General features: G+C 40.1%; 1 protein-coding gene across 4 annotated transcripts; it reads right to left on the reverse strand.

Annotated features, from left to right (window-relative positions):
- Positions 1–4,698: 4,698 nt before the first annotated feature.
- FAM120A (family with sequence similarity 120 member A) lies at positions 4,699–193,778 on the reverse strand. 4 transcript variants are annotated; one of them, XM_064291051.1, is made up of 18 exons: positions 193,266–193,776; positions 153,443–153,689; positions 150,264–150,346; positions 113,657–113,785; positions 112,639–112,735; positions 86,466–86,563; positions 85,930–86,204; positions 66,795–66,882; positions 64,040–64,267; positions 60,587–60,761; positions 47,520–47,769; positions 26,347–26,461; positions 20,525–20,734; positions 19,161–19,344; positions 18,340–18,477; positions 15,985–16,126; positions 15,514–15,610; positions 4,699–6,199 (listed from the first exon to the last, which is right to left on the reverse strand). In XM_064291051.1, the coding sequence occupies exons 1-18, from the start codon at positions 193,737–193,739 to the stop codon at positions 5,888–5,890; spliced, it is 3,342 nt and encodes a 1,113-aa protein (XP_064147121.1). In that variant the 5' UTR covers positions 193,740–193,776; the 3' UTR covers positions 4,699–5,887. The 4 variants fall into 4 exon arrangements, 3 of the variants coding, with proteins under 3 accessions (XP_064147121.1, XP_010598939.3, XP_064147122.1); XM_010600637.3 differs by lacking the exon at positions 18,340–18,477 and having other exon boundaries at positions 193,266–193,777; XM_064291052.1 differs by lacking the exons at positions 4,699–6,199; positions 15,514–15,610; positions 15,985–16,126; ... (1 more) ...; positions 19,161–19,344; positions 20,525–20,734 and adding an exon at positions 20,766–23,774 and having other exon boundaries at positions 193,266–193,778.
- Between the last annotated feature and the right edge of the window lie 94,580 nt (positions 193,779–288,358).

Here is a 288,358-nt window from a genome sequence, read left to right on the forward strand (position 1 = left end):
TGAAAGATGAAGAAACTTGAGGGCAAATTAAGCACAGGAGGGAAAATGTTCACCCTCACTAGAAAACAAAATAATGCAGATTAAAATGAGAAACCCGTTTTTCTCTGTCAGACTAGCAAAGACAACCGTGGTGATTGTCCGTCCCCACGCTGGTGGGGTGCAGGGTGGCTCTCAGACAGCAAGGGTGTGGACATGTGAAAGGAGGCATATCTTCATCCTCCTCACCCAGGTCTCCGCCAGGAGCGCTTAATCCTTTACTCTCAGGAACTCCAGGGCGCACAGTCCTTTAGCTAGGGGAACTGGGGGGACCTCACAGCCCCTCTGCCTACGCCCACCCTGAAGCCTTCAGTGGGGACCATCATACGAGGATGCCCTGGCCTGGCTGTTTCTCCCACACTCCTAGGGCTTCTCCCCGCCTGCTCCCGGGAGCAGACTTTCCGCCCAGCCCCTCCATGTGGTCCCAGCCTGCTTTTCTGCACCTTCTCATTGCTGGGTCTAGGCCAGGATGCACCTCCTCCCAGAGCCCTCCCTGGCCACTGCCCCAGCCCAGTGTGCTCTCCCATCACCCTACTCATTCCCCTCATTTTCTTGTCTGAGATATTCTTATTTGTGTACATGCCTATTGTCTTTCTCCCTCATGAAAATGTCCACTGTCTGCTCTGTCATCTGCGGCCTGGTATGGGGGCTGACCCAGGTGAGACCTCATGGACATCCAACAACGGTGGTGCTACATGGATTGACGGTTCGGCACTCGAGTCCGTGTAGCTAGGGTAGAACATGTAACGGCAGGGAAAGATACGCATAAAATGTTGCTATGAGAAAAAAGGCGACACAATATGCATGTGCGGTATGATTGCATTCTAGAGAGGCACACACACACTGAGACACACACACACAGAGGCACATGCAGACACACACGGACACACACAACCACGCACACACACAGAGACCCAGAGACACACAAACTCATACACACGGACACATAGATACAGAGACACACAGACTCACACACAAACACACACAGACACACATAGATGCAGAGACACATACACAGAGACATATAGACACACACGGACACACAGTCACACACACACACACACACACAGTCACATGTATATTGCGTTGGAAAGGAAAGACAAAGACCCACTGCTGACACCAGGCATCTCAGGATAGGGTGACTAGTGACTTTTCTTTTTTGCTTATCTGTATTTTTTTAAACTTACCATAATAAACACATATTACTTTTGAAATAGGAAAAAAATCAATAAAAGCAATTTTTACAAAGGAAGGAAAAAAGCAGTCAGCCTGGGAGAGAGTAAATTGACCAAGGACACAGAGCTGCCAGGGGCAAGGCTGGCACCACAGTCCAGGCCCTGAGCCCAGCCACGTGTCCCTTCGTTTGTTTATTCCAGGAAGGGCACTCTGCCGTCCCTACCATTCCAGTGATGTGTCCCCAGCACAGCGTGGGTCCCCAGCTTCCTGTGTAGCCCCGCAGTCAGTGACCTGAAGCCGCCAGCCCCCTCCTGCCTTTCCTCTCTCCTCCCTAACCAGGCCTCGACTGCACAGGGCGCCAGGAGCTGCGTGGAAGGCAGGCCTTGGAGCTGGAAGGCCTGGGTTGCGGCCCAGGTCCTCACTGCTGAGCCGCCTTGACCACTCTGCTTGCCTCTGGCCTCAGGTGCCTCACCTGTAGCATTTTAAGCTGTCTGCGTGCAGTGTGAGCCCTGTGGAGGGAGCGCCTGCTTTTCGGGAGGACTGAAGGAGGCAGCCTAGATCCCTGGAGATTACTGTTTCACCCTGCTGGGGCTTTATCATGCAGAAATCTATTCCCTCTTCCCTCTCCAAGCCAAAAGGCTGCTCTGATTGGTTTGCTGGTTCTCAGGTAGGGGAGACTGCCCCAGGGGACAGAGTGGAAATGTGGGGTATTCTGGATTGGCGTGAATGGCATCTGGTAGGTAGAGGCCAGCAGTGCTAAAAACACAGCCTCCTGTAGGACACATGCCAGGTGTTTGGGTCTGCTCCTGAATTAAACCTGCTCCCCTCACAGAAAACATCAGCCTTTTGACCAGTCCTTCCAGGAATGTGGCCTTTCTAAGTTGTAAGCCGTCCCTGGCCTCCCACTGCCTTCCCATTACGTGGGCCAAGGGCTCAGCAGGTTCTCGAGATGCTGGGCAGTTCTCGATTGTGTGGACAGAGCATGTGCTGCAGGCTCTGGGCGCTGAGGTGGACCACGGGGACAGGAAGGAGCCTGTCTCACCCGCTCCCTTACACCACAAGAAACTGTTCACCTCCAGGTGCTAGGGAGGGCGGGCTCAGAGCCCGCATGAAAAATGGTTGGGGAAACCAAAGTGATTTACCAGAGATTTATCAGGGAGGGGAAGAAGAGGCATTAAAGCTGCTGTTTCCACACAGGGCGGTCTAGGGAGCTTCACCAGAGGGACACGGAGATGGCTCAGGGCAGGAGGCCTGGTCAGTGCCGGGTGCCAGACCCACCCTTCAGACCCCACCCCCAGGAACCTCAGGCCAGTCCACGCGCCAGCATGCTCCCCTGTAGCTTGGGCTCATCTTCCGGTTGGGTAAAAGGATTCAGAAATGGGATGTGGTGAAGTACGTATTCATTGCCTGGCACATTAGCCTGACACTGGTAATGATACAAATATATGAAGCCTGAAAGGTAACTGAAAGTGACGTCTCAATGCCACTGCAGCCTGCCTTTAAAGGAATGTATTACAGTAGGGAAGGTGAGGTCCCAAGTCTGCGTTAAGCCTAGGAATGAGACAAGGGGCCAAATGTGGCAGTACTTATCTATCCCACACTGAATATGGGTGACATGGGCATTCTGGTCACTCAAGGACGGGACTCCTGTGAAGGGGAATCAGGCCTGTGGGTTTTTCTTTCATGGTCTGGAGGAAATACCCTCTTTCAAGACTATCCATGTCCACCCCTGAGCAACCTGAAGGATTTCAGTGTGGCATCCTAACTAGGCCTCCAGCCCGATCCCCATGGCCCGGGCCAGGCAGGGCCGGCTGTCTCCAGGTCTCTGGTTTCCAGCTTTAGAGCTAACAGCACACTCCTCGCCTGTCCCCGGAGCACAGTCCAGGAGCCGTTGGGGATTCTAGGGGGATTTTGTTGTGCTTCTGGGCACTGGTTTTACGGTCAGCTAGGCAAGAGCACCTCTGCCAGCTCTGTGCTGGCGAGGGACACAGGAGAAGGGGGAGAGAAGTTGGAGGTGGGTGTGAGGAGCAAAGGAGAAAGCACAGGCTGCACTTGGCACAGCACACAGCCAGCCTGTGGTCGGATGCGTTAACCCCCGCCCTCCCGCCTCTCCGGGGCCCTGCTTGTTTTACCACCCAAGGTGATGGCTGACAACACATTCCCAAAGAAGCATCAAAGACAGCAGGCACCTACACTGCAACCCAGCGCCACCTTTCTGAGCAGGGAGCCTCTGGCTGCCTTCGGTGGCCCATCCCAGCTGCTAGGTGAAAGGCCGTTCTGGCAAGCCTGTTTTGGCAGATTCGTGGCCATTTCTGAGATTCTTTCCTTAATTATTGAGGTAACACAAATGCCCTTTGGCCTTTTACTCTTGGAGTTGCCCTAACCTTACTTCTCTACTCAAACCCCACTCCTTTATGGTTCCTTGTCCAACTCCATGCCAGGAAGCAGTGAAGGCATGGTGGCTCCACTCCTGCAAATTCTAGATGACTTTTGGGAAGATGAGCTCAGCACTGTTCCCCTGGGGAGGACCTTGTCCGCAAGGCCCGTTCAGAGTCATGCACACCCCTTTTATCTGCCACTGACAAGGGAGCCTACAAATCAAAGTAACAGAATCCAGTGGTGCTGTTTATGGAGTTTCTAGAATTGACAACACACGAAAAAAAGCTCTACTTCATACTAGTTGCAGAGAAGAGCTGTAGGCCAAAATCAACGGCATGAAAAACAGGCTACACATCTAACACTGGCTTTTAAAACATGGTTTAATCAGGATCAAATTTATTTCTCTCCCAGGGCTTTAAAAAAAAATTCTATTTCTACGCTAATTCTATTTATTTCATAAGAGAATGCCCTCTCTATCCCTTTGGTTGCATTAAAATTAACTATGAAACTGAAACGTAAGTGTCAGCATAATTTTCATATTAACGACGTATTAATGTTTCTGTAGTGCTAGAAGCCTGGAATTACTTTAAAGGGGCAAAATATTCCTAAATTTTGGTTGCCTGACCAAGGCTTTAAGCAGCTGTTTCAATGTGTATTAGACCTCAACAAAATGTACATTTTTATAAGCGAATTTAAAAGCCACACTATACTTTATACTAAAAGAATAAAGATTTTTATTAAGCATTGTAAGTTGCATTCAATAGCCTTCAAATACACCACACCACAATCCGTCTACAGTCAATCAAACCCAACAGCAGTTCATTCTTGCACAATCCATGAGTTAGGGCAGAACTCCCCTCAACTTACAGTAAGTTCCTATCAGCTCTGGCGGGCGGGGGCTGGGTCACACCTCAGTTCTGGTCACTAATGTGTGATGAAGAGCATCAGGAGAATTATATGAGAACGAATGAGAAGTGATTCTGATCTCAAAGTACATTGTTTGGAAACATTAACAGAAACATCAAAATGATATAAGAATACCTGCTTCTACTAAAATTCTTGATGGGAAAGTTCTCAAGAACAAGCAATTTGTTTCTTGCTACAGAAGGGGGGGGTAGTTTTTTTTTTTTTTTAAGATCAAAGGTTTTTTTTTCTTCACAGAATTTCATATTTTGCTAATATGAAGGCATAAAACAGCAACAAAGAACAATAATGCATACAGCAGTGAATACACCAGGGTAATGTTGATATTCAAAACGGCTAGATAATTTTTGGGGGGGTTTTAGAATAAATGCAACAGAGGTCAATAATCACAAAATTTTAAGGTTAGAGCAAGATCAGTCAATGACTAAACATAGTTAACATCTTTTATAGGACTATTACTGATTATTAGCTTTTTGTTTTGCAAATGGGCACATATTTGTAAGAATGGAAGAAAGGACAATAACATGCATAATATTAACTACACACTTTAAAAATTATGAACCATGCAGAAGTTTAGCTCAAGTAGCAGTACTAATGGTCTACGTCCGATTCAAAACCACATAGTTCATTGATCACAGATGCATGGTATTAGTCACAAGAAGTTTCAGAACACATCGTGTTGATTTTGAAAGGTCATTTGCATCTTCTATGATTTCAACTTTATCTCCATTTAACTTGCCTGTAAAGTATGTATGATGTACTGTATATTTAAAATCAGCAGAACGGCAATATTACTCTATAATTTTTTAGTTTTGATAGTTGCACTTTTTTTTTAAACACAAAAGAACCACATCAACAGTGATGAAATTTCATTAAGAAAGAAAAACTGTGGTTGTGCCTTATTTTTTTTTCCATAATCATAAAATCAAAGCCTTAAACAAAGCTTTATTGTGAAACAGTAATGCAAAATCAAATATAATGGCATACATATGGTGCCAAATGCTAAAAATTATAGTTTAAGCTATATATACTTAAAGACTGCCAAAATTTGTTTTCTTTATAGTTCAAGAAACACCACTATAGGCTTTTGTCATAACCAGTTTAAACTTTATGTGTACTTCATTTTAAGTGCGGGAGTCAAATGCTCTTCATTTTCTTTCTTTGTTTTGTTTTATTGTAGCATTTTGACTACAACTGGTTAAAACTAAAAATGTGTTGTTTAAATCTCTGATATCCAAGAGGGATCCGAATTTCCAAAGTCCTCATTTTTCTCTTACGGAAAGGAAAAAATGTACATAACTGTAGGCTTTCTTTCCAGATATTTCTAAATCCTTACCCTTCCAACATCCTTCACCCTCTATAAAAAATAAGTTTACTCTTCTTTATTTAAGACAGCTGCCTCAAGAGTGTCGTCTTTACGGCAAACGCTGTCTGTAGTTAGTGCATTTAAGTGAGGGTTTGTATTGCACATTTTAGAGTCATTATTCAAGGCACTTTCAGACTGGGTGCAAGCCCTGACACCTCCTGTGCCCCCGTTCATCTGGGACGCCGGCTTCTCCTCAGCCATCACTCCGTTTTCAGCCAGGGACCCATCTGAAGACACAGCAGAGGACTTTGACTCCCCTGATTTTGACTTAAGTTCTTTGGCCACTTCTTCTGCTGAAGCAGCATAAGGAGGTTTACCCTGTTTAAGATAAAAAAGAAACAAAGGATAAAGCAGCTTTTGTTGATGAGCAGGGGACAGAACACCAATTTGGCCCAACGATACCATTTACAGATTCAGGAGCAAATACAGGAGTTCATATAGGCACAGGGTTGTGTTTCTACTAACGCATACTATAATGCACGTTGTCTCTGCTTCTGGCTCATCTTCAATTGGTAGAAGCTTCTACTATTTCAGTTAATACCGTCCTATTGTTCCTTCCCTCAACTTAAATGTAAACGAAGTCCGAGGAGGCTCAAATTGACCTAGGGTCTATCTAATCTTTTTATGTAGTACTATTTAAAATAACAAATGCCTCTCAATAAGTATACTTTGAAATTTCAGCTTGTCCCCTTCCCCCAAAAGGCAACACTGTGTTTAACATCTGCTTGTGATACACAGCAGCACACACTCCCACATTCTACCGATGAATGGGAATTAAAGGAGAACAAAGTCATCTTTGGGTAACGTCAGTCAATAATCAAGTCCCTACTGATAATTGCTACTTATGATTGTGAAATCACTCTTCTGAATGGGCCCCTCCCCCACCCTCTTTAACAGACTTAAAAATGATTCTCCGGAAAAAGTGAATTTCAAGGCTGATTCAGCATACTTCCTGAACGACCAGGGTCTCTCTGTGAGGAATAGGGAAGACAGCTTGAGATCTTTCAGTTGCTTTTGTAACAGACCAGGTTTCTTCACCTTGGCACTACTGGGATCTTGGACCTGAGGATTCTCTGCCGTGGGGGCTGTTCTCTGAGCATGGTAGTCCATTTAGCAGCCTCCCTAGCCTCTATCCACTAGATGCCAGCAGCACACGCCCCCACCCGCCCCCAAGATGTAACAACGAACAATGTCTCCAAATACTGCCAAATGTCCCCTGTGGGCAGAATCTCCACGGTTGAGAACCACTGTCATACACTGACTCATTGCTGAAGAAAAACCTCAATGATTTTTGCCTTTGAACTGTCATTTTTCAGACGAGAACTCTGAAGCCCAGAAAGTAAAGCTGGTTATAGATCCTCCACCTCCTTGTCCCATTCTCTTTTCAATACAATATGGTGGTACCTTCTAGCATCTTCTAGCCCTTGAAAGTAAAGCTCATTCCATGCTCGACCCCGAGGGAGTGTACCTTGTTAGCCTCACCTTATGGGTGACCTCTTAAGTGTCAGGGGTTATCAAATATTTTTAGCTCTGTTCTCAATTTTCCCCCAATGTCTTCTCATTCTATTTTCCAACCCTAGAGTTCAGAAATACTAATGTACACTTCTCCAGAAATCAATGCTATGGAACCTTGGCAAAAATAATTAATATAAAAATACAGTGGGGAGAAAAATAATGTCAAATATTCCAACTACATCCTTTCAAACCTCAAAGCCCTCACTCTCAGGGAAATCAAATAGGGGGAAGTTCACTTGCAGGACTAAATAAATACCTATAGTAATATCCACTGCACGGAAGCTTGATGCAAGAATCACAAAACTGAGCCTGTTTATGAGGGAGAAGTAGTTGGAAGATGACTGAGGGGAGCCTTCCTCTGCAGTTACTTCCTGGGCAAGACAGGGAAGGAGACGGTTGGCCGACCAAACCATCCGCAGAAGGATGCAAGGAGAATGAGAAAGAATGCCAGCTTTAACTGCTGGAAACACATTCCCTCTCTACAGCCTGCTTCTCCCTTCTGCCTTAGCCACGGTGAGGCAGTTCTTGCCACACCCACCACGGCCCCTACCAGCACAGTATGCACTGCGCTTCTTCTACTCTATTAACTTGAACTGGATTTGAGGCACCCAGTCAATCACAGATTTCAGTCAGCATGTTACACACACCACGCAACGTGTGGTTTCAGTGATGGTGTTCGGGTGAGCTAGGGAAGATCAGTACATTGCCCGGAAGGCACCCCGGTGTGCAAAGCACGTAAGGGGCAAGAGGCTAGAGCTCTGGTACCAGAGACACAGGCAGAGCAAAAAGAATCAATTCTAGCACTGCTACTACTACGTATGTTTCCCTGGGTCAGTTACCTCACTGGGCCTCAATTTACCCATTTCTGATAATGGTAACGAGTCTGACTTCACTGGATTGTGCCAAAAATAAAAAAAAAAAATAGATGTAAGGAAGTTCCACAGTGAAGTCTGTTACATATCTGGTGGCATGTAAATGCTAAATCTTACTTCAAGAAAGTCTAGTCTCTAAGCGTCAGACTACTATTACTCATCCAGCAATAGTTTTTTTTTTTTTTAAGAAGGGGAGCCAAGTAATCTTACCTATAAATATTCTCCATATAGTTCAGGAGTTTAGGTTTTCTATGCTATGGCTCTTGATTGGGGAGGACAATGACACAAGATGAATTCAACTGGGCAGCCAGAAGAGAGGAGAAAAAAAGAAATAGAGGGCCACTGAAGTAATACGACATGAGCTGATGACTGCAACAGTGTGGGAGCCACAGCAATGGAGAGAAAAGGGTCAAAGTGAGAAACTCTGTAATGAAGTGGCAGGATGAGAGGACAACCCAGCAAAAGTAGAAAAGTCAACAAGGTGATTCTAAAATGTATATGGAAACACGAAGGATCTGGCACAGGAAAAGCAACACTGAAGAACAAAGTTGAAGGGCTTACACACGTCAGATGTCGGAACTTGCTGTAAAGCTTCAGTAATTAAAACAGCATAGTACTGGCACAAGGATGGGTAACTGGACCAGTGGAATTGAACGGAGTGTAGAAAACATATCTGAAGATATATAGCCACCTGACTTTACTGCAATTCAATGAGGAAAGGATAGTCTTTACAATAAATGAAGCTGAGTCAACTGGATATCCATATAATAAAAAGAACCTTGTCTCTATCTTAAATTGTGATGGATCACAGATCTAAGCAATCACATTTCTAAAAGAAAACAGAAGTGAATATCTTTGTGATTCTAAGATAGAAAATATTGCTTAAACAGGACACAAAAAGGATTAACCATAAAAGAAAAAAACTATAAATTGATCTTGATTAAAATTAAAAGAGTGAATGGCAAGCCACGGATTGTAAGAATATACATTTACAACACATGTAACTGACAAAGGACTCTCTTAAACTGCTCATGAAAACATAAACCGGTACAACCATTTTGGAAAAGATTTGACAGCACCTTCTGAAGCTAAATGCGTACATTCTCTACAACCCAGCCATCCCGCTTCTCGGTGCACACCAAACAGACACAGTGCTCATGTCCACAAAAGGCACGGACAACAATGTTCATTCCTTGTTTATTCAACATAACCAAAAATTGGGACCAACTCAAATGTCAATTTAGAGTAAAACTGATAAATAAATAGTAGAATATTAACACAAAGCACGCAAGATAATAAGACACGAAACAACAACATGGATCAAACTAAGAAGAACTAGGAAATGAGGCAGAAGAACTTAGGGAAGAATTCAAAATAAAAAGAATCACTTCAGAAATGGAGATTAAAATAGAAAGAACATAAGAATAAAATAAACACCTTAAATCCTGAAGAAGGTGAAAATGAAGAAAATTTTTAAAAATCAGAAAGAAATGAAGATAGGGAAACGCAAAGCAAAACCACAATGAGATATCACTTCACACCCACAAGGATAGCTATAATAAAAAAGACGGAAAATAACAAGTGTTGGCAAGGCTGTGGAGAAACTGGCACCCTCCCACGCTGCTGGTGGGTGGGACTGTAAAATGGTCAGCTGCTGCAGAAAATGGCTTGGCAGTTCCTCAGCAACTTCACTCCTAGATACGTACCCAAGAAAAACAAAAGCATATGCCACAAAAAACCTGTACATGAGTGTTCCTAGCAACACTATTCATTATTTTTAAAAGGCGAAAACAATTCAGATGTCCATCAATTGATGAATGAATCAGTAAAACATGGTATATACAAATAATGGAATACTATTCAGCCATAAAAAAGAATGACATGCTGATACATGCTACAACACGGAGGAACCTTGAAAACATTATGCCAAGTGAAAAAAGCCAGTCACAACAGACCACATTTTGTATGATTCCATTTGTACAAAATATACAGAACAGGTAAATCCACAGAGACAAAAAGGAGACTAGTGGTTGCCAGGAACTGGGGTGGAGTAGGGGTATGGGGAGTGACTACCAAACGGGTGTGGGATTTCTTTTGCGGGTGGTGAAACGTTCTGTAATTAGTGGTAATGGTCGTACGGCCTTGTTAATATACAAAAAACCACTGGATGATACACTTTATAGTATGTGACATATCTCAAAAGTAGAAATGAAGAGATAAAAAGGAATCAAGAGTGAGAAATAGTGAAGACAGGCACAGGAGAACTGACATGAGAATAACTTGAGCACCAGACGACCAGTACAAAGCAAAGCAAACCAACAAATACTAAAAACTATTAATTCAAGAAGTTTTTGAAATAAGACTTGAAATTACATTTGGAAAGAGCACACTGTGCTCCTGAATGTCTATCAATCCAGAACATCCAACGCCAGATCACAATCTAGTGAAACTACCAAACTTTTAAGGAAAAACAAAAACGTTCCGGCAAGTGACTTCAAAGAAAAAGAAAATTAGATTATCATCAATCTTTGACAGCAATACTTCATGCAAGAAAATGAAATAACATCATCTAAGACACTTGAAATAAGAAAATGGGGATGAATGCTTTCGATAAGGGAAACAAACTGTTTTCCATCGTCCTTTCTGAGGAGCGGAGGTGTAGACACAGTGTGCCATGTGAATGATGGGCATTAACATGGTTATTTTCAGAACTAAGGCTCGGTGAGGGGAAAGGGAAAACACAGAGTGCCATGGCTATATGCTCAGACAATGAAGACAGTAATTGCACCAAAAAACTCCACACCGTGTAGTCGATTCCAACTTATAGTGACTCTACAGGACAGCCCCATAGGGTGTCTACAGAGCGGCTGGTGGGCTCGAACTGGCGACCTCTTGGTTAGCAGCTGAACTCTTAATCACTACGCCACCAGGGCTCCAGTAATTGTACAAATAAAGTCAATTGTTGTTATTTGTGGTAGTTAGGGTCTATAAAGTCCCTGGAACACTGAATAAGCAAACACCAAACCAGTCTTGTTGGACCTCAGCTGGGAAGTGTCACTGCTCCCTTTGCGCACACGTCTTTGAACGACCACCAAAGCACAAGTCTTTTTACTAAACAGGCGAATTTGCAAATACAGAATCAGTGAATAATGAGTAATGACCACATTTTTAAAAAATGCAAGAATGGTGGGGGAGAACAGGGAGAGCACATACAAAAACTTTCTCTGAACTGTTCTCAGTAATTACATTGGTGATGATAGTATTAGTATTTATTCTGAGCTTATTATATATATTGTGTACATAATATAATTTAAAAAAATGATTACTTAGAGGATATTCTAATTTACTCATTCCCTGGGTCCTTAAGAACCATGTTAATGCCCATCATTCACGTGGCACACTGTGCCTACACCTCTGCTCCTCAGAAAGGATGATGGAAAACAGTTTGTTTCCCTTATTGAAAGCATTCATCCCCATTTTCTTATTTCAAGTGTCTTAGATGATGTTATTTCATTTGAATTGGAACCATCAATATGAACTCAGGAAGTAATGAATTAAAAAAAAGTATGTCTGTATATATGTTGAGTGTGTGTGTGCACATGCGCACACACACCTTTCTTTCTTAGCTCTGTTCATGCTCTGTGATTTGGAAAAACCTAGAAAACAGCGATTTGGTATGGAAGAAGAGATATACAGGTGTATGTATGTATGAAGATGTACACAGCCCTCAATTTGAATCTGAAGCATCAATAAGAACTCATGGATATGTTAATGTGTGTGTGTGAATATTTATGCAAGAAGAAACAGAACTCGGCCTGTACGTGTGTGTATATACTTTCCCCCCAGCTCTGTCCACAGAATAATAGAGACAGTGACCACTCCCATGGCAATAAGTATGTCTTGGTGTCCAGACTGTGGTCTTGAAATCCCATTTTCTACTAAAAGAAACCAGGGCTTTATGGGGAACGGCTAATTCCAGGTTTGGGTCAGGCAATGCACAAAATGAGCCCAGGCCACCCTGTCATACCAGATGGTAAGCTACCAAAGACTACTGGGGACTCAGGGGCCAATTTAAAGGGGCTCCCGCTTGCCAAAAGTGGGCTAATGTGAGCTTTAAGAATCAAGCGTTATCTTGCCTTTCGTATAGGAACTGTACCACTGAGTAACCTTACAGTAGGCAATGGGAAGCATGTCTTTATAAAAATACTTCAGTTAAGTGATGGAATTAGAATTTCTTCAGCTTACAATCCTCGATCAATGAATTAATGGATCTATCATTAAGGCATTAATAGGCACTAACACCATAAAAAGAGAAAACCAGAAACTGCGTACACAGCACTAACTACGGTCTCGCCAAATGGACTGAACCGTGTCCAGCACAGCACCTAGATGCAGCCTCCAATCTGCAAGAAGTACAGAGGACAGAGGAACACGCTGAACTGCACCACTGAGTGCGCATATGCAAAATCCAGACTGGGAAAGTCTGCAGGTGAACCCGCCTGGCTCCTTCAATAGGTAAACTGAAGGGAAAAGAAAGGGCTGGACGGAAACTCAAAGATTAAGAGAGACTTCAAAGAGATATCAAATTAAAAGAAAATTAAAACAAAACTCAACTGCAGTATCTAGAGATGCACACTTGGTGAGAGAACTATAAAGACATATAAGGAAGAGATGACTAAGAGATCATTATAAAATCCTGGGAAAGTGGCTATTTTGGGGGGATGGAGGAGGCTGATGCTGAGACAGGGCACATGGTAGGGCATTTGGTGAGGCTGCGACATTCTTTTCCATCATGTGTGGGATGGCTACCTGGGTGCTTGCCTTGTAACTTATTAAGCTACACATATGTTTTTTGTGGGCTTTGGCATCTATGTCTTATATTAAAATAAAAATTTGAAAGCAATGAGGATATATTCCCTAGAACCAGCTCAGGAAAGGCCCCCTTGTATCCACTAAGGATGACAATGAAGGCAACACCAGGGCCATCTCAATAGGGGATAGGGCTTTGGGTTGGAGAAACAATAAGATCAGAGTTCTCTTGATTTTCATAAACCTAACGTGAAACTGTGAATGCCTTCAGTTTAAAAGGAGGTCGTTATGTGTGAAGGGCTGAGGAAGGCCGGGGTGCAGCTCAGAGGAAAGCAAAAACTTACTGAATACCTACTTGTTAGACACTGTGCTACCAAGAGAATAAAACCTAGACCTTGCTTTCAAGGAAGGTGCTTAGTCTTCGTGCTTGATTTGACATATTTCATTGAAGTAAAAGATTACCAAGATGTTAAGATCACTTGGTAAAGGCTGAATTTTTATTTTCTCTTTGCCAATTAAATTTCCAAATGTGGGTTATTAATGATGAGCCGTAAGAATGTTCTCTTAATGTTTTATATGTACAGCATGGGAAAAAATACACACTTGGATGAAATACCATCACATTTAAAAAGTGAGACAGGAAAGATTATTCTCAAGGGGAAATTCATGAGGACCCAGGTCCTATTATGGTACACATGAAGCAGAAGAAAACTCATGCTCTTTAATTAAGACAGGTACAGGTAACCCCTGCTTTTCACAAGTCCGTTTTACGACACTTTGTTTTTACAAAAGACCTACATCAGTATCTGTTTTCGTTAACCAAAAGAAATCCGAAGAGGATTTTCGCTTTTACAAAAAAAAAGGCGAAAAGCAGAAATAGCATTCAGTGTTTGTTTCGCTGCGAGCTGTTCAAGAGGCAGCATGCGCCCTGAACAGCAAGAGTGGCACTGCCAAGCTCTTTCCCCAAGACCACGCTCAGCACCTCAGCGTCAAGCCACCATGGCTCCGAACTGTGTCGTGAGCATCTGTGCCTTAGCTCGATTTATTTATCATATCCCTCCTGCTTTTACTATATATATGTTACTGTTATTTTAGGTTTTATGTGTTATTCGATATGATTTGGTAAGTTATTTTTTGGGTCTGGGAACGCTCAAAATTTTTTCCCATATAAATTAATGATAATTTCTTCTCCACTTTACACCACTTTGTCTTAACAAAAGGTTTCACAGAACACTCTACTTTTGGATAGCAGGGGAAGCCTGTACGTGCCTTTGTTTCCTCGTGAGCTGATTCTTTCAGAGAAGCACTGATCATAATGGTACAAGAGAAGGAGAATAAAGATGTACTGCCCCAGAGTTTAAACCCACAATTTTGTTTTTAAACTTTAGATTCCATTTACTTCATTTAATATCTGATAATGTGAACATCATGAAAAGCCATCTGGGTTATTCTCAGCTACGCTTCTAGCTGCAGTATCTGAAAAGGAGACCATGCTCCCTCCATATATTATTTTTATTTTAAATAACATTTTATTGTGTGTTTGGTGAAGGTTTATACAGCAGTTTGGGCTCCCATTCAACAATTTCTACACAAATTGTTCAGTGACATTGGGTACGTTCTTCACAATGTGTGAACACTCCCATTATTTCCTTTTGGGTTGTTCTGTGTCCATTAATTGAATTTCCCCGTCACTTACATTTTCATCTTTTAAGGTAACTGTTGACCATTTGGTCTCACGTAAGTGATTTTTTAAAGGAGCACAGTGCTTATGGGTGGTATTATCTTTTGAACCAATTTGTTATTTAGCTGTAAGGTAACCTCAGGGGTTAGTTTTGGTTCAAACTTTGAGGAGTATCTCAGGTCAATAGTATTGAGGAGTCCTCCAGTCTCAACTGGTCCAGTAAGTCTGGTTTTCTTTTCCAGGAATTCAAGGTTCTGTTCCACATTTTCCTCCCATTCTATCAGGGTCTATCTATTGTGGCCCTGATTAGAATGGTCAGTACTGGTAGCCAGGCACCATCTAGTTTTCTTCCAAAACCAAAACCAAACGCAATGCCGCCGAGTCGATTCTGACTCATAGCGACCTTATAGGACAGAGCAGAACTACCCCACAGGGTTTCCAAGGAGCACCTGGTAGATTTGAACTGCTGACCTTTTTGGTTAGCAGCCATAGCACTTAACCACTATGCCACCAGGGTTTCCAAGTTTTCTTCAGTCTCCATACATTCTTAAGTAAAAATGACACTGGAATGATTTTGGTTTGAAGAAATTGACATCTGTTGAGCACCTATGTGCCAGTTACAGCGTTAGATGCTTGACGGCTATAGAAATGTACCAGTAACTGCTCTGTCTGAACATCAATTCTAGGAGTGTTAGCTCAGAAAAGTGAGATCATCTAAGAGGGAACCAACAACAAACAGTATGTTGTACTATTACCTGAATTGTTCCCTGGTTTTTGTAACCTCTCCCATAGTACCTTCCACCTCTTCCAAATGTTCTAATCACAGGGGTAGAAATAACTCCTCTAGGACGTCTAAATGAATGAAAAAGGACAAATGTAAATACGCATAACTCTTTTACAGACGTTTAATATTAAATATAAAAATGGTATTTGAAGCATCTTATTCCAAGGACTTGATTTGTCTGTTTTGTTTGTTCAAATCCAATGCATTCACTTCAAAAATAATGCAACTTAAAAACGCTAATTTCCCAAACATTAAAAAAGATCCCTGATTAAGGAAATAATAACACTGCTATAAAATGGAATCCCATGCAACTATCAAGAATGATGTCAAAGAAGAATGTATTTAATGATATAAAAATGTTCCTAATAAACTCATACATGAAAAAAGCAAGGAAGAAGCTTTTTAAAAAATACAAAATACCTTTGCATTGCTCAGAGCTTACCCTCTTGCTGGTCCTCCAACAGAAACTACCTGTAGGGGGAAAGGCCCTCGGCTTCCCCGGCCACGTCTGCTCCCAGCCCAGTGGCCAACCACAGTGCCAGCTATTTCTAATTTTCCTCCCTGAGAAGGTATAGGTTGGACTCCTGCATAAAAAAAAAAATACATGCAAAAAAAAAATCTTTACAACCACAGAATTAAGAATAGCAAAGAGAAGCAAGCAAGTACTTTCTTTTCAATTTTGGTTTATATTTTATAGAAAACCTCTTTACTATGTTTTCTGAAGACTTCATTTTTATTATGTGGAACGTCTCTTTGCATATTATTTGATTTTAAGCTATTGCCAAAAATATACTTGGAAGTAAAACATATTTGTCAGCTACTCAAAGAACCCATGACAACTGAATGAGGTTACAACTGCAAAATTTATTCAAGGCTATTTAGACAGAAATAGATGGAATAAAGCGTTGCCACTGGGTGCACATGACACATCTATCTATATTACCAAGACATAAATCTGCAAACTCAAGACTTTTTTTCCCTTTAAGTAAAATACTTTCAAGTTTACTACCTTAGCTAGGTAGTCTGTTATTTCTTCTTGTTTTGGTAAATTAGAATTTCCTTAAGTAGGGCTCCAAGTAGTCATTATATTTACTAACTTCTATTAATTACTGGTAGCCTGCATTCTATGGTTTTCTGACTTACCAAAAAAGAAAAAAAAACCCAAACAATTAACTGACAGTAATACTTCTAATAAAAACAAAGCAAAGCCCCAAACATCTTGTTTTTGGCCCGTGGAGTGGATTATTAATAAATGCCCCTTCTCTCAACACTGGCCATGGCAGCGACTGCGGCTGTGGCACCTGTGCCAGCCTATCCGACAGAAAGGCACAGCAGGCCTCGGAGTTTCCAGTAGCCGCGGGGGGGGGGGAGAAGAAAAAACGATGAAGTAAATTTTAGTAATACACCTTATCTGCCAAAATATTATTTCAACATAAGTATAAAAAATTATTCAGATATTTCACATTCTTTTTTTCTGCACTAAGTCTTTAAAATCTGATGCGTATTTGACACTTGTAACAGATCTCTATTTGATCAAGCCACATATTAAGTGCTCGATAGCCACATGTGGCTGGTGGCTACTAGGTTCAACAGCGTAAATCTGAGTTTCAAACAATTTTAGGAATGTTAGGAAGCAAGTTCCTTTTGTCATTTTAGTCTAAGAAATCACTTCTTTTCCCTAACTAGCCATACTAAAATGCCCCACACTCCCTCGATCTTTTATCCCAGCTACCACCTAGCTTTAGTTTTAAGGCAAAAAAGGAACTGAAGCAAATTAAGAAGCACGTAGTAAACACGACTGAGAGTTGCTCAATGAATAGTCAGAGGTCAAAAAAGCACCCCTGTAGTAGGCTGGATAGGAGGACAAATAGTAGGCAAGAAATGGACGTGCAATTGCAAACAGGAAACAAGAAATAATTTCTGCAGCCTACAGAGAGATGACTGCATTTGTCATTAAATATTTAAGAATCTTGTTTCTACAAAAGACATATCTTGCTAGCCTCATAACTAAGCTGGAAAAATACTCCTGGGTAAAGAGAGTAGGGCTTGCCTATCCTAAAAGTTACTCAAACATTTATCTGAATAACCCCTGTACTGTGGACTTGATGACCAGTTTTAGATTTGCAGTTCCAAAATGCTGGATTATGATCATAGGCTTCAATTGACAGCAAATTCACAAGACATTAATTTCAAAGTTAAATGTCAGACTTTTGTTTCCCTTTGTGAGCCTATTGCAAATGAGAACAGAAGTAGTGAGAATTTAAAATAAAGTCACTTATTTACATATCTAACATTAGGTCTTTCCTTAGAAGTGTTTCTATGAAACAAACTGTGACGAAAACAGACTTTTTGTGCCAGCAATCCTACTACGGCATTAAAATCTTCTATACAATCACAATCATCTTTACCAAAAGATGGCTATTAGAGAAAATAGTAGAAAAGAAACGTCACTGAGTATTATTCAGCAACTCATTCTATTAACATGAGCCAATGGTTGAGTTACCTAAGTCCACAGAAAGGCCCTTTTCTATGTGGATACTCATTGGTCTACACTGAAAGGCAGAGACTGGCCACAGCAAAGCTGCTGCAGAGACCTGAGGGCAGACAGAGTCTAGGAGAGGAGCAGTCAATGAATGTCAGAGCAGGGACCTAGAAGAAAGAATATTTTACTGGAGAACGTGGCTTGTAAGGACAGTTAAGGAAGAAAAGAAATGGGAAGTCAGTTGGGAGCCAGATTATGGAGTGAAAGAAGCTGTTGGCAGGCAGAAGCTCTAGGAAAAGGTTTGGGTATAATTACCGCCCTGTAACTTGCTAGTCCTGCTGTTGTCATTGCCCGAGAAGGCTCCGGAATGTCCTGCTGCTGCTGCCACCCGGAAGGCACGGTAAGCGCCTGTTGCTACAGTTTCCCCGTAAGGGCCTCCAAAGCCACAGACTCCTGTTAGACCCAGGGTAGAGAGAGACAGGGGAGAAGCCATGAGGGGACTGGGTACAGGGGGTTAATTTCTCCTGACGGGACAGTCACTGCTGAGCTTCACATCAGAGCGACCCCTTTCCTCTCAGTTGTTATTTTTATATAATAACAATACCAAGAAGAGGGGATTTACCAGCCCTTCTCATCACCAAGCTACACGGTCCTGCATCGATCATTTATGATGTCACCTCGCCCATCCATGGACGGGTCCTTTCTGCGAAAGGCCATTTGAATAGGGCACTAAAACTGTGTGGTCAATGACTGGCCCTGGAAGGTGGCTAATGGAAGAGGGCTTCTTTGACCTTAATGACTTTAGTTTCCCTCAAACATGAGAAAAACATCTTAATTCAAAAAAGCAAGCAGAGATTTTTATTTTTATTTTTTTTAGCTATATTGGCAAATTTTAAAATCCAGCCTCTGCAACAGCTTTTGTAGACCCATCTCTCTCTTTCCCACATTCTCTTCAGAGATCTCATCTGCTCCTTTCTAATTTGAGGAATTTGTTGTTACAAACTTCATAACCGAGATTAACCACTACAAGGTCTCAACATAGCAAGACATGGCTTAACTAGAAAGTACTACAAGCTATGTTTAAGCATTTATTTTTCCCACATGAACATGTCATTTCAATTACTGACACAACTTACCTGCAAAACCTCTGCCCCTGCCCTGAGATGGTGGGACTGGCCCAAAGTGCCGAGGATACATGGAAGCTGGGTAGAAGGGCAGAGCAGGAGGTGGTGGGAAAGGAAGTGGGTGGTTCTGCCGGGAGAAGTTTAGCCCCTCCAGAATGCTCTGACGCATCTTTTCAACCTTGGCAGCTTGCTCAGCCTACAAATCAAGGACCCGGTCTGTGAAAAACTTGATTCAGAATGTTTTATTCTAACGGAAACAAGCACTAAAGAAATAAGATATATCAACTGCTGAAACACATTGATGTATTTACCCATAAAATACTTGGTTTATAGAATGCAAAAATTACTGCAAAAGCAAACATCCAAGACAATTAATAGATACTTTATAATCTTAAAAGCAAATATGAACTTAAAATTTCTAATTTCTCAGGGTATCTTGGGGTAAGAACCATTTAATATAAAAGTTTATTACATGAAAATGTATTTGGTTCTGAAAACTAATGGCTAAATTCAAACAGAAAACTCTGTAGCCTTCGTTTCTGTTAGCATACCTTACATTAGGTAAATATTTTACTGTCAATGTACATGTCACATTTCAAGATTTGATTTTCCTACCAGTTCTAAGTGCTTAGGTCAGATAGCTAGTATTTCACAAACAGGAAAGCCGAGGGGAAGCCTGGAGATCTTCACGAGGAGACTGTGTGGCAGTCTGCCTGACCTTGCCTCTGTTGTGCTGCCTGTGAGGTGACTGAGCCTCAGCCCGCCACGCACTCATTACAGTGTGCAAAAAAATGTAAGTGCACAAGTGTGGACAACGAAATCTAAAACATTCAACTGCGTGTCCTTTGTTAATAAACACATGTACCAGAGACCAACTGCTCATCAGGGAACACTGGTTAGAATCTGACTCTCTGTTCACCTAGAACACATGTTCTCAGACCGGGCTATACTTTTAGGGCATGGGGGCACAGTGGGAAGAACACAGGTTTTGGAGTCAGAGCCTAAGGTTTAAAAAATCTGAGCAACTGTGAGTCCCATGATACAGCTGGGACAGTATCACCAAATTCACTTTATTTCTGAACTAAGATTTTTTAAATAGCATTTCCAGGGCCCAGCTCATCACAGCCACTCAACTGGTATTTAGCCACACATGGGGCAGGGCCCAACCTAAAACAGAATTCTTGTCACCTGGATTTCATTATAAATATGCCAATGAGCTTTATTTCTTCCAAGTAAGACAGCAGAGGCAGGGTGGCCACCTGCTCCTCCCCGTCCCACTAGCCCGCAGGGTGGCCACCTGCTCCTCCCCGTCCCACTCGCCCTAAATGACGACAGAGCCCTGGAGCTCACGTAGGTGCTGCGCGTCCAGAGCATACCTGACCATCACAGAGGTCAATGAGCGGGGTCTTCTCCCGGCTGGCTTTGAGGAGTTTGGACTGGAAGAGCTTGCCATCAAAGTACATCCAAGGACAGCAGTGTTCCCACGGGATTGGCTGCCCACACGCGTCATTTGCAAACAGGGCCATGTCCACTCCACTCATGAACAGAGCTGACAACTGAATTCCACGGGGATCTAGGTTCTCAATCTTTAAATTGAAAAGAGTAATTTCTATGGAATAAGAGTACTATAGTATTTAAGTCTTTCAAATTTTCATTACAACTCTCCAAGGTTAACAGAGACTATTCCTCAACAAAACACCACCACTAAGTAGAAGTCCTAGCATTACTTTAATCCAGCATTTGCCTTATTTGAACAGAAGTACTATTTATGTTATTTGACAAATTTAAATCCAAGAGAATGGATTATAAACATACTGGAATATTTCAGTTTGGAATTTGTAAAGCATTACACCAGTTAAAGTAATACTATATTTAAGGTTAACACATGACAAGGTAATAAATTATTAATAGTCTCCTTAGCAGTTAAGAATCTCACTATTCACTTATGAAATAAAATTTTACACTTCAGATTCTAAACACTGGTAACATATTAACACAAAGGTTGTAAAAAGGAACACTCTAAGATTCTGCATTTTTCAAGTAGTTATGTTAAAAGATTACATGGTACAGTTACATTCTAAAATAAAACTGTACTTTATAGTTATGTTATTTTATATTAATGTTTAAGACAGCAACTTATTAATGAGACTGCCAAAATGTTTTAGGAGAAATGGATAGCTTATAAATGAAAGAACGCAACAACAAAAATATCACAATGCACAATATTATAACCCAGCATAAATTTCTATTTCACGGTTCTTTTTCACTCAGGAACGAGTGCTAGGTGTCTGCCTTGCTTATAACCCCCTCTCCTAGCACACAATGAGCAGGATAATAAGCACTAACAGAAATACAGTCAACTCTTGATTGTGTGTACATGAAGGCCTAGTTTGTGGATTATCCGGGGCAAAGTTTTAACTCTATTCTGATTCTGGTCTTCCTACTTTCCATGCTTATATTCTAAGATGAAGGCTTCTCAAAAATGCTGTCTTTATGGGGTTTTATCTAAGCCATGCCTGGTCACAGCAGGCAAAGTGGCTTTTCACTAAAGAGAAACAAGATCATTCCAGGGCCAAACAGGAATGACTCTGTGACTGCCTGCTGTTCTGTGCTATCAGTGTCAGCGTTCCCCATTACCAGCTAACACCGTGGTGTCCAAAATTTTTGTTTTTAAAGTCAATGTAGTTAAGAACTTCCAAAACCTGGAGAAGAATGTTCACATATTTATAAACACCATCTATCTGTATCCCCAATCCCATTATGCAGTGCTGGCTGCTAGTTTTCGCATGTAGCTGTTGAAAAGTTAAAAAATTGTCAGTTAAGGGCAGGTGGGAGTTAAGGTGATGGTATAAGATGCATTTTTAAATTTATGAGCAGAAAGTGGAGAAAGAGAGGGTCAGACTGGATCAAAATTAAATAATAACAACCCCCCTTGATTTATTTAGATTCCAGAGTAGCCCTACCCTGTTACTGAGATGCCGAAGAAAGAAATGCTCTTCCTCATCTCTTATATAAAATCTCAAGGCAGGAAAAGGGAGTCTCCCTCTCTCTCAAAGCTGACCCTCCACCCTTTTCATAGCTGATTTTAAAGTAGGAAGACAAACGCTAGCTTGTGAGCTTGAGGGGAAGGGCAAGAAATAAATGCAGGCTGCCTCACAGGACCCTGCTCCCCTCATGCTGGGAAAATCAGTATCTGTGCTCTTCTCAGGGCCTTCTCTCTGCAGGAGTGGGAACAGTGGTTCCTCCCAGGCAGGTCACTTTCCTACTGACAAAGTCACTGCCTCCCAGCACCGTGAGCTGTGCCTCTCCTCCGGCTCACAGGTGAAGGCAAGCAGGCTAACAGGCCCAGTGCTCCTGCACATACAGAGGCTGACAGAGGCTGACAGAGGCAGGACCTGGGGCTGACCCAAGTCTCCCAGGCCTCAGCGCCCCCTCCACCCAGCACACTACCCCACAGAGAAAGGAGAATCTGGACCATGGATTAAGGAAAGGAAATGACTGAACTGATGTTGCTCTAGAGATGCTTGCTGTTCAAATGTTTTAACAAAAATGCTAAACATTTCCTTCCATGAAAACATGAAGCAGCATCTAGTTTCTTGTTGTTTGTTACATCCATAGTCAAACACTTATTTAATGAAGAAAACTCAAGCCATTTTCTGAGCAAAGAGCTACCTGTGCACTAAGTTTAAGAAACAACAGCAGATGCTTATGGACACGGAAGCGCCCTAGTTAGAACTATTATACAAATTTGCCGACAGGAGGAATGGAGAAGTCTGGATTTTTCACATATATATGCTTTTTAAATGACCTCAACATTAGCTGAGGATGTGAGCTTTTATGGGTTTTAAAAAATGATGTTTACAGTTTTAAAACAATTTGCCATTTTAGTATTAAAAACCATCATTATTTTAACAAAGAAAATTCCTCAAAATAAAAGCTGTTTTTAAGCAATGTGGATAAAATCTCAACTGGTGTGTAGATTTTGTCTCACTCTAGAATTAAAAAAAAAAAAAAGTTACACTACACAGTGTTTTGTAATTTTTTGAGTATTTCTTTCCCTAAGTGTTAATTATACAGATAATAATATCTAATATGTCTGGGGAAATTTCTAAATATGTATCAGACACTACTCTAAGCATTTTTACATGTACTATCTCATTTACTTCTGTCATTAACCTTATAAGTACTATTATTAATATTTCATCTTATAAAGAAACTGAGTCACAAAGAGCTCAAGGCCACAAAACTGGTACTCATATAGAATCAGAATCTGAATCCTTGATTGCAGAGATAGTTGCAATATTCACACTCTAACCTCATTCTCTTATAACAACTAAGATAAAATATTATCCAGGGTTCCTCAAGTAGAGAAACAAAGACAAAAATTCTGACTTTATAGGAAATACAAGTATGAAATTTAATCTCAGCCCAATTAGCTAAAGAAGCAATTTTCAGTGCAGTTAATTTGTTCAACTTCTAATTACTGGGCAACAGACTCTTAATTTGTCATATTTACCTATATGCAAAATAATTCTTACAGGTATCACAGACATGATGCACGTCCCTAATACTGTCTTTAAAGCTCTTCATTTTCCATCTTTTATATTCTGCACTTGGCATGTGAAACTGTTAAAAGAATTTAAGGCAATTATAGGACTGTCAAGAGCAAAGGAGAAAGAAACTGGACAAATATCATAATTGTACAAAAGTTCTTCTCCTCATTCCTTTATCCCCCCCCAAAACAAAGGGTCAGTGCTAATTTTACCTTAATATTTAATTTCATGCTGGTAACCTAGGAGAAGCTCTTAAAAAATATAACAGGAAAAAAATGAGGCCCATCAATCACCGTCACACGTATTCAAGGAACTACACAGCACACTCTCGATTATTCACGGAAATGGTTGATGGAGAAAGCATGGATGAAATGAAATCCTTAAAAATTCATTCTCTTTAATTGTTTCAACATCTTTTCCCACCATACTTCCTATCAGAAAAGCTAACAAGAGGCCAAACTATGAGAACTGGCCTTTTCTCTCTCTTCTCCGTTGATGGCAATGCTTACAAGGACAGAGTGGACAATAAACGGGAGAAAAAAAACAGTGTTTGAGCAATCCACAAACTGGACAATAGGACCCTTAAACAACAACAACAAAATCAAGAGTTGACTATATCATAAACACTGAAATGATGCACTACAGAAAAAGCACCATTGCTTTTACGTATAAAAAATTTTTTAAGTTTTAAACAAAAAAGCAATTTTGAAATTCATTTTTCTATCACTGAATTTTGGAACCCTCAGCTCTGCATAGAAATTTTTGTAAATAATCATTATTCCTACCAATGCTCAATCTGATAGCTGAGGGATCTTCAATCTTTTAAAAAAAAACCACCACCAAAACAAAAAAAACCTACCTCTTTTCCCTTCCCAAATGTTAGTTTTCAGGATTTATGATAATAATGAACACGAAGCACGTAAAGGTGCAGGCTGTCCTTATTAAAGGGAACTGCAGATCACCAGATAAGCAAGGCCCAGAGAACGATGAGTGAGACTGAAGTAAGCTATACATTAAATACATCTTTCTAAATACATCTCTAGAAATGTCTGGCATTAGATGAAGAACCAGGGGAAAACCATGAAAGTACTAAGATCTCAAAAGAACCAAAATGAAAGCTTAGAGTGCAATTCTCTTTCAAAAGTTATACCCTATGTGTCCATCCAAAAATGAAAGGAATATGGGATATAAGATGAACTTTGAGTCAAAGTAACTTGATGGTGAATAAGGCTTAGTGGGCATACCTGATACCTGGTGGTCTGATTCTCAGAACTGGGATGTCAATACTGATGTAAAAATCTATATAAGAGAAACAGGAAGTAGAGGTAGAGGGATGGCACCACACTATAATAAAAGTATTTACAACACCCCTGAAAGCACAATCTGGTAATGAAGACGGTGGTGGTGAATAATCTGGGTAAGAACACAAGGAATGAGAATCTGTACTTAGTCTTCGCCATTCTGTGTTGTAGGGAAAACCTGACCAAACATTTTAAAACAAACACAAATTTAAATTCAAATACATAAAAAAATTTTTTTTTAATTTCTATCTCACAAACTGGAAAGCTTGATGTATAGAGAATACAATTTGAGGTGAATTTACCGGGTTTTTTTTTTTTTTTTTAAACTTAGTTTGTCTCAAAGTTATCAGAAAGCCTAATGGTGACCACAAATGACTTGAGCTCCACACAGTTGAGGAGGTTCATACATAAATTACTAAATTTACCAAAACAGGGGAGCACCAACTTTAGAATACTGAAAATCTATAAAGCGAGCCTAAAACTCCTCTAATGGGAAAGAATGCCTTCATAAAGAATGGCAAAGAGATCTAAACGTGAAGGCAGTTTTATCAAAATAGATTACTTGATTACAAATCAAATTTTGTAAAAAATAAATAAGTAAATAACTGATGGCAAATACAAAAAGAAAAACCCCCAAATAAAAAGAAAAGGCAGAACCACTAATGCAGCTAACTTTGAAAAAGGCTTGAACTTTCTAAAGTTTAGTATAGAAATTAAAAAGCGATTGCAACTATGTGAACATAGCAACTAATAAAGCTGTACTGAAAAAGACAGGCACACTAAAAAATTAGGTAACAACTAGGAGAAAATCGTCAAAACAATGAAGGAACAAAAGGAATTATTACAAGGGAAAATTAAAAAGAACACGATGTTAAATGCTACCTACAGGGGCATCAGAATGACGGCATAACACTGTTCTTCAAGTGTTTTTTTAAAGGGTCTTAAAATACTAAAAGGGAAAAGAATATTTTTTAGAGAAAACTAAAGTTGTAATTAGGAACAATGGAATGAAATAAGAAAAAGAATCCTGGCTAGATGTCAGAAAACTCTTAATATCAAGCCCTCCCAGGGTTTGGGATCACCTCCCAAGATAAAGAAGGCATATTTATTTCCTGCTGTGAAAAACAAGAATAAACATCCATTGGTAAACAAGGAAAAATCTTGATCTCAAAAAGTGGAATTAATAATTTCCAATCTGGGGACGGCAGATGCATAACTAGAAAGGAATATTCCTTTTCCCCTAGCTTAGTACACTGAGCAGTACTGCTCAGTGAAGGTTAGCTGCGTTACACCGAAATCCAAAGCAAGACTTCCCAAGACAATACAATCAGGCTTATAAATTACCTTAAGCTCCTGGAGTTGATCAGGCTCGTAAAGTTTGGGGGATAGTGCCTGAGCCAGGAAGGCATCAAGCTCCTGTCGACGCAATATCCGCATTCCCGGCCACTGCACCATGTATCTAGAGTGAACAGAAGTGGACTTACTGTTATTACTTAGTGATCGCCACTTACATGGAAAAATCCATTGTTTAGGTTCTAAATAAATCTGGGGATGACTCACGCTAAGAAGGCCTATCACGATTTCTTGACCAGCTTTTCTATTTTTACTTGATGCTAATTACAAATGAAAACCTAATTATCATTTGGGCTGACCATAATTTTTATTTTACAGTAATTAAAACCACCACACTAAATGACTTATACTGAAAACTAGTTGGTCAGTGATTTTCGATACTTCGCTGTTGTGGTTTTTAAACACGGAAAGTACATTATATATACCAATTTACATGATTTATTGAAGTTAATTCAAGATAGGGATACCCAGGAGACAAATCTTAGGTCAAAATAAGAAAGTTCAATCTCATAATTAAGAGCAAGAAGAGTTGAGCAAACTCTCTTCAGCTCAAGGTGCCCCAGCAGCAACAGAACAGGTGGGGATGGAGCAGAAAAGGACAATAGGGTGAAAGACAGTGACCAGATGATTAAGAGGCAGCAGCCTTCAAAACGGATACATGTAACCCTCAGGATACACAAAGACTTACTGAGGCTTCCCTGGCTTGGACAGTTCAAAGAAAATCAATTTCCAAATCTTCAGTTTTCCTACAGTGGATCTGCCAGGCTTCTAGGTTGACTCTCCCGCTCCTTTTCTACTTTACAAAACAAAGACATCTATCGTACTCATCTCCCCATGCTGCACTGCCCTCGGTGAAAAAATCCTTGGGGGCTCTAACCAAACTTACAATTCCAAATATTTTGACATGAGAAAGCGAATGACTGACTAATCACTAATAATTTAGTAATAAATATTTTTGCAAGTCCAGTGGTTCCCAATTCATTATATTCAACAAAATTGAAGGAGGATCTCATCAAGCCAGCAGCTGATCATTAAACGTAACTTGTGGTGATAGAAACCTGTCCGATTTTCTGCGAACAACTCAAAAGGACTTCAAAGAACTGTGATGCATTTTAACAAAAGTCTTTCCATTCCCATCTGCTGAGTAAAATTCAAAGTGTATAAAATCTATGCTACCAAAAAAATGGTATTAGATGAGTCCTACTTCGCTTTTGTAATATTTAATATTCATCCATGGGAACATAAACTAATTGGGGAGAAAAGTTCCAGCTTATTAAATGATGTATTTTCAAAAAATTTTAAACAAAAAGTTTCAGTATTGAACAATATAACCAACAAGGGTATAAAACCCAATACATACATAAAACCTCTACAACTTAACAAAAAAACAAAACAAAAAACAACAAATAACCCAATCAAAAACCGGGTAAAGGGCATGAACAGACACCTCACCAAAAAGGATATTCAAATAGTCAACAGACAATTAAAAAGATGCTCAGTGTCATTACCCACCCACTAAAACTTACCCAGCACAGACAAATACCAATCAAAACTACAGTGAGATACCGTTTCACCCCCACTAGGATGGCTAGAGATTAAAAAAAAGAAAACAACGTTGGAGGGGATGTGGAGAAATTTAAACTGTCATCTATTGCTGGTGGGAAGCAAACTGGTATAGCCGTTGTAGAAAACAATCTGGTGGTTCCTCAAAAAACTAAAAGTAGAGCTGCCATCTGACCCAGTAATGCTACTCCTAGGTATATACCCTAGGGACCTAAAGGAAGTGACACAAACAGATGTATGTATGCCTATGTTCATTGCAGCACTATTCACAACAGCAAAAAGATGGTAACAATCCAAGTGCCCAGCAATGCATCAATAGAAAGTAAAATGTAGTACACACATACAACAGAATACTACTCATCAATAAAAAAAAAAATGAGTTCCTGAAATACCTTAAAACCTGGAGGACATTATGTTGCATGTAATAAGTCAGTCAGAAAAAGACAAATATTGTACGTTCTCATTTTTATGAGATGACATGAATAGGTAAATATATAGAGACCAATTTTCATTAGTGGTTACCAGTGATGGAAAGGGGAAAGAGGAAAAAGTACTCCCTAGGTAGTAGTCACTTTTTGTTTATAGTAAAAGGTGGCACTGAACATGAGTGATGTTTGCACAGTATGATGGATTAACTGATATCCATAAGCTGTACCTAGGAAAAAGGGACGAATGGGCATATGCTAGGTTGTGTACGGTTTTGCAACAGTAACAACAACCCAATGGGAGATGGGGCTACAAATGCTGATACTAATTAGACGTAACCAATCGCCCCATGGGATTGGTCCATGGTCTCCTGGGACAATCCAGTTAATATGCATAAGATACTTCTTAAACTTAAAGTTTAACCCTTACAAGTGGCCATCTACGACGCTACTACTGGTCTTTATTTGTCTGGGACAAAAGAAAGAAGGAAACCCAAGAATCAGAGAAGCAACTGGACTACAAGACTAATTCTATGAACCACTGCCTCTTCCTCCCTGAGACTAGAAGCACTAAATGGTACCCAGCTACCACTACTAAACATTATAATCAGAAACACAATAGAAGAATACTGATTAAAAGGAAGAAAAATGTGGAAGAAAACCTAAAATTATTAAAGAATCCAGACTTACTGGACCTACTGAGGCTGGAAGAGTTCCCAAGACTAATGGCCCTGAGTTGTTCTTCAAACCTGTGCATATTTTCACCAAAAAATAAAATGCAATATTAAAATTAAAAAAAAAAAATTAGGTGCCAGGTCTAAGCATTTAACCATATTAATTCATTTAATGGCCACTGGAACAATAAGACAGTAATGATTATTATTCCATTTTACAGATGGGGAAACTGAGGAACACAGACCATATATACTTTATACAAAAACTATATGGCCAAAGTAGAAAGGATATACAATTTCAAGGCAGATGAACAATGCATATTAAATCTATACGGTATTTAGATGTCATCAGATATATTTAAATGAGTGATCGTTTTAGGCTGGGTTCTCTACAGAAGCAAAACCAGTGGTGTGTGTGTGTGTATGTATACACATATACACACATATGTATATACACACACATACATATGCAGAGAGAGAGAGAGAGGGTTATATGAAGGAAATGGCTCACGCAGTTGTGGAGCTTTCAAAGTCCCAAGTCCATGGGTAGGACTGGAGGCTTCTCCTGACTAATGAAACCGCAGGGCTGAAGAGCACTGATAAAAAGTCCACATATATTAGACGCTCCCTCAAGGAAACTCCTTTTCAACTGAACTGACTGGATACAAATAGGAGATCTCAACATGGAGATGATTACATCATTACATAGCTGCCAAACTACATCATAACTGCCAAACCACTGGGATTCACAGCCCTTTACCATCACAGTCCACCCACTGTCAATGTGGCATCTGTACACATCTCCCTAAACCAAACAGAATCTCTAAAGAAAATTATAAAGTCATACTTGTGCCTACATGATAAAATATGTATAAAACTGAAAAAACACTAGCCCTGCTAACATCTCATACTTTATAAGTAAACAAAATATTGGATGCACACACGCAAGGAAGAAATAATAACAATTACAGTCCTTGTTTCTGCAACTGATCACATGGCTCATAGTTGGTATTTAGAACTACCTTCTTAAACCACCCAATATTCCCTCTGCCCTCAGTAAGCACCTCAGCTGGTCATCACAGGCCTTTGCCTGCTGGAATGACCCAAACCTTCATTACTAAAGGGTCTGGTTAATCAGCAGTCATGTCCAAATTGGGCTGCTATAGTTTTTCATTGACTTTAGTCATAGAACACAATAGTACTAAGAGATACCCTAAAGGATCTCCTGTATTCCAGATATATTTTATTTACCTCCATTATGTACTATAATCTGATTTCCTTTTGGTAATCACCACAGTCAATACACTAACTCCCCTCCTTGCCTGTTGAAACAGAGGCATGAGCAGCCCAAAGTGGCCAGGTGGCATTCTTAACTTGCAGTTCAACAGAATCAGTGTTTTATTTCCTGATGGGAAGCATTCCTTCCTCTAGACCTAGAGAGCATAGGGTTGCGAGGACAGGAGGCAAAAATTTTGTGAGCAGGTTGCTAGGAGTGATAGCAAGTGGTGCCACTCCCATTTCCACCCCTTGATTCCTGGACCCACGAATCCTGGTTATTGACGACAGCACTATATATTGGATGCTGGTTAAAGCACATACAGCCTTCTGGAAGACTCTGCCCCAACCTTGGAAGGCACTGCCACCCAGCTAGGGCCATAATTACATCTACAGAAGGCCATTCCGTCATTCTGTTGAGCCAGCTGAACTCCACAAGCATGAGTCCAATGCTGCACTTCATTGTGCTGTGATCCGATAAGATGCTGTGTGGGATACCATTACGGTGAGTAACGCATTTTGTAAGTCCATGGGTTATTCTGGAAGAAGCACTGCATGCAGGGAAGGCAAATTCATGTCCAGAGTGTCTATTCCAGTAAGAACAAAACGCTGCCCTTTACATGATGGAAGCAGTACAATGTAATCAACCTGATGGCTGATCACCTCAAAGGATGGTGCCCTATTGGGGACTCAGTGTTAGTCTCTACTGCTTGTAGTTTGGGCACACAGCAGTGGCTGCAGCCAAGTCAGCCTTGGTGAGTGGAAGTCCACGTTGCAGAGTCCATGCATAACCTCCACCTCTGCCGCCATGGCCACGTTGCTCACGAGCCCACTGAGCAGTGGCAGGAGTAGCTGGGGGAAAGAGGATGCCTGGTTCCCACAGAGGCTGCATCATCCTATCCACTTCACTGCTAAAATTCTCCTCTGCTGAAGTCGCCTTTTGTTGCACATTCACAAGAGACAAAAAAATTTTCATTTCTTTGTCCCATTCACAGAGGTCTATCCACATACCTCTTCCCCATACCTCCTTATCGCCAATTTTCCAATCATGCTCCTTCCAAGCCCCTGACCATCCAGCCAAATCACTGACCACAGCATATGAATCAGTATATAATCACACATGCCATTTCTCCTTCCAAGCAAAGTGAACAACCAGGTGCACTGCACAAAATTCTGCCCAACTGGAGGACTCTCCCTTCACCACGTCCTTCAGGGAGGTCCCAGCAAGAAGCTGTAGTGTTGCTGCTGTCCACTTTCGACTGGTGCCTGCGTATCGTGCAGAACCATTTGTAAACCAGGCACGAGTTTTCTTTTCCTCAGTAAACTGATCATAAGGAACTCCCCATGAGGCCACAGGTGCAGACTGGGTGATGGAAGGTAATGTCACAGGAGTGGGGACCATGGACATTTGGGCCACCTCCTCATGCAACTTACTTGGGCTTTCAGGTCCTGCTCAGGCTTGATCTCATATATAATGCTTCCGTTTAGCGACTGAGTGCTGCTGTGCACATCTGACTTTATGATTCTGTGGATCTGACAACACCCAGTTCATGATGGGTAGCTTATGCCGCATAGTGACTTGGTGGCCTGGTTAAGTGTTCAGTCTCTACTAAGGCCCAGTTAACAAGCCAAAAGCTGTTTCTCAAAAGGAGAGTAGTTATCTGCACAGGATGGCAGGGCTTTGCTCCAAAATTCTAAGGGTCTGTGCTGTGATTCACCAATAAGGGCCTGCCAGAGACTCCAAACAGCATTCCTATTTGCCACTGATACTGTAAGCACAATTGGATTAGCTGGATCATATGGCCCAAGCAGCAAAGCTGTTTGCACGGCAGCCTGAACCTATTGCGGAGCCTTATCTCGGTCTGGGATCTGCTCAAAACCAGTAGCTTTTCAAGTCACTCGATAAATAGGCCGCAGTAGCACACCAAAATGAGGGATGTGATGCCTCCAAAATCCAGAGAATCCCACAGGGTGTTGTGTCACCTTTTTAGATGTGGGAGGGGACAGGTACGATAATTTATCCTTCGCTTTAGAAGGAGTATCTTGATAGGCCCCAAAACTCCAGACCCCTAGAAACTTTACCGAGGTGCCTGAATTTCTGTAGGATTAATTTCCCACCATCTGGCATGCAAATGTTCTACAAGTAAGTCCAGAGTCATTGACACCTCTTCCTTACGAGGTCCAACAGCATGCCATCAATAACATGGACCACTGTGAAATCTTGTGGAAGGGAAAGGCGATCAAGGCCCCTGCGGACTAAATTATGACACAGGGCTAGAAAGTTGATATACCCGAGGTACATCAGTAACAGTGTATTGCTGGCCATGCCACCAGCTGAAGAAAAATTTCTTCTGGTGGTTCTTTGAAACAGGTAGGGAGAAAAACCACTAGCCTGCATACCAGGTACCAGGAGACATATTAATCTGCTCAAGCAACAAAACCACACCTTGAACAGCAGAAGCATTTGGAATCACCACCTGGTTAAATTTTCAATAATCCATTGTAATTCTCCAAGATTCATCTGTTTTTTTCTTTTTTGCAGAGACCAAAGAGGTGAGTTGAATGAACATGTATTTGGTTGGAATCACCACCCCTGCATCCTTCAAGTCCTTGATGGTGGCAGTAATCTCTGCAATCCCCCCAGGAATATTGTATTGCTTTTTTGGTTTACTATTTTCCTAGGTAGGGGCAGTTCTAATGGCTTCCACTTGGCTTTTCCTAGCATAATAACCCTTACTCCACTTGTCAGGGATCCAAAGTTGGTGTTCTGCCAGTTATTGAGCATATCTATTCCAATTGTGCATTCTGGAACTGGGGAAACCACTACAGGATGTGTCCTGGGACCCACTAGGTCCACTGTGGGATGGACCTTAGCTAAGACTCCATTAATAACCTGACCTCCGTACACCCTCACTCTAACTGTTGGGCCACAGTGACATTTTGGGTCTCCTGGAATTAGTGTCAGTTGAGAGTCAGTATCCAGTAATCTCTGAAAAGTCTGATTATTTCCTTTTCCCCAATGAACAGCCACTCTTGTAAAATGCTGTAGATCACTTTGGAGAAGGCTGGGACAAAGATCAACAGTATAAACTTTTGGCAGTGTAGCGCAGTCCTTCCTGACAGGTACCCGACCTCCCCTTCATTCAAGGGTTTCAGGGTCTGTAAACTGGTGCATGTCTGGGTATTGATTGAGGGGTCATGACTCTATGCTGGTGAATCGAGTTAGACTGCCACTGACTTAACCTAGGATTTTTCTTCTTGTACAGATCAAATAAACATTCAGTATATTTCCCATCTATTTCACTCCTAGGTATACCATAACTAAGTAGTCAGTGCCATATGTCCACATGAGTCAGACTATTCTGATCATTGCTTTGTGTCCACTGTCTGTTATGGTAACTACACCCACCTTGTCACTGTTGAGTGAGTGTTGCCACTTGGCCACTACTACCACGGGGTCCAATCAGTCCCATTGTAGTGAGATGTCTTAATTCAGTTAGGGCAGTTCCCACTGTCATATCTGACTTACATAAAATAGCAATCACGGCAGTCTTCAAGGATACTGGGGCTCACTTCGCAAATCTGTTCCTCACCATTGTGGTAAAAGGTGTGTCCTCTGGGTACTCTATGTGTAGATCCGTGGGTCTAACCTAGTATGTCTACTCTAACATGCCAATTTCCCTAAGTATTTGGATTCATTCTTTACAGTATAGCAAGGCAGGTGTGGTACTTCAACTTAATTTAGTGTAGGCCAGCCCATAACCCATGCTTCAGCAAGCCAACCAAGTAAACTATTAGATCCTTTCCTAACCTCTCAAGCTGAAACACTCAATGAAGAATCTGTGTTAGTGGGCCCACATCAATAAACTTAGACTGATCCAACTTTATGTTCCTTGCACTATTATTCCACACCATTAATATCCACTCCCACATATATTCCCTAGGTTTCTGCACAAATCTAAAAAGTCAAGCAATTCTTATGGAGTGTAGCTTTGTACTTTACCTTTTGGGGTTCGCTGGGACTTAAGTCTCTTTATAGGTCTAGAAGCCAATATGGGCGGTAGGGACATGTTCTGAAAACATTCGGTCTTATAAGGAATCTCCTTCAGGCAATACCCCAGACACGTCCCCAGGGGATGGCTCAAAGGCTCTTCAGGCACAGCTGGGTTAATCTCATCAGATGGGAATAGAGGGGTAATGGTTTACTGGGGAGGGTCACTAAGCAGACAAAGATGTCATCATCTCTTCAGATGGGAGTGATTCAATGCAATTTAGGGGCTTAGTGTTCCGAGCTTCCCGATTATCTGTCCGTATGTCCCCATCCCAAGTTTCAGGATCTCATTTCTTCCCAATCAATGCCCTCACTTTAACTTCAGACATTACATGACGCTGGGAATTCGAATGCTGTTGTAATTCAGCCACTCTTACCATAAGACTCTGGGTTTGATTTTCGGCAATATCAATTCTGTTACTACAAGAAATAAGACATTATTTCAAACTATAAGTGGCAACTTTGAAGTCATTTATGTGGAGCCTAAGCTGGGATTTTGAAGCCCTGAGCTCACCTCTTTCTTTCACCACCTTTTCTAGCGAAAGTAGGACCAAGCAGCCAGCTTCCTTGTACTTCTTATTCTGATAAAATTGTAGAAAAGTATCAAATATGCAATCACCTAGAGCCTCGCCTCTCATTAACACCTGATCTATTGGTGGCAATATTTTGTGTATTTCTATCGTCACCTCATGCCATAGATTAGCAGTGCCCTCTTTACTACTGGAAGCAGAGTCATCAACATCTTTAAGAGTAACAGGCTTGAGAGCCAATTTAGAAAACTCATTCTTTCAATTTTGTTTCTCTAGAACCAGTCTCAGTACCAAGTGTTTTAAACTTGGTTCTCTAGAGAAGCAAAACCAGTGAAGCGTGTGTGTGTGTGTGTGTGTGTGTGTGTGTGCGTGTGCGTGTGCATCCCCCTGTTAACAGTGAGTTGATTCCAACTTATAGCAACGCTATAGGACAGAGCAGAACTGCTCCACAGCGTTTCCAAGGAGTGTCTGGTGGATTTGACGGGTTTCCTATATGTAAATGTGTGTGTGTATATACATACATACATGCACATACAGAAAGAGAGAGGAATGATTTGTATCAAGGAAATTGCTTACATGGTTATAGAGGCTAAACAGTCACAAGTCTGTGGATCAGACTGTAGGCTTCTCCTGACTCACATAGCTGCAAGGCTGACGACCCCAAAATCGGCAGGAAAGACTGTAGGGCGCTGGTTCAGAGGCTGCAGAGGTTTATGAATCCCAAGATTGGCAGGTAAGCTACTAGCTTAAGTCCCAAGAACCAGAGGTCAGGTGGCCAGCCGGATGCAGGGTCCAGAATGAGCAAAGCCCCATGAGCTTTTTCAAAAAGTCTGCATATACTGGATGCAGGCCACACCCCCAAGGAAAATCCTTTTGAACTGATTGGCTGCAAATAGCAGATCTCATTGTGAAGGTGATTACATTATATCAGATCTCATTATGGAGGTGACTACATCATTACACAGCTGCCAAACTATATCATAACTGCTAAACCACTGAGAATCATGGCCCAGCCAAGTTAGCACAAACCTTAACCATGAAAATGATATAAAATGTTTATTTTATTACTGTCAATATTTACAACATGATAAAAACGACAATCTTTGTTAATTAACAAAAACTTTAAAAATTTCAGTGGAAATTTTTATATGTCAACTTAAATGTCCAAATGGTACATAACTTTTCAAAATTCTTTTGAGGGCTCACAAACAAAAAAGTTTGAGTGCTGTAAATCTGAAATATAATGATCCTATTTTCAATCAGGGTTTAATGCAAGAAGCAGCGAATATGAAGAAAGCCTCCCCTTTTAGCTAAAAAAAAAAAAAAATTACCGTTAACGAGATTGTGATAATATTATATACAACATTCTTTGCATTAAGTATCCATGGTACGAGTTACTTTTAAAAATTTGAATCAGAAAAAAATTACACTGGAGACAAGTTGGATTTTTCAAGATCTTTCCCGTTTTTTCCTAGAGGTTAAGACTCTCAGAACTCAGTTTAGCACGTAACAACAAAGAGCCTTGTTGGTTAGAGTATCTGCTATTTCCTTCACTTGGCTTTCTACTTATCGCTGAACAAAGTTAATATTTACCTTATTTTCACTGTTCTGTCCCCTGAAAGCTTTTCTGGGTGCAGAAAGGGTATAAAGTATGTTTATAAAGATAAAAAATTTTAAATACCATGAAACAGAGACAGCAATAATGGCATTATAGTTAAGAATAAAAGTAAGAATTACTCTTGATTATTTCCTTTATCCATGCTATTGTTACCTGTGCATTTAGAATGGTTTTCAGATCCCCTTTATATTACTAAATATACCTAAGGAATTTCTGGAAAACTTTTCTCTACGTATTCTTTTCAATGCAATTTAGCAGAGTATAAAAATGTTATCTGATGTACTAACCAGCTACAGAACCTTGAGAAAGTTGTTTAATCTTTCTAGGACTTAATTTTTGTTACCACAGAAATGTGAGGGTAATCTAGATAATTTCTAGAATCCTCCTAATGCTGTAGTTTGTGACCTTCATCACCTTTTTTTCATTGCCTCTTTAAGCATGAACCACCATCTATCAGTTTGTTTTACTGTGGTGGCTTGTGTGTTTGCAGTGATGCTACAAACTATGCCATCAGTATTCAAATACCAGCAGGGTCACCCATGGTGGACAAGTTTCAGTGGAATCTTTGAACTGAGAGACCAGGAAGAAAAGCCTGGTGGTCTACTTCTACACTGTCAGACTCACTTGTTTTAGACACATCATTGGGAGCATCAACAGCTAGAGGAGGACATTGAGTCTGGTGAAGCAAGAGGGCCAGCAAGGGAGACGAAGACACCTGGTGAGATGAATTGGCAACGTAGCTGAAACAATGAACTCAAACATGCTGGCAACTGTTGTACACAGGGGTGCCATGAGTTGGAGTAGACTCCACGGCAGCTGTCTATTTGAAGGGTGAAAGCCAGAGAAAGCTATAGCTGCGCCAGGAGCAAAGCAGGACCCGCTTGTTCCCATCTGCTAGGGCGCTGTGTCATTCTGGGACCAATGATGACTGTCTCCCATATAAAAGAAATTTTGACCAACTGGCACATCGTAGGGAGCTGGGCAGCTGATCTTTGTGGAAAAACAATTTGGTATTCTACGATGTTGTCAGATCAGACACATGAAATTTTTTTATTCTTGTTTTTGGGGTCTTATACTTTCAACCCTGTTTTTTTTATTATTATGTCAATCCCACCCCCACCCTGGTTTAGGTTCTTCCAGGAGTGAATACAATCTGAATATAACTGTATGTATTTTTCTGCTTTCTGTCCTCTCACAAGAATGTACATTCTTTTGGAAAAGGACCTTGTCTATTTTGTTCACATATGTATCCCTCATAAGGATCTTCCATTCTGTTCTGTACAACCTGCCTTCTCCCTCACTTTGACCTTTCTCTTATATACCAACCCTCCTTGTTTTTTACCAGAAATTCTAGGGATTTGACTGATATCTTCTTCCCCTATCCATCCCAATTACTGTCATAATCCAACATTTAAAATAAACATGTGTATGTAAATATACATACATATATATTCATACACACACAGCAAACACTACCGTAATCAACGGATCGACGTTATCACCATTAGTAAAAGCAAATGTGCTTATGAAGCACTGTGAAGACCAGCACATCACTGCTGTGGTGTTCCCGCAAGAATGCATACACCGAATCTAGTCCCGAGGAAAATGAGACAGATCTAAATTGAGAGATGTCTACAATAGGGATTGGCAATCTACAGCAGTGGGCTGGCCACCTGTTTCTGTAAACAAAGTTTTACTGCATAACAGTTACGTCCACTTGTTTACCGCCTTTATACTACAACAGCAGAGTTGAGTAGCTGTGACAGAGACTCAGTGGCTCACAAAGATGGAAGTATTTCCTATCTGCACCTTTAAGAGGAAGTCTGCAGATGCGTGGTCTACAAAATAACAAGTCTTTAAAACAAGTTTCAAAAATAAATAAATAAAACACAAAGAATGACTGAGAATCTGCTCCAGATTGAAGGAGACATGACAACTGAATGCAAAGCACGATCCAAGATTTTCTTTTGCTATAGAAGACATTGGGAAACCCTGGTGGCATAGTGGTTAAGTGCTACAGCTGCTAACCATAAGGGTCAGCAGTTCGAATCTGCCAGGTCCTCCTTGGAAACTCTATGGGGCAGTTCTACTCTGTCCTATAGGGTCGCTATGAGTCGGAATCGACTCCACGGCACTGGGTTTGGCTTTTTGGTTTTTATAAAAGACATTATTGGGACAAGCAGTGACATCCAAATAAGGCCTGGAGATGAGATGTATCAGTATTAATTTCTGACTAACAGAAGCACCCATGTTCTTAGGAAACACAAACCAAAGCGCTTAGGGGTAACGTCTGCAACCTACATTCACGTGATCCAGGCAAAACACACACACATACACACATGCTCAAAGAAGGGTTAAGTGACTGTAGTAAAATGTTAACATATGGGAAATCTGAGTAAAGGAGATGCAAGAATTCTTTGTACCAATCTTGCAAATTTTCTTTAAGTCAGGAATTATGCCAAAATAAAAAAGTTAAAGGGAAAAAACTATGCACATGACAGGCTAGTCTTGCAGGTTCTGATCTTTCTCCTCACTCTAAGGGTCATGCCTGGTTCTGTGTTCACATCCAACTGTGTCTCTAATGTCTCCTCCTCCAACCCCTGCCTTCTGCCCTCCCTGACTACCTCTCCACTCACCCTGCTCTCCAGTGTCTGAGACGCACAGTCCCGGGACCCCCATCTCTGTGGTGGCTCTCTGCACATCCTGGACCGAATCTAAGCTGTTACTGCACAAGACCGGCACTGTTAGTTGCCTGGCACCCTCGGTGACTACACTGGCCCATTACAACTGCAACCCTGGGGCAGTGCTAGGATGGGTCTCTCTGCTTCTGCACAGAAGCCTAGCGTGCTGCTAGAAAACAGCCACTGCTGCCACACGTTTGCCCACAGCCCCTGAGAGGCAAACATCAGTGAGTGGGGCCACCTGCTCAGCTCCCTCTTCCATTCCCCTCAACAACTCAGATCCCTTACTCGATCTGTCCACAACAGCCTTGGCAGTGCTTCCTACCACATCAGTAAGACAGAGACCATGAAGTATGTTCTCTTTCTCTTTCTTGTCCAAGTGTCCCAAAACACAGAAGGGAGGCAAATACTCCCTGAGTGGAAGAAGATGGGTGGTGCATGCGGGCTAACTCATTTACTTGTGTCCTGACTCCATGCTCTCCTTCCTTCTTGGGACCATGTCCTACTAGTCATTCTCACTTTCTCCCAAATCTCTTCCCATCACGTTGCCCTCAACAAGCTTCTCCTTTTCAGTTTCTAAAAACTGTGTCTAGCTTTCCAAACCAGAAAACTCACTCTTGATCCTATGTGTCTCTCCCCCACTATAAAACAACTCAATCTTTTCATAATGAAAAATGTAATCTGGCTTCTGCCCATTTATTCAGACAAAACTATTAACTACACTCATCGTTGGCTTCTTGACTGCCAAATCCCACAAGGTGCAACAGAAAAAAAGGCATGAAGGAACTCATTCAAACATGAACCCTTACTGGTTATGAGATGTCTCAGTCATCTAGGGCTGCTGAAACAGAAATACCGTAAGTGGATGGCTTTAACAGAGAAATTTATTCTCTCACAATCAAGGAGACTACAAATCCAAATTCAGGGTGCAAGTCCAGGGGAAGGCTTTCTCCCTCTGTTCGCTTTGGAGGAAGGTCCTTGCCATCAATCTTCCCCTGGTCTACCCACCCCGTGCCCTCTGACTCATAGCGACCCTGGTCTAGGAGCGTCTTAATGCAGGGACCCCAGATACAAAGGCTGCGCTCTGCTTCTGGCACTACTTTCTTGGTGGTATGAGGTACCCCGTCTCTCTGCTCACTTCTTTTACGTATCAAAAGAGACTGACTCAAGATACAACCTAATTTTGCAGATTGAGCCCTACCTCATTAACATAACTGCCTGTCATGGATTGAATTATGTCCCCGGAAAAATGTGTGTATCAACTTGGTTAGGCCATGGTTCCCAGTATTCTGTGCTTGTCCTCCATTTTGTGATTGTAATTTTATGTTGAGAGAATCAGGGTGGGATTGTAACACCACCCTTACCCAGGTCACCTCCCTGATCAAAAGTAAAGGGAGCTTCCCTGGGGTGTGGACTGTACCACCTTTTATCTCTCAGGAGGTAAAGGAAAGGGAAGCAAGCAGAGAGTGGGGGACCTCATACCACCAAGAAAGCAGCACCAGGAGCAGAGATTGTCCTTTGGACATGGGGTCCCTGCGCCTGAGAAGCTCCTCGACCAGGGGAAGCCTCCTCCCTCCAGAGCTGACAGAGAGAGAAAGGCTTCCCCTGAAGCTGATACCTTGAATTTGGACTTTTAGCCTACTTTACTGTGAGGAAATGAATTTCTCTTTGTTAAAGCCATCCACTTGTGGTATATTTCTGTTATGACAGCACTAGATGACTTAGACACTGCCTCTAATCCTGCCTCATTAACATCATAAAGGTAAGATTTTCAACACACAGGAAAATTACATCAGATGACAAAATGGTGGACAATCACACAATACTGGGAATCATGGCTAGTGAAGCTGACATACGCATTTGGGAGACACAATTCGATCCATAATATTCCGCCCCTTGCCCGCCCCCCCAACTCATGTCCTTGCCACTTGTAAAACACATTCACCCCATCATATCATAGCGAAAGTTTTAAATCAACTCTAAATCCGAAATCCAAAAATTTCTCTTCGTCTGTGAAATTCAGAATATAAGTTATCTGCTTCCAAAGTACAATGGTGGAACAGCCAGAAGCTATACATTTCCATTACAAATGGGAGAAACTGGAGGAAAAGAAGGGATAACAGGCAAGAAGCAAGTGAGCAGAACACATTACATTAGCCCTCAAGGCTTTGAAAATAATCCTCTGTTCTCTGAAACTATTTAGACAATGGCCCTGTCCTCCAGACTCTAGGTATTGGCCATACTCTCCTGGATTCGGAGAGGAGGTCCTTCAGCCGTGGGCTTCAGCTCTGTTTCTAGGCCCACCGGAACAGCAACTCTGTTCCCTCCAATTTAGGTGGTTCCACTCCCCTAGACTATCTGTGAGGCAACTCTACCCTTTAAGACCCCAGAGGTCATGGCCCTACCCTTTGAGAATGAGGGAGCTCTGTTTCCTCTGTTCCTTTGTCTCTTCAGCATCTGCTTCCTGGCTCCTTGGCCTCTCAAGTCTCATCACCTCCTCCGTCTCCCCTGCTGTGGCAAGCATTCCATAGCTCTTTAGCTCCACTGATAAGTGCCTGAGGCACCCTCACTCTGCCAGGAAGCCTCCTGCTAAAGGCAACTAGCTCTCTCGCTCCATGGGTCGGCTCCAGCGCTGTTTTGTGCTGGTCTCCTGGTTCTGCTGCTGCCATTTCTCCACTGCTGCCTCCCACTGTCTGCACCTACTCCAGTGTAACAGTTCCCCCCATTGCCTTATGAGTCCTCACCAGAATTGTCTTTGATGTTCATATTCTACCAACAGTCTCTTCAAGGTAATCTAGTATTAGGCACTTGAAAATTCTTCCAGCCTCTACCCATTCAAAGTTTCAAAACTACTTCCACATTTTAGGTATCTGTCAGAGCAGTACCCCACTCTCTCAGCACCAAATTCTGTCTTAGTTATCTAGTGCTGCTATAACAGGAATACCACAAGTGGATGGCTTTAACAAAGGGAAATTTATTCTCTCACAGTTTAGGAGGCTACGAGTCCAAATTCAGGGTGCCAGCTCTTTCACTCTTTGTTGGCTCTGGGGGAAGATCCCTGTCATCAATTATCCCCTGGTCTAGAAGCTTCTCAATGCAGGGACCCCAGGTCCAAAGGATGCACTCTGCTCCTGGCACTGATTTCTTGGTGGTATGAGGTCCCTCTGTCTCTCTGTTCACTTCTCTTTTATGTCTCAAGAGAGACTGGCTCAAGATACAACCTGCTCTTGTAGATTGAGTTCTGCCTCATTAACATAATTGCCTCTAATCCTGCCTCATTAACATCATAGAGGCAGGATTTACAACACATAGGAAAATCACATCAGATGACAAAATGGTGGACAATCACACAATACTTGGAATCATGACCTAGCTAGGTTGACACCCATTTTTTGGGGACACAAGTCAACCCATAACATGAGATTACAAGTAAAATTCATTAATCTTTATGCTTTTCAGTGTTTTACAAAAGTTCTATAATGAGAACTTTTAAAAATTAAAAAACAACAACAAATCGAAAATAAAGATTATCTTTAAAATGGGGCAAAAGGATAAATACTAAAATAAGGGAAAACACTGCGAAGGCCATCTGACAGTGCTTAAAAGATGACCTGAGGTATTGATGGGACAAGTGAGGAGGAAGGACTCTCACTCCAGGCCGACAGAACAATATGAGCCAAGACAAGCCAGCAGGAGAGGGGACAGAGGCCACACTGCCTTCTCTACTGACCACTGCACCCCCAGCATGCTGCAGTGGCTGCCACAGAACAGGTACTCTACATGGTCTTCACCAAATGAGTGGCTGAGTGGACAAACATGGGGAAAAGCAGTAAGACATGAAGATGAGACTAAATTACATCACCATGTTAAGGAGTATGATCTTTAACATGAGATTAAAAAAGAAACTACAAGAGGATTTTTATACTAAATAATGTGAAAAGATTCATGCTTCCTTAATACAACAGCAGCACATTTTATTAGTATCATGAGCCACTACTTTGTCCAAGAGGTGATCGTGCCAGCTGCAAAAGCCATGGATGGGCTCACATGGCATGCTTCTGCCCTTACTAGTGATCACAGAGTGTCATCTTTGGTCAGTTATGTCATTGAGTCAGATTTTCCATGTGATTAAAGGTCAACCATCATTTTAAATTTGGAAGGGAAAAATACTAAAAATGTAACCAAATTTAATACTATTAATTTGATCTTAGAGCACCCAAAGTCTTAATCTTAAATCTCTGGCTAATGAAAGGTCTTTATTGATAAAAACATGTTCTTAAATTGTGCAATGTGATTGATTACTTTTGTGTGGCCTTTCTAGCCATAGTCTTATAACTCCACCGAGGTGACTGGGCAAGACTGTGATATGTAATTGTGGCCCACCAAGGGGATTTGTCAGTTTTGCCTTAAAAGAGAGCCAATTCCACAGCAGAGATGAGGACCCTACCACCATCACGGAAAAACAGCCAGAAGTGGAGAGCATGTCCTTTGGACCGGAGATCCCTGAGCTGAGAAGCTCCTGGAAGCAGGAGACAGAGAGAGAGAGCTGTAACCCTGAAGATGGTGAGAAGCGGTAGCGGGAAGAACCAGTAGTGGGAGGGACCCGGCAGCAGGAGACAGCGTGGTAGGCTTCCCAGCCCATGGAATGAGAAAGTTGAGTGCCTTTGGGCAGAGGCCGAGGGCCAGGGAGACGAATGCCTGCAAGTACAGCTGAGGAGAGGCTGTCCTGATGGAAGAACTGTATCCTAAGCATTCCTGAGCCTGAATTGTAACTGTTATTCCCTAATAAGCTCCATAATTGTGAGTATGGTCTGTGAGTTCTACGTGACCACTGCAATGAATTATTGAACCCAGTAAAGTGTGCTGTGAGAGGGACAGTTGGTGTAAGAATTGGTAAAGAGGGCAGAGAGAGGAGGCTTGTCTGGCCTCCGCCTCACAGGAGTCAGCCTTGCACTGCTGATCTTGGTTCTCCTTTCCCCTTGTGAAGTTAGAGGAGGTTAGATACTGCCCAAAGCCGTTTTTACAAATTAATTATCCATTACTGAATACCTTCCAGAGTTCAGCAGAGGAAACCTGGAGATTTTAAAGCAAACAACAAAAACCTACTCTTACCCATCAGCTATTCAATGGAAATAAAATTAAAAAACTGATACATTGTGTTCTATTCATTCAACCTCAACATATTTAAGGAGAAGTTTTTCTAAGTTATTGGCCTTAAAATTTGTCATAAATTTAAGAAATCATGGAGGAAAAAAATTATAAGCAGAGTTTTGCCACTCCCTTCCTAAAGCAATTTAGGTGGGCTAGGGCCCAGCAGGAGGGGCAGCAGGGGTAGCTGTGGTGGCCCAAAGTGGGGGTGTCAGAGGTATCTGCACAGGAGGCCTGCCAAGCGTGGTGAGAAAGGGGTCTGCATGGGAAGAGGTAGCTTACCCTGGGATGACAGGGTCCAACTGAGGTGAGGAAGGTAGCCCAGCCCAGGCGGGGTGAGGAAGGCACTCAAAAGGGAGGGGAGGGAGGCAATGGGAGAATGGATTACACACAGGGAACTTAATAAGTAAGCACATTAAGCATCTATGATAATCGGACCCAAGTTTTTGAATGTCAAAGACAAACGCTCTGAAAATATGAAATACAGAAAGGGAGAAAACTAGAATAAAGGCTATGGTGTCAATTAGAGGTACCAGTGTGAACTTACTGTTCTTAATCAGGAACAGAAATACAAATGTATGTAAGTATACATCCACACTGAGACGGCCTGGGAGCAGCAATGCTCCAAAAGCAATGAGCCCACATAACCTTAAGATCATTGTTTCTAAATACCATCCTCCACTAAAAGGAACCAGGTATGCTTAGAGAAATGATGATTCCAGAGCTAAGGCAGGGAAAGTACAAGTTGAGGCTACATCTGCAGAGAAGTAAAGAAGAACTCAAAGAATGATGGGGTTATGTCAAAAGAATACAGAACCCAGCTTGACAAGGCTCCCACTGGCCAAACAGGTGACAATTTAAGCATCAAAATAAATGATGGTAGTAGTGGGCAATAAGCCACTGAATTAAATAGGACACTCTGAGTCCATATTGATATAAACGTATAAATGAATGCCCAAAAAATCTGAGGAGGAATAGAATGTTTACGTAGTCTTAAGGTACTTCCTTCACAAAATATTTATTACAAAGAGGAAAGAGCAACTTCACAGTGGAGAAGGTGGTAGACACCACCTCAACCAGGAGGTCATAGGAAGCACCCTCAGAAGTGGGACAGATGGACACTAAGTGTTACCAAGCAGGATGCAGTGAGAACCAGCCCCACTCCTAGGGAATTCCTGCCACAGACACACAGCTGAGTGTAGTCAGGAAGCAACAGCAAGAAGGTCAGCCTGAGAGACAGCCCACAGTGACTGTGCTCTCCAGAGTGTTATCATGAAAATCAAGTAGAAAGAGGAACCTTACCAGACTGAAGGAGATCAAAAGGATGTGGCACCTAAATGCAAAGAAAGATTCCGAAATGGATCCTTTTGCTTTGCTATAAAAGACAATCCTGGGACAACTGGTGAAACAGATTTTGTAAATAGTAATAAATTATCAATGTCAATTATTTTAACGGCTATATCATGGTTATATAGAAAAATATCCTTGTTTGGTGGAAAATCAAACTGAAATATTTAGGGATAATGGTGTGTCATGTCAGCAAACTCAAATGGTTCAGGTTAAAAAAAAAAACCCTCTTTGTACTGTACTTGCAATCTTTCTCTAAGTTTGATATTGTTTAAAAAACCCCAAAACTCTAATGCATCATTCACGTATGCATGACAATTCAAATTAACTTCAAAACTTAAGCAGTGTCTACGAATACATTTGTAGCTCTGTCTGCTGAGAGGGTCAAGAAGCAGTGACACCCTGGTAATAATGAGCACATCTACAACCCAGAGTGTGATTTCTAAATACTACTTTCCACTGAAGAGAACCAGGGCTCCTCAGAGAAGGGCTGATTCTAGGACTGGGGCAGGGAAAACATAAGGCGAGCCATGAGCATCTTATGGTGCCAGAAAGTAAAGAAATGCTGGGGGCTGGGCGGGGGCGGGGAGATGATGATGAACTTGTCAAAAGGACACTGGAGCCAACCTAAAAAAAGCTCCCAATGGTCAAAGCTGGAATTATTTGAGCAACAAAATAAACAACAGATTGGACTGCAACCCAGAGAATAAAACCGCCATGAGTCTATACTGATATGAATAAATGATTGAGTAGATAAATAAAAGAGAAGGGACAATTTCAATTAATAAATTTAAAGGGAAATAGAAAGTCACCATTAGAACACCACAGTAATAACTGCTTTAGGCAAGACCCCGCTGATGGATACTAAAATTAGTGGGTGAAAGTTTAAAGAGAGACCGGGTAACATGCTTCATCTCAAAGTTATCTCTCCAAAAATACTAATTACAAAGAGAAAAATAATAATTCAAAGTATAGAATAAATATACACAAGTCCATAATCAATATAAAATTATGCAGTTCCAAATAAATTGTGTAGCTACTCCCCCTTCCATGAAGTTGTATTTAATGCCCTACCCCTTGATTGTGGACTGGACGTAGTGACTGCTTCCAAAGAACAGAGTATGCTACAAACAAAAGGGAAAAATAGCAACTTCACTGAGCAGAAACCTGGCAGATCCATCATAACCAAATAAGCCAGGTGAGCACCACCAGTGATAAGTCATGTGGATATCACGTACCCCCCTGGAGCGATGGGATGGGAAGGGCACATCACCTCTGGCGTTTTCTTCCCCAATATGCACAACCATAATTTCATCATGAGGAAAAAAGACCACATGCTATACAGTATCTGACCAGTAAGCTTCAGAAGCGTCCAGATGACAAGAGACAAGGAAGGATAAAGAACTGTCACAGACCAGAGACTAAGGAGACAGGACAACTATGTGGGATCCTGGAGCAGAAAAGGGGTACTGGTAGGAGAAATTACAATATTTAAAGAATAAACTATGTTTAAAATATTATATAATATTTACATACCAAATATATTTATCAAATACGCCTATTATACACATACTATATAGTATAAATTAAAATATATATTATGTTTAAATGGCCTATATTTTAATGATATACATAAACATGGGATTAAGATAAATTTCCACAGACAACGTGACTCCACTGAGCCTAAACTTTGGATACTTTATACGGAACACATATTTGAGAAGGCAAACACAATGTCTGGAAGAACTCTCAATAAAGATGCCACCCAACCTACCCCAACTTACTCCAAGTGCATTGGTAGTTCTGGGGTGCCCGGTTCCACTCCCCACCCAAAGCGTGACCCAGCACGTACCGTAAGACACAGCAGAGCACCATGAGGTGAGTGGGCACATTTGCTGGGTTAAGCATGGCTGGTGTATCTGATCGCATGCAGGCCAGGAAGGCTCGCATCCTACGGTTCTTATCCTCGACTGCCTTCCCCAGCCAGAGTCTCTTCAGGTTGGGGCAGGTCCATTCCCTGAACGCAAGAGCTTCCACCAGTTCAGGGGTTTGAGGAGACTTTCCTTTGTAAGCTGCCCATTCTTTAATTATCACTGGTGAAACTACAGAAAGGAAAAATTGGAGAAAAAATCATTTATGCACCAGTCTTACCTACTTAAAGCCTTAACCAAAATAAATTACTCTAACAATTATAGTCTGAAGATTTCACCTCTCACATAATAATGCATTCTCCTGTTAGCACGCCACCAATCATAAAGCTCTACTCTTTAAACTATTTTGTTTGCCCCTCTATTCTTCGTGATTTAATGAATCATTTATATTTCCAGTTAGGCTACAAAAAGATTTCTTCTCAAGCAAATCGTGACTTGATTTCCCTATATAACTAATATGTACAACAAATTGAGATTGTCTGACAAAATCTGGTCAATATTTAAAATCCATTAAAAACAACTGGTCTAATTCGTAGATGTATGTAATGATCTGATTATTTTAACATGAAAAATCCAATTTAGATAGCTAATACCTTTTACTACGTAAATACTTTCACAAATTAGATTTGAGAAATAATTTGCATTTGGTAACTACTTAAGGGTATCCTACTTAAACATATCTGTTAAACTCCATTTTAAAAATTGGTAAGGACTAACCACACTGTAATGAGATTTAAAAAGCCCAGTGAGACCACAAGTAGAAGGAATATTCCAAGTTTTGAAATTCTAGATGATGCCAGCACACAGCAATTATATTCAGCAAAATTCAAGACAGTGTAAAATTTTCTAACATTTTACCTCAAAAAAACAAGAAGTTCTAAATTGGTATGTTACAAAAACAATGACCTTGTATCCACAATTACATTACCACTGCTAGAGTCAATAAATTCTTACAAACACATGAACATGTACATTTTCCCACATAAATTAAGGAAAAAACTCTGATGAGGAAATACAATGAAGACAATCCACACTGCACATCAATATGCTAAGATTTCTCATTAACTGCATTGATTTAACAATCTGATAAAACTTGGTTGCACATTTCGTAAGTAGCCAATAGCCCACTTTAGTTCAATAAACATCAGAACCAAAACAGGAACCTGAGGGGTCCCTTGCCCAGTTGGTTGCCAGACACAAGCCCAAAGCCCCCAGCTGGCTGCCCGCATCACCACACAGCCCCTTCCAGGGACAGCTGCTGGCACGGAGTTCTGATTGATCTTCAATACACTATTTCTATCCAAATAACATTTATCCACCTAAGGTAATGTCTATGGCAGCTGAGAGATTCTGAAGAATCTAAAATCTTGGCAAAGGTTGAATGAATGACTAGGTTCCACCCCTAGTCTTAGTTATGCAATACAATAATCTCTTAAAATGTTACGAAAACCACCAACAGTTAGATACTTGTATATAGTCTGTCACCAACAGGAAAAAAAAAAAAATGTCTACAACAGATTGTTTCAAGGATGAAGCACTGTTAACAGTGGCTACACACACAGGCATGCCACGTGTACACACCACTGGCCACAGCATCAGCGAAGGCACTGGTTTTGGAAAGTTAACTCTAAATGTTGCCAACTTCACACAAAGCACACTCTTTGAACAGGTGTATAAATACAGTTACTAAATATTTTCCTTTTTAAAAAAAGGTAGTTTCGTCATTAGGAAAATTCTTTTCATTTACATTTGACTATCTTTCATATTTAAAAATCTCAAGAAAAATTTTAAATACTTAAAATGCTTATTTTAAAATCCATCAAGTCAAAACACAGATATACATGTATAAATACATGTCTATTTGTCTTTATTCAATATTTTTCCATGCCAGATTAAAAACCAATAATGTGTGTCTATGTCATTAACTGGACCCTGTCCTTTGGACGTACAATCTAAGAGACTACCATTTTTTTTTTTCCTGAGCTACATCAAAGAACAGTTGCAAAGACATTTCACAGCAGCATGTGATATGTGAAGAACTGTCATCATTGTCATTGTTATCATCATCACCATACCACCACCACCACAGACATAGGTGCCCTTCCTGTGGGCAGGACACATCCTAGGCATCATCTCCTGGAATCCAATAACCTTATGGGACTGGCACTACTGTCAGACCCAACAAGAGAAAACCAGCTAAAGCAAATTATGTAACTAGCTATTAACCAATATGCTGTATTTCTATTAGATTACTCCGCAGAATTCATTTTAATGCCATAAAAAGCAAAAATGCATTATTTAATTTTTCTATGTGATAGCTTCATTTTGGTAGCAAAGGATTTAAGAGAACTGATTAGATTTTATTTTCGGTTGTAGAAATAGTTAACCTAGGTTGGCTCATGTTTGTCTCCAACATGTGGTTTAGAAACAGACACACACATGCGTACACAACACACACAGAGCATACACTTACTGCATTTTTACAAACACAGGCTATACATGTTAGAAGTCCTAACACATACAGGACGTAAATGGAATGCTACCAGTTAGTATTCATTTAGGCATTCTTATTAAATCTATCTTTACCTTAGCCCATTTATTTTCCTTCCATTTAGTCAGCTCTGCTCTTGTCTCTCTTTAAACAATTATTTTATTATATTTTGTTTTCATTCTAGAAATAAAATGTTGACAGATGATTTTCGTTCTCAAACTCTATAGATCTAATTTTTATCTGTATTTATTCCAGTTTTAGGGTTCTGTGAACCTACCTTGGTTTGCTTTCTCTATTAGGGCTCTGAGGGGCCAAGTATGCCTGAATTTACCTGGCATGCTGCTGTATGCTCAGATCCAACGAAACTCAGGTTATAGATGAACATATACCCCCTAGGAACTGCCACTTAGTTCTTCCTAACAGGCCCTGAGTCAATACTCCAGATGTCCTGAAGAAAGCAAAAGAATCAAACGGAATACTGTTGTTGTGTGCTGTCACATCAATTTCAACTCACAGAGACCCTACAGGACAGAGCAGAACTGCCCCATAGGGTTTCCTAGGCTGCAGTCTTTATGGGAGCAGTCTGTCAGAGGTGTTTTCTCCCATGGAGTGGCTGGTGGGTTCGAACCACTGACCGTTAGGTTAGCAGTCAAGCACTTAACCATTACACCACTAGGGTTCAAATGGGATAAAAATACTACCAGTTCATATTTATTCAGTGCCTACCATATGCATAAATGGTCCTTGAGTAGCACAAATGGTGTGTGCTTGGCTACTAACTGAAAGGTTGGTAGTTCTAACCCACCCAGAGGCTCTGCAGAAGGCCTGGCCATCTGCTTCTGTGAAGATTACAGTCAAGAAAACCCTATGAAGCACAGTTCTACTCCATAATACATGGGGCCGCCACAAGTCAGAATTCACTCAATGGCAGTGGGTTTGGGTTTCGGGCTTACCATGAGCATAGAACTGTGCACAGTAAGACTGTAGATATGAAGTAAATATTAGGTATTAGTTTTCTCTCTCACAGTTCTAAGCATTTTTGTTGTCTATCTCTAACATTCATGACAAAAAAGGAAACCAAACCCACTGCCATCAAGTTCATTCTGACTCATAGCGATCCCATAAAGTTTCCAAGGTTGTAAATCTCTATGGAAGAAGACTGTTACACCCTTCTCCTATGAAACTGCTGGTAGTTTCGAATTGCCCACCTTTCGGTTAGTAGTCAGTCACTTTAATCAAAATTCATGACAAGAACAGCTCAAATCTAATTTAGGAAATATATGTCTTTATCAGAGAAAATGGGAGTTAACACAAATCGTTGTTCAAAAAGCAAAACTGTTTTTAACTTGCTTCATTTTTTTTAAATGTGGTTTTTTTAACCCAATTTTTACAGGAGAGCTTCTGCGTGTATCACCACTTAAAAGTCAAGCAACCTTTAGTCATTCATTTAATAACTATTGTTGAGCACCGACTGCACCTACTGAACACCTTATACCATGCTGCAAAGTAAGTTACTATCTCCTTCCTTAATACCTGGTGCCAGGGCAACAGGGAGAGGCACGTGAGAGCCCAGGGCTCTGAATTGAAGGAGGAGTTCATCTCAGGCACAGCAAGCGAAGGTTAGCACCATGTTGATGATTAAATATAATAAGGCACCTAGCACCCCTCTATAGTTATGTGGTTAGATTGTGTGAGATCAATTATTTTATAGATTAATAAATTCCAAGGGACATTCAATTTTCAGGTTGACAAATAGCAGTCTCCAGCACATTACGAAACAAACAAACCAGACCTAGCTTTGTTTTACGACTTCCCTGAGCTGGGGAAGCTGGAGGGCAGCCATTTTAAGGAGATGAGATCACACACTACAATTTCTTCTCTCTTCTGGGCTCTAAGTTTCTTCATAAAATTAACTGTTGCCCAGGAGAGGATGGTTTCTCAGTTTACACCACATTATTCAGTTCACAGGAAATAAGCAAATACAAAGTACCCAGCCAATAGTACGTTTTTGTCATGTATTGCAAAGATTACTGGTTATCTATGGATTGTTCAGAATAGTGTCAAGGCAATGGGACTACCAGAACCAGAGTGGGACATTGGCTGGGATTTCGAAAAGAGCATCATGGCATAAAATTATCTCTGTAAGGGTATTACTTTAAGAAAGATTCGTTCATGTCGCCTTTTAAAAACAGGGCTTTGAACTGGTTCAGGTCAGAACCTCTGCTGAGAATTTGTATTTCCACCCAGCTATCCTGAATCATCATCTCATAGCGACACTATAGGACGGAGCAGAACTGCCCCATAGAGTTTCCAAAGAGCGCCTGGCGGATTTGAACTGCCGACCCTTTGGTTAGCAGCTGTAGCACTTAGCCACTAGGCTATGTCGCTGTGAGTCGGGATCGACTCAACGGCACTGGGTTTTGGTTTTTTATCCTGAATCAGGAAACCCTGGTGGCGTAGTGCTTAAAGGCTACGGCTGCTAACCATAAGGTCAGCAGTCTGAATCTACCAGGTGCTCCCTGGGAACTCTATGGGGCAGTTCTACTCTGTCCTATAGGGTCGCTGTGAGTCAGAATCTGACTTGATGGCAACGGGTTTATCCTGAATCAGATCTATAGTTTAACAAGATCCCTAGGTGATTCTTGTGTATAACTTCCTGGGAACTTGTTAGAAATAAACGCAAAATTCTCAGCAGGGGTTCTAACAGGAAGGAACTGGTTTGAAGCCCTGTTTTAGAACAGACTAAGAATATCCCAAAGGTCAACTAATGCAACTGCTGTGTGAGTAAATCTGTGTTTCACCACTACCGAATACTTATCTAGTTAGTCCTACTGACTGGAAAATTCATTTTTTCAAGAAGTAGCCTACTTCTAAAAGATGACACAAACATTATTATACTTAAGCTGTCAGTTTAAACAAAAAACCATTACTTTCAGTCAGAAGTTAATCTTGTTCTAGGATCATATTTAAACCTGTGACAACTACCCAGAAAATCTGTTGTGACGCTGACTTTGGGATCCATTCTAGGTCAGGAATAATAAACAGGTTTCATTCTGTATGCCAATCCTAACTGACTAGTAGTGGCTGCCTACTAGGCCACATTATCAGTACATCTCTAAGCTCAGTGCCAAAGAGTAGCATGATTAATTAGTAATGCCTGCTAAGGACTTAGGAAGGTAGAGTTGGAGCATGTACGCAACATGCTTACAGGTGAGGACAAAGATTGAGAGATAAATGACTTCGAAGACAACGGCCAACTAGACTTCTGATGTATACGTGTGCATGGATGTACATGTGCATGGCATATTTGGAGGAGCTGTTGTTTGACTTGCTGAGCTTTTCTTTTCTTTCAATAGGAAAACTATTCACTAACTTCTAAACAGCATCAGAGTGCAAGCGGTGGGTAGATTCCAGCTGGTTCAACACTTCCTAATGCTGACATGTCTGCGAGCACCCTCCACAATTCTCAAAAATAAAAAGGCTGTGATTTTTTTTCTTAAACCTATGATGCCTGAAGCCACCATCAACAAAATATATAATGTTTTGTAAGTCACGGAATACAAAGAAAAATGTGGTATTACTGGCACGTAAATAAACGCTATTCATATTTCTCATTTGTTTCACTTACATTGTCCCCAGCATATTAGAAACTTGGTAGTTCAAAGGCATAAGAAGTAAATACACTAAAACCTGCAAAAGCCAGAACCTGTGTAAGGCAAAAACCTGTCAGAGAAGAAAAACTCAAATATTTTCTACTAATAGAGAGCGACAGGAAAATGGTAAGACTGCACTCAAAGGCAGAAAACTTTCAAGGCCTGGAAAAACAAGTTAGTCCTGTCAAGTTTCGGCTCTCACAGGCTTTACTGTATTAATACAAAAGAGTACCATCAAAGATTGTCTGTCCTTAAATATTGCTTTCCTAACCAACCATTTCTTGTGCTAGGTCTACTCAAAGTTCTGAGGAAAAAGTTCATTAATGCTACTCCTAGAATAAAAACGTTCAGATAAACATGTAAACTGCCTCCATAAAACTCGTGCAAAAAAGATGTTTATAATAACCAATTTTTACACATATCAGCACGCTAATGCTGATCATCTTAAAGTATTCCATTTTATAATACAAACCACAGTGAACAAAGTTCATTTATTTTTTTTTAAAAAAACAGCCCCAAATATTTAGCACAAACAAAAATATTTCTAAGGCAAACTGGACCAAAAAAAATCAATTTTCCTTTTTGCCTTTCTTGATAGATTAAATATCATAATATAGAAAAATCCTTTATAAAAGTTGTCTTCACTGTATATAAACTTGCTTAATTCTATCAGTTTATCCCACGTGTCTATAATTTATGTCCATCTACTTCTTAAAAGCTTCTTTCGCTCATTTAATTTTGAGGTAATGGGGAAGATATTATAGGAAATAAAAGGCAAGAAAACAGGTCAATTTTATTCAGTAGATGATTTCATTTAAAAAGGTGCAATCACTGAGCTTTACTTCCTGAACTTCAAACTTTCCAATTATAGCCGAGGCTACTCATTACCTGTTGTAATCTTTTTTAAACATAGAGAATTTGAGCCCTATCTTACTTGTCTGTGAACCACTGCACCCTCTCCTATTTACCACATGGTAGAAAACTAAGGGGGCAAGACTACCAGGAGCTGGGTGTCAACCTGAGTATCCTATCTGTGAGTGGCTGAGGGCAGGGCAGGCAGGGAGGAAAGGCTCTGCGGTAGAAGAAAAGAGAGTTAGTGCCTGTCACTGCCCCCATTCAGGAGTGACTAGGGAAGTGAGTCTAAACACCTTGCCACTGTGTTTGTTTTCCCATAATGAAGACATCACAGCAAGGCAGGGTCCTGAGCCTAGAGTTCTGGGATTCAGACCCTGTGTCCTACACAGAACAGTCTCACCATTATTTCAGTTGCAAGAGAAACAGCTTTCTGGGGGAAACGGAGTCTACTCTCCCTCCTCCCTCAGCAACTGCTATGTCACCATCCATCCCATTTGGCTGAATCCTCTTGTGCTTGGAAGTAAACAGTTCTCTTCAGCTTGCCCCACTGATGAGGTTTAGATTTCCACAATATGGACTTTCAGTAGCATAATGCAGTAAGTATTCTGATGAATTTTTTTTTAAGCAATATTACAGAACCTAGGAATAGACATACAGGAATAGAAAATAAACTGCAAGCATTAATTCAATATGACTTTCAAAAGGCTGGAATTCTTCTGATTATAGATATTCTACTTCAATCATATAATGACCTCAAAAGAGAAACTGTGGTAAGTCACCTTAAATCATAAGCACTTTAGCATATGCCTTAATTAAGAGACTGAATTTCCAAATGAATAAATGTCTTAAATCTAGTAAGAGTTAAATACTCTTAAAATAACCCTTTAACTTCCATATGCCCTCTCTGGTAATAAAGCTGTCTTGGGAAATTCTTTTTTGGTTACAGTGACCATTAACGGAACATCTGCATACAGAAATGACCTAATTTCTAAAGCTATTTTAGATCAAAAACCTGAAGTTCAGAAATAGCTACATTATCGACTTGAGCAGACAGGCTCTTTCTGGAGCCCATGGAAAGAGGTTTTAGTTACCAGTCTACCGAATGCTGATCACAAAGCCAGTGGAGTATTTTAAGAACAATTCTACCAGAAAGACATTGACATCACAGAATACTTTCATGTATTTTATGACTTCTTGCCAATTATATGGTTTCATCTATATATCTTTTTACAGCCTAAGAGTGACCGCAGGTTAGTGACTCCTAAGATAGCGGATATAAACAAGATTTAAATACATACATTCATCTTTCAAATCCAAGAACCCTTGAACCCTTGAGAAACATTTACAGGTCCACTTTGGTTCAGCCTGATCAGACTTCTCTATTTTCCCATTTAAATCAATTGGAACAGTGATTCACTGTACTCATCTCGAGCCTCAAGAAGCTACAGTATTGTCTCCTTAAGAATACCAACATAAGTACCAATGAACAGGTATTTCAAGTAATGAAACTGGGATAGTTTGTTTCATGTGTCAACTTGGCTAGGCTACAGGGCCCAGTTTTTTTTTTTTTTTTGTCAAACACTAGTCTAGATGTTGCTCTAAGGGTATTTTTAGAGTAATATTTACAATCAGTTCAAGACTTTAATGGCAAAAACTCGATTTCTGAGAAGACAAGGATTCTGCCTCAAGACTAACAATGTCATTCTGCTGGAGTTTTCAGCCTGCCTGGCCTACAGATTTGGGACTTACCAGCCTCCCTCAATCACGTGAGCCAATTCCTTAAAATCGAAATCAATTGCACATGCACCCACGCACTCACTCACTCTCTTCCTGTTGGCTCTGTTTCTCTGGAGACCCCTAACTCAGAAACCTAAGTCAATGGCATGACCAGAGCCTGTATTTAGTCAGCTGAAATCTAATAAAGAGGTTATAAGGGAGTAATTTTAACATATGAACTGTCAGTGAGAACTATAAGACCACATCGTACAAATACTAATTTCTCACACAAGGTTTGTTTTAAGCAAGTCGAGAGTACTCAGGCTTAACGTTCACAAAAGATCTCAGGATAGCAATCTTCCTTGTGCAGAGGTGGTATTCCAATTAAGAGTGACAATTAATGGAGATGAATTAATGACTTATAAACTATTATTAGCTAAGGTCTTTCAACTTTTAAACTAAGAGATCAAATGTACACATCTTTTCCAACAGAGGTATATTTTTATTTGTAAAAGCCCATTAATAAAAAAAAAAATTAATAATACATTTGTTTAAATAAACATTTAAATTCCAGAGATTTAATTCAATTTTTCCTAAGTAATGGTCATCTAAATCCACCCTTTCTGTCTCATTTAAGAGTTTCCTCCTTTTCAGTTCGGTCCAGATGTCTTTATTTAACTCATCTCTCTAAACAGAAACAGCACTCTTAGCACAACTTCAATGGCTCCCCCTTGCCTACAAAAAAGTCGAAACTCGATTCATAAATAACCTGAGCAGAAAAGATCAAAATTGTTTTAGTACTGACCTTTCAAAAAAAAAGCCTTAATGTTTACTATGAGCACACTCATACAAATTAAATTTTCTAACACATCAAACTTCGAGTCTTTATATCCCATAAGCCATGTACCATGTATCTATATAAATTATTCACTTTTTAATACATGCTTGACTCTCACCTAAGAGAGTAATACATACAACAGACATAAATGCTTATGAAATTACTTTTAAAATCTTATTTACTTTTTAAAAAATTGTAAACTAAATTTGCCAACAATTGCAGCTGGAAAAAATACCTACATTCCATCGTCAGTTCATAAGCTCCAGCCATAGCTGCGACCTAAGCATTTCCTTATTTCAAGTTGGCTCCCTTTCCCAAACTAAACCCATAGTATCCTTACCCCTCAATTCTTCTTAATCTGCCTTCACCAAGAAAGGTGGTCCTAAAGCATGGACTCTGCTTTTCTCTTCCATCTTATCTAACTCTACTAATATCTTTATAAAATCTTCCTATTTTCACTAATAAATTCACCTCATCTCTTCCCATTCTTACCCATTTGTCAAAAGAATAACACAACAATAACCAAACTATTCAGTCACCAATCCCTAAAAAGGAGAGGTGGGAGGGAGGGAGAGAGGAGGAGGAATGGAGGGAAAGGAAGAAAAGAGAGGGAGGGGGAGGGGAGCAGGAGCGGGTGGGGGAAGAAAGGAGGGAGGGGGAGGGGGAGGGGAAAGGAAAGGAGATACTTCTACCACATTTTCTCTCTCAAGCTCTCCTACCAACCTCAGCAAATCTGAAAATACTTCCTGCTCCTTGGCCTCCACCCCTCTCGTATTCCCCTGCACCTCCTCTCCCCCCATTTTGCTTTTCACCTTCCTAGAATATAAGACTTCTGTCCCCACTACTAAGACAAGAGCTCTCCACTGCCTGACTGTTACCTACTCTCTCATTTCTCACTGCCCAGGCAACATCTTAACTCTACTTGACACTAACTCATTTTTCTGAAAAAAATCCTGCTCCTCTGAGCTTTATATTACAGTGAATGGCATCACCATCTGAAGTATGGCCTGTGTGAGTCATCTTAGACTTCATCAACCCTTCTCTTCTTCCATTCCCATGTCCTCCACCCCCAGCTAGAGGTGGTTCTAAATGGCAAACCTGACCCTATCATTTCTCTGCTTAAAACAATTCTAAGGACAGACTAAAAAAAAACCTCCTTGTGCTACGGCCCTTGCCTACCTTCCAGGCCCCCACTCCCCCATGCTGTGTACTTCAGCCCTTCAGAACCGTTTGTCTTTCTTCAAAGAAGTAATTCTCTCTTGCTTTATGCTCAGAAGATGCTGGCCCATTTAGCTGAATAGGTCCCAAACTTCTGCTTTCTCCTATGGTCTGTTAAGAGGACAGCCAGCCTCTCCCAGGCCTAGCATAATGCCTGGCAATGACTATGGATCAGACATGTTTCCGTATATTTTAATATGGAAGAGCAAAAGTAATGTTTTAAAACTGCAGAACAGTGGGAGGGCAGAAGAGATCCGGACTCTTACATTAATCAGCTTTATGATAGTGTCTGACACCTGCAGCATACCTATGATGAAGAACTTCCTGAAACTTGGGGGGGATCTCATCAGAATCCCAGGGACAATACACTACCTACTGCTTGTGGGAAGCATGGATACAGAGGCTCTAGAAACAAATTCAGCCATGTTTAATCTGTACTTTCACAGAGCTGTGAGCAATACAAAGGGAAGCGAGTCTTGAGTTCACTCAATGCTCTCCAGGTTATGATCACTACAAATTCCCTGAAGAGTTTTCTGCATAAAGGTAACTACGTTTTTGAAACACATTAGCAAACAAAGAACAGCCTTGCGCTGCAAGAGCCAAGGCAGTGCTATCACAACTTAGGACAGGAGGTGGACTTGGATGGCATCCTGCTAGGGAGCACATTGGTTCGGTATTCTAAGTCCACGGGAAACACGAGTGACACCAGGAAACTGGAAACAGAGAACCCCCTACCTAGGCAGAAGGCAGCCTGGGGGTGAGAGGCAGGCAGGCAGGAACTCAGAGTGGCGAGTGGCAGCTCTAGCGGCAGCGGTGCTGCGCTACACTGCAAGGGAAAGCTGGGCAGGTTGAGATTATGAGATGGCATTGTTTTTTAAGCAAATGAATCACACAATGTGAGAAAAGAATCAGGATATATATATTTAAGAATACACTGGATCTTTGAAAAGAATTCCAGTATTAGGCGCTTCAAATGTTATTTTCAGGCATCAAGGAGGCAGAAGGATCAATTCTATGAAGGCCTGTGGAATGAGCATTATCTTCTTTTCAGCTACAACCACATAAACAACTCAGCAATCACAGTACAACTATCTTCAAGAAACAGTAGCGAACGATGCTTAATTTTAAAATGTTACAGAATCACAATTTTGCTACAGTAAATGAGAAGTAATTGGAATACATAAAATGTAAGAATCTAGTGAACTTACTTTTTAGAACTGCTAGAATCTCTCTAGTTTCAAACTTCCAAAGCTAGGAAACCTTCACATACTTGGTCTCTGGCTGGAAACGGCGCCACTCATCTAAGAACACCCGCACTGCCACACCACACGGTCTGTGGGTCCTCTGCTGTAGAGTTGTAACACACTAAGTAGTCTTAGCTTGAAAAGGATTTGGTTCACAATTCCTACAATTCATAACGTTCCTATTTTAGACTAAATTCTGGGAAATGTCTCTGTATTTCCCACTAGACATACACCGACTTTTACATTCCTTACGTCTGTAGGTAAAATGACCTAGAACAGAGAAGCATTTTTTTCCCCAAAAATATTACACTGGCCCCTTAGAAGATGGAAAATGTGTTTGACCGCAACTTTTAACATTTCAAGGAACACTTTTCAGACTTTCCACCATCACCCTCCATCCCCAAGGTTAATCAGTTGGAACTGTCTGTTAAATTTACAAGGACTCTGAGGGGCATTAGTACACTTCTGTGATGACACACTAAAATCACACGGCAGTTGTTTACAGCTGCTGAGCTATGTACAGTGGCACTCCAACAGCACAGAAACAGTCCACCAGGGAATGAGTAAAACCTTCCTTGAGAACAGTGGACTTCCGGAGAGCAGATGTGCACCTCATAAAAATCAGAGTACAGACAGTGCACCCATACTTATTATGAAGATGTGCTAATTACAGGAAGTGATGGCAATTATCAAGACAGCTTCCAGATCAACAGTGCTTATCAACGTACTATTTTATTATCCAACTGAATAAACATCATTACTGGAATGCTAATGAGGAAAAACAAATCTGTGACTGTTCCTCCTTTTCTAAACACCTTGACTCTGGCCCTCTTGGCCATGATGAAAGTCCCAGCTTCTTTACACAGGAGGCATTCAGTGTTAAATCAGTAATGATTCTTCTAACGCTTTAGAAAATGCACAAGAGATTATGAGGTACTGAAGAAAACAAACAATGGATTTTTACAGTACATACATTCTGGAGGAAGTCTGTTCTTTCTAAAAGCAAGTCTCTCAGTTTTCTTTCTGCTTTCTGCCAAACTAAACAGGACTCCGTAAACATACTGACGAACTGGCCTATAGAGCAGGGCGGCAGGAGGCAGGTCTTTGTTGGCTTCATCTTCAATAGAAACAGCAATTTTGATTTCACCCTTTGCATGGAAGAAAGCAGAATAATATTGCACATTTTTCATGTTGAATTTACAATAAACTCACAGAAATATATTGTATTATTTCCACTTAATAACACTGTAATTCTAACCCAATTAATCACTTGGTAGGCTGGGCTCAAAACATATGCTCTAGCAGTAAAAATAAAACCTACATTATTTTAGTTTTAATCTGAAACCAAGAACAAAAGAAAACCACGTAGATGATCCTAGTCTTTGAAACAATCTAGACAGGCAACATCGGACTATAAATAGAATAGAAAAAGTAGAGAACCTGCAAATTTTATTTATAGATTCGAGATAGTTACATGTAATGAGACATAATTTTCAACGACCTATACAAAATCCAAGGAACTTGAGTATTCTGAAAATAAAATGGTCAGATTTTCTTCCATAAAAAAGTACCACATATTAAAAATGATCTGCCTAAGAGAACTCTTAAAAGTTATTTCTTTTCAAAGTTTTGCCATAGTATGGTAAAACCAAAACAGATCTGTTGCCATCGAGTTGATTCTGACTCACAGCAATCCTACAGGACAGAGTAGAACTGTCCCACAGGGTTTCCGAAGAGCAGCTGGTGGATTTGAACTACTGACCTTTCAGTTAGCAGCCGAACTCTTAACAACTGTGCCGCCAGGGCTCCCCACAGTATGGTAAACCAAAAAACAAAACCAGTGCCGCTGAGTCGATTCTGACTCATAGCGACCCTATAGGACAGAGTAGAAACGCCCCATAGAGTTTCCAAGGAGCGCCTGGCAGATTCGAACTGCCGAGCCTTTGGTTAGCAGCCATAGCACTTAGCCACTACACCACCGGGGTTTCCCGCAGTATCGCAGGTACTCATTAAATGCATTAAACTGAATGAGATGGTATGGACAGCTACTAGAGGCAGAAAGTGAATGGATGAAGCCCCAATCTATTTTATTCTGCCTCAAGAACACTGCTGCCAAGAGACAAATGACTGGCTATGACCTTCTGAAATGGAGACTGTTGCACAAATTCTGTGGTCACCTGTCTCGGATATTTTATGGTATCAAGGTTTGTTTCAAGATATTTTGTGAGAAATTTTATTTACATATATTCATAACATAAAAATACATTTATGGTCTTCAATGTCTCTTAAATTTATTGATATATATATCCCTTAATAATTATTTTAAAATATTTACCCTTTCTTTCACATAAATTTAATTTCAAAATTCATCTTTTCCCTCATCACTTAAGCTAAGAAATCACTGACAGCCCAAGTACTTTCATTTTCATTCACCTAGGGAGTATTTATGCTCTTAATATTCTGATGCTTTGATAATGCTCTACACTACCATGAGGTTTCATCTCACCACAAATGTCTTAACCTGGTCGATTTGAAAACAGCTATTCAGCTTATAGGAAACAGCATGCTTCAAAGCCTCAACTTTACTATTAAACCACAAATTTTAATAGTGGTTAGCTCTCATGAACAAGGGACAGAGGTAGTACTACACGACATTCAGAGTAAATTAACCTTATCTATAATGTTTTTTTGTTTGTTTGTTTTTGTTATAATGTTTAATAGGGTATTCGTGATTCAGTGGTAGAATTCTTGCCTTCTGTGTGAGAGACCTGGGTTCGATTCTTGGCCAATTCAGCTCATGTGCGGCCACCACCCACCTGTCAGTGCAGATTTGTGTGTTGCAATGATGCTGAACAGGTTTCAGTAGAGCTTCCAGACTAATGTGGAGTAGGAAGAAAGGTCTGGCAATCTACTTTTTAAAATCAGCCAATAAAAACCCTGATTCATATACTGGAAATTTTTCTTAAATGCTATTTTAAAATCTGAAGACAGTCAAGTTTGATTTTTACGACAGTCATTTTTATCAATATTAGCCTTTGAAATCAGTAAGCACTGAAGAAGAATAACAGCACATTTTTCTATCACCCATATTGATTTAATCAATTATCCATACAACAGAAAAATCCAGTGTGTACATGGTATAGGACTGATCACTCTGACACAAGTATGTGAGTCCAAGGAACCTTACAACCCCAATGAGGAAAATTTGCAATCTCTTTAGATGTCATTTTGAAAGATGTCTCCTCAAAACTCTTGTCTCTTTAAACTTAGCAAATACCTTTACCTGCAACAATAACTTCACTTACCCTTTATAATTTATGTTGAACCTGAAAAATAAAATGTTTACCTTACAATCATAATCTGAAAAGTGATACTGTACATGCATACCCATACCAAATAATATAGGAGAGTTTAAGGAAATCATAATTTAAAAAATAAATTGAAGGAGATGGGTAAATAGTACTGGTCTAACCACTCTTTATTTCCTTTAATTTATAAAAGTAAACAATGTTTAGTCAGTTAACACTCAAAGAAGTCACCTCCAGAGTACTGTGGAATAGAAGTGCCTACTGCATCTGACTCCATTTTACAAACCAAATATGAATTGCAGGAAATAGAAAAAAGCCTAATTATATATGATGACATAGATATTGATGAAAAAATATTAATAATACATGGTTCTAATAAACCAATTCTGCATGCGATATCTGGTAACGAATGTAATTTGTTAAACTGTGGGTCTACAATTATAAATACCAACATAAAGACTACAAATCATGGAGGAAATTTAAATAAACACAGATGTATTTGAGACCCAAGATTCAAAAACAATGCCACACTGTATGTATGTACTTAGACATACATTTGGTAAGACACTAATAAAGTGAAATTATGTAACTGTATAAAACACTAATTACATTTTTTGACTATGTACATGTTACAAAATTTGGTATTCCAATTTTTTGCTATTAAGTACTACAAAAACTGTACTCAGTGAGGTAGACAAACAAGTCAAAATACAGAAAGTACTATTAGCTACTCAAAAGGGGAGACATTATTTTCTAAGGACAAATGATAAAGAAATTAGATACTGTATCCAACATCAGAATTCAATCTAACGCCATAGCACAAATATGGTGTAAGAAAATTTGAAACTGGAAATAATTACAAGTCATAAAATAATTTGATGTATCATTATTTAATTAGAAGTTTCAAAAATATTTTATACTAAATTGACGGAAAGAGACAAGTTTTTTTTTTAACTGTGTTTACAGCTTAAAACTTTCAGATTTTGCTCAGTGTTTTGAAGGGGAAAATTTTGTTTCAAAGTTTAGAAGACAGAGAAATACTTCAAAAAGGAAAAACACGTAGAAACCACCCCTGTAAGCTAATGGACCATAATAATAAATGACCCCTTTAACAATACCTTTGTCAGGATATGAAAGATGTAGGGATACATTAGCCCCTTCTTGTGCCTGTGTTCTGCCACTCTCAATACTTCAGGTGCAACAGGGGGTAATGGAGGTGTGGTAATATCCATGTGGTTCCTGGTGGGCATGGACAGAAGGCAGGGAATTGGTTGTACGGTGCCAATTTGGCTCCCTTTTCCTTCAGCTATCTGGCTTCCTGAAGAGGCAGTGGAAGAACCTTCTGCCTACAGAACAACGGGTAACAGGGAGGGGGAAAAAAAGTTTATTTCATATTTCCATTCATTTTAACCTATAGTAGGTGCCTGTCCAGGCCAGATATGGAGAAAATAAAGATGAGTACCGTCTCCAGGAGATAAACAGAGCAGCAAGGTAGGTACTACTGGAGTGCCAGAAGAGGAGAGCAAGCAATAAATTATTCAAATTAACAGAATTTTACCACTGAGAGATGAGAGATCTCAGATTCAATCCCTCTCATTGTCATGCTTAGCTTAGGACCTCACATACAGAGACCACCATTTATCATCCATTATGCCACATAATATATAATCCTCTGCTGGCCCAGAGCCTGTTTATTCCAGACCTCCTCCTTGCCCTTTCCCTGCTATGCTCTGTGGTGGGGTCGGGGAGAAGCTAGCCCCTACAGGCTATCTCTGGGGTAGGCTCTGACCCTGGGAAGAACTGGTGGGAACTGGAGGGACTAGGTCTCTGGAAGCAGCTACATCTCTTCCACAACTCCAGCCCAAAGCTCCCCCACTACCCCACTAAGTTTCAGCTTCTACTGTGTAGCCCCTACTCACGGGCTCTGGTCATACCATTTCCTCCCTATGGCCTTCCGCTCTAGAGATGGAAGTGGTTTTCTGCCAAGCCCCACTATTCTGTTTGGATCTCAGCTCATCCAACACCTTTGGGACGAATTTTCGTTTTACATGCTTAGAATGGTATCTGCTTTCCTTGTTCGATTCTGTCTAATACCAAGTAGGTATCATTTTTCTCTACAAATGAGAAAACTAAAACTCAGAGAGGTTATGCAATGGTTCATGGTTATACAACCAGTAAGTTATAGAGCTGAGATTGGATTCTCAGTCTGACTTCAATCTTGCTCTTAGTCACTACGATTGCTATTTAAAGGATAAACCAAAAACTCTAAACTCAAGCATTCTCTTTAGTCATTATAAAGCCCCGAATTCATTATATGCAGAAATTGTTTACAAAAAATCAAAGCAAAAAACAAACCATCCCATTAAAAATGTTGGGGCAGATCTAAAAATACTGACATGATACACTGTTAGGTGGAAAATATCCATTCTTGTAACAAACCACCCACCAAATAGTGAATGTATGTACAGTATATAAACAGGAAAGAGTTTAGACACCAAGATACTATCTTAGTGATTGATTATTATTAGGATGTAGCTGGACTGAGGAAGGAGAAAGCAGAAAGAAGGGAACTGCTAACCAAGAGCAATTATTGTTTGCATAATAGACATTTTTCTTTCCGAGAAAAAACGTCGGGAATAACAATGTTTATTGCTTGACTTAGTGCTATCCTAAAGTCGTATACATTTTTCTGTTGTGAAACATAACATATTCTTTACAATGCTATGTAATTAAGTGCTTAATTTTATCTTTTAAAACACAAAGTGCCATCCTAGAGCCATGGAGGGTGGATAAACCCCTGAAACTATTGTCTTTAAACCTTAAACCAAAAATATCCCCTTCTGAAGTCTTCTTAAAACCCAACAGTAGTCTAGCTTAACTAGTAAAAAAAAAAAAAAAGTCTGCCTTGAACGTTATGCTCTTTTAAGAACTATCTGTATGGGATTAAATTGACAACAGCAACTTGAAAGATTAGATAGGTACCTGAGGGGGCAATGAATTTATGTTAATGGGGAGGAACAACTCAAAATGAGGGTGAGAATGCTTGTACGACTTGAACAATGTCATCAATGCCACTAAATGGTACATTTAGAAACTGCTTAACTGGATTGTTTTGCTGTGTATATTCTCAACAACAAAAACACACAAAGTGCCAAACTTAGTCTTAAGAAGAACAGTTCATGGACAATTCAGTGGTGTTTCCTATACTTTCCATTCCACCTGAACACAGACATAAAGTAACATGAAAATGCTTTGGAAGGTGCTTTGCAAATACTAAATATCCACAAAGCATTTTTGTTGTTTATGTACATGATATTTATTCAATGTTAAGACTATTTAAAAGCTTTAAAGAGAAGTCTGCTGTTCAGTCAACCTTGTATATAAATCTACCTTCTTCCAACAAGCCTGTAACGTGCTCCTTATTAGTGGTCAAGTGTGACAGACATGATTTTGCAATTTAAAAAAGGTATTTCTAGAGGTCTCTATTAACAAGCACAAGTAGAAAACAGGAGAGGAAGAGGTGGAATTTTCATTTTTAAAATGTACGTCCCAGATGCTTTCTCACTTAGCCTCACAAAAACCCTACAAGAAACACAGGCTCAGGAAGGTTTTAAGTTCTTTGTCCAAGGTTATACAGCAAACGACAGAGAAAGACCCTCAAGCCGGGTTTTCCCAAGGCAGGCAGCAGCAGCCCAATTCTAATGGACACAGAGGAAGAAAGCATCCCACCCTTATCTACCTTCTAAGTTTTCATATACTAATAACATGCTTAACAGAGACAATTTTTCTTTAAATCAATCATTAATACCACAGACTTTAAGAGCTAGAACTTAAAAAGTAAAATTAAAGACTAAAAGGCATAGACTTTGCTACCTTTGTTTGGTCTCCTGGGTCTCCACGTGCTTGAGGTTCTGAGTGGCTTCCTGTCTTCTCCCAGCCAATTTTGTTCCCACTGATATGGCTGAATATAAAATGAAGATGATTACTGTTTTGTTCCCCTCTTCCAAAGAAGCTTACAATAGTAAGAAATGCCCTGAATTCAGTCTACAGACTCATAGTAATACATCATGCTTTAGTAATTTCACCTCCCCTCAAAAACATCTCTAGAAATAGTTCTATTATAGGAATACTTTCTTCCTGTTTCAAATAGGTAGAATAACCACTTATTACAGAAAAGAAAATATCAAGCACCAAACCTACAAATTACCAAGCAACTTAAAGATTGTCTATGATGTGCTTAGCACCAGAGAGCAGAAAGAAGAAACAAATACAATTCTTACCCTGAAGAACTTTCAACCATAATAGAGAAACAAGATAAAGAATCGTGTCATTTATGAGGAGTAAACTTCCTGGCTCAAGGAGACACATGAGACCACAGTGGGCAGCTCCTGTCTGGAGGTGAGAGGAGAAGGCAGAGAGGGACAGGAGCTGGCTGAAGGGACACGGGGAATACAGGGTGGGGAGGGGGAGTGTGATGTCTCAGGGGGACAGCAGCTAGGAATACGGAGCAACGTGTATGTAAGTTTTTATGAGAGACTGACTTGATTTGCAAACTTTCGCTTAAAGCAAGCACAATAAAAAAAAATCATGTCATTTAATTGACAATTCTCAGGCAGTATATATTATAAGGTTAACTGCTATCTGGATCGAAGTTTATAAATAACTTATAAATAAACATAAGGTATTAAGTGCCAAATGACAATAAATGAAGGGCATTCCAGCCTATTTAGTGAAATGGGGCATTAAAGTTAAGTCTGACTCAAACAAAAATCTGAGGTGGGGAAAGTACATTCCAGACACAAGGAGATGGAATGACCTTGGTTAGCTCAGAGAACAGGGAGTTAACTGAAATCTATTCAAGGAATGGCTTTATTTGGTTAAGTGGTAAAAAACAGGATGGGAAAAGAGATGGAGAAGATTAGGAGCATCTTAAACGCCAGAATGAGGTATTTCTTTTTTTATTGAGCTTTAGATGAAGGTTTACAGAACAAACTAGTTTCTCATCAAACAGTACACACGTTGTTGTATCACACTGGTTAACAACCCCATGACACGTCAACACTCTTCCCTCCGAACCCTGGGTTCCCTATTACCAGCTGTCTTGTTCCCTCCTACCTTCCAGTCCCTGCCCCAGGGCTGGTGCACCCCTCTAGTCTTGTTTTGTTCCGTGGGACTGTCCAATCCCTGGCTGAAGCGTGAACCTCAGGAGTGGCCTCATTACTGATCTGAAAGGGTGTCCAGGGGCTATACTCTCAGGGTTTCTCCAGTCTCTGTCAGGCCAGAAAGTCTGGTCTCTCTTTTCGAGTTGGAATCTTGTTCTACATTTTTCTCCAGTTTTGTCTGGGACCCTCTATTGTGATCCCTGTGAGAGCAGTCAGTGGTGGTAGCTGGGCACCATCTAGTTGTACTGGACTCAGTCTGGTGGAGGCTGTGGTAGATATGGTCCATTAGTTCAAGGATAAGGTATTTCAATCAGCATTTTTAAAAAAACTGTCAGTTGTGACCCATTAGGAGGTTGAGAAAACAACTTGGTAGATTTTAACTAGCGTTTTTAAGAAGTGAAATGGAATAGACCAGAATGCACCAAATGTAGCATGAATAAGCGTTTGATGAATTTTGTTTCAGTTGTGTGTTATGGGTCATATGGAAAATGAATAGTTTACTATGCACCCCAGGCAAAATTTTTGGAAAGGAGGATGAGGACAAAGGCCCCAAAACAAGTCCATGGTAGCAGGCCGTGAGACAACTCTGCTGTGGAAAGAGCACGAGCGTACAAGAGGGAAAGGATCGCTGGGGTAACTCTCGGCACTCAGGCTCTTCACTTGCCCCATAGCTCTTGTGGTCTCAACCCTGCCCTCCTCTGCAATGCTCTCTGCTCCAGAAGTATCTCCTAAAGGGTCAGTGGGGACCCCCGGGCATGCCAGTGTAGGTGGCCCTTAATTGGCTTGCCTTTATAGCTGACCTCCGTGACAGATGGAGAGATGTTAAGACCAGCTAATCCTCCTATCTTTCGATCTACTTCATTTTAGTTCTTGTTTAGTACAACGTACAAAAAGAAGAGGAGAGATGAGAAAACTATCCCATTCTGTTGACGTACTATTCCCCCTCTTAATGGTGTACTAAAATTTTTTAACGAGACAACTCATCTTTTAGGTCTTGGATCCAATGTCAATTCAGTGTGGCCCCCTTCCTCACGTTTCCCACTATTTGTAATTCAACATACTTTTAAATTTGTTGTCTGTTTTTACCACCAAATTATAAATTCTGTGAAGCTAAGACCTTAGAGTCATCATCACTGTACACCCAACATCAATCAGAGAGTCTGGCATGGAAACAGGTACCCAATTATTGAATGAATAAATAAATAACTTAATTGTGGCCTAATATATATGACGGTATAAATCTAGATTTTTTATGTGACAAAATACAACAAAGATTCATGCATAATTATGAACCATAAAGTACATTAGAATTGTTTATTAAATATGCAGATTCCCAAGGACTTCATCCCCAGTGATTCTGATGCAGCGTCCCCGGGCTAGGGCCCAGGAAGCTGAGTCTCAGTCCTTAAATGCGCACACTAGTACACTGGAACAAAGGAAGGCCACACTTGGAAGGAAAGCTTCAACAAAGGATGGCGCTTATGTCTACATTAAAAGGGAGAAGCTGAAGCACCATGACTTGTCCAATTTAAGATGACACAGAAAGCAATAAAGGAGAAGCTGTATTTATAAACTTAAGTTTTGTTCTATACAGATTATGAAACCAAAAATAAAATACTGTCAAAATCTGTATGCTCATTCATATGACCTTCTAACAATTACACTATAAAATGTAAAATCTTGCCTGAAAAACATCTTGACCAGCCAATTTTTAAAAAATCCAGTATTTTTCAATAGGATAAATTATATGAATTTACACCTAAAGAAAGGAAAATATCTGAATATGACACATGCTTTGTTTTGAACAGATGGGTTACTCTGAAATTTCAGCATATTTCTATATACAATTGTTTTATTTTACACAATTGATTATACATTAAAATTCTACTTAAAACAATCTATGCAGATTAGACATTTCATTGATTTATATGACACTGAGATATGCCACAATATGTAGAGGGGCACAGGGGAAGGGGAGGGACGGTGGGCCAGGCACTGTGCAGATAGTTTACAGGTGCTAGCTTGTTTAGCACCTACACATGGTATAAATCTTTTTAGAGATGATAAAATTTAGGCTCAGAGAGAAGGAATCTACTCAAAGTCACAAAAAAGTAATTAAGATTCAAACCCAGACCCATTATTTCAAACTATTACCACATATTGTTACCAAAAAAATCTAGCCTCAAAATGAGTTTTACATATACACTTAAGAATGCAACAAGCAATCAACAGAAAAAAAAGTATACTCATAAATTAGAACAGTGACATGGAGTGATAAGTCCACACTACCTACTAAAGTCCATACCGCCAGAGGTGCTACAAGCTCAACTTCACTGTACAACACTAGGGGCTTTCTCCGTATTAAGCTTGTCCAAGACAGCAAACAATTCTCATTAGTGAATTATGTTTCCTACACATTTTCTAGTCAGCAGGTTGGTGATGCTAGCATCGAAATGTAATGATGCTTATTTACCCCGAGTATAAAAGTCTGCTGACTCACCACAGTAACTTGTCACTCATTTTCCTACCTACCATAGGTGTGTGGTTGTTCTTTATGGAGCAGAGGAGGACGATAACACTGACTAAAGAATGGCTTCTCAACAGGAAAGTAAGAGCAAAGGCAGTCAAAATGGAAGAAACAAAACACAAAAGATGAAGGTAAGAGATCAGTCAACAGTGGAAACACTGTGTGAGTGCACGCGAGTGCTCATGTGTGTCTCACAGATACGGTTAAAAAAGGGAAGCTGTTTCTCAACAAGTGTATAGAAATTTTTTCATCTCTGTTCCACAGGGTTGAGAACAGACACAAATTGGTAGATTTCTAAATCAGGGTAAGAAATAAGGGTATGAACTATAGTGGGGCACTGGAATGGAAAGGAAAGACTTAATATAAGGCAAAGTCTCATTCAACAGGTATCACTAGGTCTGACCAAGGGACGAGCACTGGATCAGGTACTCTAATATTACTGAAACATGATTAATCAAGTCAATGTCACACATTCAGGTTCTGTCATATAGCGGGTAGGCATTAAAATTTGGCACAAGAGTTCCTTATGTAACAGTGAAAATAACAGACTAAAATTCATGTCCCAGGACTTTCTTTCATATGTTCTTCAAGACTTCGCACTTCTGCTGAAGGAGGATATGTTGCAGCAGATAACGACACAGAATAGACTGGTCACGGCGCTGTGCATTTGTGGACCACAAGTGAGGGGTGAGAGACACCTAACTGTGAATCACATATTGCTGTGACAATATAAAAATGTCTATATAGGTCAATGGTTGTGTGTGTGTGTGTATATATATATATGTAGAACACACACACAGAGGCATGCACCACATAATATCCATTAGGGCAACATCCAACCACATATATGTCCTTGGTCCCATAAGATTATAATAGAGATCAGAAGTCCTGACTGGAGGACAGGACACAACAGAAGTACTTAAATCCTGTGTCTCTCACCACCTCTCAGGTCCTGCATCCACCCTGGCCCTGGGGCGGCAGGAGGAGGGGGTCCCCACGCTGTCCCACAGTAACGGGGCAGACTCCACCATAGCCACCAAGGGAGATGCCCTGTGAGGCCACTGTCCCACTCAGCCAGGGCGCCCTGCACCTCATGCCAGGGCCAAAGGCTCCAGCTCCTCTGGAAGTGAGGTGGTGTGTCAGCCACTGGACCCATGGTAGTGGGAGGAGGAGCAGGAAAGGCAGCTGCGGAAGTAGGTGGAGGCAGGGGAGAAGGCAGGGCTTGAAGAGTTTAAAGCCCACTGGAGCTGGGGTGGGGAAGGAAGCAGAGAGGAAGGAAGGGAAGGGAGCTGGCGGTGTGGCTGGAGAGCGAGTGAACTCTGCGGCAGGGCTCTCGGGGACCAGGCTGCAATCAAGCAGGATCAGGGATGGCAGAGCCAAGTTTTCAACCAATGCTTCTGCGTGGTGGTGGCGGCGGTGCAGTCCCAGGCTCACCCAGTGACTGTCCTGTTTGCCTCTCTCCTACATATAATATGCTGTTCACACAACGTCCAAATCACATAACATCCTATTTCACAGAACTCATCACGGGAGTTAAGTGACACATACCTCTATACGTGCAGACATACACACATGCCTCTATATGTACACTATCTTGGTAATGGTAAATATGATTAATTTTTGCCCAAACATAAAATTCAGAGTTTTTATTTAAAAAAATTAGAAATTTTGCCATTTGTTAAAAAGTCAAAATATAAAGTAGCCATTTGTCTGACACAATAGTACTTCGGCTATTCACTTAGCTTCTAGCCTTTGTACAACTAGATAGCCTAGAGCGGGTTAATAAGTAACTCTCTTTTGTGAACCACATATTTCTTTGGAAATGAAGTCTGAGAAATTCAAAGAAAACATCAACAACACTATAAAGGAAACTAAAAGAAGCATAAGGAGCTTATTTCCTGGGATACCAAATCAAGAGGAGCTAAATGAAATTCTTCAACTGTTTTACATTAAAAGTCAAATCAATGTTTTGGTTTTTCATTGCACCAACAGTTAATTTTCTTTTTTTATTGTGCTTTAAGTGAAAATTCACAAATCAAGTCAGTCTTTCATAAAAAATTTTATATACACCTTGCTATATACTCCTAGCTGCTCTCCCCCTAATGAGACAGCACACTCCTCTCCACCTTGTATTCCCCGTATCCATTCAGCCAGTTTCTGTCCCACTTGGCCTTCTCATCTCTGCTCCAGACAGGAGCTGCTCACATAGTCTCATGTGTCTATGTGAGCTAAGAAGCTCACTCCTCACTGGTATCATTTTCTATCTTATGGTCCAGTCCAATCCCTGACTGAAGAGTTGGATTGGGAATGGTTCCTGTCTTGGGCTAACGGAAGGTCTGGGGACCATGACCTCCAGAGTCCTTCTAGTCTCAGTCAGACCATTAAGTCTAGTCTTTTTAAGAGAATTTGAGGTCTGCATCCCACTGCTCTCCTACTCCATCAGGGGTTCTCTGTTGTGTTCCCTGTCAAGGCAGTCATCTGTTGTAGCCAGGCACCATGTAGTTCTTCTGGTCATAGGCTGATGTAGTCTCTGACTTATGTGGCCCTTTCTGTCTCTTGGAAACCCTGGTGGCGTAGTGGTTAAGTGCTGCGGCTGCTAACCAAGAGGTCAGCAGTTCGAATCTACCAGGCACTCCTTGGAAACTCTATGGGGCGGTTCTACTCTATCCTGTAGGGTCGCTATGAGTCAGAATCAACTTGACGGCACAGGGTTTGGATTTTTTGTTGTTGTTTTTTTTGTTTTGTTTTTCTGTCTCTTGGGCTCATAACTACCTTGTGTTCTTCATTCTGGTGCTCTTCATTCTCCTTTGCTCTAGGAGGGTTAACACCAATTGATGCATCTTAGATGGCCGCTTGCTAGCGTTTAAGACCCCAGACACCACTCACCAAAGTGGGATGCAGAATGTTTTCTTAACAGATTTGATTATGCCAATTGACCCAAATGTCCCCTGAAACCATGGTCCGCAAACCCCGACCACTGCTACTCTGGCCTTCAAAGCGTTTGGTTTATTCAGGAAACTTCTTTGTTTTTGGTTTACTCCAGTTGTGCTGACCCCTCTTGTATTGTGTGTTATCTTTCCCTTCATCTAGAATAGTTCTTGTCTACTATCTAATTAGTGAGTACCCCTCTCCCTCCCTCCCTCCCTCCTCTTGTAACCATCAAGGAATATTTTCTTCTCTGTTTATTTCTTGAGTTCTTATGACAGTGGTCTCATACAATATTTGTCCTTTTGCAACTAATTTCACTCAGCATAATGCCTTCCAGATTCTTCCATGTTATAAAATGTTTCACAGATTCATCGTTGTTCTTTACCAATGCGTAGTATTCCACTGTGTGAATATACCATAATTTATCCATTCATCCATTGATGGACACCTTGGTTGAGTCCATGTTTTTGCTATTGTAAACAGTGCTGCAATGAACATGGGTGTACATATATCTGTTCATGTAAAGGCTCTTATTTCTCTAGCATATATTCCAAGGAGTGGGACTGCGGGATCATAGGGTAGTTCTACTTCTTACTTTTTAAGGAAGAAGCAAATGGATTTCCAAAGTGGTTGTACCATTTTACATTTCCACCAGCAGTGTGTAAGTGTTCCAGTCTCCCCACAACCTTTCCAACATTTATTATTTTGTGATTTTTGGATTAACGCTAGCCTTGTTGGAGTGGAACGGTATCTCATTGCAGTTTTGATTTGCATTTCTCTAATGGCTAATGATCGTGAGCACTTCCTCATGTATCTGTTAGCTACCTGGATGTCTTCTTTGGTGAAGTGCCTGTTCATATCCTTTGCCCATTTTTAAATTGGGTTATTTGCCTTTTTGTTGAGTTTTTGCAGTATCATGCAGTTTTTAGAGATTAGATGCTGATCAGAAATGTCATACCTAAAAAGTTTTTCCCTTTTTTATAGGTAATCATTTTACTCTTTTGTTGAAGTCTTTGGATGAGCATGGGTGTTTGATTTTTAGGAGCTCCCAGTTATCTAGTTTCTCTTCTGGTGTTTGTTCCACCAATAGTTAATTTTTAAATAATAATGACAGCTACTATTTATAAAGCTTATTCATCAGCTCATTTAATACACAAAACAACAAGCTTCTCATCCACATTTGCGTCCCCTGGGGCTTAGCAAGTTTAAGGTTCCCACCAACTGCCGTCGAGTGGATTCCGACTCATAGCGACCCTACAGGACAGAGTAGAACTCCCCCATAGAGCTTCCAAGGAGCGCCTGGTGGATTTGAACTGCCGACCTCTTGGTTAGCAGCTGTGGCACTTAACCACTACGCCACCAGGGTTTTACACAACTACAAATAGCAACCAGAACCTGGAAATTATAGTCAGAAGCATTTTAAGAACTGGCTCTTGGCAACAGCCAGTTCTAGGTGTTGGTACCCCTCAGATGTTGAGATTGAGCAGTGCTGCCTTACTAAGTGATTCATCTTTCACAATCCAGGTGCTGTCCTACAGAGTCACATGGTAGCATAAATTAACTGGGGGTGGGATTGCAAAGCTTATTCAACAGATGCCGCCATAGTACCCTGGAATAAATAATGAATATTGAGATATACTTTTATATTGGGCTTTTCTCCCTACTTAAAATATATATGTAAATATATAAGGAAATGAAACAAATCTATATAAATAAAGTCACTAAGTTTATAAAAATTAAGTTGGTCTTCTCTCCTTTAAAACGGCAGTATGACACTGAAGCAATATTAAGTACAGTTAAGAATGCATATATACTTATATATATACAGTTAAGAATACATATATACTTATGTACATACATTAAGTTGAAGTCCATAAAAGAAGACCCCATTGCTATAAAAACTGCATGGTGGTATATGGAGTTCCTGGGTGGTATAAACCGTTAACATGCTTGGCTGCTAACTGAAAGGTTGGAGGTTTGAATCTGCCCAGAGGGGCCTCAGAAAAAAGGCCTGTGGATCCCCTTCTGAAAAATCTGCCACTGAAAACCCTATGGAGCACAGTTCTACTCAATCTGATACACAGGGGGTTGCCATGAGTTGGGGTCACCTTGACAGCAACTGGTTTGGGTCTTTTTTTTTTTTTTGTAATGTTAGTATATACAGAGAAAAATAAGGTGTTTAAATATTCATTAATCTTTTGAAAATACCTGTAGTTCTATTTCTATTTCTACAGGTGGAAAGCTGAGCACCTCTAAGCAGAAGGCTTGCTGGAGGCATAGGGTGTCTCTGGGCACTTACTGGCAGAAGGAAAGAGCTCTGCAGAGGCTGGGCCACCCTGCGGGGCTGAGAGCCAGCGACTGGCTCATGGTCACGTCTGAGAAGATGTCCTGATTGAAGAACTGCATCCTGAGTCGTATCTGATCCTGAATTGTAAATTGTTACTTCCCTAATAAACCCTATAATGGAGAGTATAGTCTGTGAGTTCCGTGTGGCCATTGCAAGGAATTGTCGAACTCCTTAAAGAAGGAGAGTGCCGGCGGGGGCGGGGGACACAGAAGGGAGGACTGGTGTCAGAACTGGTAAAAAGGTTGGAGGGTGAAGCACGTCTGACCTTCACCTAAGGGAAATCAGCCTTGAGCTTTTGATCTCGATTCTCTTTCCCCCTTGTGAAGTTAAGAGGAGGTCAGACACCACCCCCATGCCATTTTTACATGCTTCCAATGTTTCAAGTCAATGTAACTTTGTATTGGGATGACAACTAGAAAATAAAGCTATAAAAATAATCAAAAACTTCAAATTAGCAACCTCAAATTGGTTTCAGACTCTAAAAGCCCAAATGAATCTATCAAAATAACATAAAAACAAACATCTCCACATTCAACTGTAATTCTTAATTCAACCAAACTAAGGTTACAAAGACTTGACAAAGACCAGGAAGCAGAGAAAACAAAGGGCACTTCCTTCATTTAAAAAAAAAAAAAAATTTTTTTTTTAAATCAAGATCAAGAAGTATATGCTGATGATACTCCAGAAATCAGCACATTTCTTTCTTATTTTACTGCCAACATAATTGTCAGGGATCTGCAGTAACTCTCCAAGGCACCTGATCTATTTTTCTCCAGCAGACACAGAGACACACACAACTAGAAAGAAGGCTGTGTTCTGTAGAATTGAAGGGAGAAGTAGCTAATTAAACTCGAGACTGATCTTTCCACAGGCAAGTCCAACATAGCTAGTCTCTAATCTTTGTTGGAAAGATACCACAATCAGACATAACTGTAATTAGATGAAAGTGAAGAGGACTTGAAGCACTTACTGATGATGATCAAAGACTATAGCCTTCAGTATGGATTACACCTCAACTTAAAGAAAAAAAAAAAAAAAAATCCTCACAACTGGACCGATAAACAACATCATGATAAATAGAGGAAATACTCAAGTTGTCTAGGATTTCATTTTACTTTGATCCACAACCAACGCCCACGGAGGTCATAGTCAAGAAATCAAATGAGGCACTGCACTGCACAAATCTGCAAAAGACCTCTTTTAAGTGTTAAAAAGCAAAGATGTCACTTTAAGGACTAAGGTGTGCGTGACTCGAGCCGTGGTGTTTTTAATCGCCTCATATGCATGCAAAAGCTGGGCAATGAATAAAGAAAACAGAGAAATTAATGCCTTCATATTATGGTGTTGGCAAAAAATGTTGAATATACCATGGACTGCCAGAAGAACAAACAAATCTGTCTTGGAAGAAGTACAGCCAGAATGCTCCTGAGAAGAGAGGATGGCGAGACTTCATCTCACATACTTCAGACATGTTATCAGGAGGAATCAGTCCCTGGAAAAGGACATCATGCTTGGTAAAGTGGAGGGTCAGCAAAAAAGAGGAAGGTCCTGAACAAGATGGACTGACATGCTGGCTACAACAACGGGCTCAAGCACAACAACAATCACGAGGATGGCTCAGGACTGGACGGTGTTTCATTCTGAAGTACACAGGGTCGCTGTGAGTCTGAACAGACTCGACGGCACCTAACAACAAGTTTTAAGAACTTCTTGCCTAATATACATTTTGCAAAAACTGTAAATGAAAACATAGAACATGTCATAAGAGCAACAACGCATGACTTCCATTTAATAGCACAGTGGAAAAATGCTGGCTACGGTATTAAAGAAAATAAATGAACACCACAAAAGAATTTTAAAGTATTTCAGTTGAATAGGCATAAAAGTAAGGAAACCAGATTCCAAAAATGAAGTCAACCAAGAACCCTGAGGACAGGAGATATGGGGATATTAGCAAATTTCAAAGCGAAGGCTGCTACCATCTGAACTGAAATACTAGCTCACGTAGTCTCGTACGTACCCTGCTGTTACGTAACTATTCTTTTACAAAACAATTTATCATGCACTTTTTATGTCAGAACATTCTCTTTAGAGGTTGTATGATATTCCCTTGTACGGCTATTCTCTACTGATGGGGGTTTTGGTCACATGCATGTTTTCTGCTATTACATATGTTGCTGTAATGAGCCTCCTGTCCTATATTCATACATGTACGGTACAAGCATTCCACAGAAGACAGCCCTACAGTTCTCAGAAACATACGGGTACCAGCACTGCCCACCCCAAATGCTGAGAAATTTTAGTAATCCCTGCCTGAAGAGTGAAACCGTTCACGTCCCACCACCTCCACCCATTTCCCCACACTGAAGTTTATCCTTTAAAATAAAAAAGTTTGACAACTGAAGAGATTGGGGCGGGGGGGGGGGGGGGAAGGATATCTTATTCTGTTTTAAGTTGCATTTCTTTGATTTTTTAAGTGAGGATGAACATCACTTTATACATTTATTGACCACCTATGAACACTTATTTTTTAACGTGTAGGGAGCTTTCTTTTTCGGTAAAGTCGCTTTTATTCTGTAACAGTCCCCTTAACCCAACACTACCACTTGTTATGGATTGAATTATGTCCCCCCAAAAATGTATCAGCTTGGTTAGGCTATGTGTGGTTGTCCTCCATTTTGTGATTTTCCTATGTGTAGTAAGTCATAATCTCTGCCTGTGGTTAAAAGGATTAGGGTGGGATTGTAACACCACCCTTACTCAGGTCACCTTCCTGATCCAAAGTAAACGGAGTTTCCCTGGGGTCTGGCCTGCACCACCCTTTTATCTCTCAAGAGAGAAAAGGAAAGGGAAGCAAGCAGAGAGTTGGGGACCTCATACCACCAAGAAAGCAAGCAGCACCAGGAGCAGAGCAAATCCTTTGGACACAGGGTCCCTGCGCCGTAGAGGCTCCTCGACCAGGGAAGGATTGAGGACAAGGACTTTCCTCCAGGGCCGACAGAGAGAGAAAGAAAGCCTTCCCCTGGAGCTGACGCCCTGGATTTGGACTTATAACCTACTAGACTGTGAGAAAATAAATATCTCTTTGTTAAAGCCACCCACTGTGGTATTTCTGTTATGGCAGCACTAGATGACTAAGACACCACTTTTTTTTTTTTAAATGCCACTAATTTAATGTCGGAGAAACTAGTTCATTTATTTTGTAGAATGTCCCACAGTCTGAATTTGGCTTCTTGCTTCCTTGTGGTAACATTTAACTTGTACTGCAGGACATGTTTTTAAACGGTAGAAATTAAGCCTTTGTTTTATGTTGCAGACATTTTGTCCTATCCAGTCAATATTTATTGAGCATACCTTGGCAAATAAAAGACACAGGCCCTGCCCTTGTAGTACTTACAATCTATTCTGAGGGGTGGAGGGAAGTGCAAGGAAGTTAAGGACACTTATAAGAGCTATTAAGGAGTCAAAAAGGATATGATGAAAAAAGAATAATGAGCAGGGGGCATACTTAGCTGAGGGTCATAGAAGGCCTCTCTCCTCTGCTGTTTATCTAAGTTTATGACTTAAGGTACAGAAATTATAAAAAAAATTTCCACCATCAATCTGTTGAAGTCATTAAGGGCAGGGGCCCTGAAGTTGAACTGTACAATTATTTCACTCAGTTAAACAGCCCAACTGTCCAGAGACCTGTTTCTCCCAAGGGCAAATGGCATCAAGATAGCAGAACACTCATTTACAAAGTATCTTTCCAGTCCAAGGGTCATTCTGAACAAATTTTATGGATGTTTCACACTATACTCAGAATCAAGTCGTTACTCTATACTGTGGCCATTTAGGCCCTTTGTGACCTGACCTCAGTGGCACACTACTCTCCCTCTGGCTCACTGCACTTTATTCATCAGCCTTCTCCTACTTCTCACACACTGGCCACACTTTGTACTTTTCTAGCTGCTGGGGAAGTCCTCCCCCAGGTCTTCGTGTCACTCAGGCCACAGCGCAAAACTCACCTCTTTGGAAAAGCCTTTCCTAGTGTTGCAATCTAACGTGGCTACCCCACCTTTAGTCAACTCTCGTCTGCATGGTTTATTTCACAGCACTTACCGCCACGTGAAGTGATCCTGCTTAGGTCTGTTTGTTCCTTGTTTATGGACTGTCTCCACTACAATGTAGCTCACTGCCATCACAGACCTTGTCTGCCTTGCTCACCGCTATGCTCCACTGGTAATAGTACCAAACTCAACCAATTCTTGGCTGAATGAATGGATACTTTTCTTTCCCAAGAGCATCCTAACAGCACAGTCTAAGCCCAGAGATCCCGATTCAAGTCCAAACCAAAGATAAACTAAATCCCGATTTATTGCTCCTACTGAATTTTTTTAAACTACTAAAGCAATTCTCTAACGCCCACCTTCAAGTTGCGCATGATACACTACATACACCTTATTCAACAAACTAGAACCTTCTCTGTGAAGATCATGACCATCATCGCTTCTTGGCATCCTGCCGAAGTTGTACCAAAACACCTATCATAAGCAAAACCAAAACCCACTGCCATCGAGTCGATTCCGACTCATAGCGACCCTATAGGACAGAGTAGAACTGCCCCAGAGTTTCCAAGGAGCACCTGGTGGATTCGAACTGCGGACCTTTCTGGTTAGCAGCCATAGCACTTAACCACTACACCACCAGAGTTTCCACAATCATAAGCAAAGGCTGCTCATAATTAAGGATTTGACCCAGTTTTTTTTTGTGTGTGCTCTACCTGACCCATGAAACTGAAGTCTTCAATCACAAGCACCCTTATCTCCTCTTTCTTCCTTCATCTTAATTTTAGCATCTTGGTCTCTTACTTATTATAACAAATGTGGAAGCAGACTCAAGGAAATTAAGTCACTGCTAAGTTACACAACTTGAATCCAATCTCTTGATTCCTGGCTATGTACGCACTCTGCCTACTTCACTGCACTTTATACCACAATTATGGAAAAACATCAAACACTGTCCCTACATCAAGGAGTTTATATTCTCGTTGCAAAAACAAGATGTACCTACAGAAAATGTAATTAAAACATCAAGTCAGGGTCTATAAAGACAACAAATGCTACAGGAATTGAAAGATAGAATACGCCAAGAAAAGCTCTAGAAAAGCCAACGTTGATCAGAACCTTTACAAACAGCTAAAAGCTGAATATAGAGAAGGGGGGGAAAAAAAAAAAAACATTGCCATTGAGTCAATTCCGACTCATGGCGACCCTAAAGGACACAGTAGAACTGCCCCAAAGAGGGAGAATATTCTCAAGCAATCTTTCTTATAGGTTCAACTGTCATCTTAATGAGGACAACTTGTTAAATCCAGATGGGCAACTCACTTTTCTTCTAAATTCCTATCCTAAGGAATAGGATAGCCTTGACTTAGATGTCTAATGAAAACCATCAAATCTCCCCAAATGAATAATTTTGTTTCCATATTGTCACTAGCACATAATTCTTTGAGTCATAAAGTATACTTCTTTTGTTTTTTGTCTTATTTCTACCTATGCTTCAGAGAATTAAGAATATTTCTTATTTAGGTGAACCTCTATTGTACAGATACTTTGATCAAGCTGACATTAGTCAATTTTTAAAAGAAAACTCACAGTACCTTAGAATTCTAGAGTGGAAGGGCATCTGAGAACATCAGTGGTTCTCAAACTTCAGTGTGCCTAAGATTCACTGGAATGCTTTCTAAAATGCAGGTCTCCGGGCCCCAACCCAGTGATTCTGACTCAGTAGGTCTTAAATATATTATCTGTGCTAGGAAGTCTGAATGCTAAATGATAACTTTTACTTCTTTTCAAAATTTAGGATTGCCCCACTCCTAGGAATATATCCTAGAGAAATAAGAGCCATCACACGAATAGACATATACACATCCATGTTCACTAAAGAATTGTTCACAAAAGCAAAAAGATGGAAACAACCTAGATGCCCATCAACAGATGAATGGGTAAACAAACTACGGTACCTACACACAATGGAGTATTACGCAATTATAAAGAACAAGGATGAATCTGTGAAGCATCATCTCATAACATGGATGAATCTGGAGGACATTCCGCTGAATGAAATAAGTCAATCACAAAAAGACAAATGCTGTATCAGACCGCTACTGTAAGAACTCACGAAAAAGTTTACACACAAAAAGAAACAATCTTTGATGGTTAGGAGGGAGAGAGAGGGAGGGGATAGAAAAATACTAAATAGACAACAGATAAGTGGTAACTTTGGTGAAGGGTAAGACAACACAATACTGGGGAAGCCAGCACAACTTGTACAAGGCAAGGTCATGGAACTCCACAGACACATCCAAACTCCCTAAGGGGCTGAACTGCTGTGCTGAGGGGTGTAGGAACCACGGTCTCAGGGAATATCTAGCTCAACTGACATAACATAGTTTATAAAGAAAATGTGCTACATTCTACTTCGGTGAGTAGCAACTGGGGTCTTAAAAGCCTGTGAGTGGCCATTTAAGATACTCCACTGATCTCAACCCTTTGGAAGCAAGGGAGAATGAAGAAAGTTAAAGACACAAGGGAAAGATTAGTCCAAAGGACTAATGGACCACGACTACCACATCCTCTAGGACACTGAGTCCAGTACAACTAGATGGTGCCTGGCTACCACCACTGACTTCTCTGACAGGGATCACAATAGAGGGTCCTGGACAGAACTGGAGAAAATATAGAACAAAATTCTCACTCACAAAAAAACACCAGACTTTCTGGCCTGACAGTGATTGGAGAAACCGAGAGTATGGCCCCCGAACACCCTTTTAGCTTGGTAATGAAGTCACTCCCAAGGTTCACTCTTCATCCAAAGATTAGACAGGCCCATAAAACAAACTGAGACTAAAGGGGCACACCAGCCCACAGGCAAGGACTAGAAGGCAGGAGGGGACAGGAAAGCTGGTAATAGGGAACCCAAGGTCGAGAAGGGAAGAGTGCTGACATGTCGTGGGGTTGTTAACCAATGCCATAAAACAGTATGTGTACTAACTGTTTAATGAGAAGCTAGCTTGTTCTGTAAACCTTCATCTAAAGTACAATAAAAAAAATTAGGTTTGCACAAACAGCAAATAAACATTTATATATTTTATGCTGCTCTGAAGACAGTGTTTGTAATATCTAGGCAGTAAGAAATTTCTCAGTAACTGCCACCTGAGACATAAGCAAGCATTACTTTCCATTTTACAGAAGAAGAAACAGAGGACCGAAGAGGGATAATAACCTAATAAGACGTTGCACTAAAAGTGGAAATTAAGTCCCTTAGAATTCTTATATTAGAAATCAATGTAAGATCAACTGTTCTTGTTAGTTGTGTCGATTCGGTTCTGACTCAGGGCAACCTTAAGTATGAAACAGAACGAAAAGTTGCTGGTCCTATGCCATCTTCATGATCATTGCTTTGTTTGAGCCTGTTGTTTTGGCTTTGTGTCAGTCCATCTCACTGAGGGTTTCCCTCAATTTCATGTACCCTCTACTTTACCAAACAGGATGTCCTTTTCAAGAGATTGGTCTTTCCTGATGACAAGTCCAAAGTAAGCAAGCCATCCTCACTTCTAAGAACCATTCTAGTTGTATTTCTTCTAAGACTGATTTATCTGTTCATTCTTCTGGCAGTTCATGGTATATTCAATATTATTCGCCAGCACCACAATGTGAATGCCTTCAATTCTTCTTCTGTCATCTTTTTTCATAAACCAGCTTTCACATGCATATAAGGCAAATGAAAAGATCACAGCTTGGGTCAGGCACACCTTAGTCATCACAGAGGGTTTTAAAGAGGTCTTTTGCAGCTGATATGCCCAATGCAATATGTTATTCTATTTCTTGACTGCTACTTCCATGGACATTAATTGTTCATCCAAATAGCATGAAATTGTTGATGACTTCATTTTTTTTCTCCGCCTATCATGCTATTGTTTACTGGCCCAGCTGTGAGGATTTTCAGTAAGTGTTTCAGGTTGTCTTCATTTTCGGCAAGCAAGGTTGTATCACCTACATATTACAAGTTGTTATTGAGTCTTCCTCTGATCCAGATGCCATGTTCTTCTTCCTATACTCCAGCTTCTTAGATTATATGCTCAGCATACAGATGAAATAAGTAAAGTGAAAGGATACAATCCTGCTACACACCTTTTCTAATTTGAAACCATGTGGTATCCCTTGTTCTATTCAAACGATTGCCTCTTGATACCTGTACAGGTTCCACGTGAGCACAATCAAATGTTCTAGAGTTCACATTCTTCATAATATTACCCATAATTTGTTATGATCCACACAAATGCCTTTGTGAAACCAATAAAACACAAGTAAACTCTGCTTTCAGTCAAGATTCATTTGCCACCAGCAATGACGTACCTTGTTCCACTTTTCTGAATCTCGCTTTAACTTCTGGCAGTTTCCCATCAATGTACAGCTGCAGCTGTTTTTGAATTATCTTCAGCAAAATTTTGCTAGCATGTGATATTAATGATATTTTTCAACAATTTCCACTTTCCATCTGAACGTCTTTCTTTGGAATGTCTACGAATATAGATTTTTTTCCTGTCATTAAATCAAGCAGTTGTCTTCCATAATTGACACAGATGAGGTACTGCTTCCAATGTTATAAGCACTTGCTGAAGCATCTCAATTGGTATTCCGTCAATTCCTGGAGCCTTGTTTTTCACCAATACCTTCAGTACAGCTTTAGTAGCTTCGGTTCTTGATCATATGCTACCTCCAGAAATGGCTGAACGTCGACCAATCTTTTTGGTACAATGACTCTGTGTATTCCTTCCATCTTCTTTCGATGCCACCTGAGGCATTTCATTTTTTGCCCACACCAAAAAAGCCAAACCCATTGCTGTCAAGTAGATTCACAGCAACCCTATAGAATTCTTCTACACTGCACCTCGAGTCTTGAATTTTTTCTTCAGTTCTTTCAGCTTGAGAAATGTTGAGCCTGTTCTTCCCTTTTGGTTTTCTAACTCCACATCTTTGTGCATTTCATTGTAATACTTCACTCCGTCTTCTCAAGCCACCCTTTGATATCTTCTGTTCAGCTCCTTTATGCTTCATCATTTCTTTGGTTCACTTTAGCTACTGTTCTTAACAGCAAGCTTCAGGGTCTCCTGTAAAATTCATTTTGATCTTCCCCTTGTTATCTACACTTCAGAGTTCAAATTAAGGAAAAAAAGATACTGATTTAAAGGAAAAGATGTTTCCTGTCTTATTTCTTTTTTTTAAATCAGATTTCTTAGGAACATAAGATAGTTAAAGGTGGAGGTGGGCGGGTGAGTATACATTTAAGACTTCATCAAACAGATTCTAACTGTATTTGTGAACTCACTTATTCAGGGATACAGGCAGTTTAAAATACTTCTCTACAAGAAGGACTTCAGGTTGGTCTAAGGTGGCTTTCTACAGTTTTGTTTATTTCGAGAATGGTCTTATAAGCTGCTCAGTTATGATTTGAGTAGCTGAACGTAGATAGAAGGAAACTCTAAATTTCCTCTCCTTTATTTATGAGTCAAGATATTAAAAACAAGGTCTCTAACTTAATAAAAATGCTCTCCTGGGTAGGGAAAAATCACACCCTGAGAGAGACCAAGGGTCAGAGGCACCAAACCAAATAGATTCTACCACATGTTTTGGTAGTCACACAAATTAATTATTCCAAAACTCTTTCCCATAAAAGAAGTAGCCCAAGTTTCCTACACTTTAAGGCCATGGGGCTGATATAGAGCAATATTAAAGTCTTGGAAATCTTACAGCATACTTAAGAAGAATTTGCACTTCCTCTCTCTTCAATATCCAAGTAGCTCCAGTCCAAGCGCAGAACGAGCATCATCAACTATCTGTAACAAACTGGACCTTTCAGCACAACACTCTGTCCAATAGCTAGAACTCTGTCCAATCAGCTAGAACACAACATTTCCCCAGGCACCCAAGAACTACAAAGCAAGCCGAAAGCTACCTCTATACATTTGAGAAGAGTACAGCTATTTTGTGTACTACTCACTTTGTAGCTCCTCCATTGCCTTCATCATTATCTGAGGATGATGATGTAGAAGAACCAGGAAAATAAGTTGAATCCACATGGTTCGGACTGACACTTTGAGCTGGATTTATTGGAGAGGATCGTTCATACAATGGAGTATGTTTCCCTTCATGAGGAATGTTACTATAGTTGTTCTGCTCAGCCAAATTCTTTCCACTTGTTTCCAAAGTGAGAGCCGGCTCAGAGAGGCTATATGGGTATGGACCCTGACCCGGAGCACCACCTGGGCTTGGCATCTGTGGGGCCCAAAACAAAATGGCACATATCATGCTCATGAAGTGAAACGATTGCCTACAGGACCTAGATTTAAGTTAATATTTCCCTTTCTTGGCCTATTTTTAATTCAACAAATATTTGCATCTATTTTATATATTCATTCAAGAGTTCAAGAAATTTTAGCATTCGTTAAGGTTTAATACATGGGAAGCTTTAAAGGCCAACTATCCCCCACCAGATGCATGGCTAACTGGTGGCCACAAGAACGGAAACCCCCTTACCACAGGTTTTGCTTGTAGAGAGGTCTGTGGAATGTTGAGCATCTGAGGGGGAACATACGGTGGCACTATCCCAGGCATTCCAAATTGATTTGGTCTGGCTGTTTCATCAATATCGAAAGAAAATAATAAAACAGATGTGAATACAATAACACTTCAGCACAGTGTTAGGACATACCTAGTAGCTAGCATATTTCCCTGTTTGTCTTACACTTTTTCATGTGCTAACATGACCTCTAGTCCCACTTAGAAATTGATGTTTAACATTAAAAAAAAAAAATTATGATCAATTTCTTTACACTGAGGCCAGGATTTTAACTTTACTTTTGTTCATTTCCTTCAGCACCTCATGTGTCCCTTCTCTCTTTAGCGTTACAGGTATTCTCTGTATTTAGTCTCTCTCACTATTCACTGCTGTTCCCTGCTGCTGCTTTTAACCTGAAAACTCGGCAAAATCAGAAGCCCTAGTAATACTATAGGCATTATAGGAAGAAAACAGTGATAGAACACTTTTCCTTAAGTGTGTAAAACAACAGAATTTTTCCAATTAAACTGCTTTACAACTAAAATTACGTTCTTAGTTAACTAGCAAGTTTTTAAATATGAAATGTGGTAGTTGCTGCCCATACTTTTATTTTTAATTATTAAGCAAAACCATTTTCCAGTTACACATTTTACCATGCATTACAGAACAAGTAAGTTGGGATTTTTGTGCTCTTTTGAAATTATTTCATAAAACTGTTCTGGGAAGCGGGGCCAAGATAGTACAGTAGACAGACACTTCTGGCGAGCCCTCTTTACAACAAAGACCCGAAAAAACAAGTGAAACGAGTGTATTTCTGACAAGCTGGGAGCCCTGAGCATCAAAGGCAAGCTTAGACAATGAATTGAGGGGCAGGGGGAAGAAGAGACCGTTCAGCAGTGGAGAGGAGTTACCAGACCTGAATCACGGGGAGCCCTCAGGCACCATTACAGAAGCAGTGGCGGTGGGCTGGTACTAGCGTTCAGGCACAGTTTCCTCAGGGAGAAGCAACCAGCCACATAGCCTACTCACACCTCTGGAACCTGAGGAGAACGGCGCCCTTGGCAAAAGCTAAGTACTTGCATATATTTTACCGCAACCCCCACCACCCCCAAGCTGGCTTCAGCGGCTGAATCCCTAGGCCTGAGATAGACCCTGATGAGTACCTAGAGCCATCCTCCCAGCCTTGGGGAAGGAAAAAATTTGCAATTGGGAGGAAAAGATAATTTACTAGCTCTAACAACCGGGAAAGCTCAGGACAGAAGCGGCTCCTGTCCAAGCATAAACCATCCATGGACCTTGAGCATGGACCTGTGTGGGCCTATTTCTGGAGAATAGGCCCTTGTTGGAAAACTCCAACCATTTCAGCTGTGCAGTGAAGAGGTGGGTGTTTGATGTTTGACATTGCTTTGCCTATTAAATAAGGTCCTCACCTACCCACATCAGGGACCTAAGCACTAGTAGCTCCACTCAGATCACTCAGCCACCCGCGACAGGGGTCCAAAGATAACTGGTACCTCCCAGTCCTTACAACAAAAAACACTGGGTGCCCATGGTCCCTCTGAAGAACCCACCCATGAGCACGCTCTAGGGAACAGAGATGCGTTTTCCTCAGAGACACTTTGGGGTCGGTTCTCAGCCCCCTGCCTTGTTCAGAGCATGACCCCCTGCTGAAATCAGACACTGGTATATACGCCAATCACCCCTGCCCCTCTAAGACTGTAGGACACAGCCTGTACCACACACTGGATGATGAGCTACCTGGAAACCTGAGCTGAATTCATACAAGAAAACTGAATGGACTCCTAGACTGATATAACTGATAACAGCTCTAGCCAGCTGGGGACAGAACACCAGAGCTCCAAAGGCAAAAATAACTCAAGCAACCCATAGGGGTATACCAAAACATAACAAAGCAAGCACCTACGACACAGTAAGCAAGCATAAACTAATACAATAACCTATAGATGGCTCGGAGACAACAGTCAATAACAGGTCACATAAAGAAACAGACCATGATCACCTCAACAGGCTCTCAAAACAAAGAATCCAGGGATCTTTCGGATGAAAGTACATTCCTGGAATTACCAGATGCAGAATACAAAAGTTTAATATACAGAACCCTTCAAGACATCAAGAAGGAAATGAAGCAATATGCAAAACAAGCCAAGGAACACACAGATAAAGCAACTGAAGAAATTAGAAAGATTATTCAGGAACATAATGAAAAGTTTAATAAGCTGGAAAAATCCATACACAGACAGTAATCAGAAATTCAGAAGATTAACAATAAAATTACAGAAGTAGACAACTCAGTAGAAAGTCAGAGGAGCAGAATTGAGCAAATACAAGCTAGAATTTTTGAACTCGAAGATAAATCACTTGGTACTAATAAATTTGAAGAAAAATCAGATAAAATAACCTTAAAAAATGAAAAAACCTTAAGAATCATGTGGGACTCTATCAAGAGAAATAACCTACGAGTGATTGGAGTACCAGGACAGGTAAGGATGAGAGAAAATTGTTGAAGATTTCTTGGCAGAAAACTTCCCTGATATTGTAAAAGACAAGAAGATATCTATGCAAGATGTTCATCAAACTCAACATAAGGTAGATGTTAAAAGAAAGTCACCAAGACATATTATAATCAAACTTGCCAAAACCAAAAATAAAGAGAGAATTATAAGAGCAGCAAGGGATAAACGAAAAGTCACCTACAAAGGAGAGCCAATAACAATAAACTCAGACTACTCGGCAGAAACCACGCATGCCAGAAGGCAATGGGATGACATATTTAAAAAATTGAAGGAAAAAAATTGCCTGCCAAGAACCATATATCCATCAAAACTGTCTCTTAAATATGAAGGTGAAATTAAGACATTTTCAGATAAACACAAGTTGAGGGAATTCATAAAAACCAAACCAAATCTACAAGAAATACTAAAGGGAGTTCTTTGGTTAGAAAATCAATAATATCAGGTATCAACCCAAGACTAGAACACTGGGCAGAGCAACCAGAAGTCAACCCAGACAGAGAAATAAAAAAAAACAAAGCCAGATTACAAAAACATAAAATAATAATAATAAAAAAGCCCCAAAGAGGTTAACAGCGATGTTATTACATAAAAGAAGACACCATTAAAATAATAAAGAGGGAGTAAGAACTGTAATCATAAACCTTCCATATGGAGAGGAAGATAACGGGTGACACAATGAAGTAAAAGTTGGTTTTAAATTTAGAAAAACAGGTAATCACAAAGGAGACAAACTATCCTACTCATCAAAATAAAATACAAGGGAAAAATACGGACTCACCAAAAAAAAAACCAACAACAACAAATACGATGAAAGGACAATATATAAAGAAAATCCACTCAGCACATAAAATCAAGTGGGAAAAAGAAACTCTCAACAACACACAAAAAAAAGACATTAAAATGATAGCACTAAAGTCATGCCTATCCATAATTACCCTGAATGTAAACGGGCTAAACACACAAATAAAGACATGGAAAGTGGCAGAATGGATTAAAAAACAAGATCCGTCTATATGCTGCCTACAAGACACACACCTTAGAGACACAAACAAAAACTCAAAGGATGGAAAAAAATATATCAAGCAAACAACAATCAAAAAAGAGCAGGAGTGGCAATATTAATTTCTGACAAAATAGACTTTAAAGTTAAATCCATCAGAAAGGATAAGGAAGGACACTATATAATGATTAAAGGGACAATACACCAAGAAGATATAACCATATTAAATATATATGCACCCAATGACAGGGCTGCAAGATACATAAAACAAACTCTATCAGCAATGAAAAGTGAGATAGACAGCTCCACAATAATAGTACGAGACTTCAACACATCACTTTCGGTGAAGGACAGGGCATCCACAAAGAAGCTCAATGAAGGCAGGGAAGATCTAAATGCCACAATCAACCAACTTGACCTCACAGATACATACAGAACACTCCACCCAATAGCAGCCAAGTATACTTTCTTTGCCAACGCATATGGAACATTCTCTAGAATAGACCACGTATTAGGTCATAAAGCAAGCCTTAGCAGAATCCAAAACACTGAAATATTACAAAGCATCTTCTCTGACCATAAGGCCATAAAAGTAGAAATCAGTAACAGTAAAAGCAGAGAAAAGAAATCAAACACTTGGAAACTGAGCAATATCCTGCTCAAAAAAACACTGGGTTATAGAAGACATTAAGGATGGAATAAAGAAATTCAGAGAATCCAATGAGAATGAAAACACTTCCTATCAGAACGTTTTGGACACAGCAAAAGTGGTGCTCAGAGGTCAATTTATACCAATAAATGCACACATCCAAAAAGAAGAAAGGGCCAAAATCAAAGAATTATCCCTACAACTTGAACAAAAACAGAGCAACACAAGAAATCCACAGGAACCAGAAGAAAACAAATAATAAAAATTAGAGCTGAACTAAATGAAATGGAAAACAGAAAAACAATTGAAAGAATTAACAAGACCAAAAGCTGGTTTTTTGAAAAACTCAACAAAATTGATAAACCACTGGCCAAACTGACAGAAGAAAAACAAGAGAGGAAGCAAATAACCCAAATAAGAAATGAGATGGGTGATATTACAACAGACCCAACTGAAATTAAAAGAATCATATCAGATTACTATGAAAACTATACTCAAACAAATGTGAAAACCTAGAAGAAATGAATTCCTAGAAACACACTACCTACCTAAACTAACACAGAGGTAGAACAACTAAATAGACCCATAACAAAAGAAGAGATTGAAAAGGTAGTCAAAAACTCCCAACAAAAAAAAGCCGGTCCGGATGGCTTCACTGCAGAGTTCTACCAAACTTTCAGAGAAGAGTTAACACCACTACTACTAAAGGTATCTCAGAGCACAGTAAAGGACGGAATACTACCAAACTCATTCTATGAAGCCACCATATCCCTGATACCAAAACCAGGTAAAGACACCACAAGAAAATTATAGACCTATATCCCTCATGAATGTAGATGCAAAAATCCTCAACAAAATTCTAGCCAATAGAATTCAAAAACATACCAAAAAAATAATTCACCATCACCAAGTGGGACTCATACCAGGTATGCAGGGATGGTTCAACATTAGAAAAACAATTAATGTAATCCACCATATAAATAAAACAAAAGACAAGAATCACATGATTTTATCATTTGATGCAGAAAAGGTATTTGACAAAGTTCAACACTCATTCGTGATAAAAACTCTCAGCAAAACAGGAATAGAAGGAAAATTCCTCAACATAATAAAGGGCATTTATACAAAGCCAACAGCCAACATCACCCTAAATGGAGAGAGCCTGAAAGCATTCCCACTGAGATCGGCAACTAGACAAGGAAGACATTTATCACCACTCTTATTCAGTCCTAGCCAGAGCAATTAGGCTAGATAAAGAAATAAAGCGCATCCAGATTGGCAAGGAAGAAGTAAAAGTATCTCTATTTGCAGATGACATGATCTTATACACAGAAAATCCTAAGGAATCCTCAAGACAACTACTTAAACTAATAGAAGAAAGAGTTCAGCAGAGTATCGGGATACAAAGGAAAACATACAAAAATCAGTTGGATTCCTCCACACCAACAAAAAGAACGTCCAAGAGGAAATCACCGAATCAATGCCATTTACAGTAGCCCCCAAGAAGATAAAATACTTAGGAATAAATCTTACCAGAGAAGTAAAAGACTTATACAAAGAAAACTACAGTACACTTCTGCAAAATACCAAAAGAAACTTTAATAAGTGGAAGAACATACCTGGCTCGTGGATAAGAAGACTTAACATTGTGAAAATGTCTATTCTACCAAAAGTGATCTATACATTTAATGCAATTCTGATCCAAATCCCAACAACATTTTTTAATGGGATGGAGAAACAAATCACCAACTTCATATGCAAGGGAAAGAGGCACTGGATAAATAAGGCATTACTGAAAAAAAAGAACAAAGTGAGAGGCCTTACTTCACCTGATTTTAGAAGCTATTATACCGCCACAGTAATCAAAACAGCCTGGTACTGGTACAACAACAGATACATGGACCAATGGAACAGAATTGAGAATCCAGACATCAATCCATCCACATATGAGCAGCTGATATTTGACAAAGGCCCCAAAACAGTTAAATGGGGAAAAGACAGTCTTTTAAACAAATGGTGCTGGCATAACTGGATATCCATCTGCAAAAAAATGAAACAAGACCCATACCTCCCACCATGCACAAAAACTAACTCAAAATGGGTCAAAGACCTAAATATAAAATCTAAAATGATAAAGATCATGGAAGAAAAAATAGGGACAACGTTAGGAGCCCTAAAACATGGCAGAAACAGTATAGAAAACATTATAAAGAATGCAGAAGAAAAACTAGATAACTGGGAGCTCCTAAAAATCAAACACATACTATGCTCATCCAAAGACTTCATCAAAAGACTAAAAAGACTACCTAGAGACTGGGAAAAAGTTTTTAACTATTACATTTCTGATCAGCACCTGATCTCTAAAATCTACATGATACTGCAAAAACTCAACTGCAAAAAGACAAATAATGGGCAAAAGATATGAACAGATACTTCACTAAAGAAGACATTCAGGTGGCTAACAGATATATGAGGAAATGTTCATGATCATTAGCCATTAGAGAAACGCAGATCAAAACTACAATGAGATTTCATCTCACTCCAACAAGGCTGGCATTAATCCAAAAAACACAAAATAATCAATGTTGGAGAGGCTGTGGAGAGACTGGAACACTTACACAGTGCTGGTGGGAATGTCAAATGGTATAACCACTCTGGAAATCGATTTGGCGCGTCCTTAAAATGCTAGAAATAGAACTACCATCCGATCCAGCAATCCCACTCCTTGGAATATATCCTAGAGATATATTACACAAACATATATACGCACTCCCATGTTTACTGCAGCATTGTTTATAATAACAAAAAAGATGGAAGCAACCAAGGTGCCCATCAATGGATGAATGGATAAATAAATTATGGTATATTCACACAATGGAATACTATGCATCGATAAAGAACAACGATGAATCTGTGAAACATTTCATATATGGAGGAACCTGGAAGGCATTATGCTGAGTGAAATTAGTCAGTTGCAAAAGGACAAATATTGTATAAGACCACTATTATAAGAACTTCAGAAATAGTTTAAACTGAGAAGAAAACATTCTTTTGTGGTTATGAAGGGGGGAGGGAGGGAGGGTGGGAGAGGGGTACTCACTAATTAGATAGTAGATGAGAACTACTTTAGGTGAAGGGAACACAGCACACAATACAGGGAAGGTCAGCACAACTGGACTAAACCAAAAGCAGAGAAGTTTCCTGAATAAACTGAATGCTTCGAAGGCCAGTGTAGCAGGGGCGGGGGTCTGGGGACCATGGTTTCAGGGGACATCTAAGTCAATTGGCATAATAAAATGTGTTCACAAAACACTCTGCATCCCACTTTGAAGAGTGCTGTCTGGGGTCTTAAACGCTAGCAAGCAGCAATTTAAGATACATCAATTGGTCTCAACCCACCTGGATCAAAGGAGAATGAAGAACACCAAGGACACAAGGCAATTACGAGCCCAAGAGACAGAAAGGGCCACATGAACCAGAGACTACGTCATCCTGAGACCAGAAGAACTAGATGGTGCCTGGCTACAACGGATGACTGCCCTGACAGGGAATGCAACAGAGAACCCCGGAGGGAGCAGAAGAGCAGTGGGATGCAGACCCCAAATTCTCCTAAGACCAGACTTAATGGTGTGACTGAGACTAGAAGGACCCCGGTGGTCATGGCCCCTAGACCTTCCGTCGGCCCAGGACAGGAACCATTCCCAAAGTCAACTCTTCAGACAGGGATTGGACTGGAAAAATGGGTTGGAGACGGATGCTGGTGAGGAGTGAGCTTCTTGGATCAGGTGGACACTTGTGGCATCTCCTGCCTGGAGGGGAGATGAGAGGGTGGAGGGGGTTAGAAGCTGGTGAAATGGACAGGAAAAGAGAGAGTAGAGGGAGAGTGTGGGCTGTCTTATTAGGGGGAGAGTAACTGGAAGTGTGTAGCAAGGTGTATATGGGTTTTTGTGTGAGCGGCTGACTTGATTTGTAAACTTTCACTTAAAGCACAATAAAAATTATTACAAAAAAAAAACCTGTTCTGACTTACATTGGCACTTGTTACTTATTATTCTCATGCTAACTCGCCAAAGTAGAGAATTCCGTTTGAGGACCGCGAGAAGAAAGCCACGTGGAAAAGAACACTCTCAGGACCAGAGACCAGCCGCTGGCCACCTGGGTCTCCAGGACCACGTAGAGATGTGAGGACCAAGGCATAAGCTGAGAGGCTGCAAGTGAAGCTACAAATTGAGAACTCAGATAACTGGTCATTTCTTTCCACCCAGATGACTATCCATGAACCTTGTAAGGTTCATCTGAAGATTCTATCTCCAAGTGCCTTCAGCACTGAAGCTCTAAAATGGCACATGTCTTATGATCCTGGCAATTACTAAGAGAAAATGTCGGCAAAACTTCTGCTTTTACACTAAATAGAGGAAAAAGTGTAGTCCAAGACACTGGAAATGGTAAAACTGGCATGTGTGTGCACACAGGGAACACCCTCTCATACACCATACACACACAAAGGAGGCACTCTTGATTAAACAAAAGATCTACTAAATCTGAATGTCTGAGGGTGAGATTTAAAATCCTGTCATTTTAAAGTCCCATTTTCAGGTGATTCTGAGTCATGATCAGATTTGGGTCCAAATAATATCATGAAATCCATCGAGGTCTAACATTTTCATTTAAATCACTATAAAAGTCTAGTTTACAATTTCTTGTCACTGATCTTCCACACCTAACTTCTGAATAATAAAAATGAAAGGCTGAGCTCATTAGCTATGCAGCAGCACCAAGTCAAGCGATGGTGATCATTTTTGTTGCATTCTATTTTTGGCCATAACATGCTAAAAACTTCCTGAAAAGCACAAACTTTCCTTGAAAAAAACAAACAAAAAAAAATATATAACAGCTTGAAAGAAAAGATTTCCAAGGAAAGAATATTTTCTATAATCATAATGATGTAATTAATCTTCGAAAATTCAAAACACCAGTTACTACTGTCATAACTTAGAGTTCAATCAGTGAATTAATTGTCTACATTTTTTTTAAGGCTACAGAAATACATATAATAACCCAGGGCATGCCTCTGTGGACTGGACGCCGTCTTCTAAACCAGTTCTTGTTCTCAATGCCAAAGTGTAGCTAAGCAGAGCCATTATCTGCCTTCCTTATGACAAGAGGGCCTTTCTCAGAATAGACACTGGGCTCACACAGTGGAGATTAACACCACCAGTTTCTCATTATCCCCCTTTCATAAATACTTACTGGAGGGGCAGGCTTTTGTTAGACAAGTAAGCAAACTGAAGACAGACAAAGACAAGAGAATCAATGCAGGGAAAAAAGTTTCATTGCTATTTTATTCCCATAATTTTATAGTATTTTTTAAATATTAAAGACTTCTTTAAGAATAAAGGGAAAAGAAACACTGCTGTCCTTACAGAAGTACTTCATTGACTTTTTACCCTATTAAACAAAACATGCTATTGAGCTATAGACTTCCATGAATGATGTGTTATGCCTATATCAAGCTGTCCACCTTTTGCTCTAAGTTAAAATAACATAGAAGATTTAAAAAAACAAAAAAAAGGAATGGTATTAAACTAGAACCTCTACTTAAAACTAGTCAGTTCTACTTTAGCCCCCAGCTCTCTGCTGTTTCTTAGCGTATTATTACTTAGATGTTACATTAAACAAAGGATAGTAACAAATTGAGTTTTTTTAATTACATAATGCAAATGAGTGCTGATGAATTTTTCAGTTGCTATACCAAAAAAATTTTTAATACCAAAAAATATATATAGCTTTGAAAATTAGGTTCCCAGATTAGCTAAATCAATATAATCCCTACCATCAACACTAGTTTTCAATGCTTGCAAAAAAAAAAAAAAAAAAGGCAGAAATTTTCAACTATTCTAAACATCTTCAAATGGACACATCTAAATATCAATACTGCCCGGAAATTAAGGCACAAAGTTGTATGAAGGAAAATGTCAGGTAATCTGTTTCCATTACATAAAAAAAAAAGTCGCTGTCAAGTCAATTCTGACTCATATAGCAACCCTACTGTTAAATTCTACACAAATAGTTTCAAAAAAAGCAGGAAGGGGGCAGGGGAGTAGAGTGGGAACAAACAGTAGCCTAGTTTGGCTAGGCGTGGCTGGGAGAGAGAGACTGCCAATCAACGAGAAGGTGGGCTGCACCCAAATGTGAACGCTAGGGGCAAAAGTCAGCCCAGAGAGGCAGCAAAGGCTTTCGAGCAAGAGAAGACACAAGTTGTACCTATGCTTTTTTTTAGAGGGCTAAATTTTGTAGGGGAAACAGGGCAGAGGTTTCTGGTAAACACCAACTCCTAGGAGCTAAGAGCTGTGGAAGAGCTGATGCCCCTTAGCCTGCAGCACTAGACGGACCACATTTCAAGAGCTAGAGCTCACTGTCCAGGAGACAGACCTTGAGAAGGAGGGGCTGAAAAAAACTGAGGCTGTTAAGCCTGAAGAAGGCAAAGGAGCATATTATATTCTATGTGGCTCCTGAAAGAATTATGAACAATGGAAAAAAATCAAGCTAAGGAGGCATATTTCACATGAATATAAATAAGAGCTTGCCAAGAATCAGAGCAGTTCAACACTGAAAAGAGTTGCTTTATGGATTGCTTGATTGTTTATACAAGTACAAAAAAATACTCAAGAACAGTAAGGTAGTTTAGTACTTATACAAGTATCCCATGCTATCCAAATCTTTTCAGTTCCTGATTCAAATCTACCTGGTTCCTGAGTTTTGAAGAGTATCAAGAGTTTGGCTAGTGAGAGATTTATCCAAATCTATTCAGTTCCTGAGTTCACTTAATCGGCATTCAAATCAAATAAATTCAGATAGTAAAAGACACTGACTGAAGAAAGCTCAAGAAAATAGAAAAAGAACACTTAAATCTCATTTAAAACCAAAAACCCACTGCCGTCAAGTCAATTCCAACTCATAGCGACCCTAGAGGACAGAGTAGAACTGCCCGATAGAGTTTTCAAGGCGCACCTGGCAGATACAAACTGCCAACCTCTTGGTTAGCAGCCATAGCACTTAACCACTACGCCACCAGGGTTTCCAAGTTTTCTTCAGTCTCCATACAGTCTTGATTAAGTAAAAATGACACTGGAATAATTTTGGTTTGAAGAAATTGACATTTAGCCACCTAAATTATAAGTCTACAATAAAATAAGATAAATTACTTTATCTATGGATTTTAGAAAAGCAATCTAAAAGAAAAGTATAATGCTTTATTTTGAAGTACTAATAAATAAAACTCATACTCCTCTTGTACTACCTAATTCTCTAAAAAGCCACTAACATAAAATAGGGCCATCCTTCAGAGACACACTCTGTAGTCCACATGAAAGCTGAATGGTGTACATATTTTTAGTTTTTTCAAAATGATCAATTTTCAGATTTTTCTTTTTTTAAAGAACGCTCCAAAAGCCACAAGGCCAAAAAAAAAAAAACCCACGACTGAATGAAAAATTACAGGAATAAACACTGAGAAGGAGAAGTTTCAATAGGATCAAGAGAATTCTATTATCTACTTGGGACCCTGAGCCCAAGGAAGAAGAAAACAATAAATGCACTTCCTAGCCCACCTAAGTAACATCTTAGCTTTTCCTTTGGCAGTATCTGTTCTAGTCAAACTTCTGCTGACTTTGACCTCAATGTCATCTGCATTAGCTTTAAAAGGATAAAAACTGAAAAAGATGAACATGGATACACACGTACTTCACTAAAGAAGATATTCAGGCACCTTACAGATACATGAGAAAACGCTCTCGATCATTAGCCATTAGAGAAATGCAAATTAAAACTACGATGAGATTCCATCTCACTCCAACAAGGCTGGCGTTAATCCAAAAAACACAAAATAATAAATGTTGGAGAGGCTGCGGAGAGACTGGAACTCCTATACACTGCTGGTGGGAATGTCAAATGGTACAACCACTTTGGAAATCTATCTGGCGTTTTCTTAAAAAGTTAGAAATAGAACTACCATACAACCCAGAAATCCCACTCCTCGGAATATACCCTAGAGAAATAAGAGCCTTCACACAAACAGATATATGCACACCCATGTTTATTGCAGCTCTGTTTACAATAGCAAAAAGCTGGAAGCAACCAAGGTGTCCATCAACGGATGAATGGATAAATAAATTGTGGTATATTCACACAATGGAATACTACGCATCGATAAAGAACAGTGACGAATCTGTGAAACATTTCATAACATGGAGGAACCTGGAAGGCATTATGCTGAGCGAAATTAGAGGCAAAAGGACAAATATTGTATAAGACCACTATCATAAGATCTTGAGAAATAGTATAAACTGAGAAGAACACATACTTTTGTGGTTACGGGGGGGGGAGGGAGGGAGGGTGGGAGAGGGTTTTTTACTGATTAGTTAGTAGATAAGAACTGCTTTAGGTGAAGGGAAGGACAACACTCAATACAGCGAAGGTCAGCTCAACTGGACTGGACCAAAAGCAAAGAAGTTTCCAGGATAAACTGAATGCTTCAAAGGTCAGCAGAGCAAGGGCGGGGGTTTGGGGACCATGGTTTAGGGGGACTTCTAAGTCACTTGGCAAAATAATTCTATTTTGAAAACATTCTGCATCCCACTTTGAAATGTGGTGTCTGGGGTCTTAAATGCTAACAAGCGGCCATCTAAGATGCATCAATTGGTCTCAACCCACCTGGATCAAAGGAGAATGAAGAACACCAAGGTCACACGATAACTATGAGCCCAAGAGACAGAAAGGGCCACATGAACCAGAGACTTACATCAACCTGAGACCAGAAGAACTAGTTGGTGCCCGGCCACAACCGATGACTGCCCTGACAGGGAGCACAACAGAGAACCCCTGAGGGAGCAGGAGATCAGCGGGATGCAGACCCCAAATTCTCACAAAAAGACCATATTTAATGGTCTGACTGAGACTAGAGGAATCCCGGCAGTCATGGTCCCCAAACCTTCTGTTGGTCCAGGACAGGAACCATTCCCAAAGACAACTCATCAGACATGGAAGGGACTGGACAGTGGGTAGGAGAGAGATGCTGATGAAGAGTGAGCTATTTGTATCAGGTGGACACTTGAGACTGTGTTGGCATCTCCTGTCTGGAGGGGGGATGGGAGGATAGAGAGAGTTGGAAGCTGGCAAAATTGTCACGAAAGGAGAGACTGGAAGGGCTGACCCATTAGAGGGAGAGCAAGTGGGAGTATGGAGTAAGGTGTATATAAACTTATATGTGACAGTCTGACTTGATTTGTAAATGTTCACTTGAAGCTCAATAAAAGTTAAAAAAAAAAAAAAGCAAGCACAGAATGACACGTATCATATAGCATTTAATTAAAAAACCAGAAAAATACTATTTATTATTCCACGTGAGGTTAAAAAATTATAAAAACACATTTGAGGAGGATATACATGAGTTTTAGAAAAGCCTGATAGTGTTCTTTAAGAAAACAATCTGAAGCAAATGTTATCATGATAGCAGTAGTGGGTACACTACTGTTAACAATATGATTCTATTTTTCTGTTTAAAGTTTATCATAATAAAATATTTTAAGTAAAAACTTAAAAAAGGTGGGTTCAGTAAGCAAACTTAGAAGATAACATGAGGACTGAATATTAAATAATTCAGAGTAACAAATTTTTTTAAATTTTTAGTAAGTATTATAGCAATGGTATATTATCAAATACCTTGTGACAATAAAATTTTAAAAAGTGACCATTATAACAACAAAAAACTGAAAATAGTCTAGATGATGATAGTAGCGATGTGATTAAATGACAGTACATTCACAATGGAGTATTAGATATTCAGAAAAAACAAGGCAAACCTATGTGCAGTGTGACATGGAAAAATCTCAAAGGCATATTTTTAAGTGGAAAAAGGCACATCATCAAATAGTTTGCATAATCTGATTCCATTTATGGATTACAACAAGGAAGTGGTAAGGTTCACCTTTGGAAGGAGGAGGAGAAGGACCCTGTCTCTCCTGGAACTGAAATGGAGGGAGAAAGGATAGGAATGCACACTGATTGGCAAGTTTACTGCTTTGCCAGTGAAGACTCTGGGGCATCTCCCCACGTTTGCTCGCTTCTATAATCTCTGTGAAGTGAGAGGTAAAATCATCTGCTGAGACTGCGTGGGGAGATGGGCTCCAGGGAAGGAAAATCTGAGGTGGTGAAAAGTTAACTGACAGTAGCTACAGCTGAGCTGACACTGGCATTCACAAGCCACTTTTGTCCTAGGAATGTGACCAAACACAAACGCTCCTGGGATGCTCTTTGGCCAATTCAGGTGTTGTCTGTCTCAGCCTGGGCTGCAGCGCAGGCATCGATAAATTCTCTTTCCCATTTACTGTTTTTCTCCCCTAGAGCGCTCTTCTGTTAGAATGGTTCTGTTGTTTCAGGCAGGTTACACTGTGGAGTCTTTTTTTTTTTTTAAATAATGTTTGATTTCTACACAAATCATTCAGTGACACTGGTTACTTTCTTCACAATGCATGAATATTCTCATGATTTCCATTTCGGGTGTTCCGTTTCCATTAACCTAGTTTCCTTGTCATCCCCACCCCCCACCTTACATCCTCATTTTTGCTTTAAGGTAATTGTTGACTGTTTGGTCTCATATAGGTCATTTTTTTAAAAAGTACAGTACTTATGGATGATATTCATTATTTTGTGAGCCAATCTGTTATTTAGCTACAAGGTGACCTTAGGGGTTAGTTTTGGTTCAAGGTTTGAAGATTATCTCAGGGCAACAGTCTTGGGGAGTCCTCCCAGTCTCAACCAGTCCAGTAAGTCTGTTTTTTTGTTTGTTTGTTTGTTTTTTAAAGCAATTTGAGGTTTTGTTCAACATTTTTCTCCCATTCTGTCAGGGTCCAATTATTGTGGCCAACACGGTAGTCTTTATGAATGTTACATCCCTGCCTTGCTTTCCTGAGAGCCTACCTTGGTTTATGAATTAGGTTACTCCAAATCAGTCTGCAAGAATGTGGCTACCCTTTGGGAGATCTGCTGTGATACAGGCTGATGGCCAGATTCTGGATCCAGGGCAAGCTTGTGAAGATGAAATGCTCTGTGAAGTCCCTGCTTAAGCACCCAGTGGCTGTAACCATGGGTCCCGTCTTTGCTCATCATCATGGAGATTCTGTTCTTTTTTAAGTGGGTATAGCACCTATTTCAATACGGTCCTCTTTGCAATATTTTTCCTCTTACTTGCACGAGCAGTTTTCCTATCTGTTTGCTTAAAAAGAGCCGTTCTACATGGTTGCCGCTGGCCTACTCACCCTTTCACTACGACCTACCTACATTGCCTATGTGTGAGTTAGTGACTGTAGAGGCTGTGATAGCCTACAGCACCTGGGATTCTACTGTCACTCTGAAAACCATCCTAGGTATTAGGAGCGAGAAGATGTACCCAGGCCCCTACTATTAAAGTAACCACGTGTGCACTGGATTTCATTCACTTCTGCTTTGTAAGGGACCACGAGCTAGTATCACCTATTGCCTTGTATCATTGCATATTTTCAATCTCTCCCTCTCAGTATTCATCAATTAAACTGTTCAATTCTTACTATTTCAAAACTCTCTATCTTCTGTTAATGATTTGAGGTGTATTTGGAGGACTGGTTCTTGCCCCCATCCCATCCTCCTCTATGTCTTTCTGTACTGGAGAAGCTAGAAGGCTAGAAACTATTTTTCCTAGAATCTCTTGCACCTGACTGAGGATCAATCAATCAAATACATTTGTACAAGAACTGGGAGGCGTAAGTAGGAGAAGCCTTACTCCTACTATTTTTGCGGACACTCCACCTAACAGTTTGTAGTCCTAACCTTGCTAACCTTTCAGTTGAATTCAACATAGCTGATGACTCTATTCTTGAAACAAAGTCTTCCCTTCTCTCTGCATTACATGCTGTCTCTTAGGATTCCTCCTACTTTCTACCTGGCCCTAGAGCACTATCTCAGGTACTCTTCCTCTTCACCATCTAGGTGAACCCCAGCCACCACTGGTGTCAATTAGCATCTACACATCCAATGACTCCCTGACCTGTGACTCCGGGTTAGCCCCTCCACTGGCTTCTGGGTGTGTATTCACAGACCCACTTAACATCCCCACCTGGGTCCTAGAAGGGGCCTCAAAACTTGCATCCAAAACTGTCCTCCAAACATGGTCCTCCTTCGGTATTCTCTACCTCATCAACAGCAACATCATCCAACCTGCTCAAGCCAAAAATGTGGCATTCTATTTTACCCAAATGCTTGTTTCTACTCAGTTTTCACACCTAAGCATCAACACCTATTTGTTCCATCTCCCAATATTCTCTCAAATTGCTATTACTTCCATCTTTCCACTGCCAAGAGCCTCACCCAAGCTGCCATGACTATCCCTTCCCTAGACTACTGCAACAGCTGCCTATCCCATCTCCTGGCATATACTCTTGCCCACTCCAATCCATTCTGCACACTGCAGCTGGAGTAATCAAAACACAAATCTGAGCACATCACTCCCCAGATTAAAGCTCTTTAATGATACTTCCTTAATCTGGAAAATGAGAGGAGAATAATGCCTGAAAAACTGGTGAAAAAAATTTTTTTATAATTTTTATTGTGTTTTAAGTGAGTTTACAAATCAAGTCAGCCTCTCACACAAAAGCCCATATACACCTTGCTACACACTTCCAATTACTCTCCCCCTAATGAGACAACCTGCTCTCTCCCTCCACTCTCTCTTTTCATGTCCATTTCGCCAGCTTCTAACCCCCTCCATGCTCTCATCTCCCCTCCAGGCAGGAGATGCCAACATAGTCTCAAGTGTCCACCTGATCCAAGAAGCTCACTCCTCACCAGCATCCGTCTCCAACCCATTTTTCCAGTCCAATCCCTGTCTGAAGAGTTGACTTTGGGAATGGTTCCTGTCCTGGGCCGACGGAAGGTCTGGGGGCCGTGACCACCGGGGTCCTTCTAGTCTCAGTCACACCATTAAGTCTGGTCTTAGGAGAATTTGGAGTCTGCATCCCACTGCTCTTCTGCTCCCTCCGGGGTTCTCTGTTGCATTCCCTGTCAGGGCAGTCATCCGTTGTAGCCAGGCACCATCTAGTTCTTCTGGTCTCAGGATGACGTAGTCTCTGGTTCATGTGGCCCTTTCTGTCTCTTGGGCTCGTAATTGCCTTGTGTCCTTGGTGTTCTTCATTCTCCTTTGATCCAGGTGGGTTGAGACCAATTGATGTATCTTAAATTGCTGCTTGCTAGCGTTTAAGACCCCAGACAGCACTCTTCAAAGTGGGATGCAAAATGAAAAACTAGTGAAATGTTTTAAAAACTTTCCCATCAAGATCGAGAACAAGGAAACAATATCCACCATCACTGTTGTTGCTGGTTGCCCTCAAGTCGATTCTGACTCATGGTGACCCCATGTGTGCAGAGTAGAACTGCTCCATAGTGTTTTCAAGGCTGTGACCTTTCACAAGCAGATTACCAGGCCTGTCTTCCAAGGTGCCTCTGGGTGCGTCTGAACTGCCCCACTTTCAGCTAATAGTTGAGAGCTTAACCACTCGCACTTAACCATTTGGTACTCCATAATGGAGATTTATCATTTCATCCATAAATATAGGGCTTAATAGCACAAATAAAGGAAAAAATTAATGTATCTGACATTAAAACTTTGATATCAAAGTACATCACAAAGAGACAAAAACACAGGTCACAAACTGGGAGATATTATTTGCAACCCATATACCTGATAAAAGTTTAGTATTCAATATATAAAAGATCCCTATGAATCAATAAAAAAGGACAAACAACCCAGTAAAAGGCATGCAGACAACACGAAAGAGCTTTCTACAATAGAGAAAACACGACTGGCCCATAAACATAGTTAAAGATGTTCATCCTCATTAGTAAAGTCATGTGTTGCTTACTGTCCACGATATGTTAAGTGAAATTGGGCGTTATGTGATTTGGATGTTGTGCAAACACCATATTATATACCTAACCCAAACCAAACCCAGTGCCGTCGAGTTGATTCCAACTCATAAAACCTTATAGAACAGAGTAGAACTGCCCCATAGAGTTTCCAAGGAGTGCCTCATGGACTCGAACTACTGACCCTTTGGTTAGCAGCCACAGCACTTAACCACTACGCTACCAGGGTTTCCACATGATATACTTAGTAAAGCTATATGGGATATTGTAGAGTACCTGTATTGACTAAACAGCCAAGATATTGTACACACACAGTACTGTATTTCAGCTAATGTATCTGGCAATACACGAGATCGAATGCAGCTGCCTACGAGTCAAAGAATACACTGTTATGTGGCAAGTTTTTAATATGTAATTAGGGAGAGTTCACATTAAAACATTAAAATAACAATAGAAAGCTCAGTACAGTGCACAAACCAGCCAGTAACATAGGTGTGTATTATGACTATCAAGACATATGTATTACAGGTTATACAGGTACTGTGCCATTATATGCCTGGCAGCACAACTGCTGTGTATACAAGAGACAAGAAATACACGTGCTGCATGTGGGAAGCTGTTGTGTTCACTACGTCCGGGTACATTCTGGTCTCTGATCACGATTTCTGAACTGTATTATAACCTTAATGGACCACAGTCTCATAGGCAGTCACACATTGCTCTAAGAGACATTAGGCAGCGCATGGCTGTAATCAAGGAAATTAATGCTGAAACCATTATGGGATATAATTTCACAACCACTAGACAAAAAAGAATGTGAAGCAACTGGAGCGCTCATGTACCTCTGCTTAGAGAATAAATTGGTACACCCATGCTGGAGAGCAGTGTGGAAGTAGCAAGACCATACCTTAGGGCTCTACCTGAAATTCCACTCCTGAGTATTTATTCTTGAGAAACTTCACTTGTGTACCATGTTACATATAAGAATGTTCATAGTGGCATTGTCTGTAGTGAGAAAAATCTGGAAACAGCCTGTCATGGGTTGAATTGTGTCCCCCCCAAAATATGTATCAACTTGGGTTAGGCTGTGATTCCCAGTATCCTATGACTGTTGACCACTTAGTCATTTGATGAGATTTTCCTATGTGTTGTAAATCCTCTCACTATGATGGATTAGCAGCAGTTATACTGATGAGATCTACAAGATTACATAGTGTCTTAAGCCAATCACTTTTGAGATATAAAAGAGTTCCAAAAGCAAGCAGAGACATGGGAACCTCATACCACCAAGAAAACAGTGCTGGGAGCAGAGCGTGTCCTTTGGACCTGAGGTTCCTGTGCAGAGAAGCTCCTAGACAAGGGCAGATTGATGACATGGACCTTCGTCCAGAGCTGACAGAGAAAGCCTTTCCCTGGAGCTGATGCCCTGAATTTGGACTTCAGCCTACTAGACAGTGAGAGAATAAGTTTCTCTTTATTAAAGCCATCCACTTGTGGTACTTCTGGTATAGCAGCACTAGATGACTGAGAAACAGCCCAATTTCCCACCAATAGTAGAATGGATAAATATATGTAAATTCAATGAATTGCTATACAACAGTAAAAAACGAACTACTGCTATACACATCAACATGAGTAAATCCCTGAGAATACTGAGCTAAAAGAGCAAGTCAGAAAAATACATGCTATATGATTTCACTTAATAACAGACAAAATGAAACCATATAGTATTAAGAGATACAGATATAATAAGCTATAAAGAAAAGCAAGTAAACAACCAATAGAAAATTCAGAGTAGTGGGGGGTGGCAGATGCAATTAGGGAAAGGCATATAAGTGGGTAAGCTATGAGTAATGTTCTACTGAACTGTACAATACACTGTGTGATAGTTCACAAAATAATTTAACTTTATAAAATTAGAAAAGTCTCAATATGACAAATATTGTATGATCCCTCTTTTGTAAGAAGAATAAACTTAAACAAAAACCTCATTGCCATTGAGTCAATTCTGACTCACAGTGACCCTGCAGGGCAGAGCAGAACTACCCCACGGGGTTTCCAAGGAGCAGCTGGTGGATTTACACAGCCGACCTTTTGGTTAATAGCCAAATGCTTAACCACTGTGCCACCAGAGCTCTTGGGGAGGGTGGTGGGGCACCCAGCTCTAGATCACAGACACGTGTCATTTTCTGGTGATGGGAAAAATGGCACCAAATATGGGTCTAGTGAGTACAACCTGACCAAAGTAAATGTCACTGAGAAGCACTCAAGAGAAAAGGATGCTTACATTAAAGAATCTGACATATGTAATCTGGCAACAACTCTAACAAAGACCAAAAAAAAAAAAAAAAAAAGTATATGGTCACATGTGTATGTGTACTGGCATAGAGGAGTACAGGTAGGTACGGGCATATACACACGTGTGTAGACGTATCTATACATGTACATACAGATACGTATGTGCAGGCACATACAGTCAGAGAAGACACAACTACAGATACTCCTCAGACATAACCAAGCATCTTGTAAGATTTGTTTTCTGAGTTTAAGGACTTAGAACCTTAGTCTCATGGGACAACTCAGTCAACTGCCATAATATAGTTCACAAAGTTCATGTTCTGCATCCTAGTGAAGTGAGTAGCACCCGGGATCTTAAAAGTGTGTCAGCAGTCATCTAAGATACAACTATTGGTCTCTATTCATCAGGAGTAAGGAGGAAACCAAAAGTCTCAGAGAAAAAACAAGTCTACAAGGCTAATAGCCTACATAAGCCACATCTAGAAGAACTAGATGACTTTTTTGACCAGGTTCACAATAGATGGTCCCAAACAGAATGGGAGAAAAATGCAGAAAACGCAAATTCTTTTAAAAAGCCAGACTAACAGGACCAGTTGAGACCAGAGAATTCCCTTCCTGAGACTATCGCCCTAAGACACTCTTTAAACCTCAAACGGAAACTATCCCGAGATCACCTTTTATCTAAACAACAGAGCAGCACACAAAATTAAAGGATATTTTCCATAAGTATGGTGCTCTACTAAAAACCCATCTGTATGAGACCAAAAGGTAGGTCATCATTTACTCTAAAGCAAAGATGAGAAGATAAAGGGGCAGAGAAAGCAGAGTACTGGAAACAGAACACAATTAAAGAGAATGTGGATACACAGTAGGAAACGGAACTAATGTCACAGAACAATTTGTACAGAAATTGTCAAATGGGAATGTAATTTACTGTGTAAGCTTTCACCAAAAACACAGTATTATTTTTAAAAAAAAATCTTTCAATGTGTTTTTATTGTCCTAAGAATGAAATCTAAAAGCCAAGGCTGCATGTGGACACTCCACTCATTGCCTGCCTCTCAGGCAGCCCCTGACCACTCTCTCCCTGGCTTCCTGTGCTCCAACCATATTCTTCTTCCACATCATTTGCTTACCTCAGGACCTTGGCATATGCTGTTTCCTCTGCATGGAGTATACTTCCTCCTATACTGTCACCTTGCTAAGACCCTATTCAACCTTTAAATCCCACTGTAAACGTTAACTTAGTCAATCAGATCAGCCATTGATTTAATGAAATATTTGTTTCACCAGACTGATATTCCTTGAACTTCAAAAGGTTAGCATATCCTGTTTCTGTATGATTCCTTTTCTAACATTCAACACTCATTTGGTGTTTGTCTTCTCCACTAGCCTAGAGTCTGTACGGGCAAGGATGGTGTCTGTCTTGTTCAAAAAGGTTAGTATCTCCTGTTTCCGCTTCTTTATGATTCCTTTTCTAACATTCAACACGCTCGTCTGGTATCTGTCTTTCCCACTAGCCTATAAAACAGCCTGTGAAGCGCGGAGGAGGTCTGTCTTGTTCACCACTTTGCCCAGTGCCTGGCACGTGGTGAACAAACCCACGGGCCCGTTTACTTTTCACTGAGGAAGGTTAGTAAAACATAACGGCTGCTTTTCAAGCCTGGCTGGGCCTCAGTTTCACTTGTGGCGCTTTGTGAAAATACACTAGGACTAGCTCGTGCCTAGGTTCTAAGTTTACAGATCTGAACTGTGACTCTAGTATCTATATTATCTGCTTTTTTTAACTCCACCAAAGACTTTTAAGCACAGTTAGGGCTGAAAACTACGTGTTCAACCAGGGAACCAAACATTTTGACAATTAAATTTCAACATATCTTATTTGCGCTTACATTTAGACTGGATTCCCTGTTGAGATATGGCGGACTTTAAGAGCTATGATTAAAAAAAAAAAAAGGACAGAATTATAATCATCTCTGTATCCCCAGTTGCTAGCACAATGTTTCAGAAATAATAAGTGCTTAATGCTTTTTTAAATTAATGAGTGAACCTAATCTCACTTTTAACTTATTTAAAAATTCTGTCCAAGAATAGATAATTTCTAGCAGTTCATAGTGAAAAGATAGTATAAACCGGAACACATTCTTGGTTCACCCTTTATAAGTACCACATACCTATTCAAATCATTCCTGATACCATTGCTGGGGCAATGGAACAGTGAGCGTGTATATTTCCTTCTATAAATTCTAAACCACCCAATAACTATGTGGGATCTGATCTTATTTCTAAACACTGCAAAAGATCCAACAGGCATAGAAAGAAAGGCACCAGAGCAGTGGTTTCCAACTGCCAGTCTGATGCTGTGCCAGGTCAAATATGAAGGAATGAACGGGATGATTGTTTTTTGAAAATATAGATTCTTGAGGTCCGCTTAAGATCCTGATACAGTGGTTCAGGGCTAAAACCTAAAACTCCAGCCAGGTTTAGAAACCTGTGGTTAGAGTCAACTTAACCTATTTCTATTTCCAAAATCCATATTCTAAACTTCTGGTGTAATTTTCTTAAAATTTCTTCAAAACTCTATACATATTCCAATTTCTAAAATGATTAATACAGACAGGTTCTAATAAATAAGTTACACCCCCCAAACTGGTTGTTCAAAATTCTGAAATGTATTTTCCCATAAAATTATAAATTAAGGTTGGATTACAGGACGCCTCATAAAACAAAAGCCCAGCTATGACTTAACTACCATTTATAATAATACTTTTACGGAAATATGGTTTGGGTTCTAACTTGTGATACCAAGAAAACATCTCCCCATCTTCACTGCTTATTTTTTTGGATTTTTCGATTTCAGTGGTAGTCATTACCATCTGTTGAGCTTTACAATTACGATCCCAGTAGCATGTATAGGTAAAATCAATAGTAGCTAGCTCCAGATTATTTTTGTTCCTTTACACGTTATCAGAATTCTTCCAAGTATGCAAGTGTTAATATTTAATTAGGAAAGAAAAAACGATTTTTAGAGGAATCCATTTCTGCTGGTTCCAAATTACGCACGTAGCTTGAAATAAAACTTCCCTCCCCATCTTTGCCTCAACCCTCTCCAGGCTCATCTCCTACCATTCCAGGCTACACATCAACCATTCTAACATCCTGCGTTCCCTTTTGTAACTCTGTGTGTGCTTGCTGGTCCCCCTGCCATACAATTCAGATTTTGCAACTGGAAAGATCAGGAAATGCTTTATAGAAAAATGTTTAGGTAGTTATAAACCTGCTTGAAAATACCATTCTAAACAGCCCAAGTTCTTCACCAATTACACTCCTGTGCTCCATGGACCACTAAGTAGTGAAAGTAAAAAGGAAACCAAATTCTAAGAGTCTCAACTTTACCTATAAAATACTTACCACAGGGTTGTTTGATGATTTATCAGAACATGGGAGCACTTTATAGACTGTTACATATTTTTAAGACACATTTTTAACTCCAACTTGAAACTTTACAATTCATCTTGCCTCTTCAAAGCAACTGTTAACTGTCTTTCTCTATATTCTCATTGTCTCGTTTCTTACCTCTTAAATAAATGTTCTAGCCCAAGTACACTATAATTTAGATGTTTAAACTACAAAGATTATCAAGTGAGGATTAGAATGTCAATACAGACACACAAAAATGCCAAGTACTACTTTCTGTGAACTCCTTTCAGGCTTTCTGACTATTCAACCATTTACTCATTCACTACCATTTTCGGCCATTCTTCCTACCAAAATAACTACAGTATGTGCCATTTAACAGGTACTTATTGAGAATACATAAATTTTCATATAATTATCAGTTTTAATAAAGAGGAAACTGAGGCTGGGGGTGATGGAAGCAGGATTTGAACAGTCTGACTTCAGCATCTATGCTGCTATCTCAACAAGCATTTATTAAACATCTTCTCTATGCAAGGTATAAAGTAGAGATGCCATGATGTGGGCACTATCACACCTCACATTAATTGATGTAATAACATAATAATTAGTCTCCCTCCTTCCAATGATTCCTGTCCCCTTTCTGAGAGTAATTCTAAAACACATCTAATCATTTCACTCTCCTGATTTAAAAAAAAATTTAGTGGATTAATTAATTCAGTGGAATATATACCCACTGAGCCCTGGTGCCATAGTGATTGAGAGCTCAGCTGCTAACCAAAAGGTCGGCAATTTGAATCCACCAGCTGCTCCTTAGAAGCCCTATGGGGCAGTTCTACCCTGTTCTATAGGGTCGCTATGAGTTAGAATTGACTCAACGGCAACGGATTTGGATTTTGAGGGGGATACAAGAGTGAAGGTAACAGATGAGGTCCTTGTTCTTACACACCTTACATTCTTGGGAGAAAGCATGTGCGTGAAGAAAAGTAACTGACAAACGTGCCCAGAATTAAAACGAGTTGACACAATAGAGAATGAATGGCCTGGCGGCTAACTTAGATCAGTCCATCGAAAAAGGCCTCATAGAAGAAGTAACATTAAAGCCTAGAGGTCAGAATGACCCAAACACAGGAAAGTCAGGGAAAAGAGAGTTCTATACACAATATAGTACAAAGGCCCTAAGGTAGAAGCCAGCTTGGTACACTCCAGCAAGAAAGAAGGCCAGGCCTGGTGAGTGAAGAAGGAATGGTTAAGACCCGCTGCCAGAGAGGTTGGCAGGAACTGGGTCGTGGGGAGTGAGCAACGTAAGGAATTAGGCTTAGCTCAGTCACCTCTTCTAGACATCATCCTTAACACTCTAAAACAGATTATATGTGCCTGGCTCCCTTCTGTAATTTCATAGCATCTTATCTACGTTGCATCAATACTATCGATATTTACTTGTCTATCACCCCAGCCATACAGTCATCAAAAGCTGGAACCCTATGTTTTATATCTGTATCTCTAGGCACTATATTTAAGTAAATGAATGAATGCTATGACAGTAAAGGACAACTGTTAGAGAAATTTTCAACTTTGGAAATACTCTTCTGAGACCAAAAGAAGTCAAATTCCCATAATAGTCTCATGAACATGCCATCTTTTGTTAACAGCTTATATGATACAAACAACACAACTTAAACAACAGATGGCAGTATTATTTCTCAGAGTTTTACTGCTCTGGACCCTGAGAAAGGCCAATTCAGGCCTGAGAATGGTACTTATGGGTTAGTGCTTTACCACCTCCCATGAGATACTATGCAGAAAGGCTTCAGGCTAACGGCATTTAAATGTTTTTATTCCCCAATTTCAGCTCTCTGAATTAAATTTTGTCTTTTACAAAAAAGACAATAAAGGAGGAAACACAAATCCACTGCATTCATTAAGTTATTTTTAAATCTGGAGGATCTTTTATGTCCTCAGTGAATGCTGTATTTAAAACAGGAAAGCTTAGAGACCTCAAGACTTCAAAACAGATTTCACCATCACTATTACCTAATTTTTTTTTTTACCTAATAGCCTTGGTCTTCATGGCGCCCTTCTATTCTCCTTCACTTTATCTGTAAATCTTCTCTTGTCCCTCAATATTTTCAGAAATTACTACTAAATTTGCCCATGAAGTTCAGCCATACTTATTTCCAAAACTGTAGAAAAATCACTTTTCAAAAGAATAAGCCTCCCAGATGATACAGTAAATATTTACACCTCTTTGGATTATTGCATGGTCAGTATCTGTCACAGAGAGGCCTTTATTTACTTACCTAAGTAATGTGGTGGATGAAATGACATAGGCTTACTAGTTGCTGAATAATATCCAATTGCTCTCTTAAACCGAATAACTTTGTCATCTGTTCTAGACTGAAATAAACGTAGGAAAACCTTTATAAATTAGTACGCCAATGGTCATGGTATTAACATATTTTTATAATTCAGCAAACGTATAATAATCTGTAGCTTTTTAAGTTAGATAAGAGTTTAAAATGACACTAAAATCTTCAAAGAAAATCAACACATATTATTGAATGACCAAATCAAACATTAATTCTTTTAAAGGAATGTAGTTAACACAGTGGAATATAGAACTGTCGTTAGGAGACCTGGGTTCTGAGATGTAGCTCTACAACATCTCTAAATTCATCTTTGCTAGGTCTCTGATCCTGCCTAAAGACGTTTCACATTCTGTCTATAGCAAATGGGGCACACTGTAACGGACAGGTAGTGATAGGCCCACCCAGTGGTTTTAGCCCTTTAGGGAGGGAATGGAAAGTCAGACAAAACCTTACCTAATTCTACCATTGTCTTGTTTGCAGGCCTTACTTTCTCAATAAAAAGAAGAAAAAAAATCCCTGACCACCACTTGAAGGGACAGACAAATCAAGATTCACAATACTATTTGCCCTATTTGACTACAGTTTGTCTTCTTAGTAGAAACTCAGAAATACAGATCTTACTAAATTAAGGTAATTCAGGAGCAGCAGAGACCTTAGCAATGACCTACCTTAATTCCCTCCCTCCCCCTCATTCTTTTGAAACCAGAAGTAAGGCTGGAGAAGCAAGATGAAGTGACTAAAACCAGCCGGCTAGGCTAGCGGGCAGCACAGCCAGGGCAGACCCTCATCCTTGGGGCCCAGCAGCCTAGGGCTTCTGCAGTGTGGCCTGATGGGCCCATCAAGAGCTCCTACCACACACCCAGTTACAGTGTGCCTCCTCTCATGCCTCATTCCAAAACTGGCAGACACCAATACCCAGTCGTATCTTGTGAATCTGTATTTATTTTACCTGTGAATGCTGAAAAACATCTTTAGCTATGGCATCCAAATCAGTGGTATCCTGGATATTACGGACGTAGTCAGCAACAGCTTTGATCACTACATCGCAGGGTGGTAAAACTAGCTGGTGAGCCCGTACCTGAGAAAATAAATGCATATGCAAACAAGTGCTTCAGTCAGTACCTAAAGCCAACACAATTTCATATTTAGGTCCCTGAAGTTAAATACACTATATTACCTTTTAATGCCCTAGTCAGTGCCTGATTAAGATCTATCCATTAGATTCTGGCTCTAAGATTTCCATTAAATCTTTCATGTTCTGAAGCTTAAGAACTATATTTTCCTTTGACTTTTTTTTTTTTTAATAAAAAAAAAAAACTAAGAAAATTAGAAAACTCAGCTTAAGCAAATGGAATAAGAAACCTCAGGAAACAATACACATTTATACTTTTATTATCATAAAAATTTCCAGATGCACAAGGTTTTATAAAATTTCCCTTAAAAAATGTACTTTTTTTCTTAAAAACTTTTTTTTTTTTTAATTCCTCAGAAAGTTAAAAACAGAATTACCATACGACCCAGCAATTCTACTCCTAGGTAAATACCCAGAAGAACTGAAAGCACAGACTCAAACAGACACTTGTACACCAACGTTCATTGTAACGTTATTCACAATAGTCAATATGGTCTCCATCAACAGATGAACGGATAAACAAAATGGTGTAATACTCAGACATAAGGAGAAACGAAGGTCTGAAACATGTTATACCATGGATGAACCTTGAAAGCATGCTGAGTGAAGTCAGTCAGACACAAAAGGACAAATGTTATATGATCCACTTATATGAAATATCTAGAATAAGCAAAGGCACAGAGATAAGAGTTTATTAGTGGTTACCAGGGGCTGGGGGGAGGATGGGAGTTATTAGTGAAATGGTGTTGTGTTTCTGTTTAGGGTGATGTAAAACTCTTAAAAATAGATAATGATGATGGTTGCAAAACACAGCAAATGTAATTAGTATCACTGAATTGTACACTTAAAAATGGTTAAAATGAAAAAATTTTTACATATATTTTCCCACAATAAAACGTTCTCAAAAAATTTTTTTCCTCCTGTGTTTGAATAGTTGCTCTAAACTCCCTTGGGAAGTGTCCTCCCTTTGTTTTGGTTATTCGTATTTGGTGAAGGTAAAATCCCATTATAATGAACTCCAGTCCAGTACATGTTGACACAGATCCTAAGTACAGTTCTAGAAATTTAATTCTCTCTTAGTAGAAAATGAAAAACTCCTGATGCACAAGTGCTCCACAGTGAATAAGTATGTGGAAAAGTGCATTAAAACCAATACAGGTAAAAATGAGCATTCCCACATTCTGAGAGTTTTAGTTACTTCGGTATTTTTTAAAAATAGTCACGTAGTATGATAGGGAAAGAGGGTCAAATGGTGATAAAATCAAACCAAACCCACTGCCGTCGAATTGATTCCAACTCATAGCAAGCCTATAGGGCTGAGGAACAGGAAAACAGGGCTGTACTAAACTCAATCGTATGTATGTGATTGTCACGTTCCTGTTTGGGGAAAAAGACTGGAGTGGTCATTTATTAGCACGTCACAGTAGGCTGCCTGGAGGCAAATTTGCCCCATGGCCTGGGCTCAGACCTGGCTCTTCACTGGGGACCTGGGATAACAGCCCTCCCTGGGCTTCAGTTTCCTTTCTCTGAAGTTCAAGTTTTAGACTTGATGATCATTCAAGTCCCTTACCACTCGAAAAGTCTTTGATTAACTTGTTATGTTGTGTAGAATATTTGAAATGCCGGTCATTTCTGACCGACTGTATACCCAAAACAAATAAATGACAATTAGAATAGAACTTACTAAATATAAAAATAATTCCCCCACGGGTAGAGATAATATCTTCTCTCCCACAGAGCAGCTGATGGGGATAGGGTAGAGGCCTTCTCTCTCCAAATGGCATGTATCCCAACCTAACCCAAGTATCTCTGTACCCCTTTTTCACCTTCAGCCAACGCTAAGGCCCGTCTAGGGGCAAAAAACAAATTTAAAGTACCAGGATGGTGGTTTAAACCTATGATACGATAAACAAGTTGTTTAACTGGCTTATAATCTATGGGCACTTGCCCTGGTGGCACAGTAGTTAAACGTTCATCTGCTAACCAAAAGGTCAGCAGGTCGAATTCACCAGCCGCTCCTTGAAAACCCTATAAGGCAGTTCTACTCTGTCCTATGGGGTCACTATGAGTCCAAATTGACTCAACGGCAATGAGTTTAGCCCACCCTCCCCTAAAACAAAACTGAAAGAATTTGTTACTTTTGTTCCTACAATATCCTTGCCACTACCCCCCAACAACACTGCTGCTAAAAGATCCTTAAAGTGAAATATACTATAATTAGCCTGTCGCCATCATCGATTCCAACTAATAGGCACCCTGTGGACAGAGTAGAATTGCCCCATAGGGTTTCCAAGGCTATAATCTCTATGGAAGCAGACTGCCACATCTTCTCCCATGGAGTGCCTGGTAGGTTCAAATCACCAACCTTTCGGTTAGTTGCCAAGCACTTAACTATGCCACCAGGGCTCCTTCCTATAATTAAAAAACACCCATTGCCATTGAGTTGATTCTGACTCATGGCAACACTACGGGACACGGCAGATTGGCCCTATAGGGTTTCCAAGGTGTGGCTGGTGAATCTGAACTGCTGACCTTTTAGTTACCAGCCATAGCTCACCATGGCTCTTAATCACTGCGCCACCAGGGCTCCTCCTATAATTAAAATGTCCCCCAAATCCTTCTAAGTGGCCAAGTAACACTAAAGATGTTAACTCTGGTTGAACACTGAATACACACATCATCTGTCATGTGCCTACTGGCCCAGACTCACTTCTTACCACCCCAACCCCAGCCATCCTCAATCAGCCAGGTCAGAGCAGCTCCATACCTTTGAAGCAAACAGCTCATTTCTCTGGTTAATTCCAAATTTTGCCTTCAGCTCTGTGATACTTCCTAAGTTGTTACGGCTAGAGTTGGGAGCTGTTGCCTTGTCCAGGAACTCAAGCACGCTGGTAGCACTCTGTGGCACTGTTTTAAGTGCCTGTTTATACCAGCAAACTGTAAAATTCCTTAAGGCATAGACTCCCTCCCCTATGTGCTTCTACTCAATATATGTCGGGTTGTAGCAACAGGCTGATGCAAAACAAAATTTTCAAAATGCTAAGAAACTCACAGAGTGGTAGAACTAGACAGTTCTGAGAGGCAGTTCATATCTTCAGCTACAGGCCAGATCATGCTATTAACACAACTAAAATCTTGCACAGTGAAAGAGAAAACTTCCCTGACATTTTATTTCATGGTTTAACTATCTACTATTACAAAAAACCCTTTCAAATTTATTAGCTAAAATCCCTCATTATCATCTAACGAAAGTAGTATAATTTTATCTCTAGTAGAAAGAAATCCTCCATAATTTTTAAGATTAAGACTGGGTCATCTACCTGCTTTTTACTCCCCAGTGAATTATCTGACTCTTTTTTTCTTGGGTCTAATAATTTTTTTTTTTTTTTAATAAAATGATCAAGTGACAGCACAACTAAAAAAAAAAAACACATGAACATTATTAATTTCTAAAATGCCGCTGTGTCAGAAAAACCTACATTACCTAGAAAAATAAACACATATTCCATACTGTCTGCCAAAAGAACAAAAATTTTTAAAAACCACATGCTCAAGTTTCACTCCTAACTGAAGCCATTTCCTCCTAGAATTCTTTTTTAAAAACAAATGTTCAATTATAAGTCCAATAGAGTATTTTAAAACATTTAAAATTTTTTTAAAAAAAGGTCTACATCTCATTATAATTTGTGAATGTTTTGGGAAATACTCTTGAGTAAGTCAGAAAACCTAGACTAATGAAGGACTAAAAAGTCAAACGAATTTCTACAGGCTAATTAAATCTCACTTTACAGATGTAGAAAATGCGACTCAGAAAGTCACTAATTGGCCCAAGTCACATACAGAGCCTCTAGTACAGCTACCAGGTCACTGTTCTATTTAGCAGTTCATTGCCTCATAACTGATCCCAAAGTAATTTGACTCTCTCCTTTTTTTTTTTTAATTTTTATTGAGCTTCAAGTGAACATTTACAAATCAAGTCAGTCTGTCACGTATAAGTTTATATACACCTTACTCCATACTCCCACTTGCTCTCCCCCTAACGAGTCAGCCCTTCCAGTCTCTCCTTTCGTGACAATTTTGCCAGCTTCCCACTCTCTCTATCCTCCCATCCCCCCTCCAGACAGGAGATGCCAACACAGTCTCAAGTGTCCACCTGATACAAATAGCTCACTCTTCATCAGCATCTCTCTCCTACCCACTGTCCAGTCCCTTCCATGTCTGATGAGTTGTCTTTGGGAATGGTTCCTGTCCTGGGCCAACTAGAAGGTTTGGGGACCATGACTGCCGGGGTTCCTCTAGTCTCAGTCAGACCATTAAGTATGGTCTTTTTGTGAGAATTTGGGGTCTGCATCCCGCTGATCTCCTGCTCCCTCAGGGGTTCTCTGTTGTGCTCCCTGTCAGGGCAGTCATCGGTTGTGGCCGGGCACCAACTAGTTCTTCTGGTCTCAGGTTGATGTAGGTCTCTGGTTCTTGTGGCCCTTTCTGTCTCTTGGGCTCATAGTTATCGTGTGACCTTGGTGTTCTTCATTCTCCTTTGATCCAGGTGGGTTGAGACCAATTGATGCATCTTAGATGGCCGCTTGTTAGCATTTAAGACCCCAGACGCCACATTTCAAAGTGGGATGCAGAATGTTTTCATAATAGAATTATTTTGCCAATTGACTTAGAAGTCCCCTTAAATGACTCTCTCTTTTAAAACCTTCAATAAACAAGATAATCTGGCAATATATATTTTACAAGAGTCGTGAAAACCTCATATTCCTTAATCTCATTTCCCGACTCTCAAGATTCTTTCCTAAAAAAGAATAAATCTCTATTCATGAAGATGTTCACTCTCACTTTATTTACAGGAGTGAAAAACATGAAGGAACCTAAATGTCTGACACAAGAGATAAAGCTAACTAAAATATGGCTTAAATAGAATATTATCCTGCTACTTAAATATATGAAGACTGTATCTTTATATGGAAAATGATTAAGGTTAAAAAAAGAAAAACTGTAAACTATGATGCAAAGAAAAAACCAGAACTCTTAGAAGGTGTTAGAACCATGACTAAGTTTTTTGAGGGAGGAGAGTATTTACATTCTTCAAATATCTAATTACTACTGACATATTGCCTTTATGTTAATAAAAACATTAAACATACACATACTTCCTTAAGGCCCGTTACACCAAACCAAACCCACTGCCGTCAATTCCGACTCATAGTGACCCTAGAGGACAGAGAACTGCCCCATAGGGTTTCCAAGGAGCGCCCGGCAGATTCAAACTGCCGACCTTTTGATTAGCAGCCATAGGTCTTAACCACTATGCCACCAGGGTTTCCTAAGGCCCATTAAAAAAAAAAAAAAAAAAGTCATAGCAAATATCAAAAATGTATGTCTATGAAGGGAAAGTAAGACACTGATAAAAGCTGTATTTACAACTTCAGACTATTTCAAGCTCCCATCCCTCCTATTCATTCCGACTGCATGAAAACTTCTCTACTTTTTCCATCTATTCCTTATAGCTAATTTCTTTTTTTAAATTGTGCTTTAAGTTTACAGCTCAAGTTGGTTCCCTTTTATAAACACATTGTTATGTGATACTAGTTGCTCTCCCTACAACGTGACAGCACACTTCTCCTTTCCACCCCAGAGTTCCTGTGTCCATTCAACCAACTCCTGTCCCTTTCTGCCTTCTCATCTCACCTCCGGACAGAAGCCACCCATTTGGTCTCATGTATCTACTTGAACTACGAAGCACACTCTTCAAGAGTATCCTTTTATGTCTTATTGTCCAGTCTAATCTTTGACTGAAGAGTTGGCTTCAGGAATGGTTTCAGTTCTGGGTTAAAAGAGAGAGTCCCGGGACCATATCTTCCAGGGTTCCTCCAGTCTCAGTCAGACTATTAAGTCTGGTCTTTTTACTAGAATTTGAATTCTGCACCACACTTTTCTCCTGCTCCGTCAGGGTTGTCATTGGTGGTAGCCAGACACCATCTAGTTCTTCTGGTCTCAGGCTGATGGAGTCACTGGTTTATGTGGCCCTTTCTGCCTCTTGAGCTAATATTTTCCTTGTGTCTTTGGTGTTCTTCATTCTCCTTTGCTCCAGGTGGGTTAGGACAAACTGATGCATCTCAGATGGCTGCTCACTAGCTTTAGGGCCCCAGAAGCCATTCACCAAAGTGGGATGCACAACACTTTAAGAAACTTTGTTATGCCAACTGACCTAGGTGTCCCCTGAAACCATGGTCACCAGACCCCTGCCCCTGTTACTCTGTTCCCTGAAGTGTTTGGTTGTATTCAGGAAACTTCTTAGCTTTGGTTTAGTTCGGTTGGGCTAACTTCCCCTGTATTGTGTGTTGTCTTTCCCTTCACCTAAGATAATTTTTGCCTACTATCTAGTTTTTTTTTTATCTAGTTAGTGAATACCCCCTCCCTCCCTCCCCACTCTCATAACCATCAAAGAATGTTTTCTTCTGTGTTTAAACCTTTTCTCGAATTCTTATAAAAGTAGTCTCATACAGTATTTGTCCTTTTGCGACTGACTAATTTCACTCAGCATAATGCCTTCCAGATTCATGCACTTTATGAAATGTTTCACGGGTTCATCGTTACTATCATTGCGTAGTACTCCATTGTATGAACATACCATAATTTGTTTATCTATTTCATCCACTATGTATGCACCTAGGTTGTTTCCATCTTTTTGCTATTGTAAACAGTGCTGCAATGAACATGGATGTGGATATATACATTCGTGTGAGGGCTCTCATTTCTCTAGGATATATTCTAAGGAGTGGGATTGCTGGATCGTATGGTACTTCCATTTCTCGCTTTTTAAGGAAGTGTCAAATCGATTCCCAAAGAGGCTGCACCATTTTACATTCCCACCAGCAGTGTATAAGTGTTCTAGTCTCTCTACGACCTCGCCAACACCTGTTTTTTTGAATTAATGTTAGCCTTGTTGAGGTGAGATGGTATCTCATTGTAGCTATGATTTGCATTTCCTTAATGGCTAAAGCATTTCCTCATGTATCTGTCAGCCACCTGAATGTCTTCTTTGGGGAAGTGTCTGTTCATATTCTTCACCCATTTTTTAATTCACTTATTTGTCTTTCTGTGGTTGAGTTCTGCCGTATTTTGTAGATTTGAGAGATTAGACCCTGATCGGATATGCTGTAGCCAATTTTTTTTCCCCCATCCGTAGGTTGTTTTTTTACTCTTTTGGTAAAGTCTTCTGACGAGTATAAGTGTTCTGAGTTTTAAGAGCTCCCAGTTATCGAGTTTCTCTTCTAGTGTTTGTGCACTGTTAGTTTTGTATTCTGTTTATGCCATGTATTAGGGCTTCTAGCGTTGTCCCTATTTTTTCTTCTATGATCTTTATTGTTTTAGATTTTATATTTAGGACTTTGATCCATTTTGAGTTAGTTTTTGTGCATGGTGTGAAGTAGGGGTCTTGTTTCATTTTTTTTTTTACAGATGGATATTCAGTTATGCCACCACCATTTGTTAAAGAGACTGTCTTTTCCCCCATTTAACGGACTTTGGGCCTTTGTCACATATCAGCTAGCTGCTCACAGGTGGATAAATTTATGTCTGGATTCTCAAATCTGTTCCCTTGGTGTATATATCTGTTGTTGTACCACTACCAGGCTGTTCTGACTATTGTGGAGATAAGTTCTAAAATCAGGTAATGTGAGGCCTCTCACTTTGTTGTTCTTCAGTAATGCTCTACTTATCCAGGGCCTCTTCCCTTTCAATATGAATTTGGTGATTTGTTTCTCCATCTCATTAAGAAAAATGCCACTGGAATTTCAATCAGGATTGCACTGCATCTGTAGATTGCTTTGGGTAGAACTGACATTTTCACAATGTTGAGTCTTCCTATAAATGAGCAAGGCCTCACAGCTAATTTTTAAAATGGAAATAACCAGTAGACTCATTAGCCTATTAGGTTTCTCTGACCCAAGTGTATCCTTGTTATCTAGTGTAGTGCTTTATTCCGGAATGAACACTGAATGAATTGGATTTGTAGTTTCATTTCCTGAAAGTGGCAACTTTGTAGATACAAAGTATTTATAATCAGTGTACTGTGCTATTTTCCAAAACGAATCAAAGGGGATGAGGTTCTTCGGCTTCAGTAATAACATGTGAGCCTTGTGTTTATATTTACTTACATCTTAAATGAATGGCCAAGAGATACTTTGGTAGCAATGGCACCAACACTTTCATAATCATTTAGTCAAAAAAGAAAGAAAATAAAATCAGTTACCACTGAGGTGACTCTGACTCATGGCAACCTTATGTGTGTCAGAGCAGAACTGCTCCAGTGTTGTAATAGCTCATTTCTCAAAAGTAAACTGCCAGGCCTTCTTCCAAGGTGCCTCTTGGTAGACTCAAACTTCCAACCTCTTAGGAAGCAGCAGAGTGTGTGAAACCATTTGCACCACCCAGGGACTCCTCATTTAACCACAGTTTTGTATCATGTATGTAATGAATCTACAAATATAATGATGGTGTGTGAGACCCTACAGACACACAGATTGTGTGGATTTTACAGATCCAGCCTTATGTACACCACATGGAAGGCAGAGTGACAATCACATTCGCATTTTGAGATTCTGTACCATTCTTACCGTTGTTGCAGTATTAGGTGGTGTGTGTATTCCTGTTTGTTCTTAACTTCATATAGTTAGTCTTCAGATAAAAAGATTAAAAATCAAAACAACCATGGCACTTGGCAGAAATGTACACGATATATAACACTTATGTGAAGTTTGTACACAAACTTGGAGAGGGTCATGAAAGATTTTTTGTTTTTTTTTTTCCAGTTCAACAAGACTTATTTCAAGGCCAATAACAATTCAGACTAATCAAAATGGTAGTGCTGCAATTTTCTTATAATACAAAATTTTTTAATGTAGATACTATTAGTTAATCCCTAAGCAGCACATAATAATGTTTTCAAAAGCTAAATAAAATAACAGAGTGCTTCATATGCTTATGAGAACACAATTAGCAGCCAGAGAACTAATACCTAACTACAGTACTATTCAAACAAACAAAACATGAATCTGTGTTTCTACTTCACAAGTTTATTTTTAACTTTGCTACCTTCTTTCAAGTATTTGTATTTCTAACATTAAATTACATTTTCTAAAAACATCTAATTTTAAAAATCATTAACTGAATTATGCGCCATAAATTAAAGTGACATAAAGTAAAACATAATCCAACTAAATTTATCCACATTTCCCTCACTCCGACATCAGTTTTAGACAGCACTTTTCTATGTACTTAATGAATATTTTTAGTGGAGTCAGATCTCTAGCTCACTTATGCAAACTGGAGAAAGCTGATTGACAGTCACCTTTAAAGCTACCTTCTATATACCTCATTTCCTCCCGCCTGCCTGCAAAATCTGGTGCTAAACTGAGTGATGATACATTTACTATTCCAAGGGCTCAAAGTTTGTGACTTTAATTTTCTAAATACTCTAGGATTTTAAATTTCTGCCAATATAAAGAAAAATATTCAAGTGGCACCAAATCACCGATTCTGTATGAGGAAAAATGCATAAGGTGAAGACTTAAGGGATAAATAAAACATTATTTTCACCTTTTCTCAAGTTATAAGCACTATCACACTGTACAGAAGGCAGAGACAACATGGCACCCTAGACAGACGCATTATGCTGTCCCTCTGCAGCAAAGACCTGAAAAACTAAATAAAACAGATACGAGCATCAATCCTGGATCCCTAAGCATCAAATGAAGGGATAAAGAACTAGATGAAACCAAATGGAAGATGGGACTGATGGAAAACAGAGAACGAGGAGGTCCCATGCCAACTAACATGGCACAGTGATGCCATCATGAAGCACAGCCAGCAACAACCCGTCAGGGAGTACAGGAAGGCAACTTCACAGAGCTCCCAACGAGAGACAGAGTACCTGGTAAACAGAGAAACACGCTCGCTCACCCGCACCCTTCTGGTGAATGGAAGTAAGAACCCCTCCCATCAGACAACAACCTGAATCTAGGATACAGGACAGGATCAGCCAGATACCAACCTGGGTAAAGAACTCTCAATAATAAAACAATGCTAAAAGACAGGGAAACAGAGTTGTCAACTTGTTAATGACATCAATGACAAAGCAATAAAAGGGGGAATAAACACTGTAGTCACAGAACTATCAAATGGAGAGGAAGGCAAGGTGATATCAAGTAATAAAAGAATGGTTTAAACTTAGGAAAATAAGAGTAAATTTCAAGGTAACCACAAATACTTTAACAAACCTACTCAGCAAAATAAAAAAAGATAATGCACCCCTAAAGAGACCAAGTGGTAGAGCGCATTAAAAAACACAACCCACCATCAAGAGGCTGTCTACAAGAGACACATCTTAGATACAAAGGAATAAATACACTGAAAAATCAAAGGATGAAAAAAAATATATTGAGCAAACAATAAACAAAAATAACAACAACGGGAATACTAATCTCAGATAAAATAGACTTTAAGGCAGAATCTACCATGAAGGACATTATATAATGATTAAACGGACAATCCACCAAGAAGACATAACCCTAATGAATATCTACGCACCCAACGACAAGGCTCCAAAACACATAAAATAAACTCTAACAGCGCTGAAAATAGAAATTGTCAATTTCACAATAATAGTAGGAGACTTCAAAACACCACTACTTGGTAAAGGGCAGAACATTCAGAAAGAAACTCAGCAAAGATCTAAAGGACACAACCAACTTAACCTCAGAGACATATATAGAACATTCCACCCAAGAGCAGCAAAGCACACATTCTTCTCCAACGCACATGGAATGTTCTCCAGAATAGGCCACAAAACAACCCTCAATAATATCAAAAACATCAAAATAATACAAAGCATTCTCTGTGATCACAACATCATGAAAGCAGAAATCAGTAACATGAAGACAAAAGAAAAGAACTGAATACATGGAAACTGAATAACAACTTGCTTAAAAATAATTGGTTAATAGAAGCAATCAGAGGGAATCAAAAAATTCCTACAATCAAAGGAGAATGAAAACACATCATACCAAAACCTTTTGTGCTAACAGCGCTCAGAGATCGACTTATAGCAATAAACGCACACATCAAAAAAGAACAAAATGTTAGCCCTAAAAGTCAAACAAATAGAAAAAGGAGAGCAAAAAAAGCCCACAGCCACCAAAAGAAAGAAAAACCAAAACCAAACCCACTGCTGTCGAGTCGATTCCAACTCATAGTGACCCTACAGGACAGAGTAGAACTGCCCCATAGAGTTTCCAAGGAGCGCCTGGTGGATTCGAACCGCTGACCTCTTGGTTAGCAGCCGTAGCACTAAACCAATACACCACCAAAAGAAAGGAAATAATAAATATTAGAGCAGAAATAAATGAAATAGAAAACAGAAAAACAACAGAAACAAGACCGAAAGTTCGTTCTTTGAAAAGATGAACAAAACCGACAAACCACTGGCCAACTGACAAAAGAAAAACGAGAGAGGAAGCAAATAACCAAAATAGGAAATGAGATGGGGGACGTTACAAAAGACCCAACTGAAATAAAAAAAGACCGCAGCAGAGTACTATGAAAAATTATACTCCAACAGATAGAGAACCTAGAGGAAATGGACAAATTTATAGAAACACACTAGCTACCTAAACTAACACAAATTCAGAAAATCTGAACAGACATGTAACAAGAGAAGAGTGTAACAGGAGAAAAAAAAAAAAAACTCCCAACAAAAAAAGGCCCTGGCCCGGAAGGCTTCAGTGGACAATTCTAGCAAACATTCAGAGAAGAGCACATCACACCAGTACAACTCAAACTATATCAGAGGATAGAAAATAAAGGAACACTCCCAAATTCATTCTATGAAGCCAGCATAACCCTGATACCAAGTCCAGGCAAAGATATCACACAAAAACAAAATTACAGACCATTATCTCCCATGAATACCCAGCCCAGTGCCATCGAGGCAATTCCGACTCATAGCGACCCTATAGGACAGAGTAGAACTGCCCTGTAGAGTTTCCAAGGAGCGCCTGGCAGATTCAAACTCTGACCCTTTGGTTAGAAGCCGTAGCATTTAACCACTAACGCCACCAGGGTTTCCACCCATGAATACAGATGCAAAATTTCAAAATAAAATTCTAGACAATAGAATTCAGCAGTATATATATACATAAAAAATAATACACCAACCACAACCAAGTGGGATTCATACCAGGGATGCAAGGATGGTTCAACTTTAGAAACTCAATAAACATAATCCATCACATAAACAAAAGAATCATGTGATCACCTCAATGGATGCAGAAAAGGCATCTGATAAAGTCCAACACCATTTCTGATTAAAAACAAAAAAACTCAATAAAATGGCAATAGAAGGGAAATTCCTCAACATAATAAAGGGTATCTACACAAATCCAACAGTCAACATCATTCTCAACAGAAAAAAGCTGAAAGCATACCCCATGAGAACGGAAACAAGGACAAGGATGGCCTTTATCACTACTCCTACTTAACATTGTGTTTAAAGTCCTAGCTACAGAAATAAGGCAAGAAAAAGAAATAAAGGATATCCAAATTGGAAAGGAAGAAGTTAATACTATCCTACTTGCAGATGATATGATCGTATAGACAGAGACCTCAAAGATTCCACAAGAAAATTACTGAAACTAATAGATTCAGCAAAGTACCAGGATACAACATCAACATACAAAAATCAGTTGGATTCCTATACACCAACAAGGAGAACTTTTAAGAAGAAACCAGGAGAACAATTATCTATAATAGCTCCTAGAAAAGATAAAATACTCAGGAATAAATCTAATCAGGAACATAAAAGGCCTACAGAAAGAAAACTACAAAACACTATTGCAAGAAACGAAGAGATCTACATAAATGGAAAAACATACGATGCTCGTGAATAAGAAGACTAAACGTTGTGAAAATGTCAACTCTACCGAAACCGATCTACAGATATAATGCAATCCCAATCCAAACACCAGCATCAGTCTCTAACAAGGTAGAAAAACTAATCACCAACTTTATATGCAAAGGAAAGAGGCCCCAGATAAGCAAGGCATCACTGAAGAAAAAATAACAAAGTAGGAGGCCTCACACTACCTGATCTCAGAGCCCACTATACAAGCACGGTAGTCAAAACAGCCTGGTACTGGTACAACAGACACATAGACAATGAAAACAGAATCGAGAACCCAGATGTAAATCCATCCACCTATGTTTAGTTGATCTTTGACAAAGGACCAAAGTCCATTAAACGTGGAAAAGAGTCTTTTTAACAAATGGTGCTGGCAAAACTAGATGCCCACCTGTAAAAAAATGAAAACAGGACCATACCTCACATCATACACAAAAAAACTAACTCAAAATGGAGCAAAAACCTAAAATGATGAAGATCATGGAAGAAAAAATGGGAACATGGCATAAGTAGTATACAAACCATAATTAACAATGCACAAATACCAGAAGAGAAATGAGATAACTGGGAGCTCCTAAAAATTAAACACTTATGCTCATCAAAAGGCTTCACCAAAACAGTAAGAAGAGAACCTACAGACTGGGAAAAATTTTTTGGCTATAAGATATCCAACAAGGGTCTAATCTCTAAAATTTATGACATACTTCAACACCTCAACAACAAAAAGACAAATAATCCAATTAAAAAATGGGCGAAACAGATGAACAGACACTTCACCAAAGACATTCAGGTGGCTAACAGACACATGAGGAAATGCTAGAAATTATCAGCAATTAAGAGAGAGAAATGCGAATCAAAACTACAAAGATGTTACCTGCACTTAAAAAACCAACAATAACAAATGTTGGAGAGGTTGCGGGAATACTGGAACTCTTACACACTACTGGTGGGAATATAAAATGGTATAACCACTATGGAAAACGATATGGCACCTCCTTAAAAAGCTAGAAATAGAAATACCATTCAATCCAGCAATCTCACTCCTAGGAATATATCCTAGAGAAATAAAAGCTGTCACGGGAATAGACATATGCACACCCATGTTCATTACAGCATTAATTCACTATAGGAAAAAGATGTAAATAACTGAAGTGCTCACCATCAACAAATGAATGGATAAACAAGTTATGGTACATACACACTATCAAATACTATGCAAGGATAAAGAACAATGATGAATCTGTGAAACATCTCACAATATTGATGAATCTGGAGGGCATAATTCCGAATGAAACAAGTCAATCTCAAAAGGACAAATATCTTGTGAGACTACTATTACAAAAAACCAAGAAAAGGTTTACACACAGAAAAAAACTTTTGCTTTGGAAACCCTGGTGGTGTAGTGGTTAAGAGCTACAGCTGCTAACCAAAAAGGTTCGCAGTTCAAATCCAACAGGCCCTCCTTGGAAACCATATGTGGCAGTTCTACTCTGTCCTATAGGGTCGCTATGAGTCAGAATCAATTCAACTGCAATGGGTTTGGTTTGGTCTTTTTTTTTTTTTTTTTTGATGGTTACGAGCAAGGGGTGGGGTGGGAAGGGGAACTCACTGACTAGATAGTACCAAAGAAACGAAACCCACTGCCATTGAGTCAATTCCAACTTATAGTAAGTCTACAGGGCAGAGCAGAACTGCCCTATAGGGTTTCCAAGGAGTGGCTGATGGATTTGAACTGCCAATCTTTTTGTTAGTAGCGGAGCTCTAGATAAGTGTTAACTTTGTTGAAGGGAAAGACAATATACAATATTGGGGAAGTCAGAACAACTTGACTAAGACAAAGTCACAGACACTTCCTAGACACATCCAAATACCTTGAGGGACCAAGTTACTGGAACTGAGGGCTATGGACCACAATCTCAGGGAATATTTAGGCATAACATAGTTCATAAAGAAAATGTTCTATATACTACTCTGGTGCATAGTGTCTGGGGTCTTAAAATCTTGCGAGCAGTCATCTAAGACACACCTATTGTTCTCATCCCGTCCGGAGCAAAGGAGAATGAAGAAAACCAAAGATACACGGAAAATATTAGTCCAAAAGACTAATGGACCACGTGAACAATGGCCTCCACCAGCCTACGTGCAGAACTAGATGGTACCTGGCTACCATCACAGATCCCTGTGACAGAAATCACAACAAAAGGTCTCGGACAGAGCAGGAGAAAAATGTAGAACAAAATTCAAACTCACAAAAAAAGACCAGACTTACTGGTCTGACAGAGACTGGAGGAACCCCTGAAACTATGGCCCCTGGACACCCTAACTCAGAACTGAAGCTACTCCCAAAGTTCACCTTTCAACCAAAGATTAGACAGGCCTACGAAACAAAGAATAACATATTTGAGGAACGTGCGTCTTAGTTCAATTAAGTATACTAGACCAAAGGGGCAACACCTGCCCAAAGGCAAAGACAAGAAGGCAGAAGGGACAGGAAAACTGGATGAATAAATACAGGGCAACCCAGGGTACAATGGGAAAGAGAGAGAGAGTGCTGACACACTGTGGGGACTGCAACCAGTGTTAACCTGGTTCTTAAAAAATGGTTTATATAAATCCGCTTATTTAAATCTTAGAGTCCCTGGGTGGTTCAAATGGTTAACACACTTGGCTGCAACTGGAAGGTTAAAGTTCAAGTCCACCCAGAGGCATCTCAGAAGAAAGGCCTGGCGATCTACTTCTGATAAACCAGTCATTGAAAACTGTAAGAACCACAGCTCAACTATGACACACATGGGGTCACCATAAGTCAGAATCAACTTGAAGGCAATTTCTTTTCCCCCCAGAAAAGTTAATAAATTGGATGTTTGTAAATATATCAATATTTAAGTGTATCTGATATTTTGCCACTAAAAGAAAGTCTGTGGTAAATCCTTGTGAAAGCTGCATAACTGTTAAATTTTTTACATTATAAAAGTACCATGTAAGTCTTTTTAGAAGTTATTTTATGCTTTTTGGAGTCACAAAAGATTTAGATTTTCTTATTAAGTTTAAAACAGCTCACACACAGCAAAATTCTACCATAATGTGCCCTGCATTTTCCTTCCTGTAGCTGCCTTCCTCGTCATAGGGATGGGTTTGAGGCCAGATGTCAGGAAGCAGGGGCAGAGGGTAGGTCTCTGTCCAGTCTCCCTGGATTGGGCTGATGAACCAGATGTCACTAATTCCTGGTATTGCTGTTGCAGTCGTGAAAGACCAGGCAGCCAAGTACCTAGGACTGTGTTCAGTGTGGCCAGGGACAACAAACACTGGTCATCTTGTTAAACTTGATGGTGTACCTCTACATGTTACTCTGTTGAAGTCTTAGGCCCACTGTACTGGTTTCCTAGGGTTGCCATAACGTATTACCACACTGGGTGGCTTAAACAACAGAAATTCATTCTCTCATAGTTCTGGAGGCTACAGGCCAGAAATCAAGGTATCCACACCTCCACACTCTCTCTGAAGGCTTTAGGGGAAGGTCCTTCCTTGCCTCTTCCAGCTTCTGGTGGTTCCTGGCAATCCATGGCATTCCACGACTTTCAGGTCCATCACTCCAATCTCTGCTTCCAACTTCACGTGGTGTTCTCCCTTTGTGTCAGTCTTCACGTGGTCTTCTCTGTATGTATGTGTTGAAATTTCTCTCTTCTTATAAGGGCATCAGTCATTGGGTAAGGGCCCACTCTAATCCAATATGACTTTATCTTAACTTGATTTTATCTACAAAGACCCTATTTCCAAATAAGGTCATATTCTAAAGTTCTAAGTGGGCACGGACTTTGGACACCATCCAACCCAGTACAGCCCACCTTTTTAATTTCGTGGTTTTACTGAATTTCATTCTTTGAAAAATCTTATGGGAGGTAGAGAACAAACTATCTTTGATTACAAAACTCTGAAACCATGTTATGTGAAGAAAGTTGAAATAAAAGCGGTATCAGGTTTCTTGTCTTCAAGATGCTCACATTCTTTTTGGAGTTACAAAGTCAGGCCAATCTCCAACAGAGAAGACACTGGAGGAGGGTCTATAGGTCTGGGAGCTGAGGAAGGGAGAGCGCTTCCTCCATCTTCTACAGTTGCAGGGGTTCTCTAAGTGTGGTCCTTGAGAACTTGTTACTCATGCAATGCTTGACCTACCCCAGACCCATTTCAACAGAAACTTTGTGAGTAAGCACTCCCCACAATTCTGAAGCACGCTCAATATTAGTGAGAACTGAGTTACTGAAATCTCTGAATGAATACACCCTGAAGACCTAATGGTGTTCTACTAAAAAAGGTCAAAACGAAATGAAAACATTTAAACACTATCACTACTAGACAACCATTAATGGCCATTCGAAATTTTTGACAAGTTATGACATGTATAAATACCTTGTATATATATTTGCCCTGATACAGCTATTAAAAGGTTGTTAAAAGGTAATTAATCACAAATAATGCTAGCTCTCAGATGGAAACTGCTATGCAGATATATTATTTATAGAATTTATAGAGGATTTAAAGTATTAAAATTGAATAAAGAAAAGCTCTTCATCCACATTTTCAAGAGCCACGTAAACAAGCCTAGAGCCATATGATAAAAGGTAGGCGATGCCTACGCGTGGCCTCAATAGTGATCTTAGAGAAAGTGGGCTCCATCCTATTCAAACAGGGGCTGCTGATGCAGGTGTCTTTACCAGTCCAAGGTGAAAGCTAAAGGGTGATGTGGTCAAATTTCCTTTCTTAGGGAAAGCGCTGTCACTTATTCCCATATTTTGAGTGCTAAGTGCCCAGGCACTGCTCTAAGTATGCATTACTTCCTTTAACCCTCACAACAACTCTGAGGTAATCACTATTAAGCTCCCCATTTTACAGTGGAGTCTGCTAAGGTACTCGTAAGAGCCTGAGTACATTGTGAAGCAGGCAGACTGCCTCCAGTCTCTACACACTTAACCACTACACTCTGGTCCTTTTTTATCTTCCATTGTAAAGTATGTCCTTTTTACTGTTGAAATGTCCTTTATGAAATGATGATAGAGAGCTGGTTCCTTTTTCTTCAATGTTATTACTTTAAAAAATTCAAACTACATCTTAACCCCTTCCCCGTGTTTTCACAGATGCATGAAATCAAACCAATGCTGTAGATAAAAGGCAGCCACCCAAATATTTAAACAGGGGGAGTATGAACCTCATCTTGTTACCTATGTGGAAGGTGAATATGGGGGGCATAAGACCTAAAAAGAGTGAACATAACATGGCTCCTGCATAAATCCAAGCAAGCAATAACTAAGGTCGTAGGAATGGAGAGGAAGAAGTGATTCAGGAAATGCCAGACTAGATACAGAGAGAGGGAAAGGATCAAAGGTAATTCCCAACTTCTATCTTAGATGATTGGCAAGGACAGTGGTATCACTAGCTGGGAAATAAAATGCCTCTGGGTGGGTTATATCCCCCTGGATAAACCAAATTAGAGAAGAAGATGACATATTTAAATTAGAAATGTCAAATCTGATGTGTGTATGGAACATCCAAGTGGAAATGACTTGTTAGACAGGTGGATACAAGTTTGCAGCTCAAGAAAGAAATTCGGGAGTCATCAACACAGAGAAGGGAGGCCTTAAGAGTAAATGACATCTGCCAGAAAGTATGAGAAAAGCAGTGAGTTACAGATAGAACCCTAGGGAACAGCAACACTAAGAGGCAATCAGAGAAGATGAGCTTACAAGAAGAGGATTAGAAAAATTAGGAATACAGAACTATATTGGTGCCATGGAAGAAAACGTAACAAATTTCCCAGGGGTGAGAAGAGGATAGCTGATACTGTCAAGTGCCTCAGAAAGGCCCATTAAGATTAAGGGTGAAAATCATTCAATAAATTAGTTAACGAACTCATCAATGACTTTGGCAAAAGCAAATACATTAAGAACAAAGCCTGACTGGAGGATAATTATGTTTGAGACATTAAAGGAAAGCTACATTTGGGAAAAAAAAAAAACATTTGGAAGGTATATGGATAATAAGGGGAAGATGGGAGAACACTGGAAGACTTGAATATATTTTACTGAGGGCCAAGAACCAATAGAAATAAAGAGATTATACAGTAGCAATGCTGAAAAAATCAATAGAACAAGTTCATGCAAAAGACTCTACCAAATATGTTCAATAAAAAACGCTCAAGAGCTGTCAAGGGATACACTGGTCTCAGGCTGGAAAAAGAGAAGTAAAAATGGATGTGGAAGAAGACTGCAGCGCAGTGAATTACTTAATATGGCCCTCTTGCCACAGACTTTGTGACTCCCACACAACAATCGGGTGGGACCATGCAAATAAAGTGTATAGAAACTGTGATAGTTATAATTTGGCTAGGGCATGATTCCCAGCATTGTGTAATTGTCCTCTATTTTGTGATCTGATGTAACTGTCCTCCATTTTGTGGTATTGTATAATCATGTACTGTAAATCCTAAACCTCAGGACTAGGGTGGGGCGTATCTTACTAAATGGTGTGACTCAAAAGTCACAGCCTTAAACCAGCTTGCTCAAGTAACGGGAGTGTCTCTGAGAAAGTTCTCTCACTTACTCTGGACCCTGCATTCGGTTCATCATCATCTGACCTCCAATTCTTGGAGCCTGAGCCAGCAACCTGCCATCTGACCCTCTGATTCTGAGATTCGCCAGCTTCTGCAGCCCCGCGGTCAGCAGCCTATCATGTGACCTGATTCACCAGCTTCCACAGCCTTGTGAGCCAGCAGCATGTCATCTGGCCTGCTGAATTGGGTTTGTCAGCCCCCGTGGCCACGTTAGTCAGGAGAAGCCTATGCCTGACCCATGGATTTGGAACTTTCCAGCCACCACAACTGTGTGGCCCACTTCCTTCATACAGTTTCTGAGTTCGGTGAGATGTTGCAGTGGCAGGAGGGAGAGTACTGAGGGGAGGAGGAATAGTTGATGTCAGAGATGATGAAGTGGAATAGTAATCTGAAAAAGTTAGACACTTGGGACATTTTTAACCTCCGCCTCACAGGAACCAGCTTTGTGCTCATCCTTATAAAAGAAATTATTCATTTAAAAAGATAAATGTGTAGACAGGGAAAAAGAAATTGAGAAAAATCATGCCTGATGGTTTCGATATTCTTGAAAATGGAAGCAAAGTTATCTGCTAAGAGAAAGTAGAGTGAAATTGAATAGAAGTATGGAAGAGAATGATCGATGTTTAAGACAACCATTAAGAAGAATAAAAAGATTAACTCCTGACACTAATAGCTTGGCTGAAGTCAGACCATAATTTTTAAAATCAGTTTTATTGTGGTATTTTACATACAATAAAATTCATCAATCTTAAGCATATAATGAGTTCTGAAAACTAGGTTATGTAACTACCATATCACATGAAATATAATATTTCCGTCACCTCAAATAGTTCCTTTGTGCCCCTTTTCCACCCCAGCCCACACGGCCATAGATTTGCTTTCTATCACTATTATTTTGCCTTTTTCACAATTTTAAATAAATGTATTTCTTTTGCCCTTGATTATTCACTTATGATAATCGTTTTCTTAAGGTTCATACATATTACATGATCAGCAGTTTGTTCCCTTCAATACTATCGGTATTTCATCGTTTCAATACAGTACAGGAACACGCTATTTACCCATTCACTGGTGATGCAGTGGTTAAGAGCTACATCTGCTAACCAAAAGGTCAGCAGTTCAAATCCACCAGGCGTTCCTTGGAAACTCTATGGAGCAGTTCCATTCTGTCCTATAGGGTTGCTATGAGTCAGAATCGACTCGACAGCAACGTGTTTGGTTTTTTTGTTTTTTTAGCTGATAAACATGCACTGTTTCCACCTAAAAGCTACAATGAATGAAGGTGATATGAACATTCAGGTACAAGTCTTTGTATTAACACATGCTTTTATTTCTCTTTGCTAAATACCTAGGAATGAGATTGCTGGGTCATATGGTAAGTGTATGCTTAACTTAAAAAAAAAACTGCTTAACACACCTATGTTCATCGTAGCACTATTCATGATAGGAAAAAGATGGAAACAACCTAAGTGTCCAGCAACCAATGAATGGATAAGTAAAATGTGGTATAAACATACATTGGAGTACTTCTCAGCAATAAAAAAAAAAAGAGTTCCCAAAACACCTAACAATGTGGATGAACCCGGAGGACGTTATGGTGAGTGAAATAAGTCAATCACAAAAAAGCAAACATTGTATGCTCTGGCTTTTATGAAATGACATGAACAAGTAAATACACAGAAACTAATGTTCGTTAGTTACTAGAGATGGGGCCACAGGGGGATTCACTCTCTAGAGAGTAGACACTTGTTATTTTTGGTGATGGGAAAGGAAACACGGAATGAGGGTAAAATGTGCATAGTTTAATGAAGATAAACAACATTGCTAAGATGTACATAAGAAAAAAGGACCTTTTGGTAATTGCTGTGCCATACATGAGGAGCCGTGGTGGAGCTGTGGTTAAGTGCTTGGTTGCTAACCAAAAGGCTGGTGGTTGGAACCCACCAGCTGCTCCGTGGGTGAAAGATGTGGTAGCTTGCTTCTGAAAAGATTTACAAGCTTGGAAACTCCATGGGGCAGTGTTACTTGAAGGCAACGAATCAATGGGATAGCATATATAATGTCGCAACAACAACGAAAATATACATGTGTGGGTATATATGTATGTATGTATTGCCATGGAATCAGCAGTTCAGAAATCAAAACACGCACTGCATTGGGTAAATCTGCTGCAAAGGACCTCCTCCAAGTGTTGAAAAGCAAAGATGTCACCTTGAAGACTAAGGTGTGCCTGACCCAAGCCATGGTATTTTCAATTGTATCATATACATGTGAAAGGCGGACAATGAATAAGGAAGACTGAAGAACAACTGACGCCTCTGAATTGTGGTGTTGGCAAATATTGAATATACCAAGGACTGCCAAAAGAACGAACAAATCTGTCTTAGAAGACGTACAACCAGAATGCTCCTTAGAAGGATGGTGAGACTGCGTCTTACATACTTTGGACATGTTGTCAGGAGGGATCAGTCCCTGGAGAAGGACATCATGCTTGGCAGAGTACAGGGTCAGTGGAAAAGAGGAAGACCCTCAACGAGGTGGATTGACACAGTGGCTACAACAATGAGCTCAAGCATAACAACGATTGTAAGGATGGCGCAGGACCGGGCAGTGTTTCATTCTGTTGTGCATAGGGTGGCTATGAGTTGGAACCGACTCAACGGCACCTAACAACAACATATATGTATATATGTAGGCATATATAAGAAGCCCTGGTGGCACAATGGTTAAGCACTCAGCCACTAACCAACAGGTCGGTGGTTTGAACCCGCCAGCCATACAGCAAAAAAAAAAAAAAAGATGTGGCAGTCTGCGTCCGTAAAAATTTACAACCTTGGAAACCCTATGGGGCAGTACTATTCTGTCCTATAGGGTCGCTATGAGTCAAAATCGACTAGATGGCAATGGGTTTTTTGGTTTGGTAGGCATATATATGTACAGGTATGTATATGTGAATATTTATGTGTGTGTATATAAACCAAAACCAAACTCGTTGCCATAGAGTCGATTCCGACTCATAGCGACCCTATAGGACAGAGAATTGCCCCACAGGGTTTCCAAGGAGCAGCTGGTGGATTTGGACTGCCGACCTTTTGGTTGGCAGCCATAGTAGGACTTAACCACTACGCCACCACGTGTGTACATAGGAGAGTATATATAGATGTATCTATATAACCAAACCCCGTGCTATCGAGTCGATTCTGACTCATAGCGACCCTATAGGACAGAGTAGAACTGCCCTGTAGAGTTTCCAAGGAGCACCTGGTGGATTTGAACTGCCAAGCCTTTCGTTAGCAGGTGTAGCACTTAATCACTACGCCACCAGGGTTTCCGTAAGTACAGTAGAAGTTCAAGTAAGACAAAGAATTATAAACCTAAATTATCTGTTGGGTAATCTCAATACACTGAAATCTGAGGATTAGGGAAAGTCATAACGAAGAAAAGACTGATAAAATCCCAAGGCTTTAATAAATGAGACACCATGACTTAAGTCACTAAAGTGACTAAGAGCAGTAGAAGGTGGCTTGCGTCTCAAAAGCAGAAGAGTACTTCAAAGCATACCATCAAGAAAGTGAAAAGACACCCACAGAACACAATAAAATATTTGTAAATTACAATCTCATAAGAGATTTGTATCCACAACGTATAAAAAACTCTTAGAACACAGTAATAAAGACAACCCAATTAAACAACTGACAAAGAATCTGAATAGGCATTTCTCCAAAGTAGATATATAAACGGCCATTAAGATCTGGAAATGATATTCAACCTCATAAGTCATTTAATTTCAAATGCAAATCAAAGCCACAATGAGAGACCTCATCACACCCACCAGATGCTAAAAATAAAACAAGAGACAATAACAAGTGTTGACAAGGATATGGAGAAATCAGAATCTCCATATACTGTTGGTAGGAATGTAAAATGGTGCAGCCACTTTGGAAAACAGTTTGGCAGTTCCTCAAAAATTAAGCATAGGATTAGTTACCGTATGTCCCAGCAGTTCCACTCCTAGGTAAATATATACCCAAGAAAAACAAGAACTTAGGTCCACACAATACACAAATATTAATGGCAACATTATTCATAATAGCCAAAAGATGGGAACACCCAAAATATCCATCAACTGATGAGTGACTAAACAAAATGTGCCTTGTATGGACATACAAGGGAATATTTATGTTGTTATTAGTTGCTGTGTCATGAAGACCCCATGCAAAATGGGATCAGAGAGTTGTGACCCATGGGGTCTTCACTGGCTGATTTTTGGAAGCAGATTGCCAGGCTTTTCTTCCTAATCTGTCTTAGTCTAGAAGCTCCGCTGAAACCTGTCCAGCATCACAGCAACATGTAAGCCATTTACTTGGTCATAAAAAGGAATAAAGTACTGATGTGATATATTATACAACTCAAATGAACCTTTTCTGAAAACATTATGCTAAGAAGCCCATCACATATTGCACAGTTCCATTTATAAATGAAATGTCCAGAATAGGTAAATTCACAATGACAGAAAGTAGATTAGTGGTTTCCAGGGGGTTGGAAGGAGGGGAAAATAGGGAGTAACTGCTAACGTGTTTGCGGTTTCTCCCTGGGATGATGCAAACATTCTAAAATTAGTGATGATGGTTGCATAACTCTGGGAATATACTAAAAATCACTGAACTATATGCTTTAAAGGGGTAAATCTCAATAGAGCTATTATTAAAAGAGACAGAGAGATTGAACGGGAGATTACTCTAGAAGTGGCAGTGGGAGCCAGCACAATGCTTGTACCCCAAGGGTAAAGTAGGAGAATGACAGGACTTCATGAAAGATGAGGCAAAGGAAAAATTGTCTTCAGGAAATACGTCTCAATTAAGTTAAAAAAAAGCATTCTTCAGGAAGAACGAGACTAGAGGGGAGTTAACAACAGAGTTAAGAGTCTCAACAACACAGCAAAGAGGGTCCAGAGGAGAAGTCAACCCTGGAAAAAACCAACAAGCAAGAAAAATAAAGATAAGAAACAAAGTGGTAGACATGTACCAGGAAATGGTGGCTAGCAAGCCCTCCATTTTCTGACCAAGAATTCCAGGGTAATTGATCTAAACTTCAAACTTTGTCACACGTCATTCTGATACAAGATTTACCTAGGGGGTCCCAGGCAATAGGTCACCTAGTCTTAAGAAAGGTGACATTCTGGTTAACAGCTTTTGACACAGCAGTTTGACACAGTGTCTGGTATCATCTGCCCAAAGTTGAAAGGGGCAGCAAGGTACCTGAGCAGCAGTATGAGTCTTATTTAAACAGAAGCTTTCTCATGATGCTCAGAGGGAAGTGACAGTAAAGGTCTTGTTATGAACAGTCCCAGGATTATAGATTCATAGGGTGGAAAATTAGCTATGAAACTTTACATACTTATTTTTAAGACTCAAATTATGCTGCTGATTTAAAACACAACTAGAAAATTCCAAGGCATTAGAAGAAACACTGATAGAAAAATATTACTACTGAGCTTCCCTTTGTATCCTTTAATCCCAGTCTCTCCCAGAGGCATCAGAAATATAAGTATATGAACACTGCTATCACTTAGGTCATATTCAGACTGTGCGGGTCTTCCCTAATAGCTTTACTTCCCCTTCCTGACATCTATTCTTCTGGCAAGGCTATGCATTCCATGTCACTAAGGAAGAATTCTGCTTGGCAGTCACCAATCACTCTACCGCAAGAGGCAAGCTGAAAGCAATCTGCTAACAAGTAATGAGAACACACCTGCTCCTAGGACTTCTGTCCCTCTTTTCCCAGAAATGTGACTTAGGACCTATCCTAACCTGTAAAATAAAGATAAAAAAGCTACTCTGGAGTCCCAACAGATTCCAGTAGATTCAAAAGACATCCTCAGAACTTCACACTTTACACCTTTATTTCAAAACAAACAGGGAACAGAGATGGAAGCTATGATTCAAAGACATAAACAACCAAAAATCTTTTTGGTCCAGTCGTGTATTTAAAATTATTCCAATTAATGATTCTACATGTAAATTAAGAATAAAGAAAAAACAAAATTTCTTACTAAATGCAGATTTCCAAGACCTAAAAATATAAAGCCCAGTACACTGAATCTGTATACTAAAGGTTTACACTAACCATTAAGAACATATAGCTAATGTGCATGACAATGATGGTAATAATTACAAAAATGGTAATTAGTAGGATGTACTTTTTTTTTTTTTTTAATTCTGGAGGATCAAATATCTGTTAGAAGTGGTTATCTCTCAGGAACAGAATTATAAGTAGCTTTCATTTTTCCACATCACACATTTCTGTACCACTTGAACTTTTTCACATGATTTTTGTAACAGAAAAAGAGATGTTTTTAAAAAGACAAGATAGGCCACTAATTGGGAGAACAAAAAATGGAAAATACGAAAACTACAGAGGTCGACTGATTAAGAGCAGAAGGTTTAGACAAACCATTTCATCCTGTCTGTCCCTAATTTTTTCCACACTGAGGATATGTAAGAAAAGAATGTTTAATCTATTAGCCTTCTAGGCCCCAACAACATTTTCTCTAGAGTCCAAGAAGTCCTTAGATTTTAGAAGTGTTTCTTAGCTCTTACTAATAATACTAGAGTATGGCTTACTGGGATGGAAATACATTAATTTAACTTCAAATACTACTACCTATACAAGCAAGAATTCCATCTTTAGATGTTCATAGTACCAAAACTGCCATCTCCTGCTATGAGGTAAAAAGTGAAACTCAGGAATAAATGAAGTTCACCTTTCTATTTATTTATAATTTATGACCAACTTACTTTCAAAAAGGATATCACAAAGATAAAATCATCTGATCACCAATCTAGCTCCAGTAAGGTTACACAGTATATATGATAGCTAAAACAGCGTCCACTCACTCTTATGGAACACTGTACCGCACTGAAGCAAACCAAAGGAGCAGATCACCCATGTCAAGACAGGTAGTGGGAGCATCTTCAAAAGAGCAAGGGTCTTTCTTGCAGTCAGTGCACATACAGCCTACTTTTCATTACTGGAAATACAATAATGGATCTTCGAAATTATAACACTGTGTCAAAAATTATACCTAAACGATATTCAATTGATACTGCATATTACATATATGACCCTTTAGAAATAGTTCCATCAGGAAAAGTTAAAATAAGTAAGGGTTTCCCTGTTGTTTGGAAACATGGCATTCCAGGAATACTCATCCCTGTTCTTCCAGGTAAGTAAAAGATTCTCCTAAATTTCCGAAACCAACAAAGGACAATGAAACAAAATATCTTACCTAAAGCAAAGTACAGCACTGGGTTTTAAAGCAAAGTAAGGTGAAGGCTGCCTCAGGTTTTGGTGTCTGTGTGCATATGTCTGTGCCAATCTCATTCAGCCCTGATCTTGACCAGCCTGCTCTCTTCTCACACTCTTGCCTGACTCCCTTGTTTCTGCAGGGCCCTGGGCATGGATGGACGACTGCACTCCCCCGTAATCTATCTGCACCTCCAGAAGCATGGGGGAGTGGGCCCACAGGACTGCAGCCTGGGACTCGAGGGCCAGGTCCCTAGCGGAAAAGAAGATGAGATAACCCTTTCTCTCCTTTATTATGGATTTGACTGCATCTTAAAAGCTACCTTTTTGCCCTGCCTCCAGTTCTAGAATTTCAAATGTTACATGAAATGGATTCCCATTGTCCTGAACATAAACGAAATATTCCTTACTTCCAAATCTAACAGAATTTATTACTTACTTTACTTTGCTCTTAGGTCCTCTCAAGTCTTTCAGTTTGTCATACTGTCGTGGCCTGCATGTTGCTATGATGCTGAAGGCTATGCCATGGTATTTTAAATACCATCAGGGTCATCCATGGTGGACAGGTTTCAGGAGACCTTCCCAATTAAGACTAGGAAGAAAGGCCTGGCAATCTACTTCTGAAAATTAGCCAGTGAAAACCCTATGGATCACAACAAATATTGTCCCACTTTCTAGCGGCTGTTAATGTTGAAACTGAAGTATTAAAAAGCTTAATACTTAACACTTGACTAGCCTTACTATTTTCTATTGGCCTCAGGCAATTTTAAGTTCTAAGTATGTCCAGCATTGTATTCATTATATAGTAATTAAGCATTACCTACTGAATAAATCCGTACAAAGCAGAATTTTCTTCCCTTCCTAGCCTTCATCAAACTAAAAAACTCTTGTTTCTTTCTGGTTTCTCTTATAGTTTTCAATCAATCTTTTAATCATCTTCCCTGATCATTCTACTTCTTTCTGTACTTCTCAAATCACAAAGCCCCAAACCAGACATGTTATTCTTCTAAGGATAACTAGAGCTGTATAACTTCATGGTTTCTAACTGGTAAACTTAGCAGGAGTTGCCACTGTATTATACCATGGATTTTGTATTAAATTAATCATGGGCTACTGACAACTTCCTCTCCATGGTACTGCATCCTTTCATGATTTTCATTACATGCTGAAAAAATAAAACATTCTCATGATTGTTATTAGTTCCTTTTTGTCTTAGCTATCTAGTGCTGCTGTAACAGAAATACCAGAAGCGGATGGCTTTAACAAAGAGAAATTTATTTTCTCACAGTCTAGTAGACTAGAAGTTCAAACTCAGGGTATCAGCTCCAAGAGAAGGCTTCCTCTGTTGGTTGGCTCTGGAGAAAGGTCCTTCTTGTCAATCCTTCCCTGGACTAGCAGCTTCTCCACTCCAAGGACCCTGGGTCCAAAGACATGCTGCTTTCTTGTGGTATGAGATTCCCCCCTCTCTGCTCACTTACTTCCCTTTCCTTTTTATCTCTTGAGAGATATAAGGTGGTACAGGCCATACCTCAGGGAAACTCCCTTTACATTGGATGTGGGATGTGCCCTGGGCAAGGGTGTTACCAATCCTACCCTAATCCTCTTTAACATAAAATTACAATCACAAAGTGGAGGACAACCACACAGTACTGGAATCATGGCCTAACCAAATTGACACATATTTTGGGGGGACACAATTCAATCCACAACATTTTTTAACACAATACTGTTGGATAAACAGTTTTTAAAGATACCTAATTTTTTTTTTTTTTAAATATATCTGATTTTACATCCTCAAGTTCAGAGTCTTCCTTGGTGCAATCCTTTTCTTATACTACATTTGTAGTATTTCAACAAAGTAAAATATTTTTATTCATAGAGAAATGGTATTATATAAACCTATTATCTAATCAATTGAAAGGACCCCTTAACATGCAATACCATAATCATAACCCTCTCAACATTTCAACCCAATCCTATTCAATACATCAGTAATGCTCACGGCAGGTGGGAGAAGCAGGACTCACATTCAATCTCCCCCAATCTATGTTAAGATGACTGAAATGATCACTGAAAGGAAAATAATCAAACGTGTATGTGATCTGGATCCTGCAGCTGGCTCCTGTTCATCTGACTTCTGGTTCTTGGCAACTGAGCTAGCAGCTTCCCTCCCTATCCTGGGATTTGTCAACCTCCACAGTCTGTGAGCCAGCAGCCTGCCAGGTTATCTGCTGGTCGAGGGATCTATCAGCCTCCACAGTCTGTGAGCCAGCAGCCTGCCAGGTTATCTGCTGATCGAGGGATCTGTCAGCCTCCACAGTCTGTGAGCCAGCAGCCTGCCAGGTTATCTGCTGATCGAGGGATCTGTCAGCCTCCACAGTCTGTGAGCCAGCAGCCTGCCAGGTTATCTGCTGGTCGAGGGATCTATCAGCCTCCACCGTCTGTGAGCTAGCAGCCTGCCAGGTTATCTGCTGATCAAGGGATCTGTCAGCCTCCACAGTCTGTGAGCCAGCAGCCTGCCAGGTTATCTGCTGGTCGAGGGATCTATCAGCCTCCACCGTCTGTGAGCCAGCAGCCTGCCAGGTTATCTGCTGATCGAGGGATCTGTCAGCCTCCACAGTCTGTGAGCCAGCAGCCTGCCAGGTTATCTGCTGATCGAGGGATCTATCAGCCTCCACCGTCTGTGAGCTAGCAGCCTTCCAGCTTACCTGTCAATCTTGGGATTTGTCAGCTTCCGCAGCCTGAGTCAGACACCTGTTGTCTGACCAGCGGATCCTGGGTTCATCAGCCCCTGCAGCTACATGAGTTAGGAAAGGCCTCCAGTCTGACCCACGGACTTGGGACTTTCCAGCCACTTCGATCGTGTGAGGCTTTTCCTTGATATAAATATCTCTCTCTCACTCTCTCTCTCTCTCTATATATATACACATACATATATACAGACGCTTCACTGGTTTTGCTTCTCTAGAGAACCCAGCTTAAGAATTTTGCTTCCAGGCTGGTTCTAGAGAAACAAAATTATAAGGATGAGTTTTCTAAACTGGTCCTCAAGTCTGGTTATTCTTAAAGTTGTTGATGACTCTGCTTCCACCAGTAAAGACAGCACTGCTAATCCATGGCGTGAGGTGGCGAAGAAATACGCAAAATATCACCACCAATAGATGAAGTATTGGTGAGAGGTGAGGCTCTGGGTTGATACCTTTCTACGATTCTGACATTAATGAGAAGTATAAGGAAGCTGGTTGACTGGTCCTACTTTCACTAGATAAACTGGTGAAAGAAAGATGAGCTCAGGGCTTCAAAGCCAAAGATCAAGTGCTGCATAAACGATCTCAGAGTTGCCACTGGTGCCTTGAAAGTGTGATTTCCGATAGTAACAGAACTGATATTGCCGAAAAACAAACCCAGAGTCTTATCATAAGGGTGACTGAATTACAATGCCAACTCAATTCTCAACCTTGAATGGTGTCTGAAGTTAAAGTGAGGGCACTGACTGGGAAGAAATGTGATCCTGAAACTTACCATGGGGACATGTGGGCAGATATTTAGGAAACTGGAAACACTGAGCCCCTAAATATCATTGAGTCACTCCTGCCAACAGCAGCAGCCCTCTCACTGCCATCTGAAGAGATACAAAACCCACAACCCCTTGAATTCAGGGGAAGCCGGGTCCCCTCGAGAAAGGACTCTACTATACTGCCAAAAACTTATACAGTTAATCTTTCTTCCAGCCTTCTCCAGAGGGATCTACTTTTATAAGAGCAACTGTTTGTTGGGGAAATGAAAATAATCAGACTTTTAGGGTATTACTGGATACTGGTTCTGAAGTGACACTAATTCCAGGAGACTCAAAACATCACTGTGGCCCACCAGTCATAGTGGAGGCTATTCTCCCATAGCCAGGATCCAAGGTGTGGAAATGACACTACTCACTATTACCCCTAGTGACCTACTCGAAAAGTTTTTGCTTCCTGTCCACATGACTTATGCTCTGCGGGACTAGAGATCTTAGTTCCAAAGGGAGGAATGCTCCCACCTAGACACATTACTGATTTCACTGAACTGGAAGTTACAAATGCCACCCTGCCACTTTGGGATCCTTATGCCTCTGTATAAACAAGCAAAGAAGGGAGTTACCACACTGGCTGGTGTGACTGATCCTGATTAGCAAGAGGAAATCGGGTTGATATCACATAACAGAGGTAAAGAAGAGTATGTCTAGAATGCAAGGATTCCCTTAGGGCATCCTCTAGTATTACCAAGCCCTGCGATTAAAATCAATGGAAAACTACTGCAATTCCATTCCAACATGACTACTAATGGCCCAGACCTTTCAGGAATGAAGGTTTGGGTCACCCCACCAGGCAAAGAACCACAGTCAGTTGAGGTTTTTGCTGAGGGCAAAGGAAATACGGAATGGGTGGTAGAACAGGGTTGTTCTAAATACCAGTTACAACCACATGACCAGGTGCATAAATAAGGACTATAGCAGTTATGAGTATTCCTTTCTTGCATGTGTGCATCCAATATTTTTGTTTTCTTCACTTATAAAATATAAGATGTAAACAGGACTAAGCGTGTTTTCATCTGTATGCACATTAGTTGTATCTTGTCAGGCACAAGTATGACTTATAATTGTCTTTATTCAGAGATTATGTATGGTTTAAGGAGTTGTGTACAGGTGTCACATTGACACGGGGTGGACTGTGATGGTTAAGGTTGTATGTCAACTTGGCCAGGCCATGATTCTCAGTGGTTTGGCAGTTGTATAATGATGTCAGCACCTTCATGATGCGATCTGATATAATGTCATCACTCCATAATGGGATATGCTGTGAGTAACCAATCAGTTGCGAAGGAGTTTCCTTAGGGGGTGTTGCTTGCATCCAATATAGGCAGACTTTCTGGCAAGGCTCTCTGGCTTTTGCTCACTCTGGATCCTGCAGCTGGCTCCTGTTTGTCTGATCTCCAGTTCTTGGGACTTGAGCTAGCAGGTTACCTTCCTATCTTGGGATTCGTCAGCCTCTGGAGTCTGTGAGCCAGCAGACTGCTACCTTACCTGCCAACCTTGGGATCTGTTGGCCTCCACAGCCTGTGATCCAGACTCCTGCTGTTGTCTGATCTACCAATCTTGTTTTCGCCAGCCTTGCAGCTATGGGAGTCAGAAAAAGCCTCCAGCCTGACCCAAGGACTTTGGACTTTCTAGCCTCTACTACTATGTTAGCCATTTCACATTTCATTGATATAAATCTCTCTCTCCCTATATATATATAGACGCTTCACTGGTTTTGCTTCTCTAGAGTACCCAGCTCAAGGCAAGATACAAAAAGTTGAAACAGAAAAGTGGCCGACAAACCCAACATGTGAACTCAAAGTCAGATGCACTTACATTCCTGAATGTGACTTAAAAAAAAAAATTTTATCCACTTATTGAAGTAATTATTTTGGACCATTTCTCCATTATGCAATAAAAATACCCAAATAATTTTTAAAATGTATGTGCTAATAATACATTAAGTCTTGATTAGATCCTATCTTGAGACAAAAACAAAGTTGTCAAATGGAGGGGATGTGGAGAAATTGAAGCCTTCATCCCTCGGTAGTGGGAATGCAAAATGGTACAGCCATTGTGGAAACCAGTCTTGTGGTTCCTCAAAAACTGGAGGTAGAGCTGGCATACAACTCAACAATTCCACTCCTAAGTATATCCCCTAGGGATCTAATAGAACTAACAGGAACAGATATAAGAACACCTATTTTCCATTGCAGCACTATTCCCAACAGCAAAAAGATGGAAACAACCTAAGTGCCCATCAATGAATGAACAGATAAGTAAAATGTGGTACATACATACAACAGAATACTACTCAGCGATAAAGAAAAATGAGTTCTCAAAACATCTTACAACATGGATGAACCTGGAAGGAGTTACGTTGAGCGAAATAAGTCAATCACAAAAAGAGAAATATTGTACATTCTAACTTTTATGAAATAACATGAACGAGTAAATACAAAGAAACTAATGTTCATTAGTGGTTTCCAGGAGTGGTGGGTGGGAAAGAGGGAGAAGTACTTCTTAGGTAGTAGTCACCTTTGTTTATAGAAATGAGAAAGGTGGCACTGAATACAGGTGAAGTTTCCACAGCATGACTGATGTAACTCATGTAAATAAGCTGCACACAAGGTAAGGGCTGAATGGGTAAATGCTAGGTTGTGTATGGTTTTGCAACAATAACAACCGAAAAAAAAGCAGGGGGGCTACAGATGCTGATACTAATTAGACATAACCAGTCACCTCATGGGATTAGTTCTCTTCATCTGGGGGCTTGGGCTATGGTCTCACCAGACAATCCAGTCAATTGGTATAATATACTTCATACTTCTTAAAGTTTATGCTCTACGTCCAGTATGGTCAGTAGTGTCTGGCGTCCTAAAAGCTTACGAGCAATCTAAGATACAATTACTAGTCTTTATTCATCTGGAACAAAAGAATCAGAGAAGGAAATGGACTATAGGACTGTCTCCATGAACTACTGCCTCTTCCACCTTGAGACCAGAAGAACTAGGTTGTGTCCTGCTACCACTACCGAATGTTCTAATAAGGAATACAATATATGAATCCTGATAAAAATGTGGAACAGAACTTCAAACTCTCTCTTAAAGAATCCGGACTTACTGGACCTACTGAGGCTAGAGGAGTTTCTGAGGCTATGGCCCAGAGTTGCTCTTCAAACTCTGAATTGAAACTAACCCCTGAAGTCACACGGTAGCCCAAAGAATAAAGATTGTCATCCCCGAGTTTTACGTTTAAAAAAAATTATTTAAGCCCAAACGGTCAACAGCTATCTTAAAGCACAGATGAGAAGGGGGGGAGGGGAGGACAAGGGATTTAAGTAAATGAAAGTGAAACAACTAGAACAGAAATAATGAGAATGTTTGCACATTGTGAAGAATATAACCAATGCCTAGAAACTACGGAATGGAAGTGAGTTTTGCTGTATACATTTTCACCAAAACTAAAATTTTTTTATCCAATTGGAGTGATCGTTTACATCATTTAAAAGGGGAGGGGGGGCAAAAAAACAAAGCCATGAAAGGCTTTGGGGAATCAGTTAGAAAAATCTGAATATGGACTGGATATTAAATGGCATTAGGGAATTACTCTTAGTTTAGTTACGATTAAGTAAGAGAGTGTCCTTATTTTTAGGTGATGGTGAGGTAAGTTGACGTATTCATGGGACAAGTGTCATAACATCTGAAAAACTTAGTTTCAAATAGTTCAGGTTTAAAAAAAACACAAAACATACAAACATATACATATACCAAACCAAACTCTATGCCATCAAGTGAAGTCATAGCGACACTACAAGACAGAGGAGAACTGCCCCATAGAGTTTCCAAGGCTGTAAATCTTTAGGGAAGCAGACTGTAACAACTTTCTCCTGCGGAGCGGCTGGCGACTTGGAACTGTTGACGTTTTGGTTAGCAGCTGAGCACTTTAGCCACTGCACCACCTGGGCTCACATACACATATGGCAAAATGTTGGCAACTGCTGAACCAAGATGGCAGATATATAGACAAGCATTTTTCTGTTCTTTAAACTTTTGTATACTTAAAATTTTTTCATAATAAAAAGTTAAGAAAAACACACACGATAATGGTGCTAACTGAGCTGTCAATAGATTTGAGTTATTTTCCAATAATTCTTCAAACAGCTCTTCACTTTGACATATGAAACAAGGCAAGCTAGACTTAGACATATACATATGGTCTAAGATCCTGGAAGTTTCTCACTCCTGTTATTTTAAATTTTACAAGTCTTGTAAGAAACCAGCCTTCATTTGTGTCTCCACTTATAAGCATTAAAAAAAAAAAAAAAAAATAGTGCTTAACAAATCCAATGGGCACAGGTGCCATACTTTCAAGTTCACCATGATTACAGACTGCATTTTTCTCAATCTGAATTTCAACAATGGTATCATCAGGAGTTTATGACTAAGATTACAAACTGTGGCACTTCATAAATGAAAACATACACAAAGAACTCCAGCCAAAAGCAAATAAAAAGTTTTTCATCAAAGACTAAAACGCAAAAGAAAACGAATAATTTCTAACAAGAGGAGAAAAACTCATTTTCAAACAGCCCACACCAATACACGAACTACAGGGAGTAAAGCAAAGGAAAATATTTACATCAGTAAGAGATAAAAAAGGAAAGGGCTTTAAATGCCAACAAACAAAATTAAAGAAGCAGGAAAGAAATTCCATTCAGACTTTAGGTATCACACAAGTAACTGTAAGTTAAAATGTAGAAAAGAGAACTCCAATTTAAAATTACCAACCAATTAAAATTGTTTATGGAAGGAGAGTAATTCTGACAGAATTCAGCATTTTATAAGATAAAGTGATTATAGAAACCATTCAATTTAACCTTCTCCCTTTGCTATGAGGAATTCAAGGCCTAGATTGTCAGTAAGCTAGTACTGCAGCTGGAAGTAGGGGAAAAAAAAAAAAACTAAGCCCCATGGCCTTCCCAATTCCTCAAGTCTTGAAAAGCACTTGTTCTTTAACAAATGATAATTAAGTTCACAACACTAATAGTAGAGAACACCAGAGCAAATTTACCAAGCAAACTGAATTTGGAATATCACAGGAAATCATTAAAAAGTGTAAGTTGAAGTTTCATGTTGGCTTACGGCAATTTCACACATAATTATTGTGCTTACATCAAACATGTAAACTTCCCCACTTTAGAAAAATTCCGATAATGTGCCTCTTCTCTAATGCCCATTACTATCACAAACAGGAAAGGAGTGGAAAGGAGAGAAAGACAAGAAGATACATTGTTAACGTTGTTGTTTTTGTTGGGTGCTGTCAGGTTAATTTCGACTCATACTGATCCACAGTGACAAAGTAGAACTGCCCCACTGGGTTGTCTAGGCTGTAATCTTTACAGGAGCAAATCATTGCATCTTTCTCCTATGGTGCCACTTGGAAGGTCTGAACCACCAACCTTTCTTTTAACAGCTGAGCACTTAACCATTGTACCACCAGGGCTCCTAATATTGTTAATAAGGTCATGCAAATAACCATTTATCTAATGAATTTTGCGTCTCCTCCATCAGTCAAAAAGCATTAAAGCCTAAACTGAAGTAATTTATAACTGTAGAAAATTAGTTAAGCTATGAAAATTTTCAAACGATATTGCAAGATTTCCATCCAAGTGACAGATTAGTATAATACCTATTGAAAAATTAATTTTTAATTAAGAAAACTGAAACCTGAAAGATTTCCTATCTGTGTACAGAGCATGCAGAATTCCTCTATGGGAATTTTTAAGGACACTCATAAATTTACCTAAAATATGGGTGTTGAAACAAGCTAAGATAGGCTGTTTTTTGTTTTGTTTTCTAAGACAGTTAGTACCCAGCAATTAGAAGAAAGCATGATATTGCTAGCTTAGTAACATATTTTCTTCTATAGTAAAGGAACAATTTATATTATTAAAGTAACAGCAAAATAAACGGTTGATTATTACAAAGGAAGTCTGTACCTTAAGTGATGCTAGTGGATGTTCTGGACCAAGTAAACTCCAATGAAAAGAAGCCAAATCTTCATCAGGTAGAATGTGATTACCTAGAATACATAACATGTACAACATAAAAGCCAATGACAAGTCATACAAGGGAAACTTTAAATCACCGTATTTTGTTACCAGTAATAAATTACCTTTATTTTAGACTTTTCAATGACTTCTCAGAGCTATCTCATTTGATACACCATATAAAACTTCCCAACTGAGAATATTTAATTTTTTAATATAAAGCAATACAACAAGCAAATTTCTTGTCACTGTCTCAAGTATGATAAGGATTTCTAGTATAACTCCAACAGCATTCAAACTAAGTACTGCATAAAAAACTAAGTGACTTCCCAGAGCTGTAATTAAAAGTAAATACCAGTTTGCAAGAGGTCTGCCTGATAATGCCAGGATACCAAATACTGACTAGATACAAGTTTTCATTTATTCATAAACAGCTATAGTTCAAACTATTGTGTGAACTAAATTCAGCAGCCAAATATGGAGTCTGCACTATGATAAATCTGCACCAGACTAAATGACAATGACTGTTGATGGTAAATTGATCAATATTACCCTTTGTAATTTCCACCACAACCCACAAATACATGACAAAGAACATACTACAATAATAGTAATGAGTGCCAGTGCTATGTCACAGCCTATAAGAACTGTATTCAACTGAGAAAAATCACACTTTTTGATGAATACTTTCACTGTCGTGCTTCAATGCTTGATATACTAACATCTTTAGTATGTTAGTTATGTCAATGCATTTAAAAGCAGTAATTTCCTATATAATTTGTGGTTTTAATAACTTAAGCACTTCTACATTGAGACAGCAGATTCACTTATTAGTTACTAACATAAAGCAAAATAAGGTGAGATCATTTATAAGATTGCTATATCACAGTATTCTAAACACACAAACACAAAACACAGAAATGCTGAACCACTATAATGTCCAGACGAGAAGTTAATTTATAACTGTCCAGGTTCATTGTACTTGGTATTGGTTTCCTTTGTTAATGGACTGCATAGACTTTTAATATGAATTAAGCATTAAGTACCTGAGATTTTCTGTTTTTAAACTTAGATTTGAAAAAATATTAAGCCGCCTTCAACATCAGAAGTCTTTGTTAAAACTTGGGTGGAAATGAAAAGAATGAAAAGATGGGGGGAAAAAAGTCCTACAATCTTTATTTATACCAAATGCTTAAATAAATATACCATCCAACTTTCCTAAAACAAAACTTACATAGCTGTACTTTGTTACAAAAAGGGAAAGGAAAATATACTTCCTCATTTGAAGACATTGAAGCTTTTACAAAATCGAAAATAAAAAAAGCTCACAATTAATACTTTGTAACTTGCCTAAAATTTTTAAAAGAATTCCAAGCCTTAACGTAGACAAAGCTTTACTATTGGTTTTGTTTTTCATTTATTTCAAACTTTTACATAATAATTTAATGAGAAAGCATGAGTTGGCATTATCCCCCAAGAAACATACTCAATGTTTCTTAGATAAGATATTCCTCCACATTTCAAATTACCTAAGACATCATATTCTAAAAGCAAGAAATTTCACCATTCATTTTAAAGTCAGTTTAATATGCCCAAATCATTTTGCCTAACACTTAAACCAACATGAACTCTTCATACAATGTGCCCAGTCACAGACTTTCATATCAAAGGAAACAGTCTTAAATTTGAAAATATTATATTCAGAAGATTAGTTTCAATCCTCCAAATTCCAAGAGTCACAATAGTTCCCTAAGAAAATGGATGGGAAACAGTCAAGTACTAACTTCAAGACATATATTTGAAGTTTGATGCAAATAAAGACAACTTTTGTGAAGTCGAGATTTGTTGATTATGTTGGTAGTTACACAATAAAATTTGAAAGGCGACCCTAACACGCTAAATAAAAAATTGCACCTCCCTCACTACAATTTCTAATTGTGCAGAACATTTTTGGAATGCTTATAAAAACATTTCTGATGACTAGGAATTTCTACAAGTAGCCCACAATCTACTCCCTCTCTTGAACATAAGTGAACTAACCTGTGTGGAGCACAGACTCAAACAGTACAGTAACATCTATCTGACTTATCTGCAGGTCATGTACCTTTCAAAAAGGGCCCTGAGTCACCGAGGGTTAACTAAATCTGATCCCTACAACTCACGCATTTCAATCACAGGAGTTCCTCAGGTCCTCACCCAGAGCACATTTATTTATATTTTGAACACTAACCCTAAGCAAATTAGAGCTGGATAGTAAAGCAGCTAGAGAGGTGCACTCTAAAAGCACAAGAAAGACTGGCTGGCAGAAGAGAAAAGACAGAAAATCACTATAAGATGGCAATGTAACGTGATAGCTGATTACCTCTTGGAAACTTAAGTAAGAGAAATTAGTACATAAAAATTTAGTTTCTGGATATCCGGCATAAGGAATTTCTCCAAGAAAACTTGTGAAGACGTTGTACATATTTACTTAAAGTGTAGGTGCTGGAAAAAAAAAAGGTGAGAGGGTTTTTTTTTTTTTAAGCAGTGAGTGTTCTGAAAATGAGGAAAAAATATGACAGTGCTAACTTCATATTTTCTTCTATAATAAACGTAATGTATGCCAAAAGTTTAAATGTCTAATTTTCATAGTAAGCATGTGTTAACATCTGTGATTAAAAAAATGTTTTAAAACTTTAAGTGAGTTTATTCACAAAATTAGTTTTTCAACCTGGATAGAAAAATGCATAAACGAACATTTAAGAACCAAAGAAATACATTATCAGCTATAAAACCAAAAAACCAAACCCACTGCCATCAAGTAGATTCTGACTCATAGCGACCCTATAGGATAGAGTAGAACTGCCCCATAGAGCTTCCAAGGAGTGCCTGGTGGATTCGAACTGCCAACCTTCTGGTTAGCAGCCACAGACTTAACCACTACACCACCAGGGTTTCCATTATCAGCTCTGGTAGTAGGTTATTATGACATCAAAAAATAATCTACATAAGGAATGGTAAGGAAGAGCCTGTTCCTTCACTTTTTCAAATTTAAAATATAAATCCAAAACTGAAATTTTAAAAAGCACAATATGCTTATAGTACAGTAACTCCTTTATAAAACAAACTATTCACACTACTTCACCTACCTAATAAAGCAGCAAAAATAGGAAAACGATTTGGATTCAGGTCCAGTTGCTTGGCAACTTCATGCATCAGATATTGGCTTGTTGTGAGACTTTTCCCGTTTCGGCTCAGTTTTAGGGCATGGGCACTGAAATAGTAGGGGATGTTGCACAATGCATAATCAGAGTCATATGCCACCAAGCCATGGAAACCATTTTCTCTGCAGAAACCAATTACTTCTTGATGATGATCCTCAATGCTCTGTGCAACCTATGCAAATGAAAAAAACACTGCATCAAAGGTAGTGGAAACCTGTAACAGAACGCTTAATAAGTACGCTTGTTCACACAAAATTTGAAAAATTACAGACATTAAAAATACCCAAGAAAGCCAAACAGTCAAAAGTACCCTAATAAAGTGTGAGCATATTGTTCAAGAAAGAAATCTCTGTGGAAAATATATTTAAATTATCTTCTGGACAGTAACTTATGATGCCTTCTACACTGCAATTTACAACTTTTTGTCAAATTCTAACACCACCCTGCTTGAAAACACACAATGCCAGGCAACTCTTCGGCAGTGTCCTGAAGAAAGAGTGAAAGAAAGGCAGAGGAGATTAGAGAGGGAGGGAGGGAAAGAGAGAGAAGTCACCCATCCTCAGTGAAACACAACAATGTTCTTCAAACCAGATCAAATGTGTCAAAAAGGTGAAATCATCAGGATTTTAAAAAATAAAAGTCAAGTATTATCCATTTATCTACCTGTCTACTATCATACTTTGAGGTATTCAGCATATGAAGATAATAACTCTTACGCTACAAAAAAGTCCCATACTTATTATGTGCAAAGAACCAGGCCTACTGTCCATAATATAATGTTTAGGATGACCATTTATAAAACAAAACCAAAAACCAAACCCGATGCCGTCGAGTCGATTCCGACTCATAGCGAGCCTATAGGGCAGAGTAGAACTGCCCCATAGAGCTTCCAAGGAGCACCAGGCATAGCACTTAACCACTACACCATCAGGGTTTCCGACCATACATACTAGGTCTAAATTTACTGCCTTTTTTAGCGACTAAAAACATACGCCAAAGCTTCTCTATTTCTATTTAGTCTCTCATTATGAAATGTCAATACGATCTCAGATTTCCATGGCACACTAAGGAGAATGCAGAGGAGCAATACCTTTGAAAAAGTAAAAAGTTACTCGGAATCTCTCTAATGCTGAAAATATTTGAAAAGCACGGAGAAAGTATTTTCCTAAAATATCTAAAGTCAATCCTACCCAAAGACAATTGATTTCTCTCCTGCTATTTCCCATGCTCATTCATTCAACTAAAATGCTGGCGAGTTTTTTAATTTCTACAAAGGATAAGGTATAGAATTTTAAATTAAACCATTTTAAATTTAAATTTTAAATTAATTCAGTTAACTATGAATGCTCTACAGAGCCTTTGTGGAGAAAAATATGTACCTTTAACTTAAATTTCTAGAACTACACTGTTCAATGTGTGGCTATACTGAAATAAAATTAAAAAGCTTATTATTATAATTGCTGTCAAAAAGTTGTATACCTGTAAAAAGCTGAATTAGCAAAATTGTGCGACAGACACAATTACAAGGACGACCAAAAAAAAAAAAAAGAGTAGCTGCTGAGGTTGCTTATATACAACCTAAAATCTCATGGGATTTGGTTTCTTGGTTTGGAGGTTTATGGTCATGAGTTCATGGGACATCCCAGTTAACTAGCCTAACATCATATTTAGTGCTCCTGCTCTACCTGCCCGTTCGTAGCATAGTGCCTGGGGTCTTCGAAGCTTGCCAACAGCCATCCAAGGTACAGCAATTGGTCTCTAGTCACCTGGAGCAACAGAGGACGAAGGAGCATCTGAAACAAAAGGAGGCTATGGAATGTGTTGGCAATCAACTGCCTCCATGAACAACTGCCTCCTTTGCCAGGAGGCCGGAAGGACTGGATGGTGCCTGGCTACCATGACTGAACATTTTGATCAAAGATTCTACAGAAGAATCCTGATCAAAAGAGAAGAAATGCAGAACTAAATTTCAGTCTCTCATGGACTCCAGATTTCCTGAGGCCATGGAGGTTAGATGAACTCCAGAAACTACTGTCCTGAGATCATCTTTAAACCTTAAACCAAAAACATGCCCTGAAGTCATCTTAAAACCAAACAAGAGATTAGACAGCTTAAATGTCTGCCTTGAGCATTGTGTTCTTTCAAGAACTATCTACATGCGATCAAATTTGAGAATAGCAACTTGAAAGATTAGATAGGAACCTTAGAGGGCAGTGTGTTTATGTTAATGGAGGTGGAACAACTAGGAAAAGGACAGTGAGAATGGTTGCACAACTCGAAGAATGTAATCAGTGTCACTAAACGGTACATGTAGAAACCGCTTAACTGTTGCATGTTTTGCTGGTATATTTTCAACACCACCACCAACAACAAAACAAAGTTAAAAAAAGAAAAATTAAAAATCAAGTTCCTCAGTCATATTAGCCACATTTCAAGTGTTCAACATTCACATGCAACTAGTGGCTATCATGCTGATTACCCAACACAGGTTGTCTCAAATGTTCTACAGGACAGCACTGCCAAGTTCATCTCATTTCTCACCAACTTCCTGATAAAAGTGGCTGCCAAATTTTCTTGGAAATTTAAATAATGAAATTTCACTTGGAGGCAAAGAAAACTTTTTTTTTAATGCATTACTTAAAGGAAAAATAGCTTTCTGAATTCTTATATTTTATTTTTAAAAAAAGACATCCAATTAGTCAAATTATGTGCCTATTTCTTAGAAAAAGAGAATGTTACTTTATTTCTTAATCTAAAACATTGTACCTGGAGGAAGTATAATTTTTAAAAAATTCTAAAACTAGGTTGGCTTCGTCCTCCCGTATCTGGAAATCTCTACATCCAAGTTCTTTCCCTCAAATCATTTATTAGGTAGAACTTTCTATTGACAGTGATGTTTTAAAGCATTTTTAAATAACTAGAAACTACTTTCTTCCAAATATCTTTATACACTGAAACCTGTGAGAACCAGAACTCAATAGGACTGCCTTGATTTTCCAGGTCAGGGTGCAGTTTTACCACTTTTTATCGCTCTTTATCAGTGGAAAATATTTGATTTTTCCTTCCCTGACAGGTTTCCACCTTACACAGATTCTGGCTTTCGCAGGTTTTACTCTATTTTAAGTCTGTATTAAGAGATCCTAAAATGAAAGGAGACAGTGATTCACCACTCCTTTCTCTTCCTCACACTCAAAGGAATTCTAGAAAAGGTAAGATGACCACTTGTTCCATACAGCCTGCAGAGGAGGTGAGGAAGAATTAAAACATAATGGGTTGAGTACTGTATATTCAGTATATATATCTTTTAATTTCATCAACACTGTGAGATAGTTCACTAACCCCATTCCTACAGGAAATTGAGGTTGAGAGCCATTCAGAACCTAGCTCTATCCAAGCCCTTTCATAGCTCCAAGACAGAATGGGCCATAAAGATGCTATGACTCATCTTTGCTGAGTACCTACTTTTTGCCAGTCACTGTGCTAAGTGCTGTATAAAGCCTTATCCTCATTTATCCTTACAACAATCCTAAACTCAAAACCTAACCTGTTGCTGTTGAGTCGATTCCGACTCACAGAAGTACAAAATGACTAGGCGAAAATTGGGGCTGGGGAAAAAAAAAAATTTTTTTTTTTTTTTTTTTTTTTATGGCCAGAGTGGTCAGGGAAGGCATCTCCTCAGCAGTGGCTTTACAACTACGACCTGAAAGAAGAGGCAGCCACAAGAAGATTTCCAAATAGAGCATTCAAGCAGAAGATCAAGCGCAGAGACCCAGAAATAAGCTTGTAGGTTTGCACAGTACAGACAGAATGCCAATAGGATCGGATCATAGCGATCAGGGGGAAAAGTGATGGATCATGAAATCTGAGTAGGCAGGGCTAAAATCTAACCTAGCAAGATTTCAGAGAACACTTTTAGCACTGTGAAACAATGGGCAATATATTTCAAGAGCTGTAAAACGTTCATACTCTGACCCAGTAATCTTACTCCAGGAAATATGCCCTAAGAAACCAGTCCACAAAATAAGAAACATTATAAAAGCTTACAATAAAATATTAAACAAAATGGCTTTAGGATACAATATTCTGTATATACAACTATAAAAAACTTTGTGTGGAAAAAACTGGAAGGAAAAAAGCAAAATCCAACAGAGTTGTGTCAGGGTGGTGGTGGGATTATACTTTAAACAAAAACTTTTTTTAAAAAGATCTGATGAAAAGCCAAAGATGTACTTTTATAAATCATAACTGTACTATGGTGATCTCTCTATTACAGCACTCAGAATAACTTATTTTTCTTTTCCATCTCTGTCTCTCTGAGCAGGCTGACTACAAGGAGTACAGCTTACTAGCCTTTGTATCAAGTGTCTGGTTTGGTGCCATAACACTCAGGGGTACCATTTCGTGGGTCCCCAAAGATTCCTTAAATTATTTATAAAGATTAATAACATATATTCTAGCCAGTAGAAGCCAATATCAAGCAAAACCGTAAGAGTTTAGTTTCAACTCCCTAACAAAGTATTTTCATCTAACTTTGCGGAGTGGTATGTAACAAAGTGACAAAGATGTCACTTTGAGGACTAAAGTGCACCTAACCCAAGCTACAGTATTTTCAATCATCTACTATGTATGCGGAAGCTGGAGAGTGAATAAGGAAGATTAAAGAATTGATGCCTTTGAATTATGGTGTTGGCAAAGACTACAGACTGCCAGAAGAACAAACAAATCTGTCTTGGAAGAAGTACAGCCAGAATGCTCCTTAGAAGCAAAGATAGTGAGGCTTTGTCTCATGTACTTTAGACATGCTATCAGGAGGGACCGGTCCCTGCAGAAGGACATCATGCCTGATAAACTAGAGGTCAGGAAAAGAGAGGAAGGCCCTCAGTGAGATGGGCTGACACAGCGGCTGCAATGATGGACTCACGCCTAACAATTGTGAGGATGGCGCAAGACCCAGCATGTGTTTCATTCTGTTGTACATGGGGTTGCTATGAGTCAGAACCGACCGGACAGCACCTAAAAACAACATGTAGAACTCTCCACAATTACCTCCTTCTACCTCAAACAAAACTCCTTAAATTCAGAACATCTGACTTCAGATTGGCATTAAAAAAGCAAGGTGAATGAACCGTTAATAATTCACTATAATACTTATCTGCAAACAATTAATACTACTTTAACCCTCTCCAAAAACACATACAGCATTACCCAAATAGTTAACTGCTAGAATTAATCTTCTGAAATAAAAGATAAAGAAACCACATCCATAAACACAAACCTTCATATCTAAAGCAAAGGTGGAGAAACCTCTGACCCTTGCTACAGCTCATTTTTCCTATTTCCAAGTATTTGATAAAGTATTGAAAATTCTGAGTAACAGCATTGGGGAGTGGGGGGATGTCAAAATGTCTAGATTCCAGTTCTGGCTTGATGACTAACCTACTGGGGCTCAACATGCCCATGTATAAATGGAAAATCAGATGGATCTTCAAGGTTCCTTTAATTTCTAAAATTCTAGGATGCTCCTCCCACTGTTAAAACCTATTACACCTTTATCTGAAGAAATGGAACATGACATTAAAAACCACAAGGATAACAGGTGGGGAATACTGGAAGTGAGGTTCAGCAGTTATTCAACTGGGGCGGAGGGGGGGAGAGTCTACCAAAAACTAAACACACACACACACACCCTCAACGAAAGAGTTAAAACACAATAGTCTAAGGGTGGTAGATACAACATAACTCTATGCATTTGTCAAAACCCATACAAGTGTTTATCATCAAGAATAGACTTTATGTGCAAATTTTAAAAAACAACCAGGATATGTGGGAATCCCAGGATAGAATGCAGGCTGACACACGTATCTAGTTGTGTTATAAAATGTATGAAATAATCTCACTGAAGGGGGTGGGAGGAAAAGGAGGTGATCTAAGTAACTTTGGAAAACCATGTTTTGATTGGAAACTGTTAAGGCTAAAAACAAAAATAACTGTACGTAAATAACACTGAGGAAATTTGTTTCTCACATGGGTGGTGGTGTTAAGCGCTGTCAAGTTGACTCTGACTCATGGTGACCTCAGGTGTGCAGAATAGAACTGCTCCATAGGGTTTTCAAGGCTTTTGCCTTTTGGCAGCAGATCACCGGGCCTGTCTTCCAAGGCACCTCTGGGTAAGTTCGAACCACCAATCTTTTGACTAACAGTCAAATGCTTAACCATCTGTGCCACACAGGGCTCTGACTCTCACAGGGGTATGGATTAACAATTCTGAAACAACTTTACATGAAAACCAAAAAAACTCCATTGCCACCGACTCAAATTCCAACTCACGGCGACCCTATAGGACAAAGTAGAACTGCCCTATAGCATTTCCAAGACTATAATCTTTACTGAAGAAGACTTCCACATCTTTCTTCCACAGAGCGGCTGGTGGGTTCGAACCACCAACCTTTTAGTTAGCAGTCAAGCATTTTAACCACTGCACCACATGTACATGTGCACTAAGTATAAATTCAATAAATGATAGATGAGAGCCAGGGTTCTCACTGTCAGATAAACAGTTAAAAATAAGTGACAGGGAGAAGGCTAGAATGAACCCTGTGGTCCTGGATTAGTAGGGAGACAGGAGAAACAACTGGCATTTAGTTTAAAATACAGAAAAACAGACACAGAAATAATTAGAGACATGTATGTTTACCTGGGTTAGTATACATATATTTCCTAGCCCTGTCTGCAGAAGAGGCCTAGAAGCAGTGACACCCCAGTAGCAAGGAGCACACCTGTATCCAACCAGATCTTGGTTTCTAAACATCATTTTCCATTAAAAGGAACCAGGCCTCTTGGGGAAAATGACTGATTCTGGGACAGGGAAAATACAAGATGAGCCCAAAGCATCTTGAGTGCTAGAAAAGAAGGAAGAAGGTGTATCAAAGAGACACATGACCCAGTCTGAAAGAGTTCTCATGGCCAATGCTAGAACAATTTGCACAATAAAATAACATAGCATTAGGTTATAACCCAAAGTACAGAATAAATATACATGAGTCCATACAATATAAATGATTGAATCAATAAAGCAGGAAGAAGAGACAAATTTTCCCTACGGAATTCCAAATAAATTGTGTAGCTACTCCCCCTTCCATGAAGTGGTATTTAATGCCCCACCCCTTGATTGTGGGCTGGACGTAGTGACTGCTTCCAAAGAACAGAGTATGCTACAAACAAAAGGGAAAAATAGCAACTTCACTGAGCAGAAACCTGGCAGATCCATCATAACCAAATAAGCCAGGTGAGCACCACCAGTGATAAGTCATGTGGATATCACGTACCCCCCTGGAGCGATGGGATGGGAAGGGCACATCACCTCTGGCGTTTTCTCCCCCAGTATGCACAACCCTAAGTTAATCATGAGGAAAAAAGACCACATGCTATAGAGTATCTGACCAGTAAGCTTCAAAAGTGTCCCGATGACAAGAGACAAGGATAAAGAACTGTCACAGACAGACCAGAGTAGACTTAAAGAGATCTGACAATTAATGCCATGTGGAATCCAGGACTGGATGCTAGAGCAGAAAAGGGGCACTGGTGGGAAAACCGATAAAACACAAAGTCAATAACGTAATTAACAGAACTGCCCAATACCGGAAACCCTGGTGGCATAGTGGTTAAGAGCTACGGCTGCAGTTCGGATCCCGCAGGTGCTCTTTGGAAACTCTTTGGGGCAGTTCTACTCTGTCCTATAGGGTCACTATGAGTCGGAATCGACTAGATGGCGGTGGGTTTGGTTTGGTCCCAATGTTAATTCCTTAGTTTTGATAATTATAGTTATGTAGCATGCTGACATTCATGGAAGGTGGGTGAAGGATATTGAACTCGTACTGTCTCTGCAACTTTTCAATAACTCGAATAAGTTCAAAATGTCCGTTTTTTTTTAAAAATCAATAGTGTACATGAGACCAGCTGAAAGACAATTTTAAATCATTTTATTAGATGAACAAAATATTAACAGGCACCTAAAAGAGGAAGCCCAGTCTAAATGTTAAAATGTCAAAAATCCCATTACACAAAAAGACAAGCCTTTCCACAGACAGTACGACTGAAAGAAATGGGAAAGCTACGCTGTACGGCACACCAGGAATAAATTAAAAATTAGGTTCATTAAAAATTTATGAATGAACACATAAAATCAAACAACTAAGAACATTTCCTAATAGATCTCATGAACAATTCCTTACGATTTAAATCAAGGAAAATCTGATAAAAAGTCTGGAACAACAGAAGAAAGACCTGGAGATCTGCCTTCGTAAAGATTACAGCCAAGAAAACCTTACGGGGACAGTTCTACTGTCACATGGGGTCACTATGAGTCAGAATCAACCCAGCAGCACCCAACAACAGAGGATTTGATCAGGGATGAAAAGATGATAAAGATGCAAGATTCGGATGGTGCAAGGAAAAAAACCTGAGTTTCATCATCAAAATAAGGGATTCAAAAGGAAATTATTTAATTATTTGACTCAAAATAAAAATTAAATAATAGGACTGAAGGTTTGGGGAATCAGGGTGTGACTGGACTTTAGCTGCTCTTTCTTCCCTTCAAGTTTCTTTTCTTTGGTCTCTTGTATATCTTTCAGTCTTTTTTCTTCTCTTGTGCTCGTTTACAGTCTTACCCTTGTTTATCTGTTTCTCCTCTTTGGCCTTCCAACTCCTGGCTCCGGCTGGGCATAATACAATGAGGTTTATATTTCTAATTCTTAACATTAGTTTTAGAAGTCAGCAAAAACGATTAAACACAATGTCGGGAAGATTATTTCATCTAACTCCCAAAAAGTATAAACAACTTAAAAAATTATGCCTTGAAGCTTTGAGGGGGGGTGGGGATCACCCACCTATACAGAGTTAAATGGGGTCCCTCGGTAGAGCATGCACTTGCTGCTAACCAAAAGGTTGAAGGTTTGATTTCACCCAGAGGGACCTCTGAAGAAAGGCCTGGTGATTGGCTTCCAAAAAATCACCAATTGAAAACCTATGTAGCACAGTTCTACTCAGACAGACATGGGGTTATTCAACTCAACGGCAATGGAAAAAAAAACAAAAGATAATTAGCTCCCGTCAAGTGATGAAGGAGGTAATCTCCAATACAACACTCCAGATTGGTACAGTGAACACCAGTAAAAAACCCAGAACCATGAAACATCCCAGCCTTATCCTCTCCACCCACTTCCATCCCCAAGAAGTAGGGTAGACACAGTTAGTGTTGGAAAGTTGAAGTAGCTGGCAAAAATATCCCATTTTTGGCCTCCCTGAAGTATTTCATACTTAACCAAGGATGATAATTTTATGCCACTATAAATCTGCCACAGAATATATGCATCTTTTTACCAACAGTTTTGTGTTTCATCATTAAAAAGGTATATACACCAAAATGCAATACTTTTACAAAGAATAATAACTAAAAAATTCCCAAATTTACTTTGCAAGAATAATTATTTTATTAATGCTAAAAAGCAGCTATGGGGACAAACAGAATTAAAGTTTAAAACTGTAACTTACTCCTAAATGCCAGTGAAGAAACACTCTTACAAGTAGGATTTTGTGCCTGTGACACAAGGTAGGTGAACTACACTGCCTACTTTAATACTTTCTGTACTCCCACTTCTTCATCTGTAAAAATAATAGTATTCCCCTCCCTAAGTAGCTGTGGTAATGAACGGGTTAATACATATAAATAGCTCAGAATCATTCACAAATAATAAGTATTCAATAAATGTCAGTTACTATTTATTTTTAAGCAAGCTATATGGAAAATGATCTGCTTCATACTTTTGATACGAAACTTGAAAAACTATGGATTGTCACAGGTAGCTTTTCTGACAAAAGAAAAATACTGTATTCAGTTTTTCTCTAGAATAATTTTACACCAGCTCAGGGAATAATTGGGCATATCCTCCAGCCAGCTACCAGATTTACAAGATACAAGTCAACCTGAACATAAGAGGATGACTGGTAAACCTAAATTCTATTGTTTAAAAAAAAAAAAAAAATCAGACTTTGACCTTTAACCAACATACAGCTAAACTCCAGTCAACAGGTAGGTAGAACCTACTCTTCTCAGGCTACTTACTCTATATTCTAGTCTAGCTGCAATGAGAACATAAAAAGTCAACTCCAATTTGGCAGACAATTTTTTTTGTTTAAAGGGTCAATGTAACAAGAAAAAGACAAATAACCCAATCAAAAACTGGGCAAAAGACATGAACAGAAACTTCACCAAAGAGAATATTCAAATGGCCAACAGACAAATGAAAAGATGTTCAACATAATCAGCCATCAGAGAAATGCAAATTCTCAAACCACAACGAGATACCATTTCACTCCCACTAGGATGGCTGTCCTATAGGGTTGCTATGAGTTGGAATCGACTCAATGCCAACAGATTTGGTTTTTGGTTTTAGGATGGCTACGCTTAAAAAAAGAGAAAATAATAAGTGTTGGTGGGGATGTAGAGAAATTGAAACAATCATCCATTGCTGCTGGGAAGCAAACTGGTACAGCTGTTGTGGAAAACAATCTGGTGGTTCCTCAAAAGACTAGAAGTAGAGATGCCATATGACCAGTAGTTCCACTCCAAGGTGTATACTCTTGGGATCTAACAAAAGTAACACAGACATACGTACATGTATATTCACTGCAGCACTATGAACAAAAGCAAACACATGAATGGATAAGTAAAATGTGGTACATACACACCATGGAATACCACTCAGTTATAGAGAAAAATGAGTTCACAAAACATCTTACAAAGTGGATGAACCTGGAGGACGTTATGCCAAGCGAAATCAATCAAAAAAAAAAGACAAATATTGTATGTTCTCGCTTTTATGAAATTATATGAACAAGTAAATATACAGAAACCAATGTTCATTACTGGTTACCAGGGATAGGAAGAGGAGGGTGAGAGGGTGTGATGCAATGAATTGCTTTCATAGGGCCTTTCTAGCCATGGTATTGTAACACCCATTAAATGACTGGCTGGGACAATGTATACAGGTTCACGGAACCCTCTCGGGGATTGGACAGTCTGCTAATGCAAATAAGGTACATGGAACCCTTGCGGCGGCTGTTAACTCAAGTAAGGTATATGGAACCCTTGTTAGGGATTGGTCAGTTTTGCCATCCAGCTAGGTTAAAAAAAAGTCAAACTCAAGAGGTTGAGGGGGGACCGCAGTAGCATCAAGAAAAAGAGTGAGGAGCAGAGTGAGTCCTTTGAACCCAGGGTCTCTATGCTGAGAACCTCCTAGACCCAGGAAACAGAGCCGAAACACTGGAGACAACAGCAGCACGAGAAGGCAGTGGCACAGAACTGTCAGATGGCAGCAGTTGGCTGGCCAACCTATGGAGCAACAGAGCTGAGCACCTTCAGGCAGGAGGCTTCCTGGCAGTCTGGGGGTGCCTCCAGGCACTTTTAGGTGGCGCTAAATAAAGAGCTGGAATACTTGTTTAAGCTGGGGAGAGCCTAGGCCCCCAGCAGGGCCCAGCAGCAATAGCTCAGCAGCAGTTGTCCTGATCCAAGGACTATATTCTGAGTTGTTCTTGTTACTTCCAAGTTGATCGTGACCCTGAATTGTAACCTGTTACTTCTCTAATAGGAGCTCTGGTGGCACAGTGGTTAAGTGCTATGGCTGTTAACCAAAAGGTCAGCAATTCAAATCCACTAGCCACTCTTTGGAAACCCTATGGGCAGTCCTACTCTCTCCTATAGGGATGCTATGAGTTGGAATCAACCTGATGGCAGCAAGTTTTTTGTTTTTGTTTTTCTCTAATAAACCCCATAATTGTTAGTATGGTCTGTGAGTTCTCTGTGGCCACTGCAACGAATTACTGAACCCAGCAGAGAAACAGAGTGCTGTGACAGGTATAATTGGTGTCAGAATTAATAAAAAGGTTGGAGAGTTAAGATATGTCTGCCCTCCACCTCATAAAAATCAGCACTGGGCTGATGGTAATGATCCTTCCTTCTCATGAAGTTAGATAGGGTCTGACATCACCATTTTACAGAGGGGGATTCGGTCTCTAGAGAGTAGACAGTTGTACTACTGGGTATCGCTGAATGAAGATAAAGTGTACTTAGCTTGATGAAAATAAACTTAAAAGTACAGAAGAAAAAGAACCTGTTGGTAACTGCTATGGCATATATAATTACGAAACAACAGCAAAAACCACCAAAAAAATACATGTGTCGGTATACACGTAGGTATGTATGTATGGGTTTGGGTAGGATATATGCATATAAAAACCCAAAAAACCCGTTGCCATCAAGTCGATTCCAGCTCAGAGCACCCAGTGGATTTGAACTGCCAACCTTTTGGTTAGTAGCTGTAGCACTTCACCACTACACCTTAGCCTTGGTAGTTAAACGTTCAGCTGCTAACCAAACGGTTGGCAGTTCAAACCCACTGGCTGCTCTTCAGAAATCCTATGGGAATCAGAATCGACTCGACGACAATGGTTTTGGTTATTTTTAAAATTTTTTAAATATATGCACATAGATATATATACATATACATTTATATGTATATACATATATATTCATATATATAAAATAAAGCACATAGGGGGCACAGTTATGGATACTTCTTAGATATTCCATGCTTTTATGCAAGTAACATCTGTCGTCTACATTTGTTCGCAGGAGGTATGCGCCATGTTTACATAAAATTACAGTAACCAAACACCTTGTGAGATTGGATTTCTGAGTTTGAAGGATTAGGACCAGAGTCTTGTAGGACACCTCAGTAAATTAGTGTAATATTGTTCACAAAGCTGTGCTCTACATCCTAGTTCAGTGAGTCTTAAAAACTTGCTAGCGGCCATCCAAGATACAACTTTTGATCTTTACTCGTCCAAAGCAAAAGAGAAAGAATGAAACCAAGGACTCAAGGAAGAAACTATAGTCTACAGGACAAATAGTCTACATGAACCATGGCCTCATCTACCCTGAAACCAGAAGAACTAGATGGTGTGTCTGGCTACCACTACAGGCAGTTCTAACCTGGGCCCCAATAGATGGACCCTGATAGAATGGAAGAAAAAGGTGGAGCAAAGTCTCAAATTCCTTAAAAAAAAAAAAAAAAAAAACAGACCTAGAGGACTGGTTAAGACTGGAAAACTCCCCAAGACTTCTGCTCTAAGATACTCTCCAAGCCCTTAACTAAAATTAACCCACGAGGTCACTGACCTTGCAGCTAAACAACAAACTGGCTCAAAAAATAACGGATATCACTTGTAAATACAGTGCGCCTTTAAAAAAAATCACCTATAATTACCTTAAAATGAAGATGAGAATATAAAGGGGCAGGGAAACTGGATTAATGGAAACAGAACAACCAGAAAGGAAATGAGAATGCTAACACATTGTGAAGAAAAGTAACAAATCTCACTGAACAATTTGTTTAGAGACTGGTGAATGGGAACCTAAAACAGTTGTGCAAATCTTCACTGAAAGCACAGTATTATTTAGCAACATCTCTAACTAGGAAGTATCTTCCCCTCAGGAAACCTGAAATCACAAGTGAACAAGTTTTTTATGTATTTTCTGTTTATTCCCTAAGAATTAGTTACACTGGTTTTAAAAACAAGGAAAAAAAAACAACTTCTTTTAAAATAAGGAGAAATACAAACTAAGCTTTATAAATTAAAACAAAAAAAATGATAACATACATTATTGGTATATTTCAGCCTACTATATTGATCTCCTAATACCTCAGCTAACTCTTTGCAATATTATTATTAAACACTTAATTCCAAAATATACTACATCAAAATTTAAGTTTCAGAATTTACAAAAAGAACCTCAAATTTATACTATTTATTTCAAGACAGTGATAACTTGCAAATTCTTTATCAAAAAATTTTTCACTATAAATATAGGGGATTGGGGGAAAAAAAGGCATCTATGTCACGTATTCTAGTAAACAAAGCTCCCTCCAACAGTTTGGACTGGCTTGTTACTACTGTTCATTAATGTGTCCTACCTCAAATGATGAACAATTCAGGGTTCCTAGAAGGCACAACCGGTTAACATGCTCAACTGCTAACCCCAAGTTTGGCAGTTCAAGGCCACCAAGAGGTGCCTCATAAGAAAAGCCTTACAACATACTTCCAATAAATCAGCCACTGAAAGCCCTATGGAGATATGGAAAGACGATGACATCAACAGACCACTGTTCAGACCCTCTCCCACAAGTTCAATAAGGAAAAAAGTGCCTGGTCTTGGGGGACTCTGAATCACGGAGCAGAGCACAGCAGTGGAGAACTAGAGACAGGCAAGAATCAACGAATCCACAATAAGTTGCATACAGCAAGAAAATCACTTCTTCCACTGTCCATGTCCCTCCCCCTACCCATGCGGAAAACTGGCTGCTGTGAACTGGGGAAGCAGCCCCAACAAAAGAGCCTACTTCCCGAACCACCATGCTGCCTGCCTCTACAATGAGAGAGGACCCTAAGCTTCTGCTCTAAAATTAACAAGGCAGATCTCCCTGGGGGTCTGTTCGCAGCATGCAAGCACCTCCCCTACCCTGACGCTGTCAGCTGCAAGGATCCTGCCAAGATGAAAGGATGGAAAAAATATTCCATGCAAATAATAACCAAATGAGACACAGGCTGGCAATCTTAATATCAGACAATGTAGACTTGAAGACAACATCTGTTAGAATGGATAAAGATGGACATTATATAATAATAAAAGGGTCAACTCATCAATGAGATTTAATAATGACTAAAAAAAAAAAAAGTTTTTTTTTTTTTTAATATATGCAACCAATATCCTAAATAACAGAGCACCTAAATATATAAAGGTAGAACTGAAGGGAGAAACAGATAATAGCACTAAAATAATAGTTGGAGACATCAATATACCACTTTCAATATTGGAGAGTACATCTAGAAAGAAGATCAACAAGGAAACAGAGGACCTGCGTGACACTATAAACCAACTAGACTTAACAGACCATATATGACACTCCACCCAACAACAGCACAATATGCATTCTACTCCAGTGCACATAGACCATAGGCGAGACCATATCTTAGGTCAGAAATCAACTCTCTATAAATTTTAGAAGATTGAAATTACACAGTTTTTTTTTTTTCTTGACAACAATGGAGTGACACTAGAAACCAGTAACAGTAAAGAAAAAAAAAAATTGGAAAATACACAAACATAAGGAAATTAACACCATTAAGCTACCAAGGAAGAAATCTCAAATTTGTTAAGAGTGAAATGAAAATAAAGCACAAGGTACCAAAACTTCTGGGATGCAGTAAAAGCAATATGCAGAAGAGAAACTTATAGCAACAAATGCCTACATGAAAAAAGAAGATCGAAAAAAAATAGCCTAATTCAACAACTCCAGGAACTAGAGCAGTAAGAGCAAACTAAGCCTAAACCTACCAGAAGGAAGGAAATAACAAAGATCAAAGCATAAATTAATAAAATTAAAAAGAATCAATAAAACCAGAAGTTGATTCTTTGAAAAGATCGATAAAATTGACAAACCTTTAGAGAGTCTGACAAAAAAAGAGAGAAAACGCAAATTACCAAAACAGGAAATGAAAGAGGAAACATGACAACTGACCCAATAGAAATAAAGAGAATTATGATGGAATATTATGAACAACTGTATGGCAACAAACAGGATAGCCTAGATGAAAAGGATAAACTCTTAGAAGCACACATCCTATCCATACTGACTCAAGAGGAAACAGAAAGTCTCAACAGATCCATAACAAGCGAAGAGATTAAATCAGTGATCAAAAATCTCCCAACCAAAAAAGTCCTGGAACACACAGCTTCAACTGGAAATTCTACACCAAACTTGCAGAGAAGAATTGACGCCAATCTTGTTTAAACTCTTCCAAAAGACAGGGAAGGAAAGAACGCTCCATAATTCGTTCTACGAAGTAAACATAACCCTGATACCAAAACAAGACAGACCCACAAGATAACTACAAGCCAATATCCCTTATGAATATAAATGCAAAAACCTTCAATAAAATACTAGTAAACAGAAGCCAACAGCATATTAAAAGAATCCTACACCATGACCAAGTGGAACGCATCTAGGGATGCAGAGATGGTTCAACATTAGAATATCATTCACCATAACGTACCACATCAACAGAACAAGGAAAAGAACCACGTGATTACAGATGCAAAAAAAAAAAAAAGCATTTGATGAAATCCAACACCTTTCTTGATAAAGACTGGATTAGAAGGGTAGTTCCTCAATAAGATCCAGGGCAGATAAGAAAAGCCAACAGCCAACATTATACTTAGTGGAGAAAAGATTGAGAGCTTTCCCCTTGAAATCAGTAACAAGGTAAGGGTGGCCCCCCCATCCTAGCCAGAGCAATAAAACAAAAGAAATAAAAGGTATTCAGGTTGGAAAAGAAGAAGTAAAATTATCTCTATTTACAGATGACAGGATCCTATACATAGAAAATTCCAGAGTCCGCAAGAGAACTTCCAGAGCTAATAGAGGAGTTTAGCAAAGTTGCAAGGTACAAGGTCAATGAACAAGATCAGATGGGTTTCTATACACCAGCAATGAGAAATATGAAAGTGAAGTTAGGGAAACTATTTGATCTACAATAGCATCTAACAGAATAAAATACTAGGAATAAATTTAACCAGGGATATAAAGAACCTACACAATGAAAAGTATAAAACACTGCTGAATGGGATTAAAGAAGGCTTAAATAAATGGGAAGATGTTCCACATTCATGGACTGGCAGACTTAATATCGTTAAGATGTCAGTACTATCCAAAGCGATCTATAGATTCAACGCAATCCTGCTCAAAATTCCAATAGCCTTTTTTACAGAAATGGAAGAACCAGCCCTCAACGTTATCTGGAATGGTAAGAGGCCCCAAACAGCTAAAGCAATGTGGAAAGAGAGTAACAAAATAGGTGGACTCAAACATCCTGATTTTATAACATATTATACAGCTACAGTAATCAAAACATCCTGGTACTGGTATAAAAATAGACACACAGAACAATGGAATAGAATTGAGAATTCAGAAATAAACCCACACATCTAGGGTCATCTGATTTTTGACAAGGGTGCTAAGTCCATGCAATGGGGAAAGAACAGTCTCTTCAATAAACGGTACTAGGAAAATTATATTTCCACATACAGAAAAATGCAGCAGGATCCATGCCTCACATCCACAAACTCAAAATGGATTAAAGACCTAAGTGTGAGAACTAAAGTCATAAAACTCTTAGAACAAAATGCTGGGAAAACAGTCAGGCCAAGCTTTTTAACAATGGACTACCTAATATAATAAAAGCACAGACAGCAAAAGGCAAATCAATGGCACCTCATAAAAATCAAAAACTTTTGTTCATCAAAAGATTTTACCCAGAAATTGAAAAAACAAGCTACCAACTGGAAGAATATCTTTAGAAATCATATACACAATAAGAATCTAATAACCAAAATATATATAAAACTTCCCAAATTTAACAACAAAAAGACAAATAGCCCAATCATAAAATGGGCAAAGGACGTGAATAGACATTTCACAAAAGAGGACATTAAAATGGCCACGAAACACATGAAAAAATATTCAACATCATTAGCCATCAGAGAGTTGCAAATCAAAACCACAATGTGATAACCATTCCACCTCCAGTAGGAGGGGTAAGGAGGCCTGGTGGTGCAGTGGTTAAGAGCTATAACACCTTACAGCTGCTTACCAAAAGGTCAGTGATTCAAATCTACCAGCTGCTCCTTGAAAACCCTATGGAGCAGTTCTATCTTGTTCTATAGGGTCGCTATGAGTCAGAATCGACAGGACAGCAATGGGTTTTTTTTTTTTTTTTTTTTTAAGATTAAAAAAATAGAAAAGAGCAAATGTTGGTGAGGATGTGGGGAAACTGGAACCCTTATTCATTACTGGTGGGAATGCAAAATGGTACAGCCGTTGTGGAAAATAGTGTGGTAGTTCCTCAAAAAAAAAAAAAAAACTAAAAACAGTACCATATGATCCAGGAACAGGCATAATAATCAAAAAAATTGAAAGCAGAGAGACTCACAGATTTGTACATCAGTGTTCACTACAGCACTATCCACAATCACAAAAAGTGGAAACAACCTAAATACCTATCAGTGGGTGAATGAATAAATGAAACGTGGTACACACATACAATGGAATACTACTCAGCCCGTAAGAGAAATGAAGTCTTGATACATGTTACAATACGAATGAAACTTGAAGATGATATGCTGAGTGAAATAAGTCAATCACAGACAAATACTGCAAGACTTCATTTATATAAAAAAACAAGAACAGACAAATAGAGAGAGACTAAGTTTATTAGTAGTTATCTGGGATAGGAAGGCAGGGGAGAGGGGCTCACTGCTTTTGGCGTACAGAGTTTCAGTTTATGGTGATTGAGGAACTGCATGATTAAAGGTACGGCTGCACAGCCAACTAATGTAATTGCTGTCAATAAGCTGTACACGTATAAAAAGTCAAACTGGTAACAGTTGTGTGATAGATGTATTTACAACAATGTCAAAAAAAAAAAAAAATAGCTGCTGAGGTTGCTTATGTACAGCCAAATACCTCGTGGGATTTGGTTTGGAGGTTTAGGGTCATGGTTTCATGAGACATCCCAATTAACAGGCCTAAGAACACATTCAGTGCCTCTGTTCTACCTCTTAATCCAGAGCATAGTGCCTGGGGCCTTAAAAGCTTTCAAGGGGCTATCCAAGCTACAACAATTGGTCTCCATTCACCTGGAACTACAGAGGAAGAAGGAGAGTCAGGAATAGGAGGTGGAAAAGTAAGGTGTGGCTAACTGCTTCCACGAACATCTGCCCCCTCTGCCATGAGACCAGAACCTGACGATGCCCCGCTACCAGTACTGAGTATTTTGATCAAAGATTCTATAGGAGAATCTCATCAAAAGGGAGGAAAGGCAGAACAGAATTTCAAAGTCTCATGGGATGCAGATTTTCTGGAGCCATGGAGGTCAGGTGAACCCTTGAAACTACTGCCCTGTGATCATCTTTAAAACAAACCAAAAATATCCCCTGAAGTCTTCTTAAAACGAAACAAGAGTTCAGCTTAACCAGTAAAGAATGTCTGCCTTGAGCATTGTGCTCTTTTAAGATCTATATAGGACCAAACTGACAATGACAAGTCGAAAGACTAGATAGGAAAGTTAGGGGGCAGTGAGTTTATGTTAATGGGAGAGGAATAACTCAGAAAAGTAGGGTGAGAGTGGCTGCACAACTCAAAGAATGTAATCAATGTCATGGACTGTACATGCAGAAATTGTTGAACTGCCTATGTTCTGCTGTGTGTATTCTGAACAACAGCAACAAAAATAAATTTAAAAAATAAAAAACAAAAGAACTATTCACTGAGACAAACGAAAAGTCAACCCTCCAGCAATAAATCCTCCAATATATTTACTTATATTAATAGATAAAATACCAACAACATGATAAATCCACTTGTTCTAAAAAAGTTACTTTATTCCAGCATTAACTGGGAAATACCAAATGTGTAGGGCACAAATTAAACTATATAATGTAGATTTACCATCACCTTTGCAGAATGTCAAGTTTAACTCTATAAAAACCAAACACATTGCCCTCGGGTCGATTCCAACTCATAGTGAACCTACAGGACAGACTAGAACTGCCCCATAGGGTTTCCAAGAAATGGCTGATGGATTCAAACTGCCGACCTTTTAACTACTATGTCACCAGAGCTCTTCAACTCTATACTGTCCCTAAAATGCCTAGAAACGATGTCTCACAGAATCAGGTAGAACAAGATAAAAAAAGATGGCTAAATTCAGTCAACCTGCCTAAGCAGTTACCCTTTTCAACACAGCTAAGTGAAGATGCATAAAAGCCTTACTCAAAGATAAAACATCTGCAACAGGTGGCCCAGCTAAGACTACTTATCTTTGGAATTGACTCTGATACTGTGGATTTGAAAACTTAATCTTGCTACCAATCTTTCTGCTATTACATTGCCTTGCACGGAAGGGTTGTAGCAATTGGTGAGTCTGGAATGTGTTTTTCCATGCATTTACCAAATATTTTTTGAGCACCTACTATATGCCAGGTATTGTTCTAATGGCTGGATAACAAGAAAGGTCCTCATGGGACTTACTTTCTAGGGGGAAAAAAAATCAAAACAAGTAAAAAATGAAATAAATGATGCCAGCTATAGAGACATTTGGGGGATTTTAACAGTATCTTTTTATCTGAGCTGTGGTCATTTATATGTCCGTTTTATTTAGAAAATTTTATCTATAAAACCATGAGAAAATAAGTTCTATTTTTCAAATTCTTAAAATACCTCCTCCTCTCCGCATTACATGGTATCTGACATTTATTCCTACGGGCAATTGCTTACTAAGACTGGAATGTATAGTACGCGTTCGTTTCCTTCCATTAGTATAAATGTCATAATCAATTGGCTTCAACCCACCTGGAGCAAAGAAGGACGAAGAACACCAAAGACGCAAGGAAAATACGAGCCCAAGAGACAGAATGGGCCACATAAGCCAGAGACACCATCTGCATGAGCCTGGAAAAACTAGATGGTGCCCGGCTACCACCAATGACTGCCCTGACAGGGAACACAACAGAGAATCCCTAATGGAGCAGAAGAAGAGTGGGATGCAGACCTCAAATTCCAGTAAAAAGACCAGACTTAATGATCTGACTGAGACGGGAGGGACCCCAGGGATCATGGTCTCCGGACTCTATGTTAGCCCAAAACTGAAACCATTCCCAAAGTCAACTTTTCAGACAAGGATTAGACTGGACTATGAGACATAAAATGATACTGATGAGGAATGCGCTTCTTAGCTCAAGCAGACATGAGACTATGTGGGCAGCTCCTGTATGGAGGGGAGAAGAGAAGGCAGAGGAAGACAGGAGCTGGTTGAATGGACACCAGAAATACAGGATGGAGAGAAGGCATGTGCTATTACATTGTAGGGAGAGCAACTAGGGTCACATAACAGTGTGTGCATAAGATTTTGTATAAGCAACTGACCTAAATAGTAAACTTTCACTTAAAGTACAATGAAAAAAAGATTTTTTTAATAAATGTCATAAAATAAAGAGCAATCTGGGTCAAGAATATGTTAGAAATACAGTGCACATACGTGTTTGTATTTTAATTTAGGAAACCAAGTTAGTTTTTTGATTTTTTTTTAATACAAGTAATTTTTGATTACTTCTCTTCCTGATGTACTTAGAAATCTCTTTCAAACATTTACACGGCTTTACAAAGGCCCTAAGCTTAAACTCTTCCATTTATTTATACCAGGAATTCCTAATCTCAGCATTATTGATATTTTAGGGCAGATAATTCTGTGAGGAATCACTCTGTGCATTGTAGGATGTTTAGCAGCATTCCTTGTCTCTACCCACGGACACCAGTAGTATCCCCTCAGTTGTGACAACCAAAACTGTCTCCAGAAATTGCCAAATGTTCCACGGCGAGCAAAATCACCCACCTCTCCCTGGTCTTCACTGTCTATAAATATGTTGTTATATACAGCCAAATAAAGCTTCAAATGTTAACAAAAGAAAATGATTTAAATGAATCCTTCCCTCTCCCCCATCCCTCCACTAGATCATAAACTCCTTGAAGGTAGGAACCTTCCCTATTAGTCACTCCTCTATGCCTGACACTCAATATAAAACAAATCCGCTGCCATCCAATCAATTTTGACTTATAGGGGCCCTACAGAACAGAGCAGAACTGTGCTATAGGGTTTCCAAGGAGCAGCTGGTAGATTCAAACTGCCAACCTTTTGGTTAGCAGCCAAGCTTTTATCCACTGCGTCACCATACAGGCACTCAAATATTTGCTGAAAGGAGAATGAATCATCACTGGGAAACGAGTCAGAAAAAAGAAATTTAAGGTAAAGAATAAATCTTAAGTAATCCCTGGGTGGCACAAATGTTAAGCACTCACCTACTAACCGAAGGGTTGGCGATTCAAACCCATCCAGAGGCATCTTGGAAGATATCCCTGGGGATCTGCTTCCAAAAGGTCACAGCCTTGAAAACCCTATGGAACAGTTCTACTCTACACACATGGGGTCACCATGAGTCGGAATCAACTGGACAGCAAATAACAACAACGGTCACTGATCCATGTGTTAACAGATAATTACATTTGCCTAGCTAAATAAATAGAATAATGCAAATATTTTGGTCAGAACAATTGAGTGCCTATGACTCGACTGTGTTCCCTAAACATATAAGGAGCACAGGAGTGAAATATAGTCCCTGGCCTGAAGCAGTTTTCAAGTACCAACGCAAATATAGATGCTACTTCCACAGCGATAGGTTTCTCTTCTTATATGGCCTTTCTGGCCATGGTCTCTTAAACTCCCACAAAATGACTGCCTGGGACTATGCAAATAAGATATGTAAAACTCTTGTCAGGGATTGAACAACAACTATGCAAACACCTGTGGCCTACCCACAGGTTTTTCTATCCCCAGGCTTAAAACGAGCCAATTCCACAGGTTGAGGGGGGGATTTCACAACCATCAAAAAGAGCCAGGAGCAGAGCACGTCCTATGGACCCAGGGTTCCTGCACCGAGAACCTCCTACACCTAGGAGACAGGAGAGAGGACAGTGGCAGGGGGTCCTGCAGCTTGCTGCAGTGCGCCTGCCGACCATGGAGTGGGAGAACTGACTGGGGTGCCTCCGGGCACTTATCAGTGGGACTAAAGAGAGATCTGTAGCATTTGCCTGAGTAGGGCAGAGGCCAGGCCCCAAGCAGGGCCCAGCAGCAAAGGCATGCCTGCAGGCACTGCTGAGAAGAAGTGATCCTGATTAAAGAACTCTATCCTGAGCTGTTCCTGTTATTTCCAAGTTGATTCTGATCCTGAATTGTAACCTGTTACTTCCCTAATAAACTCCACAGGTCAGTGCGTTTTGTGTGGCCACTGCAACAAATTATTTAACCCAGCAGAAATGTACACAGTATGCTGGAGGGACGGCTGGTATCAGAATTAGTTTAAAAAAACAAAAAGACTGCAGAGTGGAAGTATGTCTGACCTCCACCTCACAGGCATCAGCCCCCTGCTGATAGTGATTATCCTTCCTCCTCATGAAGTCAGAGGACTTCAGAAGCTACCATTTTACAATACTGTATGTGTGTTCCTGGCCCACCTTTTGGAATGTAGAAGAAACTCCATGAAGGAAGTTGACACTTGAGATGGGCTTTGAAGTACGAATGAAGTACTGACAAGCGGAAGTATGGTAGTTAGACAAGAGGGAGTAACATAAGCAGAAGTTGGTAAGCTGGACGTTACTTGGGGAAACAGCAGTTGGTTGGGAGCATGCAAAATAGCCAAAATGTGGTAACAACCCAAATGTCCATCAACAGATAAACAAAACATAGTATATACATACAATGTGATGTTATTCAGCCATAAAAAGGAATAAAGTCCTGAGGTGGTAGTACTAAGATGGAGGAGTAGTCAGATGCTTCCTGTGGTCCCTCTTATAACAAAAACCCAAAAAAACAGGAGTATTGATTATCTGTGACAATCTAGGAACCTTGAACATCAAAGACAAAGTTGAGGAACCAGACTGAGTGGCGGGGGAGGGAGAGATGGTTCAGGAGCAGCAAGGAATCGCCAGACCTGACCTGGCTAGCACTGGCACCCTGCAGGCTGGATCAGCTGGTGCACATGGTGAGGCAAGCAGAGGCACTCAGAACACGCTTTCCACAACGAGAGAGACCAAGTGGCAGAGAGTCTGCTCAAGTCTCCACAACCAGAGAGAAATGGAGCTCAATCAGCAAAAGATAAGTACAAGCATATAAGCTACTGAGCAGATCAAAAAAAACAAAAAAACCTTTTGGGAAGTATTCTCTCTCCCATTTACCTGCCCCCTCCCTGCTCTGCTCTGGGTCCCTGTCCGGGTCTGCTGCGTTCCCTGGGCCAGAAGTAGGAACCACCACACACCCTTAGCCATTCTCCTGCCTTTGGAGAGGGAACAAATTAACAAACAGCAAAAAATAATCTGCCAGCTCCCCTAAGCCAGGAACTCACGGCAGGTACAGACCCTTTGCCTAGGGACAGGCATAAGGGGTCCAAGGACATTGAATGCCTTTCACCCCTGCCTAGACCTGTGTGGGCCCATTTCAGCAGTGTAGGCCCTCATCAGCACAGTATAAGAGGGTGTACACCTGAAGCCTATTTTCATCTGTATCTGTTATAAGGGGGAGTGGCAGATTCGTGACGTTTAACACTGCTCTACCCATTAAGCAGAGTCTTCACCTACCCACATTAGGGGCCTAAGGACTGGTGGCTCCACTCACTTCGCTGAGCCACCCATGACAGGGTTCCAAGAATAAGTGGTGACTCCCAGTCCTTATAGCCAACAGCACTGGGTGCCCACAGTCCAGCTGCAAAACCCACCTACCTACACACTTCAGGGAATACGGACACGCCTTCTACCCAGACATTCAGGGGCATCAGTCAGCCCCCTGCTTTGATCACTGCATGACCCCCTACTGCAGCCAGATGCCTGTGCCTACTTCAATCATCCCTGCACCATGCACCCGGTGACCGACAACCTGGACACCTTAGCTGAATTCACACAAGAAAAGTAAACAGACTCCTGCGCTCACATACATAGAAACAGCTCTCGCTACCTGGAGACAGGACGTGAACCCAAAAACGTCAATAATCAAAATAGCTCACACGACCAGCCTACTTGGGCATATCAAAACAAACCAAAACAGGAAGCCCAGACACAGTAAGCAAACATAAATTAAAAAATATTGATGTCTCAGAGACAAGAGTCAATATCAAGTCACATAAAGAGCAGACCATGATGGCCTCAGCATGCACCCATAACAAAGAATCAAGAAACCTTCCAGAGGAAGAGAAATCCTTGGAATTAACAGAGGAAATTTTCAAAAGACTAATCTCTTCAAGAGATCAGGAAGGATATCAGGTAAAATGCAGACCAAGCCAAGGAACACACACAAAGAAATAGAGGAGCTTAAGGTTATACAAGGGCATAATGACAAATTTAACAGACTGCAAGAATCCACATAGACAGCAAACAGAAATCCAAAAGATTAACAATATCAGAATTAGACACCTCAAAAGAAAGTCAGAGGAGCAGAATTGAGGCAATGGAAGTCAGAATTAGTGTGATTGAAGATAATGCACTGGGCACCAACTTATTTAAGAAAAAATCATAAAAAAATGAAGAAACCCTAACAAGTATGTGGGACTCTATCAAGACAGGTAACCTACAAGTGATTGGAGTACCAGAACGGGGGAGGGGGAGGATAACAGAGAATACAGAGAGAATTACTGAAGATTTTTTGGCAAAAACTTCCCTGAATCTGTGAAAGATGAGGCCATAACCTATTCAAGAAGTTCATCGAACCCCACACAAGGCAGATCCCTAAAGAAAGTCACCAAGACATATCATAATCAAACTTGCCAATACCAAAGATAAAGAGAGAATTTTTAGAATGGGTAGGGATAAACAAAAAAATCACCTAAAAAGGAGAGTCAATAAGGCTAAGCTCAGACTACTAAGCACAAACTATGCAGGCAAGAAAACAACGGGATGACATATTTAAAGCCTTGAAGGAAAAAAAAATTGCCAGCCAAGAATTATATATCCAGCAAAACTGTCTCACTAATATGATGGTGAAATTCGGGCATTTCCAAAGAAACCAAACCAAAATCACAAGAAATACTAAAGGGATTCCTCTGGTTAGAAAATCAATAACAAGAGTTAACAACCAAGACCAGAACACAAGAAAGATCAACGTGATATCAACCCAGATAGGGAAGTCACAAAAATAAATCAAAGCTAAAATGCCTCTAAATAGGTAAACAGGGATGTCAATATGTAAAAGATGACAAGATTAAAACCAAAAAGAGGGACTAAAAAATATAGTCACAGATCTTTCATATGGAGAGGAAGTCAAGGCGATATAAAGGAATAAAAGATTGGTTTAAGCTTAGAAAAACCGGGGTAAAAATTAAGGTAACCACAAAAGAAACTAACACTTCTACACATCAAAATAAAAAACAAGAAAAACATAAAGACCCAGCAAACACAAAATCAACAACAATGAAAAAGATGAAAAGAAAATACATGAAGAAAAACGACTCAGCACAGAAAATTAAGTGGAACAAAGAAACTGTCAACAACACAAAGAAAAATACATCAAAATGACAGGAATAAAATCATACCTATCAATAATTACACTGAACGTAAATGGACTGCAGGGTCACTATGAGTCAGGATCGACTCGACGGCAATAGGTTTGGCTTGGTTTGGTTTTTTGGTAAGTGGACAAAATGCGCCAATAAAGAGACAAAGAGTTGCAGAGTGGATTAAAAAATACGATCCATTTATATGCTGCCTACAAGAGACACACCTTAGATTTAAAGACACAAACTAAGACTCGAAGGATAAAAAAAAATGTTATCAAGCAAACAACCATCAAAAAAAAGCAGGAGTGGCAATATTAATTTCTGACAAAAGAAACTTTAAAGCAAAATCCACCACAAAGGATAAGGAAGGACACCATATAATACTCTTAACAGCACCAAAAGGAGAGATAAGTAGCTCCACAATAACAGTAGGAGACTTCAACACACCACTTTCGGTGAAGGGCAGAACATCCAGAAAGAAGCTCAATAGAGATACGAGAGTTCTAAATGCCACAATCAACCAACTCGATCTCACAGACATACACAGAACACTTCACCCAACAGCAGTCAAGTGTATGTTCTTTTCCGACGCACATGGAACATTCTCCAGAATAGACTATATAGTAGGCCACAAAGCAAGCCTTAACAGAATCCAAAACACTGAAATATTACAAAGCATCTTTTCTGACCATAAAACCATTAAAGTAGAAATCAATAACAGAAAAAGCAAGGGAAAAAAATCAAATACATGGAAACTGAACAACAGCTTCCTGAAAAACTACTAAGTTATAGAAGGAATTAAGAATGGAATCAAACAAGAATGAAAACACACCCTATCAGAACATTTCGGACACAGCAAAAGCAGTGCCCAGAGATCAATTTATAGCAGTAAATGCACACATCCAATAAGATGAAAGGGCCAAAATCTAAACATTAACCTTACAACTTGAACAAGTACAAGGCAGCAAAAGAAGCCCTCGGGTACTAGAAGAAAGGAAATAATTAAATTAGAGCAGAATTAAATAAAATAGCAAATAGAAAAACAATTCAAAGAGTTAACAAGACCAAAGCCTGGTCCTTAGAAAAGACTGACAAAATTGATAAGCCATTGGCCAAACTGGAAAATTTGACAGAAAGCAAATAACCTGAATAAGAAATAAGACGGGCAATACCACAAGAGACTTAAATAAAAAGGATCATAACAGAATACTATGAAAAATTCTGCTCGAACAAATTTGAAAACCTAGAGGAAATGGACAAATTTCTAGAAACACAATACCTACCTAAACTAACACAAACAGAGATAGAACAACTAAACTTTTAACAAAAAAAGACATTGAAAAGTTAACTAATAACTAAAAAGCTTCCCCCACAAAAAACCCTGGCCCATCTGGGAACCATGGTTCCAGGGGACATCTAAGTCAACTGGCATAGTAAAATCTATTAAGAAAACATCCTGCATCCCACTTTGAAGAGTGGCGTCTGGGGTCTTTAACGCTAGCAAGCAGCCATCTAACGCTAAAGCAGCCATCTAAGATGCATCAACTGGTCTCAACCCACCTGGATCAAAGGAGAATGAAGAACGCCAAGGAAACAAGGCGATTACAAGCCCAAGAGACAGAAAGGGCCACATGAACCAGCGACTACATCATCCTGAGACCAGAAGAACTAGATGGTGCCAGCTACAACTGATGGCTGCCCCGACAGGGAACACACCAGAGAACCCCTGAGGGAGCAGGAGAGCAGTGGGATGCAGACCCCAAATTCTCATAAGACCAGACTTAATGGTCTGACTGAGACTAGAGGGACCCCAGTGGTCATGGCCCCCAGACCTTCTATTGGCCCAGCACAGGAACCATTCCCGAAGCCAGCTCTTCAGGCATGGATTGGACTGGACAATGGGTTGGAGATGGATGCTGGTGAGGAGTGAGCTTCTTGGATCAGGTGGACACTTGAGACTATATTGGCATCTCCTGCCTGGAGGGGAGATGAGAGGGTGAAAGGGGTTAGAAGCTGGGGAAATGGACACGAAAAGAGAAAATGGAGGGAGAGAGCGGGCTGTCTCATTAGCCGGAGAGTAACTGGGAGTGTGTAGCAAGGGGTATATGGGTTTTTGTGTGAGAGACTGACTTGATTTGTAAAGTTTCACTTAAAGCACAGTAAAAATTATTAAAAAAAAAAAAAAAAAAACCCTGTCCTGGATGGCTTCACTGCAGAGTTCTACCAAAATTTCAGAGAAGAGTTAACACCACTACTACTAAAGGTATTTCAGAGCATAGAAAAGGATGGAATTCTCCCAAACTCATTCTATGAAGCCAGCATAACCCTGATACCAAAACCAGGTAAAGACACCACAAAAAAAAGAAAATTACAGACCTATATCCTCCATGAACTTAAATGCAAAAATCCTCAACAAAATTCTAGCCAAAAGAATTCAACAACATATCAAAAAAATAATTTACTATGACCTAGTCAGATTCATACCAGGTATGCAGGAACGGCTCAACATCAGAAAAACAATCAATGTAATCAATCATACAAATAAAACAAAAGATGAGAACCACATGATCCTATCAATTGATGCAAAAAAGGGCATTTGACAAAGTCCAAAACCCATTCATGATAAAAACTCTCTGCAAAATAGCAACAGAAGGAAAATTCCTCGACATAATAAAGGGCATTTATACAAAGCCAACATCATCCTAAATGAGAGTCTGAAAGCATTCCCCTTGAGATCAGGAACCAGACAAGGATGCTCTTTATTGCCACTCTTATTCAACATTGCGCTGGAGGTCCTAGCCAGAGCAATTAGGCTAGAGAAAGAAATAAAGGGCATCCAAATTGGTAAGAAGTATCTCTATTTGCAGATGACATGATCTTTTACACAGAAAACCCTAAAAGAATCCACAAGAGAACTACAGAAGAGTTCAGCAGAGTATCAAGATACAAGATAAACATAGAAAAATTAGTTACATTCCTCTACACCAACAAAGAAAACTTCAAAGAGGAAATCACCAAACCAATACCATTTACAGTAGCCTCCAAGAAGATAAAATATTTAGGAATAAATCTAACCAGAGATGTAAAAGACCTATACAAGGAAAACTGCAAGAAACTAAAAGAGACCTATATAAGTGGAAAAATATAACTTGCTCATGGATAGGAAGACTTAACATTGTGAGAATGTCAATTCTACCCAAAGCGATCTACAGATACAATGCAATCCTGATCCAAATTCCAAGGACATTTTTTAATGAGATAGAGAAACAAATCACCAAATTCATATGGAAAGGGAAGAGGCCCCGGATAAGTAAAGCATTACTGAAGAACAAAGTAGATGGCCTCATACTACCTGATTTTAGAACCTATTATACCACCACAGTAGTCAAAACAGCCTGGTACTGGTACAACAACAGATACATAGACCAATGGAACAGAATTGAGAATCCGGGCATAAATTCATCCACCTATGAGCAGCTGATATTTGACAAACACCCAAAGTCCATTAAATGGGGAAAAGATAGTCTCTTTTACAAATGGTGCTGGCATAACTGGATATCCATCTGCAAAAAAAATGAAACAAGACCTATACCTCACACCACGCACAAAAACTAACTCGAAATGGATCAAAGACCTAAATATAAAATCTAAAACAATAAAGATCATGGAAAAAAAATAGGGACAACACTAGGAGCCCTAATACAAGGCATAAACAGAATACAAAACATAACTAACAGCGCACAAACACCAGAAGAGAAACTAGATAACTGGGAGCTCCTAAAACTCAAACACTTATGCTCATCAAAAGACTTCACCAAAAGAGGAAAAAAGCAACCTACAGACTGGGAAAAAAAATTTGTCTATGACATATCTAATCAGGGTCTAATCTCTAACATCTACAAGATACTGCAAAGCTTCAACTACAAAAACGCAAATAACCCAATAAAAATGGGCAAAGGATATGAACAGGCAATCCACCAAAGAAGACATTCAGGCGGCTAACAAATATATGAGGAAATGCTCATGATCACTAGCCATTAAAGAAATGCAAATCAAAACTATAACAAGACACCATCACACCCCAACAAGGCTATCATTAATCCAAAAAACCCAAAATAACAAATGTTGGAGCAGTTGTGGAGAGGCTGAAATGCTTTTACACTCCTAGTGGGAATGTAAAACGATACAACCACTTTGGAAATCAATTTGGTGCTTCCTTAAAAAGCTAGAAACAGAAGTACCATACGATCCAGCAATCCCACTCCTTGAAATATATCCTAGAGAAATAAGAGCCGGCACACAGATAGATATATGCACACCCATGTTCACTGCAGCACTGTTCACAATAGCAAAAAGATGGAAACAACCCTAGGTGCCTATCAACATACAAATAACCAAAAAACCTGCCGCCATCAAGTCGATTCTGACTCAGTGGCAGAGTGTTCAGTTTGAATCCGCCAGGTGCTCCTTGGAAATCACATGGGGTGGTTCTACTCTGTACTGTAGGGTCACTATGAGTCAGACTGGACAAACGGATAAACAAATTATAGTATATTCACACAATGGAATACTACGCAAAGATAAAAAACAATAAATCTGTGAAACATCTCATAACATGGATTGATCTGGAAGGCATTAAGCTGAGTGAAATTAGTTGCAAAAGCACAAATATCGCGTGAAACCACTATTAAAGAACTCAAGAAAAGGTTTAAACACAGAAGAAAGCATTCTTTGAGGGTTACAAGGGTGGGGAGGGAGAGGGAACAGTAGACAAGAATTACCTTAGGTGAAGGGAAGGACAATGCACTATACAGGAGAAGTCAGCACCACTGGACTAAACCAAAAGCTAAGAAGTTTCCTGAACACAACCAAACACTTCGAGGGACAGTGTAGCAGGGCGGGGGTCTGGGGACCACAGTTTCAGGGGACATCTAAGTCAACTGGCATAACAAAGTTTATTAAGAAAATGTTCCGCACTCCACTTTGGAGAGCAGTGTCTGTGGTCTTAAAACCTAGCAAGCCCCCGGCTACAACTGATGACTGCCCTGACAGGGAACACAACAGAGAACCCCTGAGGGAGAAGGAGAGTAGTGGGATGCATACCCCAAATTCCCCTAAGACCAGACTTAATGGTCTGACTGAGACTAGAAGGACCCCAGTGGTCATGGCCCCCCAGCCCCCTGTTGGCCCAGGACAGGAACCATTCCCAAAGCCAACTCTTCAGACATGGACTGGACTGGACAATGGGTTGGAGAGGGATGCTGGTGAGGAGTGAGCTTCTTGGATCAGGTGGACACTTGAGACTACGTTGGCATCTCCTGCCTGGACAGGAGATGAGAGGGTAGAGGGGGTTAGAAGCTGGCAAAATTGACACAAAAAGAAGAGAGTGGAGGGAGAGAGTGGGCTGTCTCATTAGGGGAAGAGTGATTGGGAATATGTAGCAAGGTGTATATAAGTTTTTGTGTGAGAGGCTGACTTGATTTGTAAACTTTCACTTAAAGCACAATTAAAAAAAAAAAAAGCCTAGCAAGCAGCCATCTAAGATGTATCAATTGGTTCCAACCCACGTGGAGCAAAGGAGGATGAAGAACACCAAAGACACAAGGAAAATATTAGCCCAAGAGACAAATGGGGCCACATAAAGCAGAGACTCCACCATCCTGAGACCAGAAGAACTAGATGGTGCTTGGCTACCACAAATGACCACCCTGATAGGAAACAAAACAGAGAGTGCCTGACAAAGAAGGAGAAAAGTGGAGCGCAGAACTCAAATTCTAGCAGGAATGACCAGACATAATGGTCTGAGACTGGAGGATCCCCAGTAGATACGGCCCCCCGGATTCTCTGTTAACCCAGAACTAAAAACCATTCTCGAAGCCAACCCTTTAGGCAAAGAACAGACTGGACTGTAAGACATAAAATGATACTCATTACAAGTGTGCTTCTTAGTTGAAGTAGATACGTGAGACTGAATGGGAAGCTCCCGTCTGGGGGCAAGATGAAAGGGAAAAAAATGATAGGAACATGTTGAATGGATAGGGGAAATCCGGGTGGAAAGGAGAAATGTGCAATCACATTTCAGGGATGGCAACTAGGGTTCCATAACAACGTGTGTACAAATTTTTGTATGAGAAACTTGAGCTGTAAACTGTCACCTGAAGTGTGTGCCCCGCCCCCACAACACACAGATGAATGAAGTCCTAACATATCCTTCTACACAACGAACCTTGAAAAAACAGTATGGTAAGTTAAATAAGCCAGTCAGAAAAGGACAAATATTGCGTGATCCCACTTATATGAAATATCTAGAATAGGCAAACGGATACAGACATAAAATAGATTAATTGTTGCCATGGCCTGGGAAAGGAGAGATAGGAAATTAATGCTTAATGGTTACAGTTTCTGTCTGAGGTGGTGAAAAAGCTTTGGAAACAAATAATGGTGATGGCTGCACAACACTGGGAATATAATTACTGCCTCTGAATTGTACACTTAAATAGCAGAATTTTACATTACATATACAGAAAAAACAAAAATACTACGGTAGAGGAATTGTGGCATATGAAGGTAAAATTGGTTCATGTTGAAGCAGGGTCCTAAAAGCCACAATAAGGAGTCTGGACTTAATGATTTTGTTCAAAGCCTTTCAGCAGGGAGTGGCCCCAGCAAAGATCCGGCAGACCACTCAGCAGTGGTGTGTAAAACGCATCTGAGTGGCGGAGATACAGGGTGTGGGAAGACCTGTTACATCCAGAGGCAATTCTGACTACTACCCGCAGTCAAAGTATATCCTTACAACAGGTTTTACATTCTATTTTCTGCTCTACTTTATTCTGTACCTTTTTTAAAATGCTGGTAAACACCCATTAATTTAATTCCACAACCAGTTAGATTTCGTGGTGGGGACAGTGGAAATGAGGAGGATAATTAGGGTTAAGTGAGAGACTCCTGAGGTAGAACTGACATGGTTTGTCATCATTCTAGGGACTGGCAGGATGGGATGATGAAATGCCAAGGGTGAATCCAGGGAGGTAGTGAGTGTAACTTTGAAGGAGGTGACCACTAGGTTAGGACTAAAGTTAAATTAGAACAGACTGGGAGACTAGCAGATGGTGGAATGAGGAGTAGATCAGTGGGGTAAGCCTGTGGGAGAGGTTTAGAACAGAAGAGGAGTTTCTGGGAGTCTGAAAAATGGTGTCATTTCTCCTCCCCAGTTAATAGAGCATCCAAGCTCTGAAGTAGCTAAAACAAACAAACAAAAAAACCTATTGCTATCCCACTTCCGACTCGTAGTGACCCTGTACTGTAGGACAGAGTAGAACTGCCCCATACGGTTTCCAAGGAGTGCCTGGTGGATTTGAACTGCCGAACTTTTGGTTAGCAGCCATAGCTCTTAACCACTACATTACCAGGGTTTCTCTGAAGTAGCTAAAGAGAAACTGAAAGAGTCACTAGAGTTGGAAAATCTGAAGGCCAGGTAAGGGATCAGGACTGTTTGTATGGTGAACAGGAGGCAGTGAAAACGATGTCTAAGTATGTAAAACCAGGGGCTGAAGTCACTGAGGATATTGACAGTGCCTTGGAAATTGTTAGATGTTGAACAGGTAAGTAGATGGTATTGGGGATTATGAGAAGGAACAGTGTGTAACGGAGGTCAAGAGGATTGCGGCGTTTGTGGGAAGTCACAATTCAGTAACCCCAGGAAATGGCAGTGCTTTGATAACGGAAAAGGGTTCAAAGATGTAGGTCGGAAGAGACGGAGTGGGCTTTGTTAGGTCTAACTTTAAACTTTAAAAACCGGAGAGAAACTTAGACTAGGAGAATTGCTGATAAAAAGATTAGCGCTGAAATCACAAACTGGCACCTTGAGAGCCAAAATCTAGCCGGGAGTCCTGTTTTGTTTGGTTCAAACGGTATTTTTTACACGGGATAATTTTTTAAAAATCTGGATTTCTGACTTAAAAAATCTGAAGGCCTGGCAACTATGCTAGCCCTATATGACTTTTAAGGTACACATAGTCTTAGATCTACCAAATGTTTGTGTACTTTCTATCTGCAGGGGGGTTGAATAATTATGGGACACTATGCTTTTTTTTTTTTTTTTATGCAGGCATTAAAAAGAATTAGAACTATAAGTACAGAATTGGAAAGATTTTCCATATACTCATGAAAAAAGCAAATTGCTAAATAATGCACAGTGATAACATTAATGTTAAAAATTAAAACCAAATTCTGCTAATATAAATTGTAAATGCATAATACAAAATATATCTAGGAAAAGATCTGGAAGGATTTAACAAACTATTCTCAGCGGTTATTTATGAATAAAGAAATAAGATTCTTCAATGGTAGAAAAAAATTTGAACAGTGAATAATCTCATAACAATGATACAGTTTCCCTTTCTAAGAATTGCTATTTTTTCTTCAAGTTCTGAAGCAGTTAAGCTGGACTCAGGTATTTTATCCAGACAATCTAGAAAAATACAGTTGTACAAATACATGTTAGTTAAGCTTATCAGAGTCAAAACTGCTAAAGTAGTGGAAAATAAATATTTTAAATGGATGATTGGCTTCAGTCCTATTTTGAACCCTAAGTATTTCCTAGGCAACTAAAGATCTTTTAGAATAAGGTGCCCTGTGAGGTTTCAGTATCTACTGATGGCCGCTTTCTCCTTTATATACACCTTGCTACTCCTACTCTAACTGGAAAAAACAGTAGAGGCATTTTGCTATCAGAACTGACCTGGAGGAAGGCACATCCCCAAAGTATTTACACAACAAAAGTGAACTTTGACTTTAGCACTGCACTTCCGCCTTGAAGAGATTACTAGTTATTTCTCCCCAGATGTCACTTAATCAGAATCGACTTGCTAGTACTGGGTTTAGCTTGGATATTTTTGGTCACATCATCAGCAGATGCAGTTTCTTCACATGTAAAATGGGCTAACAAAATGTTATGAAGATTAAATGAGATATGAAAGAGGACCTAGGATGGCCTAGTATAATACAAGTTGGTGTCCGTTCCCCATCAAATATAAAGAAACGAAGTCTTCATTCCTAAATATAAACGTGTTATTATGTCAACCATGAAATCTTAAACTACAATCCAATCTTACATTCTTTCCACTGATTTAAAGCATGAACTTTGTTTTATATAAGATCTACATAAATACACGAGAATACTGATAGAATTCCTACAGAAACAAACTCAGGATAAGATCCAGAAAGACTTCATTATACACCCTTACACCTACACCATAAGCAGAAACATTTATGAAAACTCCAGTGATTCAATGCCACCAACATTTTAAAATAAACACAAGTCACTCACTGAACTTTCAAAAGTTAAGATGACTCAAGGCATACAAGGAGAGACTATCCCAGCAATTAGATAAAGCCACATTCAGATTAGGCTGTTTAAGTGACCTAAGTAAAATTAGCTGATACTTAGGACAACTTCTAATGGTTAAAGAAAAAAAACGTTAATTTACAAAATAAATACAATTACTCTATCAAAGAAACACTCTTCAAAAAAAAAAAAGGTTTCTCTAAGCAAAGGTGACAGGCAATTACGCCAATTTACAAAACACTGGAGAAGGCTAATCAGAGGATAAGTTTCTGAAAGAGAAATGTTTCATTTACCCAACATTATATATAGTTAAAGGAGCTCTGGTAGCTCAGTGGTTAAGTACTTGGCTGCAAACTGAAATGTCGGTGGTTTGAACTCACCAGCTGCTCTGAGGGAGAAAGATGTGGGAGTCTGCTTCTGTAAAGATTTACAGCCTTGGAACCCCTATGTGGCAGTTCTACTCTATCCTATAGGGTCGCGATGAGTCGGAATCAACTCGATGGCAATGAGTTTGGGGTTTTTTTTTTTCTGGTCAATTCCTTTGTTTTGTTTTCTTTTTAATTTAACCTTTCTTGAAGAAAAAATAATCATACAGTCAAATAATTTTTATTTACTTTTGGTATATAAAGTTCTGTGAATTTTAAAACTTGCTACCACCACCACAAGCAGGATACAGAACAAACAGTTCCATCACCCCAAAACTCACTCCTGCTATCCTTTTACAGCCACACCTTCCCTCTACGCATAACTCTCTGGCAAGCACTGAACCGGCTTCCACTACTATAGTTTTATCTGTAGGAGAAAGTCATATAAATAGAATCATACACTACGTAACCTTTTGAGCCTGGCTTCTTTCACTCAGCATAAAGCCTTAAAAGATTCGTTCAAGTTGTTAAATGTATCAATATTTCCTTCCTTTTTATTACTGAATAGTGTTCCACCATATGGATTTACCACAGTGTTTTAACCATTTGCTCACTGAAGGACATTCGGGTTGTTTCCAGTTTGGAGCTATTATAAGTAAAACTGTTATGAAACTTTGTACCGATTTCTGTTGGAACAAAGGTTTTCAGGAGGGAAATATCCAGGAGTAGGGTGGCTGAATCATACGTAAATGTGTTTAACTATTAAATAAAACTCCCAAACCGTTTCCCGGAGTGGGTGTGCCATTCTGCAGCCCCACCAGCAAGGGGTCAGAATTTCCAGTTGCTCTGCAACCTCACCAGCACTTTGTATTGTCAGTTTTTATTTGAGCCACTCTAAAAAAGTATGTCAGAGCCCTGGTGGTGCAGTGGGTAAGAGCTACAGCTGTTAACCAAAAGGTCAGCAGTTCAAATCCACCAGCCACTCCTTAGAAACTCTCTGGGGCAGTTCTACCTTGTCCAATAGGGTTGCTATGAATCAGAATTGACTTGACGGCAACGGTTTGGTTTGGTCAAAAGAGATGTAGTGATATATCATTGTGGTTTTAATTTAACCATTTTAATGGGTATCTTTTAAAAATAGCACACACTGCTCTCACTCCCTTAAACAGAGAGCACTGAACATAAATTTTTCTACAAAATCGTCCCTAGGGAACACTGTTCTACCCTCAGGAGCTACTGAAGTACATAGAGCTGTTTGCCTTTCTCTAAAATAGCTCCAGAATCATGTCCTTCTACAGCTTTTTAAAAATCTTCTCCCTTGTTGTTAAGTGTCACTTCTTGCTATTAATGGTGCTCCTGTCTCTGGCACACTTTCCTCTTCACCCTCTTCTGAAGCAGAGTTAGAAAACTGATAACTAAGCTTATTAGAATTACATCTAAAAAGGAGTGGGCAGTTTGTGAATGAGAGAGCTTAAAGTATTCTTTGATGAAAAAAGAGAAAGCTTTTTTTTTTTTTTTAATTTTATTTGTTTTTCTTGGTCATTGTACCTAAGCTTCCTGACACCTCGCTTGGCTGCTGAGCAATTTCTAGTAACTGAATTTCTTAGGCTTTTTCCAAAAAGGTGAGGTTGACAAATGAATCATTACTGTATTAATCTGGCTAACTAACACTATCCTATGATTCTTTATCAGGTGTTATAAGCTTATCAAGCAAAATACTTCACAGACAAAATTATCTTGTGTCCAAAAACCTAAGTGGACGAGGTTATTTTAAATCTAGCTTCCACTTATTCAAACATTGGTCATAATTCTGAGCACTTGACAAAGCATGCGAGATATTCAAAGAGGAGCAAAGATAGATAAAGCAATTTTCCAATTAAAAATAATCCAACAGTTCTTTAAGAAGACACAGTGACTGGATACATACTGACTCCAATCATAAGTAATATGTACAATGTTCCTTTGAAAGTCACTTGACTAGTTAAAAATATACACATTGTTACAAAAGCAAAACAACTAAAGTTCGCTCTGTCTTTTAAGCAGTATTTTCCATCTCTTAACAAAATGAAACTATTAACAGTTTTTTAATATCTTCTGGAAGTGTATCAAGTCTGAAAAACATTACTTTGTTTCTTAAAGAACCCCTGGCTCAAATTCAGAAAGTGTTAAGCACGCTCAGAGTACACTTTCTCTCATCAGAACTTCTCCAGAGGAATGGCACATCCTGTATCTGCCATGCTCACAGACCAATCACTACTCTTCTAGATGCCTGGACCCACAGACTTAAAAACCATTTTCACCAATTACAACAGGATCATGGGTGGGACTTCCGCTATCATTTTAGGCTTAACTACCACCATCTCATCATGTACAGTAGAGGCAATCACAAAGAGTGAAAATTTCAAACTCTGAACTCAACCACAGTTTCAGGCAGAAATAAGGGAATGACAAACAAGTTGGAAGACACAGAGTGTGGCAAGAGCTAAAAAACTAAAACAGCTTCCCCACAAAAAAATTTTTATAGGAAAGCAGTGAAAAAGAAAGCAATCAAAACCTGAAGTCAAGAGATCGTTTATTTACATATCATCTGTACAGTCACTCCTGGTTCCTAAAGTTATCCTTTGGCCCAGTTTCAGCTGAGGAGCCATCTGCAAAAGGACAGCAGAATGCCTGATAATGTTAAGCTGTGATTATGATCACAACTGAAGGTCACTGAATATTAACCATGCACAAGAAAAATAAATCCCGTAGACTCATGCCTGTATTTCACGGTCTAAAAACTTCTCCGGATTCACATTATCTTAGCCCCAGATTTTGAACTACTTCTTTCACATCAGACACAGAACACTGGAAAACTTTTAAAAGCTCTTTTTCACACACTCTAGGTCCCAGAATTGACAAAATTTCATGAACATGTCAACTTTTACAACTCACTGAAATCTAAGACAAAGTCGTAGGCAATTTCTCTCAACATTTGTTTTAAAAGGAGTATCTAAACAGTACTGCGTTCCGAAGAGCAATTCATTCACCTCCTACAAGTTTTACTTCATCCACTAAGGAAAGCGACAGCAGCGCTCTAGCACTTGGATTCGGCTTCTCACCACTGGCCTTGGGGGCCACTCTTACAATCACAATTCATCCTACTTGCTTCAGTAATAAACCTGTTGCGGTTTATTATATGCTAACTTCGAAACATGAGCGTTTGGTTTAAAGGTGAAGGTTAATCACCTGTCCGGCTCAAGAAGTAGGGTAAACACTAAGTCGATTAGAGATAATGACACTGCAATCTCCAAGTTTTGATCTAGAGCTGCTTATTAATCCTCAAGTGTTCTAAAAAAACCTGCAGGTATCAGAACGGCCCACTAAGTACAAAGGAGGGTAAGTCTAGCATCTCGACAACAATGAGGGAAAAGTTGGAAGGCGCTAGCCCTTAACTGACATGGCAAAGTTGAGAAGTTCACAGTCCGGGAGGGCCCAGGCGCTTAAAAAATTACAAAGGGAGTTCGTTCATCCATCTTGGGGCCGAGCTCTGCGTTCCAACTCCAGGACCTGCAGAGCCCGGGCCTGGCAAAACTTTTCGTCTGAAAGCTCCGGCTCCCACCTCCAAAAGTTCAAAAAGGAAAAGGAGTTCGCGAACTCGCCGGGCTTCTCCCCGCCCCCAGCACGGCCAAAGAAAGCCTGGCGACATTTTGAGCGCCCGCGCTGGGCCCCAGGGTGGCGGGGAGGGCCCCGAGGACCGCAAGCGCGGCAGGCCAGGCCCGGCCTTACCTTGATGTGGAAGCGGATGAGGGCCAGGCGGATGCAATGGGCCATGCAGACCGGCGGCAGGAACCAGACCTTGGGCGGCGGCGTGCCCTTGTTCTGGACATGGCTGACGATCTGCTGCGCGGTCTGGCGCTCGTTGCCCTGCCGCTTGACCCACTCGTGCAGCCGGGCCTTCTCCAGGGCGCCGTTGAAGAAGACGAAGAGCTCGATGTTGCCGTTGAAGCAAGCCTTGGCCAGTGCCGCCAGGTAGCCGAGCATGTGGTTCCACTGGCCGCCGCTCACCCAGTCCGTGTAGAAGCCGCCGTAAAGGCGGTGCAGGCAGTTGTCGGCGTCGATGAGGAGGCGCAGCGGCGTCTGCGGGGGCCGCTGCCGGCCGCCGCCCACCAGGCTGCCCCGAGCCAGCTTCTGCAGCTCCACCGGGACCACGGCGCTTGGGCAGTGTTTCTCGATGTAGTCCTGGAAGCCCTGCACTCCCATGGCGGCGGCGGCGGCGGCGGCAAGCGGGAAGGCCGGCGGCGGCGGGCCCGTGGCGCTCTGCTCTCCTCGGCCGGGCGGCGGCGGCGGGGACGGCGGGGGCGGGAGCCCGGGGGCGGAGGGCGCGGGGCGGCGGCTGGCGGAGGGCGCGGAGCGGCGCTCTAGGGGGGACTTGTGCGAGTCGGGGGCACGCTCATGGCTGCTGCGGCCGCCATGTGCTGCTGCCTCACAGGGCCATGTCTGGGGAGGGATCTGCCGCCGCCGCCGCTGCCGCCGCTCCGAGGCTGAGGCTGCCGCTCGGCGCGCGGGCGGGCGGGGCGCGGGCGGGCGCGCGGAGGGCGGGCCGGGAACGCTGACGTACGGCCGCCGCTGCACGGGAAGGACGCCCGGCAGGCCGGCGGAAGAGGCGGCGCCCGGCCTGCGGCTGCACCGGGTCGGCGGCCTGTCCCAGCTGCCCGGCCCGCGGTTGCCGGAGCCCGCGCGGGCGGGAAGAGGACCGGAACGGCGCGCGGGCGCTCCCTGCCCGCCGAGGCCGTTGGCGCCCACGGCGTCACCGAGGCCTCACGGAGCATGCGCCGCGGCGGGCGAGTGTGGGAGTGGAGGCCAAGGTCTAGGGTCAAGGGTGAAAGGAAGGCCGCGCGCAGGAGAGCGGGCTCCCGGATCCTGGGCCGGCGCTCGACGCCTGACTGCCTCCGCGAGCCCTGGAGCTGAGAGAATGTACTGCTCGGCCGCCTCCGGCCACGCCCAAGGAGGCGGGGAAAGAAAGCACCTCCCTGGCCACGCTGCCGGCGGAGAGCAGCCCAAGGGGCGGGGGCGCCGGGCTGGGGCCTGCTTCAGGCCGCTCCTCACTCGCAGGCGCGCTTCTTCTGAACGGACTTCATGGCAGGGCTTCGAACTTCTTCGTTCCTTTCGAATCTCTGCTGAAAAGTTGCATTTCTAACAAGCTCCCTGGAAGTTATACTTGAGAATCACCTGATTCAGTTTCTGATTCAGTCTATCTGAGATGGAAATGCAAATTCTCAGCAAGGGGCTCGAACCCGAACGAACCGGTTTGAAGCCCTGCCTCCGGGAGGAATCTTGTAGCGCTCACCTCAGAAACCCGGGCAGGCCCTCGAAAGGCTGGGGCCTTGGCTGAGGTGCCTTCCTCACCAGCATTTGGGAACTGGGGGCAGCACCCTCCAAGCGCCCTAGCGGCCGGCCCTTGACCTGGCCAGGAGGGAGGCCTGTGCTCCGAAGTGCCCAGTGTGGGCGGTGTACACTCAACCCCGCTTCTCCGGCTTCTCCGATCGTCGCTCTCTAGTAATTTTGCAAAAAGAAAAGTTGGTCATGGACTTTAAAACTCATGTTACCTTGACTAGTCAGTTAAGGGAAATAATGAGATGTTGCACTGCTACTTGAAGAAACAATGTTAATTGACTTTGTTGCTAGAATATTTAATACTGAATTTAAAAAATTACAGTCTTGCTCTCTCAATCTTAATTGTAATTGTGTTTTTAATTAAGTTATGAAAAAAACCTCCCAGACTAGTTAACCCACACAAATGGAGTACTAATACTGAGAAAATAGGAATTCTTGGACGATTCACCACACCTAAACACTTAGTTTATGATACCTTCTTGGAAGAAAATATTGCAATGCTATTATGAGTCGGAATCGGCTCCACAGCATTGGGTTTTGTATGCGCATGAATGTGCGCTTAACTGGCACCTCGTGAATTTACCTGATACATAACAGACTTACTTACATATAGTTTTATCTCTGAATCCATTCAAAGTTTTATTGCAGGCAGTAGCTTAATGAAAACCAACCAAACCCACGGCCCTCGAGTCCATTCTGACTCATAGCGACCCTATAGAACAGAGTAGAACTGCCCCATAGAGTTTCCAAGGAGCCCCTTGTGGATTTGAACTATCGACCTTTTGGTTAGCAGCCGTAGCACTTAACCACTACATCACCAGGGTTTGTGCAGTAGCTTAAGGTCTGGTTTATCATTGTTTCTTCACTTCAAACATTATTTGGCCCAGAGGACTACAGTGGCAGGCACTATAATGCCTGAGAATACAAATGGCCGTAAATGTCAGATAATCACAATAGAGACTTTTTTAAATTATAGTTCTATTACAGCATATGAAATGCATCCTTCCTATCTACTTCCAACTGTAAAACGGCCCTTCTTTTACTTTGGCTTTACTGAGGCTTGTGGAGCTCCTCTGAAGGAGGGTGACCTAAATCCTGTAGTTGCTTTCATAGCTTCTTCTGGAAGGAGACCATTTACATACCTTCTATTCCAAAGCTCTGCAGTAATTGCTTTTAAAAAGAGGTTAATACTGTATGTTTGTTATGATTCGGTAACACATTTTTTAAAAAGATTAATGTATTTCAGAATGAAGCAATTTGATACTGGAAACTCTTATGAGTTCTGAAGTTGTCTTTTTACTTACCTCCATCCATCAGAATTGGCTCGACAGCAGTGGGTTTGGTTTGGTTTGGTATCCATCCATCTGTTCTTTTTCTATAGAGAAACCTCTAGGAGCAGGATGCAACTAATACTTTTGAGGCTCAAACAGCAGATAATTGAGCAGATGTAGCCTGCACCCACCAAACTAGTCCACGCAGGCTCAAAGAAGTTCCCATATTACCTGTCCATTAAAAGATGAGTCGAATTTTTTAGTTTATACGAAACTAATTTTACCTCCGTGAAGACCAGTATGATAATATACGTAAGTAAAATTCTGTTGGGTATTTTTATACCAAAACACCAACCGCATCACCGTCAAGTTGATTCCTACTCAGCATATTTTGATAAGTATCTTTAAAAAGCAGGGGGTGGCTACAACACATGGTATGAAATGAATTGCGTCCCCCAGAAATATGTGTTGTAAACCCTAACTCCTGTACCTGTAGTTAGCCCTGATGGCAGAGCGGTTAAGCTCTTGGCTGCCGATAGAACAGTCAGAGTTCAGACCTGCCAGCTGCTCTACAGGAGAAATATCTGGCAAAATGCTTCCATGGAGGTTACAGCCTTTGAAACCCTATGAGGCAGTTCTGTGTTCTATTGTCTCTTATACGGTTGCTATGAGTTGGAATTGACTGGATGGCAATAGATTTGGTTTTATACCTGTGGTTATAATCGCATTTGGTGATTGTTTTTCTTTGTTACATTAATGAGGCAGTATTAGTACAGGGTGTGTCTTAACTCAGTCTCTTTTGAGATGCAAGAAAAGCAGATTGACCAAGCAACTGAGCCAGCAAGCACAGCTGGGGGAAGATAGATACTTTGCCACATGAAGATCACCATAATGGCCAAGAAATAGGAGCTGAAAAGAGACAAGAACCCTCCCCCAGAGCCAACAGAGAGAGAAAGACTTCCCCTTGATTCGGCACCTTGAATTGGGACTTCTAAACTGTGAGAAAATAAATTTCTGTTTGTTAAAGCCACTCATTTGTGGTATTTCTATTATACCACCACTAAATAACTGAACAAATAACTTCAAATATCAGAATCAGCACAAAGCTAATTCCTATGAGGCAGAGGTCAATATATCCCAGACTTTCACACTCTCCAAGCTGCTGAACCACTCCACCTCCGACACCAGCCACTCCCCCTCTCCTCAGTACTTCTTCCTCCCCTGTTTGGACTGAGTAATTCGCTGCAATGTCTCATGGAACTCACAAACTGTACTTACAGTTAAGTAGTTTTTTAAGGAACAGGGTATAACTCAGGATCAGGATCAACAGGCTACAACTCAGGATCAGGAAGCATGTAGGCAAAGTCTCCCTTCTTCAGTGCAGGACAGCTCTCTCAGCTCATCTCCATGTGCAGCCCTCCTCTCAGGCCCTGAGGACAGGCTACTCACAGCCCTCTGAGAACAGACTCCTCTCAGCCCCCTCACAACAGGCTCCTCTTGGCCCTGTCATCTGTCACCACTGGCTCTGCCACTGGGCCCCTTCCGGGCTTTTGGTGTCTTCAGTGTTGCAGTTCTTGACATTGTTACAGGTCTTTTAGGAGGTTCCTTACCACCTCTTTCTCTCTGCTTCTTCTCTCATCTTTTTTCCTTTTTCTTTCCCTGCTTCTTTCTGTCTAGCTTGAAAAAACTTCTGGGGGGCTGGCTACTTAAATACACAAACTCCTTATCAGTTTCAAGGCATGGCATTCCACCAGGGCCATGAACTGACCAATCCCCTCTCAGTAGGCCACAGACACTTCATTTGCATAGTAGGCTACAACTTACCTCATTTGCGTAGTCTGTTGACCAATCTGCAGCCCAAGGCCAGGCAGAAAGTATCAAGACATCCTTGTTTACAGCTTACACTGAAAATGTCAATCAACCTGAACAAAATAACAAACCCTCTGGGGTAGAAAACCAGGGCAAAGGTAATTCCTCAGGGTTTAGGGGAAAAATCTCTCAACTTGTTTTTCCAAAGAACCAAGGCAAAAGGCCATATAAAGGAACTCATTTCAGCACGCTAAGAATTTGGTAGCAGACAGTGGAGTGCTACTCTAACAAATATGTAAAATGTGGAAGTGGTTTTGGAATTGGATAATAGGTGAAGACTGGAAGAATTTTAAGGTACCTAAAAGGGAAAACCTGGTGGCACAGTGGTTAAGTGCCACAGCTGCTAACCAACAGGTCGGCAGTTAGAATCCTCCAGGCACTCCTTGGAAACTCTATGGGGCAGGTCTACTCTGTCCTATAGGGTCCCTATGAGTTGGAATCGACTCGATGGCAATGGATTTGTTTTTTGGTTTTGGTAGTAAAAGCCCAGATTTCATTTAAGAGACTATTGTTAATCCTGTTCGGGAATGGGTTTTCTTTGTTATGTTAATGAGGCAGTATTAGTGTAGGGTGTTCTTAAGTCAATCTCCTTTGAGATATAACAGATGAAATAAGCAAGTAAGCGAAGATGAGGGAGACAGATGCCACACCACATGAACATCACCAGGGAACCAAGGAAAAAGGACCTTACCCTACAGCAAACAGAGAAAGCCTTCCCCAAGAGACAGTGCCCTGAATTTGGACTTCTAGCCCCCTAAACAGTGAGAATTGGAATCAGCTTGGGAATGGGTTGGTTGAAACACTGAAAAATTTAATTTCTTTTTGTTAAAGCCATTCACTTGTGGTATTTCTGTTATAGCAGCCCTAGATAAGATAGCAAGGTAAGCTGCTTACCCATGCACAAAATTGGTAATGAAGCCAGGATTACATGCTATTTAGAAATAAAATTAGCTACTTAAGACTATTAAATACCAACAATTAAGATATTGTTGTTAGCTGCCATCTAGTCAATTTTTCCACTCATAGGGACCCCGAGTGACAGAGTAGAACTGGCCCCATAGAGTTTTCTAGGCTGTAATTTTTACAGGAGCGTATTGCCAGATCTTTCTCCCCCTTTTTTTTTTTTTTTCTCCCCTAGAGGGGCTTAATGGGTGTCTCAGGCTGGGTTCTCGAAAGCAGCAAAACCAGTAAAGGGTATAAATATTATAGAGAGAGAGAGAGATGAAACAGCTCACGCCGTTGTAGAGACTGCAATGTCCCAAGTCTGTGGATCAGGATAAAAGCTTGTCCTGATTCATGTAGCTGCAGGGGCTGGTGAACACAAGATCAGCAGGTCAGAGAGCAGGACTCTTGCTCACAGGCTGTGAAGACTGACCAATCCCAAGATCAGCAGGTAAGCTGCTAGCTCAAGTGCCAAGAACAAGAGGTCAGGCGAACAAGAGGCAGCTGCAGGATCCATACAGGGCAAAAGCCAGAATATCCACTTATATTCAGATGCAGGCTACACACCCAAAGAAACTTCCTTTCAACTGATTGCCTACTCACAGCCAATGCCTTCATGGGGGTGATCAGACATAAACACTGAGAATCATGGCCCAACCAAGTTGACACACAATCTTAACCATCACAGTGCATTTGAACTGCTAATCTTTTGGTTAGTAGTTAAGCGCTTAACCATTGTGCCACCAGGGCTCCTTGAACAATTAAGATAGTTGTACCTGTTACCATCGAGTCAATTCCAATTCATAGCTCGACCCTAAAGGATGGAGCAGAACTACCGCATAGGGTTTCCAAGGAGCACCTGGTGGATTTGAACTGCCGACGTTTTAGTTACCAGAAGTAGGTCTTAACCACTACACCACCGGGGTTTCCGAACAGTTAAGATGGCATCCCAAAAGTATCCAGATTTTCTTCTATAATGCGCTGCAGTTTCACAAGGAGCCCTGGTGGTGCAACAGTTAAGCATTTGGCTCTAACCAAAAGATTGGTGGTTCAAACTCACCCAGCTGCTCTGCACAGGAGTGTGATGGTTATGGTTGTGTGTCAACTTGGCTGAAGCATGATTCTCAGTGGTTTGGTAGTTATGATGTAGCTTATCAGTTATGTAATGATGTAATTGGCAGCTTGGCGGTTATGTAATAATATAATCAACACCATAATGAGATCTGCTATGAGCAGCCAGTTAAAAGTATATTTCCTTAAGGGTGTTGCCTGCCTCCAATGTATAAATGGATGTTTCAGCAAGGATCTTACTCTGGATCCTGCATCCAGCTTGTCATCATCAGACCTCTGGTTCTTGGGGCTTGAGATACAGCTTTTGGCTTGTTTCTGGGCATTAGTAGAGACTGAACGCTTAACCTTGTTCGCCATGCTTGGAAGGGGAAATGGTCAGATGTGCAATTGTATACTAATTCATGAGTTATGGACAATGGTTTGCTGGATAATCAGGCACTTAGAAGAACCAAAATTGGAAAATTGGTGGCAAAGAGGTATGGGAAGAAGTATGTGGATAGACATGTCAGAATGGGAAGTCACTGTGTGGCCTGAGCTGCCCATTACTAACTGGGTGTTGTCTGACCCACAGAGTCATAAAGTCAGACAAGCACAGCAGCACTCCATCATTGCATGGAAGTGGTATATACGAGATCAGGCCTGAGTGGGACCTGAATGCACAAGTAAGTTGCATGAGGAAGTGACCCAAATACCCGTGCTCTCCATTCCTGTCACATCACCATCCTTCTCCCCGTCTGCAACTATGGCCTCATGGGGAGTTTCTTATACTCTATTGAATGAGGAAGAAAAAACTCATACCTTGTTTACAGATGGTTCTGTGCAATATGCAGGCACTTGAAAATGGACAGCCGCAGCACTGCAGCCCCTTTCTAGGACCTCCCTGAAAGACAATGTTGAAGGAAATCATCCCAGTTGGCAGAACTTCAATAAGTGCACCTGGCTGTTCACCTTGATTGGAAGGGGAAATGGTCAGGTGTACAACTGTATACTGATTCATGAGCTATGGCCAATGGTTTGCTGGGTGATCAGGCACTTAGAAGAACCATGATTGGAAAATGGGTGATAAGGAGGTATGGGAAGAGGTATGTGGATAGACTTCACTGAATGGGTCAAAGAAGTGAAGATATTTGTTTCTTATGTGAATGTTCACCAAAGGGTGACCTAGACAGAGGAGGATTTTAAGAAACAAGTGGATAGGATGATGCATTCTATGGAAACCAGGTATCCTCTTTCCCCAGCCACTCGTATCATTGCCTGATGGACTCATGAACAAAGTGGCCATGGTGGCAGGATGGAGGTTATGCAATGGGCTCAGCAACATCACTTCCACTCACCAACACCATCTTGGCTACAGCCACTGCTGAGTGCCCAATCTACCAGTAGCAGAGACCAACACTGATTCCCGATATGGCACCATTCTACCAGGTGATCAGCCAGCAAAATGGTGGCAGGTTGATTACTTTGGACTCCTTCCGTCATATAAAGGGCAGCATTTTTTTTCTTATTGGAATAGATGCTTACTCTGGATATGGATTTGCCTTCCCTGCATGCAGTGCTTCTGCCAACACTACCATCCAGACTTACCGAATGCCTTATCCACTGTCTTGGTATCCCACACAGCATCATCTTGGATCAAGGGACTTACTTCACAGCAAATTAAGTGTGGCAATTTGTCCATGCTCATGGAATTCACTGATCTTACCTGCTACCAGCTGGCTTGATAGAACAGTGGAATGGCCTTCTAAAGACACAATTATAGTGCCATACCTTGCAGGGCTGGGGTAATGTTCTCCACGAGGCTGTATATGCTCTAAACCAGCATCCAGTATGTGGTGCTGTTTCTCCCATAGCCAGGATTCATAGGCCCAGGATTCAAGGGGTGGAAATGGAAGTGGCACCACTCACTATTATCCCTAATGACTCACTCGCAAAATTTTTGCTTCCTGTCCCCACAAGCCAGTGATCTGTGGGTCTAGAGTTCTTAGTTCTAAAGGGAGGAATGCTCCCACCTGAGTCACACACAGATTCCACTGACCTGGAAGTTAAGAATGCCACTCTGCCACTTGGGAATCGCCATGCCTCTGGATCAACGGGCAAAAACGGAGTTACCGTATTGGCTAGTGTGATCGATCCTGATTACCAAGAGGAAATAAAACTGATATTGGACTGTTGTTGTTGTTAAGTGCGATCGAGTCGATTCCGACTCACAGCGACCCTACGCACAACAGAATGAAACACTGCCCAGTCTTGCACCATCTTCACAATTGTTGCTATGCTTGAGCCTATTGTTGCAGCCACTGTGTGAATGCATCTCATTGAGAGTCTTCCTCTTTTTCGCTGACCCTCTACTCTACCACGCATGATGTCCTTCTTCAGGGACCGATCCCTCCTGATAATGTGTCCAGAGTATGTGAGACCTAGTGTTGCCATCCTTGCTTCTAAGGAGCAACTTGGTTGTACTTTTTCCAAGACAGATTTGTTCATTCTTTTAGCAGTCCTGGTATATTCAATATTCTTTGCCAAGACCACAGTTCAAAGGCATGAATTCTACTTCCTTATTCATCGTCCAGCTTTCACATGCATACAAGGCAACTGAAAACACCATGGCTTGGGTCAGGCGCACCTTAGCCCTCAAGGTGACATCTTTGCTTTTCAAAACTCTAAGGAGGTCTTTTGCAGCCAATTTGCCCAATGCAATGCATCTTTTGATTTCTTGACTGCTGCCATGGGTGTTGATTGTGGATCCAAGTAAAAGGAAGTCCTTGACAACTTCAATCTTTTCTCTGTTTATCATGATGTTGCTTATTGGTCCAGTTGTGAGGATTTTTGTTTTCTTTATGTTGAGATGTAATCTACACTGAAGGCTGTGGTCTTTGATCTTCATCAGTAAGTGCTTCAAGTCCTCTTCACTTTCAGCAAGCAAGGTTGTGTCATCTGCATAATGCAGGTTGTTAATGAGTCTTCTCCAATATTGATACCCCATTCTTCTTCATATAGTCCAGCTTCTTGGATTGTTTGTTCAGCATACAGATTGAATAGGTATGGTGAAAGGATACAACCCTGATGCACACTTTTCCTGACTTTAAACCATATGGTATCCCCTTGTTTTGTTTTAACAACTTCCTCTTGATCCACATTCAGATTACTCATGAGCACAATTAAGTGTTCCAGAATTCCCATTCTCCGAAACGTTATCCGTAATTTCTTATGATCCACACAGTCGAATGCCTTTGCATAGTCAGTGGAACACAGGTAATCATCTTTCTGGTATTCTCTGCTTTCAGCCAGGATCCGTCTGACACCAGCAGTGATATCCCTTGTCCACATCCTCCTCTGAATCCGGCTTGAATTTCTGGCAGTTCCCTGTCAATATACTGCTGCAGCCACTTTTGAATGATCTCTAGCAAAATTTTGCTTATATGTGATATTAATGACATTGTTCAATAATTTCCACATTTGGTTGGATCACCTTTCTTGGGCATAGTTATAAATATGGATCTCTTCCAGTCGGTTGGCCAGGTACCTGTCTTCCAAATTTCTTGGCATAGACAAGTTGAGCACTTTCAGAGCTGCATCTGTTTGTTGAAATATCTCAATTCCAGGAGCCTTGTTTTTTGCCAATGCCTTCAGGGCAGCTTGGACTTCTTCCTTCAGTACCATCGGTTCCTGATCATATGTTACCTCCTGAAATGGTTGAACATCAGTCAATTCTTTTTGATAGAGTCACTCTGTGTATTCCTTCCATCTTCTTTTGATGCTCCCTGTGTCGTTTAATATTTTCCCCATAGAATCCTTCAGTATTGCAACTCGAGGCTTGAATTTTTCATCAGTTCTTTCAGCTTGAGAAATGCTGAACATGTTCTCCCCTTTTGGTTTTCTATCTCCAGGACTTTGCACATGTCATCATTATGCTTTAGTTTGTCTTCTTGAGCTGCCCTTTGAAATCTTCTGTTCAGCTCTTTTACTTCATCATTTTTTTTCTTTTTACTTTTAGCTACTTGACGTTCATGAACAAGTTTCAGAGTCTCTTCTGATGTCCATTTAGGTCTTTTCTTTTGCTTCTGTCTTTTTAATGACCTCTTGCTTTCTTCCTGTGTGATGTCCTCAATGTCATCCCACAACTCGTCTGGTCTTCAATCACTAGTGTTCAACGTGTTATCTCTATTCTTGAGATGGTCTCTAAATTCAGGTGGGATATACTCAAGGTCGTACTTTGGCTCTTGTGGACTTGTTCTAAGTTTCTTCAGTTTCAACTTGCACTTGCATATGAGTAATTGTTGGTCTGATCTGCAGCTGCCCCCTGGCCTTGTAATAATAAGCAAAATAAGGGAGGTGGCAAGGGTAAAGGCCGAGAGGATGTTGCCTGAGTCTCTAGTTGCAGTAAGAAGGGATGTCTTAGTCATCTAATACTGCTGTAACAGAAATACCACAAGTGGATGGCTTTACAAAGAGAAATTTATTCTCCCACAGTCTAGTAGGCTACATGTCCAAATTCAGAGCGTCAGCTCCAGGGGAAGCCTTGGCTCTGGAGGAAGGTCTGTGTCATCAATCTTCCTTTGTCTAGGAGCTTCTCTGCACAGGGACCTTAGGTCCAAAGGACACCCTCTGCTCCTGGGACTGCTTCCTTGGTTGTGTGAGGTTCCCTGTGTCTCTCTGCTTGTTTCTCTCTTTTATATCTGAAAAAAGATTGGCTTAAGACACTATCTAATCTTGTAGATCTCATCGATATAACTGTCTGTAACTAATCCATCTCATTACATCATAGTGCTAGGATTTACAACACATAGGGAAATCACATCAGATGACAAAATGGTAAACAAGCATACAATACTGGAAATCATGAACTAGCCAAGTTGACAGATATTTTTGGGGGACACAATTCAATCCTTGACAAGGGTCATGGAAAGAAAGAGGTCTTGGATGCCTAAGAAGTGTTGGAGAGGCTTCTGGACATTCCCACATGTCGTAGAGTGGGGACATAGATAGTACTTCACAAATTTCAGACAGAATAGGAACCAGAGCCTCCAACTGTGATCTATGGAGTGCAGTGACTCTTCAGCTGAGATGGTAACTGGCATGGATTGAATTGTGTCCCCCAAAAATGTGTGTATCAACTTGGTTAGGCCATGATCCCCAGTGCTCTGTGGTTCTCCTCCATTTTGTGATTGCAATTTTATGTTAAAGAGGATTAGGGTGGGATTGTAACATCCTTATGAGGTCACATCCTTGATCCAATATAAAGGGAGTTTCCCTGGGGTATGGTCTGCACCACCTTTCATCTCTCAAGAGATAAAAGGAAAGGGAAGCTAGCAGAGAGGGGGGACTTCATGCCACCAAGAAACAAGAGCGCGTCCTTTGAACCTAGGTTTTCTGTGCAGAGAAGCTCCTAGTCTGGGAGAACATTGATGAGAAGGCCAACAGACAGAGAATGCCTTTCCCTTGGAGCTGACACCCTGAATTTGGAATTTTAGCCTACTTTACTGTGAGGAAATAAATTTCTTTTTGTTAAAGCCATCTATTTGTGGTATTTCTGTTATAGCAGCACTAGATAACTGAAACAGTAACCAGCTGGTAACCAACTGATTATATGTTTGTCAGCCAAGCATTTGGGAACTCATTCTGTTCTTGAATAGTGCAAGAATTGTGAATTTATAGAATGTTGCTGATACTTTTTCATTCACTTACACTTTAAAACTATAAATGTACTTTTGTTTAAAAATTAGAGTTGAAAGAGAAAATGAACATCACATCTATGAGGAGAGCAAGACAAAAATCACTCCCTAATTTCAGAGTAAAAAAAGAGAAGAGAAAAGAAAGAAAGGAGACTGTGGAGAGAAGTGTGTGCTCTCCCAGCTAATTTAAGTTGACAATTAACTAGCAGATTAGAGCCTGGTGCTGGATAAACTTTAAGGGTTCAAATCCCAAACACGGAGTAATTTGCTCTCTTCCCTGGGCACAGATTCCAAGCTTAGTCCCAGCGTGCTATTCTCCCAATATATGCTATTGATTATGCAGCTGGCAGTGGAGGTCTCGATCACTTTACTTGAAAAATGGAAAACTCACCTTTTACAACTTGTGAATAGAAGATCTGACTAATTCAATAGAAGATCTGAGAATATTAATTAAAGATATAATTCTACTGTAAAACACTTTAGTTTGGACGGAATCAAGTAAACAAGACAGACAATATATTCCTATTCTGGGCTGTAAATGAACTAATAAAATGCAAATAGGTTGAAATGGTGAAAGAGCTGAATATATGTATTTCTGTCATTGTCATTTTTGCACATCACGTTAATCATGACTTTTTTTCTCATTTTTCTTTTCAGTAATCTTTGTGAACCATGGGGACATGTCCCTTTTTAACATTTTTATTCATTTTTCACATTTTTTTCTCAGTTGTGTGTAAAACCTTTTCATGAACTTGAAAGTTTTGGCCTATGATCTAAGTGAATTGTCCTGACGTAAAGTGGTTGGAAAAGAAAGTTTCCGCCCATTAGTTGTCACACATATTATGAAACCCAGAAGATGTAACTTTTTATTGAGTTTTAAATACAGATGTTTACTTTTACTTCAACATTTAAAAATTTTATTTTTAACCATTCCGTGAATTTGAGCCAACAATGCAAATTATGTAAAACATTTGCCAGCCAAACATTCTGTCAGCCATTAATGTTACTCAAAAAATAAAAGGATTAGTTTTTTTCAGAAGGTGACCATACAGTTAAATAGGGAAAGTAACCTTAAATGAATTTTATCTTTTATACTTAAGAAAATGAATTTTAATCTTTCAAAAAGTAAAATAAATACTCCAAGGTCTCCAGTGTCTATACAGTCATAATATGTGTAAATAATAATTACAAAAGTCAACATTTATTGGCATTTTCTCTGTGATAGGAACACAAATGATCTCAGTTAATCCTTATAACAACCTATGAGGTAAAGACTAGTAGTATCTTTATTTTACAGATGATAAAAAACTAGGTTCAAAAGTAAGTAATTTTCCGAAGGGCATTGAGTTAGGAAGAGACAGATTTAGTAGTCTGACTCCAGAACCTTAGTACTCTAATTTATTCACGAATCCCTATAGCACTGTACTCGTTGTTGTGTGCTGTCAAGTCAATTCTGGCTCACAGAGACACTATATGACAGAGTAGAACTACCTCATAGGGTTTTCTAGGCTGTAATATTTACCAGAACATATTGCCAGGTCTTTCTCCCTGTCTTAGGCTGAGTTCTCTAGAGTAGCAAAACCAGTAGGGAGGATATACATGCACACACACACATACATATAAAACCAAAAAACCAAACCCGTTGCCACCCAGTCAATTCCGATTCACAGTGACCGTATATGACAGAGTAGAACTGCCCCATAGAGTTTTCAAGGAGTGCCTGGTAGATTCGAACTGCTGACCTTTTGGTTAGCAGCTGTAGCACTTAACCACTATGCCACCAGGGTTTCCACACATGTATCTGTATATATAGAGAGAGAGAGAAAGAGAGAGAGATTTATCTCAAGAAACTGGCTCACACAGTTGTAGAGGCTGGCAAGTCCCAAATGTGCAGGCCAGGCATCAGGCTGGAGTCTTCTCCTGACTCACGTAGCTGCAGGGGCTGAAGAACCCAAAGATGGCAGATGGCAGGCTGCTGGCTCACTGGCTGCAAAGGCTGAAGAATACCAAGATCAGATGTCAGATGATAACAAGCCAGATGCAGGATCCATAGCAAAAGCCTTGCTGGAACATCTATTTACATACCGGAGGCAGGTGATACCCCCAGGGAAACTCCCTTTTAACTGATTGACTGCTCATAGAAGATATCATCAGGAAGTTATTACATCGTTACATAACTGTCAAACTCCCAAATTACATCATTACATAACTGCCAAACTACATCATAACTGCCAAACTACTGAGAATCATAGCCTAGCCAAACTGATGCACAACCTTAACCATCACAGTCCACCCCTTGTCAATATAGCACCTGTAAACATCTCCTGAAATCATACATATTCTCTAAATAAAGACAATTACAAAGTCATACTTGTGCGTGACTTGATACAACTAACATGTGTACAACTGAAATTGCATTAGCCCCTTTTACATCTTATATTTTATAAGTGAAGAAAACAAAAATATTTGATGCACACTTACAAGGAAAAAAACTCATAACAATTATAGTCCTTGTTTCTGCAACTGATCTCACGGTCATAGCTGGTATTTAGAACTGCTTTCCTCTAACAACCACTCTGTATTGCCTTTACCCTCAGTGAGCACTTCAGCTGGTCATGGTTCTTTGTTTGGTAGGGTAAACCAAACTTTCATTTCTGAAAGGTCTGGGCCATTAGTATTCATATTAGAATTGTTGTTTTTGTTAGGTGCCGTCGATTCTGACTCATAGCGACCCTATGTACAACAGAACAAAACACTGCCTAGTCCTGCACCAGCCTCACAATCCTTGTAATGCTTGACCCCATTGTTGCAGCCACTGTGGCAATCCATCTTGTTGAGGGTCTTCCTCTTTTTCGCTGACCCTGTACTCTACCAAGCATGATGTCCTTCTCCAGGGAAAGATCCCTCCTGATAACATGTCCAAAGAATGTGAGACATCAACATGCATCAGTCTGGAGGGCATTATGCTGAGTGAAATAAATCAATCACAAAAGGCCAAATGTTGTATGAGACCACCGCTATAAAAACTCATTAAAATGTTTACACACAAAAAGAAACAATCTTTGATGCATAAGATGCATAAGAGGGAGGGGTAGGGTAGGGATGGAAAAAACTAAATAGACTATAGATCAGTGGTAACTTAGGTGAAGGGTAAGAAAAAAAAAAAGTATATGAGATGTAGTCTTGCCATCTTTGCCTTAAGGAGCATTCTGGTTGTACTTCCTCCAAGACAGATTTGTTCGTTTTTTTGGCAGCTCATAATAAATTCAATATTCTTCGTCAACACCACAATTCAAAGGTATCAATTCTTCCTTGGCCTTCCTTATTCATTGTCCAGCTTTCACGTGCATATAAGGCTGTTGAAAACACCATGCCTTGGGTCAGGTGCACCTTAGTCCTCAAGGTAACATCTTTGCTTTTCAACTCTTCAAAGAGGTCTTTTGCAGCCACTTTGCTCAATGCAATGCATCTTTTGACTTCTTGACTGCTACTTCCATGGGTGTAGATTGTGAATCCAAGTAAAATGAAGTCCTTGACAACCTCAATCTTTTCTCCGTTTATCACGATGTTGCTTATTGGTCCAGTTGTGAGGGTTTTTGTTTTCTTTATGTTAAGGTATAATCCATACTGAAGGCTGCGGCCTTTGATCTTCATCAGTAAGTGCTTCAAGTCCTCTTCACTTTCAGCAAGGAAGGTCGTGTCATCTGCATAATAGAAGTTGTTAATGAGTTTTCCCCCAATCCTGATGCCCCTTTCTTCTTCATGCAGGCCCCCACAGTACAACAAACTGACAGATATGTGGGGGATATCAGAATTGTGTTGCCATGTTTTTCATTGACTTTAATCACAGGGCATGGTAGTACTAAGAGACATCCTAAGGGATCGCCTGTATTCCAGATATACTCTTCTTTGCCTCCATTATGCAATATCACCCCCACGTGCCTGTCAGTTTTTTTGTACTGTGGGGGCTTTTGTGCTGCTGCGATGTTGGAAGCTATGCCACAGGTATTCAAATACCAACAGGGTCACCCACAGAGGACAGGTTTCAGCAGAGCTTCCAGACTGAGACAGACCAAGAAGAAAGACCTGGTGGTCTACTTCTGAAAAGAATTAGCCAGTGAAAATGTAATGAATAGCAGTGGAACTTTGTTTGATATAGTGCTGGAAGATGAGCCCCTCAGGTTGGAAGGCGCTCAAAAGACACCTGGGGCCGAGCTGCCTCCTCAAAGCAGAGTCCACCTTAACGAAGTGGATGGAGCTGAGCTTTCAGGACCTTCATTTGCTGATGTGGCATGACTTGAAATGAGAAGAAATAGCTGTAAACATCTATTAATCTTTGGAACACGGAATGTACAAAGTATGAATCTAGAAATATTGGAAATCTCTAAAATTGAAATGGAATGCATAAACACTGATATCCTAGGCATTAGTGAGCTGAAATGGACTGGAATTCATCATTTTGAATCAGACAATCATATGGTCTACTATGCAGGGAATGACAACTTGAAGAGAAATGGCATTGCATTCATCATCAAAAAGAACATTTCAAGATCTATCCTGAAGTACAACGCTCTCAGTGATAGGATAATATCCATACCCCTACAAGGAAGACCAATTAATACGACTATTATTCAAATTTACACAGCAACCACTAATGCCATAGATGAAGAAATTGAAGTTTTTACCAACTTCTGCAGTCTGAAATTGATCAAACATGCAATCAAGATGCACTGATAATTACTGGTGATTGGAATGGAACATTTGGAAACAAGAAGGGTCAGTAGTTGGAAAATACAACCTTGGTGATAGAAACGATGCTGGAGATCAGATGATTGAATTTTACAAGACCAATGACTTCTTCATTGCAAATGCCATTTTTTCACCAACATAAACGGTGACTACACACATGGACCTCACCAGATGGAATACAGAGGAATCGAATTGACTACATCTGTGGAAAGAGACAATGGAAAAGCTCAATATCATCAGTCAGAAAAAAGCCACAGGCCGACTTTGGATCAGAGCATCAATTGCTCATATGCAAGTTCAAGATGAAACAGAAGAAAATTAGATCAAGCCCATGAAAGCCAAAGTATGGCCTTGAGTATATCCCACCTGAATTTAGAGACCATCTCAAGAATAGATTTGATGCGTTGAACACTAATGACTGAAGACCAGATGAGTTGTGGAATGACATTGAGGATAGCATACATGACAAAAGCAAGAGATCATTAAGAAGACAGGAGAGAAAGAAAAGAGCTAAATGGATGTCAGAAGAGACCCTGAAACTTGATCTTGAATGTCAAGTTTCTAAGGCAAAAGGAAAAAATGATGAAGTAAAACAGCTGAACAGAAGATTTCAAAGGGCAGCTCAAGAAGACAAAGTAAAGCATAATGATGACATGTGCGAAGTCCTGGAGATAGAAAACCAAAAGGGAAGAACATGCTCAGCATTTCTCAAGCTGAAAGAACTGAAGAAAAATCCAAGCCTCGAGTTGCAATACTGAAGGATTCTATGGGGAAAATATTAAATGACATAGGACTCATCAAAAGAAGATGGAAGGAACACACAGAGTAACTCTACCAAAAAGAATTGGTCGATGTTCAACCATTTCAGGAGGTAACATATGATCAGGAACCGATGGTACTGAGGGAAGAAGTCCAAGCTGCCCTGAAGGCATGGGTGAAAAACAAGGCTCCAGAAATTGACAGAATACCAACTGAGATATTTCAACAAATTAATGCAGAGCTAGAAGTGCTCAACTCGTCTATGCCAAGAAATTTGGAAGACAGCTACCTGGCCAAATGACTGGAAGAGATCCATATTTATAACTATGCCCAAGAAAGGTGATCCAACCAAATGTGGAAATTATTGAACAATGTCATTATTATCACATGCAACCAAAATTTTGCTGAAGATCATTCAAAAGTGGCTGTAGCAGTTTATCAACAGGGAACTGCCAGAAATTCAAGCCAGATTTGGAAGAGGATGTGGACAAGGGATATCACTGCTGGTGTCAGATGGATCCTGGCTGAAAGCAGAGAATACCAGAAAGATGTTTACCTGTGTTTCATTGACTATGCAAAGGCATTCGACTGTGTGGATCATAAGAAATTACGGATAACATTTCGGAGAATGGGAATTCTGGAACACTTAATTGTGCTCATGAGGAATCTGTACATGGATCAAGAGGTAGCCATTTGAACAGAACAAGGGGATACCACCTGTTTTAAAGTCAGGAAAGATGTGTTTCAGAGTTGTATCCTTTCACCATACTTATTCAATCCGTATGCCAAGCAAATAGTCCAAGAAGCTGAACTATATGAAGGAGAATAGGGCATCAGGATTGGAGGAAGACTCATTAACAATTTGCTTTATGCAGATGACACAACCTTGCTTGCTGAAACTGAAGAGGACTAGAAGCACTTACTGATGAAGGTCAAAGACCACAGCCTTCAGTATGGATTATACCTCAACATAAAGAAAACAAGAACCCTCACAACTGGACCAATAAGCAACATCATGGTAAATGGAGAAAAGGCTGAGGTTGTCAAGAACTTCATTTTATTTGGATTCACAATCAACACCCATGTAAGCAGCAGTCAAGAACTCAAAAGACGCATTACATTGGGCAAAGCGGCTGCAAAAGACCTCTTTACAATGTTGAAAAGCAAAGATGTCACCTTGAAGACTAAGGTGCACCTGACCCAAGCCATGGTGCTTTCAACTGCCTCTTATGCATGCGAAAGCTGGACAATGAATAAGGAAGACCGAAATAGAATCGATGGTTTTGAATTGTTGTGTTGACAAAGAATATTGAATATACCATGGACTGCGAAAGAACAAACAAATCTGTCTTGGAATATATACAGCAGAATGCTCCTTAGAAGCAAGGATGGCAAGACTACGTCTCACATACTTTGGAAGTGTTATCAGGGGGGATCTGTCCCTGAAGAAGTACATCATGCTTGGTAGAGTAGAGGGTCAGCAAAAAAGAGAAAGACCCTCCATGAGAGTGATTGACACAGCGGCTGCAACAATGAGCTCAAGCACAACAAGGATTGTGGGGGTGGTGCAGGACTGGGCAGTGTTTCCTTCTGTTGTGCATAGGGTTGCTGTGAGTCGGAACTGACTCAACAGCACCTAACAATAGCAACAACACAGGCCAGAATAGAAAGGGAAAGGAAAAGACAAAAGATGAATTCTTAACCCTGTATTGGAATGAGAATTCTGGTAGAAAATGTGTTCTAAATCGGCAGGTCTTCACTATTTTTCCACCACGATGACACAAATGGTGATTGATGTTCAAAGGGTGAGATACTTCCATGAATAAACCTAAGGTTAAATTTTTCTCCTATTTCCTACATTGGAATGTAAGTTAGGAAGAGTAACTATTATACCCAAACCTATTACCATCCAGTCTGTTCCTACTCATAACAACCCTGCAGGACAGAGTCAAACTGCTCCATAGGGTTTCCAAGGCTGTAAATCTTTATGGAAGCAGACTGCTACATCTTTATCCTCCAGAGTGGCTGCTGGGCTCCAACCACTGAGCTTTCAGTTAGCAGCCAAGGGCTTAACCACTGCCCCAACAGGGCTCTTCTCCAGTGACTATTATAATAGCCCTAAATTGTTAAATCTTTTGCAAACTTTTGAACTTGGTTGTAAACGGTAGAGCAGTAACTGATCACACTGCACCAGTATGTCAGCTGTTGAGAAGTGTTCCACATGGTCTTCAGGCTCTACTATCCTATTAGAAATGTGTTGTGAGTTAAATGAAAAGACTGATCAATACTCAAAAACCTTGAGCTCATGACAAAATGCATTTTATATTCCAAACAACGGAATTATAAGTTACCTTTTTCCCCCAGTTTTTCGGAAGCCGTTGTGTCAATAACAAAGTAATAAAACAAAACCACCAATGCTGTTGCTCATTCTTGACACGGGCCAGAATAGAAAGGGAAAGGAAATCGTGGCCAAATTTTTCAGGGACATTAGAGTGCAAGACACCACCCTAGTAGCCAGATCTGTACCTCCTATCCAACCAAATTTGAACACGTCAGGGAAAACAGTACATTCACCACTCCTTAGGTTCTGGCTCAGATTTCTGAGTTCTCTCTATATTGGAGGGATTTCTTGGGTCTAAAGATGTCATTAAGAGGCAGGAAGAATGATGTTAAGATCAAATATCCCTCTCAAAAGGAGCAGAAAGTGTAATGGAAGTGTGGTTGTTATTGGTAGATGCTGTCGAGTCAGTCCCAACTCATAGCGAAACTATGTACAACAGAACAAAACGCTGCCCAGCCCTGTGCTATCCTCAAAATCGGTGTTATGCTTGAGCCCATTGAAGTGTCCTCACCACTAAAACAGGGCCATTATCCATTCCACCAGGTTGAGACTGCATGAGACCATCTGGGTGAAAACAACAAACACTATCCTTGGCTCACCACAGGTTCTCAGAATTTTCTTTCTGATTTGTCATTTTCAATCCAAAACAGCACTGTCCATTTGTTTATCTTCACCTACCATATTCACCAAATTTGTGTCCAAATGGCACTGGGCTGATTCACAAATGTCTATGCTCAAGAGAGAAGAGTGATTTTCATGGAAGACGTTCAAATGAGTGATATAGGTTCCATCAGCAACTCCCAAAGGGATGTTCGAAGCTGAGTAGGCAGTGATAGCTTCTCTGGAATAAATGGACAAATTTTCACAGGAATTGCTTTGAAAGAGAATACTCAATTGGGTACATATTCTCTCACATTGACATAAAAACAGCTTTATAGCCATACCTTAAATACTGCCTAATGGAATCTTCAGGATTAACTATTTTTTTTTTATTAAACTAAATCTTATTTCTAAATATGCTATAATTCAAATGAGAAATTATTTTTCCCCATGAATTCCCATTCAAATGTACGAAACCATTTTAAGATTTAATTATTTAGAAACTAATTATTATTAAATGGTTTGATACTTTTGTGCAAGCCATAAATATGTTTCCAGAAGGACCATGGCCCTCATACCAGAGTATGAAATGCACCCAGATCTGACCAGCCTGGAACACATGAACCTGCTTTCCTCCAAGGAGTCTGGGGCCTCAGACACAGGTGGGAGCACATGGTCATCCTTCTAGAAACTGAGTTGAGACTCTCTACTTAGGCCTGGGACCCTGCTGCCAAAGAGAGAGGTCAGAGCTGCCTGTGGAGCTGCATGAAGAATGCAAGTGCCTGTGGAAGACAGGGAGCCAGTCCTGCCTTAAATATAAATGCTCTCAGAGTGGAGCAACACTTCGTGCCTAGGAGGGATCTCTGCCTTAGCAAAGAGTTAAAGGCCAAGAAACAGCCCCTTCATCCTGCTGCTCACCACTGTCTCCTCCCCATCCCTCTCCTGCTTCAGATGCCAGGTGTGTGGCTCAGGGTTTACTGGTCCAGTCTGGGAAGCTGGGAGCCTGGGGCATCCATCTTGCACATCAATGCAAGCATGAGTAAGGATTTTAACACAATTATTCATAAGCTATTGCCTATTATTAGTCTATCAAATAAAATATACCTCCTATTTTGTTAAACCAGGAAACATTGTATTTTTTTTTAATAATTTTTATTGTGCTTTAAGTGAAAGTTTACAAATCAAGTCAGTCTCTCACATATAAACTGATATACACCTTACTACATACTCCCACTTACTCTCCCCCTAATGAGTCAGCCCACTTCCTCCTTCCAGTCTCTCCTTTTGTGACCGTTTTACAAGTTTCTAACCCCCTCTACCCTCCCATCTCCCCTCTAGACAGGAGATGCCAACATAGTCTCAAGTGTCTACCTGATATAAGTAGCTCACTCCTCATCAGCATCTCTGTCCAACCCATTGTCCAGTCCAGAAACATTGTATTTTAAAATGTATGCTAACCATTGCAGCAGACATCATCTCACCAAAACAATATACAATTTCTGAGAAAGAAACCTGGGTGCCTTTATGAAAATGCTAAATATAAAAAAAGGCATATGTCCACAATATATGTAAGATCTTTCTTATAGACTTCCCCTAGAAGATACAGACACTCTAAAGCCATGCCTTCTAAGTCTTACACCACTGATTATATTCTAAATCATTGCTGAGTTACTTGCCTAAAGAACTTTCCTATTTTAATGTACAGGCAGTCCCCAGGTTATGGAGACAGACTCACTACAACCTATAGTTATGAACCAATCCCCGTAAAGGCTGTTAAATTAAAAATTTGAGGTGCTTACAATGGTTCATAAAAACAAACGGGCACTACTTTGCAATGCACATCAAACATTATTACTACTGGATTGTTATGTTAAAGATGTTTCAGTGTTTTGTTTCTGGAACTGTTACTTTAATGTTTTTTATGTATAGGAGTGTACACTATATACTATATTATATGAAGGCAAACATTTGATTAACTGAAGTTAGATATGAACCCTACCTAACTGTTCTGACTTACCTGCAAATTTGGCTTAAAGACAGACTTAGAAATGGAACTTGTTCATAACCCAGGGACTGCCTGTAATTCATCTGTCATTCTTATTTTGCATTTATTTTTCATTAAGAGATGGGAAACAAAAGAGGTGAGCCCGACAATTGACTCAGGATACTACCTGGAAAAAGGTGAGGAAGGGGTGAGAAAGGTGGCCCAGGATCCTGTCAAGTTGTGATGTGAAGAAGAGGAATCCAGCAGAGCCTAGAAGTCTCACTGAGTTGAGGATATAGAACAAAGAGTCTGGGTTGGAAAAAGTGGCTAGAGTGCACAAAGCATAGTGCTGGAGAGAAGAGTGTTGTACAGAAAGGGCTCCAGAGAGCTGCAAAGACTATTTTCAAGTATTCAGCTGAGAATTGATTACTGCATGCCTGTGAGGAAGCTACTAAAGTGAGAGGAAAATCTATCGGAAAGGAAGAAAAGGAACAGTGCCTGAAGCTAACACAAAGCCGGAACTACTGCCTGGTCCCATCAAATAGACTGGAAGACCACATAATTCAAAAGGGATCAGAGTATTAACAAGGGTCTTCCCTCAAGAGGGGGATAAAATTAACTCTAAACTAGAAGAATCTCTGGGCCTGCCTAACAAAGCTGAGCAGCAAGCTCAAGAACATTTATAGGACTACAAAAATATATAGCACCCAGCAAGGTAAAATTCACAATATCTGGCATTCAATAAAAAATTGTCAGAAAAATTCCATCAAAGAAGCTAGAAAATACAACCCTTAATGAGAAGTGTATTAGTTTTTTACTGCTTCTGTAACAAATTACTACAAACCTAGTGATTTAAAATAACACAAATTTATTATTTTACCATTCTGGAGGTCAGAAGTCTACAATGAGTCACCAAACTGTATTCCTTCTAGAGGGTCTAGGGAAGAATCCATTTCCTCGCCTTTTCCAGCTTCTAGAGGGTGCCCACATTCCTTGACTCATGGCCACACATCACTTGAACCTCTTTTTCTGTCATAACATCTCTTATTCTCACTTTCACTCTGACCCTCTTGCCTACCTCTTATAAGGACCCTATGATTACATAGGACCCATCAGATAATGCAGAATAATCTTCCCATTTCAACATCCTCAACTTAATCACATATGAAAAGTCCCTTTTGCCATGTGTTATGGATTGTATTGTGTTCCCCCAAAATGTGTGTAAACTTGGCTAAGTCATGACTTCCAGTATTGTGTGATTGTCCACCATTTTGTCATCTGATGTGATTTTCCTATGTGTAGTAAATCCTATCTCCATGGTGTTAATGAGATGGAATTAGTGGAATTTATGTGGACTCAATCTATAAGATTAATCTACAACATAAGCCAATCTCTTCTGAGATACAAAGAGAGAAGTGAGCAGAGAGATAGGGAGATCTCATACCGTGAAGGACGAAGCAGCAGGAGCATAGCACATCCTTTGAACCTGGAGTCCCTGCACTGAGAAACTCCTCAGCCAATGAAAGATTGATGACAAGGACATTCCCTCCAGAGCTGACAGAGGAAGAAAGCCTTCCCCTAGAGCTGGCACTCTGAATTCAGACTTCTAGCCTCCTAGACTGTGAGAGAATGAATTTCTCTTTGTTAAATCCATCCACTTGTGGTATTTCTGTTGTAGTAGCACTAGATAACCAAGACATCATGAAAGGTAACATATTTTTAATCAGGGATTAAGACATAGACATCTTTGGGAGACCATTATTCTACCTACCCAAAGGAGAGAAATTAAGCAATGTGCGCTTACCCCAGAAATGAAATAGATTATTTAATTAGTAGACAAAGACATTGACAACAGTTATAACTGTATTCCATATGTACAAGAAGGTAATTGAACATATTAAAGTGGAAAGTTGGAAGTTATACAAACGATCCAAATCAAACTTGCACAGAGAAATCTAAAACGTCTGGGACGAAAACTACACTGAATGAAATTAACAAATTAGGCATTGCAAAACATGTAAACACTGCAAGGGAAACTCTCCAAAGTGAAACACAGAGCAGAAAGGGACTGGGGAAAATTAAAGCAACACAGCAGCAATATGCAAAACAATATCAAGTTGATAAATATATGTGTGATTGGATTCCCTGAATGGGAGAGAAGACCAAAAATTATTTAAAGAAATAATTTCACAAATTTCATGAAAACTGTAAACTCACAGATTCAAGAACCTAAATAAACTCCAAGCATAAGAACTGAGAAAACTACACCAAGGCACATCACAAATTGCATAAAACACATAAAAAAGAGAAAAACTTAAAAGCTGCCTGAAAGAAAACACACATCACATACAGAAAAACAAAAGTAAGAATGACAACAGCAGATTTCCCATCAGAAACAATGAAAGTTGGAAGACAGTGGAATAATACGTTATAAATAAAACAGCAAAAACTGTCAACCAAGAATTATTTACTGTAATGGTTAAGATTGTGTGTCAACTTGGCTGCGCGATGATTCTCAGTGTTTATATGTGATCACTCCCATGATGGAATCTGCTGTGAGTACAAATCAGTTGAAAGGGAGTTTCCTTGGGGGTGCGGCCTGCATCCGAATATAAGCAGACGTTCTGGCTTTTTGCTCGATCTGGATCCTGCAGCTGCTTCCTGTTCATCTGACCTCCAGTTCTTGGGACTTGAGCTATCAGCTTATCTGCTGATGTTGGGATTCATCGATCTTAATGGCTTCCCCTCTGACCTGCTGATCTTGGGTTTGCCAGCCCCTGCAGCTACGTGAATCAGGAAAAGTCTTGCTGTCTTGCCTGCCAGTCTTGGGATTCGTTGATCTTCACAGCCTGTAAGTGGGAGCCCTGCCCTCTGAACTACTGATCTTGGGCTCGCGAGCCCATGCATCTATGTGAATCAAGGGAAGCCTTGCCATCTTGCCTGCCAATCTTGGGATTTGTTGATCTTCACAGCCTGATAGCAAGAGTCCTGTTCTCTGACCTGCCAGTCTTGGGTTCACCAAGCCCCGCCGCTATGTGAATCGAGAGGAACCTCTATCCTAATCCACAGACTTGGGAATTTCCATCCTGTATAATCTCTCTCTATATATACTTATACACTTTACTGGTTTTGCTTCTCTAGAGAACCCAGCCTAAGACATTTACCCAGCAAAAATATCTTTCAAGAATGGAGGTAAGTAACTGACACCAATCCTGTCCAAACTCCTCCAAAAAGTAGAGGAAGAAGGAATACTTCCTAACTCCTTCTGTAAAGCCAGCGTTACCCTGGTACCAAACCCAGACAAAGACACTACAATAAAAGAAAACTACAGACCAAAATACCAATGTCTTTTATGAATATAGATGCCAGAAGTCCCAGCAAAATAGTAGCAAAGAGAATCCAACAGCATATTATAAGAATTACACATCATGATCAATTATACATCTTTCAGGAATGCAAGGCTTGTTCAACATTAGAAAAGCAGTCAATGTGATACACCACATTAACAGAACAAAGAAAAAAAAACCCGCATGATCATTTGAATCAACGCAGAAAAGGAATTTGATAAAATTCAGCACCCTTTCTGGATAAAAACTTAGCAAGATAGGAATAAAAGGGAAGTTCCTCAACATGATTAAGGGCATTTATGAAAAACCAACAGCCAACATTATGAAAACCAAAAAATTCAGTGGGAAAAGAATGAGAGCTTTCCCCCTTGAAAATGGGAACAAGACAAGGATATCTACTCCCACCACTTCCATTCAATATTGTACTAGAAGTCCTAGCCAGTAAAAATAAGGCAAGAAAAGTAAATAAAAGGAATCCAAATTGGAAAGGAAGAAGTAAGACAGATGACATGTATTTGCACATGACATGAACCTATATATGTAGAAAATTCTGAAGAATCTACTAAGCAGCTTCTAGAATTAATAGAGGAATTTAGCAAAGTTGCCGGATACAAGGGCAATGCACAAAAATCATTTGGGTTTCTCTACACCAGCACTGAGAAATCTGAAAAGAAGATTATGAAAACAACTTCATTTACAATTGGATTGAAGAGAATTAAATATCTAGGAATAAATTTACCCAGGGATGTGAAAGACTTATACAATGAAAATTATAAAACTCTGCTGAAAGAGACTAAAGAAAACTTAATAGATGGTTCTTATGGATTGGAAAACTTAATATAGTCAAGATGGGAATACTACCAAAGTGATCTACAGATACAATACATTCCCAATCAAAATTCTGAAAGCATTCTTTACAGAAATGGAAAAACTATCCTCAATTTTACATGGAAAGACTAGAGACCCCAATGAGCTAAAGCAATTCTGAAGAAGAACCAAGTAGGAGGCATCACACTTTCTGACTTCAAAACATATTACACAGCTACAGTAATCAGAGCAGCCTGGTACTTGTTTAATGATAGACACATAAACCAATGGAATAGAATTGAAAAACCAGAAATAAATCCATACATCTATGGTCAATTGATTTTTTACAAGGGAGCCAAATCCACTCAGTGGGGAAGGAACAGTCTCTTCAACAAATGGTGCTGGCAAAACTGAATCTACACATGCAGAAAAAATGAAACAAGATTCATACCTCACACCATACACAAAAACTAATTCAAAATGGATCAAGAATCTGAATGTTAAATCGAAAACCATAAAGTTCTTGGAAGAAAATGTGGAAGCAAAGCTTTGGGACCTAATTTTTTTAAATGATAGATTACCATACACAACAATGAATGCACAAGCCATGAAATAGATAACTGGGGCCCCATAAAATTTAAATATTATGTTCATCAAAAGACTTTATCAAAAGAGTAAAGAGACAACCTACAGACTGGGAAAAAATTCCCTGGGGGCAATACAACCGAAAAGGGTCTAATATCTAAAACATACAGCAAACTTCTACAACTTAACAACAGAAAGATTAAAAAAAAAAAAAAAAAGAAATCATATAAAAAACTGGGCAAAGGACATGAACAAGCACGTCACCAAAGAGGATATTCAAATGGCCAACAGAGACATGAAAAGATGCTCAACATCGCTAGATACCAGATAAATGCAAATAAAAACCACAATCAGGTATCATTTTACTCACTCTAAGACGGCCAAGATAAAAAGTAAATAAATAAAAACAAACAGAAAATAACAAGTGATGGAAGGGATGTGGAGAAATTGGAACTCTAATCCATTGCTGGAGGGAATGCAAAATGGTACAGCCATTGTGGAAAACAGTCTGCCAGTTCCTCAAAAAAACAGAGGTAGAGCTGCCAAGTGACCCAGCAATTCCGCTCCTAAGTATATACACTAGGGACCTAACAGAACTGACAAGAACAGACTTATGCTCACCTATGTTCATTGCAGCACTATTCACAATAGCAAAACGATAGAAACAACCTAAGTGCCCATTGATGGATGAATGAATACATAAATACAGTGCACATATATAATGGAATGCTATTCAGCAGTAATGAAAAATGAGTTCCCACAGTATCATAAAATGAGCATGAACCTGGAGGACATTATGTTGGGCAAAATCAGTCAGTCATAAAAAAACAAATATTGTATGTTTTCATTTTTATGAAATGACATGAACAAGTAAATGTACAGAAACCATCTTAGGCCGGGTTCTCTAGAGAAGCAAAACCACTGAAACATATATATGTGTATATACATACATAGAGAGAGAGAAAGAGATTTATTTCAAAGAAATGACTCGCAGGGTTGTAGACGCTGGCAAGACCCAAGTCCATGGGTCAGGCGTCAGGTGGGAGGCTTCTCCTGACTCACATAGCTTCAGGGACTGACTAACCCAGGATCAGCAGGCCAGCCAGCAGGCAGCTGGCTCATCGACCCCCAGATCAGCAGACAATACAGAGGGCCACTGGATTAAGTTCCAAGAACTGGAGGTGAGGTGATGAGGATCCAGATGAAGGCTCCAGAGCAAGCAAAAGACAGTGAGTTTTGCTGGACCATCCATATGTATTGGATGTTGGCCACACCCCAAAGGAAACTCCCCTTACAACTGATTGGCTGATCACATCACATCACATCATGGAGGTGAGTACATTATATCAAAAATGGAGGATTACTACATCATTACATAACTGCCAAATTACACCATTGCATAATATCAAACTACATTATCATATAACCGCCAAACCACTGATAATCATGACCCAACCACGTTGCCATACAATTTTAACCATCACAGAATCTAATGTTCATTTTTGGTTACCATGAACGGAGTGGGGCAAGATGGTAATTTTCTCTCTAGGTAGCAGAAACTTATTTTTGGTGATGGGAAAAGTAACACTGAATGAGGGTAAAGTGTGCAGAGCTTGATGAAGGTAAATGATGTCACTAAGATTTACACAAGAATAAAAGACATTTTGGTAATTGCTATAAAAAAAAATTTTTTTTTTATGGCATATATAATTTTGAAACAACAGCAACAACAACCAAAAAATATATGTGTGGGTATATATGTATGTACGTAGGCATATATGTGTATAGATATGTATACATGAGTTTATATATATAGGTGTATGCATATGTATATGCATATATGTTTGTGCATGAGTATATCCAAAACCCATTGCCATCGAGTCAATTCCAACTCACAGTGGCCCAATAGGACAGAGTAGAACTGCCTCATAGGGGTTCTAAGGCTGTATTTTTTTTTAAATATTTTTTCTTTTTTTATTATTGTACTTTAGATGAAGGTTTACAGTATGATCTAGTTTCTCATTAAACAGCTAGTACACATATTGTTTTGTGACATTGGTTACCAACCCCACAACATGTCCACCTTCTCCCTTCTCAACCTTGGTTTCCCTATTAACAACTTTCCCGTTCCCTCTTGCTTTCTAGTTCTTGCCCCTGGGCTGGCGTGTCCCTTTAGTCTCGTTTTGTTTTATGGGCCTCTCTAAGCTTTGGATGAAGGGTGAACCTCAGGAGTGACTTCATTACTGAGCCAAAAGGGTGTCCAGGGGCCATACTCTTGAGGCTTCTCCAGTCTCTGTCAGGCCAGCAAGTCTGGTCTTTTTTTTTGAGTTAGAATTTTGTTTTACTTTTTTCTCCAGCTCTGTCCAGGACCCTCTATTGTGATCCTTGTCAGAGCAGTCAGTAGTGGTCGCTGGACACCAGTTAGTAGTGCTGGGCTCAGTCTGGTGGAGGCTGTGATAGTTGTGGTCCATTATACGGTTGTAATCTTTATGGAAGCAGACTGCCACATCTTTTCTTCTGTGGAGCAACTGGAGGGTTTGAACCACCCACCTTTTGCTTACCAACTGAGTGCTTTAACCATGGCACCACCAGGGCTCCTTCGTGCACATATTAACTCATATATAAAATAAAGCACATAGGGGTCACTGTTACAGATATTCTTAGACATAATGAAACAACTTGCAGGACTGGTTTTCAGGGTTTTTTTTTGACTCGACGGCATTGGGTTTATTGTACTTTAGGTCAAAGTTTACACAGCAAGTTAGTTTCTCATTCAAAAATTTACACTCAATTTGTTTTGTGATATTGGTTGCAATCCCTGCAATGTGTCAGCAGCACTCTCCCTCTTTCTACCCCGGGTTCTCCACGTCCATTCTTCCAGTTTCCTTGTCCCTTCCTGCCTTCTTATCTTTGCTTTTAGGCAGGTGTTGCACATTTGGTCTCATTTTTTGATTTAACTAAGACGCATGTTCCTCCCGCATGTTATTGTTTGCTTTATAGGCCTGTCTAATCTTTGGCATTGGGAAAATCTGCTGCAAAACACCTCTTTAAAGCGTTAAAAAGCAAAGATATCACTTTAAGGAAAAGGTGTGCCTTACCCAGCCATGGTGTTTTCAACCGCCTCATGCATACTAAAGTTGGACAATGAATAAGGAAGACCAAAGAAGAATTGACAGCTTTGAATTATGATGTTGGTGAAGAATATTGACTATACCATGGACTGCCAAAAGAACAAACAAATATGTCTTGGAAGAAGTACAATCAGAATGCTCCTTAGAGGCTAGGATGATGAGACTTCGTCTCACATAGTTTGGACACATTATCAGGAAGGACCAGACCCTGGAGAAGGACATCATGCTTGGTAAAGTAAAGGGTCAGAAGAAGAGAGGAAGGCCCTCAAGGAGATAGATTGACACATTGGCTGTAACAATGGGGTCAAGCATAACAATGATCATGAGGATGGCACAGGACCAGGCAACTGTTTCGTTCTGTTGTACATTGTGTCACCATGGGTTGGAACTGACTCAACAGCACCTAGCAACAACAATGATCTTTGGCTGAAAGGAGGGCTTTGGGAGAGGCTTCAGTTCTGAATTAGCAAGGTGTCCAAGGGCCGTTGTCTTGGGAGTTCCTCCAGTCTCTGCAGACCAGTAAGTCTGGTCTTTTTGTGAAATTGAATTTTGTTCTGTATTTTTCTCCTGCTCTGTCCAGGACCTTCTACTGTGATCCCTGTTAGAGTGGTTGGTGGTAGTACCCAGGCACCATCTATTTCTTCTGGGCTCAGGCTGGTGGAGGCTGTGGTTCATGTGGTACATTAGTCCTTCGGACTAATATTTTCCTTGTGTCTTTGGTTTTCTTCATTCTCCTTTGCTCCAGATGGGATGGGACAAATAGAGGTGTCTTAGATGTCCACTCTTAAGCTTTTAGGATCCCAGATGCTACTCACAAAGTAGAATGCAAAACATTTTCTTTTTGAACTATGTTATACCAATTGACCTAGATATCTCCCAAGACCATGGTCCCAGCCCTCAGTTCCAGTAACTCAGTCCCTCAAGATGTTTGGATGTGCCTAGGAAGCTTCTATAACTTTGCCCTGATCATGTTGTGCCGACTTCCCCTATGTTGTGTTTTGTCTTTCCCTTCACCAAAGTTGACACTTGCCTACAATCTAGTTAGTGATTTACCTTCCCCGCCCCTCTCCTCCCTCATAACCTTCAGAGATTTTTTTTTTTCTGTGTGTAAACCCTTTCTTGGGTTTTTATAATAGTTGTCTCATGTAACATTTGTCCTTTTGTGATTGACTTATTTCACTCATCATAAGGCCCTCCAGATTTATCCACATTGTGAGATGTTTCATGGATTCATTCAGCATTGTTCTTTATCATTTCATGGTATTCCAATGTGTGTATGTACCATAATTTGTTTATCTATTCATCTGTTTATGGGCACTTAGGCTGTTTCCATCTTTTTGCTATTGTGAATAATGCTGCAATGAACAAGAGTTTGCACATGTCATTGATGTGACAGTTATTATTTCTCTAGGATATATTCCTAGGAGTGGAATTGCTGGATCATATAGCATTTTTATTTCTAGCTTTTTAAGGAAGTGCTATATCATGTTCCACAGCAGTTGTACCATTTTACATTCCCACCAGCACTGCATAAGAATTCCAATCTCCCTGCAACCTCTCCAACATTTGTTATTTTCTGTTTTTTGTTTGTTTGTTTTTTAGTTCCAGTAGTGTCAGGGTAAGATGGTATCTCTTTGTCATTTTGATTTGCATTTTTCTAACAGCTAATGATTGGGACCATTTCCTCATGTATTTATTATCCATCTCAATGTCTTCTTTGATAAAGTGTCTGCTTATACTCTTTGCCCTTTTTTAAACTGGTTTTTTTTTTGTCTTTTTTGTTGTTGAGGTCTGTAAGTACCATATAGATTTCAGAGATTAGGCACTTGTTGGAATTTTGTAGCAAAAAAATTTTTTTTCAGCCTTTAGGTTCTCTTTTTATTCTTTTGGTGAAGTCTTTTGATGAGTACAAGAGTTTATTTTTAGGAGCTCCCAAGTGTCTAGTTTATCTTCTGGTGTTTGTGCCTTGTTACTTATTGTTTGTATTGTATTTATATACGTATGAGGGCCTCTAGCCTTGATCCTATTTTTTCTCCATGATCTTTATCATTTTAGGTTTTATATTTACGTCTTTAATCCATTTTGAGCTAGTTTTTATGTATGGTGTGAGGTATGGATCCTGTTTCTTTCTTTTTTTTTACAGATGGACATCCAGTTTTGCCAGCACCATTTGTTAAAGAGACTGTCTTTTCTCCATTTAATGGATTTTGGTCCCTGTAGGTGGATTGATTTATGTTTGGGTTCTCATCCTGTTCCATTGTCTATGTGTCTGTTGTTGTACCAGTACCAGGCTGATTTGACTACAATGGCTGTACAGTAGGTTCTGAGATCAGGTAGTATGAGTCCTCCTACTTTGTTCTTTTTTTTCAGTAATGCTTTGCTTATCTGGGGCCTCTTTATTTTCAGTATAAAGTTGATGTCTTAGTCATCTATTGCTGCTATAACAGAAATACCGTAAGTGGATGGCTTTAACAAAGATAAATTTATTGTCTCACAGTACAGGAAGTTAGAAGTCTGAATTCAGGGGTCCAGCTCCAGGGGAAGGCTTTCTCCCTCTGTTGGCTCTGGGGGAAGATCCTTGTAATCAAGCTTCCCCCATTAAGGAGCTTCTCAGTCCTGAGATCCCAGGTTCAAAGGACATGCTATTCTTCTGCCTCTTGTTTCTTGGTGGCGTGAGGTCCCACGTCTCTCTGCTTGCTTCTGTCTTTTAAAGCTTGAAAGATATTGACTTAAGACACAACCTAATCTCGTAGATTGAGTCCTACCTCATTAACGTAATTGCCATTATTCCTATCTTATTAACATCGTGGAGATAGGATTCACACCATATAGGAAAATCACATCAAATGACAAAATGGTGGACAATAACACAATACTAGGAATCATGGCCTAGCCAAATTGATGCACATTTTTTGGAGGGGACACAATTCAATCTGTAACAGTTGGTGATTAGTTTTTCCATCTTATTAAAGAATGCTGTTGGTATTTGGATCAGGATTGCATTTTCTCTGCAGATGGCTTTGGTTAGAATTGACATTTTCACAATGTTGGGCCTTCCTATCCATAAGCATGGTATGTTTTTCTGTTTAGGTAGGTCTCTTTTGGTTTCTTGCAGTAGTGTTTTGTAGCTTTCTTTGTATAGGTCTTTTAAGTCCCTGGTTAGATTTATTACTAAGTATTTTATCTTTTAGGAGCTGTTACATTGTTGTTGTTGCTGTTATTTTCCATTGAGTTGGTTCTGACTCATAGTGATCCTAGGTACAACAGAATGAAACATTGCCCAGTCTTGCACCATCCTCATATAATCTTGGCTATGCTTGAGCCTACTGTTGCAGCCATTGTATCAATCCATCTCATTGAGGATCTTCTTCTTTTTCACTGACCCTCTACTTTGCCGAGCATAATGTCCTACTCCAGGGATTTGTCCTTCCTGATAACTTGTCCAAAATACATGAGAAAAGAATCTTACTGTCGTCACTTTCAAGGGGCACTCTGGTTGTATTTTTTCCAAGACAGACTTGTTTGTTATTCTAGCAGTCCATGGTATACTTAATATTCTTCTCCAACACCATAATTCAAAGGCATCAATTCTTCTTCAGTCTTCCTTAATCATTGTCCAGCTTTTACATGCATATGAGGAGACTGAAAAACCATAGATTGGATCAGATACACCTTAGTCCTCAAGGTGACATCTTTGCTTTTTAACACTTTAAAAAGGTCTTTTGCCAGACTTAATGGTCTGACTGAGACTAGAAGGTCCCAGGAGGTCATGGTCTCCAGAGCTTCTGTTAGTGCAAGACAGGTACCATTCCCAAAGCCAACTCTTCAGACAGGGATTGGACTGGACTACGGGATAGAAAATGATACTGGTGAGGAGTGAGCTTCTTGGATCAAGTAGACACACGAGGCTATGAGGGCAGTTCCTGCCTGGATGGGAGATGAGAGGGCAGAGAGGGTCAGAAGCTGGCCGAATGGATACAAAAATAGAGAGTGGAGAGGAGTGTCCTGTCTCATTAGGGGGAGAGCAACTAGAAGTATATCCCAGTGCCGGAGTATATAGCAAGGTGTTTATAAATTTTTGTATGAGAGACTGACTTGTAAACTTTTAATTAAAGCACAACAAAAAATTTTAAAAAAAGGTCTTTTGCAGCAGATTTGCCCAATGCAATACATCATTTGATTTCTTGACTGCTGCTTCCATGAGTGTTAATTGTAGATACAAGTAAAATGAAATCCTTGCCAACTTCAATCTTTTCTCCATTTATCATGATGTTGCTTATTGGTCCAGTTGTGAGGAGCTTGTTTTCTTTATGATGAGGTGTAATCCATATTGAAGGCTGTAGTCTTCGATCTTCATCAATAAATGCTTTAAATCCTCTTCACTTTCAGCAAACAAGGTTGTGTCATCTGCATAATGCAGGTTGTTAATGAGTTTTCCACCAGTCCTGATGTCAAGTTCTTCTTCATATAATCCAGCTTCTCAGATTTGTTCAGTATACGTATTGAATAAAACTGACAATTTAGGTGAATGGATAACTCATCCTATACGAGGTAGATAATTTGAATAGCCTGATAACCATTGAGGATAAATATAAAAGTTCTGAAGAAGAAATCTGTAGGCCCAGATTTCACCAGGGAATTTTACCAAACACTTAAAAGGTCAGTTAGCAACAAAAGTCCACATACTCCTTTCCAGAACATTGATGAAGAGAGAACATTTTCACTTAAGTTAATAATCCAGTATACCAAAGATGTTAATACAAGACAAAATAAGAAAACTACAGATCAATATTCCTTATGAATATAGACACAAAAATTCTTAACAAAATATTATCAAATAAAATGAAGTAATATAAAAAAATAATTATACACCATGACCAAGTATAGTTTCTTCCAGCAATATAAGGCTGGCTCAATACTGGGAAATCAAAATTGTACCAAAAAGGAGAAATCATATTAATTGATGCAGAAAAATTAATTAACAAAATTTAACCCCTATTCATGATTGTAAAAACTCTCAAAAAATAAGAGTAGAAGGAAAATTTTTTGACATGATAAAGATCATCTACCAAAAACAAACAAACAAACAAACAAACAAACTTTTTCTTAATTACACTATTACACTATTCTTAATGGTGAAAGACTGAGTGCTTTCCTCTTAAAAGGTTATATTTCTTCTAAGATTGATTTATTTGGCAGACTATCATGTATTCAATATTCAAGGCAAGAATATTGGTTCTCACCATTCTAATTCAACAAAATATGGAGCGTCCTAACCAGTTTAATAAGATAAGAAAAGGAAATAAAAGGCATAAAGATGGGAAAAGAAGAAATAAAACTGCTCTTATTTGCAGACGATATGATTGTCTATGTGGAAAGTGCCAAGGAATCTACCAAAAAAAAAAAAAAAAACAGAACAAAAAGCCTCCTATAACCAATAAGTGCATTCAGCAAGGTCAAGCGTACAAAATCAACATACAAAATTCAATTGTGTATTCAAATACTAGCAGTGAATACATCAACTTCAGAATTAAAAATATAATACCATTTACAATTACCCAAAGAGACATACTTAGGTGTAAATCTGACATAACTCTGACAGCATTTGTAGGCTGAAAACTACAAAATTGTGATGAAAGAAAGCACTGAAGCTCTAAATACCATTAAAAGAATAGAAGACTATTTACCAGCCAGACCTAAGAGACATATATAGTACACTTCACCCAACAACAGCACAGTATGCACTCTTCTCCAGTGCACATGAATCATTCTCCAGGATAGACCATATATTAGGACACATATCAAGTCTCAATAAATTTAAACTGATTGAAATCACACAAAGTATCTTTTCCTGATCATAGTGGAATGGCACTAGAAATTACAAACAAAAAGAGAACTGAAAAATATACAAAAATGTGGAAACTAACACACTGCTAAGCAACCAATGGGCCAAAGAAGAAATCAAGAGAGAAATTAAAAAACTTTTTGGAGTTCAATGAGAACGAAAAAACAACATATTAAAACCTATGGGATGCAGTGAAGGTAGTGCTCAGAGAGAAATTTATAGCAATAAATTCCTACATTGAAAAAGAAGATCCCAAATCAAAAGCTTAACTCTATAACTTGAGGAATTAGAAAACAAAGAGCAAACTCAGGTCAAATCTACCAGAAGAAAGGAAATAATAAAGAGCAGAGGAGAAATAAATGAAACAGGAAACAGAAAAAAACAGAGAGAATCAAAGAACCCAGAAGTTGGTTTTTTGAAAAGAACAATAAAATCGACAAACTTTTGGCTAGACTGACAAAGGAAAAGAAAGAAAAGATGCAAATATCAAAGATTAGAAGTGAAAGTGGGGACATCACAACTGATTCTACAGAAATAAAAAGGGTTGTAAGGAAATACTCTGAACAGTTGTATGCCCACAAGTTAGATAACTTATAGGAAACAGCAAATTGCTCAAAACACATAAAGTAGAAGGACTCACACTTATTTATTTCAAAACATAGTATAAAGACACAGTAATTAAAACAGCCTGATACTGGTATAATCTTTAAAAGATTTCAAAGGGCAGCTTGAGAAGACAAAGTAAAGAGTAAAAATGAAAAGTGCTAAGACCTGGAATTAGAAAACCAGAAGGGAAGAACACACTTGGCATTTCTCAAGATGAAAGAACAGAAGAAAAAATTCAAGGCTCTAGCTGCAACCCTGAAAGAGTCAGTGGGCAAAATATTGAGCAAGAAGATGGAATGAATACACAGTCACTGTACCAAAAAGAATTATTTGTTGTTCAACCATTTAGGTAGCATATGATCAAGAACCAATGGTGCAGAAGGAAGGAGTCCAAGCTGCGCTGAAGGCATTGGTGAGAAACTATGCTCCAGGAATTGACAGAACACCAACTGAGATGTTTCAACAAATGGATGCAACTCTGGAAGTACCCACTCATCTATGCCAAGAAACTTGGAAGACAGCTACCTAGCCAACAAACTGGAAGAGATCCATTTTTGTGCCTATTCCAAAGAAACATGATCCAACTGACTGCAGAAATTATCAAACAATATCATTAATATCATACACAAGCAAAATTTTGCTGAAGGATTTTTTTAAAAAAAGTTGCAGCAGTACATCCACAAGGAACTGCCAGAAATTCAAACTGGATTCAGAATAGGATTTGGAATGGGTGATATCATTATTGACGTCAGATGGATCCTGGCTGAAAGCAGACAATACCAGAACGATACTTACCTGTGTTTTATTGACTATGCAAAGGCATTTGACTGTGTGGATCATAACAAATTATAGGTAATATTGGGAAGAATAGGAATTCTAGAACAATTAATTTTGCTCATGAGGAACCTGTACATAGACTAAGACACAGTCTTTTGAACAGAAAAAGAGGATACTGTGTGCTTTAAAATCACGAAAGGTGTGCGTCAGGGTTGTATCCTTTCACCAGATCTATTCAATCTGTATGTTGAGCAAATAACCCAAGAAGGTGGTCTATATGAAGAAGAACAGGGCATCAGGATTGGAGGATGATTCATTAACAATCTGTGTTGTTAATGACACACCCTTGCTTGCTGAAAGTGAAGAGGACTTGAAGCAGGATCGCACCTCAACATAAAACAAAAATCCTCACAACTGGGCCAATAAGCAACATCAAAATAAACAGAAAATTTTGAAGTTGTCAAAAATTTTATTTTACTTGGATCATGATCAATGCCCATGGAAGCAGCAGTCAAGAAATCAAACTTTAAAGACTAGGGTGCACCTGACCCAAGCCATAGCGTTTTTAATTGCCTCATATGCATGTGAAAGCTGAGGAATGGATAAGGAAGATGAAGAATTGATGCCTTTGAATTATGGTGTTGGCAAAGAATATTGAATATACCATGGTCTACCAGAAGAATGAGTAAATCTGACTTGGAAGAAGTACAGTTAGAATGCTCCTTAGAAGACAGGATGGTGAAACTTTGTCTCATGTACTTTGGACATGTTATCAGTAGGGACCAGGCCCTGGAGAAGGACATCATGCTTGGTAAAGTAGAGGGTCATCAGAGAAGAAGAAGGCCCTCAACAAGATGGATTGACACAGTGGCTGCAACAATGGACTCAAGCCCCCACATGTCTGTCAGTTTGTCATACTGTGGAGGCTTGCGTGTTGCTGTGATGCTGGAAGCTATGCCACTGGTATTCAGATACCAGCAGGGTCACCCATGGTGGACAGGTTTCAGCTGAGCTTCCAGACTAAGACAGACTAGGAAGAAGGACCCAGCAGTGTACTTCTGGAAACAATTAGCCAGTGAAAACCTCCATAATAAGATCTGATATAATGTAATCAACTCCAACTCCATGATGAGATCTGCTAAGAGCAACCAATAAGTCGAAAGGGAGTTTCCTTGGGGGTGTGGCCTCCATCCAATACATGTGGACTTTCGGGCAAGGCTCCTGGGCTTTTGTTCGTTCTGGATCCTGCATCTGCCTCCTGTTCATCTGACCTCTGGTTCCTGGGATTCATGATAACAGCTTCCTTGCCGATCTTGTGATTCATCAGCCTCTGCAGCCTGTGAGCCAGTGGCCTGCCAACTTACCTGCTGATATTGGGTTCATCAGCCCCTGCAGCTACGTGAGTTAGGAGAAGCCTCCAGCCTGACCAAGGACTTGGGGCTTTCCAGCCTCTAAAACTGCATGAGCCTTTTCCTTGATATAAATCTCTCTATATATGTATTTATATTCTTCACTGGTTTTACTTCTCTAGAAAACCCAGACTAAGACACCATGTATCTGATAAGGGTCTAATATCCAAATCGTGAGACAGACTAATCAAATAATGGGCAGAAGACTTGAACAGACATTTCACCAAAGAGGGTATTCGAATGGCCAACAAGCTAATGAAAAGATGCTCAACGTAATCAGCCATTCAAAAACAAAAAACAAAAAAAAAACCCTGCTACCATCTAGTCAATTATGACTCACAGCAACCCTATAGGATGGGTAGAACTGCCCCATAGGGCTCCCAAGGAGTGATCAGTGGTTTCAAATTGCCGGCCTTTTGGTTAGCAGCGATAGCTCTCGACCACGGCACCACCAGGGCTCCAATTAGCCATTCCAAACCTGTTTCCGTTGAGTCTATTCTGGCTCATAGTGACCATACAGAACAGAGTAGAACTGACCCTCAGGGTTTCCAAGGAGCAGCTGGTGGATTTGGACTGCCGACCTTTTGGTTAGTAGATGAATGCTTAACCACTGTGCCACCAGGGCTCCAGTTATCCATTAACAACCAACCAAACTCATTCCCATCAAGTCAATTCTGACTCATAGCAACCCTATAGGACAGAGTAGAACTGTCCCATAGGGTTTCCAAGGAGTGGTTGGTGGATTCAAACTGCTGACCTTTTGGTTAGCAGCCAAGTTCTTAACTGCTGTGCCACTAGGGCTCCAGTTAGCCGTTAGAGAGATGCACATCAAAACTACAATGAGATACCCTCTCACCCCTATTAGAATGGCAATGGTCAAAACAAGGGGAAACAACAGGTGTTGATGAGGTTGTGGAGAAAGTGAACCCTCATTTATTGCTGGTGGGAAGGTAATAAGGTACAGCCATTGTGGAAAACAGATTGGCGGTTCCTCGAGAAGTTGAACATGGAACTGCCATATGAGCCAGCAATCCTGATCCTAGTTATATACCCAGAAGAAGTGAAGGCAGGAACACAAACAGAAACCTGTACAACAATGTTCATTGCGGCATTTTTCACGATAGCCAAAAGGCAGAAACAACCCAAGCATCTAACAGCAGATGAATGGATTAAAAATGTGGTATATACTTACTACTCAGTCATAAAGAGAAACGAAGTCCTGATGTCTGTCACAACACAGATGAACCCTGAGAACATCATGCTGAGCAAAATAAGTCAGTCGCAAAAGGACAAATATTGTATGATCTTAACTCATATGAAATAAGCAAATAAATAGAAACCAAAGATTATTAGTGGTTACCAGGGGTGGGAGGGAGAGGGAAAGGGGAAGTTTTTGCCTAGGGAACATTGAGTGTGCTTTAATGGTGGTGGAATGATTTGGAAAAGGATAGTGAGAATGGGTGCACAACTTGAACAATGTAATCAGTGTCACGGACTTGTACACGCAGAACTTGTTGAAATGGTATATGTTTTGTTATGTATATTTTCACTACAATAAAAAATTTTAAAAGGTGAAATAAAGAAAAAAATCTAAACAGAGACACATGCCATATTCATGGTTTGGAAGACTCAACATGGTAAACATGTTAATTCTCCTCAAACTGATACACAGGTTTAATGTAGTTCCTATCAAATTCCCAGCAAGACTTTTTGAAGATACAGAGAAGATTATTCTAAAACTGATATGGAAATGCAAAGGAACTAGAATAGCCAAAACAATTTTGAAAAAGAAGCATAAGGTAGTATGAATCAGTTTACCCTGTTTCAAAACTTATTATAAAAAAAAAATTTTTTTTTTTTTTTTTATCCACCTTAATCAAGACTGTGGTATCGATGGAGGTATAGAGACATAGATCAGTGAAATAAAATAGGGAACCTAAAAATAGTCTTACACAGTACGACCAACTAATTTTTGACAAAGGTGCAAAAGCAATTCAGTGGGGGAAGGATAGTTGTTTTTAAAAACATGTTGCTAAGGATTTGTATATCCATAGGCAAAAAAATAAAAACTTAAACTCAACCTAAGCCTTACATCCTATAGAAAAGTCAACTCAAAATCTCTCATGGACTTAAATGTAAAACACAAAAGCATAAAGCTTTTAGAAGAAAATGTAGGAGAAGATCTTTGAGACCTAGAGGTAGGCAGAGAGTTTTTAATACTTTACGCCAAAATCATGGTCCATAAAAGAAAAACTCGACAAACTGGACTTCATCAAAATAAACTTCTGCTCTACAAAAGAGTGTTATTAGGATAAAAAGACAAGTTACACACTGGGAGAAAATGTTTGCAAACCACATATCTGGGAAAGGACTAGTAGAGTATATAAAGAAGTATATGGAGTATATAAAGAAGGAACCCTGGTGGGACAATGGTTAAAGTGCTCGGCCGCTGACCAAATGGTTGGTGGTTTGAACCCACCAGCAGCTCTGTGGGGGAAAGATGTGGCAGTCTGCTTCCATAAGGATTTACAGCCTTGAAAACCCTATAGGGAATTTCTACTCTGTCCTTAATAGGTCACTATGAGTCAGAATTGGCTTGATGGCTATGTTTTTTTGTTTGTTTTTTTAAAGAGCTCTCAAAACACAATAGTAAAGAAGAAAATAATCCCATTAGAACACGGACAAAAGCCATGAAGAGCTATTTCTCTGAGGAAGACACATGGATGGCAATTAAGCACATGAAAAGATGTTAAGGTCAAATGCCTTTAAAAAAATTAAGGCCACGATGAGGTATCACTACATACTTACTAGAAGAGTTAAATAAATTAAAAAAAAATAGCAAAAATACCAAATGCTAACAAGAACGTGGAAAAGTGGATCTCTCATACATTGCTGGTGGGGATATAAAAAGGTACTGCCACTCTGCAAAATAGTATGGCAGTTTCTTTAAAAACCAAATATGCACTATCATAAACCATACAATCCAGCAATTGCACTCCTGGGCATTTATCCCAGAGAAATGAAGACTTAAGTTACACAAAAAACCTGAACATGAGTATTTATAGCAACTTTATTCATAATAGTTAAAAACTGGAAACAACCCAGATGTCTTCCAGGAGGTCAATGGTTAAATGAACTATAGTATATTCATACCATGGAATACTACTTAGCAATAAAAAGAATAAACTATTGAAATATGCAACAATTTGATGGGTATCTCAAGAGCATTGTGCTGAGTGAAAAAAAGCCAATCTCAAAAGGTTACATACTGACTGATTGCATTATGTAACAATCTTGAGATGACAAAATTATAAAGATGGAGAATAGTGATTGCCAGAGATTAAGTATGTTGGGGAGGTGGGGTGTGTGTGACTACAAAGGATTTGCACAAGGGAGATATTTATGATAATAAAAGAGTTCTGTATCTTGATTACATTGGTAATAATGAAGCTACACACGTGATAAAATGCAGAACTATATGCACACTTTATACCAAGGTCAGTTTCCTGGTTTTGATCTTGCACTATAGTTATGTAAAATGTAACCAGTGAGAGAAATCAGGTGAAGAGTACATGGAACCTCTCTGTGCCATCTTTGCAAATTCCTATGAAACTATAATTATTTCAAAATTAAAGTAAAAAAAATAAAATAAAAAGAATGTAAATCTTCAAAACACCCTCAATTAAAAGACAGAGATTGTCAGACTGGATAAATAAAACCATGATACAAACATATCATGCTTACAAGAAATCCACTTTAAATTACAAAAAAGACTCAAATAAATCAAAAGCAAAGAGATGCTGCATATCGGGTTGGAAACCCTGGTGGTGTAGTGGTTAAGAGCTACGGCTGCTAACCAAAGGGACGGCAGTTTGAATCTACCAGGCACTCCTTGGAAAATGTATGGGGCAGTTCTACTCTGTCCTATAGGGTTGTTATGAGTCAGAATCGACTCAACGGCACTGGGTTTGGTTTTGGTTTGGATTATGCACCACCAAACACCTCATGGGATTTGGTTCCTTGGTTTGGAGTTTTAGGGTCACGGTTTCATGGGACATCCCAGTTAATTGGCTTAGTAATGTGTATTTAGTGCTTCTGTTCTATTTTCTAGTTTGTTGCATAGTCCCTGCGGTCTTACAAGCTTGCAAGCAGCCATCCAAGGTGCAACAATTGGTCTTTATTCACCTAGAGCAACATCAGAGAAGATGAATTAGGGATAGGAGGAGGAAATGAAATATGTTGCTAATTGCCTGCATGAACAAATGACTCTTGCCATGAGACCAGAAGAACTGGACGGTGCCCAGCTAACATTACTGAACATTTTGATCAAAGTTTCTATAGAAGAATCCTGATTAAAAGGGAGAATATAAGGAGCAGAATTTCAAATACCACACAATCCAGATTTCCTGGAGCCATGAAGGCTTGATAAACCCCTGAAACTATTGGTTCGTATCTAATCTTTCAAGTTGCTGTTGTCAATTTGATCCCATATAGGTACATCTTAACACAGCACAATGCTTGAAGCAGACATTCTTTACTAGTTAAGCTAAGCTATTGTTTGGTTTTAAGAAGACTTCAGGGAATATTTTTGGTTTAAGGTTTAAAGATAATCTCAGGGCAATTGGAGATGTCAGCACCCCTGTGGTAAGCAGCCTCCAATGTGACTTACAATGATCTTCTTTATGCCACATAACTACCATGAATAAAGAGACAGCAAGAGAGTTTTCACAAAACTTTTCAAAGGTCACAGAAAACCATTATTTTACCTGTTATTAAGATCACAGTGAGCGATTTCAGCTTGCCTGGTCATTTTTGTGGTCTCACACTACTGTGCAAAGCAAAGACTGTCTGTATAACGTTGTTCAAATTTCAGTTACCGTATGCATTAGTAAGGAGCCCTTGTGGTGCAATGGTTAAGTGCTCGGCTGCTAACCGAAAGATCCACAGTTCAAACCCACCAGCGACTGGATGGGAGAAAGACGTGCGACTCTGCTTCCTTAAAGATTACAGCCTTGGAAACCTTATGAGGCAGTTCTACTCAGTCCTGTTGGATCACTATGAGTCGGAATTGACTCGACAGCAACAGTTTTCTCTTTTTAAATGTGTATTAGTTTCCTAGGGCTGCTGTAACAAAGTATCACAATCCGAGTGGCTTATAGAAACAGACATTAATTTTCTCACATCTCTGGAGGGTTATAGTATGGATTCAGGGTGTCAACAGGATCACGTTCTCTCTGAAGGCAACATTTTGCAGATATGACTAATGCAAAGAGAAATGGCAAACAAAGATAAAAGTGCAGCAAAGAAGTGAAAACTGAAGGTGCTGAAAGTGAAATTCAAATAAAATATAAATGGAGTTATAGAAGAAATAACCGACTGTGGAATGTTGACATGGCTGCTGTTCAAGAGAGTTTAGATACACAGCCAGAGAAATGTAGTGAAGGTGAACTTACCAAATAAGTAAGGAAAATGGTTGTGATGGAAAGGACAAAGGTGTTCCTGAGGAAGTGACACTGGCAAAAATTCACATTAAAGGAACTTGGAAATATTTCTCAATATGGAAAACACAAAAGATAAAATGTTGGAAGATAATCCAAAGTTGAATAGGAATATGACAAGTGGCCAACACAGAAAAGATGCTTGCTCCATATGATGAGTTATATAACTCATGAAGGAAAGGCAAGCACTGTTCAGATGACTCTTGGTAAGCTTTTTTTTTTTTAACAAAGAAATAAAACACTAATTTTCAGTGTCTCTAATGTTTCAAATTACAATGTACTAAATAAATGTTAATTTTACTATTTTTTCATTTCCTTATACAATCTCTCCTCATTATTCATTGATTCTGTATTTGTGAATTTGCCTACTCGCTAAAATTTGTAACCACAAAATCAATATTCATGGCACTTTTGAGAGCATGGGCACAATAGCTGCTTTAAAGTTTTTGTCTGATGATCCCATATCTGGATCACATTTGGCCTCACATGTATTGATTGCCTTTTCCCCTGAGAATTGGCCATATTTTTCTGGTTCCTTGTATGTCCTTGGATTGTATCCAGGACATTTTGAATATCTTGTTATGAGACTCAGCATCCTGTTAAAATTCTGGGATGTATTGATTTTTAGCAGACAACCAACCCAGTTAGGTTGAGGCTGAAAATTCTGTCTGTCCTAAGTGCGCTCGTTCTAGAGATAGTTGAGTTTTCAAAACTTTTGCTAAGATTCTTTCAGTCTGTCCTTGCATGTGCAGGCTCAGGCAGCTCAGAACTTGTGCCGGTTCATGCACAGAATTAGAGATTCCCCTTCTCTAGTTTTTTTCCTCTCTAGGATTCTGTGACATACACCGTTTAGCTCCCAGGACCCTCTTTTTCCAGTTTTCTGGCCAGAAAGACTGAGTTTCTCTTGTAGTTTTTGCTGTCCGTGCTGCAGTTGCATGATACCATGACTGGGGCCTCCCTCATAGGAAGACTGAGAAAAATCAAAGGGAGAGAGGGAGAGGAGAGGAAAGAAGAAAGAGGAGTGATAGAGGAGAGAAACAGGAGCGGGAAGGGGGAAGAGAAACAAAGAGAGGAGAGGAGAGGGAAAGAGGACAGAGAGAGAGAACACAGAAGCTTTTCTCTGCATTCTCTGCTTCACAGAGGCCCCTTCCTCAGTCCCCTACCCAGTCCTCTGACAGGATTTTTCTTGGAGTTTTTTTGTTGCACATGCCAACTGGGCAGTTTTGTAATTGAGCCCACCTTAATGCCCAAGCTGGAAGATGTAAGAGAACAACAACAACAAAAAAAAAAAACAACTGGGAAACTCATTCCTTTAGAGGTTACTTCGAGTTTTGACTTCCCCTCCAATTTGCCTGCCACTATTTTTTTATTTACTTACTTTTCAGAGTCCACAGGTAATTGCTTTTAAATTCTGACCAGAACTTTCCATTGTAATGCATGAGAGAGAGAGGCTGGGGTGTACTTGCTCCATCTTGGTTGGCACCAGAAGTTCCAAAACTTTAAAAATCTTATAAAATTTAATCTTAAGTTTATGGTTATTATTTATCTTTTAAGCTAATCAGGGTTTTTATTTTCCCAAAATGGCCTAGAGTTCTTTCTTATCTCCTTCCCCAGCAAGAGGAATTTTTAGAACTGTTTGCTTGACAGGTGATGAATCCAGAATGCTATGGTTCCTCACTACTAAATGAGAAACTATATCCCAACTTTACTGTAGCTTTACTTGCTTCCCAGGTCAATAGAGTTTAACTTTAAAAACTCTTTTAGACATTTTTTTTTAAAGTTTTTGATTTCTCATAGTATAGAACTGCTTTTGTGGATCACAAATTGGCTTCTGCAGGTTATTTAAATTTGATATGATACATGAAGATTATTTTGTCATCACTCTTTTCATTCAAAACAGCTATTTATATAGAACGAACTTTAGTAAGAAAAGATATTTTGGTAGAACTTAAAATCATGTCTTTTTTTATTTGTTCATTTACATTTAGGGAAAACAGATTTATCTTATTTCAAACAGCAATACATGTATACAAAATTTAATATTAAACATTTGATTTTCAAACACACAATTTTCTATCTTGTTGCAGTTTAAAGACAGACAAAATTGTACAGCCCCATCAGTAATACAGCTTAAGAAACTGTATCTCTACATTCGTTTGATAAACAAGAGTTTGTGGGGGTTTGATCAGCTCTTTTGTAGTAGTACACCACAGAAAGGAAGAGCTAGTCAACCTGTTGCTAGGCAACAACGTTTCATAGACCAGAACTTCTGGAAATGAAAGAGAGGGAGGGGTGTGAATTGTACAAATTTACAAAGGGAAAGAGAGGGTGCAGTGTACAAATAAATAGAGATCTGGGAAACGACCTTTTGAAAACTAAGCAAAGGCAATTCAACTGAGGACTGAAGAAATAAACCAGAGCTCCAATTCTCAAATTCTTACACGCACATAACACCATTGAACTAAGGAGTTCTGCATGTGTAAGGGCTAAAAGATTAACCCCAAAATAACTCAATGAAATAACAGTAAAAAATAATTAAGTGAATTTTTATTAACACATTTAAGACTGCTAAAAAATGTCTATTCTCATATATGTATTAAAAGAAAATCAAGACTAAAATTTCACTAAAAGATCATTAAATTTCAAATCTGAACACAAAGAAGTCAGCAAAATTAAACAGGAAGATTGGCATTGTTATAGATTTGAGAAATAAGTGTTCTCTTAAAATTTAAATTAAATTGCTAATATAATAGAGAGAAAAATTTTAAAGAAAAATATAAACATTTCTATTTTACCTCAGTTGTGAAGAGATTATAACTTTCATCTCTCTTTAGAAAATCTTAGATATGTAGATGTTGGTCCTTTTCGAGCAGAACCATCAAGTATTCCTTGGCACATAGTCTTTTTTCTTTCTTTCTTTTTTATTGTGCTTTAGGGGAAAGTTTACAGCTCAAGTTAATTTCTCATACAAAAACTTATACACATATTGTTATGTGACACTAGCTGCAATCCCTACAATGTGACAGCACACTCCCCCTTTTCACTCTGGGTTTCTTGTGTCCACTCAACCTGTTCCTGTCCCTTCCTGCCTTCTCATCCTGCGTCTGGGCAGGAGCCAACCATTTTGTTTCATGTATCTGCTTGAACTAAGAAGCACACTCTTCACAAGTATTATTTTCTGTTTTATAGTCCAGTCTAATCTTTGTTTGAAGAGTGGGCTTTGGGAATGGTATTAGTTCTGGGTTAACAGAGCATCTGGGGGCCATGGCTTCGGGCAAACACATAGCCTTTCTAAACCTAAAGAAAATATTGAATCAAAAACCTAAAGAATAATTGGAATGGGAGATCCTATTATACCAAGTCCTGTGGTCAGCAAATAATTTAGAAATTCTCTCCAAATTAAGCCTACATTAACAATTTTGTGTTGTAAAGTACCTAATTATACTCCATTTTCCTCCTGCGTCTCCATTCATTCACCATCTTTCTCTGCTTCACTATATGCCTCCAAGGGCTGACCCCTGCTGTGGACTCATCACACAGGCTTCCTTGTGTTCTGGCTTTGGATGGGTTTGGTCATTGGGTGAAGGTCAGAAAACGGGAACAGAAAGACTTCGGGGTATTTTTACATTCACTCCCTTCCTGCCTCAGTTTCGTGGTTCTGCCAGGGGCTGAATCCCACTAAGATAATAGCTTCCTTCCGCAGCTCCAGCATTCACTAGCCAATACACCATTTCCTGCCCTTGCCCTTTCAGGCCTTGTTCTGTAACAGCTCCTCCCTGTTGCCAGTCCCTGGTGCCTCAGCATCCTTAGCTGGTTCTTTTAATCCTGCCCGTACTTTTGTGACTAGGTCCTTTGCAAAATTCTTTTCTAAGAAGACTATACCCTCTATTTCCTGAAGAATCCTGGAAATATGTAAAAATTGCTCAATTTTGCGTAAGACAAATCTATGAATTTTAGCTTATATTTTTGTGTAGAAAATAAATTTGCCAGAAATTGATACTAAATTTTATACAATGTACAATTTTTTAAATAATTTATTTTATTTTTGTTATGTTATTTATGTTCTTTTGCCTCCCCTCTACTCCATTCATTCTCCATCCTTATCTGCTGAGAAAGTGCACAGCACAACCTACACCAACTCAACAATTTCACAATGTACAATTCAATAACATCGATTATATTGTTCAAGTTGTGAAACCATTCTCACCATCATTTTGGAGTTGTTCCTCCCTAATTAACATAAACTCACCGGTCCCCTAACTTTTCTACCTGATCTTTCCAGGTGCTGTTGTCAGTTTGATCCCATACAGGTAGATCTTAGAAGAACACAATGCTCAAAGCAGACATTCTTTACTAGTTAAGCTAAACTATTGTTTGGTTTTAAGAAGACTTCAAGGGATGCTTTTGGTTTAAGGTTTAAATATTATCTCTGGGCAATAGTTTCAGGGGTTCATCCGGCTTCCACGGCTCCAGAAGATCTGAGTTCTACGTGAATTTTTAAAATTTTGTTTTGCAAAATTTTGATCAGGATTATTCTATAGAATCTTTGATCAGAATATTCAATAGTAGTGGCCGGGTACCATCTAATTCTGGTCTCATGGCAAAGGAGGCAGTTGTTCATGGAGGCAATTAGCCACACATTCCATATTCTCCTCCTATTCCTGACTCCCCACATGCATCTGTAAGTTTGTCATGCTGTGGTGGCTTGAGAGTTGCTGTGACGCTGGAAGCTCTGCCACCAGTATTCAAATACCAGCAGGGTCACCCGTAGAGGACAGGCTTCAGCTGAGCTTCCAGACTAAGACAGACTAGGAAGAAGGACCTGGCAGTCTACTTCTGAAAACAATTAGCCAGTGCAAATCTTATGAATAGCAGCTGAACATTGTCTGATATAGTGCTGGAAGATGAGCCCCTCAGATTAGAAGGCACTCAAAAGACGACTGGGGAAGAGCTGCCTTCTCAAAGTAGAGTAGATCTTAATGACATGGATGGAGTCAAATTTTTGGGACCTTCATTTGCTAAAGTGGTACAACTCAAAATGAGAAGAAACAGTTGCAAACATCCATTAATAATCGGAACCTGGAATGTACAAAGTATGAATGTAAGAAAATTGGAAATCGTCAAAAAAGAAATGGAATGCATAAACATCGACATCTTAGGCATTAGTGAGCTGAAATGGACTGGTATTGGCCATTATGAACTGGACAATCATATTGTCTACCATGCCAGAATGACAAATTGAAGAGGGATGATGTTGCATTCAGCGTCAAAAAGAACATTTCAAGATCTATCCTGAAGTACAACGCTGTCAGTGATAGGATGATATCCACACACCTACAAGAAAAACCAGCCAATAGGGCTATTATTCAAATTTACACACCAACCACTAAGATCAAAGATGAAAAAACTGAAGTTTTTACCACCTTCTGTGGTCTGAAATTGATCAAACATGCAATCAGGATGCATTGATAGTTACTGTTGATTAAAATGACAAAGATGGAGACAAAGAAGGATTAGTAGGTGGAAAATATGGCCTTGGTGATAGAAATGATGCCAGAGATTGCATGATAGAATTTTGCAAGACTAACAACTTCTTCATTGCAAATACTTTTTTTCACCAACATAAATGGTAACTATACGCTTGGACCTTGCCAGATGGAATACACAGGAACCAAATTGAATACATCTGTGGAAAGAGACGATGGAAAACCTCAATATCATCAGTCAGTCAGAACACGGCCAGGGGCTGACTGTGTAACAGACCATCAATTGCTCATTTGCAAGTTCAAGCTGAAACTGAAGAAAATTAGAATAAGTCCACTAGAGCCAAAGTACAATCTTGAGCATATTCCACCTGAATTTAGAGATTAACTCAAGAATAGATTTGACACACTGAACACTAATGACCGAAGATGAGATGAGTTGTGGAGTGACATCAAGGACGTCATACATGAAGAAAGCAAGAGGCCGTTAAAAAGACAGGAAAGAAAGAAAAGGCCAAAATGGATGTCAGAAGAGACTCCTAAACTTCCTCTTGAACGTCAAGTAGCTAAAGCCAAAGGAAGAAATGATAAAGCAAAAGAGCCTAACAGAAGGTTCCAAAGGGCAGTTTGAGAAGAAAAAGTAAACTATTATAATGACATGTGCAAAGACCTGGAGAGAGAAAACCAAAAAGGAAGAAGACACTTCGCATTTCTCAAGCTGAAAGAATTGAAGAAAAAATTCAAGCCTCAAGATGCAATACTGAAGGATTCTATGGGGAAAATATTAAATGATGCAGGAAACATCAAAAGAAGATGGAAGGAATACACGGAGTCACTGTACCAGAAAGAACTGGTTGATGTTCAACCATTTCAGGAGGTAGCATATGATCAGAAACTAATGGTACTGAAGGAAGCAGTCCAAGCTGCACTGAAGGCATTGGCAAAAAACAAGGCTTCAGAAATTGACGGAATACCAGTTGAGATGTTTCAACAAATGGATGCAGCACTGGAAGTGCTCACTCGTCTATGCCAACAAATTTAGAAGACCAACCTGACCAACCGACTGGAAGAGATCCATATTTATGCCTATTGACAAGAAAGGTGATCCAACTGAATGCAGAAATTATCAAACAATATCGTTAATATCACACACAAGTAAAATTTTGCTGAAGATCATTCAAAAGTGGCTGCAGCAGCACATCCACAAGGAAATGTCAGAAATTCAAGCAGGATTCAGAAAAGGATATGGAATCAGGGATATCATTGCTGATGTCAGATGGATCCTGGGTGAAAGCAGAGAATACCAGAAGGATGTTTACCTGTGTTTCATTGACTGCACGGAGGCATTCAAATGTGTGCATCATAACAAATTATGGATAACATTATGAAGAAAGGAAATTCCAGAAGACTTAATTGTGCTCATGAGGAACCTGTGTATAGATCAAGAGGGAGTCATTCGAACAGAACAAGGGAACACTGGGTGGTTTAAAATCAGGAAAGTTGTGTGTCAGGATTGTATCTTTCACCATACCCATTCAATTTGTATGTTGAGCAAATAATCCAAGAAGACGGACTATATGAAGAAGAATGGGGCATCAGGATTAGAGGAAGACTCATTAACAACCTGCAATATGCAGAAGACACCATGTTCCTTGCTGAAAGTGAAGAGAACTTGAAGCACCTACTGATGAAGAGCAAAGACCACAGCCTTCGTATGGGGACCATGGTCTGGGGAACATCTAGGTCAACAGGCATAGCACAGTTTATAAGGAAAATGTGCTACATTCTACTTTGATGAGGAGCATCTGGGGTCTTAAAAGCCTGTGAGCATCTAAGATGCTTTACTGGTCTCAGCCCTTTGGCGACAAGGGAGAATTAAGATTAAAAAAAAAAAAAAAAAAGGACCACAACTACCCCGGACTCCACCAGACTAAGTCCAGTACGACTAGATGGTGCTCAGCTACTACCACTGACTGCTCTGACAGGGATCACAACAGAAGGTCCCTGACAGAGCTAGAGAAAAATGTAGAACAAAATTCTAACCCACAAAAAAGACCAGACTTACTGGCTGGACAGAGACTGGAGAAACTCTGAGAGTATGGCCTCCATTCACACTTTAGCTAAGAAATGAAGTCACTCCTGAGGTTCACCCTTCATCCAAAGATTAGACAGGCCCATAAAACAAAACAAGACTAAAAGGCATACCAGCCCAGGGGCAAGGAGTAGAAGGCAGAAGGGGACAGAAAAACTGGTAATAGTGAACCCGAGGTCAAGATGGGAGAGTGTCGACATGTCACTGAGTTGTTATCCAATGTCATAAAACAGTATCTGTACTAACTGTTTCATGTAAGCTGATTTGTTCTGTAGACCTCTATCTACAGTTCAATGAAAAAAACCACAGCCTTCAGTATAGATTACACGTCAACATAAAGAAAACACAACTCTTTTCAACTGGACCAATAAGCAGTGTCATGATAAATGCAAAGAAGATTGAGGTTGTCAAGGATTTCATTTTACTTGGATCCACAATTAACACCCATGGAAACAGCAGTCAAAAAATAAAAAAGACTCATTGCATTGGGCAAATCAGCTGCAAAAGACCCCTTTAAAGTTTTGAAAAGCAAAGACATCACCCTGAAGACTTAGGTGCACCTGACCCCAGACATGTTTTTAATTGCGTCATATGCATGTGAAAGCTGGACAATGAATACAGAAGGCTGAAGAAGTATTGACGCCTTTGAATTGTGGTGTTGGTGAAGAATATTGAATATACCATGAACTGCCAAAAGAACAAACAAATCTGTCTTGGAAGAAGTACAACCAGAAAGCTCCTTAGAAGCAAGGATGGCAAGACTACATCTTACGTACTTTGGACATGTTTTCAGGAGGGATCAGTTCCTGGAGGACAACATGCTTGGCAAAGTAGAGGGCCAGTAAAAAATAGGAAGACACTCAACAAGATGGGTTGACACAATAGAGCCAATACGGAGCTATAGACAGAAGCACCACACTGTCCCTCCACAGCAAAGACCTGAAAAACCAAGCAAAACAGAGACAAATATCAACCCTGAAGCCCTAAGTGTCAAATGAAGAGATAAAGAACTCAGCCAAGCACCAAATGGAATAAGAGTCTGACAGAGAACAGAGAGGGAGAAGAGATATGACTGGAGGTCCTCTATCAGCTAATGCAGCACCGATTTGCCATCTTGGACTCTGTCAGAGATTGGCGGAAAGGGAGTACCAGAAAGTAGCTTCATGGAGCTTCCAGCAGGAGACAGAGCACCCTGTAACCAGAGATATATACTTTCCCACCCCCCTCAGCTTTCTTCCTACAGCTCAGCCTCCATCACTTCCTGCTGGCCACAGTCTCTTGGCTGGGAGGCACCAGCTCCGGCTCTGTGCTACTTGGATTCACCCCGCCCACACTGGCTGGCTCCATCAGTGCCATTTCTTTGTTGCTGGTGTTCCTTTTTCTACTTCTTTTGGTTTCTTCCCTTCCTCTGAACTCCTCCCCCCTCCTTTACCTTGAACACATGGCTCCATGTGCCATCTCTGCTTTTTCTTGGAAGGCTATGAAGTGCCAGTTAGCTGGGGAACTGCTCTCTCAGTCCACACTGCCATGCTGGTGGGATCCCTGGGGCCCTATTTTGTTTTACTTGTTTGTTTTCTTTTTCTTTTCGTGGCTTCGGAACCCCTTCTAGCTGGGCTGTACAGTGAGGCTTAGGAGCCACATCCCTGGTCAGCACAGCCGTGCCAATGGGATCCATGGGGACATTCATTTTGTCTTTCTTTGTTTCTCAGTTTCTTGCCTCTCTATACTTACCTTTTTTCCCTGTCTCCTGAATGCCTGGTGTTGTGGGACACCTCTGTCTCTTCTAGCCAGGTTGTACTGTGTAGCCTGGGAGACACTTCCCAGGTCTGTGCAGCTGCACTGGTGGGATCCCTGGGAGCTTTCCTTTTTTTCTAATTTTCATTTGTTTATTTACCTTTTTCTTTTTTCCTTTTTGTTTTTCTCTATTTCTTGGATTCTCATCTCTCCACTCCAATGGCAAGCTCCTTTAGCACTCTTTTTTGGCCCCTGTTTCCCTCTCCTCTCTCTCTTCTTTCCCATACCCATCTTAGCTCCACACATCACAACCTCCCCCCTTCTTTCTGCCTACCTGCACCATGCGCTGAACATCACACCACTGAGCAGCACAGGGACGGCCTACTAGGACCTGCCCTGCATTGACTCCTGGCCCACCCTGTCGGTCCTAGTACATGCCACAAACAACCCATCCCAGACCCTCCCCTTCTTCTGGACCTGCTTGCTGCACCATAGCTGAGCGAGTGGCCCTGCCCATTGGATAAGGAGGTGAAAAGTATCATGCCCACAGATGAGCAAAAAACAAAGAATCCACAGCCCACCTACTCAGACGTAACCAAATAAAACAAAAAGTAGGAAGAAACAAACAAATCTACAATCAATAAATGAAGAAAATAACTACTGAGTGTCCCAAAGACAGCAGACAATACCAAAATCTATTTAAAAAAAAAAAAAAAAAAGGACAGGATGGTTCCAGTAGGCATCCAAAATAAAACACCAGATGACTTTCCAGTAGAAGAAAAGGCACTGGAAGTACCTGAGAGGAAATTCAAATCTTGAATATCCAGAGCTATCCAAGAGTTGAAGCAAAAACCAGACAAAAATGAGGAAAAAAATAGATAAACTCATGAAAAATGCAGACAAATTCATGGAAAATATAGAAAAAAAAGGAAGAATTCAGGAAAATAATAAGGAACAAAATGCTAAAATAAATTCACAACTAGAAATCATACAAAAACAACCATTAGAAATCCAAAAGATAAACAGCAAGATTTCGGAAATGAACTGTGTCATAGAAGGGCTGAGGAGCAGGGCTGAAATATTGCAACACAGGATCAGCAAAATTGAAGACAAATACTTGGATACAACTGTGTTTGAGGAAAAAAACAGAAAAAAGAACAAAGAAAAATGAAGAAACCCTGAGGATGACGTGGGACACAAATGAAAACAAAAGTTTGCACGTGATTGGAGTTCCAGGACAGGGGGAGGAAACAGAAAACACATAGAGGATCATTGAAGAACTGGTGACAGAAAACTTCCCTAATAGCATGAAAGATGAAAAGCTGACCATCCAAGAAGCTCAACAAGCCCCATATAGGATAGATCCCAAAAGGAAATCACAAAGGCATATCATAATCACACTCACTAAACCAAAGACAAAGAAAGAATCCTGAGGCAGCTCAAAAAAACAAAACTGAAAAGTCACATACGGTGGGGAAACAATAGGACTAAGCTCTGATTATTCAGCAGAAGCCATGCAGGCAAGAAGGCAATGGGATGACATATATAAAACACTGAAAGAAAAAAATTGCCAACGAAGAATAACATACCTTGCAAAAACTCTCGTTCAAATGTGGTGGAGAAATTAGGACATTTCCAGAAAAACAGAAATTAAGGGAATATGTAAAAACCAAACAAAACTCAGAAGAATTATTAAAAGGAGCCCTTTGGTTTGATATCAAACAACATCAGATCACAGTCTGAATCTAGGATGCAAGATCGTACCAGCCAGATACCAACCTAGGAAATGACTATCTAAAACCAAAAGAATTACAACAGGGAACCAGAGAGGTTAATCTGTAAAAGACAACAACATCAGAACAATAAAAGAGGGAATAAGTGGTGTAGGTATAGAACTTTCTAATGGAAAGGAAAGCACAGCAATACCAAGTAATGATAGACTGGTTCAAACCTAGGAAGATAAAGGTAAATTTCAAGGCAACCACAAAGGAAGTTAACAAACCTACTCATCAAAATAAAAAAGAAAAGCACAAAGTCTCAGTAAAAACAAAATCTACCCAAAAAAAAAAAAAAAAAAAAAAAAATCACAAACAAAAGGAGTTCAGCACAGGAGAGTAAGAGGAAAAAAAAAAATGTCAGCACCACCAAAAAAAAGCACTACAAAATGGCAGCAATAAACTCACATTATCAATAATTACACTGAATATAGGTGGCCTAAATGCACCCATCAAGAGACAGAGAGTGATAGGATAGAATGGATTAAAACAAACAAAGAAACAAAAAACAGGATCCATCAACATGCTGTCTACAAGAGAGATGCCTTAGAAACAAAGATGTAAATTTATTAAAAATCTAAGGATGGACAAAAATACATCAAGCAAACAGCTACCAAAAAAAGAGCAGGTGTGGCAACACTAATCTCAGATAACATAAGCTTTAAAACAAAATTCACCATGAAAGACAAAGAAGGGCACTATAAAATCATTATGATTAACCATAAAAAACATCTACGCACCCAACGACAGGACTCCAAAATACGTAAAACAAACACTAACAGCACCGAAAAGGGAAATTGACAGCTCCGTAATAACAGTAGGAGACTTTAGCACACCACTTGGTAAAGGACAGAACATCTAGAAAGAAATTCAACAAAGATACAGAAGGGCTGATGGGCACAATCATCCAACTTAACCTCATCGGCATGTACAGAACATTCCACCCAACAGCTGGAAAGTGCACAATCTTTTTTAATGCAGATGGAATGTTCTCCAGAATAGACCACATCTTAGGCCACAGAGCAACCTTCAACAAAACACAAAACATTGAGATAATACAAAGTATTTCTCAGACCACAATGCCATTAAGGTAGAAATTAACAACAGGAAAAGCAAGGGGGAAAAAGAAATAGATTACATGGAAACTGAATAATGCCTGCTTAAAAAAACACTGGATGAATTCACTCTATGAAACCCGCATATCCCTGATACCAAAACCAGGTAAAGACACCACAAAAAAAGAAAGTTACAGACCTATATCCCTCATGAACTGAGATACAAAAATCCTCAAAAAAATTCTACACAATAGAATCCAACAAAATATCAAAAAAACTAATTCACCATGACCAAGTGGGATTCATACCAAGTATGCAGGGATGGTTCAACATTAGAAAAACAATTAATGTAATCCATCATATAAATAAAACAAAAGACATGAACCACATGATTTTAACGATCGATGCAAAAAGGCATTTGACAAAGTTCAACAGCCATTCACGGTAAAAACTCTCAGCAAAATAGGAATAGAAGGAAAATTCCTCACCATAATAAAGGGCATTTATACAAAGCCAACTGCCAACATCATCCTAAATGGAGAGAGTCTGAAAGCATTCCCCTTGAGATCGGGAACCAGACAAGGATGCCCTTTATCACCACTCTTATTCAACATTGTGATGGAGGTCTTAGCCAGAGCAATTTGGCTAGATAAAGAAATAAAGAGCATCCAGATTGGTAAGGAAGAAGTAAAAGTATCTCTGTTTGCAGATAACATGATCTTATACACAGAATAGCCTAAAGAATCCTCAAGAAAACTACTGAAACTAATAGAAGAGTTCAGCAGAATATCAGGACACAAGATAAACATACACAAATCAGTTGGATTCCTCTACACCAACAAAAAGAACATTGAAGAGGAAATCACCAAATCAATACCATTTACAGTAGCCCCCAGGAAGATAAAATACTTAGGAATAAATCTTACCAGAGATGTAAAAGATCTATACAAAGAAAACTACAAGACACTACTGCAAGAAACTAAAAGAGACCTACATAAGTGGAAAAACATATTTTGCTCATGGATAGGAAGACATAACATTGTCAAAATGTCCATTCTACCAAAAGCCATCTATAGATACAATGCAATTCCAATCCAAATTCCAAAGACATTTTTTAATGAGATGGAGAAACAAATCACCAACTTCATATGGAAGGGAAAGATGCCCCAGATGTGTAAAGCATTACTGAAAAAGAAGAACAAAGTGGGAGGCCTCACACTACCTGATTTTAGAACCTATTATACTGCCACAGTAGTCAAGAGAGCCTGTCACTGGTACAACAACGGATACATAGACCAATGGAACAGAATTGAGAATCCAGACATAAATCCATCTACCTATGAGCAGCTGATATTTGACAAAGGCTCAAAGTCCATTAAATGGTGAAAAGACAGTATCTTTAACAAATGGTGCTGTCATAACTGGATATTCTTCTGCAAAAAAAATGAAACAATACCCATACCTCATGGCATGCACAAAAACTAATGCAAAATGGATCAAAGACCTAAATATAAAATCTAAAAAGTAAAGATCATGGAAGAAAAAATAGAGGCAATGCTAGGAGCCCTAATACATGGTATAAACAGTATATAAGACATTATCAACAATGCAGAAACACCAGACAAGAAGCTAGATAAGTGGGAGCTCCTAAATATCAAACACCTATGCTCATTCAAAGACTTCAACAAAAGACTAAAAAGATTACCTACAGACTGGGAAAAAGTTTTTAGTTATGACACTTCCGATCAGAGTCTGATCTCTAAAATCTGCGTGATACTGCAAAAACTCAACAAAAAGACAAATAACCCAATTAAAAAATGGGCGAAGGATATGAACAGACACTTCACTAAAGAAGACATTCAGGCAACTAACAGATACATGACAAAATGCTCACAATCATTAGCCATTAGAGAAATGCAAATCAAAACTACAATGAGATTCCATCTCACTCCAACAAGGCTGACATTAACCCAAAAAATACAAAATAATCAATGTTGGAGAGGTTATGGAGAGACTGGAATACTTCTACACTGCTGGTGGGAATGTAAAATGGTACAAACACTTTGGAAATCGATTTGGTATTTCCTTATAAAACTAGAAATAGAGCTACCATACGATCCAGTAATCCTACTCCTTGAATTTATCCTAAAGAAATAAGAGCCTTTACACGAACAAATGTATGCATACCCATGTTTGTTGCAGCACTGTATACAATAGCAAAAAGATGGAACCAATGAAGGTGCCCATCAATGGATGAATGGATAAATAAATTATGATATATTCACATAATGGATTACTACGCATCAATAAAGAACAGTGATGAATCTGCCAAACATCTCATAACATGGAGGAATCTGGAAGGCATTACGCTGAGTGAAATTAGTCAGTTGCAAAAGGACAAATATTGTATGGGACCACAATTGTAAGAACTAGAGAAATAGTTTAAACAGAGAAGAAAATATTCTTTGATCGTTATGAGAGTGGGGAGGGAGGGAGAGAGAGGGGTTTTCACTAATTAAATAGTAGATAAGAACTACTTTAGGTGAAGGGAAAAACAACACACAATACAGGAGAGGTCAGCACAACTGGACTAAACCAAAACAAAGAAATTTCCTGAATAAACTGAATGCTTCAAAGGCCAGCGTAGCAGGGGTGGGGGTTTGGGGCCCATGGTTTCAGGGGACATCTAGGTCAATTGGCATAATAAAATCTATTAAGAAAACATTCTGCATCCCACTTTGGGGTCTTAAATGCTAGCAAGTGGCCATCTAAGATGCATCAATTGTTCTCAATGCACCTGGAGCAAAGGAGAATGCAGACCACCAAAGACACAAGGTAATTGTGGGCCCAAGAGACAGAAAGGGCCACATAAACCAGACTACGTCAGCCTGAGACCAGAAGAACTAGATGGTGCCCAGCTACATCCAATGACTGCCCTAACAGGGAACACAACAGAGAACCCCCGAGGGAGCAGGAGACCAGTGGGATGCAGACCCAAAATTCTCGTAAAAAGATCAGACTTAATGGTCTGACTGAGACTAGAAGGACTCCAGTGGTCATGGTCCCCAGATCTTCTGTTAGCCCAGGACAGCAACCACTCCGAAAGCCAACTCTACAGACATGGGTTGGACTGGAAAATGGGATAGAAAAAGATGCTGGTGAAGAACGAGCTTCTTGGATCAAATAGACACTTGAGACTATGTTGGTATCTTCTATCTGGAGGGAAGATGAGAGGGCAGAGGGGGTTAGAAACTGGTGGAATGGACATGAAAAGAGAGTGGAGGGAAGGAGCTGACTGTGTCACTAGGGAGAGAACAATTAGGAGTATATAGCAAGGTGTATATAAATTTTTGTATGAGAGGCGGACTTGATTTGTAAACTTTCACCTACAGCACAATAAAAATTAAAAAAAAATCAATTGACCATAAACAAAAAAAAAATTCACTTGCCTGAGGTACTCAACCTTAGCCTCAGTTTCCTGTGTTGTGGATATTGTTCCTGGAACAATCCTTGTGGGCTACCTAAGAAGTTTGCAGAACAACTTGTCTTGGTCAAAATCGTGGTTGTGGGTCAAATACTCTAAAAAGCAGAAGCAGGGGCCTAGAACAACATGGAGTCTGATTTAGACCTGTGTCAGCTCTTTTAGTCATGTCAAGTGCTTTAGTTTTAGAGTGCTCTTTCACACTTCCCCCTTTTGATCATGAATATCCATACTGATTCCTTGATCACCATTGTAAGAGTGCCTTCTTCTGTATGGAGTTCTCGTTGGATTGATCTTTTTTAAAATTAATTTTAATTATCATTTAGGTGGAAGTTTACGTAGAAAATTACCTTCTCATTAAACAATTAATACACAAATTGGTGACATTGGTTGCCAAGGATTGATCTTTTTATAAGCTGAATCTTTCAACAAATTTTCACAGTGCTATAGCTCAGGCACTCTGCTTCTGTGATTTTCTCTTTGGAGCATGTGTGGAGAAAGTCCACATCTGGAGGAATGACAATATTCAAAAGGGATATCTCAAGAGGTGAGGTCAATCTCCTCTGAGGACTTAGTTCCTTCAAGATGCATAACCGTCTCCGTAACAAGGAGGACTACAGTTTGGTTACAAGCATTAGACAGGCATTTCATACAACATTTAATGAGACCTACAATAATTGTTATAGCAATAAAAAAGATTAACCTGGTGTGTAGTATAGAACACAGCGAGGAACAAATGCCATTGGGAAACCAGTTGAAGATATGTAAAAAGGGAGAGTCAGCCTTATGGAAGATTTTTCTAATATCTTGTTCTATTTCCCCTGTGGTATTTATCCAGGTGCGGCAGAAGGTATTAAGAATGGGACAAACTCCTTTGTGGGCTAGAAGGCAATCAAGAACTATTCTATAATCTAATACAACTTTAACAAGAGATTCCAAAGATTTTTGTTGTGCTGACATTCCATTTGCAATGTCATTAGTAATTTGAGTCATTGTAGCAGATAAATGGAAACTCTTGTGGTGTAGTGGTTAAGTGCTATGGCTGCCATCCAAAGATTTGGCAGTTCGAATCTGCCAGGCACTCCTTGGAAACTCTATGGGGCAGTTCTACTCTGTCCTATGGGGTTGCTATGAGTATAGGGTCGCTATGAGTCGGAATCGATGGCACTGGGTTTTTGGATTGGTTTAGCAGATGAATTACAGATTTTTCAAGCTGAGGAACACCATAGTTGGGTAGAAGTCTCTGGAGAAATACCCATCCCATCTCAGGTTTTTTGGCTATTGTATTATATTGTGGCATAAAGTTTCTCCAATTCCAAATGAGGATCTTTAAATCAGTAGTCCAGTGTATACTTTCTTATAGGAGTGAACATCGAAAGGAACTCCTAAAAGACTTATGGTGCACTGACCCATCATGTTCCAGCTATTTAAGGAGGGTAATGCCCAGGCATGAGTTTTATCACTTGGGTTCAGTTCCTTTATGGTGGGATAATTTGATCCTTCACACAAAAATACATATCTATAAAGAGCACAAATCATGTTACTTCTGGTATAATTGTGCGGGAAGGGAATGATTTGATTGAATTACCCAAGCCAAATTTCTGTTAAAGAATTGCTACAAATTGATAATTGTCCCATCCTCAGTTCCGGAGTCTAATATAGAAGGGGACAAGTTGCTTAAATATGTTTCATTTCCCTTTAGGCAATCTGGTATTTTCATTGCCTGAACCGATAAATTCAAAAAGTGTCTAGGAGGATCTTCATGTTGGACTGGAAAGTTATTTAGACAACTATGATAAGGAAAGGTTTCTTTCACCCTAGAGCAATTTTGTACTCTTTCTACAATTTGAGTCAGATTAAAGCATGGTACCTGAGGTTGGGCCAACAATCCAGGGAGAAGTCACAGTCTAACATGTATGGCTTGTTTAAAGGTAATGTTGAACTTAACAGTAGCATTGGGTACAAGACTGTAATTTAATATAGGAGATGCTAATGGACCTGAATTTTCATGCCCAGATTGTGGAGGGGGATGACAGATCCAACACTTAGTCATTTAGCTATCAGTTGGGCTAATTTAACAACTGCATTTTCTCTCCAGGCATTAGCATTAGAAAAAATTGTTTAGGAATAGAAGAATAAGGCTTAAATGGATGTTCACACTAAAGAAAACTAACAGGAATTAAGACCACAGGTATATAATAAGGTTAATAGTATAAGGATAGCTACAACTACTAAGCAAAGTCCATAAAATTTAGAAGATGCATGGTCTTGTTCTGTGATTTTGGGGCTAGCTGTCTACTTCCATAGTCATCTGCTTCTGGGTGACCTTGACATAGATGAAGTTTCAGGTCACCTGTTGGTGGCCTGACCTTAAACCTGCATGTTTAAGTTGACCCATATGTATCCACAGGCGATGCCATTGAGTCTGGCTGTGCACTGTTCGGTCAGCAACACCTGAAACAGCCCTTTCCAGTGGGCTTCTAAGGTTGAAGCTGAAATTATTCCAGGAGATTAGGTCTCCAGGTTTCAAGCCATAGTCAGAGAAGTCAGGAGCCTCGAGATATTTGTCCATGACGGATTGTTCTACCTGTGAGACGCAAGCTTGAGAATAGACCATCAGTCCTTTGCAATACTTAAGGGTATCTGCATTAACGATGTGTGGATAGTGTAAGTAATGTGCTCTTAGGTCTTCTACTGACTATTTCATGAAGAGACAGCTTGTGTTTTCCAAATGGAGAGGATCTAAGATTTAGTGACACCAAAGCAAGTACTTTAGGCCATGGAAACTCTGGGTTGTCAGTTAATTTGGCTAACTGTTGTTTAATAATTCTGTTGGTCTATTCTACTAATCCAGAGGACTGGGGATGATAAAAAAAAAAAAAAAGGACTGGGGATGATAAGGAGTATGCAAAAACTGAGTGATTGGGAATATTTTGCAAATTTCTTTAATAACCTGTTGTCTTAGTCACCTGGTGCTGCCATAACAGAAATGCCACAAGTGGATGGCTTTAACAAAGAAAAATTTATTTTCTCACAGTCTGGTATGTTACAAGTCCAAATTCATGGCTTCGGCTCCAGAGGAAGGCTTTCTTTCTCTGTCAGCTCTGAAGGTCCTTGTCCTCAATCTTCCCCTGGTCAAGGAGCTCCTCAGGCACAGGAACCCCTTGTCCAAAGGATGCACTCTGCTCTTGGTGCTGCTTTCTTGGTGTTATGAGTTCCCACTGTATCTTGGCTTGCTTCTATCTTTTTTATCTCAAGAGATTGTCTTAAGGCACAATCCAATCCTGTGGGTTGAGTCGTGCCTCACTAGCCCAACTGCCACCCATCTTCCCTCATTAACATCATCCAGGCAGGATTTACAACATATAGGAAAGTCACACAATACTGGGAATCATGGCCCAGCCCAATTGATAAACACATTTTTGGGGAGACATAATCCAATCCATGACACCTGTCAAGCAAAATGCATTCCTCTGTCACTGTGGAATGCAATGGGCATACTCCATGATGGTATGATATTTTCTAGAACCTTCTTAGCAACAAAGATGGTAGTTGCTTGGTGAATAGGATAAGCCTCAACCCAATGAGAATACATACAAATTATTATTAAGGCAAATTCGTATCCCATAGAGGGAGGAAGTTTTGGATGAAATCTATCTGCCATTCCAACATTGGACCCAGAGGTGGAGGAAATTGTTCTGGTGATACCTTCAGGGGTCTTCCTGGATTGTGCCTTTGACATGCTTGACAGTAGGCATAGACTTGTTTGGCTATACAGCAGAAATTTCCCCATCGATATTTTTCCATAATTTGGACCATTTTGTTAACCACATAGTGGCTTAGAGAATGAATTGTGTGCAGCATAGCCACCTTTAGGCTTTCTGGTAGTGTATGTTTTTTTATTTGGCCCTATCCATAACTTTAGGTTTTAGTCATATTTGCACCCTTGTGATTTCCATTCATTTACTTCTTCACTAGGTGCCTGTGATTGTTTAGTGGCCAATTTATAGGGTGGAACTTGCATGTTAGGGGCAGTGACTTCAACTCATACATAGGAACAGACTGGGAAGTCACATTTGCAGCAGCTTGAGCAGCATGACCTGCTAAATTATTTCCTTTAACCTCAGGAAAACCACCTTTAGTATGTGCTTCTATCTTGATGACAGAATTTCTTTTGGTAAGAGTAAAGCATTTAACAACTGACATATTTGGGGTCCATTTTTTTTATGTTATTGTCATTAAAGGTTAAAAATCCTCACTGCTTCCATAGCATACCAAAATCATGCTATCCATGAAAATATTAACTCAAGGTTATTAGCTCTGATTACTGGGTGGAGCATGCTTCAGCAAGTGGAGAGCTTTCTAATATATTAGCAAAAGTAGTTATAGCATATCCAGCTCAGTAAGAACCATTTTTAAATAACACCCATCGGTAAATAAAACAAGATCTGGTTCATCTAAAGGAACATCTTTAATATCAGCCCTAGGAACTAATAGTTGTTCACTCAAATCTAGGCAACGATGATCAGGAATTCTGTCATCAAGCAAAGGTAAGAGAGTAGCAGGATTAAGTATTCTGCTGCAACACAGACAAATGTGCAGAGGGATAAAGGAAGAATTTCAGAAGAAGTGAGCCAGCCAACAGAGAGATGCTGAGTAAGAGAGGAATTTAATAAGAATTCTACTAAATGGGAGATAAAAAAAAAACCAAACCCACTGCCGTCGAGTCGACTCCGATTCATAAATGGGAGATAAGCACACCTAAATCATTTCCCATAACACTGTCAGCAGTGGCTTCAACCAGTTTGGCAGTAGTTGCTCTCAAGCAGGGTGGATAAGCTGTACCTAAAGGATCTAACTGGGGACTATAACATCCAATATGTCTCTGCAGGTTTTCATGTGACTGAGTAAGAACTCCTAAGGCATTTCTGTTTCTTTCAGAGCAAATAATGAAAAAAGTTTGTCCTATCTAGGTAGGCTTAAAGTTGAGGGATTGATTAGAGTCTTTTTATATTCACGGAAACCTCCTATTTGTTGGGAAGTTCATTGCAGAGGCTTTGGGCTCTCTCTCTTTTTTTATTTTATTGTTCTTTAGGTGAAAGTTTACGGTGCAAATTAGTTTCTCATTCAAAAATTAATACAAAAATTTTTTTGTGGCATTGGTTGCAATCCCTGCAATGTGTTAGCACTCTCCTCCTTTTTACCCCAGGTTCCCTGTGTCCTTTTGTCCAGTTTTCCTGTCCTTCCTTGTCTTTGATTTTGGGCAGATGTTGCTCATTTGGTCTCAAATACTTGATTGAACTAAGAAGCACATTCCTCATGTTTGCTATTGCTTGTTTTATGTTGTCGTTTTTAGGTGCCATTGAGTCAGTTCCAACTCATAGTGACCCTATGTACAACAGAATGAAACAGTGCCTGGTGCTATGCTATCCTCACAATCGTTGTTATACTTGAGCCCATTGCTGCAGCCACTGTGTCAATCCATCTTGTTAAGGGTCTTCCTTTTTTTTTTTTTTTTTTGCTGACCCTCTACTTTACCAAGCATGATGTCTTTCTGCAGGGACTGGTCCCTCCTGATAACATGTCCAAAGTATGTGAGGACAAGTCTCACCATCCTCACTTTTAAAGAGCATTCTGGCTGTACTTCTTCCAAGGCAGGGTTATTCATTCTTCCGGCAGTTCATAGTATATTCAATACAATGTTTTATAGGCCTGTCTAATTCTTGGCTGAAAAGTGGACTTTGGGAGTGTCTTCAGTTAGGGCTCTCTATTTTAAGCAAAGCATAGAGTGGTTGAGAACTCAAAGAAAAGTTTGTAATCCAGTTGTAGCAGTAGCCACAATGGCCAAAAAAACCTCTAAGTGCATTTTTGTGTGTGGCAAGGGATGGCAACAAATGGTTTGAAGCTTTTGTGAATCTAATTGGACCTCCTGTGAAGTTAGAATTTGGCCTAAATATGGAACTTGGGTTTTAACAAATTGAAGTTTATCTTTAGAAGCTGTGGGCCTTTTAATTGCCAAGCAATTAAGCAGATAAATAGAATCTTTTTCACATTCTGAGGGATTCTTGGAACAAAGAAGAAAATGATCAACATATTGCGTGAGAAGAGAATACTTGAAAGCATTAGGTCCTCTAAATCAGCTTTTAAGACTTGGGAGAAATACCTGGGAGATTTAATAAAGCCCTGAGGCAGGACAGTACAGATATATTGGCATCCGTCCCAAGTGAAGGCAAATACATATTGACTATTAGGGTGGACCAGGATGCTAAAGAAAGCACTACGTAGGTCCACTACAGTAAAGACCTTAGCCTCAGAAGATATTTGAGACAACAAAAGATGAGGATTTAGAACTACCAGAAGTTGGGAATCACCAGAAGATTGATGACCCTAAGGTCTGGAACAAAACTTTTTCCACTGGGTTTCTTACTGGGAAGAATTGGGGTATTACATGGGCTAGTATTATTAGACCTTTATTAATTAATTTCTCAAGAACAGGGGTTAACTCTTGGATTGCCTCCTGCCTTAGAAGTTATTGAGAAATCCTGGGAACTGGTTTTGTTGGGTCACTTTGAAGTTTAATTGGTCGTGCACTATGTATTCTTCCCAAATCTGTGGAGGAAGAGGACGTAAGGTTAGGGCACAGTGGATAACAATGGGTGCTCTTTTTCTGAAGTAGAGGTATCCTTATCCATTGTCAAAGCCTTTAAGTGACATAAGAGTTCTGTTTTGTGCCTCTCCTGATCCAAATAGCATATGGATTAACTGATACAGATCAGTCAGACCAGGATGGTAAACCTGAATTGAAATACAGAATTCCTCTTTAAATTTTTTAGGTTCCTCTCTGGGGTTCAGAAACTCCTTAGGTATTGATCTTAATTTGACTTTAGACCAGAGAGAGAAAGTAATTACAGGGGTTTGTTCTCTCACTCTTCAACCAGTTTGATCTTAAAGGGGATCTGAGACACCAGAGGAGGTTTAGGGTCAAGAGAGAGATCATCATTTGCAAACAGCATTTCAAACAGACCAGGATACTTTGCAGGATATGGAGTAAGAGTAGAGTACAAAGATAGAGGAGGAGCAGAGAGGTCAGAAGGAATGTACTCATCTACTGTTTTGTGTGTTACTTCCTTAAGAGACTCGTTAATCTTGGTTAATTTGGATACTGTGTCTTGTAAGGAAGCCAATTTAGAATCATAGAAACATTTAGAAGCTTGTAAACACCAATCAAAATAAACATCCCAAGGCTTTTGTTTAGTCTTGTGGTTTTCTAATTTAGATCTCAGGTATACCAACTTCAAAGGAGCCCAAAAGTGGCCACTGATCAGTCAAACTGTCTTTGGTCAGGGCATGCCAGAGTTCTAAATTCAAACATGATTGAAGCCTGTAAGTCTTGAACATGTAGCAGGAAGTCCACTAGGGAAATCTGCAGGCTTATATTTGGCAGAACCCATGACCACACAAAAAGACAGAGACAAACATCTGCAGACACAGAACAAAATTTGAATAAAATAGAGCTGACCCGTGATGTAATGAGAAAGAGCTCGAGCTCTAAGAGGACTCACCAAATGACCTCCAAGGCTCCTCATGGAGACAGAGAGCCTAAAAATGCTTGGCAAGATCCTTGCAGGTGTTTGATGAGGGCTTCAAGGCAGTAGGTGGTCGCTTCAGTTCTTCTTCTGACATTAACTGTTAAAAATGAAATAGAGCTTCTGTAAAATAAAAGGAGCATTTTATTCATATTCAAAGATTTGCAAATCAGGAAGCACCAGAATGAAAGTTCAAAATGTCCTTCTGAAGATGGGATTGGAAGGCATAATGGTTTTACTGGGGAGGGTGGCTTAGCAGGCAAAGATGGAGTGATTTCTTCAGAAGAGACCAAGAGGACTGATTCTGCTGGCAGGAGTGATTCAATGAAATATAGGGGCTCAGTGCCCCCAGCTTCCTGATTATCTGCATTATATATCCCCATCCCAAGTTTCAGGATCCCATTGCTTCCCAAACAATGCCAACATTTTAACTTCAGACACCACTGAAGTTTGGGAATTTAATCGGCATGGTAATTCAGCCACTCTTGAAAAGACTCTGGTTTTGGTTTTCTGCAATATCAGCTCTGTTACTACAAGAAATACGGCTTTCTTTTAGGGCACAAGTGGCAACTTTGAGGTCATTTATGCAGCACTTGAGCTGTGACTCTGAAGCCCAGAGATCATCTCTTTCCTTCACCACTTTTTCTAGTGACGGTGGGAATAACTAACCAGCTGCCCTATACTTCTCATTCTGAAAAAATTGTAGAAAACAGGAGCTCACCCAGAGCCTTGCTTCTCACTAATATTTGATTAGTGGTGATATTTTGTGTATTAATATTGCCACCCCATGCCATGGATTAGCAGTGCCCTCTTTGCTTGAGACAATGCCATCAGCACCTTTAAGACTAGTTAGACTTGAGAACCAACTTAGAAAAGTCACTCTTACAATTTTGTTTCTCTAGAACCACTCTTGGTACCAAATGTCTTAGGCTCTCTAGAAAAGTAAAACCAGTGAAATGTATACATACATAAAAAGGATCATCTTTTCTCCAGTTTCCAATAACACGACCCTCACTTTATTCTAAGACCTCACCAGAAGCACCTTCAACGTTAATATTTTTACCAACATTCTGCTCATGACTATATATGTATTCCCTAAGATGATGTCCCTAAGAAAATTCTATAGCATTTTCAAGGTTGTGACCTGTTGGAAGCAGATTACCAGTCTTGTCTTACTTAGCAGTTCTATGTGGGTTCAAACCACCAACTTTTCATCTAGCAGTTGAGCTCTTGATCATTTGTGTCACCAGGGGGCCCAGTCTATCCTTTGTTGTTGTTGTTGTTAGGTGCTGTTCAGTCAGTTCCACCTAATAGTGACCCTATAGGACAGAGTAGAACTGCCCCATAGGATTTCCAAGGGGCAGCTGGTGGATTCGAAATGCTGACCTTTGGGTTTGCAGCTGAGTTCTTAACCGCTATGCCACCAGGGCTCCAGTCTACCTTTTAGCCTCCCAAAATCCATGTCCATTCCATACACACAATACATATTCACCCATTCCAAATCCTAGAACGTTGTACCCATTGCATCATTATCTGTAAGTAAAAAATCTCATCTAAATACATCAACTCAAAGGTACCAACTCTCATCATCTAAATCAGATATCAGAGCTCCTGGGTGATGCAAATTGTTATATATACAAAAAGAGGGAGAGAGAGAGATTTATCTCAAGGAAATGGCTTACATGGTTTTAGAGACTGCCAAGTCCCAAGTCCATGGGTCACGTCACAGGCTGGAGGCTTTTCCTGACTCATATAAAAAAAAAAAATAGCTGTAGGGGCTGACAAACTCAAGATCGGCTTGTCAGACAGCAGGCTGCTGACTCATAGGTTGTAGAGGCTGATGAATCCAAAGATCAGCAGCTAAGATGGCAGGCTGCTAGCACAAATTCTAAGAACTGGAGATGAAATGATGATAAGCCAGATGCAGGATCTAGAGTAAGCAAGGGGGCTTTGCCAGGAGGTCCATATATATGTACATATATTGGATGCAGGCCACACCCCAGAGGAAACTTCCCTTACAACTGATTAACTGATCACATCAGGTCACATCACAGAGGATGACTACATCATTACATAACTGCCAAACCACTGAGACTCATGGCCCAGACAAATTCATACACAATATTAACCATTACAAACACCTTGTATTTATAACATTCTAGGTTAAATTGGTACTAACCTGACTTCAGTAACACATAAGAAATTTTATATTTATACTACTCCTCTACTGCCCTTTTGTTGTAGTTATCACTAATTATGACTTTATATTTCTTGTGTCCTGTAACATAATTTTGTCTGTGCTTTTTACATATTTGTTATTAAAAACATTAAGGACAAAACATTTAGAATTGTCAAGAAATGAATACCTTATTACTAGCCCTTATATTGTCATGCATTTTCCTTTATTGGGGATCTTTCTACTTATGTACAGCTTTGAGTTACTTTCTAGTGTCTTTTTTCCTTCCATCTACAGAACTCCCATTAGTATTTCTTCTATGGCTGGTCTGGTGAATATGAATTCTCTCAGCTACTGTTTGTCTGGGAATGTTTTAATTCCACCCTCATTCTTGAAGGATAGTTTCTCTGGGTATGGAATTCTTGGTTGACATGTTTTTCTTTTTCTTTCTTTCAGCACTTAAATATGTCATTCCATCGCCTTCTAGCCTCCAATGTTTCCGAGGAGAAATCGGCTCTTAACCTTATTAGAGATCCTTTGTGTGTGATTGTTTGCTTCTGTCTTGCTGCTTTCAGGATTTTCTCTTTATCTTAATTTTTGAGAGCCTAACTATGATGCATTCCACCAATTCCTGAAGCCTTATTTTTCGCTATTCCCTTCAGTGCATCTTGGACTTTTTCTGTCAGTACCATTGGTTCTTGATCATATGCTATCTCCTGAAATGGTTGAATGTCTACCAATTCTTTTTGGTACAGTGACTCTGTATATTCCTTCCATCTTTTTCTGATGCTTCCTGTGTAGTTTAATATTTTCCCTGTAAAATCTTTCAATATTGCAACTCAAGGCTTGAATTTTTTCTTCAGCTCTTTGAGCTTGAGAAATGCTGAGTGTGTTCTTTTTGTTTTTCTAACTTCAGATCTTTGCATATTTCATTTTAATAGTTTGTCTTCTTAAGCCGTCCTTTGAAATCTTCTGTTCAGCTGTTTTACTACATCATTTCTTCCTTTTGCTTTAGCTACTCTACATTTAAGAGCAAGTTTCAGAGTCTCTTCTGACTTCCATTTTTTTTTCTCTTATTTTCTTGTCTTTTTAATGACCTTTTGCTTTCTTCATGTATGATGTCCTTGATATCATTCCATAATTTGTCTGGTCTTTGGTCATTAGTGTTCAATGCATCAAGTCTATTCTTGAGATGGTCTCTAAATTCGGGTAGGATATACTCAAGGTCATATTTTGGCTCTCGTGGACTTGCTCTAATTTTCTTCAACTTCGAATTGAACTTGTATATGAGCAGTTGATGGTCTGTTCCACAGTTGGTCCCTGGCATTGTTCTGGCTGATGATATTGAGCTTCTCCATTGTCTCTTTCCACAGATGTAGTCAACTTCATTCCTGTGTATTCTATCTGGCTTCAGGAATTGAAGGAATACCAATTGAGATGTTTCAACAAATGGATGTTGTCATAGATTGAATTGTGTCCCCCCAAAATATCTGTCAACTGGGCTAGGTCATGACTCCAAGTATTGTATGATTGTCTACCATTTTGTCATTTGATGTGATTTCTCTATGTGTTGTAAATTCTATCACTATGATGTAATGAGATGGATTAGTGGCAGTCGTATTGATGAGGTCTACAAGATTAGTGCCTTAAGCCAACCTCTTTTGAGATATAAAAGAAAGAAGTGAGAAGAGAGACATGGGGACCTAATACCACCAAGAAAGCAGTGCCGGGAGCATAACACATCCTTTGGACCTGAGGTTCCCATGCTGAGATGCTCCCAGACCAAGGGAAGACTGATGACAAGGACCTTCCTCCAGAGATGACAGAGAGAGAAAACCTTCCCCTTAACCAGTGCCCTGAATCAGACTTCTAACCTATTGGACTGTGAGAGAATAAACTTCCCTTTTGTTAAAGCCATCCAGTTGTGGTATTTCTGTTATAGCAGCACTAGATGACTAAGACAGATGCAGCACTGTAGGTGCTCACTTGTCTATGTCAATAAAAATTTAGAAGACAACTTCCTGACCAACTGACTGGAAGAGACCTATATTTGTGCCCATTCCAAAGAAAGATGATCCAACGGAATCCAGAAATTATTGAACAATATCATTAATATCACACACAAGTGAAATTTTGTTGAAGATCATTCAGAAGTTGTTACTGATTGACAGGGAACTTCCAGAAACTCAAGACAGATTCAGAAGAGGACATGGGATGAGGGATATCATCACTGATGTCAGGTGGATCTTGGCTGAAAGCAGAGAATACCAGAAAAATATTTATCTGTGTTTTACTGACTGCACAGGCATTTGACCGTGTGGATCATAACAAATTATAGATAACATTGGGAAGAATAGGAATCCCAGAGCACATAATTATGCTCATGAGGAACCGGCACATAGGCCAAGAGGCAGTCGTTCAAACAGAACAAGGGGCTACTCTGTGGTTTAAAATCAGGAAAGCTGCGCATCTGGGTTGTAGCCTTTCATCATACTTATTTGATCTGTATGCTGAGCAAATAATACTAGAAGGTGGTCTATGTAAAGAAGAATGCAGCATCAGGATTGAAGGGAAATGTATCAACAACCTGTGATATGCAGATAACACTACCTTGCTTGCTGAAAGTGAGGAGGACTTGAAGCACTTACTGATGAAGATTAAAGATTACAGCCTTCAGTATGGATTGCACATCAACATAAAGAAAATAAAAATCCTTACAACTGAATCATTAAGCAACATCATGATAAACAGAGAAAATATCGAAGCTGTCAAGGATTTCATTTTACTTGGATCCACAATCAACGCCCATGAAAGCAGCAGTCAAGAAATCAGGCAACACGTTGAGTTGGGCAAATCTGCTGCAAAAGACCTCTATGATGTGTTGAAAAGCAAGGATGTCACTTTAAGAACTAAGGTGTGCCTGATCCAAGCCATGGTATTTTCAATCATCTCATATGCTTGCAAATGATGAACAATGAATAAGACCAAAGAAGAATTGATGCCTTCGAATTATGGTGTTGCTGAAGAATATTGAATATATCATGAACTGCCAGAAGAATGAACAAATTTGTCTTGAGAAGTACAGCCAGGTAGCTCCTTAAAAGCAAGGCCTGTGAGAAGTTCGTCTCTCGTACTTGTTATCAGGTGGGACAAATGCCTGGAGAATGATATCATGCTTGGTAAAGCAGAGAGTCAGCGAGAAAGAGAAGACCCTCAAAGAGATGGATAGACATAGTGGCTGCAGCAATGGGCTCAAGCATAGCAAAAATTGTGAGGATAGTGCAAGACCAGGCAGTGTCTCGTTCTGTTGAGCACAAGGTCTCTATGAGTCAGAACCAGCTTGATCGCACCTAACAACAACATCTATGATATGTCTTGTTTAGATCTCTTTGGGTTTATCCTGTTTAGGGTTCTTTGTGCTTCTTGGATTTGATCTGTAGATTCATTCTTGTCATTATTTCTTCAAATATTCTTTCTTTCCCTTTCTCTGTCTCATCTCCTTTTGGAATTCCCATGATATGTATATTAGGTCTCTTGTTGTCTCCTAATTCCATTAAGCTGTACTTAGCCTTCTTGAGCCTTTGTTCTTGTTGCTCTTCAGTGTCTGTAATCTTAACTCTCTTATCATCCAATTTTAGGAAACTCTGGTGGTGTAGTGGTTAAGTGTTATGGCTGCTAACCAAAAAGTCAGCAGTTCAAATCCAGCAGGTACTCCTTGGAAACTCTATGGAGCAGTTCTACTCTGTCCTGTAGGGTTGCTATGAGTTGGAATTGACTCGATGGCAGTGTTTTTTTTTTTTTTTAAGTCTCTAATTTGCTGATTCTTTCTTCTGCCTGATTGAATCTGTTGGTAAGTCCTTCTATTGTGTTTTTCATTTTATTTATTGCCCCTGTCAGTTGCAATATCTCTTTTTTTAAATCTTCATTTTGTTGCTGCATTGTCTTCCTCATTTCTTTTAGCTTTTTGCCTATGTTTTCCCTTAGTGCTTTAATTATGTCTAGTGTTATTGTATTATATTCTTCCATTTTTTTTTCTTTATTTGGTCATCCCTAGATGTGTTTTCACTCCCTTTGTCATGTTCCTTTGAATGGGCCATTATTTCTCTGTTCTTTGTGTGTCTTATGATTTTTTGGGGGGTAGGCATTGGAATTTTGGAGGGTGTTAACATTCTTAGTTTTCCTGTTATTTGGTGTTTTTTGTCCACATTACTTTCTGCAAAAAACTTTTAGCTCTGCCCTTGCCCTTTGCTTACTGTTTCCTCTTCCTCTCTGTGATGGCTCCTTCTTCCCTGGCTTAAAAAGAACTTGAAAATTCCATATCTTGGTTTTTAACTTTCAGTCTCTCCCAAACACACCAGAGAACATACTATGGTCATTCTGTCCACCAGTGGGCACCACTGCTCAGGTGTGATATCGTATACTAATCAATCTGTCCACCAAGGGGTGCAGTCCCCTCTCTCTAGTTATTACTCACTTTCTTTCTGTTTTTGCCACCACCTTTTTAGTCAAAAAACTGACACCCAGCAAGCCTCATTTGGGGGTTGGGTGTTGCCCTCCAGTTTTGCCTGAGGCTTTCTTCTTTGCTCTGTGGAGGCTGCTTACATCTGAGCTGACATTTAGGGGAAGAAAATGCAGACTTTCCTCCATTTTTGGAGGAGGAGAGGCTGGTACTCCCCAGAAGGATCTCAGAGAGATCTGTGCTGTTGATTTCAGAGGTCCAGCAGCCCTGTGGTGGTTGGGAAGCAGTCTGCACTAAGGTGACCTGACTTCATTTTAGGTAACTTTTTTTTTTTTTTTATCAGTATAGTAGCTGATAGCTACCAGTTGGTGGAGGGGCTTCCACAACTTTGAATGAACCCCTGGGGAGGTCTGCCTAGTTGCTATCAGAGCCCCACTCCTGTAGTATGTTGGCTGTGGGAGTAGCCTCCATTAAAAGTGCCTGCTTCCTAGCAAACAGCAGCCCCAGTCAGCAGCCTTCAGTGACCACTGTAAGGGAGAGTGGACAAACTCAAACTGATCCCCAGGGAGATCTGTCCTATTGGTTTCAGAGTCCTGAACTATGGGGTACATAAGGAGGCAGGTAGAATGCTGACTATGGGAGTAGACCCCACTCTGGTGGCCTTTGGTAGCAGTTTGCAACAGCTTAGAAACCAGCAATTACCAGGTGGGGGAGGGGAGCATTACCCACTGGTCAGATTCCTACGGTTTTCTGCCTTGTTGTTATCAGAGTTACCCTGTAGACTGTTGGCCATGAGTGTAGCCTCCCCTCCCAGGATTGCTGCATCTTAGCACACAGCAGCCTCAGTCAGCAGTCCTCAGTGCTAACTGGAAGTGGGGGCAGACTAACCCTAATCGACCCACAGGAAGGTTTGTCCTGTTGGCTTCAGAGTCCAGAGCTATGGGTGCACAGCGAGGCAGGCAGAGTGCTGACTACGGGAGCAGACTTCATTGCAGAAGCCTTCTGTCGCAATTCACAGCTGGCTTGCAGCTGACAGTATCTAAGTAGGGAGGAGTCGTCACACTCCAAAGGAACCCCCAGGGAGATGTGCCTTGTTGCTATCAGAGCCCTCCCTTTAGCATGTTGGCTATGGGAGTAGCCCACTATAGATGCCTAGCACACAGCAGCCTCAGTCAGCACTCCTCAGGACTGACTGAAAGGGGGTGCAGAGAGACTTGACCTGACTCCCCGAGAGGTTTGTCGTGTTGGTTCCAGAGGCCTGAGCTCTCAGGCGCACAGGGAGGATGACAGATTGCTCACCATGGGAGCAGGCTCCAGTGTACTGACTTTCTGTAGAAGTTTGCAGTAAGCTCTGTTGACAGTTATTGACTGGGGAATGTCTTTGTCATCTAGTGCTGCTATAACACAAATACCATAAGTGAATGGCTTTAAAAAAGAGAAAGTTATTCTCTCAGTCTAGGAGGCTAGAAGTCTGAATTCAGAGTGGCAGCTCCCGTGGAAGTCTTTCCCTATCTGTCGTTCTAGGGGAAGGTCTTTGTCATTAATCTTCCCCTGGATTAGGAACTTCTCAGAGCAGGGTCCCTAGGTCCAAAGGACATGCTATTCTGGCTCTTGTTTCTTGGTGGTATGAGGCCTCTCTGTCTCTCTACTTGCTTCTCTCTTTTTATATCTCAAAAGACACCAATTTAAGACAAAACCTAATCTTGTAGATTGAGTCCTGCCTCATTAACACAACTGCCTCTAATCCTGCCTCATTAGCATTATAGAGGTAAGACTGCAACTGTAGGAAAATCATATCAAATGACAAAATGGTGAACATAAATGCAATACTGGGAATCATGGCCTAGCCAAGTTGACACAAATTTTGGGGGGATACAATTCAATACATAACAGGGGAGGAGCTGCCACTCTTTGAATGGACCCCTAGGGAGGCCTGCCTTGTTGTTGTCAGAGCTTTCCCCTCCCCCCCTCCAATAATGTGTTGGCTGTGGGTGTAAAAAAGGTGTAGCCTCCACTAAAGATGCCTGCTTCCTAGCACACAGCAGGTTTAGTCAGCAGTCCTCAGTACCAGCTGAAAGCAGGAGCACACAGAGCTGGCCTGACTCCTCAGGAGGTCTGTCCTGTTGGTTTCAGAGGCCTGAGCTATGGGGTGCTTGGGGAAGGCACGTAGAGTGTTGACTATGAGAGCAGACTTCACTCATTGCATGGGCTTTCTGTAGCTGGCACACTTATGGACTCCCAGGAGGTTTGCCTTGTTGAATTTAGAACAGAAACTTGTGGTTCTGTCTCTTTGTACAGGTAGGGGCTGTGGTGGTTAGGGAAGTAGGCTCCTTTTCTTGGGCCACTTCCCCAGTTCACAGCAGCGGGTGGCCTGTGTGGCTGAGGGGAGGGGCTGTGACGGTGGGAGATGTGATTTTTCTACGGTATGCGACTCATTGATTTATTTTTGTCCGCTTGCAGTTCCCTGCTTCTTTCCTTTGTTCCCCAGTTCGAAGTCTCTCAAGGCAAAGCAACATTTCCTTGTTGTATTTCTTGTTATAGTTTGGGGAAGGGTCAGAACGATCATCTGTTTATGCCACCATCTTCTCAGAATCCTATGAAGTTTTTCTGAATTCTTGATGAATTGATACTTTTATTATTCATTAATTATCCTCCTTTGACTCTTTTAAAATCTATTTTGTCTGAAACGAGTATAGCTATCCCAACTCTCTTTTGGCTACTATTTGCATGGGATATCTCTTTCTGTCTTTTCACTTTCAACCTACTTTTGTCTTTCGATCTAAAGTGCATCTCTTATTGGTAGCATAGAGTTAGATCCTTTTTATTTTTTAAAACTGTTCTTCTGATCTCTCTCTTTAGATTGTAGAATTTCATCCATTTGAATTTAAAGTGACTACTGATGTTTTTTTTTTTTTTTACTGATGAGGAATGGCTTTCTCTTGCCCTTTTTCTGTCTGTTTTCCGTATGTCTTATGCCATTTTTGTCCCTCATTCACTCCATTTTTTCCTTCTTTTGTATTTAATTGATAACCTGTAGTGTACCATTTTGATTCCCTTTTCATTTTACTTTGAGAATATCTTAAAGATATCTTCTTAGTGGTTACCATGGGAATTACAGCTAACATCCTAAACTAAAACAATTTAGTTTGAATTAACACCTAATCAGCTTCAATAACATACAAAACTCTGCTTCTATACAGCTCTGTCCCTTTCCCCTTTTAAGTTGTTATTGTAAAAAATTATATGTTTATATATTGTGTACATATTATATTTTTTATGTATTGGTGTTTTAAAATCATGTAGGTAATAAAAAAGAAGAATTAAAACTTAAAAGTACAGTAATATTGGCTTTTATATTTACCTACGTAGTTACCTTTATTTCTTTGTATGACTTCTAGTTATTGTCTAGTGTCTTTTCCCTTCTGCCTGAAGAACTTCCTTTAGAAGTTCTTGGAGGGCAGATCTGCTAGCAACAAGTACTCTTAACTTTTGTTTATCTGGGAATGTCTTGATTTCTCCTGTATTATTTTCTAAATTTTATTGGGGTAAAATATATATAACAAAAAGTTTTAAAGTATATAATTAAGTGACGTTAACTACATTCTCCATGTTGTACAACCATCACTATTATCCATTTCCAAGAAGTTTTCATCAGCCCAAGTAGCAACTTAGCACCCGCTCAGCAATAACATTTATTTTCCCTGCCCTCCCTCTGCCAGGCCCTGGTAACCACTAATAAACTTTTGTCTCTATGAACTTGTCTGTTCTAGGTATTTCATGTGAGTGGAATCATACAATATTTGTCCTTTTGGGTCTTATTTCCCTCAGCATAGTGTTTTCAAGGTTCATCCATGTCGTACCATGTATCAATGCTTCTTTCCTCTTTATGGCTGAATAATATTCCATTGTGTGTATACACCACACTTTGTTTATCTGCTCATCTCCTATCATTTCTAACTTACCTTTTTCTTGATTCTATGCTCACTTGGTTGCTGTAAATCTTTGTTTTCCAGAGTTCTGATAAAGTTGGCATCTTAGTTAATTAGAACTGCTATAGCAGAAATACCACAAGTGGGAGGCTTTAACAGACAGAAATTAACTTTCTCATGGTTTAGGAGGTTAGAAGTCCAAACTCAAGGCGCCTACTCTAGGAGAAGGCTTTATTTCTCAGTGGGCTCTGGGGAAGATCCTTGTCTGTTTCTCCATTCCTTTGTGATCTCCATGTGGCTTGGCATCTATCTTCCCAGATCTCTGCTTGCTCAAATGCTGTTTAAAAATCTCTTTTATATCTCAGAAACGATTGACTTAAGACACACCCTACACTAATACTATCTCATTAGCATAACAAAGAAAAGCCATTCCCAACTGGGATTATAACCACAGGTATGAGGGTTAGGATTTACAACACATTTTGGGGGCACACAGTTCAATCAATAACCTTTCACCCTTTAGCCCCCCAAAATTTACGTTCTTCCTGAGAAGAAAACATTCTTTTGTGGTTATGAGGGGGGGAGGGAGGGAGGGTGGGAGAGGGGTATTCACTAATTAGATAGTAGATAAGAACTACTTTAGGTGAAGGGAAAGACAGCACACAATACAGGGGAGGTCAGCGCAACTGGACTAAACCAAAAGCAAAGAAGTTTCCTGAATAAACTGAATGCTTCGAAGGCCAGCGTAGCAGGGGCAGGGGTCTGGGGACCATGGTTTCAGGGGACATCTAAGTCAATTGGCATAATAAAATCTATTAAGAAAACATTCTGCATCCCACTTTGAAGAGTGTCGTCTGGGGTCTTAAACACTAGCAAACAGCAATCTAAGATGCATCAATTGGTCTCAAACCACCTGGATCAAAGGAGAATGAAGAACACCAAGGACACAAGGTGATTATGAGCCCAAGAGACAGAAGGGGCCACATGAACCAACGACCACATCATCTTGAGACCAGAAGAACTAGATGGTGCCTGGCTACAACCGATGCCCTGACAGGGACCACAACAGAGAACCCCTGAGGAAGCAGGAGAGCAGTGGGATGCAGACCCCAAATTCTCATAAGACCAGACTTAATGGTCTGACTGAGACTGGAAGGATCTGGGTGGTCATGGCCCCCAGTCCTTCTGTTGGCCCAGGACAGGAACCATTCCCAAAGCCAACTCTTCAGACATGGATTAGACTGGACAATGGTTTGGAGAGGGATGCTGGGGAGGAGTGAGCTTCTTGGATCAGGTGGACACTTGAGACTATGCTGGCATCTCCTGCCTGGAGGGGGGGTGAGAGGGTGCAGGGTTAGAAGCCAGTGAAAAGGACACAAAAAGAGAGAATAGAGGGAGAGAGCAGGCTGTCTCATTAGGGGGAGAGTAATTGGGAGTGTGTAGCAAGGTGTATATGGGTTTTTGTGTGAGAGACTGACTTGATCTGTAAACTTTCACTTAAAGCACAATAAAAATTATTAAAAAAAAAAAAACTTATGTTCTTCCCACATGCAAAATACATTCACCCCATCACATCATTCCAAAAGTCTTAACACCAAATCCAAGTCCAAAATCTCATTTTCTGAATTATCTAAATCAAATATGGGTGAGACTTTAGGCATATTCAAATTCCTCTTCATCTGTGAACCTGGGCAATCTAGAATACAAGTTATCTGTTTCCAAAGTATAATGGTGGAATAGGCACAAGGTAGACATTTTCATTATAAATGGGAGAAATTGGAGAGAAAGAATGGGTAATGGCACCAAGCAAGTCCAAAACACAGCTGAACAAGCTACATTCTTTCAAGTCTTGAAAATAATCCTCTGTTCTCTGAAACCATCAGGGCAAGTGCCCTACTCTCCAGGCTCTGAGTGTTGGCCAGGCTTTCTGAATTCTGGGTGGAAGCCCCTCAGCCCTGGGCTTTAGCCCTACCTTCCAGACCTACTGGGATGGCAACTTTGCTCCCTCAACTTTGGGTGGCCCCCTTCTCCTAGTCCATCTGAGTGGTAAGCCCACCCCCTAGGCCATGGCAGTCTTCATTTTTCTGCCCCTTGGGTATGGCAGACCCACCCTCTCAACTTTGGGTGGTGGATGCATCCTTTGGGCACATCTAAAGAGCATTGCCACACTTTGGAACCAAGTTGGTGAAAATCTGACTCTTTGAAACCTAGGAGACCGTGGCTCCACCCTTTGAAAATCAGGAGGTCATGGCTCCACCCTTTGAAGCTGAGTCAGTCCTGCTTCCTGTGCTTCTTTTAACAGTTCTCCTGGTCTTCAAACTTCTCCAGAGATGATCCTTTTCTTGAAGAACAACAGAGGTAACTCCTTTGTCCTGTTTTCTGGCTGTGGAGTTCCGAGAGGCAGACAGATTTTTCCCCTTTGTTTTTTTCCCTGTCCCCTTCAGTCTAAACTGATGTTTTTTTTCCTGTGTTAGTTTTAGATCCATCAGCCACAGGCTTAATCTCTTTAATAAAAGATTGAATCATCAAGTCCTTTGTGAGTGATTTAATGTCTTTAGTTTGTACAACAGAATTTTCTAAAATATGTAAGTTCTGGTTTCATTTTGCAATGTCCATTTTTAAGTCTATCTCTTTCCTCTCACACTTTACTACAAGTGGCAAGGAGAAACCACACAGCCCTTTAAGATCTTACTTAGAAATCTCCTCATCCGGAGATAGAGCCAATGTGACACTATAGACAGAAGCACCATACCATCACTCTGCAGCGAAAACCCAAAAAACTAAGTAAAACAGATACAAATATCAATCCTGGAACCCTAAGTGTCAAATGAAGCAATAAAGAACTCAACCAAGCACCAAATGGAATAAGAAACTGACAGAGAACAAAGAAGGGGGAGAGCTATGGAGTGGAGGTCTTCCACCAGCTAACATGGTATGGATTTGCCATGTTGAACTACAGCCACCAAGGAATGAGGACAGGGAGTACAGAAAGACAACTTCATGGAGCTCCCAACAGGAGAGGGAGCATCCAGATCTGTTCTGCTGCACCATAGCTGAATGATCAGCCCTGTCCACCTGGATAAGGTGGTGAGAAGTATTGTGCCCACAGATGAGCAAGTAACAAAACATGTCCAGGCCACTTGCTGAGACATAATCAAATGAAACAAAAAAGCAGCATGAAACAAACAAATCTGGAATCAATAAATGGAGAAAATAATTCCTGAATGTCCCAGAGACTGCAGATGGTATCAAAAAATATATTAAAAAGGACAGGATGACTCCAGAAAGCTACCAAAATAAAACACCAGATGATCTTCTGGTGAAAGAAAAGGCACAGAACTACCTGATAGGAAATTCAAAAGTCTAATATAGAGGGCTATCCGAGACATTAGGAAAGAGATGGAGGAAAACACAGGAAATATAAGAAAAAAATAGACGAAATCAGGGAAAACACAGACAAAGCAATGGAAGAATTCAGGAAAATAATACAGGAAAAAAACATCAAAATAAATACTAGAAATCATACAAAAACAGCAATTAGACATCCAAAAGATAAACAACAAGATTTCAGAAAGGGACAGTGCAATAGAAGGTTTTAGGAGCAAATTTGAAACAATGGAAGACAGGATGAGTGAGATAGAAGACAAATCAGAGGCAAAATCAGAGAAAAGAATGCAGGCCAAGTCCCAAGGAAACTTCCTTTCAGTTGATTGGCTGCTCAAAGCAGATCTCATCATGGAAATGATGGAGGTGATTACATTATATCAGATCACTTGATGGCAGTGATTACATCATTGCATAACCATGAAACTACATCGTAACTGTCAAACCACTGAGAATCATGGCCCAGCCAAGTTGACACACAACCTTAACCATAATAGTCCACCCACAACTGTCAACTTGGCAGCTGTACACATCTGTTTAAACCATGCATAGTATTTTTAAAAGATAAAGTCATACTTGTGCATAACATCATACAAATAACACACATACAATCAAAAACACAGTGGCCCCATTTAAACCTTATATTTTATAAGTGAAGAAAAAAATTTGATGCACACGTACAAGAAAGGAATACTCTTAAAAATTACAGTCCTTGTTTCTACAACTGATCACGTAGTTGTAGCTGGTATTTAGAATTACTTTCTTTAATCTCTCATTCTGTATTCCCTTTATTCTGAGCAAGCACTTCAGCTGGTTGGGGTTGTTTGCTTGATGGTGTGACCCGAACCTTCATTCCTGAAGTTTCTGGGCCATTAGTAGTCATGCGAGAATTGGTTCTCTGTAGTTTTCCACTGATTTTAATCACAAGGTATGGTAGTACTAAGAGACGCCCTAAGGGATCTCTTGCATGCCAAACGTACTCCTCTTTACCTCCATTATGTAATATCAATCTGATTTCCTCTGGGTAGTAAGGTATGGATTGCACTTCAACATAAATAAAACAAAAATCCTCACAACTGGACCAATGAGCAACATCATGATAAATAGAGAAAAGATTGAAGTTATCAAGGATTTCATTTCACTTGGATTTGCAATCAACAGCCATGGAAGCAGCAATCAGGAAATCAAATGACACATTGCATTGGGTAGATCTTCTGCAAAGGACCCCTTTAAAGCATTGAAAAGCAGGGATGTTTACCTTGAAGACTAAGGTGCAGTTGACCCAAGCCATGGTGTATTTTCAATCACATCATATGCATGTGAAAGCTGGACAATGAATAAGGAAGACTGAAGAATTGATACCTTTGAGTTGTGGTATTGACGATGAATATTGAATATACAGTGGACTGCCAAAAGAACAAACAAATCTGTCTTGGAAGAAGTACAACCAGAATGCTCCTTAGAAGCATACTTTGGACATGTTGTCAGAAGAGATCAGTCCCTGAAGAAGGACATCATGCTTGGCAAAGTACAGGGTCGGTGGAAAAGACGAAGACCCTCAACGAGGTGGATTGACACAATGGCTACAACAATGAGCTCAAGCATAGCAACGATTGTAAGGATGGTGCAGGACCGGATAGTGTTTTGTTCTGTTGTGCATATGAATCAGAACCGACTCAATGCCACCTAATAAGAACGACAATAAGGATCAATCACACCAGCCAATATGGTAACTCTCTTCTTTGCCTGTTGATCCAGAGGCACGAAGAGCCCAAAGTGGCCATGTGGCATTCTTAACTTCCTGTTCAACGGAATCAGTGATGTGTCGCATTCTTAACTTCCTGTTCAACAGAATCAGTGATGTATCTCCAGGAGGGAGCATCCCTTCCTTTGGAACTAAGACCTCCAGACCTGCAGAGCATAGGGTCACGGGGACAGGAAGCAAAAGTCTTGTAAGTGAGTTTCTAGGGATAGTAGTGAGCGGTGTCACTGCCATTTCCACTCTATGCTTCCTGGACCCATGAATCCTGGCTATGGGAGATACAGCACCATATACTGAATGCTGGTTTAGAGCATATATAGCCTCCTGGGGAACATTGCCTCAACCCTGCAAGGTATTGCCATCTAGCTGGTGCCATAATTGTGTCTCTAGAGGTCCATTTCATCTTTCTATCAAGCCAGTTATTCAGGATAATGGTAAGATCAGTGAATTCCATGAGCATGAGCCCATCGGTACACTTAATTTGCTGTGAAGTGAGTCCCTTGATCCAAGGTGATGTTGTGTGGGATACCATGACAGTGGGTGAGATATTCTCTAAGTCCATGGAGGGTAGTTTTAGCAGAAGCATTGTGTGCAGGGAGGGCAAATCTGTGTCGAGTGTAAATGTCTATTCCAGTAAGAACAAAACACTGCCCTTTCCGAGATGGAAGCAGTTCAATGTAATCAATCTGCCATCAGGTGTCCAGCTGATCACCTGAAGGAAGCGTGCCATATCGGGGACTCAGCGTTGGTCTCTGCTACTGGCAGATTGGACATTCAGCAGTGGCTGTAGCTGGTGAGTGGAAGTTCATGTTGCTGAGCCCAGGAATAACCTCCATCCCTGCCATCTTGTCCACTTTGTTCATGAGCCCATTGGGCAATAATGGGAGTGGCTGGTGAAAGTTGATGACTGGTTTCCACAGAACACATCATCCTATCCACTTGTTTTTAAAAATCCTCCTCTGCCTAGGTCACCCTTTGGTGAGCATTCACATAAGACACAAATATCTTCACTTCTTTGACCCATTCAGAGAGGCCTAGTCACAAATCTCTTCCCCATACCTCCTTGTCTTTAATTTTCCAAACATGTTCCTTCTAAGTCCCTGACCATCCAGCCAAACAATTGACCACAGCCCATGAATCACCATATAATCACATTTGGCTATTTCTCCTTCCAAGCAAAGTGAACAACCAGGTGCACTGCTCAAAGTTCTGCCCATTGGGAGGATTTTCCTTCACCATCGTCCTTCAGGAAGATCCCAGAAAGGGGCTGTAGTGCTGCCACTGTCCACTTTTGAATGGTGCCTGCGTATCATGCAGAACCATCTGTAAACTAGGCATGAGTTTTCTCTTCCTTAGTAAATTGATCATAACGAAGTCCCCATGAGGCCATAGGTGCAGACTGGAAGATGGAAGATGATGTGACAGGAGTGGAGACTATGGGCCATTAGGCCACTTCCTCATGCAACTTACTTGTGCCTTCATCTTCTGCTCAGGCTCGATATGGTATATACCACTTTCTTTTAATGATAGAAAGCTGCTGTCCTTGTTCGACTTTATGGCTCTGTGGGTTAGACAACACCCAGCTCTTGATAGGCAGGTCAGGCTGCATGGTGACTTAGTGGCCCATTGCTAAACATTTAATCTCTACTAAGGTCAAGTAACTATCCAAAAGGTGGTTCTCAAAAGGAGAGTAGTTATCTGCAGAGGATGGCAGGGTTTTACTTCAAAATCCTGAGTCTGTGCTGTGATTCACCAATAGGGACATGACAAAGACTCTGTCTTAGTTATCTAGTGTTGCAATAATAGAAATGTCACAAGTGGATGACTTTAACAAGCAGAAATTTATTCTCTCACAGTTTAGGTGGCTAGAAGTCTGAATTCAGAGTGCCAGCTCCGGGGGAAGACTTTCTCTGTCTGTCACCTCTGGGGGAAGTCCTTGTCATCAATCTTCCCCTGGTCTAAGAGCTTCTCAGCACAGGGACCCCTTGTCCAAAGGACATGCTCTGCTCCTCACTCTACTTGGTTGGTGGCAATGAGGTCCCTCTCTTCTCTGCTTGCTTCTCTCTTTTATATCTCAAAAGACATTGACCTGAGACAAAACTTAATCCTGTAGATTGAGCCCTGTCTCATTAACATAACTGTCTCTAATCCTGCCCCATTAACATCATAGAGGTTAGGATTTACAACACATAGAATAATCACATCAGATGACAAAATGGTGGACAACCACACACTGGGAACCATGGCCTAGCCAAGTTGACACACATTCTGTCCATAACAGACTACAAACAGCATCTCTATCTGCCACTAACACTTCAAGAACCATTGAACCAGCTGGATCATATGGCCCAAGTGGCAGAGCAGCTTGCACAGCAGCCTGACCCTGTTGCAGACCCCTCTCTTGTTCTAGGCCCCACTCAAAACTAGCACCTTCTCAACTAACTTGACAAATAGGATGGAGTATTACACCCAAATGATGGGAACGTAGTCTCCAAAATCCTAAGAGGACCACCAGGTGTTGTACCTTCTTTTTAGTTGTGGGAGGGGCCAGATGCAATAACTTATCCTTCACTTTTGAAGGAATATCTTGACATACCCCCCACCATTGGAGCCCAAGAAATTCTACTGAGGTGGAAGGCACCTGAATTTTTGTTGGATTAATTTCCTGCCCTCTGGCATGCAAATATTTTACCAGTAAGTTCAGTGTCATTGACACTTCTTCCTTACTAGGTCCAGTCAGCATAATGACATCAGTGTAAAGGACCAGCGTGATGTCTTTTGGAAGGGAAATGCAATCAAGTTCCCTGTGGACTAAATTATGACATAGGGCTGGATAGTTGATATACTGGACAGTGAAAGTGTATTGCTGGCCTTGCCAGCTGAATGCAAATTGCTTCTGCTGGTTCTTCAAAACAGGTATGGAGAAAAAGACATTAGCCAAATCAATAGCTGAATACCAGGAAATATATTAATTTGCTCAAGCAATGAAACCATATCTGGAACAGCAGCTGCAATTGGAGACACCACCTGGTTAAGTTTTTGATAATCCTCTGTCATTCTCCAAGATCCATCTGTTTTTTGCACAGGCCAAATAGGTGAGTTGGATGGGGATGTGGTGGGTATCAACATCCCTGCATCCTACAATCCCTTGATGGCGGCAGAAATGCTCTTCACTAAAGTGCCTTAGGTTTATATTGAAAGGCAACAATGTGACACAGTGGTTAAGGGCGCAGGCTCTGATTGGATGCCCAGGGCTAAATCCCAGGTCTGACACTTACCAGCTGCAAGACTTTTGGCAAGTTATTTAGCCTCTCTGTGCTGTAGTTTCTATGTCTTTAAAATAGGGGTAATATGGCACTTACTGCGTAAGTGTTAACATGAATGAATGCATGAAAAGCACTTAGGTCCCTGGCGCACAGTAAGCACTCAAAATTATGAGCTATTGTTACTATCCTAAGCAATTTGTTAAGTGTTCACCGATGACAAAATTTAAGGTGGTGTGAATCTACCAGACAGTCTAGACAAGTGGTTTCCTAACCCAGGACCCTATTTCCTCCACATGATAGGGTGGTGTGTGATGATGGAATGGGAGAAAATGAATGATGGTGGGTGGTGGTAGTGGTGGTGGGACTGTGGTGGTAAAATTGTGGTTGGGATGATGTTGAGGTAGTGGTGGTTACAGAATGATGGTAGGGTGAAGAGGGATGGAGATGGAGTGATGGTGGGACAGTTGTTTGTGATGGTGATGGAGAGATAATATTAATGTTGTTGATGGAGTGTTGATGAGATGTTGGTTGAGTGATGGTGAGGTGGTGGTATTGTTGAAGTGATCTGGGGTGGTAGTATTGGGGTATGGTGGGGTATTTTTAGTGTTGTTAGTAGTGGAGTGATGTTGGGGTGGTTGTTGTGTTTGGAGTGATGGTGGGGTGATTGTTTTTGACGGTGATGGAGAGGTAATGTTAGTGTTGCTGATGGAATGATGGTGCAATGTTGCTGTTTGAGTGATGGTGTTGTTGGGGTGATATGGGGTGGTGTGTGGTGGGGCATCGTTAGTGTTGTTGGTGGAGTGATGGGATGGTGGTTGGTGGTCTAGGTGGCAGAATGATGATGGAGTCATGGTTTGTTGATTATGGAGTGGTAGCAGCAGCAGTGGTGGTGGGGCACTAGCCATGAACTGACCCATTTGTCTGACTCCTTGGAGTCATCCTTGCTGTAAGTATCATAGTTGTGTCATCTGCGGGAATTAGTTTTGTCTCTGATTCCAGTGTGGATGGTAGGCTCAGAGTTCTGCGGGCCTCCTGACCATCTCCCAGGGTGCCCAAGTTCTTCCTCAGTCTCAACCCTGGGCGTGCTGGAATTCTTGGCAGCAAGTCCAATTTCTGCATGTGGGCTAAGAACTTGTTTCACTTATGGGCATGCCCACACTTTATTTTATAATCTTGCTTCATATTTCATCTTTGTCTGAGAAACCACAGCCCTTTAAAGATATTGAACAACAGTGGCATCACTAGGGCTGGTGTCACCCAGTGCGGTAACTCATGGTGTCACTCCCCCAAGAACCTCCTCTCATACCAGACCATACAGAATCTCTAGTAACATTTTTTGTGCTGCTGTTACTCATAAATTGTAATTCCCATATATCACTGAATGTAATAACGACAATGGTAGTGACATAAACAACTAGCAAAATTTAAATTACACCTTTAAATTACATTATCTTATACACAGCCTAAATGTATTTACTTTTACATAGTTTCATGTGGTTAAAATGAAAATTTGGTAAGAAAACAATAGAATTTGAGGTAAAAATGTATAAGAACTACATCAAAATTATGTTCATTTTAACATTAAACTTTACAATTACATGAGATACATTAATGGACTAGGTTTGCATAATCAATAATGGCCCTCAACTCTTCAGACAAAAATTAGACTGGACTGTAAGACATAAAATGATACTCGTAAAAAGTATGCTTGTTAGTTCAAGTATATGCATGAGACTTAATGGACAGCTCCTGCCTGGAGGCAAGATGAGAGGGAAGAAAATGATAGGAGCTAGTTGAATGGACATTGGAAATCCAGGGTGGAAAGGAGGAGTGTGCTGTCACATTATAGAGAGAGCAACTATGGTCACATAATAATGTGTGTATAAATTTTTGTATGAGAAACTAACTTGAGCTGTAAACTTTCACTTAAAGCACACACACATAAAAAAATGTACTGGGACAACTGGATTTCCAAATGCAAAAGAATTAAGTTGGACCCTTACCTCACATCATATACAAAAATCACCTCAAAATGGGTCAATGACCTATACATTACAGCCAAAATCAAAAAACTCTTAGAACAAAACATGATAAATTTTATGGTATATGTTTTTTACCCCAATAAAAAAATTTTAAGCCAAATAAATAAATAACAGCCCAAATAATGTAGTTGTAGACAAATGCATGTGGAAATGCATTTCATACTATAAAAATAAACAGGAACAAATACACAATCATTTCAGCACTTAGTAAACATCTCGACTGAATCAGGACTTTCCTTCTCTGGCCTTCAAAGCTATGAACTTGTGAATTACTTCATCAAAATCAATGCTTTTTGACAACTCAGTTTTTTGTGTGTCGTTATTTTTTTAAACCATAATTCAAATTTAAACCCTGAAAATTTCATTAAAGTCAGATATATATTTGCAAGACAGTGATGTTTTTAAAGAAAATTTTAAAAAGGCTAATTTTTTTAAAACTGAATTTAAGACTTTTTTTGATCAAGTTTTTTTTTTTTTTTTTTTAATTGTGCTTTAGGTCAACATTCACAGAGCGAATTAGTTTCTCATTAAACAACTAATACACAGATTGTTTTGTGACATTGGTTGCTAACTCCATGATGTGTCAACACTCTCCCCTTCTCTACCGCAGGTCCCCCATTTCCATTTGTCCAATTTTCACGTCCTTTCTTGACTTCTTGTCTTTGCTTTTAGGCTGGCGTGCTCATTTAGTCTTGTATACATGGTTGAACTGTGTTATTGTTTGTTTTATAGGCCTGTCTAGACTTTGACTGAAGGGTGAACTTCAGGAATGACTTCAGTACTGAATTAAACGGGTGCCTGGGGCCGTAGTCTCAGAGGTTCTCCAGTCTCTGTCAGACCGGTAAATCTGGTCTTTTTTTGTGAATTTGAATTTTGTTCTACATTTTTCTTACTCTCTGTCTGGGACCCGCTATTGTGATCCCTATTAATTTAAGGCTTAACTTATACGTCTAAACGTGCATCAAGAAACAGCATTTCCCCCACTTCATGTTTTAAACTGTCAATTTAGTTTTCAGGGTTATACAATCAATAACCTATACATGTAAGTTTATTATCAATTTTAATTATAGAATAATATGAGATAAACATAGCCGTAAATTGCTTAAATGTAATATTTCTCAGATTATATGAATACTAACAACAAAGCTGTTTTGTAAATCTTTCTACATTGAATTCCAACATTATTAGTTACAACATTATTAGCAACTGAGAAGAAGCCTTTCTTGATTTTTCTCCTTTTCCTTTAATTGTACTTCATTCTCAAAAAAGTTATTGACATAGGTTCGGAAATACTGATTACTGCAATATTGTTGCCAAAACACCAGAAAATCTGACAAAATCAGGGACTATAAAAAACACTGGTAGCAAGGCAGAAACAGCCCATGCTTGTAGCAGGTGCAGACGAAACCGCGTGATTCAAACTGGCATTGTAATAGGGTACTAATAACAGCTGTGACCACAGCCTATTAGGAGGTTCAAAAAGTAAATTAGCATAGAGTTTTAGCCTTGTAGGTATTTTGATACATGTAAGCTGGGCTGATGAAAAATTGTTTTTGTTGTTATAACTAACTACAGGAATATTTTTATAAAAAATAATAAATTTATGCTGAAACACTATACAATTTTATAGACAGTCATTTTGGTGTCACCCCTTCCCAGCACCCATGTAGTGATGCCATTGTTGTACAAATATTTTTTTTATAACATCCCTTTGATGTAGGGTAAGGTAAAAGAACTCTACTTTAGGGGTGATGAAATTGAGTGGCTCTCCAGGTCACATGTTTCTTAAACTCTTGAGAAGTAGCATCTGTCTTACAACATTTCCTGTGGGTGAAAGAATTAATTAAAAAAATTTTTTTATTCTGCTTTAAGTGAAAGTTTACAAATCAAGTCAGTCTCTCATACAAAAATTTATATGCACCTTGCTATATACTCCTAGTTGCTCTCCCCCTAATGAGACAGCACACTCCTTCCCTCCACTCTCTATTTTCGTGTCCATTCAACCAGCTTCTGGCCCCCTCTGCCCCCTCATCTCCCCTCCAGACAGGAGCTACCCACACAGTCTCATGTGTCTACTTGATGCAAGAAGCTCACTCTTCACCAGTATCATTTTCTATCCCATAGTCGAGTCCAATCCCTGTCTGAAGAGGCTGGCTTTGGGAATGGTTCCTGTCTTAGGCTAACGGAAGGTCTGGGGACCATGACCCCCAGGGTCCTTCTAGCCTCAGTCAGACCCTTAAGCCTGGTCTTTTTATGAGTATTTGAGGTCTGCATTCTACTGCTCTCCTGCTCCCTCAGGGGCTCTCTCTGTTGTGTTCCCTGTCAGGGCAGTCATCAGTTGTAGCCGGGCGCCATCTAGTTCTTCTGGTCTCAGGCTGATGTACTCTCTGGTTTATGTGACCCAAGAATTAATTTTTGTTGGGATAAAAAAAGCCATTTAGTTATATTTCAAACTCCCCTCAACTATGGAAGAAGAGACAAGAAAATCTGTTTCTATTTTTTCTTTTTCCAGAGAGTCATTCTGGGCCCTTCTGCCCTGTGTATTTGTGACCCCAATTCCTGGCTGACTAGTGCAGTGGTGTCCCTAGGGTGTGTGTGTATGGGAGAGGGTGCAGATTGCATCCTCTGACACTGTCAGAGGGGGTGACGCCAAAATGACCCCAGGGTCCGCTGTGGTGGTGGGGGCGGGCAGGCCAGTGCTGCTGCTGAGGGAGGGGCAGCCAAGGCAGTGGCTTCGCTAAGGTTGGTGTCACCTGTCACCCGGTGCGGTAACTCCTCAGGCGCCAACCCCACACACCCGCCAGTCAGGGTGAGGGCGGACAGGCCACAGCACCCACCATTGGAGGAAAGAAGAGGCTCCCCTGGCTAATGGGAGAAGGGAGGAGCTGCTGAGGGCTGGCCATGTGGCCTGATACTCTGCCCTAAGCTGGGTGTGGGATGGGGCCAGGCCACTCTGCCCATGGTGGGTGGGGATTTGCTGGCCAGCCTGCCCACTGTGGGGTGTGTGACATCACGAGTTACCACACTGGGTGACACCAACCCTAGTGATGCAGCTAGAGGAGTGAGGTCCTGGGGCTGGTGCGGGAGTGGTGCCGCAGGCCTGAGGGAACAGACGGGAGTGGAATGCGAAGTTTATATGTGAAACTTGGGTGAGTGAGTGGTATTTGTACTGCCCTTGCTGTTTCAGAAGGAGCCCTGGTGGTACAGTGGCTAAGAGCTCAGCTGCTAACCAAAAGGTCGCCAGTTTGAATCCACTAGCCACTTTTTAGAAACCATATGGGGCAGCTCTACTCTGTCCTATAGGGTCCCTATGAGTTGGAATCAACTTGATGGCAATGGGTTTTTGAGGAGTCCTGGTGGTGCAGTGGTTAAGCACTTGGCTGCTAACCAAAAGGTCAGCAGTTCAAAACCACCAGCAGATCTGTTGGAGAAAAATGTGGCAGTCTGCTTCTGTAAAGATTTACAGCCTTGGAAACCCTATGGGGCACTTCTACTTTGTCCTATAGGGTTGCTATGAGTTGGAATCTACAGGACTGCAATGGGTTTGGTTTGATTTTGGTTTTGCCATCTCAGGGAACCATCTTGCAGAGAAAAAAAAAATCTGCCATTTTGACTACTTAAGAAATCTGTACACTATTTGCCCCACATTCGGTACAGCTGAGTGAAAGTCCATTTTCCTTAGTGAAAGCAGCTGTGATTGCTTCAGAACGCCTTTGAAGATGGAACACTGCTGCCACCACTGTCCACAGGAGCAGATTAACCAGTAAGCAAGGTATGCTTAATTGTGTTTACTCACTAACCTGTAGTGCACAATTTCACATGGGCTTTACCACATCAGTACCTTTCTTATTAGGTAATTTTTTCCTGCCTGCTGGAGGTGGTGTCTAGTGGTGTGTGCCTGGATGATGCAGTTCGCCTTCAAGCTGGTGCGCTTAAACTGAAAAAAAGGAGTAAAGGATATAGTTTAGGACATACTGATTTTCCAAGAGCTGCTTCCTAAAAATGCTAATTGTGCATGTTATATAGGAACTCTAGGCTCCTAACAGCCTCAGAGATGCCTATTTGCAGGTGTTTTATGGAGCTGATTTCAGCCTGAATACGCTTCCTTTCTTCCCTCTGGTGAAGGAGCTTGGTGTTACTAACCCATTAACTTACGTTCCCATTATCTGCCTGCAGTTGCAATTCTCTGCTTTCAGTAAAGGGCTGTAGCACTGCTGGGGGGTGTTTCAGTCACAGAGGTGGTCTAGTGGGCAGACGACAGTGATGGCAACTTTGCAGAGTTAGGAACAGCACATCAGGCAAAAATTAGAAGCAGTATCTAAAGCGCTGATGAAGAGCAGTTTTCTAATATTCTCATCCTGTGGTTCCACATGAGATGTGGGCTGCAAAGGAGGAAGAATTATGAGTGATTTGGTGCTTGGAATGGAGATTCATTCTCTGAGGCCTATCCATGCTGTTTTGTGGTAGGGAGTTTTGGGTCATTTAATCAATAAAGACATCCTGGGGACCTATTCTATGCCAGGCACTGGTATAGGTGCTAGAGATACAGTGATACAGAGGACATGGACCCTGTCATCAGGGGATAAACGGCCTTGTGGGAGAGAGGTACTGGGGCTATGTGTACCAAGAAGTGCAATACAGTGTAAGATGCGTTGCAGTAGTATTGTTCCAAAAAGGATTCAATAAGTTGGGAATATGCAGAGGTAGCATAGAAATACATGAGAGACAACCCTTGCTACGCAGTATGGGAGAAGGCTTCACAGAGAAGGAGACTGTCGGTGACCACTGGCCAAAGACCACCAGAAATACACCCACAATTAAAGCCAGATTCATAACTCGCGGCACCAAAGGAGAACACACACTATGGAGAACCATGAAGTGTCTGGGTAAGAGGGAGTTGCTGTCGTTGTTATTGGCTCTGACTCATGACGACGTTAAATGGAACAGAACAAAGCATTGCTTGGTCTTAAGCAATCTTAATGTTGCAGCTATTTTGTCAATCCATCTCATTGAGGAGTTTCCTTGTTTTCGCTGACACTGCTTTATCAAACATGATGTCATTTTCTAGCAATTGGTCTTTCCTGATGACCTGTCCAAAGAAAGATGAAGTCTCACTATCCTCACTTCTAAGGTGCATTCTGGTTGTACTTCTTCCAAAACTGATTTGTTCATCCTTTTGGAAGTTCATGGTATATTCAATATTCTTTGCCAACATCACAAGGATTTGGGCTTCTGTTTGGTTATTTGGGGGAGAGTACAAGGAAGTAGGGGTCTGTCCTGGATTGATGCTGTCAGAAAGTATGGCAGTTTGGTGACTAATACTCTTTTATCTAGAAGGTGGGAGGAATGGAGTGAGGTAGAATATCATTGGAAAAGAAGCATTAGTCACTCACGTTAGCCTGGGAAGGAGGGTGTTTAGTCATTCTTGTGGTTGCACAGTGTCTTTGTTTTTGATATTTGTTCAGGTATGATTATGAAGTGGTCTTGTTTTTTCCTTGCTGGAATTCTCAACTGATGTTTATGCTCTGGGAAATTGTTTATGTTCACCAGGAACACATCACAGCCTAGCTGGTAACCACTAGGCCAGCTACCAGCTGACAGTGTTCAGGGTTGCTTTTATTTTTCTCAGGATGTTTGGTCTGGGTGTTGAAAGATGAGTAGAAATTTGCAAGATCATGAAAAGGAAGGAATCTCAGGCAGAAGGAGAGTATAGCTCAAGTAAAGAGAGGGAGGCATTGACTGTCACAAGAGGCTGAGGACACTAGGAGTCCCTGGGTGCTGAAGACGCTTAATGTGCTCAGCTGCTAACCAAAAGGTTGGAGGTTCACGTCTACCCAGAGTGCCTCAGAAGAAAGACCTTATGATCTACTTCTGGAAAATCAGCCATTGAAACCCTAGTGGTCACAGTTCTACTCGGACACACATGGGGTCTCCATGAGTTGGAATTGCCTCAACGGCAACTGGTTCGGTTTTTGTTTTTAGGGTCACCGAACAGGTC

The sequence above is a fragment of the Loxodonta africana genome, chromosome 9 (assembly GCF_030014295.1).
Source record: "Loxodonta africana isolate mLoxAfr1 chromosome 9, mLoxAfr1.hap2, whole genome shotgun sequence".
Taxonomy (NCBI): Eukaryota; Metazoa; Chordata; class Mammalia; order Proboscidea; family Elephantidae; genus Loxodonta; species Loxodonta africana.

Excerpts from the sequence above, each read along its gene's own strand:
- FAM120A (XM_064291051.1), bottom strand. The coding sequence starts at position 193,739 with ATGGGAGTGCAGGGCTTCCAGGACTACATCGAGAAACACTGCCCAAGC. Across the intron at positions 66,883-85,929 it reads GGCAATGGAGGAGCTACAAA|CCATATCAGTGGGAACAAAA; the intron begins GTGAGTAGTACA and ends TTTTATATTCAG. Across the intron at positions 6,200-15,513 it reads AAAACCAGGGAACAATTCAG|GGTAAACCTCCTTATGCTGC; the intron begins GTAATAGTACAA and ends TATCTTAAACAG.